Raw genomic sequence first — 248,454 nt, forward strand, 5'->3', positions numbered from 1 at the left:
ACCCGGACCCCAAGATCCTTCTGCTCCTCAACACTACTCAGACTTCTGCCCTTGATTCTGCCCTTCTTCTCCTCTGATTTCTATGGCTATGGCTCATCTTTCATTCCCTCACCCTGCAGCATAAATATCTCCCAATTTCTATGCCTTTTAACTTTGAAAAAGGGTCATCTGGACTCGAAACATCAGCTCTTTTCTCTTCCAGATATTGCCAGACCTGCTGAGATTTTCCAGTGTTTTCTCTTTTGGTTTCAGATTCTAGCATCGGCAGTAATTTGCTTTTATTTTGATTGGTCTATTCAAAAGTCTGGTGGCAGCAGGGAAGAAGCTGTTCTTGTGTTGGTTGCTACATGTCCTCAGACTTTTGTATCTTTATCCTGATAGAAGAAGGCAGAAGAGAGAATGTCCAAGATGTGTGTGGTCCTTGTTTATGCTGGCTGCTTTTCCGAGGCAGAGGGAAGTGTAGACAGATGGATGGGAGGTTGGTTGCGTGATGGACTGGGCTTCATTCACGACCCGTTGTGGTCAACTGGTTTGGGTCAGCTTCAGGTCAGATATCTGCAAGGTCCTGAGGATCACCAAACCTATAAGAGATTGTAATAGTGCATTTTAAGGGAGTTTAAAATAATTAGAGTACAGTTTTAGAAGCAAACAATGAGAATAAAAGATATAATTAGAGAGGATACTGGGCACAGCTCGCAAGAAGTCGCCACACTCCGGCACCATTGAGATTCATTGTTCCTATTAATCGAAGGATTGAGGGCCAGAGAACTCATATTCCTGGTGAACTGACCAGTATAAGGTTCATTAGGATGTTGTCTGGCCTCGAGGACATTGATTATGAGGAGAGGTTGAATAAACTAATATTGTTTTCACTGGAAAGATGGAGGCTGAGGGGAGACCAGATAGAGGTCTACAGATTATGAGAGGCATCAGCAGGGTGGATAGTCAGAGGCTTTTTTCCCCCAGGATGGAAGTGTCAATTACATGGGGGAACAGGTCAAGGCGAGAGGGGGAAAGTTTAAGGGAAGTGTGGGGGGAAAGTTTTTCACACAGAGAGTGGTGGGTGCCTGGAACACACTGCCAGAGAAGGTGGTGGAAGCAGGAACATTAGCAACACTTGAGAGGCATCTGGGTGGGTACGTGAATAGAGAGAGAATAAAGGGATTTGGACCAAATAAGGGCAGAAGTTTTTTTTTAGTTTAGTTAGGGTATCCTGATAGGCACAGGCTTGGAAGGCAGAAGAGCTGTTCCTTTGCTGTACTTTTCCTTTGTAGAACAATGTGGACACAAGGAGAAATTTCATATCTAATGAAGAGTCATCCAGGCTTGAAACGTTGGCTCTATTCTCTCTTCACAGATGCTGTCAGATCTGCTCAGAGTTTGCAGCATTTTCTGCTTTTATTGTTGAGGAATAATGTCTTCACACAAACACTGGTTAGCATCCAGAATGCACTGCCTGAGAGGCTTATTTTCTTATTCATTTATGGGGTGCGGACACCAGCATTTATTGTCCTTAAGGTGGTGAGCTGCCTTCTTGAATCACTGCAGTGCTTTGAGAGGTCAGTACACCCATAGTGCTGTTAGACAGGGAGTTCCAGGTTTCTGACCCAGTGAAAGTGAAAGAACGGCAATATATCTCCAAGTCAGGATGGTGAGTGACTTGAAGGGGAACCTCCAGGTGGTGATTCTCCCAGGTATCTGCTGCCCTTGTCCTTCGAGATGATAATGGCCGTGGATTTGGAAGGAGCTGCCTAAGGAGCCTTTATGAGGTGCATTGCCTTCTCCAGATTGTGGTGTGCCTCCATCACACCTTTTATCTCTTCCCTCGGGTCTGCCTCCTCACTGCATTCACCTTCGTGTTTTAGGTGTTTTTTCTTGAATGCAACTTTTAAACTATCCAGTTGAAGCTGTTGCTCCGGAGGATTGCTAAAAGGGTTCTCACCGTTTTAAGAGCATATCAAACTTAGCCTTTAGGGTTGGGTCATTGAGTAAAACCAGATCATGGTAATTCTTGCTGTTGGTATGTTCAGTGGACTTCATATGCTGCTGTACAGAGTGAAATATGAAAGGAACATTAGTGTTGTAGACTGCACTTTATTCATTTAGTCATCTGGAGCAACTCTCATCTGTTAGAATGTAACCGATGATAAAATTGGATCGATTGTTGTGACCAGTGGTAATGTGCTGTAGGGGTCAGTTGACCCAATAAACTAGGTAACCAAGGACAAAATGATACGTGCAGTATAAATCAGTATAAATCAAGAGCTGCTGCAGTTTGTGGAAGCTTGGAATGGCTGAGGGGTTAAGCCTTAAGTATTAGAGTAATGAAGTTTCTTTATTGAACCTTTTTCTTTGATTTATAAGTTTCATTTTACTGCCTATAACTGAAGACTTCCTTCTGCTGGATTAACATTCGTAACAGAGGAAACCCCATTGTAACTTGGTGTTTGATTTTGAAGAAGTGCTACAACCATGGCAGAAGCTAGAAGTAAACCAATGGGATTTGAGTGTCCCCCTGTCTTTTCAGATGCTGAACCATTTCACAATGGAAGGCAGAATTGGAAATGTGGACCCTTGTCATAAGAACAGTGAAAAAAAATGACATTAGCTTTGTTACTTCCACTTAGGAGCAAGATAAGGAGCAAAGTATTTTCTGATTGAATGGCAAATGCCCTAAATAAAGAAGGGCTACAGCTTCTGCGATGATATTTGGATAAGTTCTGACAAAAAGACAAGTTCTTGAGAAATTATGAAGGATGGGTAATGTTTGACAGAATTAGAAGACAAGATACCATGTCCATGAAATTTAACAAGGAAGGTTAGGAGTCAAACCGATGATAGTAATAGGAATAGAAGTCCCCATGATAGGGAAGTGTTGGTAGCTACCATTAAAATGGAGCTCAGAAAAAAGAGGCCAGACAGTTGGAAGGGGTTTTATGTGTAAACAAAGGTACCAGACGAATGGCAGCCTATTTTCTCCCATCAGTGGGTTTGTGCAGAGAAGGTTTTGCAAAATGCAACTTAGAAAGCAAAAGCCAGATTAATAGCCCAATGGTATGAGGAACACTTGGAGGGAAAAGACATTAGGGTCAATTCACCCACAGCAGGGAAAGTAACACTGATAGTTTTTTTCAGCAAATAATAATTGGATGTGTAAATCAATATATATCAAAGCAACATTCCTGCAGGGTGAAACATTTCAAAGAAGTTTTTTTGAAGTTGTCCAAAGAAGCAGATAATATACAGGACAGATGTGGAAATTGAACAAATGTGTTTATGGGTTAAGTGATGCATCAAATTTCTCTGTACATTCTGTATTACTGAAAACTAGTTGTGTCCAGTTAAAAGCAGACCCAACTATGTTATACTGGAAGGCTGAAAAAAAATTAGCTGGAATTTTCATGATGCATGTTGATGATTTCCTATGGGGGGGGGCATAGAAGTGTTTGAAAAATGTATAATTGAGAAGCTAAAGACAGGATTTAAAATAGGGAGCCAAGCAGCTGGTGCTTTTGCTATCTCGGTCTTGATATCAAACAAAATAAATCTGGGGTACTGATGAGTCAACATGGATATCTAAATATCATTGATCCCATTCCCATCATTAGAGATGGAATAAAGAACAAAGAACAATACAGCACAGGAACAGGCCCTTTGGCCTGCCAAACCGGCACCGACCATATGTTCCTAACTAGACCATCCATTTGTATCCCTCTATTCCTAGTCTGTTCATGTGACTATCTAGATAAGTCTTAAATGATCCTAGCGTGTCTGCCTCAACTACCTTGCTTGGTAGTGCATTCCAGGCCCCCACCACCCTCTGTGTAAAAAATGTCCCCTGCATACCTGTATTGAACCTTGCCCCCCTTACCGTGAACTTGTGACCCTTTGTGTTTGTCATTTCTGATCTGGGAAAAAGCTTCCAACTGTTCACCCTACCCATGCCCTTCATAATTTTATAAACTTCTATTAGATCGTCCTTCAACCTCTGTCCTTCCAGGGAGAACAACCCTAGTTTACTCAATTTCACCTAAAAGCTAATACCCTCCATACCAGGCAACATCCTGATAAACCTTATCTGCACTCTCTCCAAAGTCTCCACGTCCTTCTGGTAGTGTGGTGACCAGAACTGGAAGCAGTATGCCAAATGTGGCCTAACCAACCTTCTATATAATGGCAACATCATATGCCAGCTTTTATACTCTATGCCCTGTCCAATAAAGACAAGCATGCCATATGCCTTCGTCTCCACTTTTTCCACCTGTGCTGCCATCTTTAAGGATCTGGGGACTTGCACACCCAGATTCCTCTGTGTGTCTATACTCCTGATGGTTCTGTCATTTATTGTATAGCTCCCCCCACATTAGATTTACCAAAATGCATCACTTCACATTTATCTGAATTAAATTCCGTCTGCCATTTCTCTACCCAATTTTTCAGCCTATCTGTATCCTCCTGTAATCTCTGACAATGTTCATCACTGTCTGCAACTCCAGCAATCTTTGTGTCATCCGCAAACTTACTAATCAGACCAGCTACATCTTCTTGCAAGTCATTTATATATTTCACAAACAGCAGCGGTCCCAGTACAGAGCCCTGCAGAACACCACTAATCACAGACCTCCAATCAGAAAAGACCCCTCCACTCGTACTCTCTGTCTTCTGTACCCATCTAGCTAGTTCATCTTTGATCCCATGAGATTTAACCTTTTGCCTGCCATGAGGGACTTTGTCAAATGCTTTACTAAAATCCATGTAGACAACATGGACAACACAGAAAAAGAGGAACCGGCCAACGGAAAAGAGACCTAATTGTTGAGGAGAATGATAGGACAGCTAAATTGACTATGCACACAGACAAGACCAGATGGGAGCTATAATATCCTAGCGCTTAGTAATATGTTAAGGCACGCTTCAGAGATCTTGCAGGCAATTAAAGGTAAAATGAGAGGAATATGTAATTAAATTCCCAGCACTAGGAGAACCAGAAGACATGAAGTTGGTTGTGTTTCGTGATGCTAAATGTAAGAATAAGGGAGACGGTATCCTTGTTCTGTAAGGGAGGGGGTGAGGGCCGTGGCGCAGGAGATGAACCTTGTGCTGTTGAGGGCCCTGTCAACAACTGAAAAGAGAAAATCTTTGAAAATCTAAGCAGGTCTGGCAGCGTCTAAAAGGAGAGAAAAGAGCTATAATTTACTTTTAAAGCTTTTTCAGCAGCTGTTACTTTTTGTTCTTTAGGCATTTGGTTGGGCCTGCTTCAGAACCTGTCATGAGATTTACCTCAGCCTAATTTAACCTGATTTTTTTCCAGCTAGGTTCCTTTTATTAGTGCTGAATAGCTGCCTTTAACTACGTGCACAGACAAGTCAGCAGACTATCCATTCAACTTCATAGTTACATCAGTATGGTCCCTCAACGGAACCACTTTTCCAATATAGTTTTTTAACATTATCTTCAAGGGTGTTGAGGCAATATATCAAAGCTTTTCTTGGAACAGTTTCCAAAAAATCTGTGGCCGCAGTGTCCACCTCCATTTTCACCGACTGACTGTCCAGTAAAAGAATGACCCAGTAATGGTTCATTGTATCAACAATAGCCAGTGCATTTAATGAGAGTTCTCTTCAGACCGTGACTCGAGTCCTTTATTGTGACCCTTTTGTACCATTGGATACTTTTTCCCTTATTCAGCATTACATTTCATGCATTCAGCTTTTGTAATTCTGGCCTGAAAATTTACTTTTTCCAATAAGCATGTTTAATGAGGCCACAATTCCTGCACATGATGTCTTTGCACCAATAATCTGCTGCTGAGTGCTGGTTTTTGCACACCGATCGAAATTGCAAGTTTGTGTCTGTGTTCAGCTTTCGGCTGACATGTTATGAATTTTTGTGCTGAGTTTGTTTGGCTGCTAATTCCATGGATACAGCAGCAACTTCCAAAGCTTTCTTTAGAATCGGTGCTTTCTATTAACCACTTTTGAACTACTCACTCCTTAAGCCACTGACTAATCTATCTCAAATGCTATCATTCAAGGCATCAAGAGAACAAAGAAAATTACAGACAGGAACAGGCCCTTCGGCCTTCCAAGCTTGCACCAATCATGTGCCCATGTGAACTAAAACCCCATACCCTTCCGAGGACCATATCCCTCTATTCCCCTCCTATTTATGACCAGTCGCCCCTTAAAAGTCACTATCATACCTGCTTCCACCATCTCTCTGGGCAGCGAGCTCCAGGCACCCACCACCCTCTGTGTAATAAAAAAACTTGCCTCGTACATCACCTTTTAAACCTTGCCCCTTGAACCTTAAACCAATGCCCCCTAGTAACTGACTCTTCCACCCTCAGAAGAAGCTTCTGACTATCCAATCTATCCATGCCCCTCATAATTTTGTAGACATGTATCAGGTCACCCCTCAACCTCCGCTGTTCCAGTGAGAACAAACCACGTTTCTCCAGCCTGTCCTCATAGCTGATGCCCTCCGTACCAGGCAACATCCTAGTAAATCTTCTGTACCCTCTCCAAAGCTTCCACATCTTTCTGGTAGTGTGGCGGCTAGAATTGAACACTATATTCCAAGTGTGGCCTAACTAAAGTTCTATAAAGCTGCATCATGACTTGGCAGTCTTTAAACTCAATACCCTGGCTGATGAAGGCGACCATGCTGTATGCCTCCTTGACTCCCTTCTCCACCTGTCTTCCACATTCAATGACCTGTGTACCGGTGCACCCAGATTCCTCTTCCTATCAATATTCTTAAGGGTTCTGTATATTTCCCATCTGTATTAGACCTTCCAAAATGCATTACTTCACATTTGTCCAGATTAAACTCCATCTGCCATCTCTCCATCCAAGTCTCCAACTGATCTATATCTTGCTGTATCCTCTGATAATCCTCATCGCCGTCCACAATTCCACCAACCTTTGTGTCGTCCACAAATTTACTAATCAAACCAGTTATATTTCCTCCAAATCATTTTTATATTCCACTGATTCCTCTGTCTTCTATGAACTAGCCAGTTCTCTATCCACCTTGGCAGCTCACCTCTGATCCCATGCGATTTCACCTTCTGTACCAGTCTGCCATAGAGGCCTTTTTAAAGGTCTTACTGAAATCCATGTAGACAACGTCCATTACCCTACCCTCATCAATCATCTTCGTCACTTCTCGAAAAACTCGATCAAGTTAGTGAGACATGACTTCCCCTTCACAAAAACATGTTGCATTGCTAATGCGTCCATTTCCAAGTGGGAGTAAATCCTGTCTCAAAGAATCCTTTCCAATAATTTCCCTACCACTGACATAAGGTTCACCAGCCTGTAATTACCTCCATTATTCTTGCCAACCTTCTTAAACAAAGGAATAATATTGGCTGTTCTCCAATCCTCTGGAACCTCCCCTGTAGCCAGTGAGGATACAAAGATTTCTGTCAAGGCCCCAGCAATTTCGTCTCTTGCCTTTCTCTGTATCCTGGTGTTGTCTTCCTTAATTTTTTTCAAGACCCACAATGCCACCTCCTTTCTGATCTCAACATGACCCAAACTATCTGCACACCTTTCCCCATATTTATCCTCCACCAAGTCCTTTGGTGATTATTGACAGAAAGTACTCATTTAATACCTGTCCTCTTTCCTCTGGCTCCATGCATAGATTCCCTCACCTGTCCTTGAGTGGGCCAACCCTCTCCCTGGCTACCCTCTTGCTCTTTATATAAAAAGTCTTGGGATTTTCCTTAATCCTTCTGGCCAATGACTTTTTGTGACGGCTTTTAGCCTTCCTGACCCCTTGCTTAAGTTTCTTTCTACTTGTATTCCACACTTGGTTTGTGTGTTCCCAACCTTGTCCTAGCCTTGACAAATGCTTCCTTTTTCTTTTTGACTTGGCTCACAATCTTTTGTTATCCAAGGTTCCTGAAACTTGTCATACTTATCCCTCATCCTTGCATGAATGTGCTGGTCCTGAATTCCTATCAACTTACATCTGAAAGCCTCCCACATGCCAGATGTTGATTTGCCCCCAATCTACATTCTTCAGTTCCTGCCTAATATTGTTGTAATTAGCCTGCCCCTAATTTAGCACCTTCACCTGAGGACTACACTTATCTTTATTCATCAGTACCTTCAAGCTTGCTAAATTGTAGTCTGTGTTCCCAAACTGCTCCCCTACAGAAACATTGGCCACCTGGCCAGACTCCAATACCAGATCTAGTATGGCCCCTCCCCTAGTTGGACTATCTACATACTGTTTTAAGAAGCTCTCCTGGATGCTCCTTACAAAGTCTCTCATGCCTCTACACTAAGTGAATCCCAGTCAATATAGGGGAAGTTAAAATCACCCCCCACGACAACCCTGTTACTTTTACACCTTGCCAAAATCTGCCTTCATATCTGTTCTTCTATCTCCCACTGGCTTTTGGGAGGCCTATAGTAAACCTCTAACATTGACTTCACCCTTCCTATTCCTGAGCCATCCATATTGCCTGGCTGTATGAGCCCTCTGAGGTGTCCTGCCGCAGCACAGCTTGATATTCTCCTTAACCAGTAGTGGAACTCCTCCATCCCTTTTACAACACTCTCTATCTTTCCTGAAACATCTGTATCCTGGAACGTTAAGCTGCCAATCCTTCCCTTAACCAAGTCTCTGTAACGGCAACAAAATCATAGTTCCAAGTTATAATCCAAGCTCTAAGTTCATCTGCATTACCTGTTACACTTCTCGCATTGAAACAAATGTACTTCAGTCCACCAGATCCTCTTTGATCAGCAACCACAGCCTGCATGCTCTTCCTCAGAATCTTATTGGCCCTACTTTCTAGTTCCCCTTCAGTTAATTCACCTTTGCTTTGGTTCCCACCCCCCTGCCAAACTAATTTAAATCCTCCCATGTAATACTAGCAAACCTCGCTGCCTAAATATTTATGCCCCTCCAGTTTAGATGCAACCCGTCCTTCCTGTACCGGTCCCACCTGCCCCGGAAGAGATCCCAATGATCCAGACTTCTGAATCCCTCCCTCCTACACCAGCTGTTTAACCACGTGTTGAACTGGACTATCTTCCTATTTCTAGCCTCACTGGCATGTGGCACAGGGAGTAATCCTGAGATTACAACTTAGAGGTCCTGCTTTTTAACTTTCTACCTAACTCCCTAAACTGCTGCAGGACATTGTCACTCTTCCTCCCTATGTCATTAGTATCAATATATGCCACAACCTCTGGCTGTTCACCCTCTCCCTTCAGAATGCTTTCTGCCTGTTCAGAGACACCCTGTACCCTGGCACCAGGGAGGCAACATACCAGGCAACATGGAGTCTCTTTCACATCCACAGAAGCGTCAATCTATACCCCTAAATATAGAGTCTCTTATAACTATTGCTCTAGTGCTCTTTGTCCCCCCTTACTTTACAACAGAGCCAGTCGTGGTGCCACTGCTCTGGCTGCTGCTGCAGCTGTTATCCCCTGATAGGCCATCGCCTCCTGCCCTGACTCCCCCCAAAGTATCCAAAACGGTATACTTGTTAGAGAGGGGGACGATCAGAGGGGATCCCTGCACTGACTGCCTGCCCTTCTAGCAGTCACCCATCTATCTACCTGTACCTTGGTATCTCCACATCACTGAAGTGTATACGATGCTTTCCACCACCTTCATGCTCCTAAGTGCACCCAACTGTTGCTCCAACCTATCCATGCAATCTGTGAGGAGCTGCAATTGGGTGCACTTATAGAGTCATAGTAGTTTGCAGCATGGGAAAAGGCCCCTTGGCCCAACTTCTCCATGTTGCCCTTTTTGTTTAAAAACCCCTAAGCTAATCCCAATTGCTGGCATTTGGCCCATATCCCTCTATACCCATCGTATGCATGTAACTATCTAAATGCTTTTTAAAATATAAAATTGTAGCCACCTCTACTACTATCTCTGGCAGCTTGTTCCAGACACTCACCACCACCCTGTGTGAAAAAATTGCCCCTCTGGACACTTTTGTATCTCTCCCCTTAAACTTATGCCCCCCTAGTTTTAGATTCCCCTACCTTTGGGAAAAAATATTGGCTTTCTACCTTGTCTATGCCCCTCATTATTTTATAGACCTCTATAAGGTCACCCCTCAACCTCCTACACTCCAAAGAAAAAAGTCCCAGTCTATTCAGCCTCTCCTTATAACTCAATCTATCAAGTCCCGGTAACATCCTAGTAAATCTTTTCTGCACTCTTTCTAGTTTAGTAACATCCTTTCTACGATAGGGGGACCAGAATTGCACACAGTATTTCAAGTGTGGCCTTACCAATCTCTTGTACAACTTCAATAAGACGTCCCAATTTCTGTATTCAGTGCTCTGACCGATGAAACCAAGCATGCCGAATGCCTTCTTCACCACTCTGTCCACCTGTGACTCCACTTTCAAGGAACTATGAACATGTACTCTTAGATCTCTTTGTTCTGTAATTCTCGCCAACGCCCTACCATTAACTGAGTAAGTCCTGCCCTGGTTCAATCTATCAAAATGCATTACCTCGCATTTATCTAAATTAAACTTCAACTGCCATTCGTCAGCCCACTGGCCCAATTGGTCAAGATCCTGCTGCAATTGGAGATAACCAATCTTGGTGTCATCTGCAAACTTATTAACCATGCCCCCTTTATTCTCATCCAAATCATTAATATAAATGACAAATAACAGTGGGCCCAGCACTGATCCCTGAGGCAAGATCTAATCGTCTGAGATGCTGGAAGCATTATGGATCTCCCACATCTCACTTAACCCTACTGACCAACATATCTATCGCCAATTAACTTATTTAAGAAAATTTATTAAACTCTTACCTTCACTTATCACTCCAGATGCCCAAGGTAAGTCTTTATATCTCTTAATTTCCCAGAATGCTCTCTGGATCACTCCCTGTAACTTAACAATTACAAAGCAAGAAGAAAGAAAACAAAACAAAAAGGGACAAAGCACGTCCTCCCACTCTGCACCAAATTACCACACTGCTCCAAATTATCAAATTTCAATCGTATTCTGGCAGCCTCACTCAGGCTGTTTCTCAATCATGTGCGCAAATCCCCAAATTCGGTGTTCAGCTAATCTTTTCAAGGCAGCTACAAACTGTATGATTGATTCATCAGCTTGTTGGTTACGGTTATGGAACCTAAACCTTTCTACGATAACTAAAGGTTTTGGTGAACAGTTGCCCTGCAATGCTTTCATTATGTTATCATATATTATGCAATGGCATTTCTGGCTGTGCCAAACTCCTCAGGAGGTGAAATGTTTTCCCCTTGGTATGCTCAGGAAAGCTGGGACTACTACATCGGTGGCTACCATGTCCGCTTGGACAAATTGAATCTCTGTATATGAGATCCATCGCTTTGTTTTCTCATCAAACAGATCAATGGCACTAAAAATGCCCTCCATTTTTACTATGGTGATCACAATGTGCCACATAATTTTCAGCATTACTTAGGTTCCTTACTTCACAAAACAAGGTAAACCTGAGCTCAGCCTGTTTCCTATTGTGTTTTGCAACACCTCCCGCTCTAAATTTGCTGTTGCAGAGTACTTGCTACTCTCAGTGCTTCCAGATACTGTTACAGATATTTTCAGGCAGGGCACATGGCGAAGTTCTTACTGAAGTTGTTTTCCCCAGAATCTCTGACATTTGGTGGTTGCGACCTTTGCTTGGCACATTTCCGTCGCCAGCTTTCGTGTGGCGGTAATTCCAATTATTCCACTGTGAATTTTCCTGCTTACCATTGTAACTACCCACTTGCTTGTTTGTACCAGGCAGGTTAGATTGAAATGTTAGCTTACATGCCAGTACATGACTCATCAGCAAGTTTGAAAATTGCACTGAAAGAGTTCCATCCAGGTCCTGCTGGATGTGCTTTTAGGCTGATTGATTGGGTACTAAATTGTCCCTAAATTGGACCTCCCTGATCCTCGCACGTTAGGCGTAGACTAAAATCATGAATAGGTCACTGAGACAGTGGGATGGCGGCGCGGGCTCGTTGGGCCGAAGGGCCTGTTTCCCGTGCTGTGTTGTTCTTTGTTCTTTGTCCATGTAGAGGACAAGAAGCTTCTGACAAGGGAAATCTGAGTCAATGGGCAAAATTTTATGTTACCCCTGTGGGTGGTCTTCCACCAGGTTCCTGCCAACCCCAAACTTGCTGCAGTTTTACTCTGGAATGGGTGAGGTCTAGATTGAACTGCCTGGCTCTTCACAAATTGAGGCCCTTAAGTGATGAATTAAAGACCACTTGAGGGCTGTTTTCCACCCAGCCTCAATTTTCGACGCTGGTGGGAGAATTTCAGGGGCAGGAGGGATACCCAAAAAGTGACACTGTCCAGACATTGGGAGTGAAGGGTGGCATGTATCTCCATCAGCAGCCTCATTTAAACATCAGGTACCTGTCAAAAATGTCACCACCCTGCATGTGATGAACTCTCCACCAACACTCACCCTCTTCTGCTCATCCCCCTGGACCTTGACTTTCCATCTCACTCTGAGACCCCCAAAACTTACCTGATCCTGGACTCTGGCTCTGGGTCCTGTTTGCAGCCCCCATCCCAATCAGATTGGCCAGCATCTGTCTGAGGGAGACTTCCTCCCAAGGTTGGAGTGGGGGGGGGGGGGGGGTGAGTCCTGTGCTTTTTTTTTATTCCAATTCAATTCGATCAATTTGTTTGGTAGAGCAGACGCAGCACGGTTTCGTTAAAGGGAAGTCGTGTCTGACGAATTTATTGGAGTTCTATGAGGATGTGTCTAGGGCGGTGGATGGAGGAGAGCTGGTGGATGTGGTCTTTCTTGATTTTCAGAAGGCGTTTGACAAGGTGCCTCACAAGAGGTTATTGCAGAAGGTCAGGGGGCATGGAGTTGGGGGTAGGGTGTTAGCGTGGATAGAGGATTGGCTGTCAAATAGGAGGCAGAGAGTGGGGGTCAATGGGTGCTATTCGGATTGGCGGTTGGTGACTAGTGGAGTGCCCCAGGGGCCGGTGCTGGGGCCTCAGCTATTCACCATTTATATAGATGATCTGGAGGAGGGAACCGAGTGTATGGTGTCGAAATTTGCTGATGACACCAAGATTGGGGGAACGGCAAATTGTGCGGAGGGTGTGGAGAGTCTGCAGAAGGATCTAGATAGGCTGGGCGAATGGGCCAGGAACTGGCAAATGGAATTTAATGTTGGCAAATGTGAGGTTGTCCACTTTGGTAGGAATAATGGTAGGAAGGACTATTACTTACGTGGCGAAAAACTGCAGCATGCGATGGTGCAGAGGGACCTCGGGGTCCTTGTGCATGAGTCGCAAAAACCCAGCCTGCAGGTGCAGCAGGTGGTCAGGAAGGCGAATGGGATGCTGGCCTTCATAGCGAGGGGGATTGAATATAAAAGTAGGGAGGTCTTGCTACAGCTGTATAGGGCACTGGTGAGGCCGCAACTGGAGTACTGTGTGCAGTTTTGGTCGCCACACTTACGCAAGGATATTTTGGCCTTGGAGGGAGTGCAGAGAAGGTTTACTAGGCTGATTCCGGACTTGAGGAGGTTGAACTATGAGGAGAGGCTGAATAAACTAGGCTTGTACTCGTTGGAGTTTAGAAGAATGAGGGGAGATCTTATTGAGACGTATAAGATGTTGAATGGGATGGATAGGATAGAGGTGGAGAGGCTCTTCCCGCTCAGAAAGAACAGTAGGACTAGAGGGCACAGTCTCAGGATAAAGGGGGGGTGGTTTAGAACGGAGTTGAGGAGGAACTTCTTCACTCAAAGGGTGGTGAATCTCTGGAATTCTCTGCCTGTTGAAGTGGTGGAGGCTGCCTCGCTCAATATTTTTAAGACGCGGGTTGATAGGTTTCTGATAGGCAGGGGGATTAAGGGTTATGGGGAGAGGGTGGGAATGTGGAACTGAGCCACAACAGATCAGCTATGATCTTATTGAATGGCGGGGCAGGCTCGAAGGGCTAGATGGCCTACTCCTGCTCCTATTTCTTATGTTCTTACGTAAGTCCAATTCAGAGTGTCAACAAATTGAGACATTCCTGATCCAAGCTGACAAGACAGGGCTCTCACCTCCTGTCTTTGGCTTGATCTACAGGATCCAAGCTGATTGGAGTAGGCATAGCTCCCGCTCCAAGGATTGATCTCATTTGCATCTTAGCCAAAAGGCCAAGATGCCGCTTTTAAAAATGGCTTCAAATGAAGCTGAAATGTAACCTCGTGACTTCAATCAAGCGCAGCATGTCCATACTACATTTGATCTGAGCCAAAAGACTGAGAGGGGAAGTCCTGTGCTTCTAGCCAGTTAATGCTTGTGTAGAGTTAAATGGCTCTGGGGCAGGCAATATCCTGCTGACTCCTCGGATGACAAGAAAGCCTGCCATTTTAAAAAAGACTGGCCAATGTTGCTGCCATTTTCATGCTAGTGCTGCATTTCGTAACATTGCTATTTTAAAGTCAGGACATTCTAATTAATTAGATCGATCGCACCAAGATGAATCTGGATGTAGGTGCTGGGTTTTAAAAGCTTTATTATGTATGTAAATACTTTGAGAGTTTTTCTGTTAAAATGATTTGAGATTGTATATTTGGTGCCCCCTAGTGGATTCTTGCAACAGACATTTACAAATGGCTCTTCATTCTATATTCCGCCACTTTTTCCTTGCATTGAAAAGAATACAAAATGCAACATTTTGCTTGATTGTAGAACAATTGGTCAACCAACATATTTTACAAAAATGATTTGCAACAACTGTTTTTAATATAATTGTTCTTTTATGAAAAATCTTGTGACAGTAAAAACATATAAAACATATCATGTTATGTCATTTTAAACATATCATTTAAAGCATATTATGCTGGACTCTGAAATTGGGGAAAAACAGGGCAATACATTAAATGAAATTACTGCATCCAGTACAAATGAACATAAAAGCTAATAGCAACTTGGTAGAATATCTGTACAAAGCTTTCACAATTCTCAGTGTGTTTGAGGCACAACTATAGGTGTAATTAATGAAAACCAATTCCTCCCCTTAGTACGGTATTTTGTAGCTTTCCAAAAGCTGCAAGAATATTTCTTTCCCTATTGTGTTTTTGATTTCCTTTAAATCTTGCTGACGCAGAGTTTTCCAGTCCCACCATAATGCTAAGTCTTCGCATTTGTCCAAGTCTGCACTTGAGCTGTAAATAATTATTTATAGAGTTGATACAAGAAAATTGTATGCTATAAATCTAGCCAGATTTATCTTTGCACTTAATCGTGCAGGACTGAATCACAGCAGTACACAGAAATCAACACTAATGGTTCCTTTGGTTGGTAGGGAACGTGAAGCAATTGTCTTCCCTAATAGGCAGGCAGCTGGAATAGAATGGACACAATATGGGAAATGGATAAATGCTGTTGAATTTTATTCAATAACTGATGGAAATTATGAAGTATTTACACAAAATTCTTCATAAACATTTTCCAATCTACAAAATGTTCCTTAACGTAACAACAAAGAAGTACTGAATTACTTCAAGCTGTGATTATTGCAGCAATTAGACATTGTAGCCTTAAAGAGTTTGGATGCAAAATTGCTATCCATTGTGGGGTTATAGAAGCTGATCACCCTCCTGGGGGTATGGGTTGCACTGCCAACCGCTTCTGACACAGCAGCCCATGCTGAAAAATGTGCTCACACAAACATCCCTGACAGAACCCAGAAACATTTGGACTTGTGCTACCCCACTGGGTGATGTGATACTCATTATCCCAATTTGGACCAAACAGGTTAATCAGAAACACCATATAAATCAAAGATGAAGCATTTCAGTTGAAAGAGGACCCCAGAACTAGCATTATTTAAAGGCCTACAGCAGAAGTGAATTTGAAGAAATTCTTCTATTGCGCATTGTCCATACGTGGTATGTAATGTGAACCAGCAAATTAGGTTAAGGGATAGGTGATTAGAGATGCAAGTGGCCGTCATTTAAGGGAATATTTCAAAATACACAGAATAGATGTATTTCAAACATAAGAAATAATTACAAGGACATAACCATCCGTGGTTAACTGAAAAATATCAAACTTTTAAAAAAGGCATATAATTGCACAAAGATCAAAAATTTGGACTATTGGTCCTAATTTCCAAGCTCAGATTGAGGGGGTACCCTAAAAATGTGCTGGGGAATCCATTTCCTAACTTTACAGGTAAGCTTTTGCACAGCACTAACGTAGAAGTGCAAACTTCCCCTGGTCAATTGCTCTGAGCACTGAACCGTCCAAAAATGCAAACTGAATTATAAACTTTGCATTAGTTCTGTCAGAATTACGCCAATAGTTACTCAGAAAATATTAGAATTCCAACTTAGAGTAACGATTGTAAAGACCCAGACCAACCTCTCTGGGGACACTTTCCCCTCTGCCCACCTACCAGAATGATAGGGAATGGGATAGGTTGATCTTGGGTTCGGACATAGCTGAGCACAACATCGAGGGCTGAAGGGCCTGTACTGTGCTGTACTGTTCTATGTTCTACCATCCCCATCATGGGATGTCACCCACCCACAGGGCAATTCTTGACAGGCAAGGGAGTGAAAGGTTATCAAGGGTAGGTGGGAATGTAGACTTGAGGTTAAAGTCAGATCAAATATAATTTTATTGAATGGTGGAACAAGTTCAGAGGACCAAGTGTCCTACTCCTAATTTAAATGTTCATGATCATCATGACAAACTTAAGTTATATTCCCAATTTATTTTAATTCCACAGCTATTATGGTGTGAAAGTTTCTTCATTAGTAGTCCAGACCTTTGCTGTATTGCTCTACTAACAAAACCACTTGGCTACCATTTTTGTGCTGCTGGAGATATCTGTACAGATATAGACATTTTGTACTGCATAATGTAATGGGAAAATGGCTTCAAGGTAATGTGTTGAAACACCTTACACCTCTAGTTACTGTGAATCCTGATTCTCAGTAGCCCACCCTCCTCCACTTTAGACATTTCAACGAAGATGTAGGGAATGGAAAAATCTGCTCATTCTTTTCAATTTTTGATTTTTATTTGATTTATTATTGTCGTATTAGTATGCAGTGAAAAGTATTTTTTCTTGCGTGCTATACAAACAAGTTCATAGAGTAGGAAGCGAGAGAGTGCAGAATGCAGTGTTACAGTCATAGCTAGGGTGTAGCAAAAGATCAACTTGATGCAAGGTAGATCCGTTCAAAAGTTTGACAGCAGCATAGAAGAAGCTGTTCTTGAGTCAGTTGGTATGTGACCTCAGACTTTTTCCTGATGGAAGAAGGTGGAAGGGAGAATGTCTGTGGTTCGTAGGTTGCTCAAGTGTGAGGTGGTCCACTTTGGTAGGAAGAATGGTAGGAAGGACTATTACTTACGTGGCGAAAAACTGCAGCAGGCGACGGTGCAGAGGGACCTCGGGGTCCTTGTGCATGAGTCGCAAAAACCCAGCTTGCAGGTGCAGCAGGTGGTCAGGAAGGCGAATGGGATGCTGGCCTTCATAGCGAGGGGGATTGAATATAAAAGTAGGGAGGTCTTGCTGCAGCTGTATAGGGCATTGGTGAGGCCGCAGCTGGAGTACTGTGTGCAGTTTTGGGCGCCGCACCTGCGCAAGGATATTTTGGCCCTGGAGGGAGTGCAGAGGAGGTTTACTAGGCTGATACCGGAGTTGAGGGGATTGAGCTATGAGGAGAGGCTGAATAAACTAGGCTTGTACTCGTTAGAGTTTAGAAGAATGAGGGGAGATCTCATTGAGACGTATAAGATGATGAATGGGATGGATAGGATAGAGGTGGAGAGACTCTTCCCGCTCAAAAAAGACAGTAGGACTAGGGGGCACAGCCTCAAGATAAAGGGGAGGCAGTTTAGAACGGAGTTGAGGAGGAACTTCTTCACTCAAAGGGTGGTGAATCTCTGGAATTCTCTGCCCGTTGAAGTGGTGGAGGCTGCCTCGCTAAATATTTTTAAGAAGCGGGTTGATGGGTTTTTGATAAGAGAGGGGATTAAGGGTTATGGGGAGAGGGCGGGAAAGTGGAACTGAGCCACAACAGATCAGCCATGATCTTATTGAATGGCGGGGCAGGCTCGAAGGGCTAGATGGCCTACTCCTGCTCCTATTTCTTATGTTCTTATGTTCTTAATTATGCTGGCTGCTTTGCCGAGGCAGTGGGAAATGTAGACAGAGTCAATGGATGGGAGGCCGGTTTGCATGATGGATTGGGCTACATTCACGACCTTTTGTACTTCCTCGTGGCCTTGGGAAGAGCAGGAGCCATACCAACCTGTTTTTCTCACTTTTGATTGCACTTTCCATGACTCTTACTGGAAGGTGTTTTGATGAATACAGAATTGTGCTAATCTGCAAAAACCCTTCAATTCTATTTAAAGAATTTGGAGCTGTTGGTATTCATGGAATTGAAATAAAGTTTTGGTACACTTGTAACAATCCAAAGGCTTAGTAACTTTTTGCTTAGTTTTACAGTATCTGTCAATTGACCTTTAAAATGACAGACCTATTCAGTTTGGACAGGTGATTGGTAGCTCCGCTTATCTGAAAGGACTTTCTCTGATTACTTCTCACAGTTAGCTGTGTGCAACTGCACCAATTATTTTTTGTTTTGTCAGTCTGTCTAGTTGTTAAATGAATAGTGTCCTTCAGTGACATGTTTGTATGACAATGAACAGAAACTCATGGAGAGGTTTCTTTCATAAGCTAAGAACATTTCATAGAAAGTTTCCTATTTTAGTAAAATAAATTGTTAGAACTTCCATCATTTAATTGCCTTTGGGAATACGCTCACAGAATGAGATGGGCTGGATTTAATGGTTTTCGGCTGGATGAGAGAGGCACAATGGGAATTGAGTGGTCCATTCTCTCCTGCTTCCTATCACCTCAGCTCGGTGAAGCAAGTGCAGATGGGCAATTAGCAGCTGCCACGTGTGGGAACGTGACTGTGCCCTGTCAGGAATCTAGGCTGGGACATTATGCAGCATGAACAAGGAGCTGGTCACAGCTGCAAATTTAAAGGTCCTCTGTTTTCCATATCTCTATATTTCTTATGGAAGGCTTGAAATAGTCAGAAATCATATAAACACTGCCATCTTCCTCAGCAGGATCTGTTGCTACATGTGGCCGTGGTCCCAATGGCAGCCCTTTCTTTCTGTCATTGTGCTGCCTCCTTGTACCCAAAATCTTATGTCTACATCAACTGGGACAAAGTGGAAATGGTCAGGAGCTTCAAGTTCCTAGGTGTCCAGATCACCAACAATCTGTCTTAATGCCTCCACACCAACGCTATAGTAAAGAAAGCCTACCAATGCCACTACTTTCTCAGGAAGCTAAGGAAATACAACTCTTATAAATGCACCTAGAATGCATTCTTGTATCACAGCTTGGTTTGACTCCTGCTCTGTCCAAGACTGCAAGAATCTACAAAGGGGTGTGAACAAAGCCCAGTCTGTCATGCAAAACAGCCTCCCACCCATTGACAGTCTACACTACCCACTGCCTTGCAAAGCAGTCAGCATAATCAAGGACTCCAAGCACCTCGACATCCTCTCTCCCATCTTCATTTGTCAGGAAAATTACAGAAGTCAGGTCACATACCAACCAATTCAAGAACAGCTTCTTCCGTGCTGCCATCAGACTTTGAATGGATCTACTTCATATTAAGTTAATCTTTCTCTACACACCCTGGCTATAACTGTAACACTATATTCTGCACCCTCTCCTTCTCAATATTCAGTGTGCTTTGTCTGTATAGCACACAAGAAACAATACTTTTCACCGTATACTAATACATGTGACAGCAATAAATCAAATCAGAGTTCAGCCTTAGTGGGAATATTGCATCAGTTCTGGACCCTGCACTTCAGGAAGGATGTGAAGGCATTGGAGAGACTGCAGAGAAGATTCATTAGAATGACCACATGGATGAGGAACTTCCGTTATGAAGGTAAATTGGAGAAGTTAGGACTGGCTTCCATGGAGAAAAGGCTGAGAGAAGATTTGATAGAGGTATTCAAAATCATAAGGAGTCTAAGAAAGTAGACACAGAGAAATTTCCAACACATAAAATGAATGAGAATGAGAGGGTGCAGATTTAAAGTAATTGGCAAGAGAAGCAGAAACAGTATGGCAAAAACATTTTACTCTTCAGTGGTTAAGGTCTGGATTACACTGTCTGAGTGCGATGGAGGCTGGTTCAATTGAAGTGTCCAAAAAGAAATTAGATGGAAAAGGATTACCTGAAAAGGAAGAATTGCAGGATTTCAGGGAGAAAAAATGAGAGAATGGCACAAAGTGAATTGCCTATTTGGAGAGCCTGTGCAGACATGATGGGCTGAAAGGGCTTGTTCTGCACTGTAGTGACTCTGTAACATGATAGATCTGGATTAAGAGGTGACAACATAATCGGGACTTTGTCATGACTACACCATTCAATTAGGGCATCCATAAAAGGATGCAAGGCTGAGATGGTTACTCATCCATTGGCACATATTGCAAGAAGGTGAGCAGGGCTAATGCGTGCTCGATCAGTTGAGCAAGTCTTAGTGCTTCAGGAATGCTGGGCCCACAGGAGAAAGAATAGAGTAAGCATTGTAAGTGCAGCTGACAGCAGGAAGGGCAACAGCTGGACATGGGATTGACGTACTTGGAGATAGGAAATGGTAGCAATGAGGATCAACATCCTCGGGAGCAGATGCAGAGACCTGGATATGGAATTCAAGGCCAGAAGGCAATAGAGACCGTACCCTGAACATCGAGTGTACTATTGAAGAAGTTACCTGGAAAAGTCAGAGAATACCACAGGAGATTGCAACCATCTAGGCAGATCTTAACAGGTAAGTATTTGATTTGATTTGTTATTGTCACATGTATTAACATACAATGAAGAGTATTGTTTCTTGCGCATTATACAGACAAAACATACTGTTCATAGAGAAGGTAATGAGGGTGCAGAATGTAGTCTTCCAGTCATAGCTGGGGTGTAGAGAAAGATCAACTTAATGCAAGGTAAGTCCATTCAAAAGTCTGACAGCAGCAGGGAAGCAGCTGTTCTCGAGTCAGTTGGTACGTGACCTCAGACTTTTGTAACTTTTTCCCGACGGAAGAAGGTGAAAAGGAGAACATCCGGGGTGCATGGGGTCCTTGATTATGCTGGCTGCTTTGCAGCGGGAGATGGGAGGCTGGTTTGCGTGATGTATTGGGCTACATTCACGATTATTTGTAGTTCCTTGTGGTCTTGGGCAGAGCAGGAGCCATACCAAGCTGTGATACACCCAGAAAGAATACATTCTATGGTGCATCTGTAAAAGTTGATGAAAGTCATAGCTGACGTGCCAAATTTCCTTAGTCTTCTGAGAAAGTAGAGGCATTGGCGGGCTTTCTTAAATACAGTGTCATCATGGAGGGACCAGGACAGGTTGTTGGTGATCTGGACACCTAAAAAGCTGAAGCACTCAACCCTTTCTACCTCCTCCCCATTGATGTAGACAGGGGCATGTTCTCCTTTATGCTTTCTGAAGTCGATGACAATCTCCTTTGTTTTGTTGACATTGACGGAGAGATTATTGTTACGCACCAGTTCACCAGATTCTCTATTTCATTCCTGTACTCTGTCTCGTCATTGTTTGAGATCCGACTCACTTCAGTGGTATTGTCAGCAAATTTGAAAATTGAATTGGAGGGGAATTTGGCCACACAGTCATAGGTATATAAGGAGTATAGTAGGGAGCTGAGAACATAGCCTTGTGGGGCACCGGAGTTGAGGATGATCATGGAGGAGGTGTTGTCTATCCTTGCTGATTGTGGTCTGTGAGTTAGGAAGTTCAGGATCCAGTCGCAAAGGAAAATGCTGAGGCCCAGGCCACGGAGTTTAGAGAAGAGTTTCGTGGGAATAATAGTGTTGAAGGCTGAGCTGTAGTCAATAAGTAGGAGTCTGACATAAGTGTCCTTGTTATATAGGTGTTCCAGAGTTGAGTGCAGAGCCAAGGAAATGGCATCTGCTGTGGACCTGTTGCGGCAGTAGGCAAACTGTAGTGGATCCAGATTGTCCGGGAGGCTGGAATTGATTCATGCCGTGACTAATTTTTTGAAGCACTTCATAATGATGGATGTCAGAGCCACCAGCTGATAATCATTAAGGCATGCTGCTTGGTTTTTCTTAGGTACGGGATGATGGTTGTCTTCTTGGAGCAGATAGGGACCTCAGATGGTTGTAAAGAGAGGTTGAAGATGTCTGTGAATACCTCTGCCAACTGATCCAGGCGAGATCTGAGTGCATGTCCGGGTACCCCTTCCAAGCCAGTTGCTTTCCATGGGTTGACCTTCAAGAAAGCTGCTCTGACATCCGCAATGGTAACCCCAGATACAGGTTCATCCAGGGCTTCCAGAGTGGAGGGCATGCTCTCACTGATCTCTTGCTCAATGCATTGAGCTCATCAAGGAAGGGTGTGTCGGAGCCAGCAATTTTATACGCCTTCATCTTGTAGACTATTATGTCTTGCAGACCTTGCCATAGTCAACGGAGTGTCGGAGTATAGCAGATTATGCATGAGCTTCATCTGTACCTACCTACCATGTGGAAAATTCTTAATAGATAGTTTTTCATTAGCCTTCAAATGTCCAAACCAAAATTCCTTTTACTTTAATCTTACTCCCTCTGATCCATCTTAATTTTCTTAAAGTCAGTTTGTCTGTGTGATTACTGAAATATTTTCTTACTTTTCAGGCCATATTAACCATTTCATGTCATGCTGTTTGTCAGGCATCTGAGCATATCTGGGACCCATTCTTCAGTGCAGCTTCACTGTGCATTAACACTTGTTAGTTACCACATACGTAACTAACAACTTCTGCACGGTCACACCTGTGTCCTAATTCCTTCTTTAATGCCTGTTGAAATTTCACATGTGTAAGTTAACTTCACACATTTCCCTATCTTTTGATCCCCCCCCCAACCCACAAAAGCTTTGATATGAATAGCTCTCTTTCACCCATCATGCTGATAATCTTTCTGCCCTTTCCAATCCTCGTTTTGCATTTGTTAAAGGTTTATCAGGTCTACAAGTATAGTGCTGTGTATCCTGCCAATCAACTTCTTCATCCACTTAATACGGAAATTACTCTCAAAAGATCAAAGGAGTTCTCTATCTCAAGATCTTTGCTTATCCCTGCATAGTCTCAATGATGACCGGATAATCAAATTCATTTCATAAAAAAATCATAGGCAAGGACAGAAACTATCTCCAAGAGAAGTTGTCAACTTATTTGGCTCCTGGCAAGATGGCACAGTGGTTAGCACTTGCTCACAAGATCTCACATAACTGACTTCTATGTAAAGTTAAAGCACATGGCAGTGCAGGTGATGTCTTGAGATGGATAGAAAGCTGGTTAGCAGATAGGAAGCAAAGAGTTGGGTCTTTTTCTGACTGGCAGTCAGTGACTATTGGGGTTCCACAGGACTGTGTGCTAGGACCCCAGCAGTTTACATTGTTGATTTATGATTTGGAAGAGGGAAACTGAATGTATTATCTCCAAATTTACAGATGATACAAAGTTGGGTGGGAGGGTGAGCTGTGAGGAGGATACAGACATGCTTCAGCGTAATTTGGACAGGCTGAATGCATGGGCATCTGCACGGCAGATGCAGTATAATGTGGATAAGGGTGAGGTTATCCACTTTGGTAGCAATAATCAGAAGACAGGTTATTACTTGAATGGGTGAAAATTAACAGAGTGGATACTCAGTGAAATCTTGGTGTCCTCATGCATCAGTCGCTGAAACTAAACACACAGGTACAGCAGGCAGTAAAGAAGGCAAATGGTATGTTGGCCTTCATAGCGAGAGAATTTGATTACAGGGATAGGGATGTTTTGCTGCAAGTGCATAGGGTTTTGGAGAGGCCACATCTGGAGTATTGTGTGCAGTTTTGTGTTCTTGTAGAAGGAAGGATGACCTTGTTACGGAGGGAGTACAGTGAAGGTTTACCAGGCAGGTTTCTGGGATGGCAGGTCTGTCATGTGAAGAGAGATTAAGAACATAAGAAATAGGAGCAGGAGTAGGCCATCTAGCCCTTTCAGCCTGCCCTGCCATTCAATAAGATCATGGCTGATCTGAAGTGGATCAGTTCCACTTTCCTGCTTTCTCCCCATAACCCTTAATTCCCCTGTCTATCAGAAACCTATCTACCTGTGACTTAAATATATTCAACGAGGTAGCCTCCACCACTTCAATGGGCAGAGAATTCCAGAGATTCACCACCCTTTGAGTGAAGAAGTTCCTCCTCAACTCCGATCTAAACTGCCCCCCTCTTATCTTGAGGCTGTGCCCTCTAGTCCTGCTATCCTTTCTAAGCGGGAAGAATATCTCTACATCTACCCTATCTATCCCCTTCATTATTTTATACGTCTCTATAAGATGCCCCCTCAGCCTTCTAAACTCCAACGAGTACAGACCCAGTCTATTTAGTCTCTCTTCATCGGCCAACCCCCTCATCTCCGGTATCGGCCTAGTGAACCTTCTCTGCACTCCCTCCAAGGTCAATATATCCTTCCGCATGTGCAGCGACCAAAACTGCACACAGTATTCCAGCTGCGACATCACCAGTACCCTGTACAGTTGCTGCAAGACCGCCCTACTTTTATATTCAGTTAGGATTAAGTCAGTTAGGATTATATCACTGGAGTTTAGAAGAGTGAGAGGGATCTCATAGAAACATATAAAATTTTAACAGTGTTAGACAGGGTAGGTTCAGAAAGAATATTCCCAATGGTTGGGGGAGTCATGACTAGGGGTCATTGTTTGAGGCTAAGGGGTAAACCTTCTAGAACCGAGGTGAGGAGAAATTTCTTCACCCAGAGAGTGGTGAATGTAGAATTCACTACCACCAAATGTAGTTGAGGCCAAAACATTGTCTGATTTCAAGAGAAAGTTAAATATAGCTCTTGGGGCTAAAGGGATATGGGGGGAACAGGAATCAGAATATTGAATTCTATGATCAAAATAAATGGTGGAACAGGCTCCAACAGCCGAATGGCCTATGCCTGTTTTTAGTTTCTATGCTTCATGGCGCCAGGGGCTCATGTCTGATTCCGCCTTTGGGTGACTGTGGAGTTTGCATGTTCATCCCGTGTCTGTGTGGGTTCCCTCTAGGTGCTTCGGATTCCTACCACAGTCCAAAGATGTCCAAAGGTTTGTTTGATTGGCAATGCTAAATTGCTCTTTAGTGTCCAAAGATGTTAGGTGGATTAGCTGTGGTAAATGCATGGGCTTTAGGGATAGGATGGAGGAGGGGTCCTGGGTGGGATGCTCTTTCTGAAACTCGATGCAGACTCAATGGGCCGGATGGCCTCATTCTACATTCTAAGAATTCTGTGGTCTCATCTACACTTCTCTTTCAGTGGAATGTATATCAATACCAAATTGATATGCTCAGTTGCACAACACCCAAGGTGAGTTATTCCAGGTCCCATTTTGGTGTTGTCCTTTCACCCTAACTTTATCCCCTATCCTTAATCTCTTCCTCATACCATTTCACATATGCAATAGTTAGTTTTATTTCTGAGCACTCGAGAAACTTTGCAGCCCAATATAATGCTTCTGTAATATCTTGAAAACAGAAATTAAATATTACCACTTGATTCCAGGCATTAGTATATTTTGCTTGCTCATACTTTTAAACATTTTAATTTTTTTCAGAAGTAACCTATTTGTATGTGCCTGACATTTTTTATTTTAAAATTATCAGTAGCAGTGTTGATAGGCTGACAATTTTTGTTTGTGTTCAATTTATTTCTTCCATCCTTTTATTTTAACAAAACTTACTTATTTTAACTTTTTTGTTGAAATAAACTTACTTTCTTGATACCAAGAAACCACTTGGAAGGTTTTTCCATTTGTTTTTCTGCAAAATGAAATTAGTTTACCTCCTTTAGGTAAATTTCCTTTGAATGCTTAAATGGCAATTCAGATCAAGTCATGCTACCCATTCCAATTTTAGAAACAATTATCATTAGGATTGGTGATTTTATATTAAAGACAGAGTAATTGGAACAAGTTTAGAGGTAAGTCCCCTATTTTCCATACTGAAACACTTTGTCCCATAACTTCCTGGCTGCCCACTGTTGAATTTGGGAGGGGGAAGGTGGTACCCTAAAGATGCACTGGGGAAATCCCTCTAAGGTTCCCAGGGAAAAGTTTACTTGGCAATTGTCCTGAAGGACTAACTTCCCGATGAAGTGATTTAAGTCAGTAACTTTGGATGGTTTTACCAGTTTTACACCAATGGTTACTCTGAAAAGTTAGAAGAAATAAAACCACTTCAATATAACTATTTTAAGATCCCAGCCAGAGCCCCGCACAAAGACACACCCTTCCTCCCCATACACTCTCTTCTCTCTCTCTCTCTTTTCCTCTCTCTCTCTCTTTTTCTCTTTCTCTCTCTCCAGACCCCCTCATCCCAATTAATCAAGTCCTCAGAGTGTTCTCAATGGGGATCAGCCATGGAATGCTTCCCGATGAAGCAATCACATCAGTTTACGTTTTTTTTAAAACTTCCTAATCAAAAAGCCAAATACCATTTTTGATTTTCCAAACTTTTATTACCTTTTTTTGACTGTCCAGAATTTTGATTAAATTGCAATTGTTTCAAAACCTTTTAGCATTTTGTAATATGTTTCCTGTCCAAGATATATTTGGTACAACCAATATTATAAGACCAAAAGAGTTGGAGGGAGACACCACCTTCTTAAAAAGACAACATTACAGCCTCACAAACAAAGTGTAGAAAAGCAAAATAATATTTCCTATCTCTTTGGTCTATCCTTTTTCTCCTTTGCAACAGTAATCAAGTGCTTGTGTTTGCTATTTAACCACGTTTAAAGGAAACAGAAAGTGTCTTTAATTTGAATTTTTGCAGTTCTTCTTTAACTCTGGTATAAATATCAAACGTTCAAATTAGATTTCTGTCAAAACTCTGCAAGACTTGGGTAGAGCCCTTTCACAACTATACATTTTAAAAAATCTTTGATACTTCCATCCAGTCACTTTATGTTTATCTTTTCTCAGCACAGAAACTCACTGCATTTTAGATTAATGTCTTGCTGAAAGAAATAGATTTTTTTGTTAAAACTTTTCATGTTGTACTCATCAGGTCATTCCAAAGAATACAATGGAAGGGATATCAACAAATTCATGCTGTATGAGGAGAGTGCTGACTGGTTGACAAGTGGACTTTGGGTAAAGGTGTTGCCATGGAGAATGCACCAATTGATGGTGACTGACAGTTAACTGCTAAAAATTGTTTAAAATTTAAATTAGACAGTTTGCCTCTGACTGGTAAAGGCATTGCCCTGAGGAATGAACCAGTACATGGCAGTCACTTGTATGGTTTAGCTGAAACAGGTGCAATGTGTGTACATATTCTTCGATATGGAAAGAATAGGGCCTTGTGTATCAATATATGTAGCTTCCAGTACACACAAATGTGCCACAGTGCAAGACTAACTGAGAATCTTAAATTAGTTATCAGCATAATTTTTAGCACTGTGTATTATTTAGCAAATGATGTCCAATCATGGAATCACATCAAACATTGGACCCTCTGTTTTGAGTTTTGCAAGTACAGGCTGGTTGGGTTAATCTGTATCTGGCCATTGCAAACAGCAACTGGAACCTACTGTTTGATATGATCCACCAGTCTCTGGGATGCATGGCTTCCATATCTAACATCACACAGGCATTACCACATTACTCATTGTTGGTCAGATGAAGGTCTTATTGGTTTGACTGCAGCATCCTGTCAATGATGAATATTATTTGTGTTGCTACTGCATTGTAGCAGTATAACAGCTAGCTTCACTTGTTGTTCAAATGTTTCAGGTTACCTTACAAGGTAACCTGAGGTAGAGCGGGCACCTTTCAGTTCTGAAAGTGAGGCTTGAGGCCTGTTCATGAGTTTGTGCGATGTATAATACGGAATGATCGAATCACAAATGAGTAATGTGGCATATAAATTTCAACGCCTTATATGATGTTAAGTATGCAGGCCGTACATCCCAAAGACTGGCAGATCGTATCAAACAACATGTCCATTCTGCTATTCACAATGGGCAAAGTACAAACCATATCCAGCCAGCCTGTGCTTGAAAACTCAACACACACTGTCCAAAATTAGATGTGAATCCTTGATTGGAGATTTGCCAATAATCCTCAGTGTGCTAAAAATTACACGGACAACCAATTTAAGATTGGTGGTACAGTGGTTAGCACTCCTGCCTCCTGGCACCAGCTTGGGCCTTTCTCCCTGTGCCTGCGTGGAGTTTCCTCCCATAATCTGAAAGACATGCTGGTTTGGTGCATTGGCTGTGCTAAATTCTCCCTCCCTGTACCCGATAGGTGCCGGAATATGGCGACAAGGGGATTTTCATAGTAACTTCATTGCAGTGTTAATGTAAGCCTACATGTGGCACTAATAAATAAACTTAAAAGTTGGAATCCAGTGTGGTACTTCTCCATGTAATGGAAAACACAAACAAAGCCCTATTCATCGCAGACAGAAAGAACTAGTACACATCGTATCTGTTTCAGCTAAACAAAATAATTGACAGCCAATTGCTGTTTAATTTCTCTGGGCAGTGCCTTGATTAATCAAAGTCAAGCTGCCTGGTTTAAATTTCAAACAATGTTTGACGGTTAACTGTCAGTCACCATCAATTGATGCACTTCCATGGCAATGACTCTACCAATCAGAGTCCACTTGCTAACCAATCAGCACTTTCTTCTCATACAATGTGAATTTGTTGATTTCCCTTGCATTGTATTGTTGCAAATATACTGGGGAGTGCAAGATGGAAAAACTTTGACAGAAGATTTATCTTTTTAGGAATACTCAAGTTCTATACTACCCAACAACTGTTAGATTATTGTCAATTAATTCCAGACATTTTATTTTCTTAAACCAAATCTTTGAGTTTTTGTTTGCAAACAACACCCTGTTTTAACAATGATTTAACTCGAATGTACGTTATACTTTCATCTGGGTAAAGGTAATCTTCTATAGAGTTGGAATAAACATCATGGGTGATGATGGTGGAGGAGGTCGAATCAGCTTGCATTAGTTGCTGATGACCTCCAAAGATTCCATCCTCATCCTTCTCCTCTTGGGTCTGAACAGTAAAAGTCATGGAATATCTCTGCAAATTTTTGGTGGAAACCTGTGTGATGCTAACTGGGAACTCATGAAAATCAGTGCTGTCTTTCTCTAGGACCCTTGCTTCACTGCAAGGTTCTAACCTCTCTGCTAGCCAGGGTGGAAGTTTATTCACCATTGTCTTCCACCTTTGTTCTTTCCTAAGCTTGAGTTGACTCTGGATTTGATTTTCTTTAGCATAATATGGGGAATGGTCTGCTTCAGGGAAGCAGACACTTTGCTGCTGAATTAACTTCTCAAAGTCTCTCCTGCATCTTCCAAGTCTTCAGTTATTTTGGTATCTTTTGTCCGTAAATCAATATTCTGTTCAAGTGTTGGTCTATTTGACTTCCCTCAGCTCTTCAGCTAAGTGATGAATCTATCTCACCATTTCTCTGATTACTTTGGAACTTGCCTGGCCCTGTTTAACTCTGAAAAGAAAGTGTCTATCAACCCAATTTCTGCGTCACTCCTTTCATTTTTTGAAAATTCAACAGGTCCTTCCTTTACCTCTTCTAACTCTACTGGCCTGGCTTCAGCTCCTTTAATGCCCTTGTGTTCTATCATGATCCTATCATAACTCCTTTTAACCAGCCTGTCTGATCTCAGCCACTTTTTGCTCAAGTGGCTTCTGAGCCACTACAACCCTCACATCCTCCAGTTTTGGTTTTCCAGGTCTGGTTTTTCCTTGTATACTGTGCTTTATCATTTATCTCCTGTTTCCAGTATAACTCTGTGGGAAAACAGTACTCTCCTATCGTCACTTTCTTCTGTTAACCCATTTTTTCAAGGTTCCTATAAAGGTCATGCAGTGAGCTGCAGTATGCTCTTGCATAGAAACATAGAAGATAGAACACAAGAGGTCATCAATTAAGGGTGAGGGGGGGGAGGTATAATTTGGAGGTAAGAGGAAGGTTCTTTACACAGAGAGTTGTGGGGGTCTGGAATGCGCTACTGAGTAGGGTGGTGGAGGCAGGCACGTTGGACTCGTTTAAGATGCAGTTAGATAGGCATATGAGTGAAACGGGAATGGAGGGATATGGTAGGGGCTATTAAATAGGGTAAACCTCGGGAGACACCGGAAGGGCAGGCTGTATAACTAATATGTTTTGTCTTTATTCCACAGGTGGAGGTCCACCTCGTGTCAAGCGAGGGGCATGCACACGGCGGGTCGTGCGTGGGCTGCTCTTGGAAGTCCAGGAGTGGCCTAGTACTTCATGTCGGTGTGTGTGCTTGATCCTGGACCGATAGACGGGCTCCACAACAGCTCAGTGACTAGCACTGCTAGCTGTGCAGATACATGGATTTGGGCCTGTGTCTGTGGGAGTTTGCGCATTCTCCCTGTGGTTGCGTGGGTTTCCTCCGGGCGCTCCGGTTTCCTCCCACACCCCAAAGATGTGCTCTTAGGCTAATTGGTTTCCACCAAATTGACACTATTTCTTCCCTGAATCTGACTGAGTAGGGTCCCATTCGTAGACATGCAGGGTAGGATAGGTGTAGGGCGATGCGGCGGCGCGGGCTCGTTGGGCCGAAGGGCCTGTTTCCCGTGCTGGGTTGTTCTTTGTTCTTTGTTCTTTCTATAGGAGGAGAAGGAAGCCATTTGGCCCTGTATGCATTCATTACGATCATGCTGATCATCCAACTCCTAATCCTGCCTTTTCCCCATAACCTTTGATGCCATTCACCCCAAGTGCTATATCCAGCTGCCTCTTGAATATATTCAATATTTTGGCATCAAATACTTCCTGTGGTAATGAATTCCACAGGCTGGATGAAGAAATGTCTCCTCGCCTCCATCCTAAATGGTCTACCCTGAATCTGTGACTGTGACCCTTGGTTTGTGACTGGACTGTGACCCTCATTGTTCTTCAGAGCAGTTGAATTGGAGGAGTGCTTGTGGCTGCTGGTGAGGTGCCAAATCTCTGTTTATTTTGCGTTTTTTTTCCCTTTTCCTGTTCACAGGGATTTTTTTTTAAATTAGCTGAAGTCAGGTGCGGGGGTTGTTGGGAAGGGAGCGCAGAATATAAAATGAAGGTAACAGTAGACAGTGGGCAGCGGAGTGAGCATGGAGCAGAGTGGGAGCTGTAAGGGCTTTGGCTCACTGGACTTAGGCGAAAGCAGACGTAGGCGAGGTAGGTTCTTTTCTGTGTTTGTCTTCTCTTTTCGCCTCTTAGTGTTTGATCTCCAAGGGCAGTAACGTAAATGGCAGGTTCAATTGAGAGACCACTTTGTTGTATTTAGTGTGAGATGTGGGAGTTCTGGACACACCTCATCTCCCGGAGGTCCACATCTGTGCCAAGTGTGTGGAGCTTCAGCTCCAGAGGAACTGGGTCAGGGAGCTAGAGCTGTGGCTTGAAGACCTATTTTTATTAAGGGAGAACGAAACAATTGTAGATAGGATCTATAGTCAGCTGGTGACACCAGGGCCTCAGGGGGAGGTGTGTAACAGTTAGGAAGGGCAAAAATCAGAAGGATCATGTTCCAAAGAGGACCCCAGTGGCAGTCTCCCGAAATATCTAGAGCGGGGCAACAAATGAGGGAGGTGATCTCCCAGAAGTAAGACGTGAAGACCAGATCACCTCCGAGGGAAGGAAGGGGGCTAGAAGTAAGATAGTGGTGGGGGGTGGGATGGTTAGAGGAATAGGCGGTTCTGTGGACAAAAGTGAGACTCCAGGATGGTAGTCTGCCTCCCTGGTGCAGAGGTACAGGATGTCTCAGAGAGGGTAGAAGGAATATTGAAGGGCGAAGGGAATCAAACGGACGTGATTGTGCATATAAGTGAGAAGGATGTAGGAAGGAAGAGCGGGGGGAAATACGTAAGCAATTTAGGGAGATGGGTGCTACACTAAAGAGTAAGGCCTCCAGGGTGGCAATCCCTGGACTGCTACCAGTGCCAGTGGGGCTAGGAATACCGAGATCCTTCAACTGAATGCGTGGCTGAAGGATTGGTGCAAGAAGGAGGGTTTTACATTTGTTGATCATTGGGAAGTTTTCGTGAGAGAATGGCACCTGTATAGGAAGGATGGGGAACACTTAAATGGGAAGGGTACAAATATCTTACCTGGGAGGTTAGCTGGAGTGTTTCAGCAGGGTTTAAACTAATGTGGAGGTGGGGTAGGGACGGAACCAATCGCTCAGTAGGCACTGGGATTGGGAGCGAGTTGGGTGCTGGGGTAAGGTTAGATGAGAAGAGAATCATCCTGGAGAAGGAGGACCCGAGTAGGCCTGGAGTGCGTCTGTTTCAACGCAAGGAGCGTAATGGGTAAAACAGACGAACTTAATGCTTGCATGGAATTTGGATGTGGTTGCAGTGACAGAGACATGGTTAAAAGAAGGGCAGGACTGACAACTAAATATTCCAGGGTATAAACGTTTCAGGCGTGACAGAGGAGGGTCAAAAAGAGGTGGGGGAGTAGCGTTGTTAGTTAGGGAGCATATTACAGCAGTGCAGAGGGAGGACAATTTAGAGGAGTTGGGAAATGAGTTGCTGTGGGTGGAGTTTAGAAACAGGAAGGGAGCAATCACTATGCTGGGGGTATACTATAGGCCACCCGATAGCCCACGAGAAATGGAAGAAAGTATAAGTAAGGAAATTCTGGATAGGTGCAGAAAAAATAGAGTTGTTGTAGTGGGAGACTTTAATCTCCCTAGCGTGGATTGGAAGGTGCCTTGGGCTGGGGGTCTGGACAGGGATTAGAAGGCTCTTTGGAGCAGTATGTAACTAGCCCAACTAGAGAGGGAGCAATACTGTATTTAGTTCTGGGAAATGAGCCTGGTCAGGTGGTCGAGGTTTCAGTAGGGGAACATGTGGCAAATAGTGACCACAATTCTGACTACTTCAGGATACTAATGGAAAGGGATGAGTGTTGTCCGAAGGGGAGGGTGCTAAATTGGGGAAAGGCTAGCTACAACCAGATTAGGCAGGAACTGTTGGCCACTGATTGGGAGAGGTTGTTTGAGGATAAGCCCACATCTGACATGTGGGAGTCTTTTAAGGAACAACTGATAAGGTTTTAGGACAGACATGTGCCTGTTATGAGGAAGAATGGGAAAGGTAGGATTAGAGAGCCATGGATAACGAAGGATATTGAGAACTTGATCAGGAAGAAAAGAGAGGCGTATGTTAGGTCCAGGCAACTGGGAACAGAGAGAGCTTTGGAGGAATACAGGGAGTGTAGGAGGGAACTCAATTGGGGAGTTAGAAGGGCAAAAAGGGGGCACAAAATGGTCTTGGCAGACAAGATTAAGGAAAATCCAAAAGCATTTTATTCATATGTTAGGAACAAAAGGGTGGTTAGAGAAAAAATCGGTCCTCTTAGGGACAAAGGAGGGGAACTATGTTTAGAGCCCGAGGGAATGGGGGAGATCCTGAATGAATACTTTGCGTCAGTATTCACAATGGAGAGGGACTTGTTGTCTGGAAGTGTCTTGGAGGGAATTGTTGACCCGTTGGAGAAAATATCCATCACAAGGGAGGAAGTGTTAGGGTTTTTGGATAATATTAAAACTGATAAATCTCCGGGGCCTGATGGCATTTATCCTAGGCTGCTCAGGGAGACAAGAGATGAAATTGCTGGGCCTTTGACGCAAATCTTTGTCTCTCTTTGGACATAGGTGAGGTCCCAGAGGACTGGAGGATAGCGAATGTGGTACCGTTGTTTAAAAAGGGTAGTAGGGATAACCCGGGTAATTATAGGCCGGTGAGCTTGACGTCAGTGGTAGGGAAGTTGTTGGAGAGGATTCTTAGAGATAGGATGTATACACATTTAGAACGTGGCAATCTGATTAGTGACAGGCAACATGGCTTTGTAAAGGGGAGGTCATGCCTTACGAATCTGGTAGAATTTTTTGAGGAGGTGACAAAAACGGTTGACGAAGGACGAGCCGTGGATGTCTACATGGATTTCAGTAAGGCATTTGACAAAGTCCCTCATGGTAGGTTGGTGAAAAAGGTTAAGGCTCATGGGATACAAGGTCAGATGGCTAGATGGATTGAGAACTGGCTTGGTAACAGGAGACAGAGGGTAGCAGTGGAAGGGTCTTTTTCTAGCTGGAGGTCTGTGACTAGTGGTGTGCCACAGGACTCAGTACTGGGACCTTTGCTATTTGTAATATATATATATAAATGATTTGGAAGCGGGAGTAACTGGTGTGATCTGCAAGTTTGCAGATGACATAAAGATGGCTGGACATGCTGATAGCGATGAGCAGTGTCGGACAATACAGCAGGATATAGATAGGCTGTATTGTCCGACAGTGCTCATCACTATCAGCATGTCCAGCCAGCTTCGTGTCATCTTTGTCAAATGGGGCAGAGAAATGGCAGATGGAATTTAATCCAGATAAATGCAAGGTGATGCATTTTGGAAGAAATAATGTAGGGGGGAGTTATACAATAAATGGTAGGACTATTAAGAGCATAGAAACATAGAGGGACCTAGGTGTGCAAGTTCACAAGTCCACGCAGGTGGCAATACAGGTGGAGAAGGTGACGAAGAAGGCATATGGTATGCTTGCCTTTATAGGAAGGGGTATAGAGTATAAATGCTGGTGTCTAATGTTGCAGTTGTATAGAACGTTGGTTAGACCACATTTGGACTACTGCGTCCAGTTCTGGTCACTGCACTACCGGAAGGACATGGAGACCCTGCAGAGAGTGCAGAGGAGGTTTACCAGGATGCTGCCTGGTATGGAAGGTCTTAGCTATGAGGAGAGATTGGGCAAATTGGGGCTGTTTTCCCTGGAAAGACGGAGCGATCTAATAGAGGTGTATAAGATTATGAAGGGTATAGATAGAGCGAACAGTGGGAAGCTTTTTCCCAGGTTGGGTACGAAAATCACGACGGGCCACGGGCTTAGGGTTAGAGGGGCAAGGTATAATTCAGATGTTGGAGGGAGGTTTTTCACACAGAGGGTTGTGGGGGCCTGGAATGCACTGCCAAGTAGGGTGGTGGAGGCAGGCACGCTAGAGTTGTTTAAGGCTTACCGAGATAGGCACTTGAGCAGACTAGGGATGGAGGTCCACATCTGCACCAAATGTCTGGAGTTGCAGTGTTTGAGGGCCCGGGTTAAGCAACTGGAGTTGAGGCAGGAGGATTTATTTTTAGTTAGGGAGAATGAGGCGCTCATGAATAGGAACCACGTTCAAGAGGGGATCCCAGAGCCTAGGAGGGGGGATGGGTGGGTTACAGTTAGGAAGGGGAAAAAGAAGAGGAGTAATGGTCCAAAGGCTACCCCAGGGGTAGTCTCAAGATATCAGGGGTAAGGCACCAACGGAGGTGGAAAGGGCATGAGGGGAAGACCAGAATGCCTCAGAGGGAAGGAAGGGGGCTGGATGTGAGATAGTGGTGGGGGATGGGAGGGTTAGAGGAATTGATAGGCAGTTCTGTGGGCAAAAGCGGGAGTCCAGGATGGTAGTCTGCCTCCCTGGAGCAGGGGTACAGGATGTGTCGGAGAGGGTAGAGGGAGTCTTGAAGGGCCAAGAGACCCAGGCGGATGTAATTATACACGTAGGAGAGAAGGACGTAGGAAGGAAGAGTAGGGAGGAAATACGTAGGCAGTTCAGGGAGTTGGGAGCCAGGCTGAAGTGCAGGGCCTCCAGGGTGGCGATCTCTGGGCTGCTACCAGTGCCCAGTAATAGCAGGGATAAAAATAATGAGATCCTGCAGCTGAATGCGTGGCTGAGGGATTGGTGCAGGACAGAGGGTTTTAGTTTTGTAGACCATTGGGAAGTCTTTGCAAAGGAAGGGCACTTGTATAAGAGGGATAGGGAGCATTTAAATGGGAAGGGTACACTTATTTTAGCTGGGAGGTTGGCTGGAGTGTTTCGGCAGCGTTTAAACTAACATGGGGGGGGGGGGGGGGTGGGGAGGAGAGAGACAGCTCTGGGAGTGGGAGTGAGTTGGAGGTCAGGGTAAGTCTGGATGATAGGAAAATCTCCCAGGAGAAGGAGGATCCGAGTGGGCCTGAGGGTCTTCAGTGCATCTGTTTTAACACGAGGAGTGTGACGGGTAAGACGGATGAACTTAGGGCCTTGATGTTTGCGAGGAATTTAGATGTGGTGGCATTGACAAAGACATGGTTAAAAGAGGGGCAGGACTGGCAGCTAAATATTCCAGGGTATAAGTGTTTTAGGTGTGATAGGGGAGGGTTGAAAAGAGGAGGGGGAGTGGCACTCTTAGTTAGGGAGCAGATCACAGCGGTGCAGAGGGAGGATAACATGGGGGGGGGGGTTGGGAATTGAGTCTCTGTGGGTGGAGTTGAGGAATAGGAAGGGGGCCATTACTATGCTAGGAGTGTACTATAGGCCGCCCAACAGCCCGCAGGCAGTGGAAGGGGTATATGTAGGGACATTTTGGACAAGTGTAGGAAGAACAGGGTTGTTGTAGTGGGAGATTTTAATCTCCCTGGGGTGGATTGGAAGGTGCCTAGAGCTGGGGGGTCAGACGGGGAGGAATTCGTAAGATGTGTATTGGAAGGATCCTTGCAACAGTATGTAGCTAGCCCAACTAGAGAGGGGGCTATACTGGATTTAGTTCTGGACAATGAGCCGGGTCAGGTGGTTGAGGTTGCGGTAGGCGAACATGCGGCTAACAGTGGCCACAACTCCGTCTACTTTAGGATACGAATGGAAAAAGATGAGAGCTGTCCTAAAGAGAGGGTGCTAAATTGGGGGAAGGCTAGATACAGCCGGATTAGGCAGGAGCTTAGGGATACAGACTGGGATAGGCTGTTGGAAGGCAAGACCACGTTAGGCATGTGGGAGTCTTTCAAGGGAAAACTGCAATGGGTGCAGGAAAGGCATGTGCCGGTTAGGAGAAAGGATGGGAAAGGTAGGATTAGAGAGCCATGGATTACTAGAGATATAGAAGACCTGGTTAGGAAGAAACGAAAGGCGTATGTCAGGTCTAAGGAGCTGGGAACGGAGAGAGCGTTGGAGGAGTACAGAGATAGTAGGAGGGATCTCAAAAGGGGAGTTAGGAGAGCAAAGAGGGGGCATGAGATGGCTTTGGCAGGTAGGGTTAAGGAGAATCCAAAGGCGTTTTACTCCTATCTTAAGAGCAAAAGGGTGGCTGGGGTAAAATCGGTCCTCTCAGGGACAGACGAGGGGAATTGTGCTTAGAGGCAGAGGGAAAGGGGGAGATCCTGAATGAATACTTTGCGTCGGTATTCACGAAGGAGAGGGGCTTGATGTCTGGTACGGTCATCGAGGGAGCGGTAGACCAATTGAAAGATCTATTAATTACGAGGGAAGAAGTGTTAGGGCTTTTAGGTTGCATTAAAACCGATAAATCTCCGGGGCCTGATGGCATTTATCCTAGGCTGCTAAGGGAAGCGAGGGATGAGATTGCTGGGCCTCTGACGCAAATCTTTGTCTCTTCTTTGGACACAGGTGAGGTCCCAGAGGACTGGAGGATACCGAACGTAGTACTGTTGTTTAAAAAGGGTAGGAGGGATAACCCGGGTAACTATAGGCTAGTGAGTTTAACATCAGTGGTAGGCAAGTTGATGGAGAGGATTCTTAGGGATAGGATGTATGAGCACTTACTGCGTTGCAATCTGATTAAGGATACGCAGCATGGCTTTGTAAAGGGGAAGTCTTGCCTTACGAATCTGGTAGAATTCTTTGAGGAGGTGACAAAAATGGTCGACGAAGGACGAGCCGTTGATGTTGTCTATATGGATTTCAGTAAGGCGTTTGACAAAGTTCCTCATGGTAGGTTGGTAGAGAAGATTAAAGCTCGTGGGATACGTGGCCAGGTATCTAGATGGGTAGAGAACTGGCTTGCAAAGAGGAGTCAGAGAGTAGTAGTGGAGGGGTCCTTTTCTAGCTGGAGGCCTGTCACTAGTGGTGTGCCGCAGGGCTCAGTGCTGGGACCTCTTGTCTTTGTAGTGTATATAAATGATTTGGAAGAGGGAGTAGGTGGTGCGATCAGCAAATTTGCTGATAACACCAAGATGGCTGGATTGGCGGGCAGTGAGCAGTGTCTGGCAATACAACGGGATATTGATAGGCTGGTTGATTGGGCAGATACATGGCAAATGGAGTTTAATCCGGGTAAATGTGAGGTGATGCATTTTGGCCAGAATAATATAGAGGGGAGTTACATGATAAAGGGTAAGCCCATAAGAAGTATAGAATCGCAGTGAGACCTGGGGGTGCAAGTGCACAAGTCTTTGAAGGTGGCAGTGCAAGTGGAGAATGTGGTGAAGAAAGCCTATGGTATGTTAGCCTTTCTTGGAAGGGGTATAGAATATAAGAGCTGGAGTCTAATGTTGCAGTTGTACAGAACATTGGTTAGGCCGCATTTAGAGTACTGCATCCAGTTCTGGTTGCCTTACTACCGGAAGGACGTGGAGACTCTGGAGAGAGTGCAGAGGAGGTTTACCAGGATGTTGCCTGGTATGGAAGGACTGGGGTATGAGGAAAGATTGAATAAATTGGGGCCCTTTTCCCTTGAAAGACGGCGACTGAGGGGGGATCTAATAGAGGTATATAAGATTATGAAGGGTATAGATAGAGTAAACAGAGGTAAGCTATTTCCTGTGATAGAGACACATAGAACAAGGGGCCATGGACTTAAGGTGTTGGGGGAGAGGTACAACACAGATATTAGAGGGAGGTTTTTCACACAGAGGGTACTGGGGGTATGGAATGCTCTGCCAAGTAAAGTGGTGGAGGCAAACACGCTAGAGTCATTTAAGAGTAACTTAGACAGGCTCGTGAGTGGGTTGGAGATGGGTGGATATAGGAGATTGTTTTAAATAAGGGTCATTAGCATTGGGGCGTCCCTGGTAAGGTAAATGGATATGGTACAATAACAATTTTTTTTTTCTTTTCATTCACAGGTTTTAAGTCGGTCCGCCTTGTGTCCAACGAGGGGCATACACACGATGGGTTGTACTTGGGCTGCTCTTGGTTGTTCGAGATTGGCCTAGTGCTTCATGTCATTAGTGTGTGCCTAAACTGGACCAGATACTGGGCAAGACGACAGCTCAGTGACTATCACTGTTTGCTGTGCAGACACATGGATTTGGGCCAGTGTCTGTGGGAGTTTGCGCATTCTCCCCATGCTTGCATGGGTTTTCTCCGGGTGCTCCGGTTTCCTCCCACACCCCAAAGATGTGCTGTTAGGCTGATTGGCAGTAATAAATTGTCCCTAAATTAGTTTCCCTCAATGTGGATGGCCATAAAACATTAGACAAGGGTCATGGGTGGAGAGGGGGACTGGTGGTGTTGAGATGGTGGTGCTGAGATGGTGGTGCGGGCTCGTTGGGCCGAAGGGCCTGTTTCCCGGGCTGTTTTTGTTCTTTGGATACAAAAGATTGTTTTAGTTAAGGATCAAGAGCCTTAGGACATTCCTGGGAATCAATAGATTCCTATGGGTCGTCCAACATATTTTATGGCTCACCAGTCTCTTACGTTTGAGTTTCTGGGGATCTTTGGCGAATGTCTGTATAAGCTGTGTATGTTTATTGATGTCTCTTTTTTTTACATTCACAGATGATTTGGTCCGCCTTGTTGGCCAACAACGGGCATACACGCGGTGGGTCGTGCGAGGGCTGCTCTTGGATGTTGCTTCGAGAGTTGACTGGTGCTTCACATCGTTAGTGTACGCTTAAACTGGACCAACTCGTGGGCAACGCGACAGCTCAGTGACTATCACTGTTGCTGTGCAGATACATGGACCTGGGTCGGTGTCTGTGGGAGTTTGCGCATTCTCCCCGTGCTTGCGTGGGTTTTCCCTGGGTGCTCCGGTTTCCTCCCACACGCCAAAAACGTGCTTTTAGGCTGATTGGTGTTAACAAATTGTCCCTAAATTAGACCTCTCTTAATCTGGCGCACATATAATTCTCTAAATTTGCACCCCTTTATTGTGGAGTCCAAGAGGTGTAGACAAAAGTTGTAGATAGGAGGAGGATGGGAATGAGGCATTCACTGAATGTTAAAATGGGCGGCATGGGTTTGAAGGGCCTGTTTCCTGTGCTGTGTTGTTCTTTGTTCTTTTGGACTCCCCCACCATCAGAAATATCCTCCCTGCATCTGTCCTCTTGAGTCCTACTAGAATTTTATAAGTCTCCATGAGATCCTATCTCATTCATCTGAACTCCAGCAAAAACAATCCGAACCTAGTCACTCTCCTTTTAATCAATCCTGCCATCTTGTAATGGTCTCATGCATCAAATCTCCATATGTGGTAAGAGTCATGGACCTAGAAGGAGGTAAAGCTCTGAATTGACATGGTTCATCAAAAAAGGAGAAGGAAGATACAGAGCGGAACTGTGCTCATGCTGTGCAAAGGAAGGTGGTAGGGAGCAGCTCAAGAGTCAAACTTCTCATTAGGATGCGTAAACACCAGCGTACTTCCAATCCAGGCACATTTAACTTCAGTGCTTTTTGTTTGGACTGTATGTTCTGCTATTCACTTTGATTTGCCTGTGATAATACATCTATTTAGCACATAACCTTGAATAAATGCTTCCTCAGTGACAGTGCATAGTATACTTTTCTCTAGGGATCTCAGTTCAAAGATTACTTCTTCCATATCCATTCTTCCCTGTTGGCCAGTCTTGCTATTAAAAAACCTGGGATCATGGTTCAGTATTTATAATGCTAAATTACAAAGTGGACAATCACAATTGACATTAACACAAGTAAATCATTGTGCCATGACTAGATTGCTCTCAGTGCTGCTGCAGATGGCTCTCCTTAAGTTGGTGAATCTCTCAGCGGAGGAGCTTATGCAGTCAAAATTCTGAGCCATTGTGCACATAGAATCAATGGTCTCCTTTGTGTTCAGCCCAACTCCACACTGACTCAGAGAATTCACTACTAGTCACAATCGAGCTGCCCTGCTTGTGAATCCCAAGGCCCTGAATCAGCATCCAGTTGAAGATGACTGTGTCTGTCTTCCAAGAGGGACTATCCACAGCTGCCTCAGCCACTGTCCCCTGCTCATGCTCACTCATGACATGCTTTTCATGCACAAGCACCCATTGATGAGTTTATCTACACTGGTGGAAGATGTGCTAAAGTTGCATCGTGGTCTGTCGGTTCCATCTTATCCAAGGTCCGCAGTGACACTGCAGCAGCAGCACTGACGTGTCTGTCCACAAATGGTCCTGCAGAATATGAGAATTCACCATAGAACCTAACAGTGCAGAAAGAGGCCCTTTGGCCCATTGAGTCTGCACCAAACACAATCCCACCTGGCCCTACCCCCATATCCTTACATATTATACCTAGTAATCCCTCTAACCTACACATCCCTGGACACTAGGGGCAATTTCTTAGCACGGCCAATCAACCTAACCCGCACATCTTTGGACTGTGGGAGGAAACCGGAGTACCCAGAGGAAACTTGTACAGGCATGAGGAGAATGTGCAAACTCCACACAGTGACCTGAGCCGGGAATTGAACCCAGGACGCCGGAGCTGTGAGGCAGCAGTGCTAACCACTGTGCTACCGTGCCATAGTTGAAGCTTTGGCATTCTTTCATGTAGGGAGGCACGTTTGCCATCATCCTCTTTTATGCAGCACCACCCTCACAATATCCATTTTGTCTTCCACCGTAGCTGTGAGGATGGGGAAGTTCCTCCTCTTGTGTATGCTCTCTCCCTTTCATTCTAGCTCCTTACTTAAGCAAGGACAAAAGAGAGATAAGGCAATGCTGGCTTCTTGCCAATTCCAGTGGCTCATTTAAATAAACAGCTGGAAATATCAGCGCTGTCAAGTATTCAACAGCTCTAGGGCTCTGAACCTTGTTGGCATGTCAGCAATTAATCTGGGTGCACATCTCTCACATGATCAGGAGAACCATGAGCCCTCAGCCTGGAACTTACCTTGCTAGAACAAAGAAGGCCATTAAATCTTTCGCATAACTGCACCCAGGTCATCCAGAACATGGCTACTGACATACTCATCTTCCATAAATATACTTTATTCATTAAAAAAAAACAAGTACATTACAAAACTTTTCCTACAAATGTTGCAGGAAGTACAGCCACATTTTTTCAATCGGGCATATTCCAGTTTGAGATGCTTCAATATTTTTTCAATACTCCTGATATTCACAGCATATTTTTCATGCCAGGCATACAGCCTGAGAGGTTCTACACAGTTTTCAACCCCCTCAAATGTACAATGGCAGAAATGCCTTGGATAGCAACTTTTCCTCACTGCACCTCTGTGGCAGTTCCCCAAGTTTTACTGCGTAACCCTGTATCTTGGAATGCGCCAGTCTGCATCACTGGGTCGAGAGCTGGAAGATGAGCAAGTTTCAGGTCAAAGAGTATCTTTCATCTAGTTGGTGGTGCTCCACCTGCATTTGTTGTTATCTTGCTTTGTGTCATGCGAACAGTCTGTAAAGTCCTACCTCACCGAATGACTCAGGATTAACCTCAACAAAAACCACTACATCTCTCTCCAGATGATCCTTGCAAAGGCACATTCCAAGCGGTGATGTAACGATCTCTTATTTGAGTATGGCTGCTCATGTATTTGGCCAGCACCAGCCAAACCTGTTGAGCATCCCCCTCCGTGAACAAGACCCCTCATCTCTGACTTATGCGGCAGCCCTGCTACTGCTAAGGCTGCCATGTCTTTACCTCTCTTAATGACTTCTTTCTACCTTTGATTGATATGCAAGTTGGCTGTCACTGTAATGACTGCCAACTTTTAATTTAGACCCAGACATTCGGAATCCCACCCCCATCTTTTGATCACCATTGCACTGACCATCCTACCTGACCTCCAGCTAATTAGCTTCCAATCTCAGGCAAAATTGTGAGCTTTAACTACCGCCTCCTGAGAGCAGGATGAGGATCCGATGCTAGGATCCCAAGCCAAAAGCAAATTCCTGCCCCATTTCACTGCTTAGCTCCATAACATCAAATACAACTGTAGGACATGTGTTCATGATACGCACTCTTATAGCAGACCTCCAAGCACAAACAATATTGCAAAGTGCCAAGTGTCCCAAGGAAGTAACTCAATCAAAGAAATAAGGCAGATTGTCTTTTTGAGCCAACATTGAAGAAACCCATTTTCACCACTTGCCCAATCATCCTCCTAATGAGATAATTATGCAAACTATGTTTTATTTCCACTGCTTGGATGTTATAAGTGCATATTCCTACTCGACAGTGACACTCATTAACTGTGATAGATTAAGGGGTAATAGTTCATCACTCATTAAAAGCACACAAGCTGCATGAATGACAATAGGAAACAACAAATAAGAATTTAGACTGTATTGCTAAGACTATCCAGTACAAAATGTACAACTTAAAGTTTTAGTGCACTTGGGAGTATTATATGCAGTTAACATCCTTGTTTTGGAAACTGGATGACCATGATGATATCACAAAGAACAAAGAAAATTACAACACAGGATCAGGCCCTCCAAGCCTGCACTGACCATGCTGCCCGACTGAACTAAAACTCCCTACCCTTCCTGGGACTATATCCCTTTGTTCCCATCCTATCCATGTATTTGTCAAGACGCCCCTATTACCTATTGAAGCTATTGATCATGAGGAAAGGTTCCAAGAGTTAGAGCTATTTGCCTTAAAGAAATTAGGATGTGATCAAGATATTTTAAATAATGATGATATTTAATGAAATCTGGCTAGATATTTATGTTAGAATGGGTAGGAATTCTTACTGTTTTTAAAAGCCTTAAAACTTCTTTTGTTGGAAGGATATTTATTATGTGAAGTTCTATTATTTATTTTAAAAAGCTGTCTGAAATTTTGCTAATTTCTGAAAGGAGTACTACTGAGGAAGAATTAAGGGTAGCACAAATGAAAAAGTATGTGTTAACTATAAGGCAGAAACCTTTAAAAATGTGAAAATTTCGTCTTGTGTGTTGCCTGAATCTTTTATTCCTATTTTGGATTCCCTCACAAAGTAGTAGTACCAGAACTTCTGCCTCTAAAATGCCTTGGTCAAAGCGATTAGACACCGAAAAGTATTTCTTTTCACGGGGAGCCAACACAAATGCATTCCTCAGATGCATTCCTCATGTGCCGAGATAGACATCGTTATGGCAAGAAACTGAACAAGTTTCTGAGTGAGACAAGTGGTAAGTTTCTGTGCAATTAGTCAGGATTCTACAAAGTTATGTACCTTCATGGTGTCCTGATTACTTTAGACAAATTTGCCAAAGTTTTTTTTTAATGAATTTCCTTTTTTTCTCCCCCTGGGTTTACCTCTTTCAGGAAATTGCATGTGTAACGGGTGAGTGAATTAGAACATAAGAACATAAGAAATAGGAGCAGGAGTAGGCCATCTAGCCCTTCGAGCCTGCCCCGCCATTCAATAAGATCATGGCTGATCTGTTGTGGCTCAGTTCCACTTTCCCGCCCTCTCCCCATAACCCTTAATCCCCTCTCTTATCAAGAATCCATCAACCCGCTTCTTAAAAATATTTAGCGAGGCAGCCTCCACCACTTCAACGGGCAGAGAATTCCAGAGATTCACCACCCTTTGAGTGAAGAAGTTCCTCCTCAACTCCGTTCTAAACCGCCTCCCCTTTATCTTGAGGCTGTGCCCCCTAGTCCTACTGTCTTTTTTGAGCGGGAAGAGTCTCTCCACCTCTATCCTATCCATCCCATTCATCATCTTATACGTCTCAATGAGATCTCCCCTCATTCTTCTAAACTCTAACGAGTACAAGCCTAGTTTATTCAGCCTCTCCTCATAGCTCAATCCCCTCAACTTCGGTATCAGCCTAGTAAACCTCCTCTGCACTCCCTCCAGGGCCAAAATATCCTTGCGCAGGTGCGGCGCCCAAAACTGCACACAGTACTCCAGCTGCGGCCTCACCAATGCCCTATACAGCTGCAGCAAGACCTCCCTACTTTTATATTCAATCCCCCTCGCTATGCTTGGTTAACAGAATAGCCTTGTAAATTCCTAATTATTATAATTTTTTTCTGCCGTGTTGGGATTTGAACCTGGATCCCAGAACATTGGCTGAGTTTCTGGATTAATAGTTGAGTGATAATGCCAATAGATCATTGCCTCGCCATCATTATTCTCTCTGGCACAGCCTGTTTGCATGCACCCTGTGGATAAGCAAGATCTTGTCAAAGTTGTGCTGTGTATTGGTGTAGACCACTTTCTATCCCACATTCTCAGCACACTAAGCTGAGAGCTAAAGTTCAACATGTCTAGAGAAACACGAGTCGTTAGCAGGAAATGTAACAACGTGTGAAATTTTCACACTTACAGTTGTTAAAATAAACATTCAGTAGACTGTCCTTTCAAATGTGGGAGCGTGCACTTCACACTGTACAACATAAGGGTTAAATATTCATGGGGATAATTGGACGGGGACTGTTTCTAATGACTAAACATCATAGTTTACAACAAAGAAGAAGTGAATCCGGTCTATCGCATCCATTCTGCATTTTAGTGCAGTTGTTGTCCAAAGCAGTAATTACTAATGGAATATCAAAATGCCGGAGACGTGGAGGACATCAGATTAAAATCCGTATGAAATGACATAGCAATGTTTTTGGATGTAACTAATCATCAGAATTGAAAGCTAAAAATACGAATGCTTGAATAAGGTTTTAAACCAAGTGGGCAGTAATTACCTTCCAACATTTTACTCTGAATACAGAGAATTATTAAATTGAATGACCTGCTTGAGAAGTGGTTAGATAATCAAAGAGTCAACTCTGAGACAATGAAAGTAGCATGATGGCACGAAAATATCAGTTTGTTAAATAAGCCAATTTTGTTCTTTTCCTCTTACTAAAGAGACGCATCACGATACAGGTTCTTTATCTTGGTTGCACAGGATACCGTGGGGCTTTTTGTGTTGTATCTGCTAACAAGCAATGTCATGGCGACACTGCTCAAGCACATCACATTGGCCCTTTGAGGCTGATGTTAGCTGAGGGAGAAATGAGCCTGTTGGACAGGCTTCACCATTAGCCACAGGACACCTAATTCTAGCCTAGGGATTGGGCAATGAGAGTTGTACTCCTCATGATGCACCATTTAAGTGGAGCTGATTTTGAAAGCAATATTGTGACAAGACTAACGTACCACTGAGAGGATTTACCCAATGTTTCAATACTGTCAGACCCAGCTAGTGTTGCTAAGCAGTTGTTTTATTCTCTTCCCTTGGGCAGCATGGTAGCACAGTGGTTAGCACTGCTGCTTCAAAGCTCCAGGGTTCGATTCCCGGCTCAGGTCGATATCTGAGTGGAGGTTGCACGTTCTCCTCGTGTCTGTGTGGGTTTCCTCCCGCAGTCCAAAGATGTGCGGGTTAGGTTGATTGGCCATGCTAAGAAATTGCCCCTTAGTGTCCAGGGGTGCGTAAATTAGAGGGATTAGTGGGTATACTATGGGGGTAGGGCCTGGGTGGATTGTGTTAGGTGCAGACTCGATGGGCCGAATGGCCTCTTTCTGCACTGTAGGGTTCTACGATTCTAGGCTTAATGGCTTTATTTCATGTATTTGTATACATATACATTCAGACCAACTTAATTGAGACAGTTATTTACAATGCATTCAAGGCTTGTACTCCCTTGCCAACATTTCCCACATTCTGCAAACAATCTATTTTTTTTAAATGGAGTAAATTTACATGGCTGTAGGGTAAGAGTAGGAAAATGAGACTAATTGTGTCAGCACTGACACAATGGGCCCTATTTTACCATTTTGACTCAAAGTGCAGGGCAGACTTGAAACTGGGAGTGTTTCAGATCTGACTTTTAGACTTATTCTTATTTTGCCTGAAAAAATATCAGCAATTCTGAATTGTGCTGCAGAAGCCTATGGGCATGCCTTAACGTACCCGAAATCCTGCCGCTCCAATCAGTGCTTCCAACTGCACATGCGCACAAAAAAAAGATAGAATGTGGCTCCCACGCCGCACCCCTCCGGGGTTGGATAATGCCTCTCCCAGCCCCCCACAGAAACTGCCCCACCCCCACAACATTACTAACCCCCTTATTCCCCCCCACCCCTCTGCCACCCAGACTAAACATTCTTGAGACCCTGAGGCTGAAGAAAATGTTGCTGAAATACTAGTTCTTTCCATTCCTGTTTTATTAAGATCTAAGCATGGGCGGAACAGTGGTTAGTACTGCTGCCTCACAGCACCAGGGACCCGGGTTCGATTCCCAGCTTGGGTCACTGTCTGTGCAGAGTCTGCACGTTCTCCCCATGTCTACGCGAATTTCCTCCAGGTGCTCTGGTTTCCTCCCACAATCCAAAAGACATGCTGCTTCGGTGCATTGGTCAAGCTAAATCCTCCTTAAGCATACCCAAACAGACACCAGAGTGTGGCAACGAGGGGATTTTCACAGTAACTTCATTGCAGTGTTAATGTAAGGCTACTTGTGACACTAATAAATGCACTTAAAAAAACTGTGGATGCTAATCCGGATGACCTGCAAATGCTTAACAACAACCAACCAAGTAAACTGGGGACTTGAGTTCCCTTCTCTCTTTTCATTTTGGAATCTTTTCACTGTTATTGCATTGAAATCTAACATATCTTTTTTACTTTTAATAGAACACTTTTTGTTATCATGACACAGCTGTGGCTGTGGTGAGTGACTGATTTGAATTAAAAACCGCTTTTTTCCTCTACTTCCGGTTCTCGGGGCTTGTTAGACAGGAACAAGGGTCCACTAGAGGGCAGCCACAGTTTATATAAAGAACATTTGCACAGTCTTTGGGACCTTTTTATCAGTAAAGGTCATAGCACACATTGTTAGAGATCAGTAATTCTCTGTTTATTTCAATAATTTAATAGCAATCAGTAAGCAGTGGAGTTAATTTCTGCCTTGCATGATGTTTTTATAAATTTTGCCACAGAGTTCCATAAAAAGATTGAGGGTGAGAGATACAAATGATTCAGTATTAGCAGAGAGACAAAGGAGAATTTAATTGATAGCACAACAAATCCATCAAGGCCGCTGGGAGAGTTGGGTATGGGGGTAATTTCATAACCCGAGAAAGCTCCTTGTAGATGCAAAGTCCTCTGAGTATTGTACAGGTAGAAATGATTGGCTGGGAAAAAAAGTACTCAGGCTTGCACCTTGTGATTTAATCTTTCAACAACACCAGCGCTCTTACAAATGACTGATAGTGTGTGTGAACTTGGGCTGATTTTGTCTTTCTTATCCCATTGATATTATGCTCAAGTGTTGCTCTCTATGCCCAGGGGCAGCATGATGGTTAGCACAGCTGCCTCAGTGCCAGGAACCCTGGTTCGATTCCCAGCTTGGGTCACTGTCTGTGCAAAGTCTGCACGATTTCCCCATATCTGCATGGATTTCCTCCAGATGCTCCAGTTTCCTTCCACAGTCTGAAAGTGCTGGTTGGGTGCATTGGCCATGCTAAATTCTCCGTTGTTGTACCCGAACAGGTGCCAGAGTGTGGCAACTAGGGGATTTTCACCGTAACTTCATGTAAGCTTACTAGTGATACTAATAAACTTAAACTCATTGTGATGAATCATATAGAGGGTAAGTATTTTTATATAATCCCTACAGTACAGAATGAGGCCATTCAGCCCATCAAGTCTACTGACCACAATCCCACCCAGGCCCCAGTCCTGCAACCTCACATATTTACTCCCTAATCCCCCTGACACCAGCATGGCCAATCAACCTAACCCACACATCTTTGGACTATGGGAGGAAACCCACGCAGACATGGGGGAGAAAGTGCAAACTCCACACAGACAGTGGCTGAGGCCAGAATTGAACCTGGGTCCGTGGTGCTGTGAGGCAGCAGTGCTAACCACTGTGCCACCATGTCACCCATTAACACTTGGTTTATGTGATCTCATGGATATGTCTTGATCACCTGAAGGAGGTGGAGAGGAATTGTCCAGACTTTTTTTTTGAGCACCTGGAATTTTGCCTCTGCCAGATTACGTGGAGATGATAAAAAATTATTTTGTTATGCTCAAATCATAATGACTTGGAACTGCGTGATAGAGTAACTGTTTTTTTTTCTATCTTATTAATTTCATATATTTGTGACTGCTGCTTCAGCTGAAGAAAATGGCTGGATGTTGAAACTAAGGTATTGCTAGCTGTAATTGTATGTTAGTTAGTTTGGCTAAGTAGCAAACATCTATCCACCAAGCAGTTAGGGTATGATGGAAAACTTGGCTCTATCGTTTATTAAGGACTTTAAAGGTCAACAACAATGATTTAAAGGGAAGGATACAATATATTTTTAAAATATTTTAGAAAGACCAAGCTTTTTTAAACAAAGATTTAAAAGGAGGAAAAATTCAAAGCTAATCGGGAAGTAATCATTTGGTCACAGGACAGCACAGTGGCACACGTGGTTAGCACTGCTGCCTCACAGTGCCAAAAACCCAGGTTCAATGCCCGGCTTGGTCACTGTGTGGAGTTTGCATGTTCTCCCTGTGTCTGCGTGGGTTTCCTCTGGGTGGCAGCCTTTATCATACTTCAGACAGTAGATTAGGATCCCAGCCTGCTGTACTGCTCTATAATTCAAAAATATCTGGAATTAAGAATCTGTTGATGACCATGAAACCATTGTCAATGGTCATAAAAACCGATCTTGCTCACTCATGTCCTTTAGGGAAGGAAATCTACCGTCCTTACCTAGTCTGGCCTACACGTGACTCCAGAGCCATAACAATGAGATGACTCAACTGCCCTCTGGCATTTAGGGATGGGCAATAAATGTTGACCAGCCAGCGATGCCCATGTCCTATAAATGATTTTTTTAAAAAACTTATTTAATCATAATTTAGGCATAGTGGGATGTCAACAAATTGTATTTATGTACTATTTTTAATGTAGAAATATGTCTCAGGTCACTTCATAGGTTTTTACTGAAACAATGATTGACACTAACTAAAAAGCTTGGTCAATATAAGATGTCAAGTTTGTAGGAGTGGAGGAAGTTAAAGAGGGATTTGAACACATAGAGGATTTAAGATTAGTGGATCAAGAGTCAGAATACACAGGAACAATGGATAAGCAAAACTTGGTATGGGTCAGAATCCTGTCAGCAATGTTTGGATAGCTGATGTATATGGAAGATGGGACACTGACCAGAAAATCATAGGAATTAGTCAAGTCTGGTGACAACAAAGGCATGGATGAAATTTCAGCATCAGGTGAGCTGAGGTAAGAATAATATTTTAGGGGAAGAAGAAGACAGTCTTTGTGATCGAGATTATGGGATTAGAAGTTTAGCTCTGTTAAATAGTATGTGAATAGTATGGTTCAATCTGAGACTGCAGTTGGGGCTGAGAGAAGGGCAGGAAATTTGGTGCATGTCATAGTTTGTGAAGGTGTTAAAGACTTACAATAATCGTGGGGTTTTTTGGTAGATACTTAAGGAAAGTTTCTTCAAGGAGAGAATGACTCTTGTACAGATAAAGACCTAATCCCAGAGCCTGAAGCTGTCACCAACATTATCATTTGTTTTGCCACAACTACCCCTCCTGTCTCTTTCAAAAGAGTTTGGTTTGTTTAATTGTATCCCCCAGCTGTACTTCTCAGCTGTTAATTTACTTGTTTCCAGTCAAAAGCTTCTAATAATACACTCAGTTGTTCCCATAAAATGTACTTCCACTTTTGTAATACAAACATGAGTTATTTTTAACTTACACTGCAGCTATCATTGTCTAATTGGGTGGCACAGTGGTTAGCACTGCTGCCTCACAGTGCCACGGACCCAGTTTTAATTCTGGCCTTGGGTCAGATCATCGAATGTCTTTAAGACAGAGATAGGTTCTTGATTAATAAGTGGATCAGGGGTTTTGGGGAAAAGGCAGGAGAATCATCGAACCCTACAGTCCAGAAAGAGACCCTTCGGACCATTGAGTATTCACCGAACACAATCCTACCCGGGCCCTACCCCCCCATATCCCTAGACACTAAAGAGGCAATTTCTTAGCATGACCAATCAACCTAACCCCACACATCTTTGGACTGTGGGAGGAAACCGGATTACCCGGAAGAAACCCACACAGACACAAGGAGAATGTGCAAACTCCACACAGACAGGGACCCAAGCCAAGAATCAAAGCCAGGACACTGGAGCTGGAATGGGGATGAGAAAAACATCAGCCATAATTGAATGGCAGAGCAGACTTGATGGGCTGAGTGGCCTAATTCTGCTCCTGTGTCATATGTTCTTATGGGTGACTGCGTGGAGATTGCACTTTCTCCCCGTATCTGCGAGGATTTCCTCCAGGTGCTCTGGTTTCTTCCCATGGTCCAGAGGTGTGTGGGTTAGGTGGATTGGCCGTGCTAAATTGACCCCAGTATCAGAGGGATAAGCAAGTGAATGTGTGGGATTACAACAATAGGGCCTGGGTTGAATTGTGGTCGGTATAGACTGAGTGAGCCAAATGGCCTCTTTCTGTACCAGAGGAATTCTATGATTCAATCATTATACACATTCCTGTTCTTTTAAGATTTCAGTTCAATCGGCTCATGCTGATGTTCTCACAGATTCTTCATTGCAAGTTAAAATGCAAACAACTATTTGACAACGGAAAGAACATGTCCTAAGCATGTCAAACACTTGGCTCCATTCATTGCAAGAAAGATATAGAATCCACAATTAGGCAAAACTTCAAGCTTGAAGACGAATTGCTTCAAATCCAGCTGTATATTACTGTGGTTTAAAGGTTTATAAAGAGTTCCAGCTCTGAGTTAAAGTAAGTTAGAGGCCCCCATCTGGCAGACTGTATACGATGTGCATTGGTTCGGAAGAAAATTTTAATCAATTTTTGTGTGTGAATTTAGTGTATTTACAATTTCTATCTAAATAACCATGGAGAACATTTTAGACTTGAGAATTTCATGGTAATCCATGTTTTTGGTTTTACAATTACTTTTGAAAAATTGGGGAATTTTCCCAGGCTAGTGATAGCTTGGAGGCCAGAGGCCTGGAAAATCGCAGAAGCTGCACCAGGTTAGCATCTCACCCCCTTTCAGATTTGCCAGGGGTGTGTTAGGAAAGAAGTCACGATCCCCTGTGACTGAGGCAGTAAACCAATTAAAGTAATTTAGCAATCTCTTAGGAGCCATTTTGTGCATGGGAGGAAACGGGAGCACCCAGAGGAAACCCACATAGACCTGGGGAGGAAGTGCAAACTCCACATAATCACCCATAAGACCATAAGACATAGGAGTAGAATTAGACTACTCGGCCCATCGAGTCTGCTCTGCCATTCATTTATGGCTGATATTTTTCTCATCCCCATTCTCCAACCTTTTCTCCATAGCCCTTGTTCCCATTATTAATCAAGAACCTAACTATCTCTGTCTTAAGGATGCTCAGTGGCCTGACCCGAGGCCAGAATGGCCTTTTAACCAAAAATTCATCAGTAAGATTGTTGTGTTTACAACTGGACAGCTTAACAAAAACAAGTGAACTGAGGTTATTCACTGAGGGCAAAAAGCAAGCAGAACTTTGCATTGTAAAAAGGCCATAGCAGCAAACCTGAGATGAGCACAGAGAGACATTTGAGCTGACAGGTGCAGATTGTATTTATTTTCTACAGTGTAAGCAGCCTGGTGTCCTCTTCCCTTGGGACACTTCAGTGGGGCAACTGACCACTGTGCCTTTGAGCTACGATATAGAGATGCTGGCGTTGGACTGGGGTAAACACAGTAAGAAGTCTCACAACACCAGGTTTAAGTCCAACCAGTTCATTTGGTAGTAATCCCACAAGCTTTCGGGAACAGTGTTCCTTCGTCAGGTGTGTGGAAAGTTCTGATCAGAGAAGGGCATATAAAGACACACACAGTTTACAGAATACTGATTAGAATGCAAGTCTTTATAGTTAACCTGCTTTTCAGGTCTTAAAGGTGCAGAGAATGCACTCAATCTCCATTCACATTGTCTGCATCTTTAAGACCTGAAAAGCAGGTTAACTATAAAGACTTGCATCCTAATCAGCATTCTGTAAACTGTGTGTGTCTTTATATGCCCTTCTCTGATCAGAACCTTCCACACACATGACAAAGGAACACTGGGTCCTATGAGCTCCCACAGGGATATGTGGTCCACCTAATCCAGGTTAGAATGGGCCACTGAGGAGGAGCAACAATGTCATCAACCTCAGTAGCCACAGCGGGAGGGCCAATAACTGCAGAAGGAGCAGCAGCTGGAGCATGTGGTGCAGCCACACACGGATAGAACAACAGAGGGTGGCTGCAGGGCATAGCAGAAGTGCAATCCTCAACACAGTTTCTACAAGCCACGAGTCAGCTTTTTGGATTTCTCCAAGCAATAGTGCTTCCAAGGCTACAGCTCTTGAGACAGTTGGTCACAGACACCATTGCCATCGTAGACGAAAACCTGAGGCCAGGAGCATAGCTGGACATCGCTTGCAAAAGGTGACCAAAGTGAACGAGGCAGTTAAAAGTTTCTTTGCTTCAAGATTATTCCAGAGGATTCAACTGACATATATGCAAAGTTTCACAAACAACAGATCAGACTTGATGGTTGGCAGTAGCTCTCTGAAGTCATGGCTACTGAGAGGTTCTTGAGCGTAAACACAATTGAAGACACATGGGTCAAGAGCGCAGGGCTGCATGCAGCACCCTCAGGTGAAGCATGCCTGGATGAATGTTTCACAGGCTTTTCTGGCATGCTTTTCTTCAAGGGCAGTGAAGGATGAGCAACAAACATCGTTGCTGGAACGTCTGCATTGGCACAGTCCTCCAAGCACTTGGCATCTTCCTCCTTCAGAGACTCTGGGGGCAATTCTCCCAAAAAAGTTTTAAGTGCTGAATTCACAGGAAAACTGCTGTAATTTCAGTGGAAGCTCAGACTCAAATCTCCCACGCACTGTGCAATTCAGAGGTCACTATCGTGATTATAATTAAAAGCTTCAGGGCGGGGCTATTCACACTGGAGTCTTGACAGCTCCGGGACTCTGCAGATATGCAATGGCCCCCAACTGTCAGCCTGCAGTTTGTGGCCTGCTCGATCACTGGCCAGCCTTGGACCCTTGCAGTACTTCCCCTCTAGCCACCACCACCCCCCCCTCCCCATCTCCCCACAGCCCAATCGTGGCCCCATGAACATTTCCGGGCCAGCCCCAACATCGCTCCTATCCAGGAGAGTCCAGGTCTCCACACCCTCCCAGCAGTGACAATCCCCAGCAGACCCCATCCCCGAAAGACAGACCTCACCCCTCAGGTGATGCAGACACCCCCCCCCCCAGCCTGCCCTGATCGCTCGCCTCTTTCCAGTCCCAACTAATCCCAGTGGCAGAGTGGCAGCAGGACTCTTCCAAGGCCGTGTCCCCTAGCCCCGCCCCATGCCTTGCCATGGACAATGCCAAGGTGCCCCCTGGGCATGGGCACGTTTCCCCTTGGGCACCACCAGACAACCAGGCTGGCACTGCCAGGGTGCCCATACCCAGGGGCCACAACTCCCTGCCACCCGACCTCCCGGGGGCCCCAATTTCCCCCTTCACTCCAGTGGGATCTCCCGCTAGCTCCCCGAAAGTGGGGAGCTACTGTAAACATTGCCAGATTGAAATTGCACCGGCGGGGTGGGAGATGCTAGCGGGCCCGATAATTACATTTAAATGAAATTCAAATAAGATTAAAGTAACTTAGCTGGCGTTCCCGCTGATTTCCTGCGTGATCCCAACTGTGCCAGATATCCACCGCCGGGAGATACACCTGCATCAGGAATGCCTGCACGAATCCCGCAAATCAGCGCACGCACAATTCTCCAGAGAATGGCTGACCCGCCAAAAAATTAGCGGCATCTGGAAAGGCTTTAAACAACATCAAGTTTGAGACGGACGTTATCAGCCAAAGATAGAAAGCTGTCACCGCCCTAGCACGATTCCCTGGGGTGCGAAGTATGAAAGACTGTAAAATGTCAAAGCTTCCTCAAGCATAGTCATGTGAATTTGTCAATAAAAAGGATTTTTAAAAAAATGTATTCTTTCCTGGAGTGTGTTTTGACTGAGTCAGCTGATATTTATTGCTCATCCTTCACCGCCCTTGAATATTGACACACTGGACCATTTCAGAAGATAATTAGGAATCAACCACGTTGTTGAAATGCTGGAGTAATATATAGGCCAGAATAGGTAAGGATGACAAATTTCCTTCCTTAAAAGTCCTTCACAACAATAAATTAATAATTTAGTTTAAGTATTTTTGTCACAAGTAGACGTACATTAACACTGCAATGAAGTTACTGTGAAAATCCCCTAGTCGCCATACTCCGGCGCCTGTTCGGGTACACGGAGGAAGAATTTAGGCATGGCCAGTGCACCTAACCAGCATGTCTTGTACTGAGAGGGGAAACCGGAGCAGTGGGAGGGAACCCATGCAGACATAAGGAAAACTCCACACAGTGACTCAAGACAAGAATTGAACACGGGTCCCTGGTGCTGTGAGGCAGCAGTGCTAACCACTGCACCGCCCACCGTTATACTTCCTGATATTAGTTTTTCACATAATAATTTGTCTTCCTGTTTTTGCTATCAAAGTGGATAACCTCACATTTGTCCACATTATACTGCATCTGCCATTATACTGCGACTGCCATATATTTGCGTACTTATACAACTTGTCTAAATCACACTGAAGCATTTCTGCATTCTCACAGCTCACCCTCCCACCCAGCTTTGTGTCACCTGTAAATTTGGTGATATTACATTTATTTTCCTCATCTTAAATCCCAAATCATTAATATGTATTGTAAATAGCTGGGGTCCTGGCATCAAATCCTGCAGTACCGCACTAGTCACTGCCTGCCATTCGGAAAAGATCCATTTATTCCTACTCTTTGTTTCCTGTCTGCCAACCAGTTTTCTATCCATCTCAATACATTACCCCCAATCGCAAATGCTTTAATTTTACACACTCATCTCTTATTTGGACTTTGTCAAAAACCTTCTGAAAGTCCAAATAAACCACATCTGCTGGCTCCCTTTGTCAACTCTACCAGGTACATCCTCAAAAGAATTTCAGCGATTTGTCAAACATGATTTTCCCTTTCATAAATCCATGCTGACTGTGTGTGATTCTACCAGTTTTTCAAGTGCCCTGCTATAAAATCTTTGATAATGGACCCTAGAACTTTTCCCATTACTGACATCAGACTGACTGGTCTATAATTCCTTGTATTACCTCTACTTCCCTTTTTAAGTAGTGGGGTTATATTAACTAGCCTCTAATCTGTGGGAACTGTTTACAGAGCCTATAGAATCTTGGAAGATAATCACCAATGCATTCATTGTTTTGAGGGCCATATCTTTAAGAACGCTGGGATGTAGATGATCAGACCCTGAGGATTTATCAGCCTTCAACCCCATCACTTTCCCAGCTTTTGTTCAATTCCTCCCTCTCATTAAACTCTATTCCCCAACATTTCTGGATGTTATTTGTGTCCTCCTTTGTGAATGCAGAACCAAAGTATGTATTTAGTTGGTCAGGCATTCCTTTGTTCCCCATTATAAATTCCCCTGTTTCTGACTGTAAGGGACCTACATTTGTCTTCACCTTTTTTTTTCTATTTACAGAACCACACAGAAATTGGCTGTGATGTTCACTGATTTGTAGGGAAGCTTGTCATCTGATCTCAAAAATGGGTTTTTATACCCTTTTTCCTTGGCAATGTTAAACACATCTACCTGGATGCAAATACTGCTTAGCTACCTTTGATCCCAATTCCCTTTCATTTCAGATATAAATGAACAGATTACAACACAGTTTTTTTTTACAACTCAATACCAATAACACCTTTTTGGGACTTTGGGAGCCTCCGTCTCTACTCCTTGAATACCCAGAGATTGCTACCAATGACTAACAGTAAATACCTTATATTGTTTACTAAGAAGGTATAAGCATTCCATTGACCTTGGGCAATAGTACCACCAAGGCTTACTAGCTGGTAGAGTTCAGAACAGGTCACATGACCTTCTTCATTTACCTCAAATTTAAAGCTACTGTTCCAACATATAATAATCTTATAAAGTTCATAATTGTAACAATAGCCACACATTTCCCTTTGCAGCTCCACAAGTAGCCACTCCATGTATGGCATAAGAACTAGAAGCAGGAGTAGGCCAAATGGCCCCTCGAGCCTGTTCCGCCATTCAATAAGATCATGGCCGATCTTTTCATGGACTCAGTTCCACTTACCTGTCTGTTCACCATAATCCTAGAGGCTGAGCATCTGCATACAGGTGAGCATGGATGAACACGTCCTGAGTTCTGCAGTGGGGCTCCACACAATTGCCGTTGCCTCCAGCACGGGAAGTGACTGATGACTCACCATTGTATGTATTTGCGGTGGGGGAGGGTGGCCATGGGTCGTGTGATGTTGCTCCTCCAAAAAGGACTGTTCTCCCTCTGCATTGTAGTCCTGCTGCACCTCCAGAAATGCCCACATCACAGATAGTAGGCATCATTTAGTGCAAAAGTTAGTGACATTGCTTTCGTATTTGCTGATTAAACCATTATTTTGGTGCCAAATGAATATTTGGAAGCATGTGGCTCTTGGAAATTGGAAATCTGAAATTAAAAGAAAAAATTAGATACACTCAGCAGGTTCAACAGCATATGTAGGAGCGTTAATGTTTCAGTTCTGTGACTTTTCATCAGAACTGAGAAGTTTCCAATTGAGGGGTAGCAGCATACTTGTAACGTTGCTAGAGTAGTAATCTAAAAGCCCAGCCTAATGGTCCTGAGGAGAAGTTAAAATCACACCATGGCAGCTGGGTGAACATAAATTTAATTACTAAATCTGGAATAGGATGTTCATGTCATTAATAATGCTCATGAAACTGTCAGATTGTTGTAAAAAAAAAACATCTGCTTCATTAATGACCTTTACAGGAGGAAATCTGCCATCCTTACTCAGTCCAACCTACCACGTGACTCCAGATCCACAGCAATTTGGTTCACTCTAAACTACTTTCTGAAATGGTGTTCAGTTGTGTCAAATCGCTACCAAAATGTGCGTACCTCACCACTACCTTCTCAAGGGAACTTCAGCTGATAAGCGATGAGCAATTTTTTTATTCTTAGAATTTAAATGAGTTAAAGTGGGGAGGGTGGGAAGAACAAAAGCTGTGTGTTAGAGCAGATAGCAAGAAAGATTGAATGACCAAAGGTTTAACTGTACTAGGTCAAAATAAACTGTAATGGGACAAGTTAAAATAGAGCTGTGTCTAGAGGTGGTGAATGACAGGGAATCCTGAATAACTGCTATTTGCAGTGGATTGATGTTCCTTTACTGTTGCTGGGTCCAAATCCTAGAATTCCCCTCCTAACAACACTCCAATGTGTACTTACACCTCAAGGACTGCAGCAGTTCAAGAAGGCAGCTCACCACCGCCTTGTCAAGGGCAACAAATGTGCATCTGGCCAGCAAAGCCCACATCCCGTAAATGAATAAAAAGGACTATGAACAAAATGATGAAAAGAGAAACTGATAAACCAACAAATAAGAATGAAACTAAATTGGGCAGAGCACACAATTTAAAGTTGCTGAACTCAACATCACAACCAAAAAGCTGTAAAGCAGCCAGTTGAAAGATAAGATGCTGTTCCTTGAGCTGGCATTGAACTTCATTGGAACAATGCAGCAATCCAAGAACAAAAAGGCCAAAGTGGGAAAAAGGTGCAGAACTAAAATGACAGACAACTGGAGGACTGAATGGAGGTGTTCTGCAAAGCAATCTCAATCTGTTTTTGGTAAGAACATTGTAGAGATCACATTGTAGACTTTATTCACAACTCTCAAAGTGTCAGTAAATTGCTGTATTATCTTTAAAGAAAGCTTTGAATGGTGAGCAGGGAGGAGTTAAAAAAAAGTGTTGCATCTCCTGTGCTTGAATAGCAAAGTGGCATAGGAGACATGGGGATATGTCTGATTGGTGGACCAGGGTATTGCCAAGGAAACGGCTCTTTTGCAATGCTGAAAGGGAGGAGAAGAAGTGGTGTGTTTTGTCACACATCATGCAAAAGATGGGAGAAGTTAAAAAAATTAAAATCCTCCAGTCTTTCCTTGTCTTGGCACTTTTGATTCTATCTTTTCTCCACACTCCAACTGATCATATAACTTTCCTTCCAATTTGCAAGTTCCTTGCATTTTAAGATCCTTGTCCTTTCCTTTGTACAATAAATAAACAGGGCACAATACTGATCACAGCAGATAATTCAAATTCATCCACAGCATTAAAAATATCTTTACACACATGTACAATCCGCACTAATGAAAACAGAAAGTGGTATAAAAACTGAGCAAATCAGGCAGTATCTACAGAAAGTTACAATTAACATTTCAGGCTGATGACCCTTCATTAGAATGGATGAAAGATAGAGCAAAGATATACAGCAGTAGGTTTTCCGCAAGTGGTATGTTCAGGGTGGGCAGCAGGTGGGAAAGAGAACAAAATGTCTGTGATGAGGTGGAGGGCAAGAAATGACTAAATGTCTCATGGTACAAAAGCCAAAGGGAGTGGTAGTGGATAAAGTACTGAACACAAGCTTTGCTGCAGAGAAAACCACAAGTGAAAGGAAAGAGAACCCTGGCTTGAGAACCTCCCTTCCTCAGAGCAACTTGTGACCTCTGTAGCTAAAGACCTATGGCTGCAGAATCATCCAAAGGGACACAAAGTGTAATGCCTGGAAGACAACATCCTCTTTCTGAGGGACCAATGACAAAAGATGCGTACAGGTGAGGTTTGAATGGCTGGGTAGCAGCTGTCCAAAAGCAAGTGATGGGATGAAACAAAAGAATGAGAAAAAAAAACAGCAAAAAGTAAAACGAAAACAGCAAGATCCAGTGGCATAATGGTTAGCATTGCTGCCTCACACTACTAGGGACCCAGGATTAATTCCAGCCTCAGGTCACTGTCTGTGTGGAGTTTGCACGTTCTCCTCATGTCTGCGTGGGTTTCCTCCAGGTGCTCCGGTTTTCTCCCACAGTCCAAAGATGTGTGGGTTAGGCGGATTGACTATGCTAATTGACCCTAATGTCAGGGGATTAGCAGGGTAAATATGTGGGACTACAGGAACAAGGCTTGGATGGTATTGTGATTGGTGCAGACTCAATGGGCCAAATGGCCTCCTTCTGAACAGTAGGGTTTCTATGATCTCATTATTTCAAATACTGATTTGATCAGCTCGTGAAGACAAGGGAATGTAAACCAAATTTATGCAATCCATCTCCAATTGATTTTTTTTACATCTTCTCAGGAAATGTAAGACATTTCCTGAGGGCTGACGCTGAATGCAGTGTTGTAGATGCTCTGTACAACAGCAATTATTTGTATTCCAACCACTTAAAAAGTTAGTTTCTATCTCAATTAGCTGGTGTAATAAATGTTTCAAAATGCAAAGATGATTGATAACTGACATTATAAACACATTCACTGGATGAGAGGAATTCTGGTAAATAACTTATGAGAATGCATTTGAATTCAGTATCTATTGACAGTGTCAGCCTGATCTACAGCATTTGTTCTCCAAGCTAGGATGTTAACAGTTTGTCAACACCCTGCATGATGGGACGGTTTGACATATTTGTGCCTATGGTGAGGTGTCCATTGCTTTTTCAGTAACCAGCAGCATAAAGCAAGGATACATCAAGGCTCTTCAAATTTTCAACCTCTTGATTGTTGCAATGCTAATAGAGCCACCACAGATATGCCTGCAGGCATCAACATTAGGTCCTTCAATCATGTCTCCACCAAAGTTAGAGGACATCTGTATGCAGCTAACTGCACTCTAGCTGCCCACATAGAAGACGTTGAATGCTGGTCTCCAACTCGTTGTCTCCAACAACAAGGTTACAAGTAGTAGTAGAACCATCTGGCTTATCAACCTTGCTCATTCATTCAATACAATGGCTAATCTGATTGGGGCTTCAACCACACATTCCTCCTTTGAACTACCCTTCTGGTTCAAAAAAATGGTCTAACTCAGCCTTGAACATTTTCAAGGACCTAACCTCCATTGCACTGTCATGAGAATTCTAAAGATTAACAACCGTCAGAGAAGAAACTTGCATCTCCACCTTAAATGAAACCCCACCCTTATTTTTCAACTGCCCCAGTTCTGGATTTCCCCCCAGGAGAAATATCATCCCAGCATCCAGCCTGATCAAGTCCCCTCGGAATCTTATGTTTCAAGAAAATCATGTCTGAATGAATACAGACCCAGACTGCTCAGCCTTTCCTCATAAGCCATCCCCTTTCATACCAATGAATGAGCCTAGTGAACCTTCTCAGAACTGCTTTCAATGCAAATATATTCCTTCTCAAGTAAGGAGGCCAAAACTGTGCAGAGTCTAGGTGTGGCCTCTCCAACATCCTGCAAAGTTGTAGCAAGATTTTCTACTTTTATACTCCACCTCTTTGCAAAAAACAACATTTGATTAGTTTCCCTATCCTTGTAGCTACCTGCTAACTTTTTTTGAGATTCATGTACAAGGACACTCAAGCTCTTTCCATTTTAATCATAATTGCTTTGCTTTTCTTGTCAAAGTGGATTAACTCACATTTTCCCACATCACACTCCCATCTGTCAAATTTTTGTTCACTCTCTTAACCTATGGGGTCATTGTCGGAGTTTGCACATTCTCACTATGTCTGCACGGATTTCCTCTGAGTGCTCTGGTTTGCTCCTACACTCCAAACGTGTGGGCGAGGTTGATTGGCTATGCTAAATTGACCATTGGCATCAGAATAAGGGTAAATATGTGGGGATCGGATAGGTCTGAGTGAAATGGTTGTCAGTGCAGGCTCAATGGGCTGAATGATCTTCTGCACTGTAGTATCCTATCATATGGCACTTTATCAAATGCCTTTTTTGAAATCCAAATGCCCTACACCAACAGGTTTCCCTTTAGCCACTTGCTTTTTACATCCACAAAAGAACTCTAATGAATTTGTCAAACACAATTTTCCTTTCACAAAACCATGTTGACTCTGTTAGTATTATGTCCTACTATTACCTCATTAACAATGGATTCTAACATTTTCTGAATGACAGATGTTAGGTCAGCATGAGGGACACAGTATGAAGCAACAAACATAAATCACTGATGGCTCAAGTCTCAAAGCTGTAGAGAAATTCTCATAAGTTGGCCATGTGATTGATAAGGATGCCACTATTGTGTCCATACACACACCAATAAAGCAAGTTCTGCCAACTGACAACTAGATTGTGTGGAAGCATTAAGCTGTGAATGGAACTCAATCTGCCTTGCAACCCCTGCTGCATGACGTACAATCCTGAATCTGCTAATGGCATCACAAACCACTTCCAAAGATATCCAAGGTCCAACATGAAAATTTAATGCCACAAACAAGGTCTTTCATCCTCTGGGCCTAAAATGGAAACTGCCCTCCGGAAAATTCAACTTAGATGGATAGGCCACGTCTACTGAATGGATGATTACATCACCTCAAGCAGATCTCCAATGGGGAATTGTCCCAGGGCAAATAAAATATAAGTGGTCAACACAAGAGCTAAAAGAGATCCTTAAGCTTCTGTATTACAGACCAATCTCTTGGGAAAATATTGCAGCCAACAATCCCAAGTGGAGGCAACCACTGAAATTTGGGTTCAGCATGTTGAGGACCATCTATATCAAACTTGCAACATCTGGCGTGCCTAGAGGAAGGACAGAGGTGGCATAGCTGTAGAAGTTCCCCCAAGCACCAACGTCAATATGAATTGCCAAGTTCTGTGGACACCCATGCCAATCCCACATCAGACTTTTTGGCCATGAGCAAATCTGCAGAAAACAACAAAATCATTTACAGCTTAGGCATACTCGAGTGAGGAGTCTACTCCGAACTGTTAATCTTACTGTGTATTCTTCAGAACTCTGAACTATTCAAAATAAAGACCATACCTTATGCTTCTTCAGCATTTTTCCCCATAGAATCCTTTTATTGAATAAAGGCAAAATCATAAATTTATAAAGATATTTGGTAATTAACTATAATTAGTGTTAAAATACTGTTAGCATCAAACAAATTTGTTCACAAAAGGAAACCACTGCCCAAGAGGAGAATCTTTGTTTTCTTTAAACCCTATTTTTACATGCAATCTGTAATAATTATCTTTATGGAATACAAGTATGCAAATACTGATACACACCAGTTCCATTATTCAAGTTTTGTTTAATAGCTGTTAAACTTATAAGTCATTTAACAGTAAGGACCATTCTGATACCACAGAAGATAAATGCACAAGGAAAAAACTGTACAGATACAGAACAAAAACATAGTATTCACAGATGCAGAAAAAACATATACGTATTCACATCTCTGTTTACAGAAACTGACTAAATCCTGGTCTCAAAAATGTTTACCATGGCCTAATGGAGTAATTTTTATGAGCAAGCCGAATATTATTGCGACCAAGAAAAGTAATCTCCTGTCCACATAATATCTCATCCACTTAACACTTCTTATTCAGAAACCACACCACAGTTATGCAGAAGGGCCACATAATTAATAGCACATAATGTTACACCATACAATTTTAATCTAGGCTTTAAATTGCAACTATGTTTTATTGGGTTCCATACTGGGACATAATTGTGATTTAAAACAAAGATTTGTAAGAAATGTGCAACTTTTAAAAAGAAATGTAAAATGCAGCAGTATTACATGGTCTATGTGCTTCCACCTAACCATGATGTTAAATGCAAGAAACCAGTATGAAGTTTAAAAAAAATTAGCCACATTTTGCTTATAAAGACAGGCTTCCGATGAGGAGAGGCCCATTTTAAATGTAAATATCTTCCTTTATTATGGCTTGCTTTATTGCCTGTTTCGACCAACACACATTTGCTGAATCTTTGGTTAATGTCACACAGCACAGGCTTATTTTTCTGTTAATGATAGTGATGATTTGATCATCACACCTAAGTGGCCTCTTGCCCAGTATATAGTCTCCATTTGTTAAGCAGTAAAATCTCCCAACTTGTAACCAGATTGATCATTTATCCATCTGAGCTACAAACATATGATGATTAAAAGAAGCCTTATCTTTGCAGTGCACTTCATTAAAACCTCTTTTTGATTCTACACAATTTCAGTATAAGTCCATTTTGTGAACTTTGATTGTTGGTACATGTCTTAAGCACTATCCATCATTCTCACAGCTATAGCAATCCCATTTTTACTTCAGCTTAGCTCAAAGCCTGCTGCTGATTCAATTGCATAAAGTAATTTGCTCCTCATGAGATTTTCATCATAAAACTCTGGAAGCTTGAGAAGATTCATGCAAGTACTGGCTGTGGGCAATCGCTCCAGGTCAGTGCCTCCATTGTGTATACAAAATGCTGGATACAGTTCCTAAAGATGACACAAAAAATGAGGTTAGACTATTTTTCTACAAAGCAAACAATGTTATCCATTTACAAATAAGCAATTATAGTTGACTTATTTAACAACCCCAGCTGGTTTTCCTTCAAATCTCACCCCAAAAAACATTCTTCTTAGGTGTAGAGTACAAATAGGAATCAAGGTTATAATGTAAATGCAATCAAAAAACACTCTCAGGGAACGTTCCAACACTGGACGGCATGGTGGCACACAGTGGTTAGCGCTACCGCTTCACAGTGCCGGGGACCCGTGTTCGATTCCAGCCTAGGGCTGCTGTCTGTGTGGAGTTTGCACACTCTCCCATTGTCTGGGTGGGTTTCCTCCAGATTCTCTGATTTCCCCCCACACTCCAAATATGTGCAGGTTTGGTTAATTGGCCATGATAAATTGCCCCTTAATATCAGGGGGATTGGGAGGGTCAATATATGGGGTTACAAGAACAGGACCTGGTGGGATTGTCAGTATAGGTTCAATGGGCTAAACGGCCTCCTTCTGCATTGTAGATTCTATGATTCCAAGAACCACTAAAAATTCAGAAATTAAATTTCAAAGCCTATTACATATTTTGAACAAAGGCAAAAATATTGTGGATGCTGGAATCTGAAACAAAACTAGAAAATGCTGGAAAATATTAGAAGGTCTGACAGCATCCGTGGAGAGAGAATACAGCCAACATTTCTACTCTGGATGACCTTTTGTCAGGAGCCCTTAGAACACTTTGAACAAATGTTCATACAAGTTACATGGCTAAGTAAAATTTTAGAGATAACAGTTTAAATAACTGTTACTTCAGCTTCAACTGTCAAGGAAGCAGTTATTTACAAGAATCCAATTTGGACATTTCCAAACGACTGAAAAAGCAAATGGTTACTTTAACATGAAGGTATGGATGACAAAGGCCATTTGGTCCACTCTAGTTCACCTCCCCACCACTCACCTTCACATCTAATGATGGAATACTATGTCAGTGATTCTAGCCTTTTGCTCACATTATCTAGAAGTTCATCCTTGTTTGGTCACATTGGACGGGACAGAGAGAGAGGCAATGGCCGAGAGCACAGAGGGGGAACAGCGAGAACCAACCGACTGAGTTTTAAAAAATTAAAAAACATGAATTCTGATTACACTGCTTGGTCTGTAGTGTTCCAGATTCAACCTTTGCTCATTGTTTTCTATTGCATAAATTTCTCCAAGATCAGTTCCAAGTCCCTTCTTTTATGGAAAAAAAACAAGCTTTCGCAGTCTTTCCTCAGCATATAGTTCTCAGACGTTGGATGTTAACTGAATGGAGTTTAATGCGGAGAAGTGTGAGGTAATTCACTTTGGTAGGAATAACATGTGTTGAGTATAGGGCTAACGGGAGGACTTTGAATAGTGTGGATGAACAGGGGGATCTAGGTGTATGTGTACATAGATCCCTGAAAGTTGGGAATCAAGCAGATAGGGTTGTTAAGAAGGCATACGGTGTCTTGGTGTTCATTGGTAGGGGGATTGAATTTAGGAGTCGCAGCGTCATGTTGCAACTGTACACAACTCTGGTGCGGCCACACTTGGAGTACTGTGTGCAGTTCTGGTCCCCACATTACAGGAAGGATGTGGAGGCTTTGGAGAGGGTGCAGAGGAGGTTTACCAGGATGTTGCCTGGTATGGAGGGGAGGTCCTATGAGGAGAGACTGAGGGATTTGGGGTTGTTTTCGCTGGAAAGAAGGTGGCTAAGAGGGGATCTTATTGAAACATATAAGATGATTAGAGGTTTAGATAGGGTGGACAGTGATAGCCTTTTTCCTCGGATGGAGAAAGCTAGCACGAGGGGGCATGGCTTTAAATTAAGGGGGGGGGTAGTTATAGGACGGATGTCAGGGGTAGGTTCTTTACCCAGAGGGTGGTGAGGGATTGGAATGCCCTGCCTGCTGAGGTTGTAAATGCGCCTAGTTTGGGGGCGTTTAAGAGATCCGTGGACAGGTTTATGGACGAAAAGGGATTGGTTTAGGTTAGTGGGTCATTGTTTTTTAACTGGTCGGCGCAACATCGTGGGCCGAAGGGCCTGTTCTGCGCTGTAATGTTCTATGTTCTATGAATGGTTGCTCTTTGAGCTGCCTCCAATGTCTCATTGATCAGAATGGATAGTACTAAAAATGTGATCTGACAGGAACTCGTAACAGATGGTGTTTATGTATAGCACATCTTGTCAATGGAGTTGTGGGAGATTTCTGGAAAGCTGAAAAGACACCTCAAATAGCATGGAATGAGATGCCATTCACCCATCAAATCAACTCCTCCTGATGTAAAATCCTCAGGAAATTACACTAGACAGGGGCTCTTCTGTAAATTCTAGGGGGAAAAAAATTGGCTTACAATGGTAAGCCAGTTGGCAAAAAGTGATATGATTAAATAACCACCAAATGGATTTAAAATTTTGGTTTAAAGAAGAAAATATAACAAGGTAAAAGCACAACAATGGTGCTGGAGGACAAGACAACCAGCTTCCATCTGAGATTTCTGATGCCAGAGAGCAGAATGTTTTTTTGAGGGTTAATAATTGGACCTTCAAATTATTACAGTATAGGAAAAGACCCATCTCGTACCAACACCCTCAGAGCTCCTGAAAGTAAAGAGCTACTGAAAATAAAGTCCTCTGCCCTAGGCTTTTCTCTCTGGCCCCTGTATCTTCCCACTTCAAAGATATTTGAAGCATTAAGGTGCTAGATGCTTAATTAATTCTCTACACAAAGAAACCTCTTTCATCTTTTCTTCATATTCTTGCTGACAATTTTAAATTAAAACTCCATAATCACTGACTCCCCAGAGCCTTTCCTATTTACTACAGCAACATTTTAAAAACCTCTTAAATTTAAAATGTTTTGCTTCCACTATGCTAGTATTCAGTTTCTTCTCAACTTGAGCAGAACAGGTTGCAGTGATTAAACAAGACTTTTGCGTTACTGCACAAGTTGCATATTTAGTTATATACATAACTATTTCTAGAAGAGGAAGAGGAGACATTTATTCATTTATGGGAGATGAGCATCGCTGGCTGGCCAGCATTTATTGCCGATCCCTAGTTGCCCTTGTTCAGAGGGCAGTTGAAAGTCAACCACATTGCTGTGGCTCTACAGCCACATGTAGGCCAGATCAGGTAAGGACGGGTGGATTTTCTTTCCTAAAGACATCTATAAATACATGTTCCTTGATGGTCTTTGAATCAGTCTCATTTGGTGATATCCATTTCTTGTTTATCTAGTTAAATAGGCTGGTGTATTAATTCATCAACTCAAGAAACTTTATGATTACTATTATTACAGAATTGGTTAGACAGAGATCACAAATGAACAATGCAGAGACATACTGCATAATTGGGGATTCTGGATTTTCTATTTCATCCTGTAACTCCTTAGTCTTTAAAACAGTCGTGACTCCTGCTCAAATAGCATCTTAATTCTTGTAAAAAGGATCATAAAACCCTTATGTAAAATTAAATGATACTTTGCAGAAATTTGCAGTTGGCAGGGGTGTTGTCAATTTATTCTGTGATCCTAATGTACAACAGAGACTTAGCAATTTAAAGCTGTGGTGAAATGCCCTCTTGAACTTTCTCAACAACAACCCATTTTTCTGCCTATTAACTTATTAAACCATCATTGCCTGCAGGATGTGTTATTCTGGAACAGATGATTTTCTGAAAAAGATTTCAATCATCTTCTAAAATGGATTAGCGTTGACAGTGCTATTTCTTTTCTAATGAATTTCTGGACATTTATTGCACTTAATTAAAGATAAGGCAGCATTAGTACAGGGCACAGTCAAAGTGCAACCTCTGAGCAGAATGCTTATCAAGAAATGAAACTGCTAGTGAAAATAAATGCAAAGTAGTAACAGCTGAAAATGGATGGCTTAGAAGCTTTATACGCTTGGCAGATTGTGTTCTGTTTCACATTACATTACTCTGGGCACTTCACTGTCCTCAGTGGATAATAAATCTGCCTGCTTATATTACACATGTCCATCTATCTGTGCTTCTGCCATATTTGAGGATTGCACAGTCTATGTATACTGTTGACACATCTTGAAAATGCTTCTGTTAATTTACTTCAAATTGAGAATGGTGAAGAGGTGGAAACTTGGCTTGACAAAAGGGAAAACAAGCACCACCCATGGCTCTCAACAGGTTTATACAAGACAGTTCTAATTCTGACATTTCTCATGTTTAGGCAATGGGACAGTAGTGGTAGAACTAGCAGCCTTACTTTCACAGCAGAATTACAGCCTCACATTTTTCCTCTCGATTTCAGCTGCGAAATTGAACTAAATTATGTAGGAAAGGTGCAGCTTACTGAATTAACTGATCTCAGCATGGGAGGTTGATATAAAAAAGAAAATGCATACAAACTGCTGAATGCAGAAAATGTAGTGTTCTTTCCTCATATTTGATGTTTTTAATATAACCTTTAACATCTCCATTAATGCAGCACATCTAAAACATTTTTTTTTAAAACCAAGAGTCATGAGACAACCATTTCATAGGATACTGAAATGTGTCATAAATCAGAACATTCTAATTTATGTGATACTTTCTGGTTTAGATTAAATTTTATGCGACACTGAAAGCTTGTAGAAATATAGGGAGACAAAAGACATGAAACTCACTGCAACAGGGACCAGATAGTAAGTGTTTCAATTACAACAGCCAGATGGATGCAAACTCAGCTTAATAAAAACACACTTGGTATGCAACTAGGTATCATTACTGGAAAACTGATTCCCACTTCTGGTTCTCAAATATTCAACCAGTCAGAATTGCAGGCAAGCATGACCGACGCCTCACATCACAACATGTAGTGAAGGGTCAAGAACTGTAAAGGTCAACAAGGATCAACTCAGTCAGCAGAACGCACACATTAGATAAGGACAATTTGGATACTTTTATCTGATAGTTATTTGGAAGTGATTAGTCAAATCCTTCGTAATGACAGCTATTTATTCTTCTCGCATTAAGTGATTACTATCTAGCAAATTCATCCTGTTTTATTGATCAGTGCGTATTAATTAGAAGGCCTATAACATCAGTACCACAGTAAGGGTGACTTTTACAGCTCAGCTTTTGTATGTTATCATGCTCTGAATACATAGATAAAGATATGCACAATGCTGCATTGTAAAAATACAAATGCTCAAGAACAATTCACAATATGCATTTCAAATTACCCATCTTAGCTCACATTTCTCATATACTATTTATTTCAGTTAAAAATACAAAATGTGCTACTTTCATGTCAAATGGTAAACCACAAGTAAGCTTACATAGAACACTACAGCGCAGTACAGGCCCTTCAGCCCTCGATGTTGCGCCGATCTGTGAAATGAATCTAAATTAATGGATGTTGGTGGTTTAGGTACAGGCTAAAATTTCAAAATTTGCAAAAGTCTTGGAAGCACAGTGGACAGACAGGCTGATGGAACTGACAGATACATAGTTTAGAACTCATTTATTAGAGTCACAAATAGGCTTACATTAACACTGCAATGAAGTTACTGTGAAAATCCCCTCGTCACCACACATTCCAGCACCTGTTCAGGTACACAGGGTGAATTCAGCATGGTCAATGCACATAACCAGTACATCTTTCAGACTGTGGGAGAAAACTGGAGCACTGGGAGGAAACCCATGCAAACATGGGGAGAATGTACAAACTCCACACAGTGATCCAAGCCAGGAATTGAACCTGGGTCCCTGGCACTGAGAGGCAGCAGTGCTAACTACTGTGCCACCATGCCACCCTTTATGAAACAAGACAAGGCGAATCACAGAATCGTCATAGCACAGGAGGAGGTGGCCAAGTGCCCACTATGTGGCCCTCCAAAGAAGCAATTCACTTAACACCATTCCCCTGCCTTTTCCCAGTAGCCCTGCAAATATTTCCAATCAAAATGAATCAATTTACTGTTCTGCATTCAATTTCATCTACTGTTTATCTATCCTTTAACCAATTTATGCACTTTCGAAGTTCTGCACCAACCTCCTCATAATAAACAAGGTTTTGTATCATTCACACATTTTAAAATTGTGCCGTGTACACCATAGAAATATAGAAGATAGGAGGAGGCCATTTGGCCCTTCGAGCCTGCTCTGCCATTCATTACGATCATGGCTGATCGTCCAACTCATTAGCCTAATCCTGCTTTTTCCCCCGCAACCTTTGATCCCATTTGCCCCAAGTGTTATATCCACCTACCTCTTGAATACATTCAATATTTTGGCATCAACTACTTTCTGTGGTAATGAATTCCACAGGATCACCAGTCTTCGGGTGAAGAAGTGTCTCCTCACATACGTCCTACATGGTCTACCCTGAATTCTCAGACTGTGACCCCTGGTTCTGGACTCCCCCACCATCAGGAACATCCTCCCTGCATCTACCATGGTCCCATGCATTAGGAAGAGCAGGATCCAAACACCAACCCCTTCACCATAAGCCTTACTCCAGTCTGAAAAGCAATTGCTCACCATTACTGTTTGGTGCATCTCAAGTGTACCTACAGATATATGAAAAAAGACGACTATTTTCTCTAAATCAATATGGAGAATGAACAATCTGCCTTGTAACAAGATGGAATTAGGGGGGTGAGGTGGCTTCCCTCTGTTGCAAATATATATGAAGCTGCTCAAGGCAGGAAGTGGCCCACTTCTCTGGTTGGGACATTAAAATATAGATGACATTTTTGGGACATGCAATTAATACATTAAAAACATAACCAAATCTCTCCCACATACAGTTAACAGCTATTCTTATGTCTCCACAAAGCGATGCAAAAAGATCTACTCAAAACCTAGTGGCTGCAGAAAGAAATTCCACAGAATAGATATGAAGGAAAGAACATCACAAGGAGTGCCACAGGCCAAGATTCAAAGCCTCATTGTGTCAATATAGATGTTGCAGGGGTCATTTGTGTGGATAATGGAAATGCTGTCATTATAGTCAGCTGACACAAGCCAACTTGTGATCAGAAACATTAACAAAGATCTTGAAAGCAGCTGAAGTCAGTTGGTATAGGAGGCAAAGTTTGCCACAGAAGACAGATTCCAACCAGCAAACTAAGGATCCTGCCTAAAATCCCCCAACAGGCAGAGAAGTGAGGCTCTTAGTAACTGGCTTGCAGAATCAAGCCAGATTTTTGCCACAGGAGCTTAATTATATCTTCACCAGGAGCAAAGCCGAAAACCTGATAAGAGTGAATGCACTGCAAAAAACTTCCCAAAGCTGTATTTTCATCAATGAACTAAAAGGAAATCATCAAGCTTGCAATGTTTCCAGCTTTAATTTCAAAAGCCTGGGAAGTCAGTGGTAATGTCACTGAACAAGTAATCCAGAGACCCAGGTTTGAATCACGGAGATGGTGAGATTTCAATTCAAGTAATAATCTGGAATTCAAAGTCTAATGGTGATCATGAAATCATTGTTGATTGTCATAAAAACCCATCTGATTCACTAATCTCCTTTGGGAAAGGAAATCTGCCATCTTTACCTGCTCAGGAGCCCTATATGTGGCTCCAGGGCCACAGCAATGTAGCTGACCAGCAAGCCATTCTGTTGTATCAAACTGCTAAAAGATCTCACAGGACAACCCAGCATTGACCTAGGCACCAGAAACAAACATGTCAAACTCAGCCCCATCAACACTTCAAAAGTCCTCCTTACTAAGATCCAGGTGCTTGCGCAAAAATTGAGAGTGTGGCCTCACAGTCTAGTCAAGCCTGACATAAGTCATAATCACAGAATCATACCAAAAGCCACCATAACCTTCCCTGGATATCTTCTGTCACACTGGGCAGACGCAGCAGAGGTCCTGGGAATTCTCAGCATTGATTCTGGACTCTATGAACTCCTATAGCATCAGGTCAAATACGTGTGAGGAAGCCTCTGGCTGATTTACCATGTACAGCAACTCCTCGGAGGAGTATGGATTCATCAATCTTATTGACCACCACTTGGAGAAAGAACTGAGTGTGGCATGAGTGCAGAATGTACTCTGGGTGGGGTCTGCAAAGTTTATATCAGTGATTCGGTAGCACCACCACAGACCAAGCTGACTACGTTCTAAAGGAGACAGCTGCTTGACTGAACACTACAACACATAAGCAGCAAGTAATTCACAGTTTAAAAAAAAGTCACAGCTACACTGACTAGGTCTGCGGAAAATGGTGAGGGGATCGAAAAGAGAGAAAACAATACTTGACCTCATCCTTACCAACCTGGTGCCAATCAAGCAGATTACTTTGTCCTGGATAGTGTCAAGCTTCTTGAGTGTTGAGCTCCACCCAGGGAAGTGAGGAATATTCCATCACACTCCTGACTTGTGTCTTGTAGATGGTGGTTAGGCTTTGGGGAGTCAGGTGAGTTAGTTGCTGCAGCATTCCCAGCCTAAATATTCAGATAATTAAAGCTCCTCCTTATGATTACTCCTTAATTCTTGCATTTCTCTGTAAATCCCTTGCAAATTTGTTCCTAAAAACCTTCTCCACTAGTTGGTTTCCTATAGACTACTCGGAGCAATTGCACTGCTATTTCTTAGCTCTAGTCAAATAGATCCTGTCCATGGCCCCTCTAGGGCATTCCTGATATCCACTATTGCAATGCTTTCCTTAATCAATAACTTCCTTTCTGATCTTTGCAGGACACCTTGAATCCAGGAATATTTAACACTCAGTCCGGCCCTTCTTTCAGGCAGGTCTCAGCGCAACAACATAGAAAATAGGGGCAAGTAAAGGTCATTCAGCTCTACAATCCTCCTTCCATACGTTCATGGCTGATCCTCTATCCTAACATCATATCCCCACATGGCTATCTTCGCCTGTAATTCACCAATCTTGTTTACCACACATGCATTATAACTCCAATTTAGAGTTTATTACTTTCTCTCATATGACAAACCCATCTAACACCTTACATTTCCTAGTACTGTCTGTCACTCCCAACTTGCTTTGCACCTTAGAATTGCTTTCCAGTATTTCCACTGGATTCCCACGCTCCTGCCAAGTTAGTTTCAACCCTCTCCAATAGCAACAGCAAATTGCCCCACAAGGAAATTGATAGCAGCTTTGTTTTAGGTGCAACCTGCCCATTCTGCAACTGCACCACCTCTTCCAATAACTGATCCTAATGTCCTACTTCTATGTTCAACTGCACATGGTACTGGGGTAATCTACAGATTACTATTTTTGAGGGTCCTGTTTGCTAATTTCTGACCTAGCTCCCTAAATTCTGACTGCCAGAGCACGCTCCTCTTTCTCCCTATGTCAGTTGTACCAATGTGGACCATAGCCCATTCACCCTCCCCCTCAGGGTGTTCTGCAATCGCTTAGGTAGCAGGCAAGCAACGCAACATCCTGGATTCATGTCTGCAGTCAAAGAAACATCAGTCCTCCCTACCAAATCTGTTAGTGCGACTGCTTTTCCAGCCTTCTTCGTGCCTCAGCACACAGCTGAGCCAACAGTGGCACCATGAACTTGGGGGTACAAATGCAGGAAATTATATCAAACTACATAAAATACAAGGTTAGCCCCAAATGGAGTACTGTGTCCTATTCAGGACTCCACAATTTAGAAAGGACCTGAAGGTTGAGTAAATGTCGCTATCAGGCCCAGAATGGGCAATAAATCTGGGCCTGTACCAATGGGCAGTAAACGATTATTTTGTCAGAGAAGGCAGTGATGAACTAGCTCCTTGAATCACAATGGGCCATGTGGGTTGTTGGTTCTCACAGCAGTTTTGATGGATTGCAAGGCCACTGGAGTGCAGTTAACATAGTTGTGGTCTGGAATCACACACAAGCCAGCCCAAGTTTCCCTCCCTAAAAAAATGAGCAGACTCATTGGGCTTTTTTTTTGATAAATCCAGTTGTTTAATTGGGATTGCCTCATCTTATATTTCTTAGACAAAGCTAGTGAAGCTGATCACATTGGAGCTGAGTTAATATAACACAAATGTAAGAATGAGGATCTAGTCCTTTAAGCATGTGAAACCATTTCTGCTGAAATGTCAGATGGAGACAGTGGTGCAGTGATATTGTCACTGGACTAGCAATGCAGCGACCCAGCATATTGCTCTGGGAACCGAGATTTGAATCCCACCAATGGATGATGCAATTTGAATTCAATAAAAACGAAATCTGCAATTGAAATTCTGATGATGACCATGAAACCAATGTCATCATTATCATCATCATCATCATCACAGAATCTCTGTAGTGCAAACCAATTGTTGTGAAAGTCCATCTGGTTCACTAATGCCCTTTAGGGAAGGAAATCTGCCGTCCTTACCCAGTCTGGCTGACAGATGATTCTAAATCTACAGCTAAATGGTTAACGCTAAATGCCCTCTGAAATGGCCACATAATCCATTCAATTCAAGAGCCATTAGGGGCTGGGCAATAAATGTAATAAATGCTCCATACCGATTGTGCATTCAAACAAGGTTTCAGTTAATTTATACTGTTCCAGTATCTGGTGCAAACAAAGAGGGATTCATTCTAGGTATATAGGAACATCTACTTAGATGCGTCAGTCATTAAGAATCAGAAACATCCAAATAGAACTATTGCTTTAGACAGGCTGTAGAAATCAATAATGGCTTTCCACGGATACCTTAATTCAACATTACAGTACGTGTTTCAAAGCTTTCTTTCTGGTGCAAATGGTAGCAATGCACCATAAGTAAAATTATGTTCAAGTCAATATAGTTTAAAGTTGTACGATGTTCTTAAATTCATTATCCCCAAATTGCCCCACTACTGTCACTGACCACTGAATGTTGTATGACTCACAGCTTAAATCGGTAAGGACAAAAGCCAGATTCTGTACTGTGCATATTTTTCACCATTTGAGTGGACTTATTATAAAACCTTTGTGTAATAATTCATCTTGACTGAAATACTACTGAGGGACCCATCTCCAGGAATGGTGCGTTAAAATTTCACAAACTGGTTGTACACTTCATTGAAATCTTAGCAATAATTTTGCAATTATTTGAATACCACCATTTCCTGGGCTTGGCAGAAAAGGCCCTAAATTTTATTTTGTAAAGTTGCAAGAATTCACCACATGACATACACAAGTGCTTCATATTCAAGATACTTGGCCCCACAGTTACATTTTCCCTTAATTACACCACTGACAGTTAAAGTGAATGCAAATTGACACCATCTAAAGGTTATAATAATCTAGTAGAATGCTGTTACTGCAAATAATATAGTCTAATGATTCATGATGGGGTCAGATCATACTGGATATAACGGATAATTGACTACATGACACCTGATGCATCTGTATGAACTAACATACAATTTACATTCAAAATAAAAGGGAGAATATAGCTACATATTCAGAACAAAATGTAATTGTCAAGTTTTAATCATGTTGGGCTTTAACGTTAAGCTTACTTCATAGAATAACCCTAATGCACAATTGGTTTACCAAAAGTTATTGTAGAATCCCAACAGCGCAGAAGAGGCCATTTGATCCAGAGTCTGCACTAACTCTGATACAGTATCCTACCCAGGCCCTCTTGCCTGCCCTATCTTCTGTAACCCCACGTATTTACGCTGCTAGTCCCTCTAACACGAAGAGGCAATTTAGCATGCCCAATCCACCTAACCTACACATTTTTTAACTGTGGGAGGAGACTAGAGCATCCAGAAGAAACACACGCAGACATGGGGAGAACATGCAACTCCACACAGACAGACAGTCACCCAAGGATGGAATCAAACTTGTGTCCCTGGAACTGACTGGCACTAGATCAAGGTAATTTTATACTTGGGTCTTGAAAGAGGTGGCTAATGAGGTCGTGGATGTATCGGCAATATTTCTCCAAAATTCCTTAGATTTTGGAAAATAGCAAATATAGCCCCTCTATGCAGGGAAGGAGGGAGGGAGGCAGGCAGGAAACAGGAAACTGAAGGCCAATTAGTTTGATGTCTGTCATGGGGAAAGTGTTGTAACCAATCATTAAAGAGGTTATAAGTGAGCATTTAGAAAATCTCAAGGCAATCAGCAAGAAGGTGCCACATTGGCACAGTAGTTAGCACTTCAGCCTCAGTGCCAGGAACCTGGGTTCAATTCCAAACTTGGATCACTGTCTGCGGAGTCTGCACTGACCCCTCACTGTCTGCATGGGATTCCTCCAGGCGCTCCAGTTTCCTCCCACAGTCCAAAAGATGTACAGGTTAGGTGCATTGGCCATGCTAAATTCTCCCTCAGTGCACCCGAACAGTCGCTGAAGTGTGGCAACTAGGGGATTTTCACAATAACTTCATTGCAGTATTAATGTAAGCCTACTTGTGACACTAAAACTTTAGTGAGTCAATATGGTTTTGTGAAAAGGAAGTAATTTTAAAACAATTTATTGGAGTTGTTTGAAAGAGTTACATGTGCTGTGGGTAAAGGGATCCTGTAGATAGTGTACCTCAATTTTCAGAAGTCATTTGATAAGATGCTACGAAGGTTATTGTGGAAAATAAAGCTCATGGTGTAGGGAGTAATCTATTAACATGGATAGAAGATTGACTGGTTGGCAGAAAACAAGCCTAATTATATATGAGCTTTGTCTGATTAGCAGGATGTAACAAATGGAATCCCGCAGGGATCTGTGTTGTGGCATCAGCTCTTTAGAATTTACATCAATGACTTAAAGGGAGCTAAATTTGCAGATGATCCAAAAACAATAGAATCCCTTCCTGCAGAACGGCATTCAGCCCATCGAGTCTGCACTGGCTGCCTAAAAGAGCATCTTACCCCAGGCCCACCACTGTCCTATCCCCATAAGTCTGTGCATCTTTGTAACCTATACACCTTTGGACACCAATGGACAATTTAGGCCAATCCATCTGACCGGCACATCTTTGGGCTGTGGGAGGAAACCAGAGCACCCATGGAAAAAAACACAGACATGGGGAGAACATGCAAACTCCACACTGACTGTGACCCGATGCTGGAATTGAACCTTGGTCCCTTGCACTGAGGCAGCAGTGCTATCCATTGTGCCATCATGCTGTTCTCGGAAAAGAGATGCTGGAGAGGAGATTGATAGAAGTTTTCAAAGTGATGAAATATTCAAATGTCTCCAGTTACAGAAACATCGAGAACCAGAGGACACCCATTTATAATGGTGGCAAAAGGACTAATGACAACATGAGGAATCACTTTTTTTAAAATGCAGCAAGTGGTAAGCATCAAGAATATATTTCCTGAACGACTGGTGGAGGCAAATCCAATTGTAACTTTCAAAAGGGAAAGGAAAGAATTTACAACACTGCAGGGAAAGGACAGAAGAGTGGAACTAGCCAAACTCTCCACCAGAGCACTGTCGCAGGCTTAATGAGCTGAATGGCAACCATTCAATCATTCTGAACAGCAGGAACCAAGGGGTGCAACATCAAATGAACAATTTTAAGGAATTAGTATATGGCCCTGTTGGTTTGTAGATTATGAATGGATGTAATATCTGAGGCCCTAGTTATGTTATTTCTGAATTCAACATTCCCAGCATCATACGCACAGAAATGCGCATTAACAGGTGCAGAGCTGATCCATCAATGCACACATAGGTGCTCCTAGTTTCAAAGGCAACACAAGGCAATAAACACCTAGGAACATGCAGACAATTTCTAATCATGATGCAGAATTTCTAATTGAATTGAGGCTGTTCTTGTATGCTTAGACATTGTGATTGTATTATCTATATTTGACTGCTCTGAAAGTCGCACTTCAAACAAATTTGGAACGTAATAACTTGTGAAAAAAATACAAACATTTGTTACACTGCTAAAAACTTTTAAAATTTCAGATTTAGATCCCATCCAAGTATTTAGAAATAGATGTGTAGAATATTGAAAAGAAATTTTGATTCTGTACCTTAAATCCCAGCAGAGGTGGTCGAGAACAACTGGTGACAAACTTCAGCAATTTGCGCTTTTCATCATTAGTGAAACTCTCTACCACATTCCAGAATATTTTAATGACTGCATGGTCTGCTGAATAACCACCTAAAAATGGGAGGGAAAGCACAGTCATTCCTCAGAGGCACATTTAAAATTATGAACCATCACATTAGATATTGCAAACTGCCCAAATTTGAATATTGCTTGGTAAATGCCAAAGCATACATGGCAGTTAACAGCTTATTTTGTGGAAACAGTCAATCACCGCCAGGCCACTGTCTATGGTAAGGAAAAGAATGCGGTTTTCAATAAGGACTACACAATACCAAATATTAAGATCTGGAGTTTCATCTATATTCACTCCTAGATGCAATCATAACCTGGATGCAAACAAGTTACGTTGTTTAATAGGTTCAGAAGTGTAACCACAATAGTCAAGTCTAAACGATCTAAACCCACAAAATTGTCCGTGACCTCGACTCTCAAATGAGTGTCCATCAATTCCATGTCTTCAGGGCTTCTCAACATTGCGAGCAACTTTACGAAAGGAAGTGTCATTTTGTTGTCTTTTAACTGAAAATTTTAAATTGTTTAACCATCACTGTGACATGCTGAGTTTTTTTCTAATACTTACCATATTTTACAGAAGTCATGTTAAAATTTGAAAAGCTTTCCCAATAGATTCTTAAACAAACTGCATCTGATGTACATAAATTACTATTAAAGGAGTGAAACCGATCTCTTCAAAATTGAAAATTTGAAGTGAGATTTCAGCACTTTCACTGGCTCGTCCACATCTGTTCATACTGATTGCATCAATTTTAACTCCGTGGTTTCTGATGGGATTGACACTTGGTTCGCCCAAACATCCTCAGTAAAATCGGCACAACACATTTTTAGGGTGCACTTGGGGAGGAAACTCCAGACAAACGAATAGTTTTACAAGGAAACGCAAGTCTGACTTCAAAGTGTTGGTGTGTTTTCCTTCCAGGTTAAAAAGGCCATGAGAATGTTCCTTTGAGGTTTACACATTTTTGAGGGAGAATTGTTGGAACATTATTCTGCGTCAGTCTACGTTACAAATATCCAGGAACTGCTTGCCACCAACAATGGGTACTTAAAATACAAAAGCAAATTTCCAAAACTCTTTTGCATTACTAAGCCCCTTTAAAAAGGTACTCTGGCTGCAACCTTCCCTTTGTATTGATTTATATTATAGTAGTCACAACCATCACCACCCAACCCCAAGCAGGACAATATCCATGCATTTCTACACGCAAACAGTGATGTGTACTTCCACTGTGCAAGGGGATGGTAAGCAGGTTGTGGCCCACGGCTGACTCCAATCATTGCTGGATACACAATATTTAGGGTGTCAAGTATACAAGCATAGCAGCAGGCATCTCCTATCGACTGCACTTTTGAATCTTGGAATGATGTTAGCTAAAAAGGAAAGCACTAATTCACAGAAACGGAAATATTATCAATGGAAATCGTTGGCTAAAAACAACACTGCGGGCCAAGATAAACACCTCAGATATAAACAGACACAAACAAGGAAATGGAAGATGGGCCAATGTTTAATTTCAACAGCTAAGAGGTTTGAAAAGCAAACAGAAAATCTAGGAAATACTGGCATTTATGCTGAACAGCAGCAATAATGTGCAGGGATATATCATCGATTTAACGTAATCCTCAGAAACCTTAGTTTGAGAGGTGAATACCTGGAAATTCCCCAGTCTGTGAAGCAGCATCCCATATGCCATGCATGTCATCATGCATGTCAACATTTGGCCACAGACCTTACATGAGGTCCCATCATGATGCTTGCCCTGTGATTTTTTGGGGGTGGCGTTGGTGGTGAGAAATGCCTTGATGTTAAGCTCAGGTTTAGGATATGATTGTGAATGGTGAGGAACAAAACATTTTACTTTGAAAATTGAATGCTTGATGAGGAAAGAAACATTCACACTTAAATATGGTGGCTTTCACAACCACCAATATCTCAAAGCACTTCACAACCAATGAATTATTTTGGAGTGTAATCACTGTTGGAATGTAGGAAATGCAACAGCCAATTCACATACAGCTAGCTCCGAGAAACGTGATAATGACTAATGTTTCTGCCATACAGATCAGAAGATAAACATTGGCCAAGACACAAACTGCAAAATGTTATCATTTCTCAGGACAAAGCAGCCCGCTTGATTGGCAGTTCATTCACCACCTCAACATTCACTTCCTCCTGATCTACGAAGAAGGGGACCACGTGCATTGGTGTCAGCTGAGAGCTGGACACCTTTACAAAAAATAAATTTGTTCATAGGATGCGGATTTCGCTGGTTAGTTCAGCATTCCAAATTCCCCTCGAGGTGGTGGTGGTGAATTGCCTTCTTGAATCACTGCAGTCCATGTGGTGTGGACACACTCTCAATGCTGTTAGGGAGGGAGTACCAGGATTTTGACCCAGCAACAGTGACGGAACGGTGATACATTTCCAAATGAGCATGCTGGGGAACTTGCAGGTGGTGGTGTTTCCATGTATCTACTGCCCTTGTCCTTCTAGATGGGCAAGCGTGTTCATATGTTTGGCAGTTGCTATCTACTGAGGATTGCCAAGATCCTGCAGTGCATCTTATTGATGGTACACACTGCTGTTATTGAGCGTCAGTGGTGGACAGATTGAATGCTTGTGGATTGGGATGCCAACCAAGTGGGCTGCTTTGTCCTGGATGATGTCAAGCTTCCAGAGCTGTACTCGTCCAGGCAAGGGAAAAGTATGACATCATTTTCCTGATTTGTGCCTCTTAGATGATGGGTAGGTTTTGGGGAGTCAGGTGATGAATTGCTCACTGCAGGATTCCTACCCTCTGACCTCCATAGTATTTGTATGGCTAGTCCAGTTCAGGTTCCAGTCAATAGTAACCCTCAGGATGTTGATAATGGGGATTTGGTGATGGTAATACCACTGAATGTCAAGGGGCCATGGTTAGATTCTCTCTTGTTGGAGATGTCATTGCCTGGAGAATTATTTTCTCTCCATCCCTGATGCATTCTTATTCAATTCTTTCCTCAATATTCCGCCTCTCCTGAAGATGCCATCATTCATCAGGCCTATAAAAAAAGTTGGCTTTAATCCTCATTAGGGTTGCTATGAGTTTGAATCTTGCTTACAAAACAAGAAACTAAATGGAGAGGATAAGTACCACACTGAGGGTGGGGAGTTCTGATCTCTGCCCTCGCAATGACGTCACATTTTGTTAGGATATTTGCACAGACAGGGGGTCTATTTAACAGACAAAACAGTAGGAATAAGCAGCTTATTCTTGGGTTAGCTACTGGAGTGCCAGAAAGATCAGTGATTGGGGCTCAGCTACTAATATTCTATATTCATGACTCATTGTAATAAATCCACATTTGATGACAATACAAAATAAGCTGTGAGCAGACGTAAGGAGGCTGCATAAGATTAGTTAACTACTTGGATATCAGACGGACAATAAAGTGGGGAAAATGACTCACGTGGATAGGAAGAATGGAAAAAACAATAATTTCGAAAAGGTGAAAGATTAGCAAATGTTGGAATTCAGAAATATGGGGACTGCGGTGCACTAATAACAGGGTTTCCATGCAGTTACAGCAAGTAATTAAAGAGGCAAATGGCACTGTGGCCTTTATTGCAATCAGATTGGAGTACAGAAATAAAGAAATCTTGTTACAGTTGTATCAGGCTTTGGTAACATGATACCTGGAGGGTTATGTGCAATTTTGTTCCCACATCCAAGGAAGGATGTACATGCTTTGGAAGCAATACAGTGAAGATTCGCTGGATTGGTCCCAGGGCTGAGGAGGTTGATTTACAAGAAGAGGCTGAGTAAATTGGGCCAAGGTCTTTTGCGTTTTGAAGAACGAGGGGTAATCTCACTGAAACAGAAAAGATTCAGAGGGAGCTTGACAGAGCTTGGATGGGAAATGTAAAACATGGAGGCACAATCTCAGAAAAAAGGTTGATCATTTAGGACGGTGATTAGGAGAAATTTCTTCACTCTGTTGTGAAATATCAACCTGAGGGGATAGATGCTCCACATTTCAGTATATAATAGGTAGATTTTTTTGTCCTTAGGTTAACAAAAGGACGTGTAGACCAGACACAAAAGTTGAGTCGAAACAGATGATCAGCCATGAATATAGCAAATGGCACAGCAGGCTTGAGGGGCTGCATGAAACACTCCTGCTTCAAGTCCTTATGTTCCTGCGTTATGATCTTATAATATTTTAACGTATTTCAAATGCATTGTTCATTTTGATCAAGCTAGGTTATTGAAAGGCTCCGAGAAACAATGTGATAATGACCAGATAACGTTTCTGTGATACTGATCAAGGAAATAAATATTGGCCAAGACACAGGCTGCAAAATATTATCATTTCTCAGGACGAAGCAGTCCACTTGATTGGCACTTCATTCACCACCTTCAACATTCACTTCCTCCTTATCTATGTAGGAGGGGACCAGGTACAAAGAACAAAGAACAACACAGCACAGGAAACAGGCCCTTCGGCCCAACGAGCCCGCGCCGCCGTCCCACTGTCTCAGTGTCCTGTACATTGGTGTCAGCTGAGAAATGGACACCTTTATAAAAAATAAATTTGTTCATGGGATGCAGATCTCAGCATTCCAATTTCCCCTCAAGGTGATGATGGTGAACTACCTTCTTGAATCACTGCAGTCCATATGGTGTGGATACACTCTCAGTGCTGTTAGGAAGGGAGTTCCAGGATTTTGACCCAGCAACAGTGAAGGAACAGTGATACATTTCCAAGTGAGCATGCTGGGGAACTTGCAGGTAGTGGTGTTTCCATGTATCCACTGCCCTTGTCCTTTGAGATGGGCAATATTAATGGCGATGACACTGAAGATAGGAATCATTTCAACCTGTGGTTGATTACAATTCAGTCTGATCCATTTATATTACATACAGATTTGGCAGGGAATACGAGTAACCCAAGGAAGAGATTTAAGTGGAATTCAGAGAAGTACATTTATATCGTAACAGAAATCAGCCATTTTTTGAAGTTATTAAAAATGTCCAGTTAGTACCATGTTACAAAGATATTTACTCACACACCAAAGCATTAACCAACATCTAAAGACCAAACCACAAAACAGGAGGGATAAATCAGAACATTTTGTAAAATGCCACAAAGGTTACGGTCATGTTATAGGAATAACACATTGGCATTATAAATGATTGGCTGGCCAATAGGAAGCTGTGAAAAGGCATAACTGGGTCTTTTTCAGGTTGGCAAGATGTAACAAGGGGCACACCACAGGGATTAGTGCTTGGACTTGGACTGTTTAAAATTTATATAATTGGCTTGAAGGGATTGAAGGGATGTTGCCAAATTTGCTACTGACACAAAGATAAAGAGGAAAATGTGTTGTGAGGAGGGCATAAGGAGGCTACAATGTGGAAAAATGTGAAATTCTGCGTTTTCCCATGAAAAATTTAAAAAAGCACATTATCTAAATGGTGAAAGATTGCAGAGCTCAGAAGTGCAGAAGGATCCAGTGCCCCTAGTGCATGAATCATAAAAGGCTAACGTGGAGGTACAAGTAATTGGGAATTATTTTCATATCTCATGTTGAAAGGGACACTGAATACTAAAGGAGGGAGGCTACGCTTCAGTTGTACTAGTAAGATCACATTTGGGGTACTGAGTACATAAATATCGGTCATGTTATTAAAGGAAGGTTGCAAATGCATTGGAAGCAATTCAGAGGTTTTTCCAGACTAATACCTGGAATGGAGGGCTGCCTTATGAAGAAAGGTTAGACAGGGAAGGCTTGCAGCACTGTAATTAGAAGAATACAAGTTGACTTGACTGAAACACAAAATCCCAAGCTCTTGACAGGGTGGATGTGGACAGGATGTTTCTTCTTGTAGGAGAATCTAAAACAAAGGGTCACTGTTTTAAAAAAAAAGGAGGTCGTCCATTTAAAACGGACACAAGGAGAAATTCTCTCTGTCTTCGAGACTCTTCCTGAAAAGGTTAAGGAAGCAGAGTCTTTGAATTTTTTTTTAAAGGCACAGGCAGATAGATTCTTAATGAGCAAGGGGGTGACAGGCTATCATGGGGTAGGCAGGATACAGATTTGAGGTTACTATCAGATTGCCTAGATCTTATTAAATAGCAGAGCAGGCTTAAAGTGCCGAATGGCCTACTCTTGGCTCCTTCATTATATGAATGCAACAGAAACGAATGCAACCATTTGCCAATTCATTGCCCCTTCAAATATATCAATCATTTTATCAATATTTTAATCAAGGAATTCACCAATTGTCAGTTACTTGGATTCTAAAATTAATACTAAAACATCAGCACTTCAGCAGACTGACAGCCACAAATAACAGCAAACTTCAATAAAAAGGCTGACATACATGATTAGACAATAATGTTATATGTAGTGGAAATATCAATAAAACAATGTAAACAACGAGACAATTGCATGTTAGGTAGTCACAATTATACTTTGTTGGATATAAATTGCAAATCTTAAGTATACCAAACAACAATCTTTATTTGTCATTTCCATGGTGCATAGCATTCTGAAGTTAATTTCTGGAATTCTGCAAATTGGGAGTTAGGGGGGCATGTTGTGATCAAATGTTAACAAAGGTCATGTGAATTTACAGAGATTTGAGAAGAGCATTTAATTAAAAGTATGATTTATGCAGATGGTGAATATACTTTAATATTGTTATAATGTTCATACTACTATTAAATATGGTACACTTGGACTGGGATTTTAAACACAAAATATGATTGGCAACATTAATTAGAACCATACAGCGCAGAAGAGGCCCTTTGGCCCATCGAGTCTGCACTGACACATTAAAAACACCTGAATTCCCATCTCATCCCATTGACCAGCATTTGGCCCACAGCCTTTAATGTTCCAACTGCCAAGTGCACATCCAGGTACTTGTTAAAGGTTGAGAGGCAACCTGTCACCACCATCCTCCTAGGCAGCGCATTCCACTCTGTCACCACCCTCTGAGTAAAAAGGTTTTTTCCTCACATCCACTCTATACCTCCCACCTTTCACCTTGAACCCATGTTCCCTCACAAGTGACCCTCCAGCTAAGATAAACAGCTGCTCCTTATCCACGTTGTCCATGTCTCTTAATCATGTACACCTCAGTCAGGTCACCCCTTAGTCTTCTCTGCTCTAATGATACCAACCCAAGCCTACCCAACCTCTCTTCATAGTTTAAATGTTGTATCCCAGTTCCACCTCTGTCTACTTAAACAGAAACAATTGTAGCCAGAGATTAGAATTTTACAAGTACGTACATACGGCAAGGAAATGAATATTGCTCTCACCTTATAGGTTTAAGATGACAGGCGAAAGATTTAAAAGGGACCTGAGCTGAGGGCAACTCCTTCACGCAGAGGATGGTGTACATATAGGATGAGCTACCAGAGAAAGTGGTCGAGTCTGATTCAGTAGCAACATTTAAAAAGCATTTGGATAAATGCAGGGATGGGAAAGGACTAGAGGGATATTGCCCACATTTGGTCTATTGGGACTAGCTAGGAGGTAACCATGGTCAGCATGGACTAATTGGGCCAAAGGGCCAGTTTCCGTGCTGTATTGTTCTATGACTGTATGGGCAGAATTTTACGGCTTTGCTCATCCCAAAAATGCAAAATCCTGCTCCAAGATCAACAGACCTTCCCATTGTCTGCCCTTGCCTGCTTTGATTCCCGTAGTGGGCGGGTGATAAAATTGCAGCTCATGACTCTAATTATGTATACATATTAAAAAATGTCACTGTAGCCATAAAGGTTTCGATATTGTTTCACTGAATGTTACAACAACTAATTTCGTTTTTCCCCCACATATTTTCCTTTTTTATTCATCATTACAACATATGATGTAGCAGAACCTTGCAGATTAATGATAACAAAAGCATGACTGCAAACAAGACCAACGCAAGGCTTAGCTGACCAACGAATAAACCCTCATCAGACTTCCCATAAAAATGGATTTCAAAATGGTTGAGACAGTTATTTTAACCCTGACACTTGATCCATGGACATAAATCACCTGAAGGTTTCTTATTCTTTAACAATGAGTTGAACAAACATGAAGGCAATTATAGAACTAAAACAAATCTTTGAAAAAAATCTACCATCAAATCAGACAGCGCTACATAAGTGTTTAATCACAAATTATGATAATTAAATGGCAACTAACCTATAAACACATTATTCATTACAAAATTAAATAGAAACTTGAAGCACCAAGGCTATTTGCTTTGTTACAATCAAAAGCAGTGGTGTTAACTATAAGGCTAAAGGAATCTATTGGCAAAGCTTATATATGTTATTGAACAATATAAAACCAAAAGCTAATCAGTCACACTAGAGGCATTCAACCTATTGAAAGAGTCTCTTTAGGTGAGGTAAAATTAAGTTAAGTTTACAAAGCTTTTTTCCTCTTACTTACTTGCCAGCTATGTAGTTGCTTAAAAACGGTCAAGTCTCTAATTTCTTCCAATTCTGATGAAAGGTCATTGACCTGAAACGCTCTCTCTCCATTAATACTTCCTAAGCTGCTGAGCATTTTTTGTTATTTCACATTTCCAAAATTCACAATATTTTGGCTTTACTGTAGGGGTCAAATACAGATGGGTCATCCCATCTATTTGTAAAAGGCAAAGTGTTTCTCGGCATAGTTTATTTATTAGTGTCACAAATAGACTTACATTAACACTGCAACGAAGTTACTGTGAAAACCCCCAGTCACCACACTCCGGTGCCTGTTCAGGTACACTGAGGAGAATTTAGCGTGGCCAGTGCATCTAACCAGCACATCTTTTGGACAGTGGGAGGAAACCAGAGCACTCAGAGGGAACCCATGCAGACACAGGGAGAATATGAAGATTCCACACAGACAGTAACCCAAACCGAGAATCGAACCCAGGTCTCTGGTGCTGAGCGGCAGCAGTGCTAACCACTGTGCCACCATGCTGCCCCCATAGCTGTCCCCAGTTGTTTAGCATCATCTTTCTTGGACTGTACTATATGATGAGAGATTCTGAGCAGAATTTCATAATGGGCATTATGCTTCAGAGGGATTTATTTTACTTTGTGTGTGTTCTTGGGATGTTGATGCTGGCAAGACGAGATTTACTGCCCAGCACTGGTTTCTGCACAAAAGTGCTTGCCCCAATTTCATGAATCACTTAAGTCCTTATGATGGAACTGTACTTGGCTCACTCCACTTTCCCAATCAAACGCTGCCCATTGGCAAGAACTGGAAGAAATTTTTCAGTCTTCTTTCGATTATGGGGCGGTGCCCGAGGACTGTAGAATTAGAAATGCTACATCCTTGTTCAAAAACAGGGTGTAAAGATTAACCTAGCAACTACAGGCCAGTCAAGTTAACATCAGTCTTGGGGAAATGTAGGAAGAAAATTAATAGTACTAGTGGATAAAGGTGGGTTAAATAAGCAACGGTGGATGCCTAAAGGAATATCGTGTTTAATTAACATGCTAGGTTTTTGAACTCCAAAACATGAGGGACTGATGTGGACGATGATGTCGATGTGGTATATATGGGACAGGACTAATTAGACTTGCAAGCAAAGTTAAGACTCATGAAATAAAAGACCAAGTAGCAAAATGGAAATAAGATTGGTGGAATCACAAGAAACAGAAATGGTTAATGGATATTTATCAATCTGGAAGAAGGTATTTGGTGGAGATTCCTAGGGGTCTGTGTTGGAATCCTTGCTTTTTCTGATGTATATTAATGACTTAAACCTCGGTGCACTGGGCACAACTGTGATAAATGTGAAGTGATCATTTTGGGAGGAAGAACATGCAGCAACAATATAAATTAAAGGGTACGACTCTAAAGGAAATGGGGGAGGCAGTGACATAGGGGTATTGTCATTGGACTAGCAATCCCAAGACCCAGGGTAATGTCCTGGGAACCTGGGTTCGAATCCCATCACAGCACATGGGGAAATGTGAATCAAATAAAAAAAAAATCTGGAACTACAAGTCTAATAATGAAAATGAAACCAGTGTCAATTATCATAAACTTTTCTGATTCACTAATGTCCTTTAAGGAAGGAAACCTGCAGTTCTTGCAAGTTATGTTGAGCTTGTAAAATGCACCAGTACTGTCTCAGTTGGAATAACATGTCCAGTTTTACTTTAGGAAAGATCTGAAGGCACTGGGGAGTGAAGGTGTGATTCATGAGTTTGTTTCCAGGAATGAGGAACATCAGTTATGAACAAATTGGAAAAAAGAGCTGTTCTCCTCGGAGGAAAGGCAGCAGGAGAGAAGATTTTATAAAAAGTATTCAAAATCACGAGGGGGTCTGGATGGAGTAGATAGGGAGAAACTGTTCCAACTTGTGAACTGATCAAGAACAAGGAAGCAGAAATTATAAGTAATTTACAAAAGCACTTTAACACAATGAGTGGCTAAGTTCTGGAATGCATTGCCTGAGTGCACAGTGGAGGCAGGTTCAATTGCATCATTTAAAAAAAGACTAGGCTGTTATTTGATAAAGAACACTGTGCAAAGTTATGGGGACAAGGTGAGAGAATGGCATTAAGCGAATTGCTCATTCAGAACCAGTGCAGAAATGATGGGCCAAATGGCCTCTCTCAGCATCAACAGTTGAGATTTTGTGTCATCCTGACTCTAACATCCAATAAAAGAAAACAATGTTTCCCATAAGTACTACAATTGGTTTCTGTCACTCATCTATTACACTGACACTTCAGTACATCCTCTGATTCACCAGGAGCGATGTTCTGCCCCAGATATAAAATATTCATACCTGAATAATTTGTGAAGTTTTTGAGATCCTCCAGATCTATTGGTATCTGTGCTCCAGATATCAAAACCTGGTGACAGAAAAATATGGTGATTAAGTAAACACTTAAAAAAAATTGAAAATTTAACTAGCTTTGTAATAAACTCTTAATTTTCCTACAATGTTATTAAAGGGTCATTGCCTTTAAAAAAAAATTGAATATATACTGTAAATACCATAATCTACAGGTTATAGACCTGGAGCTGAAAAGGAGAACAAGACTGGATTACTTTTTCAGCCAGCACAGACATGATCGGCCGATGGCATCTTTCTATGAAGTGAATGATAGAAATATAATTGCCCAATTTCTCTTCCTCCCTCTTGGTCATTAAAGTGCTTGAGAATCATTAATTAAAGTACTTTACAATAGGAGCGCTGGACAAAACTAAGTTGCACTGATCAGGTATGTTATTGAAACTTTCAGTGCTTGTGATATGCTGCCTGGTTGTACAGAGTATTGCTGAAAGAGACATGCTGCTGAATGATTAATTGTTCCCTTTGAAATTTAACATTCTTGCCTCTGTCCTGTACAGTGCATCAAAACTGTCTCCAGCATGTCTCTTTTTTGAGACATAACAATGATCCTTAACCATAAAAGATTACAACTCAAACCTATAAATACCAGGAAAAAAAAATCTGGAAATATTCATTTACAAAACCATACCAAATTAAATGTGTTACAGGCACCTAGTTAAAAAGCTTACATTCTTGTGATAGGTTACCAGAGGACCATAGAAAGTTCATGATGTAGAAAGAAGCCACTCAGTCCATTGTGTCTGCACTGGCCAGAAAGAAGAAACAAGATGCTCATTTCAATACCACTTCCAGCACCTAGTCCATAGTCTTGCATGTTACAGTCTTCAGATGTAGATCCAGGTACCTTCTAAATGAATTGAACTTTTTCGCCTAAACTGCCAACTAAAACAGTGATACCAGATGCCCACCACCCTATAGGCGAAAAAGGTTCATGAATAGTAAAGGAATCAAGGGTCACAACAAGCGGGTGGGTAAGTGGAGCTGAGTCCACAAAAAGATGAGCCATGATCTTACTGAACAGCAGAGCAGGCTCAAGGGGCCAGATGGCCTCCTCCTGCTCCGACTTCTTATGTTCTTACGTCCCCTTTAATCCTGGTACCAATCACCCTAAATCTATGCCTACTGGTAACTGACCCACATTCTGGAGGAAAAAAGTCTTTCCTGTCTAGGACCCTCATATTTTTCTACACCTCAATTAAGTCACCCATTAGCCTCCTTTGTTCTAAAAAAACAATCCAGGCCTATCCAATCCCTCCTCATGGTGTCATTTTCAAGCTCTGGCAACATATATGGAAACTGCCTCTGCACTTTTCCAGGGCAATTATTTCCTTTCTGTAATGTAACCAGAACTGTACACAAAATTTTAGCCAGATTTCCTTCCCTAAAAGGACATCAGTGAACCAGATGTGTTTTTATGATAACTGACACTGGTTTCGTGATCATTAGACTTCCTTGACCACCTTGTCCACTTGTCCTATCATCTTTAAGGACTTGTGGACATGCCCTCCAAGGCCTCTCACTTCCTCAACCCCTCTCAATACATTCCCTTTTATTGACCATTCCCTCATTTTGTTGGCCGTCCCCAAATGCATTACCTCACTTTTCCAGATTGTATTCCATTTCTCAATCAAACAATATAAAATTCTGGAATTGACAGCTATCCTCGTCACTATCAATTACACAGGTGAATTTCCCAATCATGCCACCCACTTCCAAACAAAAGGCAGACTTTATATATTAATTAATTAGACTTGGTTAAAACCATCTAAAAGTTCATATTCAGCACCCATGATGGTTCTGCTGATAGGTATAATATCCAATGTGGAAATGAGCAATATATCTTCCAAGCTTCATCTAGGATTTCCCAAAACTCCTAGTTCGTTTTACCCACTGCACCTATCGTAGAATCTGAGACTCCACCCTACACCACATCACCTCTGATAACAAAACTGGAGTGAAGGGCGGTGTAGGCAGATTCAAATGCAACATTCAAAAAGGAATTAGATAGAGATGCTGGTAAAGGAAAAATTTGCCTGGCTTTTGGGAAAGTGCAGGGGAGCGGGACTATTCGGATAACTGTTTCAAACAGCCAGTACAAACTTGATGGGCCAAATGGCATCTGTTTACACCGCCTCATGGCCTTTGTGCTTAATTTCACACCACACATTGCCATTGCTCAGTGTGCCATAGAAGATTTTAAAAATTATCAAAAGAAACTGAACCTTTACTTGTAGTTATGTAATGCATGTACCCTGACTAGCATATTAAAATATTAAGTGCAAAAGAACATGTAGTGTTATTCCAAAATGTTGATCAGCCTTTACTCATAGAATCACAGCAAAAATAGCACAGGTGGTCATTCAGGCCTGCTTTCCAGTGTCAGGTATTTGGCTATGGTACCCAATTAACCCTTTCTGACTAATCTTGAAAATCTCTCCATTCATCCATTTTGTTTAATCTTACTATTCTGCAGCCCAGATTACAGCAACTTGCTGTGTGAAGAGTGTCACCGTGCTAACCTGTGTCCCATGTCATTGGCCCTTTTACCAATGGAAAGAGTTTCTTCTAATTTGCTCCACCAAAACCATGCATGCTTGTGCACACCTCTATTGAATCAGCGCTCACTTTTCTCCCCTCTGTGAGATGTTTCACAAATAGCTATTAACTAATGTAGTCAAGTTAAAGCAATGCCATTCAATGTTAAATATGGAGAAATTGAAAAACGCCTGTATGGGACTGTTGGAAATAATTTATGAAGTGTACCACTGAGGCTAAAAATAATCTACTGAAGCTGGGGGTAAACATTACCCCTCTTAAAAATTAAATCTTTGGAAAGCTGAACACAATTCTGAAACTGTAAATGCTATTACGCTTTAGCAGTAGTTGTAAAAGTGTAAAGTAATGCTGCCATGGAATTATTTCTATATAAGTAATCAATCTTCCACATTGTTGGATGACAGGATTTATACAGTGTTTCACCTGACGCCCAAACATTTCAAAGCATTTTACAGCTAATGGAGTGCTTTTGAAGTAGGAACAATTGTAGAAACGCAGCAGCCAATTTGTACACAGGAAGCTCTTAGACAGCAACGTGATAATGACCAGATAATCTGTTTTTGTGACGTTGGTTCGGGGAGAACATTGACCAGAATACTGAGGATAGGTCCCCTGATTGTCTTTCAGGGGGATCTTTTAGATTCATCCAATAGGGTAGTCAGGACATGGGTATTTCACCTCTTCTGTAAATCTACACCTCAAACAGTGCAGCACTCCTCCTATCAGCCTTGACTTTTATGCTCAAGTCCTGGAGTAGTGCTTGAACTCAGAACGTTGTGACTCAAGACGCAAGTGTGCTGCCACCTGAGCTGATACTTAGAAGCTTGGATCATAGAGGAAAGTTATCAGGCTAAATTTTTAATCAAGATGTTTTTTATTTCCTAAAACTTATAATGAAATACACAAACAAGCTCCATCCATCATAAGTGAATATGCATTTGATGAAAAACATGTTTCTCGTGATGTGGTGTCACGTGAGTGTACTTAAGTTTTTTTTAATCATGCAATTTATAGCTTCAGCAATGTCACTGGGGTGAAGCTAAGCTGTGGCAGTCAGGTGATAGTGATCTTTTTCCTTTGGGGTTTTCAGTTTTGTTTTGGGGAGAGAGTGTTGGAAGCAGTTTAGCAGCAAGCTAAGAAGCAGTCTCTCTCTCCTTCTGTTCTTCTCTTTTTGTTTCTGAAGCTATTAGTTAGCTGAAGGAGAGGCTTTTTGCCATCTTGTCTGAAGGAAGCCATGTTTTGGGAAACAGATTCGACTACAACCTCTTCTGAGTTTCTTCACAATGGCTTTTTAGCATTCAACCCAGGAGGCTTGATTCCTCTAAAAAGTGGGCATTAACCTATGCTATATTGTGCTTATTTGGCGGGTTTTGTGTATTGGAGGTTGGTTTGATTGGAACACATTAGCGATATCTCTAAAGAGTTATACATTATTATGATTGTTATGCTTCTTGTTTGTAATTAAAAGTTCTTGCTAACTGTCTTACTATACATGTCAACAATATTAATAATTAAACTTTGTTTTTGATGAAAGCTCCTTGTGGGTCAGTTGAATCACACCTGAAGTGAAAAGTCTCATGCTCATCCTAGCCAAATTCAAAATGTTACAGGTCAGGCAAGCTTCACAGAACACCCTGAAGACACAGGGTTAAGGTGCTGGAGAGTAGGTACAGAGGAGATGTTGGGGGTTTTTCACTCAGAGGGTGGTGGGTGAGTGGAATCGGCTGCTGTTGGTGGTGGTGGAGGCAAATTCGTTAGGGTCTTTTAAGAGATTTCTGGATGATACATGGGACTTAATAGGATTGAGGGTTATAGGTAAGCCAAGTAGGCAGAGATAAAATCGGCGCAACTTGTGGGCCAAAGGAACTGTTTGTGCTATAGTTTTTCAGTGATTCTATCCAACCTGACCTGTAACAGTAGGTGAAAAGACAAGACAAAGTTATTGAACTACAGAAAAGTTGTGGTTGGTTTACCTGAAGCTCTTGTTGGTCAAACATCCTCAGCCACTCCAGGTTCACAACATTAGCCACACCTTGTCGGAATGCAAGGCAGTGTGGTCGGATCTGCTTGTTAAGCCTGTAGTCCGCAACAAGATGGATGTAAGCTATCCTGTTTGCACTGGTAACGGGAATATCCTTTCCACCTAGCTTCAGTTCCACCACCTAACATACAAAAAGGTTCTCAGTCAGAATACTGAAGCAATGTTTTAACTGACTCAAACATATTAGGAACAAATAGTCACTGAAGTTACCATTGGAGTCTCTCTGATCTCCAATACCTGGAAATTTCGGGTGGCAGTGGTTAGTGCTGCTGCCTCACAGCACCAGGGACCCGCGTTCAATTCCTGGCTGGGATCACTGTGTGGAGTTGACACATTCTCCCTGTGTCTGCCTGGATTTTCTTCATGTTTTCTCCTGTTTCCTCCCACCGTCCAAAGATGTGGACATTAGGCCATGCCAAATTCTCCCTCCGTGTAGCCAAACAGGCGCTGGAGTGTGGCAACTAAGGGATTTTCACAGTAACTTCACTGCAGTGTTAATGTAAGCCTACTTGTGACTAATAAATAAACTTAATTTTTTTTTACATCAATCTCAAATTGTCCAATATCTATCATACCCATTTGTTAAATGTGTTTTTTTTTATTTGCACATTCATCAGATATGGGCGTCTCTTGGTAGGCCAGCATTTTATTGCCCAGCTCTAACTGCAGTAGAGTAGAAGGAGATGGTGAGCCATTTTCTTAAACACTGCAGTCCATGTGTTGCAGGAACACTCACAATGCTATTAGAAAGGGAACTCCAGGATTTTCACCAGGAACACTTAAGTTTGCAGCAAGTTTTGCAGAGGTTATTTGTTAAATTGATTGACGTTCCAGTAAGGTTTTCCCTTCCTTCCAATACTGAAATGGCAGATGGAGTTTAATTTAGATAAATGTGAGGTGATGCAATTTCGTAGACTGAACCAGAACAGGACTTAGTTAATGGTAGGGCATTGGGGAGAGTTACAGAGCAAAGAGATTTAGGGATACAGGTTCATAGCTCCTTGAAAGTGGAGTCACAGATGGACAGAGTGGTGAAGGCGGCATTCAGCATGCTTGGTTTCATCGGTCAAAACATAGAATACAGGAGTTGGGATGAATTGTTAAAGTTGTACAAAGCATTATTATGCTCACAGTTGGAATACTGTGTACAGTTCTGGTCACCCTATTATGGAAAGAATATTATTAAACTCTCAGAAAGGACAGTAGGACTAGGGGGCACAGCCTCAAGATAAAGGGGGGGCGGTTTAGAACGGAGTTGAGGAGGAACTTCTTCACTCAAAGGGTAGTGAATCTCTGGAATTCTCTGCCCGTTGAAGTGGTGGAGGCTACCTCGCTAAATATTTTTAAGACGCGGGTTGATGGGTTTTTGATAAGAGAGGGGATTAAGGGTTATGGGGGAGAGGGCGGGAATGTGGAACTGAGCCACGACAGATCAGCCATGATCTTATTGAATGGCGGGGCAGGCTCGAAGGGCCAGATGGCCTACTCTTGCTCCTATTTCTTATGTTCTTATGTTCTAAACTAGAGAATATAAAAGAGATTACAAGGATGCTACTGGGACTTGATGGTTTGAGTTACAAGGAGAGGCCGGATAGACTGGAATTTTTCTCACTCGAGCGTAGAAGGTCGAGGGGTGATCTAACAGAGGTCTACAAAACAATGAGGAGCATAGCTCAGCTAGATAGTCAGTATCTTTTCCCAAAGGTAGGGGAGTCTAAAACTAGAGGGTACAGGTTTAACCTGAGAGGGAAGAGATACAGAAGGATTCAGAGGAGCAATATTTTCACAGCGGCTGAGGAGTGTCTGGAACAAGCTGCCAGAGGTAGAAGAGGCGGCGGATACAATTTTGTCTTTTAAGAAGTGTTTAGACAGTTACATAGATAAGATGGGTCTAGAGGGATATGGGCCAAATGTGGACAATTGGGATTAGCTTAGGGGTTTAAAAAAAAGGCACATGGACAAGTTGGGTCGATGGGCCTGTTTCCATGCTGTAAACCTCTATGACTCTATCAAATGGCTCTTAACCAAGTCAATGTCAAAGGCACAAATGGAATCTTACACAACGAAGTAAACTTTCCCTCGTCAGCCTTCACAACCAATCCACTGCCTTTGACACAACAGTTTAAGTCCGCACCCTTCTCCAATACTTTCCCGGTATTGTTCAACTAGGTGGTATTGTACTCCCGTTTCCATTCTTAGCTATCCAGTCATAACAGGAGAATCACCTGCATGACTTCTCTTCTCACTCGTACATCCTTACCCTTGGTGTTCCCACAAAGATTGATACTTGGCTGTCTCCTATGCCCAGTAACCACCTGAAAATACACCCATCTTAACATGTATGATAATACTACCCAGCTCTACCTTAAAACCAGTTCTCTTAAGCCCCTCCATGGAATTCTGAGATTTAATCTTTCCTGCTGCACAAAGGCCTCAGTGGAGAGTTAAAGTAAGTCATATGTTATCAGAAAAAATATGAAAGCATCATTTTTCCTTTTGATTGGGACAGAGAAATTACTTGTGTGCACACTCATTTGAAAAATATTTTCAGGAAATTTTGCATAACAAAATCTCAGCTTTAAGTAGGAACATGCAATTATTGAATCACAATGCTTCTGGCAGCCATCAAGGCCAATTATCCCCCTTGATAGCAGCTTTAATATCAAGTTAACTATCATCTCAGAAGACGAGTAAAATTAAAAATTCTATGCAGTCAAAAATTGGGGTGGTGCAGAGCTTAGGAATATAGTATCAGGACCCCATTGAGCCCCTCAAGCCTGCTACTAGATCATGGCTAATTGTCTACCTCAATATTTTCCCATTCTATCCCCATATCCCTGATGTAATGAATACCTATAAATCTATCAAAGGGACTTGAATATTATCAATGACAGAACTTCCATGGCTCTCTGATAGAAAATTCCAGCAATTCATTACTCATTTATTTTGACTTGCCTGATGAAGGGGCAATGCTCTGAAAGCTCATGCTGCCAAAGAAACCTGTTGGACTTTAACCTGATATTATGGGACTACTTACTGCATCTATTTCACATGCCTCTGTCTGGGATATTGCTAGTTTCTCTAAGGTATCATGACGGAGAGTCAGAGGGAGTCAGCAACGTAGTATGGGACATAATTAGACCAGACCAGCAGGGGGTGGTAATTAGGTTTCTTTCAGAAGAAGCATCCCTAAAAAGGTATCTATACTCAGCTGGGTGAAAGACACATTGCGAACACCCATGATTCGAAAAAATTCCTGTCTTCTATTGTTGCACAACATAATTAAAAGTCATTTTACAGGTCAAATATTTGCTCCATATGCTGGAGAGAAAAATCTCCCTTGATACATAACTAACTTGATAGGAATGCTTATGGAAGTACACAGTGATACAGATGTAATTTATTTTGAAAGATTAATTTACCCCATTCATTTGATTGATAAGATACTCAAATTTCACTTAAATTGTCAAATATGGATCTTGCATTTTAAACTGTCTACTTTTGTATCATTATTCTACAAAACAAATAATGTTGAGTAGTAATCTCTTAATGCTGGGACAACACTATAGTCAGAAAGGGAGGGAATGACTAAGCAATGACAAGAAGGGCACTTTGAAATGTCTGATGAAAGAAAAGTAGAGGATTTGAAATGCAACCAAGATGATTGTAAAAATCTAAGACTACACAAACAGATCAATGTAATGATGAACAGTAGCAAGTTCAAATTAATGCAAGTTTGAAACAACATATTTTGCAAGTGAAAGCAAGTATGTGAGCACACACAAACAAAATGTGGATGCTGGATTCAAAGAAAATGCTGGGGAGACTCAGCAGGTCTGACGGCATCTGCAGAGAAAGAATAGGGCCAACACTGCAAGTCTGGATGACCATTGTCAGAGCTTGGAGAAAGGGTCATCCAAATTGGAAACACTGGTTCTATTCTCTCTGCACAAATACAAAAAGAACAAAAACAGCCCGGGAAACAGGCCCTTCGGCCCAACGAGCCCGCGCCGCCATCTCAACACCACCAGTCCCCCTCTCCATCCACGACCCTTGTCTAATGTTTTACGGCCATCCAGATTGGGGGAAACTGATTTAGGGACAATTTATTCCTGCCAATCAGCTTAACAGCACATCTTTGGGGTGTGGAAGGAAACTGGAGCACCCGGAGAAAACCCACACAAGCATGGGGAGAATGCGCAAACTCCCACAGACACCGGCCCAAATCCATGTGTCTGCACAGCAATCAGCGATAGTCACTGAGCTGTCGTCTTGCCTAGTATCTGGTCCAGTTTAGGCACACACTAACGACATGAAGGCCAATCTTGAACAACCAAGAGCAGCCCCAGTACGACCCATCGCGTGTATGCCCCTCGTTGGACACAAGGCGGACCGACTTAAAACCGACTTAATGCTGTCAGACCTGCTGAGATTTTCCAGCATTTTCTCTTTTTCTTTAAAGTATCATGGGCTGTGTCTGGGAATAATGGAGGAATAACTCATCTCACCTAAAAGAAGTCACCAATGAAGATTTTCAGTTGCCTTGAAAGAGCACAATAATCAATTAGGAAATAGTTATATTTTATTCAGGTGATGTTCTTTTATTAAGGTGCTGTTTTTAATCGTCTTTATAGGTGCCAGCAGTTGCAATAAAACATCTTGTAAGGGAGATTACATTTTTGCATTAAAGTACATATTTAAAATGCCCTATTTAAAGTTTAAAATTTATTTTATTAGTGTCACATTAGGCTTACATTAACACTGCAATGACGTTACTGTGAAAATCCCAGAGTCACCACACACCAGCACCTGCTCGGGTACATCGAAGGGACTTTAGCATGGCCTATAAACCTAACCAGCACGTCGCTTGGACTGTGGGAGGAAACTGGAGCACCTGAAGGAAACCTGCGCAGTCATGGGGAGAATGTGCAGACTCTGCACTGACAGTGATCCAAGCCAGGAATCAAACTTAGGCCCCTGACACTGAGGCAGCAGTGCTAATCACTGTGCCACCATGCCATCCATGGCTACACTTACAGTAATCATACAATGTATAGCAATTAATAATAATGCTGAACAGCGTTCATCTAGTTTCAATTCAAAATCTATGTCAATAGAAGTTGGATTCAGGAATTTCAGTTTTTTCCTGTTAAATTCAGCAGCCATGTTTACTTGGAAGTTGTGAAAAAAATCTAACCACAATATCCTTCACTCAACACACATACTGTGAATTACAAATTGCAAATGTCAAAAGGTCAGTGCCACAGTAATTACAGATCTATTCAAACAGTAAAGCCTCATATTGCTGTGTTAAATACTGCCTGTGGAAACTAGTTGAAAGGTTAGCTGTTTTTATTACGGATGTTAGGACAAAACCAGTGAAATAATGATTTTATTTGAAGCTAAGGGAAAGAAAGACAAAATGTTGATGTCACAAAGTTGAAATCATTTGTTTTATTCTTGATTCAAGAGGTACCTAGGTCTAGGATACTGAAACTTGCTTTATAACAACTTATGATTGACTAACACCAGTGTAAACGGCAATCATTCTTTGCTCAAATTATTATTTTTAAATAATGTTAAAATGACTTCATAAAACATATATAAAGAGAAGTTAATAACATAGATAGAGCTAAGCAAACAGGTATGGTAATAAACAGGTTATAACCATACTAAGGAAACACAGCCCTCAATTCAAACAACATAGCCAAGATTGAAATTACCAGCCTTTATGACAGTGGAAAAGGACACCAATAAAACTAGAAAAAGATAGAAATAGTTAATTGCTTTGTTTCGTACACAGTTACACTGGGTCAGATATACAACCCTTTCATTCACACCTCATACAACTGAAATGGTCAATAAAACTGTGTCCAGCAAAGAATTGTACAAAGATCACTGCCACAAGTGTGCTATATCTGTTTAATCTATCCGGCAATCAGATAGTTTAATTAATTATTAACTGTGATTCAGAAAATCTGCAGGACCAACCTGTGCCTCTCCAAGCTCATTGTTTACCACTGTGAAATTGAGTCCAAGTTCTTCAACATCACCTTCGTAGCTTTTTAGAAAGAGCAGATTTTTGTACATTTCAGGATCCAATGAAGCAAGGTGATGAATGTCAACATCAGCACTCGTGCCCAAGAGCTTGGACAGGAAGAAACTGGCAAAAGGAAGTTCGACCAACATGTTTTCATATAGAGCCTGCAATAAACAACAGAGAACTAGGCAATAAATCGGCTTTCCTTTGATTTTCAGTGGAGAATTAGAAATAACTCATTTCCACTCTTATATGCCATCTTCTTTTGCACTGGGGTGCATCACAGAGGCCATGAGTCCAAAACTGAAGCTAAAGTTTTGTCTGACAATGTTACACATCTGATGAAAACCAATACACAGACTTCCAATTTTATAGTACTATTTCACTTAAATATCAGATCAAAATATTTTTAACAGTTTCTCCATAACATGAAGCTAGTTACGCTCTCATATCTCGCTGACTGAAGCGCTCAGAGTTAAAAAATTAAATTGTGACACAAACCAAAGATAATAAAATGTATAGAGATAAGACTGGTGGCTAAAGTGATTAAGAAGTGCAAGGCATGTTGCACAATAATTCAAGTGCCAGTGATGCAGGTGCAGACAACAACCAGAATGCACAACAGAATGAGACAAGAGTTCTAAAGACCATTCATGAAATAGTGCTCTCCATTAACTGGATGGTACACTGCCAACGAGCAAATTGAATGATTTAATACTATTAACTTATATTGTAAAAAAACATGAATACAAATGCTGCTCATAGGATCTGTACAGTGCAAAATGTGCAAGCTCTGCATACAGTTACCAAAAGCAGAACTGAACCCAGATCCCTGGTGCTGTGAGGGAGCAGTGCCACCCATAAAGTAGGTTTGACCAATTTAAACGCACCCATGTAATTTTAAATGTACACTTTTTCCCCCAATATTTTGAACAGTTCCACATCAGAAATTCAAGCATTCATAAAACTTTGATTTAGTTCAAGTAACATTTTATGTAATAAGTTAAAATAAAGATATCAGCACTTCAAAGCTATTCTAATCATTTGAGTCCATTTTTATATTCATATTCCTTTGAATGCAGCACGCTTAAAATTGTGATCTAAAATTGACTTTCCTAATCACAAGTGGCAACCTTGGCTCAGTAGTAACACCATCATGTCTGTCAGAAGGTCAAGGGTTCATGCACCATCCCAGCACGTGTAATGTAAACAGTCACTCCAGATGAAGTGGAAGTACACGTTCATGTCTATCTGGGCCAGATTATAAAGAGATACTGCTGTTACATCTGTAGATTATGTTACCATACATGTATACCTGAGGCAGTTAATGGTCAACTCTCCTAAAAAAATTCTTAGACCACGTATAACAGCAAATGTTTGTATGAACTATAACCACAGCCGACACAAATTCATGATTATGTTCTGTGGTCTTCTATTAAAATCAGAAATTCATTAATTTCTCATTTCCCTGCTCTCCTTAGAGCAATTTTAATGCACACCAATAGTCCAAAATCATATGAAATGCAATTTATCACACTTAAAACAAGTAGGAAAAAGATACAAAAGTCTGAGGTCACATACCAATCAACTCAATAACAGCTTCTTCCCTGTTGCCATTTGATTTCTGAATGGTCCTACCTTGTATTAAGTTGATCTTTCTCTACACCCTAGCTATGACCGTAACACTACATTCTGCACCCTCTCCTTTCCTTCTGTATGAAGGGTATGCTTCGTCAGTATAGCTCGCAAGAAACAATACTTTTCACTGTATACTAATACATATGACAATAATAAATCAAATCAAGAAAACCAAATTCTAATTTTCTTTTAATTTTGAGTCGTTACCTTTGCATCACCAGCCCTGCCTGTGCAACAAATAATTTAAACGCAGTAGATATATTTGAATATAATTTGTAATGTATTTTAGGTTAACCATGTCACCTTATATATCAAGGCTTGTATAAATTAAATCAACAAATATAATGTTGATAGGTCTATCTGCATGATGGAAATTGACTTCTTGAATATGCAAATTATTTGGCCTAATCCAGTTATGAAGCTGCACCATTATTAGGGAAAGCTTCAAGATATATTTCAAGGATTTGTGTTTTACGGGTATATTTACTGCCCAAAATTATGCCAAAATGATTGAGCTAAAATTGATTCATTATGCAGGAAACCTTTTTAATACAAGTAAGTGCTGCGCAATTAATGCAAATGGCGACGCAATTTGGAAAATAAATGTGAACAATATCAAAAGCTGCCAAATAGATTTAGTAACTTATGGCATCAAGAATCAATAAAGAACCAAATGCCTACTTTTCGTTGGTCATCAATCGGAACTATACTTTGCATAAACGATCACCTTCATAACACACACACGCTATAAAATATAATACCGCTGCCAAATGAATACTTTGACTTAAACAGGAGAAAGTTATTGGGAACCTGTTTGTGCAGGAAACTATAAATTGCTCTCAAAGAGTCAAATACAGGTGAAGAAAAGAAGCTGGTGTAACCTTGAAAGAAATGCATTAAATGCAGATAAGAATGGTGGCAAGATTTTTTAAATAAAACTGTAAAACAAATTTTTTCTTTCAAAATCAAATAGTTCCATAGAATCCCTACAGTGTAGAAGGAGACCATTCTACCATCCAAGCCTGCACTGACAACAATCCCACCCAGGCTCTATCCCCGTAACCCCACATATTAACCTTGCTAATTCTCTTGACACTTAAGGGGCAATTTAGTACAGTCAGTCAATCAACCTAATCCACACATCTTTGGACTGTGGGAGGAGACCCTCCAGATAGGGAGAACGTACAAACTCCACGCAGTCACCCAAGGCCGAAACTGAACCTGGAACCCTGATGCTGTGAGACAGCTGTGCTAACCACTCTGTCACCACTTTTTATTTAAGACCAGGGTGCAATTTAAAAAAATAGGACTTATTTAACTCATGTGGAGACTTCACTGTGAGAATAGAATGGAGTTGGAGTTATTCTCACCAAAAAACATTTCAAAGAAAACACAATATTCTGGGTATAGACAGATATGGGCCAAATGCAGGCAACTGGGCTTGCTTCAGGGTTTAAAAAAGGGCGGCATGGACAAGTGGGGCCAAAGGGCCTGTTGCCATGTTGTAAACCTCTAAGACTTTATGGCAGCAAACTGACTACAGAAAGCTCACATTTTACATCAAACAGGACCTTTAATTCCTATGAATCAATTTAGCAGCTCAGAGTACGAGTGAATGCAATGCTTTCATATCAGCCATATTTTCAATGTTACAATAGTAGCTGAAAGGAGAGAATAAGATTCGAAGATGATTACTTCGAATTTGAAATTTTAAACTACATTAGATGGCTGAACATAGGTTATTGAGCATGAAGCAACCGTGGCAGGCTAGTACATAAAAGTGGTTTTATTATAAACAGGAAAATTCCATGCAAAGTGATTTTTGAAATGGGTTTTGACGGGGTGCTGCTAGGCAGACAGCAGGTGCTTCCTCACAAGGAGTGAAAGGAAAATAATACATCTCCCATCAGCTGCCATCTTAGAAAGCTAAAAGCACAGCAAGACACCAAAGAACACAGGCATAAGGGGGAAAGAGCAACATAGCAAAAGTGACTGTACATACCTAGCAATTTAATACAAAAGAAAACGTTACCCATCACTAAGAATCACATGATCAGTCTCCAAACTAAAGTAGCAGATGTGTGACACATGCATAGAAAGTAAGAGGAATCGTCGGCCACTCAGCCCTTATTAGCCTGCTCTGCCATCATGGCTGATCATCAAATCGAATACCCTGATCCCACCTCTCCCCATCTTATCCCTTGATCCCCAGAGAATTTCAAGATGTTACGCTCCCAATTGGTATTGTAACTGGACGGGAAGATCCCAAAATGGAATCCTGGTTCAAAAGACCATAACCTCTACTTTATGTTAGAAATCGTGGAAGGATCACAGGACTGCTAATTAATTTTAACATGGAAAAATATTTATTAAAACATGGAAAAATTGAATAATGATGCAATACTACTTTACTCCCCCTTTCCTTAATAAAGGCACACAATCATGCTTTCCATGAGTGGTTTGCATTGTGAAATCCAGTCCAGGTTTTTTAAATGGCTCTTTTAAACAAAGCTTTTGTGCCACTTTTAATAATGAATCCAGTACCCAGGTTTAAGACTTGCGACTTCAGTGTTGGACAAACTGCTTATAATTGCTTGAACCATCAATTCCCAGACTCTATTAAGATGGCAAACTTTTGATTTAGCTTTGAAGTCTGCTTTGCCACTTTAAATCCGGTTACTGCAGCTGTCTCCTTAACTCAGAAGATCTTTTACTTTTCCCCTTGAATTCTCCTTGGTGTCTGTTCTCTCTTCATACATTCTTTATGTCCCAATTTCCTGGTTATGTGGACTATGTCTAACTCTTTGTTGCTCCTTTGCCCTGTTCACTCTTTCTTCTGGCAGAAATGTTCACTCCAGAGTACCATAACATTCAAGGGACAAGGGCTGAAAATGAGATTAGTGCGACTTTAATGGCAGCGACTGTTGGTGCAGACTTGATGGGCCGGTTAGCCTTTTCTAATCTGTACGACTATGACTACCGATAGAGATCTTCCATTCAGTTCTGTAATCCCTGAGGCAATGCTGACAGAAACCAGTATCAGCATTCACTCCTACACAAACTGAGTTGTTTCGATGCTGTCGATTTTGGTCAGGTGGCAACATCTTGCATCTAAAGCAGAAAATTGTGGCTTTTAACTCACCAGGGCATGATTTTATTATCTGAATTAAGAGTGCCACACCAACATTTACTTTTCTAATATGTCACTGGTCTTTTTGCAAACTGGCCACTTAAATGGCTGTTTTTTCTTGCACAAGATTAATGACAAAAACATAGAAAATAGGTGCAGGAGTCAGCCATTCAAGCCTGCATCACCATTCAATATGATCACAGCTGATTGTGCACTTTCAATATCCCACTCCTGCTTTCTTGCCATAGCCTTTGATCCCAAGAGTAATCACTAGAGGAAACATCATTTGAGTAATGGCCACGTTTGTGCATGGATGGGTCTGTTACTGCCACATCACCAATAGAGTAAGTAAACAGGTCATCCTGGTTAAACGTCTACAAGAAGTTTTCAAATAAAGCAGCAAATTATGCTATGCTGGTTGACGTAGGTGTTTAATTAATATTTTGTCATTTATTCATTTGTTCAAGGAACATGGGCAATACCAACAAGGTTAAATTTATTGCATATCCTACTCCCACCGAGTGGCTGTCCAGATCACTTTCGGGAGCATTAGAATTCAACCATGTAGGAGTCCAACACAGATCAGACAAACAGAGGTGGTGGGATACCTTCCCTGAAAGAAAATCTAATGCTAGATCTAACCTACTTGTTCCTATGAAATTGCAACTTACAACCTAGTTCATTCTCATAAGTTAAGGTTTATTTATTAGTCACAATTAAGGCTTACATTAACACTGCAATCCAGTTACTATGAAATTCCCCTAGTCACCACAGTCCAGTGCCTGTCTGGGCTAATGCACCTAACCAGCATGCCTTTCAGAACGTGGGAGGAAACCAGAGCATCCGAAGGAAACCCATCCAGACCTAATAGCAGTGCCAATGTAAGCCTACCTGTGACACTAATAAATAAACTTAAAGAATGGCCCAGAACCCCACTGATTGCATACTTATGTATTATGATGAAAATGTGGATTCAGAAATGGACAATCTTCACAAACACAAATTCTCTGTGAAGGAAAGAAGGGTCAGATTGAGAAATAAGTATAGGGTTCAATAATAAATGCCATGCGTTAATAATCTTCTGGGGGAGGCACTTCTGGATTCTGAATTTGAGATATTTATAAACTAAATGTCTGCAATAAAAAGCCTTTGATATATGACTTCATGCACTGATATCATTTTCAACCTTTCATAGTTTGGACATTTGATTTCCATTATGAGTTTTTACGTTAATACACGTAAATGCTTTTAACCTTGATAGCTGGAAATCTGTATTTTTGAGAAACAAATCAATATTGCAAATTACAAATTGTAATTTAGTGCCGATCCATTTTGGAACCATGTTACATCATACATCAGCTTTTTGAGGAATGTCTTCAGAATGGCTGTATGTCCGGCTATATATAAAAACTTTCAAAATTATCCCTATGGGAAGCTCCCGCAATGCTTGAATCAGTAGCAGTCACACACCAGGAGGCTCATTCTTCAATCCATTGTTTGTGGTGTCTCAGCTTAGTTCACTGATAATATGCGCCTCTGAATTCGGAATCACAGAGACCAGCAGGTCAGCACACTATTGAGGAGATGCCACCTCTTGGACAAGATGCGAAATTCAGGCACGTAATGTTGATTTTAAACAGAACCGTCCACAGGGTAGCTTCAGCTTTGTGCCATGGCCATTGATGATCTAGTTGGAATTTCAGAGCTCCTCATACTCACCCACCCTCAATATTTTCCGCCCCACCATCCTTCACTGTTACATTTCTTCCTGTGAGTCGGAAAAGACTTGCAGGAGACAGTCCAGAGCCAAGAAATGGCTGGCGGATTGTGGGGGCGGGGGGCGGCGGCAGCGGCAGTGGTGGTTTGAGTGAAGCCTACCTTCCTGGGAGATGCGGGAGTTGAGCAGTCGTACCATTTCAGCTGCTGAGAGTCAGCAGTGGAGCAACAACTGTGAAAGGAAACTTGGCCTTGGAGGGAGTGCAGAGGAGGTTCACTAGGCTGACACCGGAGTTGAGGGGGTTAAGCTACAAGGAGAGGCTGAATAGACTAATTAGAGTTTAGAAGGATGAGGGGTGATCTTATTGAGACGTATAAGATGATGAAAGGGATGGATAGGGTAGAGGTGGAGAGGTTCTTCCCGCTCAGAAAGGACAGCAGGACTAGAGGGCACAGCCTCAAGAAAGGGGGGGGGGGACAGTTTAGAACAGAGTCGAGGAGGAACTTCTTCACTCAAAGGGTGGTGAATCTCTGGAATTCTCTGCCCGTTGAAGTGGTGGAGGCTACCTTGCCAAATATATTTAAGGCGCGGGTAGATAGGTTTTTGGTAGGCAAGGGAATTAAGGGTTATGGGGAGAAAGCGGGAAAGTGGAACTGAGCCACTTCAGATCAGCCATGATCTTATTGAATGGCAGGGCAGACTCGAAGGGCTGGACGGCCCACTCCTGCTCCTATTTCTTATGTTCTTATAGTAAATTGACTGGCCAGTAAGCATGCAGTGTAAGCTCTTAATAATCAGCTTCTTCGGAATGGGAGTTAAAGTAGATCTATAATTAAAAATAACAAACTAATTTGAGGCAAATTATTTTTGATGTCAGTGGTACTCGCATTCAAAAAGGACACCAAACTGTAGCATATACAGAATTATTCTAAGTTAATTAAGTAAATGAAATTGAGTTAACTAAGTAACAGAATGGCAGGACAGGTATTATTTGCAGCTGTGGAATATGGGAGCTTTTGGACACAAAAGCGATCCAGGGGCAGCACGGTGGCACAGATGTTAGCATTGCTGCCTCATAGCACCAGGGACCCAAATTAGAAGGCAGATCCTACCTCCCTTGGTCTTGTCTGAGGCTGCTGTGCAGTCCATTCAGCGGAGGCTAATAGGAGATAATAGGAATTGACATGAAATGAACAAATATTTTGCTTCTGTCTTTGCAAAAAGTGGATACAAAAAATTCCAATAATAGTTGTAAATCAGGAGGTAGAAAGGAGTGAGGAACTTGATGAAATTACAATTAGTAGAGAGTTGTACTGAGCAAGCTAGTAGAGCTGCAGGCTAACAAGTCTCTGGGTATTGATGGACCTCATCCTAAGGTCTAGAAAGAGGTCGTTAAAGAGGTAGTAGATGCAGTGGTGTTACTTTTCCATAATTTGCTAGATTCTGGAACGGTTGCATTAGACTTGAATTGCCCCAAAGTTGTGGTGAGCTGCATTCTTCAATCACTGTAGTCTACGTTTTCCAGAAGGCATTGTTTAGGGTGCATTGTTTTAAAATTAGGGGTCATCCTTTTAAGCCAGAAATTAGGAGAATGGAGGAGAATCAAAAAAATGGGAGGAGGCAAGGTCATTAAATACTTAAGGCAGAGGTAGATTGATTCCCTTGTTCGTCAAGAATGTAAGGTTTTCTGAGTAGATGGGAATGTGGCATTTCAAACAGACACATCCGCCATGGTGTAATTGAATGGTGCAGTATGCTCAAAGGGCTGAATGGCCTACACCTGCTCCTATTTCACATAACCCATGTTAAGCCTCAAAAATAGAGGAGTCCCTGTAGAATTGGGTGAATTGCATCAGTTTCCATTGTAACAGGAGTGAATCCACAACAGATTCCTGTCCCATAAATATTTAATACTGATTTGATAATCCTTTTCTCGGACTATAGTCAGTATGGAAAAGAAGGATGCCTTCATTCTATAGAAGGAGACAGGGCAAAGACAAGTTAAAAATATCATGCAACTTGTATTAATGTGTCTCCTGTAAATGAGATACAAAAGGAAAATGTAGAAAGAGAAAAGAAACAACAAAATACAAGAAGCATATTCTTGAAACACTGAGAAAGTAGGAAAAAAACTGAATATGAGACAGAACCAAGCTTGGTCTGATCAGCTGATCATGGGAGCACTTAGATCAGAGTCTACACTTTTGGTGCTCAGCCTACTTGTAGCCCCACTGTAGCTTCATTGAGTTGGATCTTCTTTCCAGCATATGCCTACAACACCCAGTACACTCTTCATTGAGCTAGGGTTGATCACCTGGCATGTTGGTGAAACAGGGTTACCAAGTCTAACTGTTATCTATCCCACCTAGCATGTATATGTGCTAGAGTACCCAAGGAAGAAAATAATTTGTTTGGTAGTTCAGAACTTGAGTATTACTGGAAGTATTGTTGAAGCTTTTCATCTTGCACGCATCAGGATAATTCGCAAATATAAAGGAAACATCACGAGAAGAGAGTGTGCAAACTGGTTGTCAAGTGGACTCTGAATGGCAGAAATGTTGCCATGGAGGATGTACCAGTTAACTGATGACTGATTGTTGTTCCCCCATGCGACCACCCCCCCACACCCGATGTCTCCGTTATTCATGGCATTTGTTACTCTGACTTTGTTCCTCAGCATTACTGTTTTGCTGTTATCCTTCCCCATCAGAGGGTATGTTCACATTGTGTGCTCATTCCCAATTTCTATGTTACATTATAGAACATAGAACATAGAACATAGAACACTACAGCACAAACAGGCCCTTCGGCCCACAAGTTGCGCCGACCACATCACCTACCAACCTACAGACCTATCTATAACCCTCAATCTCATTAAACCCCATATACTCATCCAGAAGTCTTTTAAAAGACCCCAGCGAGTTCGCCTCCACCACCACTGACGGCAGCCGATTCCATTCACTCACCACCCTCTGAGTGAAAAACTTACCCCTAACATCACTTCTGAACCTCCCTCCCCGCACCTTAAATCTGTGTCCTCTCGTAGCGACCATTTCAAACCGGGGAAATAGCCTCTGAGAGTCCACCCTATCTATTCCTCTCAACATTTTGTAAACTTCTATCAGGTCGCCTCTCAACCTTCGTCTCTCCAGGGAAAAGAGTCCCAGCTCCCTCAACCTAACTTCATAAGGCATGCCTCCCAGTCCAGGCAACATCCTTGTAAATCTCCTCTGCACCCATTATGCTTCCATCTGTTGCCTCTGTTTTCTCTTAACTTATTCCAGTGCCTCAAGCTGTCTGTCTTCTGTCTTCTGACTTCACTTTCATACTTTTTCTTGTTCTTCATTATTCTCTTGATGTCCCAAGTGCTTTTCTTTTATTCCAGCCGTTTTTGACAACTGCCTATTTTCTGCAATTTCTCCTCTCTGGATCAGCGCAGTGCTACAGCCTTAACGCTACTGAGTGCTGCAAGGGGAGCTGCAGCATGGGCACTAATCACTCTGTCAACAGAGAAGATCAGCTCGAGGTGACACCAGATAGCAGAGATTGCTAAATCACAAAAAAACCTGATAATTTTCAGAAGTAATTTATGTACGCTGGGTTTGCATTAAAAATATTGGACTAAAGATTTACCCATTCCCTCTCATGGAAAAACAAAAAGCATAGTCCAAAATTCATTTTCCCTCCATATTATATACAACTTTACGTTAGCAGCAGCAACTGAATATTTTCATATTTGCATCTTAGAAAACCAAGCATGTCTCTAAATGGTGCCACATTGCAAGAAATGAATGAAATTTAAAAGTTTTTCATTGGCTGTAAACCACTTTGGGACAGTGGTGAAAGGCACAGAGTACATGCAAGTCATTTTCTTTGCTTTGATGCTATCCTATAAGGTCAATAAATACAAATGCAAGCTCATTAGAAACTTGTATTAAAACAAGCTGATTAGGCATTACAAAGACGAGCCACATGCAAAAGTAGAGTTTACCTTAATAAGTATTACAAGATAAATCAACTTAGATAACCTTAAGTTCTCTCTAACTGTGAAACAGATCAAAATGCCATTACCACATATTTTGACTGCTTATTTATGCTCTGTCTGGCTGCTTGATTTAAAGCCAACAAAATGCAATCACTACACAAACAGAATCAAGAATCATCTCCTAATGGAAAGTTTAATTGAGAAGTGACCAACGACATGAGGTAATCCCTTCTGTTAAGATGGCTATAAAGACCTTAGAGCACTGAATCACACTAAACAATCACTACACAGACATTAAAGAAAATTTGAATTCATTATGCCCCAATAAATATAGATAGCAATCAATATCTCCCTAAAAGGCATTTTTTGGCCGTAGACTTAAGAATATGTACAGTATTGCTAGCCACATCCCGTTTACAATTGTAATCAAAACATAATTAGTTCTGTTATAGATGACTTTGCAATTTGCTGCCTGTCCACAGCTTTAAAGCAGCTGGCTAAGTAAATACTTGGAAATAAATCAGGCATTACTGATAGAATGAAAATGTGATGCAGACAGAGTTCAATCTCGTAAAGCTAAACATAAAATGCTTTGATGCTGCATTGGCCACCTTAAAATATGACAATTCAATAAACAGTTTACAAAAATATTTCGAGGCAAAGCTAATTAAGTACTTCATAAAATGCTTGCAATTAGGACTATATAAATTCATGTACAATAAGGGAGCAAAGAAGGAAGCCATTCAGCCCATTCATCGTGGTATTTTGTACAGATGGAAACTACACTTCAATACTAATTCTTGCATTAGGAACAAACATATTCAATGGTAAGATTTCACCCCACTTCTTATGAGTGCATTAGCTAGCCTTAAGCACCAGAAAACATTTTCAAACCATGAGGTAACATTCCAGTTTTTTAAAAAGATGAGAGAATTAAACTACAATGAATTTTTCCATGAAGCAGTTTGCAACATATTTTTACATTAAAAAGGTACTATAAGTTCTTATTATATGTTAAAGAGATAGTATGATAGGGCTCAGCTACAAAGGTTTGGGGGGCGGGGGGGGGGAAGAAAGAAAGAGAGAGAGAGACTGGCGGCGTTGCAGTGTCATAGTAGCATGGTCACTAGACTACTAATCCAGAAACCCAGGGTAATGTCCTGGGCACCCAGGTTCAAATCGCACCACAACAGACGGTGGAATTAGAATTCAATAAGAAAATTCTGGCATTAAAAGTCTAATGATGACCATGAAATCAATGTTGATTGTCATAAAAACCGATCTGGTTCACTCATGTCCTGTAGGGAAGGAAATCTGCCGCATTTACCTGGTCTGGGCTTCAGACCTACAGCAATGTGGTTGACTCTTAAATGCCCCCTGAATGGTCCAGGAAGCTTCAAGGTTGTTTGAACAGTAATCAGATCATTCCATTTAATACCTATGTACGGATTAACTTGGTCCATACGACAGTCATTTTCAACAAGGAAAGCAAACTTAAAACAAGTACTACAGATGTTTCATCAAAATCCAAGTCACCGTACAACAAAATATATTTCACGTGAGATTTATTTAGCCAGAAAGGAGGATGATCTACACTTCTGCTTTACTTAAGGGAAGATGATGGCCTAGTGGTATTATTGCTAGACTATTAATCCAGAAACTTCTGGGGGCCTGGGTTCAAATCCCATAATGGCAAATGGTGGAATTTGAATTCAGTGTAAAAAAAAAGCTGGAATTAAGAATCGACTGATGACCATGAAACCATTGTTGATTAGTGTCACAGAGTCAGAGGTTTACAGCATGGAAACAGACCCTTCGGCCCAACATGTCCATGCCGCTTTTTTTTTTTAAAAACCCCTAAACTAATCCCAATTGCTCACATTTGGCCCATATCCCTCTATACCCATCATACACATATAACTATCTAAGTGTTTTTTAAAAGATAAAATTGTACCCGCCTCTACTTCCACCTCTGGCAACTTGTTGCAGACACTCACCACCCTCTGTAAGAAAGAATTACTCCTGCTTTAAACATTCCACTTTGTCCTAATTGGTCATTCTTGACTGACCTCCCAAGTACAATAATACTTCTCTCACCAAGATATCTTCAGTGCTTTCCTCCCTCAGCCTCTGCACCAAACAACTTACCATCAGTGAGTTCAACTTCCAGCTCAACTCACCCTATTTTCTCTCGAGTTTATGTACTCTAATCCTCCCAATTTCTCTACCTCCACAAACCGCCCAGCCCATATTCATGGCCTTCCCTTTGACCGTGCCATCTCACGTGGCCTTGCTGGTCCCATCATATCAACAACAGATAAGCCCATTACTGATCACTCCCTTGCTTCACACTCCACTCCTGCCATGTTCCAAACCTACCTCTTTCCCTATCCATCCCTGAAAACCAAACTACCCAATTCACTCATAACTGCACTTCCCATTTCTACCTACCTAACTGTGGTCAAAGTGGCACTTGCAATTGTTACTCTTGTCTCTCTGTGCTCCCCAAGGATCTATCTTTGGCTGCCTGCTACTTCACATCAATGTCTTCTGAAAGCACAGCATTAGCTTTCACAAGTAGTTTGATGACACTCAGCTCTATCTTACCATCACTACCTTACCATTACTCCACCAATGCATGGATTCCAAGTCAAACACCTTGTGGCAAACAAACACTTCTTAAAGCTAGCTTGAACAAAGGAGAATATTTTTTAAACCTTATTCCAACTGTTTCTGAACCCAACGCTCATTAGGTATTGTTTCTCCCCAACCACTTTCCAGTACCTCTGCTGCATATGGCTCTGACAGCTGTTATCTGATCACAATGACAAATTGGAGGATCTTCCCCTCCCGCTGGGCCTGAAACGGATGCTCTGCAATTGAGTGGGATGGGTCATCTCAATGAATCTCAAGACATTTGATATTTAAAAGAATTCGATTCTCACCTTTCCCAACATCCTTCCTAGAAAGTAGTAGTGTCTGGTGAAGTGATCACCAACCAACATTTTTGCTGCAGGATTTGGATACAGAAGCCCTTCATTTGTTGTTTTAAAAAATCCCTGGTTTGGGTTAAACCCAGTCTTGAGCAGTTCATTAAGAAATTCACGGAATATTCCTCCACCATCAATTCCAGCTTCATCTAAGCCATGTGCATTTAATAAGTGAACACGTATTCTTTTTCTCAGGTCAGATTCTGAAAAAGAGGGAAAAGTTTATTTTTCAACAAACATTGCACTGAATTGCTACTTTTACAACACAGAACACAGGCCATAGCCAACAGTTTTAGTGGTTACAGTCGTCACTGTGTAGAACTGACAAGCTCTGCTGTCTGTACATGCACAGCTAAGTGCAGAAATATGAAGAAGCTGCTGTCAGCAATAACTTGTCTCTCTACAGGGTGTATTCAAGCAGCCTCCCCAGCTGCAGTCAGTCATCAGATGTAAACTTCAACAACAAAGATAGAAAATGCTGGAGAAACTCAGCAGGGCTGACAGCATCTGTGGAGAGGGCCAACATTGAGTCTGGATGATCCTTCACTCGAAATGTTGGCTCTATTCTCTCACCACAGATGCTGTCAGACCTGCTGAGTTTCTCCAGCATTTTCTGTTTTTGTTTCAGATTCAGATTCCAGCATCCACAGTATTTTACCTGCAGATGTAAACTTCAATTTTTGTTTTTTTTTCCACACACTTTTCTCACAGTGAGATACATTGTAAAAGTTTTGTTGAAAGAGGTGCAAATGTGATGTGGGGATGCCGCAGACTGGGGTGAGCACAGTAAGAAGTCGCAACATCAGCACTCACCTGATGAAGGAGCCACACTCTGAAAGCTCGTTATTCCAAGTAAACCTGTTAGATTTTAACCTGGTGTTATCAGGTATAAATGTATTTTAATGAAGTCCCATGTCATAATTGTGTGAACAATCTGGATTTTTAGATGCCTGGAACATTTTAGCTTTCCATTTCTTGTTGTGAAACCACTTTGCTCAGTGTCCACAACCCTGCATGTTTTTTATTTTAAAAGTTAATGCCTCTCTACTTGTCCTCATGTCAAGGTCTAAATGGTCACACATCTTTGCCTTTCTTGATATTTTCAGATTCATCTTAATTTTCAGGAAACAGTAAAAACAGCAGTTTCAGAACAAGAATTAGAAAGCAAATGGAAAACATGAGTTCACAACATGCTGCAAAGGAAACATTCCCAAAGTGGAAAAAAAGGCAAAGAAGAGATACCAGCAATGAAGCAAAAAAAAACCAAGTATGCCAAAATTGAAAAGAAAATAAAGAGTCTGTGTAGGTAGGCTAAAGGAAAATGGTATAACGAGATGCAAGACAAACACCACCAACATAAGAACACAAGAAATAGGAGGAGTAGGCCATCTAGCCCTTCAAGCCTGCCCCGCCATTCAATAAGATCATGGCTGATCTGAAGTGGCTCAGTTCCACTTTCCCGCTTTCTCCCCATAACCCTTAATTCCCTTGTCTACCAAAAACCTATCTACCCGCGTCTTAAATATATTTAGTGAGGTAGCCTCCACCACTTCAACGGGCAGAGAATTCCAGAGATTCACCACCCTTTGAGTGAAGAAGTTCCTCCTCAACTCCGTTCTAAACTGCCCCCCCTTTATCTTGAGGCTGTGCCCCCTAGTCCTACTATCCCTTCTGAGCGGGAAGAGTCTCTCCACCTCTATCCTATCCGTCCCATTCATCATCTTATACGTCTCAATGAGATCTCCCCTCATTCTTCTAAACTCTAACGAGTACAAGCCTAATTTATTCAGCCTCTCCTCATAGCTCAACCCCCTCAACTCCGGCATCAGCCTAGTTAAACCTCCTCTGCACTCCCTCCAAGGCCAAAATATCCTTGCGTAAGTACGGTGCCCAAAACTGCACACAATACTCCAGCTGCGGCCTCACCAATGCCCTATACAGCTGCAGCAAGACCTCCCTACTTTTACATTCAATCCCCCTCGCTATGAAGGCCAGCATCCCATTCGCCTTCCTGACCACCTGCTGCACCTGCAAGCTGGGTTTTTGCGACTCATGCACAAGGACTCTGAGGTCCCTCTGCACTGTCGCCTGCTGCAGTTTTTCTCCACGTAAGTAATAATCCTTCCTACCATTATTCCTACCAAAGTGGACCACCTCGCACTTGCCAACATTAAATTCCATTTGCCATTTCCTGGCCCATTCGCCCAGCCTATCTAGATCCTTCTGTAGACTCTCCCCACCCTCCGCGCAATTTGCCTTTCCACCAATTTTGGTGTCATCAGCAAATTTCGACACCCTACACTCGGTTCCCTCCTCCAGATCATCTATATAAATGGTAAATAGCTGAGGCCCCAGCACCGAACCCTGGGGCACTCCACTAGTCACCATCCGCCAATCCGAATAGCACCCATTGACCCCCACTCTCTGCCTCCTATTTGACAACCAGTCCTCTATCCACGCTAACACCCTACCCCCAACTCCATGCCCCCTGACCTTCTGCAATAACCTCGTGCGGTACCTTGTCAAACGCCTTCTGAAAATCCAGAAAGACCACATCCACCGGCTCTCCTCTATCCACCGCCCTAGACACATCCTCATAGAACTCCAGTAAATTTGTCAGACACGACTTCCCTTTAATGAAACCGTGCTGCGTCTGCTCTATCAAGCAGTTCCCCTCAAGATGCCTCGCTATTTCCTCCTTGATGACGGATTCTAACATTTTACCTACAACAGACGTTAAACCAACAGGCCTATAATTCCCCGCCTTTTGACTGGCACCCTTCTTAAACAACGGCGTAACATTAGCCTTTTTCCAATCTTCCGGCACTTCCCCGGAATCCAGCGACGTCTGGAAAATAACCACCAAGGCATCCACTATCACCTCCGCCATTTCTTTCAGGACCCTCGGATGCATTCCATCCGGTCCTGGCGACTTGTCCACAATCAGCCCCTCCAGTCTGTCGAGCACCACCTCTCTAGTAACAGTAATGTCATTGAGACCCTCCAGTCCTACCACCTTTCCATCTCTAACATCCAGCAAATTATTCACGTCCTCCTCTGTGAAGACCGAAACAAAAAAGTTATTCAAGACCTCAGCCATTTCCCCATCCCCTACCTCTAAGTCCCCCTTCTCATCCTCTAAGGGACCAACGTTCACCCTAGCCAGCCTCTTCCTTTTTATATATTTATAAAAACTCTTGCTATCCTTTTTTATATTAAGTGCTAGCCCAGCTTCATAGTTTCATAGCTTCATAGTTATCTTGAGGCTGTGCCCTCTAGTCCTGTTATCCTTTCTGAGTAGGTAGAATCTCTCTACCTCTACCCTATCCATCCCTTTCATTATCTTATACGTCTCAATAAGATCCCCCCTCATCCTTCTAAACTCCAACGAGTACAGACCCAGTCTATTTAATCTCTCATCATTGTCCAAACCCCTCATCTCTGGTATCAGTCTAGTGAACCTTCTCTGCACTCCCTTCAAAGACAAAATATCCTTGCGCAAGTGTGGCGACCAAAACTGCACTCCAGCTGCGGCCTCACCAATGCCCTGTACAGTTGCAGCAAGACCTCCCTGCTTTTATATTCTATCCCCCTCGCTATAAAGGCCTGTGGCCCATTCGCCTTCTTGATCACCTGCTGCACCTGCAGACTGGGTTTTTGCGACTCATGCACAAGGACCCCCAGGTCCCTCTGCACTGTAGCATGCTGCAGCTTTTCGCCCCTTAAAGAGTAATCCCTCCTATTATTCCTGCCAAAGTGGATAACCTCTCACTTGCTAACATTGTACCCCATCTGCCAGGTCCTCGCCCACTCACTCAGCCTATCTAGATCCCTCTGCAGACTTTCCACACCCTCCACACAATTTGCTTTTGCACTTATCTTTGTGTCATCAGCAAATTTCATCACCCTACACTCAGCCCCCTCCTCCAGATCATCTATACAAATGGTAAATAGCTGGGGCACCAGTACCGATCCCTGCGGCACTCCACTAGTTACCAAACGCCAATCAGAATAGCACCCATTGATACCAAATATTAAACAGCCAATCCTCTATCCACGCCAACACCTTACCCCCAACTCCATGCCCCCTAACCTTCTGAAGCAACCTTTTGTGCGGCACCTTATCAAACACCTTTTGAAAATCGAGAAACACTACATCCACCGGTTCCCCTCTGTCTACCGCACTAGTCACATCCTCATAGAATTCCAATAAATTTGTCAAATACAACTTCCCCTTAATGAATCCATGCTGCGTCTGCTCTATCAAACAATTCTTCTCTAGGTGCCTCGCTATTTCTTCTTTGGTGACAGATTCAAGCATTTTTCCAACAACAGACGTTAAACTAACTGGCCTATAACTCCCTGCCTTTTGCCTGCTACCTTTTTTTAAACAGCAGTGTAACATTAGCCATTTTCCAATCTTCCAGCACTTCCCCGGAATCCAGTGAAGTTTGGTAAATAATCACTAAGGCACCCACTATCACCTCTGCCATTTCCTTCAGAACCCTGGGATGCATTCCATCCGGTCCTGGGGATTTGTCCACCATCAGTCCCGCTAGTCAATCAAGCACTACCTCTCTCGTGACAGTAATCGCATTCAGGCCCTCAACTCCTACCATCCTTCTATCTTTAATATCCAGCAAACTATTCGCGTCCTCCTCCGTGAAGACCGAGACAAAAAACTTATTCAAGGTCTCAGCCGTTTCCTCATCTCCCGCCACCAAATCTCCCCCCTCATCCTCTAAGGGTCCAACATTCACTTCACGCCGACGATATGAAGGTTGGCGGTGTTGTGGATAGTCTGGAGGGATGTCAGAAGTTGCAGCGTGACATAGATAGGATGCAAGACTGGGCAGAGAAGTGGCAGATGGACTTCAATGTGGATAAATGTGTAGTGGTCCATTTTGGCAGGACCAACGGGATGCAGCAGTACAATATCAAGGGTAGGAGGCTTAGCAGTGTAGAGGAGCAGAAGGATCTTGGGGTCCGGGTCCATAGGACTCTTAAAATCGGCCTCACAGGTGGAGGATGTGGTCAAGAAGGCGTATGGTGTACTGGCCTTCATTAAATCGAGGGATTGAGTTTAGGAGTTGGGAGGTAATGCTGCAACTTTATAAGACCCTTGTCAGAGCCCACTTGGAGTACTGTGTGCAGTTCTGGTCACCTCACTACAAGAAGGATGTGGAAGCTATTGAGAGGGTGCAAAGGAGATTTACAAGGATGTTGCCTGGATTGGGAGGCATGCCTTATGAAGATTGGCTGAGGGAGCTAGGGCTCTTCTCCAGCCGTCACTGCCTCAGATCCTCCACCCCCTCAACTCCCCTCACCCTCCAACTGTCACTGCCTCAGACCCTCCACCCTCTCAACTCCCCACCCTCCAACCATCACCCCCAACCGTCACTGCCTCAGACCCTCCACCCCTCAACTCCTCCCCCTCACCCTCCAACTGTCACTGCCTCAGACCCTCCCCCCCAACTCCCCACCCTCCAACCATCACCCCCAACCGTCACTGCCTCAGACCCTCCACCCCTTCAACTCCTCCCCCTCCAACTGTCACTGCCTCAGACCCTCCCCCCCAACTCCCCACCCTCCGTCACCCCCAACCGTCACTGCCTCAGACCCTCCACCCCTTCAACTCCTCCCCCTCCAACTGTCACTGCCTCAGACCCTCCACCCCCTCAATTCCTCCCCCCTTACCCTCCAACCGTCCCTGCCTCAGACCCTCCCCCTCAACTCCTCCCCTCACCCTCCAACCGTCACCCCCAACCATCACTGCCTCAGACCCTCCACCCGCTGAACTTCTCCCCCCTCACCTTCCAAACGTCACTGCGTCAGACCCTCCACCCCCTCAACTCTTCCACCCCCTCACCCCCCAACCATCACACTTCAACCGTCAACCTCCAACCGTCACTCCCTCACCCTCCCCCCTCATTCTCCACCCCCTCCAACCATCACTCCCTCACCCTCCCCCCATTCTCCACCTCCTCCAACCGTCACTCCCAACTGTCACTGCCTCAGACCCTCCACCCTCTCACCCTCCATCCCCTCAACTGTCACTCCCTCACCCTCCACCCCTCCAACTGTCACTGCCCCACCCTACCCCCACCCCCTCAGCTCCTCCCCTGTCACCCCCTACCCCCACCCCCTCAACTCCTCCACTCCCTCACCCCCCAACCATCACCCTTCAACTGTCATTCCCTCAGACCCTCCACCCTGTTACCCTCCAACTGTCACCCTCCAACCGTCACTCCCTCAGCCTCCACCTCCTCCAACCATCACCCCCTCACCCTCCTCCCTCTGACCCTCCACTCCCTCACCGTCAAACTATCACCTTCACCTCCCTCAAATCCTCAGCTCCTTCAGACTCTCAAACAATCAACCTCAAACCATCAACCTCCAGTCCCTGAGCCTCAAACTGTAACCCTCCACTGCCTCAGACCCTCCACTCACTCAGCCTCAAACTGTCACCCTTAGAACCCAATCCTCACTCCTTCAAACTATCACCTCCCTCAGACCCTCAAGCCTTCCACTCCCTCACCCTCTTCCCTCATTAACCTTCCTCCTTAATTTGTCCTCACCCCTCTGTCACCCTCAACCCCTTGGTTCCATCACCCCCTCCCCCACCATTTCCTCACCCCCACCCCCTCTCCTGATAGATTGGGAAATGTCACAAAGTGGTGACGGTGGATAGGCATTGGCAAACATTCAAGGAGTACAAGCATGACCTCCAGCAACTGTTTATTCCTATCTGTTGCCAAAACTAAAACTGGAATGGTGGCCAAACCATGGCTTACAAGAGAAATTAGAGATAGTATTAGCTCTAAGATGTATGGGTTAGGTGGATTGGTCGTGCTGAATCGCCCCATAGTGTCTGGGGGACTAGCTAGGGTAAATACGTGGGGTTACGGGGATAGGCCAGGGTGGTCAGCGCAGACTCAATGGGCCGAATGGCCTCCTTCTGCACTGTAGGGATTCTAAAAGACTTCATGGGAGAGGCCTACAAATTGGCCAAAAAAAAATGCGACCTGAGGTTTGGGAGTGGGAGCAGTTTAAACTTAAAGGAAGACCAGGAGATTGATGAAGAAGGGAGAAGTAGTACGTGAATGAGCTTGCAGGGAGCATTAGAATTGATTGAAAGTTTCTATAGATTTGTGAGCAGAAAAATCTTGGTGAAGACAAATGTAGGTCCCTAACAGTCAGAAACAAGGGAATTCAAAAAACTCCCTGGAGAGACGAAGGTTGAGAGGCAACCTGATAGAGGTTTATAAAATGTTGAGAGGAATAGATAGAGTGGATTCTCGGAGGCTATTTCCCAGGGCTGAAATGGTCGCTACGAGAGGACACAGGTTTAAGGTGCTGGGAAGCAAGTACAGGGGAGATTTAGGGCTAAGTTTTTCACTCAGAGGGTGGTGAGTGAGTGGAATCGGCTGCCGTCGGTGGTGGTAGAGGCAAACTCGCTGGGGTCTTTTAAAAGACTTCTGGATGAGTATATGGGATCTAATGGCATTGGGAGTTACAGATAGTTCTATGGCTTGGTAGGTATAGATGTGATCAGCGCAACTTGTGGGCTGAAGGGCCTGTTTGTGCTGTAGTGTTCTATGTTCTAACCTATTGGAACTAGTAAGAAATCTCAAAATGAGTAATGCACCAGAAAGTGAAATTTTTAACAGGCAGAAACAAAGATAACAACAGGCACATAAAATGAATGCATAATAGGCAAAGATGGTAAAATATTGTTCGAAAATTTTAAAGTTTATTTATTGTCACAAGTAGGCTTACATTAATTGAAGTTACTGTGAAAGTCCCCTAGTCGCCACACTCTGGCACCTACGCGGGTATACCAAGGAAGAATTTAGCATGGCCAGTGCACACCTTTCAGATTAAGGTGCACGGTAGCATAAAGCTGCACAGAATATAGCAAATTGTGTAATGATTCAAATGGAGGGGGTTCTTAAGATAAGGTTTAATTCCTCATTTGACTCTATAATAAGAGACAAAGAATGCCTTGAAGCTGATGAGCACAGGAAAAGCTCCAGGCATGGATGAAGTAACAAATGAACATCTAAAAGCCCTTGGAAAAACAGAATTAGAAGCAATAACAGAAATTTGTGCTCAAATATATAACAAAGAATATATTCTACGTTTCTTGAGACATTCATTATTCAAGTTAACGAAGAAACCTCAAGCAATGGACTGTAAACATTTTAAAACTATAAGTCACCTCATTAAACTGATCTTGAAAGTCATAACAAAGAAACAACACATTTGAAGCAGAAATTGGTGAAACGTAGTCTGTCCTTAGACCTGGAATCAGAACGAAAGAGAATATCTCGAAGGAAATTTACATATCCTTAACAGACTATGAAAAGCGTTCGCTCATTTTAATCAGCGAAAGCTAATAGATATGGTGCTGAAATGTGCCATTGCCAGTAAAGTTGGCTTATCCAGGACATACATTGGGACCAAATGGCAAGCAGCAGGTTAGAACAGAGTTTTCCCAAACTCTGGACTGGACTCCAGTGGGGCTGTGAGATGTGATTTTGGAGTTCCAAGCTGCAAGGCAGCAAGGGCTGTAGCAGAGCTCAGACTGATATCTGACAAATGAGTCCCCTATTTGTGGGCATGGCAAAATGGACATTTCTTCCATGCCTGATTGCTGCTGCAAACACGTCTGTGAAAAGGTAGGTGTCTTTTTGAGTTACCAGAAAAGATCAAGACAGGAATACAACATATTGCCAAATTTACTCAAACAGAACAAATATTCCAACAATTAGAAGTACTTCTGGAGATTAAAAACTGGCAAAAACAAACTTGTGATATGTTGACAACACAGTGCTTCTTGCGAATCAGAAGAGACCCAGATCAAATAAAATCAAGTAGCTTAGAATGTGGACTGAGTATGAACCACCAAGAACAATGTGGTTACAGAAGAGTGAAGATTGAAGTGGATGCGTGTGACACTGGGACAAGTAGTTAGGTTTATTTATTTAGGACAAATGATAACTGATGATGATAAATGCGGTGCCAAAAGGAGGAGGGGGGGGGGGGGGGGGGGGGGGTGGGAGGTAGCCAGAAGCAATTTTGTGAAGATGAAGGATGTGTTAACAACAAAATTCAAAATTGTAACAAGGAAAACACTCATAAGATGCTACATTATCTCTGGTTTCCTGCATGTCTTAGAAACCTCGACTATATGTAAAGATCTGTGGAGCAAAATATAGCAGTCTTTTAAATGTGGATGTGAAGATGTATGCTTAAAGTTCCACACATGGACCAAAAGACAAGTGAAGAGGTGTTTGAAAAAGAACAAAAATAATTCTTAAAAAGTATCATCCAGAAAAGAAAATGTCAGCATTTGGGCCATTTTATCAGAAAATCTAAAGATCTCTCTTCTGGAGGACAAAGTGGACAGCAGCAGGGATTGATCTAGGCATAGTTGGATGCTAGATGTTACAGCATCATAGACAAGCAACAGTGGATGAAAGAGGGTGGCCCAGACAGATTAGCAAGACATACTTACAGCAGTAGGAGCAACAACAAGCGTAGTAGCAGCAGGGCGTCTTTCCCTCCATTCCACGGAAAAAGTATTCTACCAATTGTTAAAATAAAAATTCAACAACACCTTTTTCAAAATTTTGGCTATTTCAACCTGCCTTAGTCTTATGCACACTAATTTTTAGTGCACATTCTGTAAAACGTGAATGATAATCACTGCTATTTAGTTCCTACTTTACCATCTGAATTCAAAATGGATTGGCTGTGTAGGCTGCTTGATTGTTTCCAAGAAATTCCCTATGGATGGTGCCAAAAGAAATTAGGAAAAAAAAAAAATCGATGCCACAGATCCCGTGACATCTTGCTGGGCAGCTTTGTGATGACGTGGAGATGCCAGCGTTGTGCTTTTATATGCCTTTCTCAGATCAGAACTTGCCCCACACCTAACGAAGGAACAGCGTTTCCGAAAGCTTGTGGGATTACTATCAATTAAACTGGTTGGACTTTAACCTGGTGTTGTGAGACTTCTTATCCAGCTTTACATGATGTCAGTGGTGAATGCGGTTGACGGCAAAACCTGGGCCAGGTTCTTCTGTTGAAGTCACAAGCAAACGTTCAATGTGCCTCATTTAAAACAAAATAAAATCCTTCAGAAATTAGTTACTGTTCACGGAAGAAGCTTGTGAAAGGCCCTTTCAAAATGAATTGTCGTTAGCTGCAAGTTTACCAAGTACCCTCTGCCACACTGCTGATGCCAGATTGTCTTTCTGTGGAAATTTAGCTCAAAGTGTAGAGGGCGGCACATTATTGTCTTTGCTCCGAAAGCCTGACTTAGAAACAGGTAAATTTCTCTTAAAATGATTGTGATTTTGCGTTCAAAATAATTGATTTAAAAAAAATTCTCTCCTGCAAATCATTAGCTGTAAACAGTGTTTCTTAAGCAAGAATCAAGGATGCATGAGGCAGTAGTGCATGATTGGCATACGATTCTATCAGGACAGGCTGAAGGATATTTTCCTGCTCTTGTTTCTTTCCCACACTTATTTGGTCCATGGGGCAGATTCTTCTGACTTATCCTGGCTATCACATTTCAATTAGGATAACAGCAAGTGATTTCTTTTGCAGCACTTATTTTTTTCTACAAACCCAATGAATTTCTACTTAGCACAGACAGTTTGATTTGCTGCCAGAGTAGAGTTTTGCATAAAAGGTCCCAAAGGGGGCAAAAGTGCTACTTTCTGAATGAAACTGTGCAATAAAACTCACTTTCCACAAATCATTTGCCTTCCAATATACAATCATTGTGGAGTATATTGTAGGAAGAAGGAATACTAATAGTTGTTGGCTTGAAAACTAGGTATTGTAGAAGCTGCATTGCTCCGAAGATTTGATAATAAATCAGAACAGTAGATGTAACAGTGAGTAATAAAATGCACTAATTTTAAGCTCCCCACTTCTTTAATAGAATTAAGTTTCCCCAAATGTAAATATGAGATGAGCACCACAGCTGTTGATCTTGTGGTATAAATTATCAGTTAAGAGTGTTGAACTAGTAGTAATTGCATTGAATTTATAGCACAGAATTAGGCCATTAAGCCCAATAGGTCTATGCCTACTCAAAAAGCAAAATATTGTAGATACTAGAAATCTGAAATAAAAATAGAAAATGCTAGAAATGCGTAGTATAGGAAGCAACGTGCAAGCAAAGAAACACCAAGTTTCAAGTTGACTGTCATTTGAATTCTTCACCGTATTTTCAGTCTGGCCTCTGCCTCCTGCTGTGTTCCACCCTCAGGACTCACTTGAGGTCAACAATTTCAGGAAGTAGTCTGCCCCCATTTTCTCTCCTTCATGATTCTGCCATTCATATCTAGACTTCACTGGTTTCTTCACTTACCTAATTTCTTTTTGCCTTGCATCAGTTCTTCTCTCATTTAATCCCTCCTGCCTCCCAACTATTACAAAGCTTCCCTTTCATTCTCTCGCACCTGCTAAAAACCTATTACATCTCTAATTTTTCTCCAATTCTGAAAAAAAAGGTAAATGACGTGAAATACCAAGTTGTTTTGCTCTCCCCAGGTGCTGCCAAACCTGCTGAGCATGGGCAGCACAGTAGCATAGTGGTTGGCACTGCTGCCTCTGCGGTAGAGGCTCAGGTTCAATTCCGGTCTTGGGTGACTGTGCAGAGTTTGCATGTTCTCCCTGTGTCTGTGTGGGTTTCTTCCAGGTGCCTTCCACACAGTGCAAATATATGCAGAATAGGAGGATTGGTCTTCTACATTGTCCCCTCGTGCCTCAAGGTGTGTAGGTTAAATGGATTATCCATGGTAAATATGTGAGGTTTCAGGGATAGGGTGACTGATGAGAGCTATGTACGGGCAGGGTTCTATGGCCTCACTCGAGCCAGACCGGAAATTCCTGCCAGAGGTCAAAACACATTACCATTGTCCACCCCTCGCCTGCTCCAACTCCGTGGTGGGGAGGGCAGTAGAATTTTGACAATAGTGTGCAAGCACCTTGTACATAACCTTAATTAGCATACGTTTTGACATACGTTCTTCATAAACTATATAGCAGTACAGGTGTCAGTGAATGATAATAAATTATTTGTACATAAGTCAATTGGGTTAAAAATAACTTTGCCACATCATTAGATAAAAACCACAGGCTCAGAAACAAATTTATCATAGGCAGACCATTTGGTTCAGTAAGAGAAAGGGTGTGAAACAGTTTAATAATACTTTTCAGTAAGGAACATGCTGTTCAGGGTACAGTTCCAAAAACATGTTTATAAGCAGTGCTGATTCATCGAGGCAATTTTAATTTTCTGGCTGATCAAACTTATTAATCTGGAATCATATTAAATTTATTTTTAATACACATCATAAAGAAACAAGCCACTCAGCCCAACTAGTCCAATGTCAGCATTTATGTTCCACTTAAGCTTTTCCCCATCTTCCCTCACCTAAGCAATATCAGCATAACTGAAGATTCCCCTCTCCCTCATCTAGATTTATTTCAACTGCATCTTCCTTCCCTTTAACGACAATCTGTGCTGCAGTTCCACATTCTCAAGATTCTTTTTTTTAATTCTTTCGTGGGATGTGGGTGTCACTGGTTAGGTGAGCATTTATTGTCCATCTCCAGTTGCCTTTGAACTCAATGGCTTGCTGGCCATTCCAGCGGGCCTTTAGGAATCAACCACGTTGCTATGGGTTGGATTCACTTGTAAGCCAGACCAGGTAAGGATGGCAGATTTCCTTCCTTAAAAGGACATTAGTGAACCAGATGGGTTTTTACAATAATCAACAACAGTTTCATGGCAAAAACTCTTAATTCCAGATTTTAATGTTATATTGAATTTAAATTTCACTACCTGCTGTGGACTATCAGCACTGGGTAACCCGGGTCCCAAAGCATTACCCTGGATCTTTGGATTAGTAGCCTAATGACAATACCATTGCTCCACCTCCCCCTACCCCCAATTCTATCCCTTATATACTGATGGCCATTAATAGAAAGCATGTGCGCGCATGTACCTCATCAAATATTTCCATAATTTTCAAGGTTTCCATTTGGTCATCCCTCAGCTTTCTCCTTGCATGACAAAGAGCAAGTCTGTCAACCTTTTTTGATAGGTACCACAGTTCTGGTATCATATAAATCTATTTTTGCAGCCTTTCCTTTGTATAATATGGCAACCAGAACTGAAGAATGTTTGATACAGGTTCAGCATAACTTGTCTACTTTTGAATTCTAATCCTTCTAGAAATAAACCCTCATTCTTAGTTTGCTTTGATTTCAATGTTTTTCTCCTAGAACCCTTTGCTTTTCTATCCTTTTTGGATTCTTAATACCTCAGCAAAAAGAAATTCCCCCTTATTTATGCTAACATTCATTTGTCAATCATATGCCCATTCTACAATTTTAGTGTCATCTTGTCATTTGCTGACATTTTCCTGAGTCTAAACTAATCCTGCCGTGGACAAAAGGGTCATATTAATACATAACTATCATCAGGTTTAAAATGGACTAGCTGTGTCTGAATAGAGTTTCTAATAATGCAAGTTCAACAAACAAAGCAAGCCATAGTTTGGCAGTTTTTGCAGAGAATTGCGATAACTTTTTAAAAATTCATTCATGGGTTGTGGGTGTCACTCACTAGGCCAGCATTTATTGCCCATCTTCTAATGTGCTTGATAAGGTAGTGGTGAGCTGCTTTCTTGAGTCCATGTGGTATAGGTAGTGTTAATTATAGAATCTTTGTGCAGGAAGAGGCCATTTGAGCCAATGGGTCTGTACTGACTCTGAAAATGCATCACACTCAAGCATCTCCCCTCCATCCTATCTTCACAACCTCGCACATTTACCATGGCTAATCCGCCTAACTTGCACACCTCTGGACACTAAAGGTGCAATCTAGCATGGCCAAACTACCTAATATGTGCGTCTTTGGATTGTGAGAGGAAACCCACGCAGACATAGGGAGAACGTGCAAACTCCACACAGGCATCCAAATTCAGAATTGAACCCCGGTCCCTGATACTGTGAGGTAGCAGTGCAAACCACCACGCTACCCATTCCAGGATTTTGATCCAGGTTAAGGATCAGCGATATATTTCCAAGTTAGGATGGTGGGTGACTTGGAGTGAAATTTCCTCCCTCACTTTACTGATGATCAAGAATAGATTGATGGGGTGGTGACTGGTCATCTTGGATTTATCTGGCTTTTTGTACACAGGATATTTTTCCAGCTTTTGCACACAGGAATACCTGGGTTTTCTACACTGCCAGATAGATGTTAGTGTTGTAGCTGCCTTTCTTACAAGCTCCAATAATTACTTGCTTAATGCTGTGTTGAACTATATAAGTATAGTCCAAATTGCTGGTGAATTGTTGTGGTTGTACAGAATAGCTTGGCAACGGAGCAGCAAGTTCTGGAGCACAAGTCCTCAGTACTATTACTGGAATACTGTCAGGGCTTCCTCAGTTTCCCAATGTTGAGTTGCTAGTCCTGTTTGAAGTGTATCCTGTAGGCAGTGCCACACACTGTCTCCTCAAGGGTTTATGGTGGTCACTCCTACTGACAGTCATGAGCAGATGCATCTGCAGAGGGCAAGTTGATCAGGATGTGGTCAAGGATATCTTTCTCTCTTGTCGATTCCCTCACCATCAGCCACAGACCCAGTCTAACGGTTATGTCCTTTAGGACCAGAACTATTCTTATGCGGTTGTAGCTGAAAGCAATGCACAGGATGCACAACTCAGAACCTAATCTGCACTGACTTTTTAAACTATTAAAGTAAAAATTATTTTGCAATACTTTTCAAAAATAAAAATAAAATGGTTATCAAAAGCTTACATCAACAGATCATGCTCACTATTTTTATACTTTAAAAAGATAAAAGGGAATTGTGGCTATTTTTCAACATGGTGCATTCAACTCTGACAAAAATAACTGAAGTTAAATAAAGACAGCTAAATACGTTTTATAGAAATGCAATTGGAAAGGGTGTCACGCTCCACATCACCTACCATTTTCAGGTGACAGCTTGTCATATGCATCTTCATAGATATAGTTGCGTCGAATTGTGACATTGATTCCATCTAAAAACGGCCCCTCCCCTTGTACTTCCTGTTTGTCAGCAAAGATCAATCTTTGGAAGATCTTAAAAAGAAATCACTGTCGGTAAGATGAAATCAAACTGACAAAAAATTGCCAAATAATCAACAGTTGCATGTTAATTTTTGAATTAATTTTACCCGTATAATTTATATGGAACCAGAAGTTACTAATCTATTTAGTCGGTCATCTAGTTTTCCACAGTGGCACGCACTGTGGTTGACACTGCTGCCTAAGCGCCAGGGAACTGGATTCGATTCCTGTGTGGAATTTGCATGCTCTCCCCACATCTGTTGCGGTTTCCGCTGGGTGCATCGGTTTGCTCCCACAATCTGTAATGTGCAGGTTAGACAGATTGGCTTGCTAAATTGCCCTTTAGTGTCCCAGGGCATGTAGGATTAATGGGGTAAATGTGTGGGTTTAGGGTGAGGGGGAAGGGGATCGGCCTGGGTAAAATGTTGCGTTGGAGAGTCTGTACAGACTTGATAGGCCAAATACCCTCCTTCTACCCCGTAGAGTTTCTGTGATTCTACAATACACTAATGCTGAAATAACACAACTTACAACAAAGCCAGAATCAGAGTTTATGTGGATAATGGACATTAGCGCTTACATAGTGCCTCACTTTAAACTGCTCATGTTTTTATTATTACTTTTTGTAACAGTAGAAACTTTAACATGTATAACTTATGAGCTAAAGAAAATCCACAAATCTGTTTCATCTGCCAAATTACTAAGTTTGCACACAACTCCTTTCTTACGCTATTTGTGGGGGTGGTGTAGATTTCAAATAATAAGTATGCATAAAACAATGGTTCGTAAAATCTCACGAATGCATCAGGCAGTTATAAACAATATTTATCGTTTCTCGAATGTAGACTTTGCAGCAGAATAGTATTTACCTTAACACGCTCTTCAAATGGAACTACAAAAGGCAATTCAGTTAAAATGGCAAGATGACGTTCTTCAGATACTGATAACTGAGCTGGCTCCTGCCCAACTGAAAAAAAAATACAGAAAAAAAGACAATAGCCAATATTTCACAACTAAATTCCAAAATATGTAGCACAGAAATCTGACAGTGAGGTAGCTAGATATGCAGAAATAAATCATTGTTTGTAGTACCGAACTTCAGCATTGCTGTATAAAAAGTATGTTTTGTTGAAGCTCTTCATCTTGCACTCATCAGGACATCTGCAACAATACAATGCAAGCGAAATCAACACATTTATATTGAATGAGAAGGGAGTGCTGAATGTTTGGCAAATGGACTGATTGGTAGAGATGAACAGACAAGGTAGAGACTGCCAACCAGTCAGTGCCTTTAAAATTCAAAACACATTGTCCAACATGAATTGTGATTCTGCGACTGGGCAACATTTGCTCAGCAATCCTCAGTGTACTAAGAATTATGTTGGAAACCAACTTAAGATCATCATTGGGCTCGCTGTATGGCACATTTGTATGTACTGGAAGCTACATACTAATACACACGGTCTGCTTCAGCACCAGTTGCTGGCATCATTCCTCAGAATGATACCCCGACCAGTGACAAGCTACCTGGCTTAAATTTCAAACAATTCTTGGCAGTTAATTGAGAGACACCATCAACGAGTGCATTCTATATTGATTGGTGGAGGTGTTGCAATCAGCACTCTTCTCATACAGTATAAATTTGCTGACTTCCCTCACATTGTATTCTTGTGACGAAAACCTTCAACATAAAAAGTCCTTTTAAGCAATACACAAGTTACTCTGGAATATTCAGCTGCTACATGGAACATAATCATGCACCTATACATGCATACCCATTTGTACTTTATATGTTATAACAACGATTATAGAAGTTCTTCACATTGTAAAGCACTTTGGATATGCTGAGGTCAAGGAAAGTGCTATATGACGATGTGGAGGTGATTTTGCCGCTGTGCCCCCACCCCGTCGGTGGGCGTGGCGAGCCAGCAAGTTTGCAGGAGAGCCAAGAAGTCAGGTTTGCGCTCGAATTCTTGCCTCTTGCAATCTTTTGGCACCAGATATTCAATGCAATCAGCCTCCCATCTATTTCCGGAACAAGGCTGAATTTTTTTTTAAAAAAAACATTAAATTTGAAAATAATTCTTTGATTCAATGAGCTTGGGGCAGAATCGTCCAGGTTCACTTGCTTCTGTGGCCTAGCCGCAAGAGGTTCTCCCCTACTAGGATCATAGCTTGTCCCCAGCAACAGGGACCAATCGTGATGGCCTCGCCAATGGAACTGGAAGCCATTGAGGCTCCCTGCAGAGGTCAGGTGCAAAAGGGGAGTGTGCCCCTTAGGCAGTGCCAGACCAGGGTGACTGGTTGGTTGGTTGGTTGGGGGGTGACCTGCTGCTGCCCCTCTGCATTAGGAATGTGTGGGAGGAGAGTAGTGGGGTGATCAGGGCTGGCCATAGTCCAGGGTGGGGGACCTCAATAGGCTAGGGGCCCCCGCATAACAGGGGAGTTGGGGGGTTTGTTTGAGGCTGGCTGACAGCAGAGTGACAGGCCTCTGATGCTAGAGACCTGCACGTGCACAACTTCTCCCTCTGTTGCTTTCAGCCAGCATTCAGGTGATTTAAGCCCTGCCCATTTGCCCTACAGGTGCAAAACTGTTTGAGGGTTTTTTGCTGAAGTGGATAAGATAGCAGATTTGAACTCGCCCAAAACAATGGATCAGATAACCAGGAACATGCAAACAACTACTTACAGAAAATTGTAAGTAGATTGCGTACACAAGCCTCCAATCAACTCAACCACCAGTACTAGCACAAAAGCAAAATATTATAGACACTAAAAATATGAAACGACAATGGGAATTACTGGAAAAACTCAGCACATCAGCTAGCATCTCTGGAGAGAAAAGCAGAGTTAAACATTCCTGGTTACCATGGTGTGGAGATGCTGGTGTTGGACTGAGGTGGACAAGGCAAGAGGTCACAAGACATGTTATAATCCAGCAGGTTTCTTTGAAATCAAGCTTTCGGAGCACTGCTCCTTTTTCAGGAGAAGTCACCTTCATCAGATTGGGAGCTTTCATCAGATCTACTGCTGCACTTGATGGGAAATTGAAATTGGTGCACAGGTATGCTGCTTCTTTCCTTTCTCCTTTGTAAGGAACCGCGAGACAAGAACATCGGCACAGACAATCAGCAGCACCTCAAGAAGAGTGAGAGAGGAGGTAGGAGGACAAAGAAACTTTGCAGAGCAGAGCTCGAAGATTGAAAACAGGGCGAGTAGAGGGGCAGTTGGGAGATTGAAACCGGTACAAGGGTGCAGTGAGAAAACTAAGCACTGGCTTGCAGCTTGGAAATGGTGCAAAAAAAGATTTACAAGGATGTTACATAAGAAGCGTAAGAAATAGGAGGAGTAGGGCCATCTAGCCCTTCGAGCCTGCCCTGCCATTCAATAAGATCATGGCTGATTTGAAGTAGATCAGTTCCACTTTCCTGCTTTCTCCCCATATCCCTTAACTCCCCTATCAGAAACCCATCTACCCAGGACTTAAATATATTTAGCGAGGTAGCCTCCACCACCAACAGGCAGAGAATTCGTTTGAAAGAAGAAGGTTGAGAGGTGACCTATTGCAGGGTGACCAGAATTGTACACAGTAGTCCAAATGTGGCCTTATCAATGTCTTGTACAGTTGTAACAACGTCCCAACTCCTGTACTCAGTGCTCCAACCAATGAAGGCACGTGTGCCAAATGCCATCTTCTTCACCCGACCTGTGACGCCATTTTCAAGGAACCGTGTACCTTCATCCTAGTTCTCTGTTCAACAACACTCCTCAGAGTCCTACCATTAACTGTGCAATACCTGCCCAAGATTGTCTTACCAAAATACAATACTTCACTTTTATATGAATTAATTCTGCCATTCCTCAGCCGCACTGGCCCAGTTGATCACAACCCGTTGTAGTCTAAGTTAACCTCTTCACTGTCTGCTGACTTTCTAATTACTTCTTGCCTTTCCAAATGCATGTAGATCCAGTCTCTCCAAATCCCCTCCAGCAGCTAGACTTGCTTGAAAGTTCAACATTAGCATCGAGCGTTACTCGAAGAGTCTCAGTTGAAATAAGAAAGACAGTGTCAGCACTACTTCAGATGCTCTGAAACCAACTATTTCTTCTGATGTTGTGATAATTTCCTTTGATGCGATATGGCATTTTCTCTTGTACTACAATATGTTCACTTTTCCTTTTATACCATTTCTCGTATGTAAATCCCTCTGTGGCTTGAGAGTGCTCTAAATGCTAGTAGCTGAGACTTTAGTTCAGCGTACTCTTAGGTAGTTAGACTTTGACAACTCCGCTGAACTTGAAGCTTTTCTAAGATGCTCTTCAGCTGTAGAAGCTCTGTAGTTTGGTGACTGTTTCTTTACTGAAATAAATCATAGCTAGGGTGTAGAGAAAGATCAACTTCCCCGCACCTGAAACATATAGAACATAGAACATTACTGCGCAGTACAGGCTCTTCGGCCCTCGATGTTGCGCTGACCAGTGGAACCAATCTAATGACCCTCTAACCTAAACTATTCCAATGTTATCCATATGCCTATCCACTGATCATTTGAACACCCTTAAAGTTGGCGAGTCCACAACTGCTGCAAGCAGGGCATTCCACGCCCTTACTACCCTCTGAGTAAAGAACCTCTGACATCCGTCCTATAATTACCACCCCTTAATTTAAAGCTATGTCCCCTTGTGTTAGCTGCCACCATCCGAGGAAAAAGGCTCTCACTGTCCACCCTATTTAACCCTCTGATCATCCTGTATGCCTCAATTAGGTCACCTCTCAACCACTTTTTTCTAACAAAAACAACCTCAAGTGCCTCAGCCTTTCCTCATTAGACCATCCCACCATACCAGGCAACATCCTGGTAAACCTCTTCTGCACCCTTTCCAATGCCTCCACATCCTTCTCATAATGCAGCGACCAGAACTGTATGCAATACTCCCAAGTGCGGCCGCACCAGAGTTTTGTACAGTTTGCACGGCTCCAAAATTCAACCCCTCTATCAATAAAAACTAACACACGGTACGCCTTAACAACCTTATCAACTTGGGTGCCAACTTTCAGTGATTTACGCACATGTACACCGAGATCTCTCTGTTCATTGACACTACCAAGAGTCCTTCCATTAGCCCGATATTCTGTACTCCTGTTACTCTTACCAAAGTGAATCACCTCACACTTTTCCACATTAAACTCCATTTGCCACCTCTCAGCCCAGCTCTGCAGCTTATCTATGTCCCTCTGCAAACTGTAACATCCATCTTCACTATCTACAACTCCTCTGACTTTGGTGTCGTCAGCAAATTTACTAACCCATCCTTCTAGGTCATTTATAAAAATGACAAACAGCAGTGGCCCCAAAACAGATCCCTGAGGTGCACCACTTGTAACTGCCCTCTAGTTTTGGACATTCCTACCCTGGAGAAAAGACTGGCTATTCACCTTACCCATGCCCCTCATGATTTTCTAAGCTTCTGTAAGGTCATCCCTTATCTTGCTACGCTCCAGGGAGAAAGGTCCCAGCCTATCCAACCTCTCCTTATAATTTAAACCTTCCGGTCCCAGTAACATGGCAGATGAAGTATAATGTTAGCAAGTGTGAGGTTATCCACTTTGGCAGAAATAATAGTAGCAGGGATTATTTAGAAGGCAAAAAGCTGCAGCATGCTACGGTGCAGAGGGACCTGGGGGTCCTTGTGCATGAGTCACAAAAACCCAGTCTGCAGGTGCAGCAGGTGATCAAGAAGGCGAATGGAATGTCGGCCTTTAATAGTGAAGGGGATAGAATATAAAAGCAAGGTGGTCTTGCTGCAACTGTACAGGGTACTGGTGGGGCCGCAGCTGGAGTACCATGCGCAGTTTTGGTCGCCACACTTGCGGAAGGATATATTGACCTTGGAGGGAGTGCAGAGGAGGTTCACTAGGCTGATACCGGAGATGAGGGGGTTGGCCTATGAAGAGAGACTAAATAGACTGGGTCTGTACTCGGAGTTTAGAAGGATGAGGGAGGATCTTATATAAGATAATGAAGGGGATGGATAGGGTAGAGGTAGAGATATTCTTCCTGCTTAGAAAGGATAGCAGGACTAGAGGACACAGCCTCAAGATTGGGGGGGCGGGGGGGAGATGTGTGTGTGTGTGTGTGTGTGTGTGTGTGTGTGTGTGTGTGTGTGTGTGTGTGTGTGTGTGTGTGTGCGCACGCAGTTTAGACCAGAGTTGAGGAGGAACTTCTTCACTCAAAGGGCGGTGAATCTCTGGAATTCTCTGGGCCAAACACAGGCAAGTGGGACCAGTTCAGTTTAGGAAACCTGGTCGGCATGGACAAGTTGAGCCAAATGGCCTGTTTCTATACATCTCAAAAGCGTGCAGTTCTGGGAACCACATTTTCAGAAGGATGTCAAAGCAGTAGAGAAATTCAAGAGAACAGTCCCAGGGATGAGGAACTTCCACAATGTAGAACGACTGGAGAAGTTGTGATTCCTGTTCTTGGATCAGAGAATGTTGAGAAAAGATTTAATAAAGGTCTTCAAATCATGAAAGCTCGAGTCTGGAGCTTTCAAGAAAGTCTACAGATCAGCCATGATCTTATTGAATGGCGGGGCAGGCTCGAAGGGCTAGTTGGCCTACTCCTGCTCCTATTTCTTATGTTCTTATGCAGTTGTTGGAGGAGAAAGAATGACAATTCGGAGGTAGATGACTTTTCTGAATCATGAACACCCCAACCTAGCCTGTTTCTTTCAGGGAATGATGTGGATATGCCAGCGTTGGACTGGGGTAAACACAGTAAAAAGTCTGACAACACCAGGTTTTAGTCCAACCGATTTATTTGATAGTAAACTCACTAGCTTTCGAGGGGTTTCCCTCTTCTTCAAGTGAATGGAGAGTTCTGGCCTCAGACAGAGCATATAAAGCACAGACAGTTTACAGATTACTGATTAGAATGCAAATCTTTACACCTAACCTGCTGTTCAAGTCTTAAAGTGGCTAACAATGTGTGTGGAAGGAGCACTGATCACAGGTTAAAGAGATGTGTATTGTCTCCAGACAGTACAGTGAGTGAGGTTTTGCCAACCTAGGCAAGTCACAGGGGCTACAGATAGTGCAACATGAACCCAAGGTACCTTGAATGTCATTGTTTAATTTGATTTATTATTGTCACATGTATTAGTACACAGTGAAAAGCATTGTTTCTTGCGCACTATACAAAGCGTACCATTCATAGGGGAGATAGTGCAGAATATAGTGTTACAATCATAGCTAGGGTGTAGAGACAGATCAAACTTAATGCAGGGTAGGTCCATTCAAAAGGCTGATGGAGCAGGGAAGAAGTTGTTCTTGAGTCAGTTGGTACATGACCTCAGATTTTTGTATTTTTTTCCCAACAGAAGAAGGTGGAAGAAAGTACATCCAGGACGTGTGGCGTCCTTGATTATGACCTGGCCAAGAATGGGATCTAAACTCAGGAGGCCCATCGCTTCAGGACAGTGCAATTAATCTGCATTAGAAACTTCATTTTCTATATACAGTACTGAGAATAAGCAACCAGTGCTTAAAATAGCATGATACAGAGCCAAGCACATCATCCACTATCCCTCACCTAAAAGTTGGAAATTAAAGGCTTACATGATTACTTGATGTAGATAAAGGGATTTATAGCCAAGCATGGAGCCATTAATGCCATTTGTGTATGAAAGTATTGCAAATCTATGGAAGCTACTTCAAGAGAAGATTTTAATCCTGTATCTCCACACCATCCTCCCCCCAGCTTATAAACTTACACCTTCCAGTTGATGCTATGCACAAAGAATAAAAGATATAATTACAATATGGACATGGATTTCAAAATCTAGAAAATTAGTTACCAGGTAGATACTTTTCATTAATCCAACTTTAGCTGTCCTTTCACAAAGGGTTAAAAGCATTTAAACAAAAATTGCCTGTACAGCAAAGCTAAACCACTATCCTGCTACTAGAGCTCAATTATTCTGCTCAATTAGTCAATTTTATCTGCATTTCTCCATCAAGTTTCTATCTTTTACGAGAAATACGCTCTACACTAGTCAATGCAGTCTATTTATCATTCTAGTGGCTGCCATTTAAGTAAATGAAAAAGGCCAAACAAACACAGCCATATGTGCTTCAACAGGACCTTCACACTAATTGGGTTTATTCCATATGGAGTCAAGTGGCATTAAACAAATCATACACACATTGTTATCTGCTTGGTTCACACTGTACCGCTCACTGAACTAGATTCAAAATTCAAGTCAAGTCATTTAATATTAGAAGCATAGACAGCCTCAAAAGTATTTCAGAATCTGGAGTGTGCCCTCAAACTTAAATGAAAGTAAAATTTGAGGGAAATTCAGTAACATTTTGCAGAACAATTAGGCACACAATTAGCATCTTAAAATAAGTTTTTGGTCTATATTTGTACTGGTTGAAGGTATTACATGTGGCAATATTAATAATGGTAATATAATAAAATAATAATGATTTGGTTTCAGATTCCAGCATTTACAGTAATTTGCTTTTATTTCATGTTTGGCAATATATTTACTATATTTTTGTCCATTATAAAGCAATTAAATTCAAGAAAGGTTTGCTTATCTACATTTCACTAATTTCATATCTTGAAATCAAAGGGATTTAATTTTTAATCAGACTAATCAGAAGGCCTTTATAATAATAAATGTGCAGATCAAAACTGGACATTTTTGCTCAGCAAAATCAAAAATCAGTATGGCAAGGAAACCCTGTTGGCCCACATCCTATCCTTTGAGGCAAAATTCAGCAGCTCCACTATTACAGCATTAAACTCTCTCCTACATCATTCCAAAGGTTTAAACTCCATTAGCCTCTCCATATTACAATCACATGCTATGTGAAGAATAGCTAGCATTTATACACAGTATTTTGGTGTATAAGGGAATTCCAAAGTGCCACAGAGGCATAACCAGAAAATTATGGATGCCACGATAGAGAAGTAGTTTTAAGAATAGTTTATAAAATTCCATTTGAGTACTATCGATCTACAAAAACAGGAGGGGTGGTTCAGCAGCGCAATTAGTCTTTGTCTCCCTCAACCACCCGCTCTTTTCTTCCCGTTAGGCCCTGACAATTTTCCAGATTTACTATCTTAGAAACAATCACAAATTTCTCACTACATACTTTGCAGGCTGAAATACACAGTTTTGCAAATCTTAATTAACTCCTGAGAATAGGGACCAATTTCATGACTTTTCTTTGCACTGCCTCCACAACTTAAAACGTCCGAGTCACAATAGTCAGAACTGAATACAGGGCTATGACGCAAACACGGAAGGAGGCACTGTCTTTTGTAGAGTGACTGACACTGTTATTCGTCCTTCCCAAGAATTTAACAAAACCAAAAAGCAAAAGTTAAAAATAACATTTTTTAAAAAAAAAATCTGCTGCCACTTTCATATTACAGCCAGCCATCTCATCCATTCCTCCATCCTCACCTTCAAGTGAACTTCCACCAACTGCACCTCCAAGCCACATTTTGGTGGAGAGCCTCAAGGTTAAATGTGATTAATATACATTTCTTCATTTGTTAAACAACAGGGCTCTTAATATTTACTAAAAACACTGTTTTCATTGTCTTTTATTCTTTACACATCAAATTTTGGAATGGACGGAACCTATGTAATTGACTGTTATCATAAAACATATTTGTGAAGCGTCCCAAGAAAGTAACTCCAGCAAACAGCGGGACTTTACTGTACATCAAAGTGCGGTTTGACCAAAGCACTGGTTAGATGCAATTTTATTTGGTTATTGTTGTTTCCATCGGGTTATATGTTGAATGTAAAGTTCGGAAAATTATTTGCATTATTCACTGATGCTCTGTAGTGATCCAACATTTGTGCAACTCCATTTGCTTCCTTTAACCTCAGCCTAGTTATTTCAACATCCTTCATGATTAAGTCACGTCAGTCATCTTTCAAACTTGTACAGAAAAAAATTGCGCTGTTTTCTACTCAATCACCTCCACCATTTCCTTTTGATAAGTGACAGCATTTGCAAGTGGCTTGCATTGACTAAACACTGAATTTTGCAATAAACTTCTTCATTTAAAGGAGATACTGACAACATAAATTAACGTAAGTAAAAGAAAAGCAATTACCATCTAGTGTGGATTGCAATGGTCCTATCCTTCCCATTCGACGCATCCTCCAGACATGTCTAGCTGAGGGCACATAGAGCTGCGTGACCTAATAGTAAGAGATGCTGACAATAAGTAACCATCAGTCTTCCAACTTCAGTGGATTTTGAAACAATAACTTCACAATTGATACGTTTTAAATGTCTCATAGCATTTCAAGAAATCAGCTTGTCTATAAGAACAAAATGGCACTTCAAATAATCAATTCAGTATTGACAACTGAAGTGACTGCAAAATGAAAGCAATTAAGGTAAGTAATGCATTAATTTGAGTGTATTTTAAGATTTTTTTTTAGCTTGTGCAACCTCCACCTACGTTACACAGTATGATCTCGCTACGTGGCGTTCTTTTCTGGTCAGCTGAGTGGCTAACCACAGCCAAAAGGGCTGGATCCTGATCCTGAGAGAGGAAATTATCATGACTCCTGAAATTATATTGAAAGTATCCATGTGAGATACGATGGATTAAATCATTGTACCATTTTTATGAGAGGTTGAGTAGATTGGGCCTGTACTGAGTGGAGTTTAGAAGAATGAGAGCTGACCTTATTCAGACCTATAGGATTCTCAGGGGACTTGACAGGGGAAATATGCTGAGAGATTGTTTCCCTTTGTTGGAAAGTCTAAGAGCAGAGGGCATAATCTGAGAATAAGGGGGTCACCCATTTAAGACAAATGTAGTAGTTTCTCACTCCGTGGGTAGTGAATCTGGAATTCTTTACCGTACAGGGTTTTAGAGGTTGGATCATTAAGTAAGCTCAAGGCAGAGATAAACAGGTTTTTAATAGTAAGGAAATCAAGGGTTACAGGGATAAGGCAGGAAAGTGGAGTTGAGGATCATCACATCCAATCTGTTACGATCTCATTAAATGGCAGGGCAGACTCAATGGGCTGAATGGCCTACTCCTCTCCTGCATCTTATGGTCTTAACCATTTTAAAAAGAGAACTAATCAAGCTAATTACAATCCTGTTAATGTTGAATCTGTGGTAGTAAGACACTAAAATTAACTAAAAAAAGGTTAAAAGCAGCAAGTATTGATTTTAAAAAGACTAGTCATGTTTGTCACTTGGTAGTACAGAACTTAACATTGCTGAAAAAGAGACATGTTGCCAAAGTTTTTCATCTTACACTCATCAAGACAAATGCAGGAGTGCCAAATTTCAAATGATCACAGCAGTTCATACTGCAGGGGAGAAGGATGCTGATGGGTTGGCAAATTGATTCTGATTGGCTGAAACGCTGCCATAGAGAAAGCAACAGGGAACTATAGGCTCCTTATGCTATCAGTCAATTCAAAAAAGGTGCAAGGCTTGAACAAATTTCTTTTACTTACAGAGAGTAGATGCCTGCATGTCGCTTCTGGAAACCATAGAGTATTCCATCATACTTGTGAATTGTGCCTATTTTGTGGTGGGTGACTTTGGGGAAGCAGGAGCGGAGTTGCTCTCTGCAGAATTCTCATCCTCTGGCCTGCTCTTGTAGAAACTGTTATACTGCTAGTCCATTAAGTTTTTGGACAATGCTAAATCCTAGATGTTTACGATCAGTGATTCAGCAACAATAATATGTTGAATGCCAAATGGTGATGGTTAAATTCTCTTTTGTTGGAGGGACTTATTGTCTCGCACTTACTCATTGTCATTTGCCACTTATCAGCCCAAGTCTGAAACTTGTCCAGGCCCTGCCACATGCTGGCATGGACTGCTTCCACATTCGAATAGCTGTAAATGCTACTCAATATTGAAATTATCAACAAGCATTCCACTTTTGACTTTATAATGGAGGGAAAGTCATTGATCAAGCAGCTGATATTGGTTGGGCCCAGAACACCACTGGAACTCCTGAAGCAACGACCTCAGGCCAAAATTATTTGCTTCCAACAATCACAACCATCTTCCTTTATGTTAGGTACGACTCCAACCAGTGGAGCATTTTCCTCTTCATTCCCATTTACTTTAATTATGCCAATGCTCTTTGATGCCACACACTACCTTAATGTCAGAGATAATCACTCTCACTAGATTTACCAGAATGATAGCTGGACTTCGTGGGTTAAATTATAAGCAATTACACAAACCAAATTTGTACATCCTGCAAGTCAAACAGTGATTTGATGAAGATAGTAAGAGAATTAGATAGGGTACCAGAGAGAGAAAATATTTCAGCTGACTGAATCCAAGACTGGGAGCATGGTCTAAAATTGAGCCAAACTTATCAGGAGTGAAATTAAGAAACACTAGTGGGAGTTGTCTGAAACTCTCTTCAGCAAATGACAATTGAATGTGCAGCTAAAATCAGCCTGCCCTTCAAAGCATTCGTTTGTAAGGTTGTCTGGAATCAAATGGGAAAAATTGCAGCCCTCAGTACTGGGTACAGTTTCCATTACAGAACTAGAAAGAGAGAGAGTCTCAGATATTGGACTTTGATCTTCAAGCAACAAGCTGATCACGTATAATCGAGTGATTTCAACATTATTAACTATGCTCTGAAAAATGGATAATAACTGTTTAACAAGAAATCTCAAATTGTATTCTAGGAAATCCCTTCACCTCTTGTACATTCAGATGAAAAAACACGCACCTTATCTGCTCGGATATTAACTTGGTCAGAAAGCCAGTGATCAGGAGGACAAAACTGCCGTCTTGTGTCCCTTGACTTTAACATTTTCACTAAATTGGAAATCACCTAAGTGAAATAAACAAACACATGACTTAAGTAATAGCATTGTGTTTTGTGCACAGGGAACTTGACGCTGATTTCACTTGCACAATTCTCATTACTCCAGATGACTGGTGTTTTCCATCATGAAGTGCACAAAAGTAAAATCTGATTACAAGGAACAACTTAATCAAGTTAAGAATGCATGACAACACCAGAGTGCTGAGGGGGCTGATTGTGAATACAATGTCGTCCAAGATTATGTTGTACACAAAATCACTTCAAGCTAACTTGTCAGTATCAATTATCTTTTTCTCACAGTTACAAATGACTTGCCAGGAATAATTCAACACTCACCAGCCACTTCTGGTACCTCTCACAAATGGTTTTCGTTCATGTCTTACACTCCACCCTTGCCCAAAGTATCATAACCAAAGACAATTTCTAATCATCAAATATTCAAACTCATCCTTTCCAAAAACCAAAAAAAAAATTACTTTCTGCATATCCAGTTAAGGAATATTGAGGTTAATTGTTGAACCTGCTATGGCTCAGATCTCTAATTTTACAGAGACTGGAAACTAAACTTGGCATTTCAAATGCGTGCATTGTTTAGTATCAATCCATGTGTCCGGTGGCCCATGAGGGTAGGTAACTTTCAAAATTAATTTAAAAATCATTTTTGTACATAGCAGTTTCTATCCTACATCAATTTTAAGCTCCACCATCTCAATGAGCAGATTTGCAATGTAAATATTGCAATATGACACTCATATTACTTGGGTAATATTCCCAAAATGTATTTAACACAAAAATCAAGATAAATTCATCAGTCACTTATTATAGAAAATGAAAGGTTAGTTAAATGTTCGCAAAGTCAGGTCTAGTCTTGATATTTTTGTCAAGGCATTCTAGGGCACACGCCAGCATGATTAGTTTTAAGAGGCCTCTGGATGGCCACATGAATAGGGAGGGAATAGAGGAACACAGAAACAACTAAGGGCAGAGGTTTTTTTGGGTTTAGTTAGGAAATCATTATCGGCATAGACTTGGAGGGCCAAAGGATCTGTCCCTGTGCTGTACTTTCTTTGTTCTTTTCATCACAGTTAAACTGGAAAAATAGGAAATATGAACAGTTTGCATCCCACATGGCCTTTAAGTCCTTTCGATGCTGCAGCTGAAAAGGCATTTTAGTTAGATCATGACATACTCACAAGGCAAAAGTATTTTGGTGAAGAGCACAGCTAAGTTTGAACACATTGATTATTTTGATTAACAGATTATGCAGCATCAGTTTATTTTAGGCTGACATCACAGATGCAGAAACTGTAATGGGAAGTGGGAAAAAGCAGAGTAACGGTCAAAACCCAGACATCATCATGGGAAGGTCAGCAGCAGAATAGTTTAAGGCGGCCCATCACCTTTGCACAGCAACGGATTGTTGGTAATCGATGCTTCCTTGCTAGCATCATCCACATCCCAAGTTCCCACTGCTGATTAGTATCCAGTGACCCCTGCTGGAGAGTCAGATGAGGACAAGACAACACAAGACTGAACACTGGCATTACTTTGCTAACAAACAGCCAGATGACACGAGCCTCAGGAATGACAAGTAGGTACTTTGTCAAAGTACCATAAGCCTCCTGGTCTCTATGGACCTGTACCCCAAGGGCAAGAGTCGGGGAAAGCAGCAAAACAAAAAATAAGGGAGGCGATGGCCTAGTGGTACAATTGCTAGACTTCTAATCGAGAAAACTCAGCTAATGATCTGGAGACCCAAGTTTGAATCCCACCATGGCAGCTGGTGGAATCTGAATTCAATTAAAACTACCTACTGGTGACCATGAAACCATTGTCAAGTGTCAGAAAAACCCATCGGGTTTTTCGAGAAGGAAAGCTGCCATCCTTACCTCGTCTGGCCTACATGTGACTCCAGAGCCACAGCAACGTGGTTGAATCTCAGCTGCCCTCTGAAATGGCCAAGCAAGCCACTTGCTACAAAGCCTCAGCGTTTCAAGGCAGCAGCTCACCACCACTTTTTCCAGGGCAACTAGGGATGGGCAATAAATACTGGCCAGCCAGCAACACCAATGTCCCACAAATAGATTTAAAAAAATCAAGCTATGAGGATAGCAATTCGTGAGCACACAGTTTTAAAAGCCCTCATAGAATTTTACTACTTTATTCATTAGAGCAGTGCTGATAAAAACCATCCAAACCTGCACATTGAACCTAACTCACTCCTAGAGTATCTTTTATTTTATATAAAGCTGTAGCACACAGTCATTGGGGAATGATTGCTCCGCAGTGCCTACTGTGCATAGATTGCAGAATTGTGCTGTTTACCAATATTTTAATCTTCTTGATACAATTAAAAGATTACACAATCTTTTAATTTAGGAATACAGTCACTTTTGATAAAGTATATCTGTGCGTAATATTCACCGACATTCCCAAAACAGTATGCATCAAAAATATACTACCACCTTGGGTTAAGCAAGCTTGCAGCATCTTGCTTGAGAGTAGTTTGCTGGCATAATGCTGAATGAGCCCTAGTTGTTCAGATGGTGCCCATCAGCCAATGCATGCATCAATTGGCCTGCAAAATAAACTAAAAATACATGGTGCTTGTTTTCTTTCTCCAGTTAAGGTCAACAGTCTCGCATTGAAATTGAAATACTGAACCAATCATGTACTCATGACCATCTTGCATGATTAATGATCATGTACTACAAATAGAACGCTTAAATTATAACAAAATTATATTTGGTCAATCCAACCTAAAATGACAAAAATTTGAAAGCACCTAGACTACAACTTCCAAAAACTATGCTGGTTTTGACTATTTCCAACATAAAGATAACTTGTGCCATATTTGAAAAGTATGGTCACAAATTAATAGGATTTCAATCGTGAACGCTTCTTAAAGAGCAAACCACTGCATTAAAACTCTTTCAAGGTAACCCAAATAGCTTGCCAAACAGGGACTAGTTATGGCCAGAATAATTATATAAAAAAAAGTACTTCAATCTGGATGGAACGAATAATAATGCACTAACACTCTAATTGATTCAAATTTGGATATTACCTTATTAAAATGACAAATGTCCCAAATTGTCTGTAAAGCCCTGACCACATCAATTAACAAGTGAATTGCAGCATCTCTGCAAAAACAACATGAACGATCCACATTTACAGCGCTTACCAGGATCCTGTCCAAATGGTCTCCAAGCTGATTATAAAATTTAAAAGAACAGGCTGTTCCTGAGCAAAAAGCAGCATTAGGTTACTAGCTGTAATTCAAATTGAACTCTGACTTAATTACTACAAATAAATTGACTAAAATTAGTGAAAAACAAGAAGTTATTTTGCCAATGATTCACCAGCTTTCCCAATTATAATTTTAAATTTACTAATATATTAACACTATATTCATCTCAATCAAAACATCATCAGTTACTATCCCTGCCAGCACTAACAGCTTTCTTTAAGTGCAATACATTATAAAGAATAAGCTGATTGGTTTGAATAGCAGCTATCCCTGACTTGTAGAATGAATAAGCATTCCTTAATTAGCCCATCAGGTTAAGTGCAGGCATTAATGGGTGCCTGCAAAACTCCAGCATGACATCTCTTTCCAAACATGGCCAAGCAGAATCTTCCATTAGCAATATTAATACAAGCTTAGTTGATCATTTTCATTCAATTAACTTCTTTCAATTAAATAGATAGCTTTGTTCTGATCCGACAAAAGAAGTGATAAAGGAATCAGAGAGGGATAGTTGATGACTTGCACTGAACATTACTGTGTTATGGGTCACTGGGAAATAAAACTATAAATCTCATATTCAATTTGGGAAATGCATTTCCTTTATGCTTACTTTAAGCCAACAGCTTTGGATGACTTTTCTGTTTCCTGCTCTACGTCATTTACGATCTACTTTCCAATGAAAAGTTACACATTTATTGTAACATTTACAGGTAGCATTATAGAATCTAACAATGAGGTAGCTGCTTCTTTTATGACAATATACTACTCATTTCTGAATTAAGTTACTGATTATCCTACAATCCTCGTCCAACTGAAACATTCTGTAGGCTGGACTCAGATTATGAAAATGCATATTCTGTTTTGTAGATAGAACATGTATCTAAATGGCACAGTGTGCTCAATTTCTTACAGGAAAGTATCTCTGCTACCTCACTTCAGTGACTGATTCAATGCCCTGTAACTAAAAACTGATAGCAAAATTTCTAGCCCTCTAGTGCGTAGCATTAGCCAAACCAATAATATATTAAAAACACTTCAATTTTAGATTTTCCCTCTCTTCAAGCTTCAGTTTTTTATTTCAGACTCTCTCTCCTCACTTCAGCTTTTTGGATTGGCCAGTTCCACGCCTCCTCCACAGGTTGCTGTCAACTTCTGGTTTGGTGGTAGTTTTCTCTCTTTCCTACTTTTATGTTTCCTTGTATCACAACAAATGTAATACTGCTGCAAATGTGCTTTGTATATTAAAGTAAAAAGAATTTAAAAATTGCCATTCATGAACAACCATGACAATGACAAGAATAAAAAGAGGGTGGTGCACCTATGGAATGAGCTGCCAGAGAAAGTGCTTGAGGTGGGTATGATAGCAACATTTAAAAAATATTGAGATAAGTACACGGATGGGAAAGTATTAGAGGATATGAGCTAAATGTGGGCATTTGGGACTAGCTAGGAGGGCACCATGAATGGCATGGACTGAAGGGCCTGTTTCCATGCTGTATAACTCTATGGCTTTAATAGGTGGTTTTATCCCAAAATCAAAATATGTTAATGTAACTAAAAGGAAGCAAAGATTAATAGATATTATTTCAGAACTTGAACACAGTCTGTGTTGACATGTGTACTTCAGAGGAAATGATACATTGGCAAAGATGTCATTCTCCAGATGATATATCAAACCAAGGATTTGTTGACTGCTCTGATGGAAATTAAAGATTCCAAGGGACGAGTTAAAGCAACTCAGGGATATCATAACCAACATTCCTATCTTAATAACTACTACCATAAACTGATTATTTAGGCATTGTGGTTTGAGAGGTCTGAATGTTAAATTATTATTTCATCTATACCAAATGGATGCACATTTTAGAAAGCCTAATCTCGAATTAGGTTCTTCAATTTTAAAGTATCGCACATTTAATTTCAACGTAGGAAGCTTAAATTTATCACTTATTATGTATGAAGATTTATCCTACAGTGCACAAAATCATACAAATATTACAGAAAACAGATTATTCCAACAAAGGTTAATTGCACAAAAGAAATGTTCTTTTCACATGCAAAAAATTTAAAATTTAGAATACGAACACAGCTTTTTACCTCCAGACTGTCAATAAACCACTGCATAGAATCTTTGAACAGATTGGATGTGATACGCAATTTCATAATGATACTTGATGAATGCACCAAGAGAGTAGAAGAGAAACAAACTATGAATAGTAAAATATTCCACTGTGTTCTAATCTCCAAATCAGAACATAAAAATCTCAACAGATTGTATTTTGCAGCAATAAAATAGAATTATTCAGTGCCACTGAGTATAACATGCATGCACCATGGATGCAATAATAGCACTCAGAGGCAGGGTCAATTCAAAATTTGAGTACTGTTTATGGAACAAAGATGAGTAAATGGAGTTAAGATGTAGAGTATCCATGATTCACTCAAATTATATAATAGGCAAGTGGACAACACCTGTTCCTAAAGTTTAAGTCTGTATTTCTCACAAACATATGTCATTTCTTAATTAGGGACTTCCCACCTTCAGCCAATCTTGCTCTGTAATTGGTTAGCACAGGATACAAATTAGAAGTGAAAGTCAGATCACCCTTTCAGTTTCATCAATATTAAACTCAACGATCAGCCATGATCAAAATGAATGGTGCAGCAGGGTCGAATGGCCAAATGGCCTACGCCTGCTTCCAATTCCTATGTTTACCCTCTTTTCAGAAGAGCGGCACTTTGCTCTTGTACACAATGCCAACAGGTTAGAGACTGTAAGGAATCAGCATTCAATGGTGCTGCATATTAACAGTTGTCCCATCAGTAAATAATTTCATAATCAGTCCATTCGGAGACAAAAACAAAACCCTTTAACACTAATTTCAAATTATTTGTTGGGTTTAATATTCAACTGAGGATAAATTAAAATCTGCAATTTAAACAGATAGGAAGTATGGTTTATGAATTTCTACTCCCCAACACATCCTACCTTAAAAAGCTGAATCCATCTTTTTCTTTCAGATTCTATCCGTTGTTGCATTTCTGTATTGGTTCGGACACCAATACTCTTAAACGCTACCATGTACTCCTCCCGAACTTCTGGCTTAGTTTCTGGATATGCCAGATGAATTATGCCAAGGCAAGCATCCCGAAGACAACGGGATAATGTCACTAACTCTCTTAAAGTGAATGGCATCATTGTTGGCGGTTGCTGACCCACACCTAAGAAAACAGAAATGCAAAATTACAGTGAAGCATCCCTACATTTTTGATTTCAGCAAACAAACCTACTTCAACTTCAAATTACATTTTTAGGACAACTGCCTGCAGGCATTTCTCACTTTTTATTCCTTTCAGAATTATTCAATTCAATTTGTATAACCTGAAAAATTGCTTTCCTGATTTGACAGAGTGTAGCATCAGGAAGCCCTGATAAACTGAAGTAATTGGGATTCAGGAGGAAAGCTCTCCAAACACTCTCAGGAGAAAACAGATTGGAGTCACATCTAGCACAAAAGGTGATAATTACAGTTGTTGAAGGTCTAGCATCTCAGCCCCAGAACTGAGGAGCTTTAGTGTAGTGACCTACACCCAAACGTCTTTAGCTGTTGTCTAAGGTCAAGAGTAGTCTGACGCCTGCACAATCTTCAGTACCATAGCACTCTGTGCCCTCATGCAGTAAGACCTAGGCAAAAGGCCTAGGCCTGATAAATAGCACATAAGATGTGCTAGAGAACAAGAGATAACAAGAGAAACCACTCCACCTGACATCCAATTGCTTCACCATTAAATATTACCATCAATGAATCAACTATCAGGATTCTGGAGGGGAGGGTGGCAGAAATCCATCGGTGACTAAAAACCAAATTGGGACAGCCATAAAATACTGTTTCTTGGAGCTCAAGTCAGAGACAGGACATTCTGCAATGAGTAACTTACCTCAATTCTACAAACTCTGTCCACCATCTACAAGGCACAAGTCAGATATGTGATGGAATATTCTCCCCAGTTGGCTGGATGAGTGCAGCTCCAACACAAGAAGCTTGATAGCACCCAGGGCAGAGCAGCCCCACGTGGTTAGTACTCCATCCACCTCCTTAAACATATATTCCCTCAACCAGCAACGCAGCGTGCATAGCATCTATGCAATACATTACGACAATTCACCAAGGCACATTTGACAGCAGCCACCACCAGGGATAGTTTGAAGTTCACTCCCCAGTTTAATCTTAAAAAGATCTTAATTAAAAACTAGCAGCAGTGCAAGAAAGCAGCTCACCATCACCTTAGGAACATAAGAACATAAGAAATAGGAGCAGGAGTAGGCCATCTAGCCCTTCGAGCCTGCCCCGCCATTCAATAAGATCATGGCTGATCTGTCGTGGCTCAGTTCCACATTCCCGCCCTCTCCCCATAACCCTTAATCCCCTCTCGTATCAAAAACCCATCAACCCGCGTCTTAAAAATATTTAGCGAGGTAGCCTCCACCACTTCAACAGGCAGAGAATTCCAGAGATTCACCACCCTTTGAGTGAAGAAATTCTTCCTCAACTCCGTTCTAAACCGCCCCCCCTTTATCTTGAGGCTGTGCCCCCTAGTCCTACTGTCCTTTCTGAGCGGGAAGAGTCTCTCCACCTCTATCCTATCCATCCCATTCATCATCTTATACGTCTCAATGAGATCTCCCCTCATTCTTCTAAACTCTAACGAGTACAAGCCTAGTTTATTCAGCCCCTCCTCATAGCTCAACCCCCTCAACTCCGGCATCAGCCTAGTAAACCTCCTCTGCACTCCCTCCAAGGCCAAAATACCCTTGCGTAAATACGGCGCCCAAAACTGCACACAGTACTCCAGCTGCGGCCTCACCAATGCCCTATACAGCCGCAGCAAGACCTCCCTACTTTTATATTCAATCCCCCTCGCTATGAAGGCCAGCATCCCATTCGCCTTCCTGACCACCTGCTGCACCTGCAAGCTGGGTTTTTGCGACTCATGCACAAGGACCCCGAGGTCCCTCTGCACCGTCGCCTGCTGCAGTTTTTCTCCACGTAAGTAATAATCCTTCCTACCATTATTCCTACCTTCTGAAGGGCAGCTAAGGATGGACAATAAATGCTGGTCTGGCTAACTATGCCCACATCCCATAAATTAAGTTTTTAAGAAAGTAACATTGGCTTTACTGTCTCTCAAATATTGACACCAATAACAATGAGAAAGACAGTGTAGTTATGAAGTTAATCTAAAAAACTGTTCATATTAATGTACTTGTGAAAATATTTTGTATAGCCGTTCAGCACTGAATTAGCAGACCTGGAGTATCCAACACAAAAAAGCAACAATTATTGAGGTTACCTCCTTGAGTCTGTTCTCCAAAGAATTCATTGTCATGTACCGAAATAAGAGAATGGCTGAAGAGGGAACTGAAGAGGTAAAAGAGAGGTATGATCCGATGCGAGTCCTCAAGTGACATTGGAGATCCTCGTGATATCAGCTGAAGCAGTGACACCATAGACCTTAAATGCACAGAAACATAGCATTAATAGCTTAATTTCAGTAAATAGTCAAACGCTTTTCAGTATTTTACATGAAAATAATATAAACCTGCATAAAATAAATGGTGGATGATACTTCAGCGATAAATCTCCCATAACGTGACCAAATATAAACAGGTCAGAGTGAGGCACACAAACTACTTCTGTGCCCAAGAAAATGTGTTTTCAGACTTTCTACCAAAAACTGATGGCTGAATTTTATGCTCATTAAAATGGAAGGTTATGCAAACGTGGGCTTGGGTGTGGGGGAGATTGTGTGCAGAATCAATACAGATTCAATCTCTTCAAGGTGGCTTCCAACAACAAAGATGTGTTATGTGACCTCTCTCCTCAGATTTGTTCCTTCAGCTTTGAGTTGTTTTGACCAAACGTTCTTGTTCAAATTCTTTAATATAGAAATGCCACAAAATAGGCAATTAATCATTCAGTCAAGTCGGCCATTTACACAAACATTCCCAGTATAAAAATTCCATTAAGCACTTTACATATATTGAAATCCACTCATATCCTGTGATAGAAAGCAATAATTGTGCCAATAACCTGGTTATAAAACTTGGAGAAAACAGTCCCTCCTATTTGTGTCTACCCCAAAAATAAACTTGGTAAAATAAAGCACAAAATAAAATAAAGCTAAAGAGCTGGCTGGTGACACAAACTTTGGCAAAATGTACAGCAATCAAAAAAAATGGTTACAAGTTAAATTCATCCACAGTGCCATACAATTCAGAAGACTTGACAGAGAATTTTTTAATGAATAAAATTACATGTTAATTAATAGGGCAGAGCTCCCATTAACAGAAGATGTGGTAATCTGGGAGCATGCCAAGGCAACGAGTGGATGATTTAATAAGAATCCCTAAAATGGTCAGCAATGATTTAGCATTTCATAGAATCATTTTTCTCCCAAGTTTTAAGTGACGAGAACATATTAAAGTCCGATCAATTCCAGATGAATTTCAATCCAGACCAAAAAAACTGAACAGCTTTGTGAATCATTGCCATTTAGGTTTACAGAACCATTGTTTCACAAATATGGCAAGTGATGACAAATTTCATGCAACTTGAGATCATATTTGGATGACATTAAATTCCAGAGGTCAAAGTCTGCACCTTACTATTTCCCTTATGAAAGGGAATACCAAAGTGCACAGAATATTGAGAGAGTGAGAGTGAGAGAGTGAGAGTGAGAGTGAGAGTGAGAGTGAGAGTGAGAGTGAGAGAGTGAGAGTGAGAGTGAGAGTGAGAGTGAGAGAGAGAGAGAGTGAGAGAGTGCACTAGAATGGGCAACAGCAAAGTATTAGCTATATTTAGCATATGAGCTAAAGTAATAAAATTTTAGTTTGGGTACAGTGCATCTTTGCAAATGTGAGGAATGATGCAAAGAATGGAGAGTTCAAGGTCAGAAGGAATGATGTTGTGGTGATACTGGAGACCTGGCTCACAAAAGGAGAAGACGGGGTATTCATAATTCTGGACAGAGGCTGTTCACAAACCGGAATAAAGCAAAAGAAATGAGAAGCAGTTAGCAGTATTGACAGGGGAGAACACTGTAGAGCTTGAAGGCGTTGGGGGGGTGCGAGAGACAGGCAGAGAGAGAGAGAAAGAGTGGGCGAGAGACAGAGAGCTCTTCACCCTTATTAATCTCTAGATATGCATTGTTTCATCTTCCACTGTGAAGACAATCTAGATTTTTATTCAATACCTCTGCTATTTCCTCATGCATTGCAAGAATATCTCTTCTGCTTCTAAAGGACAACATTTACATAACTAACTCGATTTCATTACCATATACTTGCAAAAGTTGTTAAATTTCTTTATGTTCCTAGCAAGTTTACTCTCATTCTAACATGAACTTTCTTGTCATAACTTGTTCAGTTCTAAAAGTCTCATCCTTCAATGCAACATTATAAGCCTCTTCTTTTAATCCAACACAATCCTTCACTTTCCAGTTTTAAACCATGGAATTATGTTTCTTTTTCAATTTGTGTTTTTTGGTTGGAAATTTTGAAAGAGTTTTCAGCATGGTAATATAGTGATTAGCACTGCTACTTCACAGCACCAGGGGAACCCAGGTTCAATTCCCAGCTTGGGTCACTGTCTGTGTGAGTTTGCATGCTCTCCCCATGTCTGCATGGGTTTCCTCCAGTCTCCTCTCACATTCTAAAAGACATGCTGGTTAGAGTGAATTGACCCGAACAGGCACCAGATTGTGGCAACTAGGGGAATTTCACACCGACTTCATTGCAGTGTTAATGTAGGCCTTACTTGTGACTAGTAAATAAAATTTTACTTTTAAAATTTAAATGTTTTCCACTGTTGATTCACCGCCATACTTTTAGTCTCATAACCATTCTATTCCCAAAATAAGAAATGCATGTTAATCTTGTGCAACATAACTGGTAATTGATTATCAGTATGACTGACAAACAGCAAATGTTTAACAATGTAGACAGCAGCACCTGCATATCTAATATTCTTACCCTGTGATCATTTTAGTTGTTACAGATGTGATCAAATTCCAAAGATGTCGCATGAATCTTGCATTGAAAGCCAAACTGTACAAAAGCCTGGAAGCAACCAGAAACATTTTAAGAAACAATTTTTTTTAATGGCTAAATTTAAAAACCTTTTTTCCAAAAACACTATCAACACGCTCCTTTGCGATAAGCAATGGCTGATATGAGTACCATAAACGTACAATGACAATGAAAGTAAAATGTTCAAATACACAGTCTGCAATGAATCAAAACAGAAACAAAATAGAATTTGGCAAGTTTTTGTTGCATTTAATTTAAACTTTGGAATTACATGAAGGGTATGCAAGAGCACAAGTTTTAATAATTCAGCAAATGTGAAGCACTTTGGCACATCCCAAGGAAATAAATGGCATTGTTTTCTTTAAACCCTTTTGACTTCCCTAACTGTCTTCATTTTGCAAATGCATCATCACCACATTGTAACCAAAGCATGCATTTCAATGCTTCATTTTGCTTCTCACTATTTTTATTAGCCAGTGACAACAAATTTCCTTGATCAACGTCTTGGAAGATTCACCACAGTTTGCACTTGAATATTTCAATCTTCCCTTTCCTCCAATGAAAGCAACTTTCTTTTAAAAATCAGCTGGCAAAGTATAAACTTCTTTGGAACACAGGTGGCTTAACTGAAATGGGGAAAAAAGATCTTTCTTTAAGGCTTCAATAACTTATCTATAAACTGTACAACCTTTGTAGGGATTTCTCAAATTGATTCATAAAGAATAAATTAATTTATGCATGAAGAGATTAATAAAAGCAATTGTTGCATTGAGGATTAATGAAATCCCTGTTTCTTATATGGAATCTAATTCAATTTTTCAAAAAAACATTGTAATCAGCATTTTCTTCGATGATCACTAACAAATATCATTGTCCACCAAAGCAACTCTGTTATTGGTCATGGATCCGGTGGGTCTTTGCATATGTGGTCCTACAGCCATATCACTAACTGTACACTTGGCAAGTATTTCCACAAGGTGGGTTCAGTCCATTGACTCCAGATCACTGATACCACTTTCTCAGAATGCATCCCTTCAATCAGGAGGTTCCTCCAAGTAAGTCTCTTCCGAGCAAGGGTCTCCCAGACATTGACATCTTTGTTGCATTTCTTGAGATAATCATAGAATCCTACAGTGCAGGAGTCCATTTGGCCCATTGAGTCTGCACCAACCACAAGCCCACCCTGGCCCTACCCCCATAACCCCATGCATTTATGCTAGCTAGTCTCCCTGGCACTAAGGGGCAAGTTGGCAATGGCCAATCCACCTAACTCACACATCTTTTGACTGTGGGAGGAAACCAGAACACCCAGAGGAAACCGATGACACAGTGAGAATGTACAAACTCCACACAGGCAATAATCCAAGCTAAGAATCAAACCCGAGTCCCTGGCACTGTGAGGCAGTAGTGCTAACCACTGTGCCACTCTGCTGCCCCCAATCCTTCAGGGTGTACTTGAAAAGCTTCCTTTGTCGTCCTCTTCTTTAGCGGCCTTCCTTGAGCTGGGTGAAGATTTTCTTTGGTAGTCGAGACTCTGACATCCTAAGCATATGGCCAGCCCAGAGTTGGTTTCAGATGATCATGGCCTCTTAGCTCCTTCAAGTATGCCTGTCTTCCCAGCTGATGCAGATATTGCATCTCAGACAGCAGTGATAGTACCGCTCTTGGTGGGAGAGGCTGAATCTTTCCCTGGATTGGGTTGATAAACAACTTGAGTCTACTTTAGGTTAAGGGCGAGACCAAATTCTTCAGTACGCTTCCATGAAGTTATCAAGCATGGCTTGGAGATTCCCTTCTGATGTCACCTACATACTGAAATGGTGATGTCACCTACATACTGAAGTTCCACAAGCGACATTAATGTAATTTTCTTCTTGGATTTCAAGCAGGCTCCTATTTATGTCAGACTATTACTTAATGACTACAGCTCAGTCTTCAACACTACTATTCCCATGAAATTCATCCCCAAATTCCATGGCCTGAACCTCGGCACCTCCCTCTGCGACTGGATCCTGAACTTCCAAAGCCACAGACCATAATCAGTAAGGATAGGCAACAACACATTGTCCACAATCATTCTCAACACCGGTGCCCCACAAAGCTGATGTTCTCAGCTCCCTACAATACTACGTATAACTGTGTACCTCCAACAGTTTGCCAATGATACACCATAGTGGGTCAGTTCTCAAACAATGATGAGACAAAGTACAGAAATGAGATAGAGAATCTGGTGAACTGGTACAGCAACAACAATCTCTCCCTCAATGTCAACAAAATGAAGGAGATGGTAATTGACTCCAGGAAGTCAAAAGGAGAACATGCCCCTGTCTACATCAACTGGGACCAAGTAGAAAGGGTCGAGAGCTTCAAGTTTCTAGGTGTCCAGATCACCAACCTGCCCTGGTCCCCCCCATGCCAATACAATAGTTAAGAAAGCCCACCAATGCCTCTACTTTCTCAGACTAAGGAAATTTGGAATGTCAGCTAAGATTCTCACCAACTTCTACAGATGCACCATAGAAAGCAATCTTTCTGGATGTATCACAGCTTGATATAGCTCCTGCTCTGCCCAAGACCACAAGGAACTACAAAAGGTCATGAATGTAGCCCAATCCATTACATGTATCAGCTTCCCAGCCATTGACTCCATCTACGCTTCCCACTGCCTCAGCAAAACAACAGCATTATTAAGGACCCCACGCACCGCGGACATTCTCTTCCACCTTCTCCCGTCAGGAAAAAGATACAAAAGTCTGAGGTAACGTATCAACCGACTTAAGAACAGCTTCTTCCCTGCTGCTGTCAGACTTTTGAATGGACTTACCTTGCATTAAGCTGATCTTTCTCTATACTCTAGCTATGACTGTAACACTACATTCTGCACACACTCATTTCTTTCTCTATGAACGGTAGGCTTTGTCTATATTGCACGCAAGAAACAATACTTCTCACTATATGTTAATACATGTGACAATAATAAATCAAGTAAAAATTTTAAAAATCAGTTGAACTTGAAAAATTTTCCGTCCATCCTGCAGATGACATTCACTACACTGGGAAGCTTGTCCTGGATATGGTGAAGGACGGTGGCGGTGAAAATGGAGAAAGGGTGGAGGCGATGACACATTTCTGCTTGTCTCCAGCCCTGACTGAGAGTCTGTCTTAATTCAGTTGGGGAGGACTGTTGCAGACATCTTGTCGTGGAGTCAGAGAATGTTAAATGAATTTCTATGAGTACCCAGCCTTTGACAGGGTCTTCCATAGCACTTGGATTGATTGAGGCACAATACTTGGTCAGATAGATGAAGTCCATATACAAATGGTTGATGCTGCTCTTAGCATTTCTCAAAGTTGTTGAGCAGTGAAAATCATGTCCACTGTTCCAAGGTTTAGTCAGAAGTCACACTGGCTTTCCAGAAAGATTACTTCAGACACTGGGTGAAGGTGGTTAGAAAGGACTCGGGCAATGATCTTCCTGATGGTGATTCCTTGACAGTTCCCACAGCTTTCTTGAAGATGGTGGCGATGCGGAATCCTTGAGATCAGCAGTAATTTCTTCTCTGCCCCATATTTTCAGGAGCAGCTGATGGTGATGGTGTGTGATCTTATCTTCTCCAAGTTTCAAAATCTTTGCTGGAATCCCGTTCACTCCATTTTTCCTGTTTAACAGCAGTTTCAACTTCGTCCACACTTTGTGGGAGCCTAAGTTAATCTCTGACGGGAAGTTGCAGGATTTCTTCAAGCATGTTCTTGTTTATGATAGTACCATTGCTTAGGAGTTCTTTGAAGTGTTCTCTCCATCGAAGGCTGGATGTTTTCTCAGTCCCTCAGGAGGATTCTGTCCATATTTCGCACGTTTGATGTCAGGGTGTTGGGCCCAGATATTGCCTTGGTGGCACTGAAGCAGCCTGTGGTGACATGCTTGTCTGTGAAGAGTTGTAGATTCTTAGCTTTCTCAGTGCACCATTGGTTCTTATTTCCCTCATTCTACATCTTACCTCCAGTTTTGCTGACTGGAGAGCTCTCCTCTTTGCTTTGCTGGTTACATCATTTTGCCAAGCACAGGCTTGTCAAAGTAGTCTCGGATGAAGAAGATTGTCATCGACTTAAGTTAAGAACGTAAGAAATAGGGGCAGGAGTAGGCCATCTAGCCCTTCGAGCCTGCCCTGCCATTCAATAAGATCATGGCTGATGTGAAGTGGATCAGTTCCACTTTCCCACTTTCTCCCCATAACCCTTAATTCCCTTGTCGATCAGAATTCTACCCGTGACTTGAATATATTCAACGAGGCAGCTTCACCACTTCAATGGGCACAGAATTCCAGAGATTCACCACCCTTTGAGTGAAGTTCCTCCTCAACTCTGTTCTAAACTGTTTCCCCCCCCCCCCTTACTTTGAGGCTGTGCCCTCTACTTCTGCTATCCTCTCTAAGCAGGAAGAATCTCTTTACCTCTATCCTATCTAGCCCCTTCATTATCTTTAAGTCTCTATAAGATCCCCCCTCAGCCTTCAAAAGTCTAACGAGTACAGACCCAGTCTATTCAATCTCTCTTCATAAGCTAACCCCCTCATCTCCAGTGTCAGCCTGGTGAACCTTCTCTGTACACCCTCCAAGGCCAATATATCCTTTCCCAAATGCAGGGACCAAAACTGCACACAGTACTCCAGTTGCAGCCTCACCAGTGCACTGTACAACTGCAGCAAGACCTCCCTGCTTTTATATTCTATCCCCCTCGCTATAAAGGCCAACATTCCATTCGCCTTCTTGATCACCTGCTGCACCTGCAGACTGGGTTTTTGTGATTTGTGCACAAGGACCCCCAGGTCCCTCTGCACTGTAGCATGTTGCAGCTTTTCACCCTTTAAGTAATAATCCCTCCTACTATTATTTCTACCAAAGTGGATAACCTCACATTTGCTAACATTATACTCCATCTGTCCACTCACTCAGCCCATTCAAATCCCTCTGCAGGCTTTCCGCACCTACCACGCAATTCGCTTTTCCGCTCATCTTCGTATCAGCAAATTTTGTTACCCTACACTCAGCCCCCTCCTCCAGATCATCTATGTAAATAGTAAACAGTTGAGGCCCCAGCACCGATCCCTGCGGCACTCCATTAGTCACCGACTGCCAACCAGGAAAGCACCCACTGATGCCAACTCTCTGCTTCCTGTTAAACAACCAATCCTCAATACACGCTAACACTTTACCCCAAACTCCGTGCACCCTAATCTTTTGCAAGGCACCTTATCAAACACCTTCTGGAAATCTAAAAACACATCCACCGGTTCCCCTCTGTCTACTGCACTAGTCACATCCTCACAGAAATCCAATAAATTCGTTAAACACGACTTCCCCTTCATGAATCTGTGCTGCGTCTGCTTGATCAAACCGTTCTTCAGGAAGCGTAAAGGAGAACATGTCTCTGTCTACATCAATGGTGATGAAGTAGAAAGGGTCGAAAGCTTCATGTTTTTAGGTGTCCAGATCACCAACAACCTGCCCTGGTCCCCCCATGCCGATTCTATAGTTAAGAAAGCCCAATGCTGCTTCTTTCTTAGATGAAGGAAATTTGGCACGTCAGCTATGACTCATGACTGTTACAGATGCACCATAGAAAGCATTCTTTCTGGTTGTAATACAGCTTGATACGGCTCCTGCTCTGCTCAAGGCTGCAAGGATCTACAAAAGATTGTGAATGTAACCCAATCCATCACGCAAACCAGCCTCCCATCCATTGACTTTGTCTACATTTCCCGCTGCCTTGGCAAAGCGGCCAGCATAATTAAGGACTCCACGCACCCCGGACATAAGAACATAATAAGAACATAAGAAATAGGAGCAGGAGTAGGCCATCTAGCCCTTCAAGCCTGCCCCGCCATTCAATAAGATCATGGCTGATCTGTCGTGGCTCAGTTCCACATCTCTTGTACCTCGTTCCCAAAGGAAGGAGACGGAAAAGTGAGGTCACATACCAACCTATGCAACAATAGCTTCTTCCCTGCTGCTGTCAGACTTTTGAATGGACTTACCTTGTACTGAGTTGAGCTTTCTTGACACCCTAGCTAAGACTGTTACACTCGGTTTCCTTCGTTTGGTATGTTTCGTCTGCATAGTGCGCAAGAAACAGTACTTTTCACTGTATGTTAATATATGTGACAATAATAAATCAAATCAATTCAAAATGCGATTGGTCTCATCAAACCAGTCTTGGTGTTTTTTTAGTCTTGTAGCCAATGGCTTCTTCACAGCTTGAGATGATGGCTGTCTTCAACTCTTTCCAATTTTTCTCCACTCCATTAGAAGACACTTAATTTTGGAGAAGACATTATTGGAAGTTCGCCAGTATGTTTGGCTCTTGAAGCTGCTCAACTTTGATTTTTTTTTTCTGAGCTGTTTCTTCAGGAGCATGCTGGACAGAGGAGTGGATGAGCAGGTGGTCTGTTCAGCAGTCATCCGCACTAGTCACTGTTTTGGTGACAAAGGCACCCATTTGGTCTCGGGATCGGACGATCACAAAGTCAATCATGCTCAAGTGCTTTGATCATGGCTGTCTCCAGTTAGTCTTGAGCTTATTTTTCTGGTATGTTAATGATAGTGTTCCACACAAGTGGCAAGCAGGAGAATATTGTTGGAATTGTAGTCCAGCACGGTGCCCCTCAGTGCACTTGGGTTCGATTCCTGGCTTGGGTCATTGTCTGTGCAGAGTCTGCATATTCTCCCCAAGACAGCATGGGTTTCCCCTGAGTAGTCTGGTTTCCTACCAGTCTGAAAGATGGCTGAATAGGTACACAGGGACAATTTAGCATGGCCACAGTGTATCACAACAGGCGCTGGAAGGCAACGACTAGGGGACTTTCACAGTAACTTCATTGCAGTACTAATGTAAGCCTGCTTGTGACATTAATAAAATAAACTTTAATTCCCAACTCCTTCCCTTCTGATGGTTCCTTGCCAGACTTCAGAGTCCTTTCGAACTCTGATGTTGAAACCCCCCAAGGAGGATGACCTTATCTTCTTTGGAAATGTTGCAGTGTATGGTCTCCAGGGTGGAGTGGAAGCCTCCTTTGGATCATTATTGGCATCAAAGGTTGGGCATGGGCACTCATGCCCATTGCCTTCTGATTCTTGGCAAGTTGTAGACGGAGAATCATGACACTCTCATGCCAGAGAGCTCCGAGAGTTGGTTGATGAATTCAATTTTGTTGCTGACTGATCCTCAGGTTTTCTGCTCCAGAAGGTGTAACCACCATCATCTTCCCTCAGCTGGCCTTCGCCTGATCTTCAGGTCACTTGCAGGACAGTAACGTCAATGTTGAAATGCCTGGGTTCACTTGCAACAAGAGCAGTTTCTCTGTCCCAGTTAATTGTTTTGCTTATTACCCATGGGCGTTCGTACATTCTAGGTTTGGAGATTGAGTTTAACTTTGATTTTCTGACCGCAAGCAGATGAGTCTGCTGGATGCAATTTTCCTGCCAGATTGAAGACAGGACAGACTGTTTTTGTTAGGGCATCCTTTCCAGACTTTTCCCACGCAGGGCGAGCAGAGTGAATCCTTAAGGCTACGCAATCATGAAGAAAGCTGCAAAAATGTTCCTATTCTAAGAGTGAGATGACCGAATCAAACTTCATTGCCTGTGCCGGTCTGCAGCTAGAGATTTCCAGGTCTTGGGGTCCTGTCCCTGTCACCGCTCACCAATGCCACAGGGCTCGTCTGTGTAGAAGCTTCTTCTACTGTGGCACATTTTGTTAACACGTTTGCTTTCCTCGGATTGCCATCTTACCATGCTGAAGAGGATTCAATGTTCCGTTGATCCCGAGAGCAGTGCCATTGGGAGCCTTAAACTCCTGGCAGGGTCACCCATGATGGTAATGCCAGAGGGGAGGAACAAGACAAAGAACAATCCAAAACATGTCCTCAATGCCAAATCAGGCAGAAGATACTCATACGATATCAATGGCTGTGATGGTGGATGAAGGCTGCACCAGTTGGGAGATCCCCAGTCGTAGAGGTTCCCTTGCCGCTGGAACTCAACCTACTCTCTGTCAAGAGACATGTCTGCTGATGTGCAGCAGCATATTCATATGTAATCAGCATACATAATATACACCAGTCATGCAATTTCAGGGCACTTAAAAGTCAAATTTACAATTTGGAAACATAGAAACTTGAAGCAGGAGGCAGCCATTCGGACCTCCGAACCTGCTCCGCCATTTATTTTGATCATGGCTAATCATCGAATTCAATATCCCATTCCTCCTCCGTGCCCTCCACCTCCCTATTCTTTGATCCCTTAAGCCCCAAGAACTATATCCAATTTATTCTCGAAATCAGACAATATTTTTATACACTTGATCTTAAGTGGTGGTCTCCTTAAGTTAAACTTCAGTTATGTTGTTCATCCCAGTCTGTGCAAAGTACAATATAAAGGAACGAGAGGCACAGATTGACCAGATCACAAACACAATACAAGTTGTGGCACAATGTCATCTTCTAACATACAAAGTGAACTAGGCTTTCTTCACATTACCTGACTTTCACACAGTATGTCTGAGGAAGTCAAGTGCGAGTTGCTGTGAAAGTTTTTTAGGGTATAATTAGTCCTGGATAATAACTAAACTCAAGTAACCGCAAATCTCCACAAACTGGGGCGAATGGGATCAAAGGTTATGGGAAAAAAGCCACATTGGGCTATTTAGTTGGATGCTCAGCCATGATTGTAATGAATGGCGGAGCAAGTTCAAAGGGCAAAATGGCCTCCTCCTGCTCCTATCTTCTATGTTTCTATGAAAAGAAAATCAAGCAGAATGATTTTGACCATCCATTCTGCACTAAACCCTATACCATGTCCTTGATACCACTTGTTCAGCTCCTTATAGTCATGATTAGATTGACAGACAACGTGCGTTTATTGTTTTAAAAAGAATTCTGAATTGCCAAACTAACCAGATTGTTTTACTGTTCAAATACTAAGAGTTGCGGAAACCTCAGTAAGGCGAGCCAAAAGCTGAAGATCAATATATTAACAGTTTAAATCTAACACTAGAATAATAAATATGTGCCAAGAACATCAGAGACCATCAACAGACACCATCTATTTTGATTGTTCTCACCTATCGAGAGACATTCTTTAATCATTTGACCTTTGAATGGATATCACTTTCACACTTTGCTTCAAAAAGAAACTCGAGTACAGCACAGGGCCAGTTCCTGAAAATTAACATGTTCAACATAACTCAACATAATAGACATCATGCAATCCTGAAAGAGGTCAATAAATCTCTCTCCCTTTGGCCTTAAAGATGGAGAGGGAGGTGGCTAAGCAGGAGGGTTTAGGCTGGAAATTTTTAAGCTAAGAAGAACAGTTGCAAACAAAAACTTCCTAAGTACAGAACATTGTGCACCACACAACAATTCTCAAGAAAACACAGAAGAAAACAGTAACTGGTGAAAATACGGTTGGTGTATATTATATACAGCACAATAAATCAAAACGAAATGTATCTGGAGTGAATATTAGAAATGCTGGAAATGCACAGGTCCATCATCAACTATACCAAAAGGTAGGTAATTACACGGTTTCTTTTCCTGACAAAGTTATTCTTTTCAGGTTAAAATTTTTCAACCCAAACATTCCTACCTATCCAACCCTATCTTCGTTCTTATGGAGAAGGGGAGAGAGATTAGGGATAATTATCAATTAATTAGCCTTTTCAAAATGACATGTTGCCTATTATATTGTGTTAAGAAAACAGGGGTACTTACGGGATTTTTGTTGTATGGGCAAACATTAGAAATAAGGTGCCTTTTTAAGCGAGTTTGATTTAAGGTTTCTGCTCCCAGAAGGGTAAAACCTATAGTTACATTCATACTAGAAGAAGGTATCCCTGTGTGGGAATTGCTTCGGTTCCAACTGTGATTCTGCTGTGTTTAAAAGGGGTACAGCGTGAAGAGTAAATAAATTAGCAGTGATTGTTTAGCAACTGGGGGCTTTGTAAGCTACAACAGCTCTTAAGTTTTAGTTTTAGCTGGATATATTGCAGTTGAAGAAAATCATCAAGGAGCGAATATCTCTCAACTCTGCCACGAAAAAGACTGGATATGACAGACAAAAGATAGGCTTCCCAGAGAACAAGTTACTGTCCAGATAACCAGCAAATTGGGATAGCAAGAATATCTTGCGTCATTCCAAAGTTTAAAAAAAAAGACCAAGATATTGTTCAGAAGAATTCAAGGAATTGTAAACAAAATGTTCCAAGTTAAAGCGATAAATTGTAGTAACCAGATTTAAAGTGGAACAGCATATTTCAGAGGTAACTCAAACTTCTGATGCAACTTAAATAGTGTATCTGGGAATCAAGAGTTGTAAAGCAATTCTAAATAGTTTGTACAGTAGTCAGGATAAAGAAATTCTAAAGGGGGGTGATGTAAAACCTGGATCCACTGTTCAAAGTGGAATGGAAGCTTTATTTAAAAGAGCAATTTGAAAATGTGGACTGGATTTTGCCAATGGAAAGTTGTTTGTGAAAGATTTTAAAGCTTGTTTTGGAAGTGGAGTTTAGAAACTCACTTATCTTTATTCATTTGTGAGAAGTGAGCATTTATTGCCCATCCCTAGTTGCCCTTGGAGGGCAGGAGAGTGTCAACTACATTGCTATTGCTCTGGTATTACATATGGGGCACACAAGGTAAGGACAGCAGATTTCCTTCCTTGAAGTGAAGGAAATGGGTCTCTCTGACAATCGGCAATGGTTTCACGGTCATCAGTAAATTATTAATTCCAGATTTTTTTTAATTGAATTCAAATTCCACCATCTGCTGTGGCATGATTATTCGGAATTAAAATTCTAGTGATAATACCAATACGCCATCAGGAGGAATTCGGAGGAGAAATCCGGGTTGGATCAGGCCTTGGTGAGGATGAGGTTAAGTATGGGCGACACGGTAGCACAGTGGTCAACACTACTGCTTGACAGCTCCAGGGTTCTGCGTTCGATTCCCGGCTCAGGTCACTGTCTGTGTGGAGTTTGCACATTCTCCTCCTGTCTGTCTGGGTTTCCTCTGGGTACTCTGGTTTCCTTCCACAGTCCAAAGACGTGCAGGTCAGGTTGACTGGCTATGCTAAGAAATTGCCCCTTAGTGCCTAGGGATGCATAGGTTAGAGGGATTAGTGGGTGTAATATGTAGGGATACGGGGGTAGGGCCCGGGTGGGATTGTGTTTGGTGCAGACTCAATGGGCCAAACGGCCTCTTTCTGCACTGCAGAGTTCTATGATTTGGTTCTATGATTCTATGGTTTATTTCTTCTCGTTAGTTCCTTCACCATCTGCCAAAGACCCAGTCTAACAGCTATATCTTTAGGGCCCAGCCAGATCGATATGTAGTCGTGTTTCCCAGACACTGAAGTCTCCCACTCCATAGAATGTAAACTCAGTTTGTTTTTCAATGGAACATACTTTTGTTGAACATTTTGAATTATTTACTTAAATGTTTATATATCACAATACCTGTTAGTCTATTTACCAAATCCACCATAAGCATGCAATTAGCTTTGTTTAAGTTTAATGTGTTTGTTTGTGATTTGAGGTTGTCATTTTTAAACTTGAAGGGGTTGAAGTCACAGTGCAGCAGAGTTCTCCTATGAATTGAGTCCAGAACAAGTTCCCTGGGAAGCTTGTGTTTCTGTGCAGTTTTCACACTTACAGATTGGCTGCACAAACAAGCTGAACAAGGGACAAGAGGATGAGCAGGTGTGGATAATGTAGCTATGTAGATGTGCTTCATTAGTAACTATAATTAACTATAATAACTACAAAGATTGACAAAGAAGTTGATAAAGGAGGGTAGGAGAAGCTATGAGGCTGGGCTAGCACTTAATATAAAAAAGGATAGCAAGAGTTTTTATAAATATATAAAAAGGAAGAGGCTGGCTAGGGTGAACGTTGGTCCTTTAGAGGATGAGAAAGGGGAGCTAGTGGTAGGGGATGGGGATATGGCTAAGGTCTTGAATAACTTTTTTGTTTCTGTCTTCACAGAGGAGGACGTGAATAATTTGCCGGGTGTTAGCGATGGAAAGGTGGTAGGAATGGAGGGTCTTAATGACATTACTGTTACTAGAGAGGTGGTGCTCGACAGACTGGAGGGGCTGATTGTGGACAAGTCCCCAGGACCGGATGGAATGCATCCGAGGGTTCTGAAAGAAATGGCGGAGGTGATAGTGGATGCCTTGGTGGTTATTTTCCAGACGTCGCTGGATTCCGGGGAAGTGCCGGAAGATTGGAAAACGGCTAATGTTACGCCGTTGTTTAAGAAGGGTGCCAGGCAAAAGGCGGGGAATTATAGGCCGGTTAGTTTAACGTCTGTGGTAGGTAAAATGTTAGAATCCGTCATTAAGGAGGAAATTGCGAGGCATCTTGAAGGGAATTGCTTGATAGGGCGGACGCAACACGGTTTCATTAAAGGGAAGTCGTGTCTGACAAATTTACTGGAGTTCTATGAGGATGTGTCTAGGGCAGTGGATAGAGGAGAGCCGGTGGATGTGGTCTTTCTGGATTTTCAGAAGGCGTTTGACAAGGTACCTCACAAGAGGTTATTGCAGAAGGTCAGGGGACATGGAGTTGGGGGTAGGGTGTTAGCGTGGATAGAGGATTGGTTGTCAAATAGGAGGCAGAGAGTGGGGGTCAATGGGTGCTATTCGGATTGGCGGTTGGTGACTAGTGGGGTGCCCCAGGGGTCGGTGCTGGGGCCTCAGCTATTTACCATTTATATAGATGATCTGGAGGAGGGAACCGAGTGCAGGGTGTCGAAATTTGCTGATGACACCAAGATTGGGGGAAAGGCAAATTGTGCGGAGGGTGTGGAGAGTCTGCAGAAGGATCTAGATAGGCTGGGCGAATGGGCCAGGAAATGGCAAATGGAATTTAATGTTGGCAAGTGTGAGGTGGTCCACTTTGGTAGGAAGAATGGTAGGAAGGACTATTACTTACGTGGCAAAAAACTGCAGCAGGCGACGGTGCAGAGGGACCTCGGCGTCCTTGTGCATGAGTCGCAAAAACCCAGCTTGCAGGTGCAGCAGGTGGTCAGGAAGGCGAATGGGATGCTGGCCTTCATAGCGAGGGGGATTGAATATAAAAGTAGGGAGGTCTTGCTGCAGCTGTATAGGGCATTGGTGAGGCCGCAGCTGGAGTACTGTGTGCAGTTTTGGGCGCCGCACCTGCGCAAGGATATTTTGGCCCTGGAGGGAGTGCAAAGGAGGTTTACTAGGCTGATACCGGAGTTGAGGGGATTGAGCTATGAGGAGAGGCTGAATAAACTAGGCTTGTACTCGTTAGAGTTTAGAAGAATGAGGGGAGATCTCATTGAGACGTATAAGATGATGAATGGGATGGATAGGATAGAGGTGGAGAGACTCTTCCCGCTCAAAAAAGACAGTAGGACTAGGGGGCACAGCCTCAAGATAAAGGGGAGGCGGTTTAGAACGGAGTTGAGGAGGAACTTCTTCACTCAAAGGGTGGTGAATCTCTGGAATTCTCTGCCCGTTGAAGTGGTGGAGGCTGCCTCGCTAAATATTTTTAAGAAGCGGGTTGATGGGTTCTTGATAAGAGAGGGGATTAAGGGTTATGGGGAGAGGGCGGGAAAGTGGAACTGAGCCACAACGGATCAGCCATGATCTTATTGAATGGCGGGGCAGGCTCGAAGGGCTAGATGGCCTACTCCTGCTCCTATTTCTTATGTTATGTTCTTATAATTAGATAAGTATATAGAGACTGTAACTGATTAACTATATTCACCTGACATAAATAACTAATTAGAACTATTAGCTATACTAGGATATCAATGACTTCAGAATAAATGGATACTTCCGATTGGTATACTACAGAGCAGAAGAGTCCCTTCGACCCATCGAGCCTGCACTGATGCACAAAATACTCTGACCTGCCCACCTAATCCCACTTGCTAAATTACTTGCATGATAACCAAAGTATAATTGCTTATGACATGAATCACTAGGGAAGTCTGTATGCCACCTCGTGGAAGACAGTCTTCCCTGCTGTAGCTCGAATAAAGGTTGATTTAAAACTTTGAAAACTTCATCTGGTCTCAATGGGAATGCAGAATGAAATGGACGGATAATTTCCCTCCTGATCAAAACATGGAATTGAATTATACTATAATCATCATGGCTGCCTCAGATGAATATTGGGCACCTCCTGGTAACAGTGCCAAATATGGAAGCAGTCAGTAGTTCCTGTTGCATGGATCCAACAGACTGAGTCAAATGGATGACGGCCACATTATGAGCTTCCTATTGCCATGAGGCTGAGGTTGCTCATGTTTGTGGCACAGGGATATCTGCAAGCAAGACTTCAGGTTGTCTGTGATTGGTGCTGATGCATAGCAAGTCCTCACAGTTGACCAGCATGCCTGGAGACATTCAGCAGGAAGGGCACTGGAAAACCAGAGGACAAAAAAAAACCAGATGGTGGAAAAGAGCCAATGCAATTGAATCAGTCATGTTCGCACTGAATGGTGGAGTAGGCTCAATGGTCCATTCCTGCTCTTATTTCTTATGTTCTTTAAAAAAAGGTCAGTCAACACTGGGCTAATATTATTGATCCAGGTCAGTTGCTGTGGGTACTGCTACCCATAGATCAACCTCTACAACCACAACAGTAAAAGGATGGATAGTAACATTTCCCACCGGATCTTGTACGACAATATTATTAATTAGTCTTAGCCTTACCCTTACTTGTTTCCACAATATAGTTTCCTGGAGTAACATCAGTAAGGAATTCTACCACCTCATCTTCCAGATACCTTTGCCAGTTTGATTTGTTCAGTCTTTATGAAGATTCACAACCCCCACAATTATTATACTACCTTTGCTACAAGCTCCAATAATCTGTTTGATATCCTGTTCAATAATGTAGGTTAGGCCCTCCATTAGGTGGCTGTAAACCACTCCCACCCGTGTTCCAAGTCTTCCTGTACTTAATTTCCACCCATACTGACTCTATTGCCTGATTAATGAGCAAGAATCTTGGCTCGTACAATGTTTGTGGTCAGAGCTATCCTTGCTTCTTTTCCATTCCACCTATCTTTTAGGAATTCTGTTTACCCTGGAGTCTTTATGTCCCAACCTTGGTCACTTTGTAACCTTGGCATCATAGCAGTGATTAAATGTAAACCATTTATCTCTATTTAAGGCACAAATTCTTCTATCTTTGTGAGAGTTTCTGCAATTTCATATAAAAAGTCTTAAATCTTTTCAAGTACTATACCCTTGCACAAACCTCAGGCTCTGATGCACTTTACTGCACAAATTCTCTGTCCCATCCTGACCCACTCAGCTCCTCTCTACCCACACTGATGTACTTTCCCAGACTTGTGTGCAGATACAAACAAAACTTCGTCCCATGAGTTCACTGGGAAAATTTAACTTGAAAAGGATTTAAATATAATTTTCATATTCGTGACAAAATTCTAATTCAACCTTAAGATCTCTTAAAACGCACAAGTTAGAACGCGCTTAAAATTTATGTTTACGTGGGGAGATGGTGGTGTAGTGGTTATGTCATTGGAATAGTAATCCAGAGGCCCAAGCTAATGATCAGCAGACACAGGTTCAAATCCCACCATGGCAGCTAGTGGAATTTAAATAGGGAGCACAGTGACACATTGGTCAGCACTACTACCTTACAGCACCAGGGGCCCAGGTTCAATTCCGGCCTCGGGTGACTGTGTGGAGTCTGCACACATTCTCCCCATGTCTACATGGGTTTTCTCCTACACTCCAAAAATGTGCAGGTTAGGTTAATTGGCCATGATAAATTGCAGTGTCAGGGGGATTAGGAAGGCAAATATGTAGGGTTTTGAGGATGGGATTTTTGTCATTGCAGGATCGATGGGCCAAACGGCCTCCTTCTACACTGTAGATTCTATGATAACAATAAAGACACATTCCAAAGCACTTCACAGGAGCATTATCAGACAAAGTATGACATCAAACTGCAAGGAGTTAATAGGTCAGACCAAAAGCTTGGTTAAAGAAACTGCCTTTGAAGAGGAAAGTGAGGTAGAGAGGCAGAGAAATGTAAAGAGGGAATTCTAGAGCTTGCGGTTGAGGCAATACAAGGCCAGGATTGAGCAGGTATCATCAAGAATGCAGAGGCGGCCAACATCTGTATTTAATGTAGCCACTCACTGAAGCTCCATAATCCTCTGGGGTAGAGAGCTTCAAAGATTCACTCCTCAAGTGAAAACATTCCTCCTCATCTGTTATTTTGAGACTGTGTTCCCTGGTTCAAGAACCACCCCCCACTCCATCATCCCACCCAGGGGAAAACACCCTTTCAGTTGAGCATTTAAGAATTTTGTATGTTTCAAGGAGATCACCTCTCATTCTTCTCAACTCTAGCGGACTGTAACGTTAGAATCCATAGGATAAATTAGAACTACATAAATTTATCCATTCCTCTGTAATGTTGACTGGAAAAACGTACACAGCAAATCCTGTCCTTTTTCTAAATCACGCAGATGACGACAATTTGTTCTGGGACGAGAAACATCTGCATCAGTAAAGTGGCCACATCAATTCTAATAAAGCTGAAAGATAGACTTAGTGAAAACTATTTTCATTTGTATAAAGTCTAACACATCTTGATATATAAATAGAGAAGGAAAAACGTCTATATCCAAAAAAATGTGATGAAGCACTGCCAATTAACAAAAACCAATAAATAAACTTTTTAACGAATGATTTTAGGACATTCTGCTGTGCTGAATCTCAGTAAAATTGCTGATTTAGAGCTAAGCATTCCACACAGGAAATGGCAGCTGTGCTCACACAATTACAGCCATGGCATTGCTTTCTTCACTTCAGTAAACACCTTTACAAATAGTTCACTAGTAAACGCAACCAGTGTGATGATGCATTTAAAATCAGTAGTTATTACCCAGGGAGGCAGGTTATTTGCAACAATAAATGCAGGCATCTCAATTCAGCAGCAGCTATGTTCCTGAAACCTCACATCCTGCCCTGATGTAATTAGTCCACAAAAAGCTAATTATCTTAATCGAGCATTGACAGTTTCACTGACATCTTACTTCCTCTGGCAGCTATAAACACTCCTAAACTAAGACAGAGCTAATAGGCTTTCAGTGCATTATTTACATTGCTGTTTTGCAATGAATGGCATGAAGTACAACACAAGATCGGCATAAGTAGCTACATCTTTGTTATTGCAAACATTTGTGCGTTAGAATATTTTAAGATTGCTCGTTGCAAAAGAAAATCAGTAATTATTTAACCACTGAAACGTTGTTGCAGAAAGTTTTAATTCACATTGCTTTTTAGGGAACAATGAACTCTAAAGACTACAATGGCATGTCAATAAGATGTCTTTTTTTGGTTAATGAAGATTGCTAATTAGTGAAGTTTCAAAGTATGCGCAAGTTTCTCCAGAATGGTATTTTAAATTCCTCGATGGCTTCAACTGGATCCTAACAGTGACTATAGCCAGATCAATACGCCTTACAACACTTTCCACTCCTCTGACAAAAGCATGCAGCTCATTCTTGCTTTTTCCTCCAGCATCAATAGATGTACTTTCAGCCACAATGTCCCTGCCTTCTCAGATTCTCTTCTCTGCCTCAACGCCTCCATACCCACTTTCAAAAACATCTTAAAACATTCCTTCCTGTCCACAAAAGTCAAATCCAATCCGGCCAATTACCACCCCAATCAGAATTATCAGCAAATTATAAAAGCGATGGAAAGTGTCACTGACAGCACTAAAAAGTAGCACTTACACTCAAATCATACTCACCGATGTCAAGTTCTGCCAGGACCACTCAGACATCGGTTAAAAAGAGCTGAATTCCAGAGATGAGGTTACACTTACTGCCCTTGACACCAAGGCAACATTTGACCGTGACATCGAGAAGCCTTAGAGAAATTGAAGTTAGTGGGAATCAGGGAGAAAGCTCTCTCCACTGGCCATGGTTTGGGTTATTTAATGCCAATTATCTCAACTCCAGGACAGGGTGGTAGGATTTCTATAGAGCAGTGTCTCCCCTGTCCCTTCAGTGGAATTTTCCAGTCCTGCCATTGCCAACGGCATTTTGCACAGCTCGTCTACCCTGCTCGAGAGAATCCAAGGGACTGAAAGATCCAAATCAACAGGATGGGCTAGAAAATCCCACCCCATGGGTTTGCCATCCTCAGCTGTCATGAATTCTCTTTTCTCCATCAGGAGGTCAGAAATGGGGATTTTTGCCGATGATTATCAATGCCTTCAGTTTAACTAGCAACTCCTCAGATAATGAAGCAGTTCATATCCAGTGGACAATCAGACTTAAGTGGTAAGGAACATTGGCACCCCCCAAGTGCCAGATAATGATCTCCAAGAGAGAACCTAACCACCTCCCCATAACATCCAATTACATTAACACTGCTGAACCTCACACTATCAACATGCTGGTGATTATTTTTATCCAGAAGTTTAAATGGACTAGCCTAATAAATATTGCGGCTACAAGAGCAGGTTTAAGGGTGGGAATTTTGAGGCAACTAACTCACTTCCCGACTTCCCAAAACCTGCCCAGCATCTTTCAGGCAGAAGTTAGGAGTGTAGTGGAAAGCTCTCCACTTGCCTGTATGAGTGCAGTGACAATTACAATCAGGAAGCTCAGTATCATCTCAGACAAAACCACCTCCTCGACTGACACCTCAAACATCCAGTGCACAGCAACAGAGTGTGTACAATCCACAAGATGATGAGTGGGGGTTGGGAGAGAGCAAGGCCTGAATAGGCTGTTTCTCTTTGAGCAGTGAAATGGAGTATCTTACAACCATTTGTAATAAACAAACACATCCACCATTTCACATCTCATTTGAAAGACAGCACATTCAATAAAGCAGTTTTTTTCAGTACTGTACTTTCAACCAAATTATATTCTCAAATCCTGGAGAAAAGAGTTCAAGCCAATAGCCATGAATGTTGCTGAGCTGATGACAGTAGTGAAGTAGCTAGTCAAACTAGATATTAATAAGTACAGCATGCATATAATCAACTTTGGCACAATGTTTCATTCTAATGCTAACTGAAGATTGAACTTGTGAGTTGAGAAATTTTATGTCACCAAAACTACACAAAATGTAGCAATGCAAAATACCAGTAAATTGCTTACGACAACAATTCTGCAACTGCCTCAATGGGAAACAAAAAGAAACCATATCTCCCAAGCCAACATTGACAAGAAACATCTGCAAATGAATTTTTTAAACTAGGTTCTATTTGCTCCAGGACACCTAACCCTTAACTACAATCTGTTCCACAGATCTTAGATACAGGAAATGAGTAGTTGAATTTTTGAACGTCTGCAATATGGAAATAGTAAATTCAAAGCCACTAATTTAGAAATATTGAATATAATCATGCTTAATAAAATTATGTAAGTTGATTACTTATTTATGGTGAACTTACGTCCCTGAGTGTAAGATCTACAGAATGAAAATGGGCCAACCTACCGAGCTCGACTAGATGGTGTACTTTACACTTAACCCTATTTAAGATCCTGAAGGAAACTCCTGGGCAAGGACACCCTTCCCCTATGCCCAAGAGAATCAAAAGTAATCAAGCGCACTCCAGAATCAGGCATCACTATTCAGCTCTGACACATTATCCTCATCAACATGAATTCCTATCCCAACATTTCATTAAAGGAATCAATATCTCAAGTTTTGCCTTTGTCCTACATATAAAGTCATTGAGGTTTATAGCATGGAAACAGCCCCTGCGGCCCAACTTGTCCATGCCATCCAGTTTTTACCCTTAAGCTAGACCCAAGCCCACGTTTGGCCCATATCCCTCTATACCCATCTTACCCATGCAACTCTAAATGCTTTTTAAAAGACAAAAATTATACCCACCTCTACTACCACCTCTGGCAGCTCATCTCAGACATTCACCACCCTGTGTGTGAAAAAATTGCCCCTCTGGACACTTTTGTATCTGTCTCCACTCACCTTAAACCTATGCTCTCTAGCTTTGCACTCCTCTACCTTTGGGAAAAGATGTTGACTAACCACCTAATCTATGCTCATCATTATTTTATAGATTTCTAAGATCACCTCTAAGCCTCCTACACTTGAGGGGAAAAAGTCCCAGTCTATCCAGCCTCTCCTTATAACTCAAACCATTAAGTCCCGGTAGCATCCTAGTAAACCTTTTCCATGCTCTTTCTAGTTTAATAATATCCTTTCTACAATGGGGTGACCAGAACTGTGCACAGTTTTCCAAGTGTGGCCTTATCAATGCCTTGTACAACTTCAACAAGACGTCCCAACTCCTGTATTCAATGTTCTGACAAATGAAACCAAGTGTGCCAAATGGCTTCTTCACTATTCTATCTGAGACTCCACTTTCAGGGAACTACGAACCTGCACCCCTATGGCAGATAGAGCGCAGAGCAATTCTTTGAGAAGCCCAAGAATTTTAATGACCAGAATTCACAGACATGGATGTGACAAGCTGTCTCCAAATTTTGCGCCTCAAATAGGCAGCTTGCCATTTTTGGGAGGGTAGCTGACAATTGAAATATGGGTCTGCAATAGAACATTTAAAGGGAAAGGTGGCAAGGAGAATTAGAACAATGAACTTTGAAGAAAACAGAGAGCAACTAAAGATGATCATCAATTGGATAAAACTGCCAGGTCGGCTTCCAGCAACCTCTTAACTGACACTGCTCTGAGCCAGCTCATCATTGGAGCTCATTAAAAAGTGGGCAGTTTTACCCAAGTGGGTTGGGTCTTAATGACAACCAAAATGGTATTGGGATCCTATGTAACAGAGCAATGATCCTGTTTATTTCTGACAGGAATGCTCACTGTTTAAACTGAGCCTAGTTTGAAAACACTCGTTAGAGTGGAAGTGAGCAATGAATTCATTGTAAGCCACCCGTTTCCCCTCACAACTGTTCCTAGCTCCTAGAAAATTTTCCACTGCTGTGCTGGGGATTTCTAATAAACCATCAAGGATTGCCACCAGCAGCATGTGGCAGAGTGAGATTCCATAGAGAAGCGGCAACAGTTAATATCAGGAGATGGCAGCAATGATCGAGACAAAGAGCTTCAAAGCTGATCAAACAGAAAAGTGAGAAGTTTTTCTCTACACGTGAAATGCTCTACAACATCTTTTACTAACATTGTCATAGTTTCAAAACAATGTATATTGATATAGTGCCTACAAAGTGATAAAATGACCCAAGGTGCTACACAGAAGCATTATAAATTATGAAGCATTATGAACACAAGAACAGGTGTTAGGGCAGATGACCAAAATTTTGCTTAAAGTTTTAAGCGGTGTCCCAAAGGAATGATGCCAAGAGATGGAGGGAGGTTATTCCAGAGCTTAGGGCCAAGGTAATGGAAGGCATAGTCACCAATGGTGAAGAGATTAAAATCAGTGATACTCAGGAGACCAGAGTTAGAGAAGATATCTCAGGATTGTTGGGCTGGAAGAGAATATACAGATAGGGCAGAGTGAGGTCATGGAGGGATTTGAAAACAAGAATGAGGATTTTAAAATCAAGGTGTAGCCTGACCAGAAGCCAGTGTAGGACAGCAAGCACAGTGGCAATTCTGACCTTATTCACATCACCAAACCTGCCTATTTCCACTCTTCCAAAAACAGTGGTGATTGGTGAACAGCACTTGGTGCAAGTTAAGACAATAGCAAAAGCTTTGGATGATCTCATACTAATGGGCAGCATAATGTAGGAGACCAGCCAGGGTGTACTACAGTAGCCAAGTCTGAAGGTGACAAAGCAATAACTAAAGGTTTCAGCAACAGATAAAAAAGTAAAGTAAAAAGTAAAGTTTATTTATTAGTGACAAGTAAGGCTTACATTAACACTGCAATGAAGTTACTGTGAAATTCCCCTGATAACATGAGATGGGCAAAATTGGGCAGTGCTATCGGAGTAGAAATAGGCAGGTTTGGTGATGGTGCGAATAAGGTCAGAAGCTTACCCAAGGGTCAAATGTGACACCAAGGTTGAGAATTGGATGAGTATTTCTAAAGATAGCTTTAGTAAGATAAAGCAATGGGCAGGGGAATGGGATTACAGTCAATAGTTTCAGAAGATTTTTACTTTTCAAGTGAAGGTAAGTTCAATTCTGCTTCAATTCAGGACCAATTTCATGCATCTAGACTTTAAGAAGTACTTGGTGCAAATTGTATCGACATGGGATGCAGGTTTGATTCTCAATACAAACAATGTCAGGATCAACACCAAGAAGCTGCAGAAATAAGCGGTTTATACTATAATGGAAGGTCATCCTAGGAAATCAGGAAAGAAAAAGCAGAGTTGGTTTATTCTTAAAACACCTTAAAGCTGCCTTTTGAAATTGACAGGAGAATAATTCTTAACCCCAGCTTCTTCCACAGTAATAATAATGACATTGAGATTTCAGAATTGGAGATGATGCTGATATAATAATTTGCCATTCAATATGATACATGCACAGAGAAGATCTTTCTCATATCTGGTTGGTTGATACTGTAACTCAAGACAAGGTCTGGCACTGAATTGCACACGCTCATACCCAGAGCGCTAGTGTGTTGGTGTTTTCCCCACCTCCACTGCACACATTGTGAGCCCATCAAATCTTCCTGCTGTGTAGAAGGAATAACATTGGTACAACTATGGCCAGAGGAGGCATTCTTACGACAGCCTACTAAAGGTCAGCATGGTGGCACAGTGGTTAGCACTGCTGCTTCACAGCACCAGGGACCCAAGTTTGATTCTCAGCTTGGGTCACTGTCTACAAATTCTGCCCATGTCTGCACGTGTTTCCTCCAGATGCTCGTTTCCTCCCAAGTCCGAAAGATGAGCTGGTTAGGTGCACTGGCCATGCTAAATTCTCCCTCAGTGTACCCGAACAGAGATAGATATCGGACTATGGCGAGTCAGGGATTTTCACAGTAACTTTACTGCAGTGTTAACATAAGCTACTTGTGATACTAATAAATAAACTTTAACTTTAATCAACCTGCAATATCCAACAAAGATGCCTATGGCAAGCAGAAAGAGCAGGTGAGACTTCTGGTCAGCCATGCTTGACGCATGATGAGTACTCCTCAAGCTTCAGGCTAACGACTTGTTCTGGGAAAACAAGCTATGGGAAAATAAAGGTGAGTATGTGCTTTGTCTGCCTCCAAATCTAAACATTCGCACTAATTCGTACTATTAAAATGTCAAATATTAAATATTAAATCAAAGTGGAAATCGTGAATCAATGCGTGTTTACAATGTCTCAACCATTTTAGACTGTCAAGCTTTGTGAAGGGTTTGCCAGTTTAATGAAATACATTAATGTCTACATGACTTGTAAAGCCTTCAGGGACCGTCTTTCACCCTTCAGGATTACTGCACGGGAACATTTGAGCTTTTTTGAAGATTATTCCAACTATTACTGAAAATTTGTCCCTTATCATCAGGAAATGTGTATATAAGAGTTTCCAGTATCAACAAGTTTAAACCTCCCACGGTGACCCACTTTACCTTATTTTCGGAACCATCATTCTGTGTTGCACCATCAGTGTATGGCAGATGGATGCCATCATTGTGAAAACATCTTCACTCACAGATTCCTTCCAAACCAGGTTTAGCAAGGCATTTGTCTGTTGTTTAGTGTCCAGTTTCTTCAAACATTCTGCAGTAATTAAACCTACAGAAATTCTACCATCGCCCTTGGAACAGAATCAAATATTAAAAAATAAAATTCTGGCACAGATCAACATTCTATAAATTCTAAATTAAACACATTGTACATGCTATACAATCTCAATAAATTATTAAAATTTAAGGAAAGTCAGGATATAGTGCATTTTATTTTAAAACATACTTTTGTTTGTTGTGAAAGTGTTAGCAAAGTGACTGACAGTGAGAAAAGGGTTGGCAGTAAAAATTGTTGCAAAGTAACCAAGCTGGAAAAATTGCATACATTTAAAGGCCAAGGATTTGAAGAATGGTAACTGCTGAATTTTTTTTTAACTAAAAGTTAAACTTGAAAACACACGGACATTACATATTTTAAATTAAACTAACAGGAAGAAAGGGAACTGCCCAACATTGAAAACAATTGCTAATTAAAACTGAAGAATTTTCTCAAATAGAAAATTTTAAATGCCATGTGTATGAATTCTGATTATTTTTTAGTAAGTTCAAGCCAGAGAAGTAGCGCCTATTTGACAATTGTGACAGTACTGAACATTGCATGAATTCAATTATGTTAAACTGGACCAGAATGCTGCAGCATAGAAACAGACCTTTAAGCCCATCATGCTGACACAAACCGATCTCATCTTGTGCCACATTTGGTCAAATTATACTTTACACGATTTCCACTTTGATCTAATATTTGACATTTTACTAGTTTTTTTTACTTGCTTATGGAGTGTGGACATTGCTGGCAAGGCCAGCATTTGTTGCCAATCCCTAATTACCTTTGAACTGAGTAACTTGATAGGCCATTTCAGAAGGCATTTATGAAGCAACCAATGGGCTGAAGTCACATATAGGCCAGGCCATGCAAGGATGGCGGATTTTTCCTTCACTGAAAGGATATTCGTGACCCAGGTGGGCTTTCATAATAATTCATGATAGTGTTGTAGCATCATTATTGACATTAGTGGCACAGTGGTTAGCACTGCTGCCTCAGCACCAGGGAAGCAGATTCAGTTCTGACCTTGGATGACTGTGCGTCAACTTTGCATACTGTGTGTGCGCGCGAGTTTCCTCCAGGTGCTCCAATTTTCTCCAACAGCCAAAAGATTTGTAGGTTAGATGGATTGGCATTAACAAATTGTCCCTTAGTGTCCCAAGGTGAATAGGTCAGCAGGAATTAGCTAAGTAAATACAAGACCATAAGACATGGGAGCAGAATTAAGCCATTCAACCCATTGAATCTGCTCTGCCATTCAATCATGGCTGATATTTTTCTCATCCCCATTCTCCTGCCTTTTCCCCATAATCCTTGATCCCCTTATTAATTAAGAACCTATCCATATGTTGGCTAACGGGCATGAGGCCTAGTGAGATGCTCTGTCAGAGAAGCGGTGCAGACTCAAAAGGCCAAATGGCCTCCTCCTGCACTGTAGGGATTTTATGATTAATCTTTAATCCCAGATCTTTTATTGGTCAACTGAATTTATTCATCAATTGAATTCAAACTCCACCAAATGCCATGGTGGGACTGGAACTCATGTCCCAGGGCACAATCTGCTGATAACCAGTCACATTACTATGCCACTGTCTTCCCCATGACAATAACCTTCAATAATCCTCTATTTCAAACATCTAAATTCTTCTTGAAGTGATTTACTGACTATTTCAAACCTAATTATTTAGTGTTTAGACACAGTATAACCCAGTTATGCAAATAGCTCTGCTATGTATCAGCACATTTATCTGGCAGTAGGAAGGACCCAGTTTCAATCCCTTATTTTCTGCTGAAATAGCAGAACTCATGTGGGGCAGTAATTAGGTTGATGCAACAGACTTTGTCCCAACTGGCTTGAGTAGGTGAAATGCTTGATCATTATGCAGCAACTCCTGTCGGAAAGCAAAATCATGTAAATGTTGGGTTAGCACAGAATCAGGCTAAGGTACTATTTCCACTGCAATTGATTAGCCTACCAATTCACACATATGCCAATGTATCATAACAATTGTTTTTTTCTCTTACCTTACTGGTAAACATTTTTTGCTCCTCCTCCTCTTCATTTTCTGAGTCGCTACCAATTTCTCTACCATTTGAACCAGTTAATGAAACTGGTAACTGTGGCAAAAGGATCTGCAACATCCTCAGGTATACAAGCATGCCTTCCTCAGTCAGAATCCCTAATTTTGAGGAGATGAAAAAACAGCAAGAAAGGTTACTGCCGTCAACTTATACAAACACACACACACACACACACACACACACACACACACACACACACACACACAAAATATTAAACAGCAACAAAGCAGTCACATCAGAGCTTGCAAAGAAGCACAATTAGGTGGCAAAACGATGCTTAAATATTTGATATAGCAACAATTATTTGCTCAAGAACTGTACTGTCCAAGAATTGTTGCTCCTAAGACTGTGTCTGACTTCTGATATATCACTTCAGTCACAAGATAACTCTACTCTGCCAAGCAACGCAGAAGGAAAACACAGTATGAATATCACTTGGATAACATCTTGATCCCGATTTCAATCATTTCAAATATGAAATGAACAAAAAAGATTTTTTAAACTACTTTTGAATTTTGCAATCTACAACAATATAGGCCTCAAGACCATAGCCTATGAGATGACCGAGTGGTATTATTGCTGGACTAGAAACTCAGCTAATGCGCTGGGGGACCCGGGTTCAACCTGTCAGGGCAGATGACGGAATTTGAATTCAATAAAATGTAATTTGGAATTAAGAATCTGCTGATAACCATGAAACCATTGTCGTTTGCCAAAAAAGCCACCTGGTTCATTAATGCTCTTTAGGGAAGGAAACCTGCCGTCCTTACCTGCTCTGGCCTACATGTGACTCCAGAGCCACAGCAATGTGGTTGACTCTCAACTGCCCTCTGAAATGGCCAAGAAAGCCATTCAGTTGCAATCAAGGGCAACTAAGGGTGAGCAATAAATGCTGGTCAGTCAGCAATATCTATTTCCCACAAATGAATTTTCAAAAACAAAAATCATACTTGAGATAATTTTTGTGTTTTTGGTTTTATGAGTAATCACTTAGGGAACTTGAATCAAGTACACTACAAAAAGACTGCAACATAGAATGCATTGCAAAAGCTATAAACCAGCAATGGAATAATTACATACCTATCTGTGATTCTCCAACAGCAAGAACAAAGTACAGAAGCCAAGGTGCCATATCCCTGGTAAAAGTGAGTCCTACTGAAGAGGTTGCGTTCGGTGTTAACAATGCACTCAAGAAAGGTATGTAAGGAAAGGAAATTCTTGCAGACAGTGCTGGAACCAGGAAGTTGTAGATCTGATCTGTGAATGGTGCAGTGAAAAATTCTTTTGCCAATGCAGCAAAAACCTGATGCCTGCACGGATAAAATATATTGATGTTTAGAAATTACAGCCAAATTTGCCAGGTAATATTCACCACACTGACAACAAGCTGCAAAAATGACAAGTTATACAAAATCTACCTTTTCATAAATTACAGTAACATGTATTCCAAATAAGAGTCATATTCAACTCAAAAACAGTTTCTCTCCACAGATGCTGGCAGGCTCCTGAGATTTTCCAGTACTTTGTTTCCATTTCAGATCTCTTGCATCTGCAGTATTTTGCTTTTACCCTGCTAACCTACCCAATGGCTCAGCGGAGAAATTGAACATGTAAACATCAGCCAGACAAGGAAGGCTGCTGATCCATGTTAAGACAGCAGATTGCCATACTCCCAAGGAAGCCTCGAAGGAGCTTTAGTCCTGAATTGATCTTTAACCCATGATGTAAATGTCTGTGCTTGGATATCAGGTATGAAAATAGGGCCAGTGTATTGTCACAGTCCCACTCAAATAGGTTCTCCAACTCTCACCATTTAGACTCCCAACTGACAGAAGTCTGGCTACTGGGCCAAGATATCAGAGGATTGACAGTGAAACTACGCCGCCTCGAGTAAAGTGCTTCATTTTAGATTTAAAACTGCTCATTCTCCTTGATCACTCCAATTTATCACTCCAATTTCTTTGGACTGATAAATTTGCAAGTCACAACTAAACTTCTGTCACGTGGTTATGAAAGACAGCAAATTTATTTTTGAATTGTTTTAATATAGAGCTAGCACAGGCACAAAATTGTCAAACAGGTTCCTCTTTACACAAAATTTCATAAAGTTCTATTTCACTTGGTTAAAACACCGCTTCCCAAAACCAACTATTTTACATACCACAGCATAAAGGAGAAATACTGGACATAATCTCAGACCAACGGAGAAAATAGAAAGCTTGACAGCATGTGGTGAATTTTTGAAAGTTGCACATCAGTTTGGCTTCCCAACACATTCCTCCCTTCTTGGGATCTTGCTGGAGGCAGCCAGCCAGTTCAGGGCAAATAAGGTGCAGCACAGTGGTTGGCACTTGTGCCTCACAGCATCAGGGATATAGGTTCAATTCCGGCCTTGGGCCACTATCTGCACTCTCCCCATGCCTGCATGAGTTTCCTCCCACAATCCAAAGATGTGTGGGTTAGGTTGATTGGGAATGCTAAATTAACCCTCGCGTCAGGGGGATTAGCAGGGTAAACGTGTAGGGTTACAGGAATCAGGCCTGGGTAGGACTGTGGTCGGTGCAGGTTCAATGGACCAAATGACCTCCTTCTGTACTGTCAGGATTCCATGATTTTAGCTTCCACATCTTCGTGACATGGAACAGGCCCAGTGGCTGCTTGGAGATGGTGTCCCAGCAGCAGGCCTGGAGGCCACTGATGCATCTTCTCAACCCCAATCAGAGCAACTAGGGTGAGAGCAACACAACAAGTCCGTGGAGGGAGTTCCGCTCCACAATGACAGCCCTGATAGCAATGCATTCATTAGTCTTAGATTTTCAGTACATGTCTGACAGCATCTCCTGTTTGAGCTGCCATCGCCGACTCCTGTTTTAGCACCACCCACCTCGCCCAGTGGGGTTGCAGGCCCTTTGATTAGGCCCATCTCAGGCGCGTGACCGACCACTCTCAAGTTGGGCAGCAAATGCAGGATTGGGCTCTGAATTAGCCAACTCCCTGCAGATTATAACACCGTTCAACCAACCAACACCAGCACTTGGACTTGGCCCTGACACCTGAGAAATTTTAAAGCTGGTAAGATTCCCCCTACTGATTCTTCCTCACTGGAACAGTGCTCTAATTTGCGTCCAATTTTAAGCTGATAATACTTTTCAAAAATAACCAAAGCACTAATAAAATATTAATTTAGCTCATTAAAACCCCTGAGTCATTTTAAAGCACACTGGGGATCCCCCCCGCTCATCAATTACTGCCTTTAGGAGAAATACCAGATTAATTTTAAACAAAAATAAAGTTCTGCTAGTCTACTTTAAAATTAAAGTAACAAACTGACAAAACAGTCAGTCAAACACAAGGCTAACATTTGTCCTCAGCACCTTGGGGGTTACTTCCTCATTCAGTAACACCAAATCTTTACAGGTTACCTACAATTAAGAAAACACTGATGACTTTTCCCCCCCAAATATATGCAAATGACAAAAGGGAGAATCTCTCAAATGCAACTACATCATGGCAGGACACAATAGCCTGCACTCAGCCTCTGCTGTGCCCAAGGATGCTTCTGGTAACATTAATGCCATTAGTAAATATAATGTTTTATATAACATCCGTATAAACTGAGCTCTGCGGCTTCACTCAAAGTTTATTTATATCACAATTCATGTATAAGACATTGGTGAGGCCGAATTTAGAGTATTGTGTGAAGTTTTGGTCACCAAATTACAGGAACGATATTAATAAAGTTGAGAGTGCAGAGAAGGTTTACAAGGATGTTGATGGGACTTGAGAAACTGAGTTACAGAGAAAGGTTGAATAGGTTAGGACTTTATTCCCTGAAGCGGAGAGAATGAGAGGAGATTTGAAAGGAGGTGTATAAAATTATGATGGGTATAGATAGAGTGAATGCAAGCAGGCTTTTTCCACTGAGGCTAGGGGAGAAAAAAACTAGAGAACATGGGTTAAGGGTGAAGGGGGAAAGTTTAAAGGGAATATTAGGGGGGGGCTTCTTCACGCAGAGCGGTGGGAGTGTGGAATGAGCTGCCAGATGAAGTGATGAAAGCAGGCTCACTTTTAACATTAACAAAAACTCGGACAGGTACATGGATGAGAGGGATATGGTCCAAGTGCACGTCAGTGGGATAGGCAGAAAAATGATTCGGCACAGCCAAGAAGGGCCAAAAGGTTTGTTTTTGTGCTGTAATGTTCTATGGCTCTAAGATTGTTTACATTAACACTGCAATGAAGTTACTGTGAAAATCTCTTAGTTGCCACACTCCAGCACCTGTTTGGGTACACTGAGGGAGAATTTAGCATGGCCAATGCACCTAACTGGCATGTCTTTCAGACCGTGGGAGGAAACCAGAACACCTGGAGGAAACCCAAGCAGACAGGCGGAGAAGTTCCTGGCTATCCAGTAACCTTTTAACCCCCTATCAAGAACAGATTTACGTCAATTTTGGAAAATGTTCAGAATCTGCTCCCACTGCGTTTTGAGACTCACAACCCTCAGAAAAACATTCTTCACATCTGAGTCTTAAATGAGCCATTGCTTAATTTTAAATAATTGATGGAAATATCTAAAAACATATTCATCTAGTTTTGTCCTGTCTTTTCCAATTTTAATGACCAATTGTCCCTCCCTAGAGGTGCAAAAATCAATTCTAAGGAGCCAGAGTGTGGCAATGAGGGGATTTTCAGAGTAACTTCATTGCAGTGTTAATGTAAGCCAACTTATGACAGTAATAAATAAACTTAAACTGATGGAAAAGCATGCAGTTTGCCTTCAGTGCATCCATTACCATAACTGAAAAAGGAATTGTACTGCATCAGGAAAAAAAGAAAATTCATCAGCAGCAACCCTTATACCATGGTACACTACACTGTAGCACCAAGGTGAAGCACCATGACAAGCGCCTCCAACACAATGGATTGAAAATACGTTAAAAGTAATCTCTTGTATTCATGATGCTCCGATTCTTTACTTGAAATTTAAATGTTAGAACTTCTTACCTCGAACCTTCTGGGCACGAGGCATATTGAAAGTGCAGCGGTTTCAGGAAATTCTCCAACAATGTCATTGCAAGGGGAACACGTGAAATACGTGAAGCATCGGAATACTCTAAACTTGATGGAAGCCTATGATTAATTAACATGTAAAGTGATTTGTAGTAACCTGCAACAAAAGAAAATAACCAGTTAACAGATGTAGGAAAATAACTAAATATTGTTCAAATAGTCATTTGGTAGCACATTTGGTAAAATATTGCTGAAAAAGAGGGGCATGCCATCAAAGCTCTTCATTTTTGCAATCATGCAAACCAGTCTCCCATCCATGACTCTGCCTACACTTCCCACTGCCTCGTAAAAGCAGCCAATATAGTCAAGGACCACCCAGACATACTCTCTTCCACCTTCTTCCATTGGGAAAAAGATACAAGAGTGAGATCAAGCACCAGCCAACTCTTCCTTGCAACCAGACTTTTGAATAGACCTACCTTAAGTTGACCTTTCTCTACACCCTAGCTATAACTGTAACATTACATTCTGCACCCTCTCCTTTCATTCTGTATGAACAGTATGCAAGAAACAATATTTTTTACTGTATGCTAATATATGTGACAATAGTAAATCAAATCAGAATAGCTTGCAAGAAATTACCAATAGTAAAGTGGGGGGAACAACAATTTATACTGCTCGAGAAGAGTGTGCTGACTGGTTGGTAAATGGACTCTATTTAAATGGAGATGTTACCATGGATTCAATCCATTAAAATTAATCCGCTTCTTTCCCAAAATGCATGTGAAACCCCAAACCAGAAGTGTACATTTATTAAATCTACCCTAAAATGTTACAGCAAATAGGACATCAGAGCTGATCACAAATATTGATATAATATGACATGATGGGTACTCCATGTCCACTTTGGTTATTTACTCACACCTAATCCCAAGGCAACTTTTATTAATACAAGAAAATGAAAAGCACGCAAGGAAGATAACGGGCAATTGAAGCATTTTTGCATCAATTTTGTCAACAGGAGTTTCTGCCCTACGGTGTTGAAAGTAACCTTTCCAAAAAGAACACTGTTGAGTAAAAATAATATTCATTAAAATGTAACTTTGGGTTTACTGTACAAGTGCATTGAAAGTGCACGACTGGATATTGACCATTGTAAACTTCTGGTTACTAATAAATCGAGAATAAATGTAGGCTTGTTTTTAAAATTGAGTCAATTTTTGGAGAAGTACATTGATATAGAACATAGAACACTACAGCACAAACAGGCCCTTCGGCCCACGAGTTGCACCGATCAGATCAACACCTACCAATCCATAGACCTATCTATAACCCCCAATCCCACTAAATCCCATATACTCATCCAGAAGTCTTTTAAAAGACCCCAGCGAGTTCGCCTCCACCACCACTGACGGCAGCCGATTCCATTCACTCACCACCCTCTGAGTGAAAAACTTACCCCTAACATCACTTCTGTACTTGCCTCCCTGCACCTTAAATCTGTGTCCTCTCGTAGCGACCATTTCAACCCGGGGAAATAGCCTCTGAGAATCCACCCTATCTATTCCTCTCAACATTTTATAAACCTCTATCAGGTCGCCTCTCAACCTTCGTCTGTCCAGGGAGAAGAGTCCCAGCTCCCTCCACCTATCTTCATAAGGCATGCCTCCCAATCCAGGCAACATCCTTTTAAATCTCCTCTGTACCCTTTCAATATATATGTATATATATATATATATATATATAATCAAACCTAACACAATTGTGATACTGATCTTAAAAGAAAATGACACATTAATAGTATAAAAGGTACATCAAGATATGTAAATAAGAGACATACACAAAGACAAATCATAGACTGAATTCATGCCACCATAGGCCAGGTTTAAATGGCTGTAGCAACAAAACAAACTCGAGCATTATGCAGATAATGCTATGTACCATGCATAAATGTTAGAACCCAAAATAGCACAGTAGGTTTGGTAAATAGTTGAAGGTATAATCATTATTTTTAACACTGAACACAAACATTTAAGAGGACATTGGTTTATTAGATACTTTTTAAAGCGCACTCCCAAAATATTTTTCTTGTATTATTTGAAGTCACTAACCTTTCTGAACCATGTAGTGCAAAATTTGCTCAACCAATGATGCTACAATGTTAGCATCCTGTACAACAGGCAAATATGTTTTCTCTGAGGAAAAGGTCTCCAACATCCTCAAAGGCACAGTAACATTCAAACTTTCATTGTTGCAGCTCTTCAGTAGCCTATGAAGCCAAAAATTAAGTTTGTTACTCAAAAAGAAATAGACTATAAAATTTGTGATATTGACACAACAGGAACTGGAGTACACCCTTAAGCCTATTTTGCCATTCAGTGAGATCCCAAATGATTGGCATCCTAACTCTATATGGGCCAACCATAGCCCCACCAATATCTTGGGTTAAAAGGAAAAATAATCATTCGGATTTAAAATTAATGCACCATCAACTCCAACTTGTGGAATAGTTTCTAACCTGTAATTACCACCTGAAAGGTCTGGCTAAAACTTTTATGGTCTCTAATCCTAAACTACCAAACCAGCATAATTAAGCCATAGTTAAGGTGGATATGGTGGTGAAGTGGTGATGTCACTATACTAGTATGCCATTGAGACCAAGGAGCAGCCATGATCACATTATATGATGGAGCAGGCTTGAAGGGCCAAAAAGTCTACTCCAGCTCCTATTTTCTACATTTCTATATTTAGTAATCCAGAGGCCTGGATTAAGGCTCTGAGGGAAGAAGGGTACAAATCCCACCACAGCAGCTGATGGAATTTGAATTTGAGCAATAATCTGAAATTGAAACGTAATGGTGACTATGAAACCATTGGTTTTTACCACCATCAGCAATCTGGTTCACGAGCAAAAGAAAATCAGCCATTTTATCTGGTCCAGCTTACATGCGACTCCAAATCCATAGCAATGTGGTTGACTCTGAAATGGTGTGGCAAATTATTCAGTTCAAGGGCAATTAGGGATGGACAATAAATGCTAGCATCACCACTGGTGTCGACATCCCAAAGAATAAATTTTGAAAAATAATTTGTTTATCTCAATCTACCCTTTGTGTCTGGAAAGCATCAATTAAATAATCAACAAATTCCAGGGAATACAACCCTTATTTGTGTATTGTCTTCTTATTGTCCCAACACTGGGAATCCAAATAATTCTTCATATAAATTTATGCTGCGCTTCCTCTAAGTGCAATTTATCCTTCCTCAGCTGTGCTGCCCAGAAGCAATCACAATGCTTAGAGTTTTCTAACCCGGGCTTTGTTTAGTTGCACCATGGCTACTAACCGTTGTATCCTAACCTTCTCAATGCAATTGTCAGTGTTTCATTCATCGTCTTGATTACTTTCTGTAGCTGTTCATGACATTTTCATGATCCATAACAGAGACCCAAGTGTCTGGACCTAGACGTTGCCTCGCTTTTCACCATTTCAAAAGTATTCTGATGTCTCTTTTTAGGTCCAAAATAGATTACCTTGCACTTGTCTATATTGAAATTTATTGGTCATAGTTTTGCCCGTTCACTTCGGAACATAGGAATTGGGAGTAGAAGTAGGCAAATTCAGCCCTTCGAGCCTGATTCAATCAGATCATGGCTGATCTCTCCCTGGTCTCAAATTCACCTTCCCACCTGTTCCCCACATCCCCTTAATTTTTTTTAACATTAGAGATATACCTACCTCGATTCAGACTCCGTGCTATGGAGCAGCGAGTTCGATAAATTCACCACCTTCTACAAGTAATAGTTCTTCCTCATCTCAGTTTTAAGTCTACCACCTCTCAACCTATACTTATGGCCTCTTGTTCTAGATTGCCTCAAAAGAGGAAACATTTGATATACATATACGTTATCAATCCCTTTTAAAATTTTGTATACACCTCAATCAGATCCCCTCACGTCCTTCTGAACTCCAGTGAGTATAGGCCCAAGCTGTTTAACCTCTCCACACACATCAACCCCTTCATCCTGGAATCAAATCTGGTGATTCAGTTCCTCTGAACTGCCTCCAAATCTTTCCTCAAATAAGGAGACCAAAATTGGACACAATACTCCAGATGTGGTTTCATCAATACGCTATACAATTGCAACAACATCTCTCTACTCTTATCCTCCAGTCCTTTGCAATAAATGCTAACGTGCCATTTGCCTTTTTCATTACATGATGCACCTGCACGCTGACTTTCTGCGATTCATGAACATAGACACCCAAATCCATTTTGAAGGTGCTTTCCATTTAGGTAATAAGCTGCCTTTATTTTTCTGCCAAAACGTGTAATCTCACATAATATCACTTTCTGCTTTTATCTAAATTGCTAACATCACCTGGCTGTGTGTCATCAGCAAGCTTGGTTATGTAGCTCTCTACCCTACTGTTTAAGTGTTCAATAATATACTCAATGTGTTTGAGGATCCAAACCACTTCCCTATGGGACATCACTACTCTCACATCTATCAATTCAAACATCTGTCCACTATGCCTACTGTGTCCTGCCACTCAACTAACTTCCTAACCAGGTCAGTAATTTGCCTTCAATTCCATACGTTTCAACTTTGGCTTTGACTTGGTCACAAGGGTCCACAGAAAGAACATCCATAAACATTCCTGTCCACAATTTATTCACCTGCACAAAAAACAATCGAACATGACCCTTCCCTTACAAATTCATGCTTGCTGTCTCTGATCAGCTGAATAGTTTTAAGGTGTTCAGTCACCCTACCCTTAATTATCATTCTAGCTGTTTCCTGACAAAGTTAAGCTAACTAGGGGATCTAATACAATGTTGTTTAATGAGAGGGGAATGGATTACAAAAGGAAGGAGGTTATGCTCCAATTGTACAGGGCATTGGTGAGACTACATTTTGAGTACGGTGCACAGGGATTGTTAATGTGTATTTGTCTCCTTATTTAAGGAAAGGTGTAAATGCTTTAGCAGTTCAAAGGTGGATTAGTGAACTAATAACAGGAAAGGGAGGGTCGTCTAACGAGGAAAGGTTAAACTTGTACTCACTCAGGGGGAGGGAGGGGTGTCACTACTTAAATGTAAGCTGTTGCTCATGTAATTCAGAAATGAGGCAACATTTCTTTGAGGATCCTGAGTCTTTGGAACTCTCTTCCCCACAAGGTAGTGAAAACAGAGTATTTAAATAACTTTAAGCCAGAGCAAGATAGATTATTAATGAACAAGGGGTGAAAGGGTAGGCAGGAATGTGAGGTAGAGGTTGCAATCAGATCGGCCACAACCTCACTGAATGGTGGAGTAGGCTTGAGGGGCTAAGTGGCCTACTCCTGCTCTTAACTGGTGTGTTCGTATATCTGATTCCCAGATTTTCCTATCTAAAAGGAACAGGACCCAAAAATCAAGACAACTCTGAAGAGTGTAGTTATGGAAGATTCTCACCTACTGCCATTATGAACTTGTGCTGTTACTTTCTTCACTATATTAATTGACATTAATGGTAAATATTTCACTATTACTGACCATTTGTTTTCAGCATTACCAGCTCTTCATCATCAAATAAACATACTGAAACTAAGGAAGAAATTATATGATAATTTAAATTATAAAGCAGATTTTCCACATATGATACTGACTTTTTGCTAGGGATAGCTCTCCAGGCACCAGCAATCTTTCACATTAGTGGCTTTTCTTCAAGTGTAAACTTAAATAAGTGAGTATAAGTAAGTGAGTTATAATTATGAAGAGTTGGTTCTTCTTTTCATCCTGCAATCACATTGTGAAAATCAATGCAAACTGGGAGACAGGAGAAGGAATCCCTGAAGTTCACACCTCTAACTCAAGAGGCACTAATTCAGCATAACATGGGACAGCACATGAGTTAGTGATGCATAGAGTAGTACCATCATCTATTGGCAGATTATTGGGATATCACAGGTAATCCATTTAGATACTGCTTAAAGCTTTCAATTTATCATCCCTTTCCTCTTGCTCTCCCCCACCATTCCCATCAATTAAATTTGACAAGCTTGGTAATATTTAATAACCAGACAGATTAGGACAAAATAATGCCAATAATAAAGGAAACCTTGAGATAACAAGAATAAAAGCAGTATTTTGAAGTTTATTATTTGTTCTTAGCATGAGCATCACTGGCAAGACCAGCACATGTTGCTCAGCCAATAGTGCATGATATAGTAGCAAGCCTACTACTTGAATCATAATAGCCCACATGGTAAAGAAACATCCACACAGCTGTAGGGGGTTGCTCCAGGATTTTGACTCAACAAAGACATAGCTGCAATTTGATTCCAAGTCAGAATGGTGGAGCATGGAGGTGATGGTGCTCCTTGCATCTCCTGCTCTAGTTCTACTAGATGACTTTCTTCATGGATCACCAACTTGGCGTCAAGAAGAAGCTTTTGCATGCTGACAATCCCTTGAACAATGTTGTCAGAAGCTCCTTGCTCCCATTAGATCCAACTATGTCAACAAGGTCAGAGGAAGGTGCCAGGTAAAGTGAGGTCCAAAAAGGTCCTCAAACAACAAAACAGATGAAGGAAGACTGCACATCTCACCAGGTGTGAAGATGGAAAAAGGCTCCAGCAGCAAGGGAGTCCTGGTCATCACTGTTTGACATCATTGAAATCTGACCACCAATCTGTCAAGATCATTGACAATGACAGTGTTCAAAGGTCTCCATATTAAACAAAGTCATGGGTCTCTTGTCAAGAGTCTGCACACAGGCAACAGATGCATGAAGGTTGCTGGATACCTGTGTTAAAACGGAGATGTCTTTGCACAGCAATGGCTGTGACTGAAAGTCCCCTTCAGGATACCATTTGCTCATCATAAATGGGGAGGGGGGCTAAAAGAGGTGTCCTAAAAATTGATGTTCCACCTCCAAGCTAGGGAATTGTACCAACAGGGTCACCATCTTTGGGGTCAAAGAACAGAGACTCAATGCTGTCACTTCAACGTTAGAACACATGAATACTCAAGCGACTGTCCAGAAAAAAAACGGTTGAATGGTCCCACTGAAACTCCCACAGTGTCCATCAACATGGTGCTTCTGCAATAATGACAACACAATAAGGTTCCTGATTGTGGCTCAGCCTCCGGGTAGCTTTTAATTGTGGAGGGAGTGATGACTATTTTTGTCCGCAAACAAATTAGAAGACTAAGAGGAGCACCAGCAAAGATAAATCTTCCCAAACAGAGATCATTTCTGCCCCATCCCTATGAAGTTATTCAGTGGAAATAGCAAAAGCCTAGTTATGGAGCATTGTCAGCTTCTTGACCGTCAGGAAATGCACGGTGAGAAGAGCACTCAAAAATAAACTTAAAGGGCAGATTAAAACGCAATTTTAAAAAAAAAAGACGTTTCCTGGCAATACAACAATTTATCATTACTCTACCAGTAAAACAGTGGATTAAATTATAATTAGAGCAAGAAATTACAAGGAAGCAATCATAGTAAGGAAAGAATTGCACCACAAAGTTCTAGTCCCCTATCGACTGGTATTTCACTGAGTGGCCTGCAGTGCAGCAATGTCTAGCCAGTACAGCAGTAATTAAAATTGCTCTGCAACACTGACATACAAACATTTAGCACATTCATATAAAAAACATTTATCTGCTACTTATAAATGTTAAAATGCCTATTCAATTGGCAAGCAGCAGAAAAAAAAACTAACCATTTAGCATGTTTGTTCAAAGTTTTCTTTGGCTATGCCCCATTACAAAGGTCTCCCCTTCATGCTCCGAACTGTAATGTCATTCATAGCACATATCAGTGTGAATATATAATAAAAACTGCTTACCTGCAACATAAGCCCAATAAACATTTTATTTGATATAAACATATTTGTCTGTTAGAATCAGCAAGCTGCTGCACATACTGAGCACTATGCTTAACCAAATTTTGACACATCCATGTCTGAAAGAGAGAGGGAAAATTCAAGTTAATTTACATCTTGCATAGAACAATTTATAAAAGCCCTATTTTGATATTTAACACAATTCACTTTATTACGTCAGACTCGGGGGCGGGGGGGGGGGGGGGGGGGGGCTCTTTCAGAGCCAGCAAATGCATCAAAGATAATTGAGAGCACATCAGATCAACAGGCAAGGAAACCAATGAAACGGCTGAACAAGGACTTGGATAATCAATGAATCTTCCCATCACCAGCACTGTCTACACTGAGTGAAAGTACAAAATTTGACAGAGGCCATGTTCTTCAAAAAGATAACAATTTTAATAAACAAGCAAAGAATATCAATTTAGGAAAAGGTTCACACAACGGACCTGCGTTCCGTTGCTACTGGTTTGAAGCAACTTTTAACCTGTTTGAACTGTTCAGTTAAAGGGAATGCCATGGTTGTTTGATGTAGTAAACTCTATTCCCGCATTGCTCTTTGGAGAGTCAGTGGGACAGTCAGAAAGGGGGATGAAATAGACATGAACAGTATGTAAAACAGCTGATGTAGAACTTGCATTTTTGACTGGAAATCAAGTCCTGCTCCACATATTTGAGATTGAATTGTCAAATGGCAAATTTCTTCCCTTACCAATCTATCCACATCTTCATTTTGTTTGTAAAAAAATAGGAGTTTTCTTATTAAAACAGTCAAATTATGTCCATCACTGATAGAAAAATTTCCTCCTGGCTGGGCTAAGGAGACATAATGATCGAATTCACTTCGCTGAATCATATGCTGTAAAAATAAAACAAAATTCAAAATTAAGTTTTCCAAAATAATAAGATGGATTCTTTCTGCAAGTGTATCTAATCAACATCCAATACATTCCCTCTTTCCACCATTCAAAGATCATACCCACAATTACAGATCCCTTGTTAAAATAGATTTCCACATTATTTAAAACCATTGAAAAAATTCACTTTCCTCTTGCTTTCTTTTTAAAAAGCACTCAAAAGTTATTATTATAGAATCCCTACAGTACAGTACAGAAGGCAGCCATTTGACCTATTGAGTCTGCACCAACAACAATCCCACCCAGGCTCTATTCCCGTAACCCCACTTTCTACCCTGCCTATCATCATGACACTAAGGGACAATTTAGCATGGTCAGTCAACCTAACCAGCACAACTTTGAAGAGTGGGAGGAAATCGGAGCACCCGGAAGAAACTCTCACAGACACTGGGAGAATGTGCAAACTCCACACAGACAACCACCCGAAGCCAGAGTTGAACCTGGGTCCCTGGCGGTGTGAGGCATAGTGCCAAACACTGCGCTACCCCTGACAGAGGGATGCCAATTCTTACAGTAAGAATGCTACTTATTAGAATAAACTTAAGTTTACATTGAAAAAGATGACTCAATAATAAAAAAAAATCAAAAATAAAAGCTAGGAATACTCGCAGGTCTTGCAGCCTCTGTGGAGAGAAAATGATTCAGGCCTGCAACTTTTCATCAGAAGTCAGTGAAACTAAGTTCTGGTGAAAGGTCACAGATCTAAAACACCATCTCTATTCTCTCTCCACAAATGCTGCCAGACCATAGAATGACAGAGTCCCTGCAGTGCAGAAGGAGGCCATGCAGTCCACTGAGTTTGCAATCCCACCCAGGCTCTATCCCCATAACCCCATGAATTTACTCTAGCTCTTCCCCCTGACAGCAAGGGACAATTTAGCTTGGCCAATCCATCTAACCTGTATATCTTTAGACCAGCTGAGTATTTCCAGCATTTTCTGATTTTATTTCAAATTTCCAGCATCCACAGTACGTTGTGTCAGATGACTCAAACACTTCTTTACTATAATATTTTCAAAAGAATTCTAGTTGAATCAAATATTTTACTTTCTTGCCCAACTTCACAAACCCATAAGTTTAATCAGCAATACCTCTATGAAAATTAGTAAATGCTCTCAATGCACCCCTTTATTAGTATCACGTCTATCCAAATCTTTGCAATTTTATTTGAATGATTTTCTCCTACGTACTTGCTGTTTCCTGTCCCTATATCCCCTCAGGAAGGACTGAATAATAACTGCGTTCCTCTGCTTTCGTCTTTCTTCCTGGAAAAAAGAAATAAAAGTTTAACAAGTCCATCCTAGAAACTTTGCTGCTTTAAATTTTCTCAACGTTCAATTCTTTAACAACAGATTTGGCATCATTGAAATAAATGGGACCACGTTCTGTGATTAAAGCATTGGAGTACCATCACGTAATCATCACACTTTCGGAATGGATGAATGAATGAATGAAACTCAATTGACACACGCACATATATTTGCAGCTTGATTAAAGCTGTAAAAAACAATGTACTAAAAATTTTCGTTGCACTGTTTTTAGTTGTTTGGGGGCAAGAGGAGATGGGGGAGTTGCACACTGTATGCAGTATCTGCTAGGAACTCCAAGTTTTACAGTTCATTATTTTTCCTTCCTTTTTCTTGCTTGGGTGATATTGAATCCATACCTCCATTAGTAGTGGGTTCACTTGTGCTCCACTGCATCCAGTTAAAACTTATCTTCATAATGCATGATAACTCTCATCTACCAGAAACATTCTGGGAAACTATCAGAAAGTGAATAGATCTACTGATTTCTCTTGGGACTAATACAAACACAATAAGCAGTTCAATTATCTTTAGGGACTGAAGTAAATACCTATAATAGAACATTCAAAGAACACATCTAAAGTAGAACAAACACTTCAGCCAGAGTTCAAATTCCAATCTTGTTCACCAACTGCAATTGGGTTCTTCTTTGGGGGAAGTCTGAGTTGTGAAAGTAAAAAGTTGAAGTGAAACAATAATCAGTATGGACCCTACAACAGAGCACCACTGACGGCTGATGTTATATCTGTTTAGTTGTGCACAATTGTGGTTCCCACCATGCAAGTCACTCAAAGCAGCCAGGTGTAAAAGTTTGCCAGTTCCCCCATCGTAATGGCAAACCTCACCAACAAACAGCGCTTGGAGAATCTAAACTCATTTTTAGGTTGCCACTTGCTACTCAAAATCTACAAGTCAAATGCTGGCAACACTAGCACACAGCAAGCAGTTCAACTAAACAAGAAACTAGATAGGCCAACCTATCTTGCTCAGTACAAACTTAATTGCTATTTTGCTGTTAAAAATTACTCAAGCTCGGAGACAATTGTGAGAAAGGGAAAATATAACTCACATAAAGAAAGTAAATTGGAGGAGTAGGTTTTCCAGCCAGCTCTGCCATTCGATGAGATCATGACTGAATTTCGGCCTCAACTCTACTTTCCCATCCCATCCCCATATCCCATTGATGCACAAGAATTTGAAGATCGAAACGAGTGCATTGTATTTATCTGCAACCATCTCATTTAAAAGCTTAGGGTGTTGGCTATTAGGTCCAGGAGATTTGTCACTTGGTGTTCCATTAATTTTCCAATACTTCTCTTTTAGATCATTAATTATTCAAAGTTAGTACACTCAATAAAACGGATTCCTAATCTACTTCTGTTTTTCTACTGCAATGTCAGGCACAAAAAATAGAACATTTTGTTTCCTTGATCTCATTATAATTTTTCGTGTCTGCCTCCACAGCATTCTTACCTTCACTAACCTCGTCCTTTTACATCTTTGCAAAAACTTTACTGATTTTAAAAACCCTTCCAATATTCGGCCAACCTTGTAAAATGCCTTTTTCAATTTTAGTACTATCTTTAACTTCTATTAAGCCACAGATGTATCAATTTTCCATTGGAGTTTTTATTTCTCAATGGAATGGATATGAAATTGTGAATTATTTCTTTAAATGTTCACCATTGCTTATCTACCACATCTTGCAGTCTGATTTCCCAATCCCATAGGGCAACTGGAGCTTCACCTCCATTGGTGCTCTTAAATTTTAAAGATCTGAGTTTCAGATGTTAACCACATCTCTCTCAAACTTATAATATGACCACACTTCCTCAGGGGATCCTTTGCAGTACAGACAATGTTTCCTGTTGCGGGGAAGGGCAGAACTCAAGCTATTGATTATTGTCACAAGTAGTTAACACTTCAAAGTTATGAAAATCCCCTAGTTGCCACACTTGCACATCTGGTCAGGTACACTGAGGTAGAATTTAGCAGGCCAATGCACCAAACCAGCACATCTTTTGGACAGAGGGAGGAAACCCAGAGCGCCCAGAGGAAACACACAGACACGGGGAGAACATGCAAACCAGAGTCTGTCAACAAGAAATCCTATTCAGAAGGACCTTCTTCACCAAAGAGTGGTGAAAATGTGGAACTCACTACAAGAGTAACTTAAGAGGAAACTGAACAAGCATAAGGGAGCAAAGAATAAATGGCTGTGATGGTGCATTTAGAGGATGAAAGATGGAGGTGGCTCAAGTGGAGCTGAAATGCCTGCATGGACTCAGGCCAGATGCCTGGCTTCTGAATTCTAATCTAATGTAGGAAAGTTCCTCGTTAACCAAGTCTTATTATACAATGCGAGATCCAAAATAACTTAGTCCTTCAACCTATTTTTGTTAAATGTATTCCATGAACATGCCCTTTTGCCAAGTTGGTTTGCCCAATCTATATGAAGATTAAAGTCACGCAAAATTGTTTAATTTCCTTGTTATATGTTCCTTAACTTCCTCACTTATACATTGCACAAAGTAATGACGACTATTAGAAGACCTATAAACTAGACACGGCAGATTTTTATGCCTTCTGTTTGTTCTTAACTCCAAACACACAGATTCTACATCTCAATTTTCTGGGCTAAGATCTATTCGCCCAACCATCTTTTTCTCATCTGTTTCGTTCTCAGGACTACCCACCTCCTAGAGCTAAGGAACAAAAAGGTACATTTACATTGCCCAGTGTTGTCTGTACATCACCAACTATTAGGAGTAATGCAGAGGAAATTTGCTAGGAAATTAAGAGGTACAAAAATTACAGAATAATTGAGGGACTTTCATTATCCAAATATAGACTGGGATAGTGATATTGTAAAGGGCAGAGTTCCTAGAGTGTGCTCAGGAAGATTCGCTACAGCAGTATGCTTACAGTTCAAAGTAAAAGATGACATTGGCTCTTGGGAATCAAATGTTCCATGTGAATCAACTGACAGAAGGAGAACATTTAGGAAACATGTCATTGTATTGCAAGATTTAGGGTGATAGTGGAAAAGCTCAAAGAACGATCCACAGCAAGAATAATTAACTGGGGGAAAAGCCAAGTGCAATGGGGTAAAAATGATTGGGAGTCAAAGGTTATAGGATAAACAGTAACTATGTAATAGGCTATTTCGGGCAGTCAACGTACACTGCCTTGAAGAAAAAGGCAAGCACCATCAAAGCCAGAGCTCCTTGGATGACAAAAAAAAAGAGATCCAAGATAAAGAAGAAAAATTGTGCTTATGACAAATGTCAGGTAGAAGATACAATTGAATACAGAAAGATCAGAGGGAAGGTGAAAAAGCAAAAAAGAGAAGCAAAGAGGGAGTATGACTGGAGACTGGCTGCCAATATAAAAGAATCCCAAAGGCTTCAAAGTCATATGAACAGTAAAAAAGGTGACAAGAAAGGAAAACCAGAACAGATTAGGGACCAAAAAAAAAGAGAGATTCACACAAAGGAAGAGGGCGTTGCTGAGGTATCAAATGAATACATTACATCAAGGAAGATGATGTTACCCATGTTAAAAGAAGTGGTATTTCAGACATTAGAAGAACTTAAAACCGATGAGGCGGTATTGGATAAACTCTCTTGACTTAAATTGTTAGGGCACCTACACCAAGTGAGAAGCATCCAAGGGATAGAGGTGAGTGAGTGGAAATTGCAGAGGCACTGGCCTTAATTTTCCAGACTTTCTTAGGCTCCGGTGTAGTGTCAGAGGACTGGAGAATTCCTAATATTACACCTTCGTTCAAAGACAGGTATGAAAATAAGCCCAACAACTACAGGTCAGTCAGTTTAACTTCAGTGGTGGAGAAATTTCTAGAAACTATTAGGGGCAATTCTCCCATCACGACCCACAAATGTTTTGGCAGATCAGGCCAGGAGAAACACGTGTCAGCCATTTTGCAGGATTCGCACGTGTTCCGACGCACGCGCACCTCCTAGAACCAGGGGACAAGCGCAATTGGGACTGCACTGGAAACTGGTGGTAAGAACATAAGAACATAAGAAATAGGAGCAGGAGTAGGCCATCTGGCCCTTCGAGCCTGCCCCGCCATTCAATAAGATCATGGCTGATCTGTCGTGGCTCAGTTCCACTTTCCCGCCCTCTCCCCATAACCCTTAATCCCCTCTCTTATCAAAAACCCATCAACCCGCTTCTTAAAAATATTTAGCGAGGCAGCCTCCACCACTTCAACGGGCAGAGAATTCCAGAGATTCACCACCCTTTGAGTGAAGAAGTTCCTCCTCAACTCCGTTCTAAACCGCCCCCCCCCTTTATCTTGAGGCTGTGCCCCCTAGTCCTACTGTCTTTTTTGAGCGGGAAGAGTCTCTCCAGCTCTATCCTATCCATCCCATTCATCATCTTATACGTCTCAATGAGATCTCCCCTCATTCTTCTAAACTCTAACGAGTACAAGCCTAGTTTATTCAGCCTCTCCTCATAGCTCAACCCCCTCAACTCCGGTATCAGCCTAGTAAACCTCCTCTGCACTCCTTCCAAGGCCAAAATATCCTTGCGCAGGTGCTTTAAAACATATTTTTAATCTATTTTAAATGTACTCTATCAGGCCTGGCACGTAACTTGCCAGGCCTGATAGCATCTCCCATCTTACCAGGAGAGGGAGGGTTCAGAGTAGATCCCCACAATCGGGGAACTAGCGAGAGATCCCACCAGAGTGAGGGGGAGGGCAGGTGATTGGTGCCTCAAGGGGGTTGGGCAGTGCAGGAGGTGGTGCCCCTGGGCATGGGCAGCCTGGCAATGTCACTGGCACTGCCCAAGGGGCAAAGTGCCAATGTCAAAGGGGCACCTTGGCACTGCTCACTAGGCATCAAGCAGTGCCAACAGGGCGATTGGTGGGGGTGGAGGTTTCACTGCCACCCTGCATGGGGATCAGTCTGGAGGGAGACCAGCAAACAGGGAGACTGATATTGGGGGCATTGCGCATGTGCAGATTCCAAAGCTGTCAAACTCTGGCGTGAATAGGCCCCGTGTACATGGGTTTTTAATGACATTCACAATTGTGACCTCTGCATTGCACAGAGTGGGGAGATTCGTATCTATAGCAGCATTGAAAAAAGTCTTGATCTAGACCATGCATTCTTGCCAATTCAGCACTTTTGTGAAAATTGTTCCCCCCCCCCTATAATTCAGGACAAAATTATCACATGGATAAATATGCGTTAATTAGTTAAAGCCAGCGTGGATTTAAGGGAAAATCGTATTTTTTAAACTGAAGTATTTTTATGAAGAAGTAACAGAGAGGTATGATGAGGGCAATGCTGTTGATGCAGTATGCAGGGATTCCCAAAAGGCCTTTGATACAGTATTTATAACACACGTGTGTGAAGTTATGGGTAACGGAATAAAAGGGACATTCGTAATATGGATACAAACTGGCTGAGTGGCAGGAAGCAATGAGTATGGTTGATGGAGGGTTTTTCAGCTGGAGAAAAGTTTGTAGTAGAGATCACCAGGGGTCAGTGTGTGGACCCTTGCTTTTCCTGATATTTATTAATGAGCTAGACTTTGGTGATCTGTGAGAAGGACAGTGTAGAATACTGCTTTTCAAAACATTTCCCTCCACTTTTGCCAAATGAAGGAGCTTTGGGGCCCACACCACCTCCTTTAATGCAATAGGCCAGTCTGCTTGGTCCTCACAATCTCACTCCAAACAGGTTCACAGGATGAGGGGACAACATGCACATCAGGTGTAGAGTCCAGCCAGCTTCTTTGTGCTGTCTTCACCTTCACACGTACAGGTCATCGTGAACGACAACAGCAACAAATCGGTCCTTTTACTCAGCATTGGATACTCCTGGAAGAGACTGATCCAGAATGATGACATCATAGACTTGTGACATGTTCTTAACAGGTGCTGCCACAAGTCAGGTACAGCAGCTCAGTCTCCTCATTTGAAGTCAGCTGTAAATTAATAAGCGATTCTGGGCTCTCAAACTCAAAAGAATTTTTCACCCACCTCCTTTTTTAAAATCTGAAAATTCTCTGGAAAGTCGAGACAAAAACTGATGATCTGCACAACCAGACGTGACTGAATCAGGTTCATCAGTCTATTGACAGCTGCTTTATTAACATTGTTTTCTTAACATTGAAGAAAACAATGTGCTGTAGTAGTGTGGGGAATATGTAGTAGTTTTGGCTTTTTACTCGCATTTGCAAAACTTTCAATGAATTTCGGAAAGCATCTATTTGTTCCCAGTGCCAAAACCAATTCTTTTCCTGGAATTTTTTGTTATTTGTTTAGAACTAAACAATAAAAAAAATCTGCAAGATTCGACAGGGTTAGCATCCAATGTTCATCAGCACACAAACCAGCCAGAAGGGATGGTTTCTCAAGAAGGAAAGCGTGCCTTTCATACCTCTGTTTGCAAACTCTGCCAAGCACCTGACCCCTTAACAAGCAACATACACACTTATTGTTCCAGACGAAGTAATGTGCAGCCTCCATTTCGGAACACAGAGCCTCGAAAAGCCTGGGATTGAACATGCTGCCTTTCATGAAATTCCCAACTTTCACAATTTCTTTCAACACTACTTCAAGCGCAGGTGTAATTCCTTTTGATGCCAATGCCTTGCAGTGAATAAAGCAATGATTCCAAACAATGTCCCGACCAGCTGCCTCCTTAATCCTTATTTTAACTCCACTGTTCTTCCCAATCATGTTAGCTCCCCATCACTCGCGATTTCTCTGCAAGTAAAACTCAGTCGAGCCCACAAAGATTTGTGCGCCAATTGTGTTTGTTGGTAACATCAAGCAGTGCAGCAAATCTTTAGCACATTAATTGAGCCAAACATACCTAATGTAAACTAACAAGGTTGCACAATCTGCAACATCTGTACTTTCATCCAGTTGTATCAAGAATTCCCAAACTAACATTAAATGAGAAATAAGCTGTACTTCTAAATATCACAAATTCGGCGAGTCACTGTGTTGTCACTTAGTAGGATGCACTTCAGCTTTACAGCTGACCTCTCATCTAGGACCGTGCAGGCCATGTCTAATGCTGCAGGGAGAATTAATCTCTTTGCAACAGTGTGGGGCATTTTCTCTTTAGCTATTCGATAAGCTACCATGCAAGAGGATAATCACACTTTGTTATTCAATGTTTACTTTCTGCTAATAACTTGAGCAAATGATTTCTGTTCTTGCTGCATCCTTTAAAAAACTGAATAGTTTTTTCCCCTCGGGGTTACCACGCTTAGTCTTCAGGTGGCTTTGCAGTATTACATTCTCATTTGCCAGTATTTCTCTGCATATAACACAGATGCGCTCTGCATCCTGATTTGCAATGGTGCAATTGACAAAACCATACCTCAGGACATCATCTTTATACTGCTTTGTTCCCTGTTTTAGTTTCTTCTTTGTAGGCTGTTCACTAGAAGCCCTGGCGCTTTGTGCAGAGTTAACAGTGACACTGCTCCGTCCGTAGCTCTCTCCAGCGAATTCCAATGTGAGGTTCTGGCCAGTAGATACAATGCTTATTAGTGTCTCTGACTGTCTCGTTCTCATAATGAAGTGATCCATGTCCACAGTCCTCGTCTTGCTTGCAAGTCAAAGAAGCTCATTTCCAAGTGAATTCGCACCAAAAGTACATGCAAGGTGCTTGGCACCAAGTGCACATTCAAGGCACACTGACCAGTTCACTGTTGACTCTCATGGTCAGAGACTACTGTTCCAAGGGATTAAAAAATTTAGGCAGTGGGGTTTGGCTGCATTTAGAGTAGCGCATACAGTTCTCGATACTCAAGTCAGGCAATATTTGAGGAACACCGCAAACCATTTCACACCTGTCCACAACCCACCCATGGGTTGCAATCCCCACTTTGAAAAGGCCTCATGTAAACCATCAAAAAGACAAGTTGGTGGAAACAGGCAACTGTATAAAGCAACTCTCCACAGATGCTGTCAGACCTGCTGAGATTTTCCAGCATTCTGTTTTTGTTTGATGTGTGTTACGTAAGGCACCAGTCCAGCCTCAGTTGGAGTGTGTGTCCACTTCCGGGTGTTGCATTTTAGGAAAGATTTGAAGCAACTGGAAAGAGTGCAGAACTTTTGAGAATAGTTTCTGGGATCAGCAACTTCAGTTACGAAGACAAATCAGAAAAACGACTTTGAAGAAAAGGAGGCCAAGAGGAGATTTGATAAAGGTATTCAAAATCATGAGAGGTCTAGATAGAGCAGATAGGGAGAAACCGTTCCCACTTATGAAGTGATTGAAAACAAGGTGGCGCAGATTGAAAGTAATTTGCAAAAGAAGCAACAGCAAAACAAGAGACATCCTTTTCATGGAGCAAGTGATTAAGGAATGAAAAGCACTGCCCGAGAGTGCAGTGGAAGCAGATTCAACTGAAGCACTCAAAGGGGAACTAGACTGTTATTTGAAAAGGAACAATGTGCAGTGTTATGGGGAGAAAGCAGGGAATGGCAGAAATGAATTGTTCAGAAAGCCAGTGTTGACATAATGGGCTGAAGAGCCTCCTCTGAGATGTGACATTCCTGTGATTCTGTCCTTTCATTGTGTACCTGTCTTCCAATTCACAAAATGTTAATCAGACGTCAGACCCTTGGGTTGGGGGTATGCATGCTAAAATTAGTAACAAATTATTTTAATAAGATGCAAGAAAATAATTTAAACTTCTATTAATTAAATTGCAAATATAAGTGTTAGCCAGTACAAGTAAGTTTTTCTGATGCAAGTGGACACCTTAATGTGAAGGTTCAGATACTGAAAGTTTGATTTGAACAGCTTGCAAATGAAAATATACCTAATCTATCTCGCTGAACGACATTCTACAATATCAAAAATACTTCACGGAACTGCAACTCTCTTTATTGCTCCGTTAAAGCCACAGGTCACTTCAGTAAACCAAGGACAAACACTTTAATAGTGCCGTAAAACTGCATTTTATGATGCTCAAGGCTATAGTCATTAACCTGTTCGTTTATTGGAAGCTGGTGTCGGGATTTTAAAATCAGTAACTCAAACAAAATGATATGCAAAACAAAAAAAATTATCCATGCACGACCACACATTAGAATCAAAACTAAAGGTGGGAAATGTATGAATGTTTATAAGAATCAGAGGTAAAGTATAATCAAGTCCCAATTCTACTCTTTCAATCAAATGTCTGGTGAACATCGATACTATTTCACGATTCAAGCTTAGACTCAAAGAAAGCTTTTGTCTGGGAGGTATTGGAGAGTCAATGCCATCTCCAAAATCTATGAGCCATCACTTTCAAGAGTTGAAGGGTTGGGGAAAAAAATTAAAATAACTTTTGTTTGGAGAACTAGGTGTCAGGCTGGATCGCACAATGTCCTTTTAAAATAAGACAAGTGATTGAACCACCGTTGGCTCAAAGTTCTTATAAAGTGGAGCCCACAGCAAAAAAACTCAATTTGGAGCAGACTGTTTAAGAAAGGCAAAAAGTGGTTGGTATGAGCGAATGAGGGAGTGAGGGGGAGTATATTGGTTCTCTTACTGGGTGCTTCTGTTAAGTTCACACTGGGACAGAGTCCAGGTGCTTTAGTGTTTATCTTGCTTTCCTACAGCCTCTATCTGTCCTGAGAGCTCTCAATAATGGCATGGTGTGTCAAAATTGGAAAGGTACACTTAGTTGCCTAGCAGTAGCATGGCTTAACATTGATAAGTAGAAAGTTATAGCCTTTATTCATTAATTGACCACATCCTACAATATCTACTTTACCTTCATCTTCAAGTTGTTTTACATTATGCACAACCCATTATATTGTGCTGCATTAAAACAGTTTAAAATCATATAATCCCTACAGTACACAAGAGACCATTTGGCCCATTGAATCTAAACTGACTCTGACAGGCCCTCCCCACACAGCAATGCTGTCCACTGTGTACCATGCCAATGTTCATTTAGCAAGTTTATTTTACGCTCAGTTACAACAATTACAAAATTTCAGATTTTACAAAGTAATTTATGTACTAATTCTAAAATGTTACTTTAAGGGAATAGAGTTTTTTATGAATCAAACAGGAGAAGTGCACTGCACAAATATATTACCAAATGCACAAAATTTCTTGTTTTAAATCAATGTGAATAAAATTTCTATTTTACCTCACGTTTCCGCCTTTCTTCCTGCGTTCGATGCAGCAGTGAAGCTTTCTCTTCCTTCAGAAAAAGTAGGAAATATTAGTGTTGTCCATAACAATGTTCGCACTATCCAATATCACTATAGTTCACAAAATTTATGCCCAGTAAAAGGAGTTAGTTTGGAATTAACTAGTTTAGAATTAAACACACAGATATGAACATATAAATTAGAAGCAGACCATTCCACCTGCTCAGCCATTTGATAAGATCATGACTGATCTGATTATGGCCCTAACTTTACACTCCTGTCCACTGCCCATACTCTGAATACTTTTAAGGCTGAGTTAGATGACAGAGTAATCAATGACCCTACCTCCACTGCTCTGTGGGGAAGAGAATTCCAGACTAATAATACTAAAGAGAAAAAAAAAATTATCCTCATCCGTGTCTTAAATGACACCTCCTAATTCTAGTCTTTCCCACATGGGGAAACAGTCAGTCAAGACTCCTCAGGATTTTATACGTTTCAGTAAAATCACCTCTCATTCTGCTAAACTCCAACAGTTACAGATCCAACCTTTTCTCATAAGACAACCACATTCATCCTTCATCTCAGAAAATCAAGTGAATGTTCTCTGAACTGATGTAATTATATCCCTTCTTAAGTAATGAGATCAAACTGTACACAGTCTTCCAGAGTGATCTCATCAATGCCTGTACAACTGCAGCAAAACTTGCCTACTTGTATATTCCACTTTCTTTGCAATAAAGTCGACTTTCGATTTGCCTTCCTACTCACTTGCTTTACCTGCAACCTAACTTTTTGCCATTCATGTAGCAAGATACCAAGTCCCTCTATAACACAGTTGTATAAGCTGCTGGCACACCAATTTCCTATCCATGCTAATATGTTGTCCCCTACACCCTGAGCTATTAGTTTGTGCAGTGACATTTGATGTAGCACCTTATCAAATGAATCATAGAATATCTACAGTGCAGGAGGCCAATCGGCCCATTGGTCCTGCTCTGACAACAATTCCACTCAAGTTCTATGCCCAGGTCCCCACGGCATTTACCCTGCTAATTCCCATGACACTAAAGGGCAATTTACCACGGCCAATCAATCTAACAAACACATCTTTGGACTGTGGTTGGAAACCAGAGGAAACCCACATGGACATGGGGAAAATGTGCAAACCTCACACAAACAGTGACCTGAGGCCAGAAGTGAACCCAGATCCCTGGTGCTGTGAGGCAGCAGTGCTAACCACTATGCCACCCCAAACGTCTTTTGAAAATCCAAATACACTACATTTACAGGTTTCCCTTAATTTTTGCTTATTATTTTCTTAAAGAACTCGGATAAATTATTCAAACATAATTTATCCATCACAAAACCATGCTGTCTAATTTTATTCAAATTTTCCAAGTGCCTTGCTATAGCCTAACAGTCGGTTCTCACATTTTCCTTATGACAGATGTTATATTAATGCCCTATCTCCCTCCTTTTATGAAATACGGCACTTAAATTTGCTATTAGAAGTTCCTTCCTCTCAATCATTTCTATTTAGGAGTACTTCTGGCATGCTATTTGTGACTTCTATTATGTAGATAGACAAAACATCTGTTCAACATTTCCTTATTTCTCATTAATAATTCTCCAGATTCTCTCTCTCTGGAGGACCAACGCTCACTTCATTAACTCTCTTTTTTTAAACAAAAGTTCCTACATATCCAGCCAGCTTTCTCACATTTCTAACCATTCTTGGCTGGATTTTAAATTCTGTCCAATCTTTTTCTTTCGGGCACACAGAGGGAGAATTTAGCATGGCCAATGCACCTAACCAGCATCTTTCAGATTGTGGGAGGAAACCAACGCAGATATGGGGAGACTCAGTACAGACAGTGACACAAGCTGGGAATCGAACCTGGGTCCCTGCCGCTGTGCCACTGCCACGGACGGCACATCCTTCTGGAGTCTTTCTTTCTTACTGAAATCTACCTTTGCTGAGTGTTATGAAATATCCCCTTCAGTGCTTGCCATTGCTTTTCTAATTTCCCAGTTCACTTTAGCCAGCTCGGTCTTCCTACTCTTCATACACCAGCTTGAAAATGTAAGACAATAATTAGCAGTGGATTTTACGCCTCCTTGCAGGAGATCAGACTGCTCAATATTTTCAGCATTTTCTATTCTGATTTGAGAAATAAAACAAAACCACCAAAACAAAAGAGAAAACCTAAATTCCACAACAAAATATCAGTTCTGAAGAGCTTAGACTCCGCACTACGTGAGAAGGAGCACAAAGTCCTCCACATATGTTGCAAAGATAGAAAAAAGATAGAATCGCCTCAAGTTAGGACTTAATAATGAATGGAGACCTTTATTCTTGTTGGACTTGATTTTTTGGATCAATTGTTCAAAGTTTCAAAAAGGAGGGAGAAATGAGGCATTAATAGGCTAAAGCATAATTAAAATGATACAGGTCTTATAACCACAGAAATCTGTACTAGGACCCCAACTGTTAACATTATATATTAATGATTTATAAGAGGGAAGTAAGTGTATTATCTCCAAATTTGCAGATGGTACAGCTGGATGGGAGGGTGAGCTATGAGGAGGATACAGAGATGCTTCAGCATGATTTGGATAGGCTGAGTGAATGGGCACATGCATAGCAAATACAGCATAATGTGGATAAGTGTGAGGTTATCCACTTTGGTATCAATAATAGGAAGGCAGATTATTACTTGAATGGGTGTAAATTGAGGGAGGTGAATAGTCGACGAGACCTTGGTGTTTTTGTGCATTAGAACATAGAACACTACAGCACAAACAAGCCCTTCGACCCACAAGTTGCGCCGCTCACATCTACACTTACCAAGCCATAGAACTATCTGTAACTCTCAAAGCCATTAGATCCCATATACTCATCCAGAAGTCTTTTAAAAGACCCCAGCGAGTTTGCCTCTACTACCACCGATGGCAGCCGATTCCACTCACTCACCACCCTCTGAGTGAAAACTTTCCCCAACATCCAACATTTCCTCTGTACTTGTTTCCCAGCACCTTAAACCTGTGTCCTCTCGTAGCCACCATTTCAGCCCTGGGAAATAGCCTCCGACGATCCACCCCATCTATTCCTCTCAACATTTTATAAACCTCTATCATAGAACAAATCTCTATCATTAGACACTGAAAATAAGCATGCAGGTACAGCAAGCAGTAAAGAAGGCAAATGGTATGCTGGCTTTTTACAGAGAAAGGATTCGAGTACAGAAAAGGGAAATTTTACTGCAACTGTATAGGGCATTGGCAAGGCCACACCTGGCATACTACATGCAGTGTTGGTGCCCACATCCAATGAAGGATGCCCTTGGTATACAGGGAGTGCAGCAAAGGTTTACCAGGTTGATTCCTGGGATGGTAGGTCTGTCTTAAATCACTGCAATGAAGTTACTGTGAAATTCCCCAACTCGTCACACTCCAGCGCTGTTCAGGTCAACACACCTAATCAGCACCTCTTTCTGACTGTGGGAAGAAACCGGAGTATGTGGAGGAAACCCACACGAACACAGGGAGAATGTGCAGACTCCACACAGTGACCCGAGTTGCAAATCAAACCCAGATTCCTGGCACTGAGAGGCAGCAATGCTAACCACCATGCCATTAGACTGCCCTATGTGACTTGTGGAAGGGTAATGCATACAAAAAGACTAGCCAATACTCGTGATGTACAGTAACATCTACTCCCCTTAACTAGCCAAACAAGTTCATCTCATAATATTCAAATTAATTAAGTGTACAATTCTACCACCACATTAGAGGCAACACTAATTTTTGAAAGGTATAAAGAGCACTTGCAAAGATCACAGCAAGATATTGTGGATGCTGGAATATAAAACAAAAACAGAAAATGCTGGAAAATCTCAGCAGGTCTGACAGCATCTGTGGAGAGAAAACTGGGCCAATATTTCGAGTCAGGATGACCCTTCAGAGGTAAGCTCTAATCACTGATGCTGTCAGACCTGCTGAGATTTTCTAGCATTTTCTGTTTTTCTTGCAAAGATTAGTTTGCCTTGCCGTGCTTTTTGAATTGTTGCAATATTGCAACAAAACTGGGATATCAATGAAAGAACGATACTATAATTTTCACAAACAAAACTTACTGAACATTCTTCAAATCAGTAACAAAAACCAAAAATAATTATGTATACAATTCAGTACACAGCATTAAAATGTGAAGTTAACTATTCTCCACATTCAATTATCTTCAAATTAAATACACTCTTGTACACATTATAATGTGTAGGCACCAATGTACTGTCCTGGTCAACATTTATCCCTCAACCACTATCTCAAAAAGAAATTAGCTGGCCATTATTAAATTAGCTGTCTGTCAGAGCTTGCTGGGTAGAAACTGGCTGCCATGTTTCCTACATTACAGCAGTGCAGGTGGCATAGTGGTCAGCACTGCTGCACCAGGGACCTGGTTGGATTCTGGTCTTGGTGACTGAAGTTTGCACATTTTCCTTGTGTCTGCATGGTTTTCCTCCAGGTGCTCCAGTTTTCTCTGGAGGTGTGCAGGTTAGGTGGATTGACCTTGCAAAAATTGCCCCTTAGTATCCCAAGATGAGTTTGGAGGATTACAGTAAATGTGCCTAGTGGTTATGGGCATAGGGCAGGGGAATCTGTCAAAGAGTCAGTGCAGGCTTGATGGGCCAAATGACTTCCTTCTGCACTGTCTGGATTCTCTGATTTCCACATAAGCACTTCATTAGGAAATCCCAGTTTTGTGAAAGGTACTATTTAGATACATTTCATTTTTTTGGTGGGAAGTTCATGAATTATTCATGGCTACTCAAACTTCACTATTTATATCATCTGAATTGATAATACACCAGAGCTTGGATTTTCAGATCACCATAACACATTTTAAAAAATTGTATTCAAAATTGTATTAAATCCATTCATTGCACGTTAAAACTTCCTAACAGCAAGTGATTACTAACCTTTCTGCTTGCTCCACCAAGAGATACCTTGGGCCGCGTTTTGAACTCGCCTTCAAAGCTGAACATGTCTGTCCGTTATCCCATCTAGCAGAAGTACAGCTCCTATATGTGAAATTATATTGCCAATGAAGCAAACGTGATCAATATTTTTCACCTAAAAGAACATACCTCAAAAATCAGCTCTTGCATAGCTATGTCTTGCACTAAACCAGCAAAAACTACCCAATGGTGGTGTCAACTAGAATGATACCACCCCCCACCCAGAAAGCAAAACTAACAATTCTTTAGCATGACAGTGCAAATTTACAACATATTATGCTTATTATACCACATATGCTAAATCACTGAAAGACACTAGATTAGGGTCACAAGTTATTTTCTTCTCAGGGTCTTAAATACACTTTATTTGAACTGGAAGTCATTCTAAATGCCAACCGTGTCAGCTATACAAGTTGTACACATATAAATACGCGCATATAGTTGTACACATAATCAATATAGATACATCAGATATCTGGAGGTGTAAATCGTGAATTGCTCTGGAGGTCTCCTCAACCCTAACGAATCACAATAACCCCATCGTATACCAAAATCCTGGCCAGCAGCCTGTTACAACAGCAGACAAATCCATCTAACTTACAAAATAGGGGAGGAGGCGAGGTGGTTTACATCTATAGCAGACGAGGGCAAAAGGATACAACACTGTCGAGCAAGGCAGTGTGGCAGGGATTTTCAATTAAACAAAAAGAGCCTTCCCCCCCCTCTCCTGTCTGACTGGGACTAAATAGGCCGTTATGCCGAGGCCTGGGCCAGTGGAGTGAATTGTCAGCCAGTAACTAGGCTCTATTCTTTTTCCCCCTCCCTTCTCTTTCTTTATGACTCAGCAGGACGCAGAAAGGGCTAAAACGCTGCTTTGCATTGAATAGAGAGTTTCTATAAAACATCAGCTTCAAAAAAAAGCCTGTCATTGAAGTGCTTTGAAAATAAAGAACAAGGAACGGACTACATTAAAAAAAAACACGCGCTTAAGATTCTCTTCTTAAAAAAGAAAGGAGTTATAGAGGAACACGATGACAAAGTGTCCCCTCCGCAAAGCCCCCCTCCCTCCTCACTGCTCTGCCCGACCCGGCTCCTTTACCTGATGCACCGCCTGTAACTGAAACCGACCGCGCGCACACCGGAAGCTGTCAGGGCCGGGCTCCGTCCCACCCACCTCGCAGCCCTGCCTCCCACGGCCCCCCCGGAAGTCCCGCCTTCTCCTGTGACGCCACAAACGCCTTCCGTCAAGTGATGGGAATGTCTATCTGATTGGGATGTCTATCTGAGGCGTTCCCCGCCCCGCCGCCCCCCCTTGACGTTTGCGCACTCCGTTCCAGTGAACCCGGCTCCGCCCTCTGCCAGGACGGGAAGGAGCGGACGTTGTTGGTCAGCGCTGGATTTAAAACTGATCTCGACCTTCAGAAGGTGATGGGGAATACAAAGGGTGCATGGAGTATCCATCCTTTTGTAGAAAGGCTTTTAAGGAGGTGTTACTGATGAATGTTTTGGGCGTTGATTTGCAGCGGTGCCCCGTGCCCGCCGGCGTCTATTTCTAAAGCGAACGTCTCGGAAGCGATTGTCAACAGGATGATGACGTCAGCAGGCACGTTTGTGACCTTTGACCCCAGTTATGTCCCACCCATCTCCCCAACCCATGTCTTGCGCACCATGGGAACCATCCCAAACTTGCAGTTGAGTGAATTGACATTGTCTTTGGTGTACTATTTGGTGTACATATTTGATTTGATTTATTATTGTCACAAGTATTAGTTATACAATAAAAGGTATTGTTTCTTGCATGCCATACAGACAGAACATACCGTTCATAGAGAAGGAGTGAGTGCAGAATGTAGTGTTACAGGCATAGCTAGGGTGTTGAGAAAGAGCAACTTAATGTGACGAAGGTCCATTCAAAGCAGCAGGGAAGAAGCTGTTCTTGACACAGTTGGTACATGACCTCAGACTTCTGTATCTTTTTCCCGGCAGAACAAGGTGGAGGAGAGAATGTCTGGAGTGCGTGGGGTCCTTAATTATACTGGCTGCTTTGCCAAGAAAATGTATACATAGTCAAGGGATGGGAGGTTGATTTACATGATGGACTGGGCTTCATTCACAAAAATTTGTAGGTTCTTGCGGTCTTGGACTGAGCACGAGCCGTACCAAGCTGTGATACGACCAGAAAGAATGCTTTCTGTGATGCATCTATAAAAGTTGGTGAGAGTTGAAGCGGACATGCCAAATTTCCTTAGCCTCCTGAGAAACTAGAGGTGTTGGTGGGCTTTTTTAACTGTGTGAAGGGCCCAGGATGGTTGATGGTGATCCGGACACCTAGAAACCTGACGGTCTCAACCATTTCCACTTCATCCCCGTTGATGTAGACAGGGGCATATATTCCACTCTGCTTCCTAAAGTCGATGACAAACTCCTTTATTTTTTGGCATTGAGGGAGAGATTATTGTCATTGCACCAGTTCAATGACAGATTCTCTATCTCTTTCCTGTAATCCGTCTTGTCATTGTTTAAGATCTGACCCACAACGGTGCTGTCATTAGCAGACTTGAAAATCAAATTGGAGGGGAATTTGGCCACATAGTCATAGGTGTATAAGGAGTACAGTAAGGGGCTAAGACAACAACTTTGTGGGGCACAGGTGTTGTGGATGATCATGGAGGACAATGTTGCTGTCTATCCTTACTGATTGCAGTCTATGGGTTAGAGAGTCCAGGATCCAGTTGCAGAGGGAGGTGCCGAGCCCCTGCCACAGAGTTTGGAGATGAGTATAGGAGGAATAATGGTGTTGAAGGCTGAGCTGTAGTCAGTAAATAGGAGTCTGACATAAGTGTTTTAGTTCTCCAAGTGTTCTAAGGTTGGATGTAGGACCAGGGAAATGGTGTCTGCTGTGGACCTGTTGCAGTGATAGGCGAACTGCAGTGGATCCAGGCAATCTGAGAGGCCGGAATTGATTTCTGCCATGACTAACCTGTCGAAGTACTTCATAATGATGGATGTCAGACCAGAAGATAATCATTAAGGCATGCTGTCCATAAACTTACTAATCAAACCAGTTACATTTTCCTCCAAATCATTTATATATATTACAAACAGCAAAGGTTCCAGCACTGATCCCTGAGGAACACCGCTTGTTACAGCCCTCCAGAAACACACCTTTAACTGCTACCCTCTGTCTTATGTGACCGATGATTTGGAGATGCTGGTGTTCTTTGACCAAGCCAGTTTTGTATCCACCTTGCTCGCTCACCTGTGACCCCATGTGACTTCACCTTCTGCACTAGTCTGCCATGAGGGACCTTGTCAAAAACCTTACTGAAGTCCATGTAGATAACATCCACTGCCCTACTATCATCAATCATCTTCGTCACCTCCTCGAATATCTTGGTCAAGTTGGTGAGACATGACCTCCCCTTCACAAAACCATGTTGCCTCTCAGTACTATGTCTACTTATTTCCAAGTGGGAATAAATCCAGTCTCGAAGAATCCTCTCCAATAATTTCCCTACCACTGATGAAAGGCTCACCAGCCTGTAATTACCTGGATTATTCTTGCTACCCTTCTTAAGCAAAGGAACAACATTAGCTATTCTCCAATCCTCTGGAACCTCCCAGCCAGTGAGGATACAAAGATTTCTGTCAAGGCCCCAGCAATTTCCTCCCTTGCCTCTCTCAGTATTCTGTGGTATATCCCATCAAGCCCTGGGGACTTGTCTACTTTAATGTTCCTCAAGAACCCCAATACCTCCTTCTTGATCTCAACATGACTCAAACTATCTACACATCCTTTTCCCGACTCAAGTCCTTCTCTTTGGTGAATATTAATGCAAAGTACTCATTTAATACCTCGCCCATTTCCTCTGGCTCTATGCTTAGATACTCTCCCTTATCCTTGAGTGAGCCAACTCTTTCCCTGGCTACCCTCTTGCTCTTTATATATGTATAAAAAGCCTTGGGATTTTCCTTAATCCTGCTGTCCAACGCTTTTTCATGACCCCTTTTAGCCCTTCTTACTCTTCGCTTAATTTTCTTTCTAATTTCTTTGTATTCCACACTTGCTTCATGTGTTCTCAGCCTCCTAGCTTTGACAAATGCTTCCTTTTTCTCTTTGACTGGACTCAAATATCTCATTATCGAAGGTTCCCAAAACTTGCCATTCTTATCCTTCATTCTTACAGGAATGTGCTGGTCCTGAATCCCTATCAACTTACACTTGAAAGTCTCCCATGTGCCAGATGGTGATTTGCCCTCAAACATCTGCCCACAACGTTACATGACTTTCTTTGATGGATTCTCCCTTTTCAGCTTTTCCTTGTAAACCAGGAGCATAGCCTTGTGATCTGATTTGCCAAAGTGTTTGATATTTGTGTAGCAGTGGTCTAGAATGTTTGGGCCTCTGGTAGAACAGACATGTTGATGTTATCTTGGTAGGGCACTCTTGAGCTTGGCCTGATTGAAGTTCCCAAACACGATGATTAAGGCCTCGGAATGTTTCGTCTCAAGGCTATTTGTGGTGGTGTATATTTTATCCAGCACAGCCTTCCCATCCGAAATGGAATGTAAACTGCTGTCAGGATAGCAGATGTGAACTCCTGAGGTAGTAGGTGCAGCATTTTTGGTGTCAGGTATTCTAGTTCTGGGGAGCAGAAACTCGCTAGTGTTGCTTCATCTAGGCTCCAAGAAGTGTTGATTAGAAGGCAGACACCACCTCCCCAGGCTTTCCTGAGGCCAGTGTATGCTCCATTCAGTGCATGGAGAAGCCCTCTGGTTGTAGGGCACAGTCCAATGAAGCAGAAGTGAGCCATGTCTCCGTGATACAGGGCACATAGCAGTCTCAGTTCCCTTTGAAAAATGAGCCTGGCTTTAAGTTCATCTAGGTGTTTTCCAGGGATTGGATATTTGTCAGGAGGAAGCCAGGGAGAGGCCCTTGGAACCGCGTTCTTTCACTCTCATCTGCAGGCCTGCACATTTCCCACGCTTCTTGGTATCACTGCTTCTTTTAATGCCTGGGAGATGCTGACAGTAGCATGCTCTTAAAGGAAATAAGTTTGATGGAGGCAGATAAGATTATAAGACCATAGGCTATTGGAACAGAATTAGACTAGGTATTGCCATGCCTATCTTCAGGCAATTCGATTCGCTCCATGTGATATCAACAAATGGCTGAAGCCACTGGATACCGCAAAGGCTATGGACCCTGACAGTATTTCAGCAATAGTATTGAAGACGTGTGCTCCAAAATGTGCTGCACCCTGAGTCAAGCTCTTCCAGTACAGCTACAACACTGGCATCTACCGGCAACATAGAAAATTGCCCTGTATGTTCTGTACACAGGAAACCCAGACAATTGCCAACCCATCAGTCTACTCTCAATCATCAGTAAAGTGATGGAAGGGATCATCAATAGTGCTATCAATTGGCACTTAATCAGCAATAACTGCTCACGGACACTCAGTTTGGGTTCTGCCAGGGTCACCCAGCTCCTGACTTCATTACAGCCTTGGTTCAAACATGGACAAAAAAGCCGAATGCAAGAGGTGAGATGTGAGTGACTGCTCTTGACATCAAGGCAGCATTTGATGGAGTATGGCATCAAGGAGCCCTAGCAAAATTGGAGTCTATGGCATCGGGGAAATTCCCCTGGTGGTTGGAGTCGTACCTGGCACAAAGGAATATTGTCTCAGCTCCAGGACAAACTGCAGGAGTCCCTCAGGGGAGTGTCCTGGGCCCAACTATCTTCAGCTGCTTCATCAATGACCATCCTTTCATCATAAGGTCAGAAGTGGGGATGTTCTCAGATGATCTGCAGATACTGAAACAGTCCATGTCCAAATGCAGCAAGACTGGTGCAGTATCCAGTCTTGGGGTGGCAAGTGGCACTCACATCACACAAGTGCCAGGCAATGATCAAGAAAAGATCTAACCATTGCCCCTTGACATTCAATCTCATTACCTTTACTGAATCCCCCACTATCAACACCCTGGGGGTTACATTGACCAGAAACTGAACTGGACTAGCCATATAAATACTGTGGTTACCAGAGCAGGTCAAAGGCTGTGAATCCTGCAGCAAATAACTCACCTCCTGACTCCCCAAAGCCTGTCTACCATTTACAAGGCACAAGTCAGGAGTGTGATGAAATACTGTCCACTTGCCTGGATAAATGAAGCTCCAACAATATGCAAGAAGCTTAATATACCAAGACAAAGCAGCTTGCCTGACTGCTACCCTTTCCAAAAACATTTTATCCCTCCACCACCAACAAACAGCGGCAGTGGTGTGTAAGATGCACTGCAGGCCCTCACCCATGGTTCCTTAGCACCTTCAAACCAATGTCCACTACCATCTAGAAAGACAAAAGTAGCAGACACCTGGGAACACCACCAAGGTTTCCCTCCAAGTCGCTCACCATCCAGACTCGGAAATATACTGCTGTTCCTTCATTGTCGCTGGGTCAAAATCCTGGAAGTCCCTCCCTAACAGCACTGTAGATGGCCCTACATCTCAGGGACTGCAGCAGTTCAAGTAGGCAACTGACCTCCACTTTCTTGGGCAACTTAATAACTAAAAAAAATCTGTATTTCAAGAAGTACTGTGCTGTTCTAATAAAGATAATTTCACTGTAAATGTTTTGTGTTTTGGTTAGTTTGTTACAGAGTTTTAATTCATTGGACATTACGAGCGTGTGCATTTATCTGGAATAAAAAGCTAGGAGCAATAATCTTGCTCTGTATTCCAAGAATCCATATGTCCACTGTCACTAGCTGCTTCTCAAGCTCAGAAATAGTGTGCAAGCACTGAGATACACTTTCTGGACAGTGCCAATCACATACATACGCAGGAAATATCTTTACTTCCCGCATCATTGAAGTATAATAAATCATGTACTCAGCTGTGCCCAATATTCAACTAAGTTGTTCTCTCTTAAAAGATCAATAAAATCAGGCACAATAGCTTAGTGATCTGCACATTAACAAAGAACAACCCAGCACGGGAAACAGGCCCAACGAGCCCACGCCGCCGCATCTTCCTACACCTACCCTGCCCTGTAATCAGGGTTGAGTTCTAAGACTAAAACATGAACTTTGCTACCCCTCAACATTCCACGGGTCTCTTAGTCCAAATTTATACTCTCTTGACTTTCACAATAGTCCACATGCTACAATGAAGAACAACCCGCCAGTTAGAGAACATCGAATGACACTACAAAAATGACAACTTGCATTTGTATGTCACCTTTAACATCATCAAATGTCCGAAGGCGCTTCACATGAGCAATTAGCAAGCTAAATTTGATCCAAGTCGCTAAAGGGTCTATTTGGACAGGTGACCAAAGATGGGGTCAAAGAGATAGGATGTAGAGGGACTCAATTAAGCCATTACTGGCTCAAACCAACCTCCATGTAAGGCAAGAAACAGATTTAAGCTGAACTCAGTATTAAAAAACTAAAATTACACAAATTAAAGACCAAGTGGAATACTAAAACTATACGAGCCATTCCTGTTCACTGTTGACCATGGTATATGCAGTAATTTAAGCAGCTCACCTCCACCTTCCGAAATCAATAATTATTTCCTTTGCTGCATGACTGGCAGACTTTGTTCCACCTGATACATGGTGTTGAACAAATGGCATAATTTACCCACCGTTTCTGAACAAGCTTGTAAAAAAAGTGATATTGCGACAGCCTGGAGCTATTCCTTCAGTCGGGTGCTAAATCTTTTGCATAACTTCAATCCAAGTGCTGCGGGAAGCATTTCCAAAACTGTTAGCACGGTCAAACAGCATGGTAAAAGGCCATAGATTTTGCACTGTAGTGCTATAAGATGTTCAAAGCCATGGTCAAGGAGTTTGGTTCACAGGAGACTTCATGAGCATCACAGACAAAATCATTCTGTCCGAATACTCAGATCATTTCAGTTATTTGATTTGATATTGCTTGACAGACATTTAACGTCCTCTGAAGTGTCCCAGCAAACCATTTGTTTGCAAAAAAATAGTTTCATTATCTCAGGATGACAATGGTTAGGTGATAAAGGTATAAGTGTCACCCACTTATACCAAAATAATTTTGTTTTAAATTGCCTTGGGTTTTGCTGTTGGTGTTTCTATACCACATTATTTCAACTCATTACATCAAATTTAATTTACCTTGTACTTCTAATGTCATTAAAAGACCCAAAACCCTTGTTGGAAGCATTATCAAACAGAATTTGACAACATAGTGGCACAGTGGTTCGCACTGCTGCTTCACAGCAAGAAGACTCACAACATCAGATTAAAGTCCAACGGGTTTATCTGGTAGCACATGTCACAAGCTTTTGGAGGGCTGCCCTTTCATCAAGTGAGTGGGAATTCTGTTCACAAACAGGGCATATAAAGACACAAACTCAATTTACAAAATAATGGTTGGAATGCGAGTCTTTACAGGTAATCAAATCATAAAGGTACAGACAATGTGAGTGGAGAGAGGGTTAAACACAGGTTAAAGAGATGTGTATTGTCTCCAGCCAGGACAGTTAGTGAGATTTTGCAAACCCAGTGGGGGTTACAGATAGTGTGATATGAACCCAAGACCCCAGTTGAGACCGTCCTCATGTGTGCGGAACTTTTATCAGTCTCTGCTCAGCGACTCTGAGCTGTCGTGTGTCGTAAATTGTAAATTGAGTTTGTGAGACTTCTTACTGTGCTTACCCCAGTCCAATGCTGGCATCTCCACATCATGGTTTCACAGCACCAGAGCCCTAATTCCAACCTTGGGTGAATGTCTGTGTGGAGTTTGCACGTTCACCCTTTGTCTGCGTGGGTTTCTTCCAAGTGTTCCAGTTACCTTCCACAGTCCAAAGACGTGAAGGTTAGGTGGACTGGCTATACTAAATTACCCCTTAGTGACCAAAGATGTGTAGGTTAGGTGGATTAATCGTGGTAAATACATGGTGTTATGGAGACAGGATGGAGGGGAAGGTCTGGGTAAGGTGCTCTTTTGGAGAGTTGGTACAGACTCAATGGGCCAACTGGCCTCGTTCTGCACTGTAGGGATTCTATCAAGTGCCAAAAGGGGATATTACGATGAAAGCTTGATCAAAGAGGCAGCTTTTAAGGAGCACCTTAAAGGAAAGTTTTATGGAGGGTATCACAGAACAAAGCAGCTGAAGGCGCAGCTCCTAATTATGGAGTGATGGAATGGTGGAGTCACTTGCATAACAATCTGCTTCAATCTATTTTGATTATTAATACGCTGACAAAAATGATTGAATAGGTGCACACGAAGTATCTCCTGTTTACTCAGTGTCAGTGATGATAAACAGTTTCAAATTGCTGGTTATTGGAAAGTTTTGATTTGCTCAAAGTGGCCACAGTAAGAAAACTGTCAGTAGCTCGCTGCTAAGAGGAGGGAAATCTGCAAGAGACCCGCTCAGAATTGATGCCTACTGATCTCAATATTTGGACATTAGGATGACAATGGGATCATATTTGTGTATGATGACCCTGCTGGGCTGGATATTCTTCAAGGCTCATTATCAAAGGTGAGACATGAAAAATGGCTGTCAGCTGTGGAACAGTGCCCAGGAAGGGAAGATAGGAAGACATTTGAAAAAACAAATGAAATTACAAACTTAGATTTGGCAGTTTTGTTAAATAATGAAACAAACTGAAGATACTTCACACATCAACATGTTCCATTAATAAGCCAGTCCCTGGTCAATGTACATGTGCTGTGTACTGTCACTCTCAAATGCGTTTACTATTCAAGCCTATCTTTTTCATTCTATTTACTAGTAAATGCATCATCCAGCTTAATATTAAATGATATGATTATTATTCTAAAGTCATTTAAAGATAACATTCTTAGCTCACATATCAAAAATCAATATCTTTCCATAGTTTTCCTTGTCATACAATGTCCGAACTGCACCTTTCGACATTCCGTTCACTGACTTTCATTGGGTTTAATTGGATTTAGATAGATAATAATGGAAAAGTGATCTAGTCCAAGAGTTGAGTTATCTTAGGGACTACTTCTCTCACATTTGCAGTTTTAGCATTTGCTTTGATTCTGTATTCCCCTTGATGTTTATTTGGGATCAGCAATAGTTCTTTCGCACCAACATAGTTACAGAATATATTTATATGCAATAGAATTATGCTAAGCATTATTATTACACATTAACTCATGTTAAAACAGGAAATCAGAAGTTGTGGTTTGATGGCTGACTGTGCTTTAAGGCATTTCTGTGGTTCTCTTTGACAGGACCAGTATGCTGGTGCTCAGAAGTCTTTGTAATAAATTTGCTGAATCGAATGGTAACATGGAATCAAGTTGCCCAATATGGGAACTTTTAGATTTGGAGTCTGGTTTTGGTGGGTTGAGTTTGGTTGATGTACTTAAATTTTGCATCCACTGAAATTAGAGATTAATTGTCCCCTCAATGATGAGATGGAGTACAGGAAAAAGAAAGAGAATCTGGTGGACTGGTGCGACGACACTAATCTCTCCCTCAATGTCAGCAAAACAAAGCAGATAGTCGTCAACTTCAGGAAGCGTAGGGGAGGTCATACCCCTGTTTACAGCTATGGGGATGAAGTGGAAATGGTCGAGGGCTTCAGGTTTCTAGGTGTTCAGATTACCAACAAACTGTTCTGAACCCTCCTCACCAATACCATAGTTAAGAAAGCCCACCATCACCTCTACTTTCTCAGGAGGCTAAGGAAATTTGGAATGTCCACTATGACTCTCACCAACTTTTACAGATGCACCATAGAAAGCATTCTTTCTGGTTGTATCACAGCTTGGTATGGCTTATGCTCCGTCTAAGACCACAAGAAACTACAAAGGGTCATGAACAAAGCCCAGTCCATCATGCAAACCAGCTTCCCATCCATTGACTCTGTCTATACTTCCCACTGCCTCAGAAAAGCAGCCAGCATAATCAAGGACCCCACACACCCTGGATGTACTCTCTTCCACCTTCTTCCGTCAGGAAAAAAATACAAACATCTGAGGTCATGTACCAACCAACTCAAGAGCAGCTTCTTTCCTGCTGCCTTCAGACTTTTGAATGGACCTACCTCATATTAAATTCATACTTCTCTGCAGCCTGGCTATGACTGTAACACTACATCCTGCACTCCCTCGCACAAGAAACAATACTTTTCATTGTACACTAATAATGTGACAAGAATGAATCAAATCAAATCAATCTTTGGCAGACTGCCAGGCAGAGAATATACCTTTCCCAGGAATATTCTTTTTTCATTGAAGTGCAGCTATAACAAATGACAGGAGCTTGCTACCAGTTGTTCAGGTTGGCTTCCTTTTCCAATGATCATGAGTGAACCATGATGAGTTTTTTACTACAATCAACAATAGTTGTCATGATCTGAGACTGGTTTTCAATTCCAGATTGATTAATTGCCATGCTGGAATTTGAACCACTGACGCCAGAGTATTAGCCAGTCCTGCCATCTCCCTTTGAGCCTGATTGTCCTAACGATGAGGCAGCATGGTGGCAGTGAAGGAAGGAAAAGAAAGCAAATCCTGCACTGTGGATCCCATTGTTTCATGGGATATCCTGTCACATATGTTCAAAGATCTGTGGGTCAAGATACGGCCTGTTCAGTTACAAAAAGCCCCTTAGCAGAAACTTGTGGCCCTGATTAGATATCATCCTTGAATTGATGTCTAGCTAACAATGTGCTTCAATGTTACTCTTGTGTAAGGTCATTGACATGAAACGTTATGTTCAGTATCGTCACTTGTGAAATGATGGGACCGTTAACTGATTGGTAAACTGTTGATCTCTTCAAGTATTGAGACTTGGCATGAGCAGTCCACCTTCCAGTCTGCCAAACACTCTCAAAACTCATCTCCTCACTCACTCAAATCTTGCCCTACTTACGCTCAAACCTCCTCCTTACTCAAATCTCTCCACTCGTTCAAATCTCCCCCTCACTCATTCAAATCTCCCCCTTTACTCGCTCAAATTTCCCCTTTTGTTCTGTCAAATTTCTCTTATGAATCTCCTGGCCCAGCGCTCTCAGCTGTACACTGCCAAGCTGTTCTCACATTGGGGTCCTGGCAATTTTCAAGCTTTGACATGGTGTCACAGTGGTAAATGTTTTGACGGTGCAGCAAAAGACTGAATGAATTAATCATGAAACTACATAAGTAAACTGGCTTCAGCAGTGGGAAATGTACTGATATACAGCCTGACTTATGTATAGATTTCCATATAGTTTCATTTCAGTCTTTCCTATATTATATGCCTCACACAAAGGGGTTACAGTGGCATAATGGTAATATCTATAGAATCCCTGCAGTGCAGAAGGAGGCCATGTGGGCCATCAAGCCTGTTCCAACTCTCTGAAAGCATCTTACCCAGGCACACTCCCTGCCCAATCCCATTTACCATGGCTAATCCACCTAAGCTGCACATCTTTGAATGTCGCTGGGCTAGTAATCCAGCAGCACTGGCTAATACTCTGGCGTCAGTGGTTCAAATTCCAGCATGGCAATTAATCAATCTGGAATTGAAAACCAGTCTCAGATCATGACAACTATTGTTGATTGTCGTAAAAAACTCATCTGGTTCACTCATGATCCTTGGAAAAGGAAGTCTGCTGTGCTTAACTGGTCTAGCTGACATGTGACTCCAGACACATAGCAATGTGGTTTACTCTTAATTGGCCTAGCAAGCCACTCAGTTGGACAGGCAGTAAATACTGGTCCAGCCAGCAACACACACATTTCCAGAAAGAACGAAGAGGAAAAGATTTTATGTTTGTGGCAGTTTACAAATTGGTACTTCGACACAACTATTTCAAAACTGTCCACCAGTAAGTAATATCAGAGATTGTAATTTGATCTTTGCCATTCTACTGTATTGATTTTGTAAATTGAACATAAAACTATCTAGTAACTGTTGCAGGAACACAGCGTATTACATAATATCCTATGTCCTATGTCTACAGTAAAGCAGTCATCTGATATTTCTCTACCTCCAGTTTACACAGATTACACATTATAAGGTGTATATTCTGTAAAAGTGCAGAACAATGAGAATGTACAATCAGTATCATGTTCTTCTTTTTCACGTAAAGTAAATCTACAGTGATAAATGCAGAATTTTTATTCATACAAATGCACAATATTCATTTTCCAAAGTTAGTTGTTGGGGGGAGTGTAAGGCTGAATGTTCACCTCCACTTCCTCATACTCTCGGAGCGACCCTGCTTATCCATTTGGTGTTAATCTGCATAAACTGGTGGGATTTCTGCTGAGTTTATTTAACAGGCTGATTCAGTCAGAATACAACACAGCCTCATCCATGTCTCCCACTGTGGCAACCATCAAATTCAAACATTCAGCAAAGGCACTTACCTTTCTCTGATCTTTGCTGTGTTACTTACCATAATATCGCATTGCTCTATTATCGTGGTCCGTGCTTATCAATACAATCAAATAATTGGAAATGTCAGATCCACTGTCGAATAAATATCAGTTTGTTGTCTGATGTTTGCATTTATTCTTATGGATAGAGAAGTTTTCAATTTGCAGTACAGAATTGAAAATCCATGATCCAGCCATGATCTCATTGAATGGCAGGGCAGGCTCAAAGGGCTAGATGGCCTACTCCTGCTCCTATTTCTTATGTTCTTATGTTCTTAATACACCTCAACTCAGCAGGACAGGAGAGGGAGCACTGGCAACTTCCTGAAAGTGGAGATGCATTATTCTTAAGGTAACTTTCAATTGACAATCCATATGTAACATAGCTCACGGCTTTATTGAAATTGATGAAATTTGACTTAATCAACTAAATGAGGTGGGAATTACAATGCGTGACATATTATGTTGGGGGAGGCAATGGCCTAGCGGTATTATTGCTAGATTATTAATCCAGAAACCCAGCTAAAGTTCTGGGGACCTGGGTTCAAATCCCACCCATGGCAAGTGGTGAAATTTGAATTCAATAAAAAAAATCTGGAATTGAGAATCTACTGATGATCATGAAACCATTGTTGATTGTAGGAAAAACCCATCTGGTTCACTAATGTCCTTTAGGGAAGGAAATTTGCCATTCTTAACCAGTCTGGCCACAGAAATGCAGTTGACTCTCAACTGCTCTTGGCCAATTAGTGATGGGTAATAAATGCTGACCAGCCAATGATGCCCATGTCCCATGAATGAATATTTTAAAAATGTATACATTTTGCATTTAGGGGCATCTTAAAACTATTTGTGATTCCTGATTATCTGGAGAGTTTGTGATTCTCCCAGTTTGATTATCTAGAGAGCTTGTGAATCCCCCAGTCTAATTCATAGAATCATAGAACCCTACAGTGCAGAAAGAGGCCCTTTGGCCCATTGAGGCTGCACTGAACAGAATCCCATCCAGATCCTATCCCCATATCCCTACATATTTTACTCATTAACCTACGCAACTCAGGAGTCTAAGGGGCAATTTTTTTAGCATGGCCAATCAACCTAATCTGCACATCTTTGGACTGTAGGAGGAAACCGGAGTACCCGGAGGAAACCCATGCAGACACAAGGAGAACGTGCAAACTCCACACAGACAGTGACCCGATCCGGGAATCGAACCAGGTCCCTGGAGCTGTGAAGCAGCAGTGCTAACCACTGTGCTACCATGCCACCCCAGTCTGATTATCTGGAGAGTTTCTGATTCCCTCAGTCTGATTATGCGGAGAGTTTGTGATTTTCCCTATCTGATAATCTGGAGAGTTTGTGATTCTCCCAGCTCTGCTTACACAGAGAGTTTGTGATTCTCCCAATCTGATTATCTGGAGAGTTTGTGATTCCCCCAGTCTGATTATTTGAAGAGTTTGTGATTCCCCCAGTATGATTATCTGGAGAGTTTGTGATTTCCCAGTCTGATTATCTGGAGAGTTTGTGATTTCCCAGTCTGATTATCTGGAGAGTTTGTGATTTCCCAGTCTGATTATCTGGAGAGTTTGTGATTTCCCAGTCTGATTATCTGGAGAGTTTGTGATTTCCCAGTCTGATTATCTGGAGAGTTTGTGATTTCCCAGTCTGATTATCTGGAGAGTTTGTGATTTCCCAGTCTGATCATCTGGAAAATTTGTGATTCACCCAGTCTGATTACGCGGAGAGTTTGTGATTCTCCCTACCTGATAATCTGGAGAGTTTGTGATTCTCCCAGTTCTGATTATCTGGAGAGTTTGTAATTCTCCCAGTCTGATTACGTGGAAAGTTTGTGATTCTCCCAATCTGATTATCTGAAGCGTTTGTGATTGTCCCAGTCTGATTACATGGAGAGTTTGTGAATCCCCCAGTCTGATTATCTGGAGTTTGTGAATCCCCCAGTCTGATTATCTGGAGTTTGTGATTCCCTCAATCTGATTATCTGAAGCGTTTGTGAGTCCCCCAGTCTGATTATCTGGAGAGTTTGTGAATCCCCCAGTCTGATTATCTGGAGTTTGTGATTCCCTCAATCTGATTATCTGAAGCGTTTGTGAGTCCCCCAGTCTGATTATCTGGAGAGTTTGTGAATCCCCCAGTCTGATTATCTGGAGTTTGTGATTCCCTCAATCTGATTATCTGAAGCGTTTGTGATTGTCCCAGTCTGATTACATGGAGAGTTTGTGAATCCCCCAGTCTGATTATCTGAAGCGTTTGTGAGTCCCCCAGTCTGATTATCTGGAGAGTTTGTGAATCCCCCAGTCTGATTATCTGGAGTTTGTGATTCCCCCAATCTGATTATCTGAAGCGTTTGTGAATCCCCCAGTCTGATTATCTGGAGAGTTTGTGAATCCCCCAGTCTGATTATCTGGAGTTTGTGATTCCCTCAATCTGATTATCTGAAGCGTTTGTGAGTCCCCCAATCTGATTATCTGGAGAGTTTGTGATTCCCCCAGTCTGATTATCTGGAGAGTTTGTGATTCCCCCAATCTGATTATCTGGAGAGTTTGTGATTCCCCCAGTCTGATTATCTGGAGAGTTTGTGATTCCCCCAATCTGATTATCTGGAGAGTTTGTGATTCCCCCAGTCTGATTATCTGAAGCGTTTGTGATTTCCCAGTCTGATTATCTGGAGAGTTTGTGATTCCCCCAATCTGATTATCTGGAGAGTTTGTGATTCCCCCAGTCTGATTATCTGGAGAGTTTGTGATTCCCCCAATCTGATTATCTGGAGAGTTTGTGATTCCCCCAGTCTGATTATCTGGAGAGTTTGTGATTCCCCCAATCTGATTATCTGGAGAGTTTGTGATTCCCCCAGTCTGATTATCTGGAGAGTTTGTGAATCCCCCAGTCTGATTATCTGGAGAGTTTGTGATTCCCCCAGTCTGATTATCTGGAGAGTTTGTGAATCCCCCAGTCTGATTATCTGGAGTTTGTGATTCCCCCAATCTGATTATCTGAAGCGTTTGTGAATCCCCCAATCTGATTATCTGGAGAGTTTGTGATTCCCCCAATCTGATCATCTGGAGAATTTGTGATTCCGTCAGTTTGATTAAGCGGAGAGTTTGTGATTCCATAGTCTGATGGTCTGGAAAGTTTGAGATTCCCTTAGTCTTATTGCCTGGGGAGTTTGTGATTCTCCCAGTCTGATTATGTTCAGTGGAAGCAATAAAACAAAATGGATTTGCAAAGAATGTGTTAACCATTTTGCTAGAAATAGCAAAAAATAGGTTCACATGTCTGGAATATCGCTACTCATAGGATTTAGGGTTACCTAATTACTATTAAGCTAGGTGTATTTTTATTTTGACTTATATGTTTACGTTTATGAATGAAATGAAGACTTTTGAGGTTGTAATAAGAATCATTTCCACCAAACGTGCACACCCACTAGGAAAAACACTGAACTTCACTAGAGCAGAAGTAAGTAAAAAGAAGGTCTGGAGGGGCTGTAGATTGAGAAATGACAGTTACATTTTGATTAATTAATTGATACATTTGCCCCAGGTTCCTGCTCATTTATTACAAGTTAGATTTCTTCCCAGAACTCTCCATTTCAATTTTATCCTCAACTTCAAACAGGCTGTGCATTGTACGCTGAGCAAAGTTATGGATACACGATTATTTTTTGTGAAATGCTTTTTAATATATTGTCAGTGATGCTACTCTGTTGGCCTGTTTTTAATACTTGCAAGTGTACTGATGAGTTGAAGATTGGATCTCGAAAATGAAATTGTGAAGTGTATGAATATGCAAAATGATTCTCTCACATATTAAAAGAGCAAAGCACTTTGACAAACCAGGTCATATCATTGTTCCCAGAGTGTTTCTTAATATGACCTTATTGAGCCCTCCCTAATGCCTGCCTTATTTGTACCCTTTGTTCTTTTTTGTATAGAGTTCTTCCCTTATGTTTCTGCTAATCACAAGCAACATTATTTTCACTGTCTCCTAACCGGGGCAGCACGTTGGCACAGTTGTTAGTACTGCTGCCTCACAGCATTAGGAACCCGGGTTGGATTCCTGGCTTGGGTCATTGTCACTGCAGAGTGTGTATGTTTTCCCCATGTCTGCATGAGTTTCCTCTGGATGCTGTGGTTTTCTTCCACAGTCTGAAACACGTGCTGGTTAGGTGCATTGTGTGATATTAGTGTAACCTTTAAGAGATTTTTGAATTCATGCTCACAGCCTTAGGTGATGTCGTTGCCGGAAGGAGTCAGATGACAGAAAATCTTAAGCTTTCAGTTTTGTTTTGGCTACAGTGTTAGAGGCAGTCTTAGAAGCAAGCTGAAAAAGAAGTCTCTTCCTCTGTTTTGCTTCAAAAATTTTACCAGTTAGCTGAAAGAAAGGCTTTTGCCATGCTGCAGTAAAGAATCTGTGCTTTGATGTTTTGGGGAGCTGAACTGATTATAAACTGCTCTGAATTTTCAAGATCATTTGAAATCAACATTCAATCCAGGAAAATGGATTCCAACATGTCAGCTATAGATTTGCAGTGATAAATCTGTTTGAAGAGTTTTGTTTATCGGATATTAATTTTGATTGGAACATCTGATATATATATTGGTTAAGGGTTATACATTATTGTGGTTGTTTTGTTTTTGCTCATAATTGATCAAGGTTATTGCTAATTTTTGTTCCCTAGATGTTAAGTATATTCTTAAGTAAAAGCTCCCTAGTGAGTCTTTTGAATCACACCTGAAGTGGAACATATCATGTTTATCTTAACCAAATTCAAGATGCAAAAATTATGATTCAGGCGGGCTTCATAACACACTTTGGATTTTCTAACCTGAAACATAACAATTGGCCATGCTAAATTCTCCCTCAGTGTACCCAAACTGATGTCAGAGTATGGCGACTGGAGGATTTTCACAGTAATTTTAATGTAAGCCTGATTGTGACACTAATAAATAATCTTTAAACTTAAAAAACTGTTTATTAACTGTGATATTTTAAATGAGATTCCCCACACATATGTAAGCAATATAATATCTCCTCCTGCAGTAAAAACAGAAAGGAGTTCAAAATTTATGTCCATGCTGGTGAGACAGAATGATGGGCCTCCCCTAGTTACACCTCATGGGGGACAATTTCCTTTTAGAATTCAGTTTTAATTGGAACATCTGATATATATTGGTTAAGGGTTATACATTATTGTGGTTCTTTTGTTTTTGCTCAAACTGATCAAGGTTATTGCTAATTTTTGCTCCCTATATAAGAACATAAGAACATAAGAAATAGGAGCAGGAGTAGGCCATCTAGCCCTTCGAGCCTGCCCCGCCATTCAATAAGATCATGGCTGATCTGTCGTGGCTCAATTCCACATTCCCGCCCTCTCCCCATAACCCTTAATCCCCTCTCTTATCAAAAACCCATCAACCCGCATCTTAAAAATATTTAGCGAGGCAGCCTCCACCACTTCAACGGGCAGAGAATTCCAGAGATTCACCACCCTTTGAGTGAAGAAGTTCCTCCTCAACTCCATTCTAAACAGCCCCCCCCCTTTATCTTGAGGCTGTGCCCCCTAGTCCTACTGTCCTTTCTGAGCGGGAAGAGTCTCTCCACCTCTATCCTATCCATCCCATTCATCATCTTATATGTCTCAGTGAGATCTCCCCCCATTCTTCTAAACTCTAGCGAGTACAAGCCTAGTTTATTCAGCCTCTCCTCATAGCTCAACCCCCTCAACTCCGGTATCAGCCTAATAAACCTCCTCTGCACTCCCTCCAAGGCCAAAATATCCTTGCATAAGTGCGGCAACCAAAACTGCACACAGTACTCCAGCTGCGGCCTCACCAATGCCCTATACAGCTGCAGCAAGAATGCTAACTATATTCTTAAATAAAATTTATTTGATAAAAGCTCCCTAGTGAGTCTTTTGAATCACACCTGAAGTGGAACATATCATGCTTATCCTAGCCAAATTTGACAGGAATCCTTCAGTTGCTAAGAAAACAAATTTATTATTTTGTCCTGCACTTCTTAGAAAGGGAATAGAGTTTTGACTGATAGGTTCAGCTTGCCACAGGCACTTCCCAGTTTCAACCCCATTGTCCAGTCACCTGCACATCTGTTTAGAAACCCAGTGCTTCTCACTTCACCACACAACTTCCAAGTTCTTTGCCCACTAGGTTTCATTGAAAGATGCAATCCCAGCCATTTCTAAATCAATTTTGAAACCGATTCCACATTCACATCCATGTAGAACTCAAACCGCATCATCCAGTCACTCTTAGAAATAATCCCAAACCCAATGCCCAGTAACCTACAATATACTATCAGATTACCAGAGGATTAATAAACCTGCCAAATAGGAACAAGGTTCAGCACTTAGAATATGAGGTGGTAACAGGAGAAATAGGGAGGTTGTTTATTATCTGAAAGATGCAAGTCTAAGTGAGGTAGAGGGACAAGGGGATCTGGAAATACAAATACACCAATCACTAAAGGTTACACCACAGGTTAGCCATGCCATTAAAAAGAACAAGCACCAGACTTTATGCCTAGAGGGACTGAATTGAAAATTAGGGAAGTTATGCTAAGCTATGTCAACCCTTGGTTTGGTCACACTTAGAATGCTATATGCAATTCTGGTCACATTCTTCTGACCAGAAGAATAATGTGGATGAGGGGGCAGAGAAGACTATAAGGGTGAAACCAGAAATGCATTAGTGCACATTGACAGGTTGGGTCTCCTCTCCCTTGTACAATGAAGGCTGAGGGGTGATCTAATGGAGGTCAGTAAATGATGAAATGTTTTGATCAAGTGGATTTAGAGAGCATGCTTCTCTTGACTGGAAGAGCATAACTAGAGCCCATCAACATTAGATAGGCACCAAGAAATCCAGTATGGAATTCAAGAGAAGGTTATTTACCCAAAACTTACTGAGAATGTGGTCGAAGTGAATGGCAGAGATTCATTTAAGGAGAAGGGACTAGAGGGTTATGATGGTAGATTTAGATGAGAAAAGACGGGAGGAGGAGGCTCAAGTGGGACAAAGACACCAGCATGGGTTGATTTGGCCAAATGACCTAGTTCTGTATCTTAATCCTTACGTAATCCAAACCCATTGTCCAATAATGTTTATATGCAATGTGGGAGAATGTAAACTTGTTCACTTTGACAGGAAGAATAGAAAAACAGTGTAGTATTTAAATGGAGAGAGATCCGGTTACAATCAGAGCAGCCATGATCTTATTGAATGGCGGAGTAGGCATGAAGCATTGAGTGTCCTGCTCCAGCCCCCAATTCATATATTCTCTCTCCACAGATGCTACCAGGCCTGTTTACTGTCCACAGTTAACTGGGCAATTTGATGGGTACAATGACAGTGTGTGGCATTCAAAAGGAATTCAATACAACACAGGACCCGTTTATATTCTTTTGAAGCAAGAACTCTACTTGCCAAAAACAAACAGCCATGAACAACTAAAGAGCTAAGAACCAAATACAACCAAAGGAAAAAACATACAAAATTCAAATTATACGTGGATCTTGGTAACTGGGTAGGTACAAAAAATTGAAAAATGTGATAAAACTGCTACAAGAAGGAACACAAAAGGAGACATGGAAGGAATATCAAAATCAGCACATTTTTTACTGGTAGGAAAAAGAGCAATGTGGATCAGTTGAACACAGATAATAGTGACACTGTCAATAAAAAAAAGAAATGGTAGACATGCTACCAATTACTTTGCAGCAGTATTTACAGTGAGAAAGAGGTCAGTATGCAAAAAATTTCAACAATATTGAAACTGAATCAGAAAGGAAGGACCAAAATTAACATCAAAATAACAGTCATGAAGAAAATAATGACACTATGGAGTGACAAAAGTGGATATGGGCATTTATTGCCCGTCCCTTATTGCCCTTGAACTGAATGACTTGCTAAGCCATTTCAGAGGGCAGTAAAGGATCAGTTACGTTGCTGTGGATCTGGAGTCACACATGGACCAGGTCGGGTGAGGATGGTAGATTTCCTTCCTTATAGGATATTTAGAGCCAGATAGGTTTGTGCAACAATCGATGGTAGTTGTCACAGTCAGTGTTACTAAGACCACCTTTAAGTTCCAGATTTACTAATTGAATTTAAAATCCCACCAGCTGCCACAGCAGGATCCAAACACATGCCCCAAAGCATTTATTTGGGTCTCCTGATTAGTAGCCCAGCAAACACTACCATCAGACCACCATTTTCCCCTATGCTGTTTCTGACACTGATTTTAAAATAAGTAGTGAGGACATTGCAGAACTGATTTGGGAATTTTTCATTAGATTGAAAAATAAATGTGTCAAACTGTTAGTTAAGTATGTGGAGAGAGGGAAACCAGAAAATCTAATTAATGTCCTTCAGGAAAGGAAATTTGCCATCCTTACCTGATCTGGCCTACATATGACTCCAGATCCACAACAATGCCATAGACTCTCAAATGCCCTCTAAAATGGAGGGCAGTTAGAGATGAGCAACAAATGCTTGTCCAGCCAGTGACTCCCTCATTCTGTAAATAATTTTCTAAAAATCATAAGCCAGCTAGCCATCATTTTTTGTAGGGAAATTACTAGGGTTTAAGGGACATTTTCAGCTGATAATTGAGAGCCCACATGATTTGTAAAAAGGTAAATTATATAAAGGCAAAATATTGCAGATGCTGGAAATCTGAAATAAAAATAAAGTTCTAGAAGGACTCAACAGATCTGATAGCATATGTAGAGAGAAAAATGTATGACATCCATATGATTCTTCTTCAGATCTAAAGAGAAGGAGAAATGTAGTGGAGCAACTGGAAAAGGGTAGAAGGTCAGTGAAAGGTGGGAGCCAGGAGAGATTGCAACAAAGGTGTATAGGACATGAGACAGAAATGTTAATGGAAGTGTGAAGGGCTATAGAGGGCACTGATAGTGGCATAGAAGTAAGATAGCAGAAAGTGTTAATAGGAGAACAAAGGTCAGTGCTTGATGAAAGCAAAACTAAAGAACAAGTGATAGATGGCCCAGTGGGGGAAGGCGAGAGGAGATTGTGTTGGAACAAAAAATGTTTGGATTAAAAAAACGGGCAAAGATGGAGAGAAAGATCACAGTCAAAAGTTGTTGAATTTAATGTTGAGTCTAAAAAGATGTAACATGTCTGATCAGAAGATAAGATGCTGGTCCTCCAGTTTGCACTGGGCCTCACTGGAACATTACAGCAGGCCAAGGTTGGACATGTAGGCATGAGAGCAAGGTACTGAGTTAAAATGGCAATTGACAGGAAACTTGAGGTCTTGTTTGTAGATTGAGCCAATGCGTTCCATTAAGCAGTCATCCAGTCTACATTTAGTTGAACACATGTCTCGCATTCTCCTTAACCAAGGTTTCCCCCACCCTATGGTTGACAGGGCACTCAATCGGGTTTGACCGATTTTCTACACCACTGCTTTCACCCATTCCCCTGTCTCCCAGAACCATGATAGGGTCCTCCTTGTCCTCACTTTTCACTCCACCAGCCTCCACATTCAAAGGATTATCCTCCAACTCCAGCATGATGCCATTATGAAACAAATCTTCTCCTTAGTCACCAACCCCCTCCCATGTCAGCATTCTGCAAGCACCACTTCCTCCGTGACACCATGCTCCACTCCTCCATCAAGCCCAACTCCCCATTCCCTTCCCACACCACCTTCCCTTGCAATTGCAGAAGGTGTACACCTGTCCTTTTGCCTCCTCCCTCCTTACCATTCAGGGCCCCAAACACTTCTTTTAGGTGAATCGACATTTCACTTGCACCTCCTTCAATTTGGTCTACTGTATTCACTGCTCCCAATGCCATCTCCTCTACACTGGGGAGACTAAATGGCACGAAGTCAGTTGGCTTCACACTGATGTAATTTTTTTGCGAGAGGAGGGAAGTGGGGGGGGTTGAGTATTGGCTGCCACAACCACCACCCTGCGCCCCCCCCCAACCCCTTCACCCATCATTATTCAGCCCTTGGAGCATGATGAACCATTCTGGGCACTACATTTTAGGAAAGATAGATTGGTCGTGCAGAGAGTGCAACGTAGATTTGCAAGAGTAAATACCTAGACGCCAAAAGTTAAATTATAAGGAGCGATTACACTAACTAGGATTGTGTTCCTTGTAATTCTGAAATTTAAGCAATAATTTCATATCATTTTTTGAGATATTAAGCAAAACAAATTGGGTAGATGGCAAGAAATAATTTTCGCAACAACTAAAATCATATTTATACAGTGCATTTAATATAGTGAATTGTCTTAAATGCTCCACTGAAGTATTGTAAAATATGATATTGAACACTTAAGGAGATATTCATCAGAAGACCAAAAGCTCGGTCAAAGAAGTAGGGCTTTAAGAAGATTCTTAAAGGAGGAAAGTGAGGTAGAGCAGGAAATCCAGAGTTTGGCCTAGGCAACTGAAGGCACAGCCACCAATGGTGAAGCAGTTAAAATTGTGACTCCACAAGAGGCAGATTAAGGGCGAGAGGAGATTGCAGAGAGCAGAAGGGGTGAGGCCTTGGAGGAATTTGAAAACAATGATGACAATTTGAAAATTAAAACATTGCCTGGCCAGGTGCCATTGGAGGTCAGTGACACAGGGATAAGGGGGGATGGGAGTGTTGTCAATTAAGACATGGGCAGAGGTTTGGAGGTAGAATGTAGATGACCAGCCAGGAGTGTGTTGGAACAGTCGATCTAGAAGTAACAAAGTCATGCATAGGTTCCACTTCCATAGTAGCAAAACCAAAGTCAATAAGAATTAAGAAGGAAACTTCACTAGTTAGAGTCACACCTAGCGCAAAGGAAGATAGTTGTAGTTGTTGAAGGTCAATAATCTCTCTTCCAGGACATTGCTGTATGAGTTCCTCTGTCCAAGGCACACAACCATCTTCAACTGCTTCATCAATGACCTTCCCTCCATCGTAAGATCAGAAGTGAGGATGTTCACTGATGATTGCACAGTGATCAGCACTGTCCATGGCTCCCCAGATATCCTCAGATACTGAAGTGGTCTGTGTCCACATGGCCAACTTTCAAGTTTAGGCTGATAAATGGGAAGTAGCATTCTCACCATACAAGTACCAGGCAATTACTATCACCAATAAGAGAGGATTGAACCATCTCCCTTTGTCATACAATCACATTACCATTGCTGGATATCCCACTATCAGCATTCTGGGGATTACCATTGATCGGAAACTGACTTGGACCAGCCATATAAATACTGTAGCTGCCAGAGCAAAATTACAATTGGAATTCAGTGGGAAGTAATTCTCCTGGCTCCCAAAAGCCTATCCACCATCTAGAAGGAGTGTGATGGAATACTGTCCACTCATCTGGATGAGTACAGCTCCAATGCTCAAGAAAATTAACATCATCCATGACAAAGCAGCCCACTTAACTGATGCCCCATCTATCATCTTCAACATTCACTCCCCTCACTACTGAAGCACAGTAGCATATGCCACCTACAAGGTGTACAACAGGAAATCACCAAGTTTCCCTCAACAGCACCTTTCAAACCCATGACTGCAACCATCTAGAAGGACAAGAACAGTGGGCACATAGGAACACTGCCACCTGCGATTTCCTTTCCAAGTCACTCACAATCCTGACTTGGAAATACATCACCATTCCCTCTCTGTCGCTGGGGCAAAATCCTGGAACTCTGTTGCTAACGGCACTGTGGGTGTACCTATATGGACTGCAGTGGGTCAGGAAGACAGCTCAACACCACCTCCTCAAGGGCACTTAGGAATGGTGAGTAAATGCTGGCATAGCCAGTGACACCCGCATCCCATAAGTGACAAAAATAAAGTATTCTCATTCAATATTGAATGCTGGATATGCCCTTCAGATAAATTAGGAAGAGTGGAGATGTCGAGAAAGGTGAAGGTGTGTTCAGTATTGACAGTGTTAGGTGTGTAAACTAAGGCTTGTTTTAGGAAGATGTCACCAATGTCATATAGATGAAAAATAAGAGGGGAACAAGGATAGATTCTTGGGAGATAGCAGAAGTAATGGTTTGGGAAGGGGGAAAAAAGCGAGTAATTTTCTGAGTATAATCAGAAAGATAAAAACAGAACCAAGAGAGAGCGGAGCTAGCCGACATTAGAGGAGGATGGTGCAGTCATCCATTCCAAAGACTGCAGACAGGTCAAGAAAGACAAGAAACATAGAAGATAGGAGCAGGAGAAGGCCATTTGCCCCTTCAAGCCTGCTCCGCCATTCATTAACTCAATAGCCTAATCCTGCTTTTTCCCCAATAACCTTTGATCCCATTCGCCACAAGTGCGAGATCTAGCCGCCTCCTGAATGCATTCAATGTTTTGGCATCGAAGGTAATTTAATTTTTATTACGGTGGCATACCATGTCATTTGTTACCTGGTCTAAAAATTCAGTTTTTCGGGACTGAATTTGTTTAAAAAACACGCCTATGCAGAAAGCATGATAAAGGTTTGGACTCTCGCCCCATCAGCTAAATCTTAAATCTCAGGTTGATAATTTTTTGGTAACCAAAGGGATTAAGGGATATAGGGGAAAGGCAGCTATGATCTCTTTGAACGGCGATACAGGCTGGGAGAGCTAAATAGTTCACAACTGCCCCTATGTACCAAACACAATCCCAAACCCAGTGTCTAGTTACATCGACAAAACAAAGAAACCGATAGAATTTCAAACTCATCTCTGTACAATCTATTTATTATCTAAACTTGAACACGAATTGCTGTTTACACCTCCCCGTTTCTTCCTGCTTACCTATTTACTACCTTCCTGTGTGGCTTGTTTTTCCCCAGTTTTTCTTTTGAAAGAAGAAAATCGATTTACGTTTCAGGTACTGAATATATTAACTTGCAAACATCAAAATACCTGTCAATTGTGGACTAATGAATTGCACAACCTGGGCCGCCACACAAGTATACAGTTGAGCAAGTGCGGTTGGACTGAAATATAGTTTAAAGTTCTATATCAATTATGCAAAGAAGAGGCGTGCAGCGTTCCCCCTGTGAACTTTGTACTCTAGGGCATGAAATATAAGAGTTGGGTCAACAGGGGAAACTCCAGAAAATATGGATCACTCCAGGCGCACGAAGCAGTTGATTTAATTCCAGGTAAATCCATTTTGTTTTTTTCTCCCGAGTGATTAAACTTATAACGAGATGGCCTCAGGGGATATTGTTCGATCTGCGTTGCCGGCACGAGTAAACTGTATGGTTCCATGACCATAGTAATTCTGTTTGAACCACTGGCCACCTCGGTATTTGGCAAATATTTATCGAAACAGGTCTTATTTTGGTGAATTGCACTAGCTTTGTATGTTCCATATATAAAGGATGTGCCTTCCTCGCTTCCTTTCTTGTTAAGTCAATGCCTTAACATGGGAATATTGGTATAAATTTTTGTTTTGTGATGGTTATATTAAGTCCCTTATAGCAAAAGACATAGTAACCGATAAAGTAGATCTATATACCCGTGTTTCTGTACTCAGTCCACGGTACATAACTCGTGAAAATTTATGTGAGGCCATCATACCTTTTGGTGCTCGCAATTTGCAATTCCAAACAGTTAATGTACCTTTGTGAAATTGCTGCCTTTTGAACCGTATATTGTTTTTTCTCTACACCCCAGCTATGACTGTAACACTGCACTCTCTCCTTTCCTTCTCTATATAGGGTATGCTTTGTCAGTATAGCTCACAAGAAACAATACTTTTCACTGCATCTACATGTGACAATAATAAATTAAATCAAATCGAATCAAAATAAAACTTCCCAAAATCGAGGTACTCTCTGCAATGAAACGTCTAATTGACTGGGATAACTCCATTTAAGCATCCGACAGGGAGGAAAAAAACAGGATTGAGGTTTGAAATTAAATATTCCTATCAATAATGATTTAGGAGCAAAATTGACGTCATAAGGGAAAGATGAAAGGTAATGGGACAACAGCGTGGTATCTAAAACTATGCGGAGGAAAGGTTGGTAACTTAAACGTCCCTTGTGTCTGCTGATTATCCCAATTAATGTCTACTTTCTCAAGAGCTGCGTTATAATAATTAAAATGATGCGGTGTATATATGTATACACACACATGTAGAATTTCAATTTGAGAATTACATTGTCTGTCCTGTCGGCCGGTCAATACTTCCGCTGGGGAAATATGGACGATCCTGAGATTCTCTGGCCAGCATTCTTTATCGAGACCTTCCTTGCCGAGTGCACTGGCATCGCCTGGATCCTGATGTCTCTGTTGTTGTTGACACTGGTGGGGGTATTCAGGTACCTTCAGCGGTCGCTGCGAAGTCAAACTGGGGCTACGGAGGTTATTTATCCTACCTGCCCAGACAAATCCGAAATATGAAACCCACATTTTAAAAAAATACACACAACAATCGCCACTTGTTACAAACAGCAGCGAGGTTTGAGCTAGAATAGGTGAAATATTCACCTCTTCTAAGTGCTGGAATCTGAAAACAGTCCTGGGGAAGCTGGAAAATCTCCGGCATCTATCGGGAGAGAAATAAGAGTTCGAGTTCACGAACTCTCTTGCTTGGAGCTGATGGGGAAATTCAGTGACTCCTAACCCATTTTACAACATTCAAAATATTCGCGCATCTGTCATTTGTGTCTTTTTTAAAAAAACACAAACATTCCTCCCTCTTCCTCTGGCCACCTGTTCCCCAGTTTATAAAACTCACTCGATACGTACAGGTGTTTGGATTGGAAAGTCACGCTGCGTGTTGCACACCGCCCAATTTCACTAATGATTTGTGTTGTTGTTTGTCGACAATGAGAGAGGGGAAGGGGAGCCACAATGGTGCTGCAAACTGCGGCATGTGTGGATCTATCTGAGCGGCGGATAGAAATGGAATTAAAAAGGATATCGACCTCTCCCACTAAATCACCGCTCTCAGCCTGGTCTTTGGGATGCATTTAACGTAATCGTGTAATGATATTATGATTCGCTCATCATGTCTTTATTTTTGAGAAATAATTATATAAAAGATTTATGATTAAGAAAAGGCCCATTTTAAGCTCTCGTTTCCCCTGGCTAATTTATTGCGGCAAAAGAGGGCGCCTGGAATAAGGTCCTCGCCCCTTCATTCCCTTTTCATAACGCATCAATTCTGAGTGGCTAATTAAATATAAACTTGGACAATTTGTCAGTTTGATTTGTATTTCAGTTAATTGTGAAAGTAATTAGGGATACAGGATCCGGAAAAAGGGTCCCACCCCCACCTCCATCTCTTTCTCTCTCTCTCTCTCACTCTCTCTCCCTCTCGTCCCCTTTAATCCAAATTGCAGAGAAATTAATTTTTCTCCAGACTTTTCATCTGGAGCGGCAGCGAATCACAGGTCGTAAATCAGGCTGATGGCTGGCGGCGGCGGCGCTAAATGGCTTCATATATCACTGGGTTTAATAGAAATAATCAGAGGATGGTTAATGAAATTAAACTCAACAGAAGGTGTTAGGCCCCCGAAAGGGCGGAGGATTTTTTTTTAACCCGCGCGTGTAAAAGAGATGGCAGAGGCCGGAGAAAAAAAACTGTGCAATATATTTATATATATAGATAGATAAATACTCAAAGGTGTGCCATTCATGTCAGGATTGCTGACCACTGCATTCTTTTAAACGCAGACAGTGCGAGTCCAGCATTCTTTAGCCAGAGTCACCAGTCACTGACTGCCCCCCACATCCAGCCCCTTGCCTTGATTTGAAAATGTAAGGAAAGGAATGAAATCTAGGAAAAGAGCCAAACTGCCAAACCTGGGCCTACTTGTTTATCATCCAGGTGTCACTCAAATCAAACCGAAGAGTCTCTAAAGAATGGGTTCGTTGTACACTTAAGAACTGTTGTATTATTAAATCCTGGGAACATCTGCTGTATGTAATTTGTAAATACCCTTCAGGTTGTCTGGCTCTCCCCATCCACGCTCTATCAGTGAAAAGAACAGGGGAAGGTTTCATTCTGTCTAATAACAATTAACTGTTTCTGGACAGTCCCCTCCCCTCTCCAAATATAGTTCAATTAATATTTGACTGTTTTGTTACCGTTGTACTGGGTGGGTGTTGTGTCAATAAGTCGTTGTGAGATTCCAAACTGATAATGCTGCCTTAAAACACAGTTAGTTCAACATACACAGTATTCATCTCTTTGTAATATAAAATGATTTGAGAGTTTGGAGTCGATGTTACGTTTGACGACGCGACTTGCACACTCTGAATATGGGGTTCTGGGCGCTGTAAGTGCTTTATTTAAGAGTCCTGTGGAAGTGGGGTTAGGTAAAGGAATCGTGGTGCATGGAGAAGAGGGGGTTCTGAGTGTGCTCAGTAGTTGACCTGGGAAGCACGTTTCCTGCTACTGATGCCCGTTCAGTGACCTCGCTCTCTGTCCCTGCATCTCTGGTCAAAGGAAACTCTCACGAATGTGTTTGTTGCCTCGACTGAATAGACAACTGCAATCTCCCATAGACTATCAAATGATGTATTTGTGAACAATGAGAGAAAGGGCGGGGGGGGGGGGGGGGCGGGGGCTGGATTGTAGAATCTTGATTTCGTTTTCCAACGTGGCTTATTGCAGTAATTAATGAAGTGGCCGTCGCATTTCGAACGTGTTCTCTTGTGCCTGAATGCTGCCTACCGGACCCGAATGAACGAAAATTGTTCATATTTCACTATCAGGAGCACTTCCACATCAGAATCCTGTGCTTAATGTGCGGGGGAACATATTTATCTGATCAGAAATACGGAGTAGCACAGAGGGGAATAAAGAAAAGGAAAGCAAAGCGTTGCTCTACTCAAAAACGATGAATCCAGGTCTTTGTGTGTATGTGAGTGTCATGGGATAAACATTATTTGCGAATACAATCGCCCTGGGTTCGCTACTAACGGCAACACTAACACACCGGTAGCCCGCTTGCACGAACGCACCACAATTACTATTTCGTTCATGTAGTTGGGACATTCAACCCACCGTCCATCTGAAGGAGTTGAGTTATCGTGATAAAGAAAGGTAGGCAGATGGGTGGGGGGGGGGGGGGGGGTGTTGCTTGAGAATTGCGCGATTTTAACTGCTTCGCTATCGGCCGCGAAGCTCAGCGGAAACCTATTTCATTGCGTTGTGGTGTGGGTCAGGTTTTCATAAACTCCCATACGAGAAAGCTTGTAGAGTTAAAATGTAATATCACAATATGCCTGCTAAGAAGGGATAGAACTGAAGCTATTCTTCGTCATCCAACACAATGGCCTGGACACATTTTAGGATTCAGCTTGTCATTAATTATTTTAATTCGTACCTACGAGGATCGACACGAATTGTTTCTGAGGGAATATCCTAAATTCTAAAAAAGTGTGTACACCTGTTTACAAATGAAACATTACAGTGATAATACTTGGTTTTTAGTTTAACATGGCTGGTAAACGAATACATTAAAGTTTATGAATGATTTGCTAATTTCTTTTAGAAGAATCTTGAAACAAAATAAACGATTAGGTATTATAATTTGAACGTAACGTAAAGAGGTGAAATTTAACACAACGAAAACAGTGAAAAGCTAAATGCTAGCTACATTAGCTACATTCGGTTCCAGTGTGTAGCAATCAGCAAGACATGTCCAGAGAAGCACCACAGATGTGAACCTTTTTCATGGGTTTTCAGAATTGGCACATAACCTTTCAAATATATCTCAAAGTGATTGCAGACATACCCATTTGAAGTTACCGAATATGGGCGATATACCTGTTTGTCGAGATTGTGCGTTCCCCGGATTTGTTGATTCATTTCTTTTATTTCCTTCTGATATTTGAATTTGGACGGGTTCAACTTGTTACTTCAACGCTTTGCTTTTAAACATGCGGACAGCGAGTGGGAGGGGGTGCGGCACTGGGAAGAAAGAGGAAAAAGTCTAGAGAGGAAAAAGAGGGGAAGGCAGAGGGAATAGGGAGAGAGAGAGAGAGAGCAGGGGCGGCTGGAGTCTCAACGTTGCCGTTTAATACTGTCCAGTTGTTTTATTGGTAACTCTCTGTAACACACCGGAATATTCCCCACCCTTTCTACTGAATATCTTTATTGAGTATTTGGCCTGTGTTGCGGTACAAGGGCGTATTGTTTGGATACTATATTATCTATGTATTTGGCGCTGTATTATGTCTGACATTTGTTGAGCTACAATGTGTTACAGGAAAGAGACGAAACTTGATTGTTCCTCAGGATGAAGTTCCCATTCGCTGATCACCACTTCCTCAACAGAGTCACCTGTTGGCTCCACAATAAGCAGACTCACTTTCATTGTCATATATATTACTTACATTAGATCAGACCTACGTTGCGTCAGGGTACTATTACAAATATACACTCCTTTGTTCTTGCTCATATCTTTATAAGAAGTAAATTTACAATTTAGAAGTAATTTACAAAATAAACTTTTAAACCGACACCGTTTCAGAAATTTATATTGTTAAGAGCTATGGCTCTGTGTTTCTCTGTCCCTGTCTATCTCGATGCATCAGCCGAGGATCTTTTGTTTTAAAGCGCTGGCTAAAATGGAACTACACAACTCACGGAAGGGGGATTGAAATGGCCAGAATGTCTCGGGAAGGTAAATGATTTTGATCTGTGCCTTGTTGATTTCCCCTGAGCAAATAAGCCTTTGATGCAGTCGCAGTGAGAGTGGGTTAGCTGATGAATTGACAAAATGTAATCAGCTTTATTGGGAAACAGGTTACGGAGAGCCGGGTGTCAATAATTCAGATCGTGACCCGCTCATCTATTAAATGGAGGCTGCCTGATTAGGCCGTCGAGGCTGCGGGGTGCACTCTGTAAAGAAATTGATTCCATAAAAGTTACCCATTATTACTGGGCCACGTAAGCTGACTCCTGGGGGTGAGGCAGGAGGGCTACCATTCATCACCATCCCCTTTATACATCACAATCTTGTTACTCAACGTCGGAATATTAGGGACAGTTTTACATCACAATCCACGACTTGCCCGCATCAGATAGAATGGCGATGCTTGGTTCCGACTATCAATGAATTTGCCTCTTCCTCAAGCATTCTTTTTTTTAGCAAGTGTATTTATGTGCATCAAGGATGTTGCTTCAGAGGTCGACAGAATCAATCATGATTGAAACTGAAACGGAAAATTAATGTGGCGACTGAACGAATTGGATCTTCTCTTCTGGGCTTGCAATGTATCTTATGTAACAATAATGTGACTGTGAATTAGGGATTAAACGAGTGTTAAGCAAGGGCGTTACACCTGATACGTTCAACTATATTTCTCCCGACTGTACTTTCCCAATGCATTTTTTCTGTCTCACACCTGCGCCCAAAAGTTCATTGCAAATATCTAGAGATATCTCATTTAAAAACAAAACATACATTGCATAATACTTCTTCATAATCTAATATATTGTTAGCCGTTCTTTATTTGAGGTTTATGTGGGAGTGATTATGGATTCGAAATTCCAGGTTAGTTTGATATTTAACCTCTCTCTCGGCGTCTAATCTTAGATTTCCATGCCAAATTGTAAAACTAACCTGGCGTTGGATTGGAAGCTAATGCGGAAATCCACCAGAATCTGCTCCATGTCAATGGGAACGCTTTAATTTATGAAATATTGAATGTAGGATTAAATGCGCTCTCTCTCCCCCCTCTTTAGTGAAATCGTTCTCAATCGGAAGGGTGGGGGGGGGAGAAGATTCGGTTTATCATTCATCTTACAGTAGCAATCCAGAAAGAGAATTTAAAATGTGATACATTAAGCTAGCCGCTTCCATATACCACCACGGATGATTAATGCCAATCCCAGCATTGCTGCAATTACTTGTGATTGTCATATTTTGATAACGAAGCATTTGTGACTGTTACAACTGGCAACACACGCCCAACTGTTCTAATTTCAAATTCTCCGTTTTTTAATGTCCGTGTGCACAATTGGAGTGTCTGCCCCATTCTCTCTTTATAACTTCGGCGGGGGGGAAGGATTCCCTTTGTAATTTTAGAGAAATCCCGAAAGCCTCAAACAAATCACATTGCAGAGTTACCTACAATCTGTTTTTTTTTTACAGAGATAAAACACACAGTAGATGTTTACTTTTTTGGTGGGGGGTGTGGTGGCGGTGGAGGTGGCGGAGGTGTGGATAACAATACCTTCAGTCAACACAGGTGCACAAACTGTTAGACGAACTGATCAGACCTTGGCGAACACACTGGAATCGCCACTCATTTTACATTGGTGGGGTAGCCTGTTAATTGGCCCACTTCTGAACTGAAAATCTAAATTTTAAGACACTGATCCTGGGAGGGGGGGGGAATTAAAAAGATGCGTTACACTGTGAAGAAACATAAAACTGAACATGAAGGGAGTTATTCCTCTTGCACATTGTATTCTCTCTGCTCTGTGTTCATTCATTAACTTGCATCCCTCCAGTGAGCACATTTCAAAGGCACTTAAAACTGGAGCTTAAATCTCAAAAGGAGCAAAACAGAATTGACACCTTTAATTACTTGAATGAAGTAGATTATCTCTTCCAATAACAAACGGTGTACCCCCCACCTCCCCCTTCCCGGGTAATGGTGATGACAGCAGCGAATGGGTGAGCAAAGGATTGACCAATTGGCGTTTGGTGTGGGGTCGTTTCTGGAAGAGGGGCCAATCAGGAGCCTTCCTTCTGCCCGTAGTGCCGCCCGTTGACCAATAGGCAAGCGGGGGGGGGGGGGGGGGGAACCGACCAGGAGCGCTGTGGGAATATCCAGGTCCAACCTGGGGAGAGGGAGCAGAGCTCCAGCCAAGTGACCAATAGCTCCTTCACATCTCTGTGTATGAGACAGAGACCGAATGGGTAGAGCTTAGGGGCTTCAAGAAGTGTGAAATAGCGGCTGAAGGTGGAGCTGACTCTATACTTGGCTGGCAAAATTCAGCAAAGAACTCACCGGGAAGAGGGAAAGGAGCCCCATTCTTTCTCTCCTCCCTTTTATTCTCCAACTTTCACCACCCCCTTCAGTTTGGAATTTTAAAAAAACCGATGGAAAAATCCAAAAATTTTCGAATCGACGCACTCCTGGCCGTCGACCTTCCCAAACCGCAAACTTGCTCGCCTCTGGTAACCTCAGCCCCTTCCTCCACGGCCAGCCCGCCAGTGCTGGAGCAGCACCCGATCGCCAGCGACTGCTTACGGACTGACAGCCCGTCACCGCCACGCTTCACTCTCGGCAACCTGATGCCCAAGCCCGGCTTCCTGAGCGTCCACCAGCACCCCGGCGTGACCGCCCTGCATCCCCACGGGGCCATCCCGGCTTCGGCTCTCTACGGCCACCCGGTTTACACCTACTCGGCCTTGACGGGCCAGTCCAACGCCCTGCCGTACTCCTACCCCCAGCTCGCCAGCAGCCATCACTCCGAGCCCGTCAAAGTGACGGCCGGCACTTTCCAGATCGACCAGTGGCTCCGAGCATCCACCGCGGGAATGATGTTACCGAAGATGCCTGATTTTAACGGTGAGTGCTCCCTTGACTTCTACACAACTCCAATAAATGGTGCCCCCCCAAATAAATCTGATAATTAATTGCAAAGAGTTGAGACCATTGTGCAAATTCATCAAAGAGATTTAATGTTTGCAGTGTTGATGTGAACCTACTTGTGACACTAATGAATTAACATCAATGGGGATTTTAACTTCTAAACGCCAGGAATTAAGACAGCTTGCTCCCATCAGATCGGCGAATTTTCAGTTAGAACAGACATTAAGGAAAAGGACAGGCACCGACACAAGTTGGAGATATTCTACGGGCCAATTATCCCAACAGTACTGTGTGTAAACCGCCATTTGGGCAGTGGGGCCGTTTGTAAACTGGCTGCAGGTCCACACACAAAAATGGAATTAAATAAGAAAATCGCAACAAGAAGACAGGCGATTGCACACTGTTCTAAGAAAACACTTAAAAAAAATCCCCAACTCGCAGTCACAAAAAAAAAACACACGCGATTTGGTTTAAACCTTCAAAGCATTTTCGGTTGCAAGTTTGAAAAGCAACGATGTCACTTTTTTGGTTCAACAATGGTTCTGTTGGTATTCAATCTTTAATCTTACATTACCCCTCCTCGGATACGATGCAAAGACACTTATATAAATAAATAGTGGTGAATCCTGTGAGGTTTTGTAATGTACTGACGTTTTATAGTGCCTTCACATTGAAATTGAACACTGTGTTTAGTTGCTGCAATGTATTGACGTTTACAGTGTCTTCACGTTGAAATTGAACATTAAGTTTAGTTACTGGGATAGCAGCATATATTTTTTTCTTTTGCCTCGTGTGTGAAAAATTCCAGAGGAGACAAAATACTAATTAGGAAACGAGTAAAAATCCTCAGGGTGCAAATCACAAACAAGGTCTCGGCGGTGGTTAAATAAGGGGAGAGGAAGCGAAATGGCTGGATAATAGGCGGCTGGAAAGTAGCAACGTGGTGTTAAAAATCTCAGCGCTGTTGCTGTTTGCAGAGGAGTGAGTGGGCTTTTTGTCCCTGGCCATTTTGGCAGATTTGTTCGAGATGGGGCAGTAAATAGCGCCTTTTATTTCTAACCCTTTTTTACACACTGTGAATGGCGGCCTCTATGCAAACCCGGCAACAATGAGATGACAAATCCAACATGTGCCTTATTTATCAGCCTTTGTAAACGACTTGATTTTAGCACGCACGCAATGACACCAATTCTTTCTGCGTATTAGGTTTGCCCCCCTTCCCCAGTCCAGGTGAAATCAGCATTTTTTTTGTAGTAACAATAAATCCAGTCAGAAAGCAGCGCGCTTTATTCAAAACCTGAACTTTAATCTGGGACATCTGACATTAATGTTGATATGGGAATGGCAATAGTTTCATAAGTCAGCAATGGGTGATATTGTTTGTAGAATGTGATACACGGTAGATTCTAACATACAGTAGATAGCCTAATATAATATAATTCTAATATACAGTAGATAGCCTAATATAATTCTAATATACAGTAGACAGCCTAATATATAATTCTAATATACAGTAGATAGCCAATCTACAGATGTCAAATGTGGGGATTGAGGTGTGCTTATCGGTACGGCTTTTAATGTTTAATCCTTGTGTATGAGTCGGCGGTGATGTTTTAATTAAAGGATTGACTTATATTGGTATTTAGAAGGATTGACTGTAAACGGTGGGCGTTCTCACTAAGTAGAGCCAATTAACTTTCCCTGGGGAGATGGAGCTAATTTCGCCCTCACCCATTGTCCCGTTTTATTGTCTGGCACATGTTAGCCCTGTGGGAAATCAACTAGTCCTTTGAAAGAAACTATTTGAAATCGCAGGCGAATAGGATACCTTTAATACACTAAAGCAGGGCAGAGTTGTGTCCATTTAAAAGGCACTGTGTACTGTCAGTGATAATTGAATTTAACAAATGGCTCCGGAGCCGGGCAGCCGACATTTCGATAATGTTCTCTGACTATATATAGATCGCACGGCGTTATGATGTTTCCAAACTCTAACTTTCTTGCTTTCTCAAAAGGAAAACTATACTGACATTATATTTTAAACCCTGGAGCTAAACTAACAACCGTACCTTTAATCCTGGCAACTAAACTAACACAGCATTTTAAACCCTTGGCACTAAGTGACTTTAAAGAAAACAAAATCAATGAGAGCTTGGTCTGAAATTTTACTTGGGACGTGCTACAATAGTCAAAACATCTAACGCAATTCAATCGCAGAACAATTTGACTAATCAACAAACCCACCAAAATTTACACGGGGGTGTAATTTAATTGACGAATGGATGTTTAAAATGGTGCATCGTTGGTATCGGTTTGTTGCCTGACATGTCTGGCTTTGTAAAACGCGATTTTGTTTTCATTTTTATATATAAAAAAGGACTGTTTAAGAAACAAAGCAGCAGAAAAAGACTAAACAATTTAGGAAGTCGGTGGGCACAAAACCCGTGTCAATACACCGCCCACCACATCAAACCACAAACGGATAAGAACGTCAAGAAAATTCTTCCTGTGGGTTTGCTACTTTTCCCACCGTGTCGCTCTGTACCTACAGGGTGGCGGGAGGGTGGGGGGAATATTGATGTTTTAATGGGATGTCCGTCTCTTATATTCCTGCTGTGTGTTTTCCTCCTCCCCAGCACAAACACAAACCGGTATGCTGGGCAAATGCCGCAGGCCGCGAACAGCTTTCACCAGCCAGCAGTTACTGGAGCTGGAGCAGCAGTTCAAACTGAACAAGTACCTCTCCCGGCCCAAAAGGTTTGAGGTGGCCACTTCCCTGATGCTGACAGAGACACAGGTAGGAGCCACACACACACACACACACACACTGCAGCGGGGATGGGTTATCAGAGAAACCAGAACGTTGGCAAAACTGCTCCCAATTTTAATTCAGAATGGTGTTTTTGCAGTTGTTTATAAACAGGGGAGATTTTTTTTTACAGTGTCTCCCTCCCAAATTTATATGTTCTTGTACCTTGTAGTTTTTGAGTTGTACTCAGTATTTTAAACACTTGGGAGCTCTACTGCTCGTTGGCACCATTCTAAAATCTGGATCTCCCCTCTCTTTCTCTGCAAAAGGTTAAAATATGGTTTCAGAACAGGCGGATGAAGTGGAAACGAAGCAAGAAAGCCAAAGAGCAGGCAGCACAGGAGGCCGTTAAGCAGAAAGTGAAATCCGCCGACAGTAAATCGGACGATTTTCAGGAGAAAACTGACATTACAAAAAGCGACCAGAATAAACATTCCAGACTGAGAGACTTTAGGGAGAGCGACGAGGAAGGCGGCAGCTTAACGTGTCGCTCGTCGGAGTGCTCTTCAGACGAGGAAGCCGAGCTGAACCAGTCACATCAGGGACCAGCGATGAAAATTAAATAGCTCCCCCCCCCGCCTCCCTCAGCTATCTGTTGCGCTATTCTTAATGTCAGCTCTCCTATCCCCTCCCACCTCCCAAAGTCCTTCCCCCCCCTCCCACCTCCCAATATAAAAAAACGAGAAGCTCGACTTGTACAGCCTTGTTTGGACGTGAAAATTTATTTGAAACCAGTTGTGTTTCTTGTTCCGCTGCTCAGGTTGTCGACGTTTCTTCAATTCCTAGTCAATCGCCACCGAGTCCTGTTTGTGTATTTCTCTGAACCTTAACGATGGGAAAATTGCAAGACTGTATACCGCCTTTATTTTTGTATTTGTATTTATAAAAAAAAATCGCCTAGAGTTATGCATGCTAAGTTATTGTTTAGCTACAAATGTGCCGTCTCTCCCCAAAACATAGTGCCGAGGTGATATTGTATATAAACACACAATAAATGTTTTGTATGGAACTGACCGCGACAAATTATTTGAATCCGGATTTAAAGGGAGCCAGGTTTCTGGTTCTGATGTTCAGTGACAGGTTAAACAAAATAGAAAACTTGTACTCTAAACGGAGGTTAAGTTACATTAGACACACAAACCTCGTCGTGTCTTATTCCCATTATCTGGATGTGTGAAAGTAAGCGTTTCACACGGTAGCACGGTGGATAGCCCTGTTGCCTCACAGCGCCTGGAAGCCGGGTTCGATTCTCGGCTTGAGCTACTGGCTGTGTGGAGTCTGCACGTTCTCCCCATGTCTACGTGGGTTTGTTCATGACCTCTGGTTTCCTCCCACAATCCGAAAGACGTGCTGATTAGGTGCGCTGACCCGAACAGGTGGGAATTTCACAGTAACTTCATTGCAGTGTTAGTGTAAGCCTTACTTGTCACTAATAAATAAACCAAAAGCCAGTGTTAGTGTAAACCTTACTTGTGGCTAATGAATAAATAAACTTTAAGCTATTTACCTGCTAAATTCAAGAGAAGTGGCAACGAGGAAAAGCCTTCTTCGCTGAGATTTTAAAAAAATACAGAATAAAAATATTTATCTTCACTTTGTGATTGATTGGAATTGGGCGAAATTAAACACAATTCTGGCCGACACAGGCTGTAACCATATGAAAACACAGGAATCAGGAGCAGAA

General features: G+C 41.8%; 2 protein-coding genes across 3 annotated transcripts; one reads left to right on the forward strand and one right to left on the reverse strand.

Moving 5' to 3' along the window:
- Positions 1–63,114: 63,114 nt before the first annotated feature.
- ube3c (ubiquitin protein ligase E3C) lies at positions 63,115–210,142 on the reverse strand. 2 transcript variants are annotated; one of them, XM_080212861.1, is made up of 24 exons: positions 210,082–210,142; positions 208,944–209,045; positions 203,958–204,011; positions 193,689–193,763; positions 192,294–192,440; positions 191,546–191,661; positions 185,819–185,976; positions 183,702–183,864; positions 179,775–180,004; positions 178,638–178,792; positions 176,453–176,640; positions 152,824–152,910; positions 150,144–150,304; positions 147,781–148,013; positions 141,443–141,547; positions 138,823–138,910; positions 129,547–129,644; positions 128,557–128,689; positions 113,482–113,729; positions 100,018–100,230; positions 93,959–94,147; positions 89,358–89,424; positions 78,464–78,594; positions 63,115–64,526 (listed from the first exon to the last, which is right to left on the reverse strand). In XM_080212861.1, the coding sequence occupies exons 2-24, from the start codon at positions 209,007–209,009 to the stop codon at positions 64,356–64,358; spliced, it is 3,276 nt and encodes a 1,091-aa protein (XP_080068987.1). In that variant the 5' UTR covers positions 209,010–209,045; positions 210,082–210,142; the 3' UTR covers positions 63,115–64,355. The 2 variants fall into 2 exon arrangements, with proteins under 2 accessions (XP_080068987.1, XP_080068980.1); XM_080212854.1 differs by lacking the exon at positions 210,082–210,142 and adding an exon at positions 209,584–210,032.
- A 33,323-nt stretch (positions 210,143–243,465) lies between these two features.
- On the forward strand, positions 243,466–247,336 carry mnx1 (motor neuron and pancreas homeobox 1). The gene is made up of 3 exons (XM_080214730.1): positions 243,466–243,937; positions 246,598–246,758; positions 247,040–247,336. The coding sequence occupies exons 1-3, from the start codon at positions 243,466–243,468 to the stop codon at positions 247,334–247,336; spliced, it is 930 nt and encodes a 309-aa protein (XP_080070856.1).
- Positions 247,337–248,454: the final 1,118 nt, after the last annotated feature.

Source organism: Carcharhinus amblyrhynchos, chromosome 2, assembly GCF_965287045.1.
Source record: "Carcharhinus amblyrhynchos chromosome 2, sCarAmb.v2.hapA, whole genome shotgun sequence".
Lineage (NCBI taxonomy): Eukaryota > Metazoa > Chordata > Chondrichthyes > Carcharhiniformes > Carcharhinidae > Carcharhinus > Carcharhinus amblyrhynchos.

What these genes read in the sequence shown, in the direction of transcription:
- mnx1 (XM_080214730.1), top strand. Translation starts at nt 243,466, where the DNA reads ATGGAAAAATCCAAAAATTTTCGAATCGACGCACTCCTGGCCGTCGAC. An exon ending in GAAGATGCCTGATTTTAACG is followed by an intron (nt 243,938 to 246,597) that starts GTGAGTGCTCCC and finishes CCTCCTCCCCAG; the next exon opens with CACAAACACAAACCGGTATG. An exon ending in TGATGCTGACAGAGACACAG is followed by an intron (nt 246,759 to 247,039) that starts GTAGGAGCCACA and finishes TCTCTGCAAAAG; the next exon opens with GTTAAAATATGGTTTCAGAA.
- ube3c (XM_080212861.1), bottom strand. Translation starts at nt 209,009, where the DNA reads ATGTTCAGCTTTGAAGGCGAGTTCAAAACGCGGCCCAAGGTATCTCTT. An exon ending in TGGAGAACAGACTCAAGGAG is followed by an intron (nt 148,014 to 150,143) that starts GTAACCTCAATA and finishes CTGTTTTCTTAG; the next exon opens with GTGTGGGTCAGCAACCGCCA. An exon ending in AAACTTCACAAATTATTCAG is followed by an intron (nt 78,595 to 89,357) that starts GTATGAATATTT and finishes TCCCATTTTTAG; the next exon opens with GTGGTTATTCAGCAGACCAT.